Consider the following 259334-nt stretch of genomic DNA (forward strand, 5'->3'; position numbering starts at 1 on the left):
AAAGCCAGCCACTGAGATTTGAATCTTCTGCTGCCATGCAGAGGTGACAGGCATCCAAAAAGGATGTGACCATGTACTTCTGAGTTAGCACAGCCTAACAGAGCTGTCCCAGTCCAGCAGTCAGTGGTGCAAGCAGTCCACACCTGTGGCCTGAAGTAGGCCAACCTGTCATTGGACTACAGTGTGAAGGGGGAACAAGCAGAATTTCAGAGAAAATAAGTTTCTATGGCCACATCCTCCAAAACATGGCTCTCCAAGACAGATATGCTGAGGGATTTCATCCCTAACGATTTACCTCTCTACAAACATTGGTATTTGCTCAGCTATTTCTGCAGCTGTACCATACCATGCAGAAAACACATCTACTGAATCTTCTGGCCACCTGTAAACAAAGAACTGCTTATCACGCCTGAGGCACAGGTCCCGAAAGCTAAAAAAAATATGAATCTGCAAGAATATGGGAGAGATTTGCAGTCCCTACTGCATTTAGAAGGCAAATGGGCCATCTGAACTTGGAGAACATTGGGAGTCCAATTCTTCCAATATTTGGAATGCCTGGCAAACCATTTGCAAATGATTTAGGAGTAACCTCCTGGCAACTTCCTGAGAAGGTTTAACACAACTACATCCTGTTAGCAACAGAGAAGGGCTGGGGATAGCACAGGGCTGGAAGACAGAGTCCAAATTTCTGAGGAGACACGAACAGAACAATTCACTTCCCGTCCACAATTTGGTCCTACAGACGGCAAGATGGCGGGGTCTGTAACCACTGGGAAGAGACAAGCACAGCATATTGGCAGCCATTGTCTTTCACATTTCTGTAACTACTGTCCTCTACAGACAGGATAAAAGTCCTCACACTTCATGAACTCCAGGGAACATGAATGCAGAGCCTCGATCCTTCTTTAGACACACGGACTGTGGGAAGGGCTTGGGCACCGTGGGAAGCTCTGGCATCATTAAAGGCTGTTCTTCAGGATGTCACTACATGCCAAATTCAGAGCAAGGAAGAATCAATCCCATCCAAGGAAGAATCTATCCCATCAAAGGTCCTCAGCACCAAGCATCTCCACCTGTGGAACCGTATGCGAGCAATCCTGTAGTTCAGCCTCTGATTAGAAGAGGAAGGCAGAGGAAGATCCAAACAACTCTATTAGTGGAATTTAAAAGGACACAATAATTCAGTGTCAGTTTTCTGCTTCTTTTTGGCTGACTGAGCTCCTTGGGTGCTGAGAAAAAACACAGAAATCACCCATGTCTCATCTACCTGTCTCCTCAATGTTAGTATGGCCTTGGAATTGCTGGTACAGAGAGGCAAAGCTGATCTGTTGGATAAACAAGTGAGCAAAGATCTTCCTCATTCAGTGCTACCAGAGAACTAAAAAGTTTAGGATAAATAGAACTACGCCTCAATCCAAGATTTAGATAAACCTACAAGCTACTGCCAGCAGCAGGCCATCACTTTTCCTAGAATCTCTCTCTAATTTTAAGCAACAAATATTAAATGTGCTAGGAATATATTGTTTCCCATTGCAAAAGGAAGATAGAAGTGATCAACCATCAGTGTTATTTGACAGTGAGGCACGTTCCTCAAGATGGGAAAGCATCTGAGCTCATCCTTAGATGGAGCCATGAAGTATGATTCAGTCAACATACATAAAGTATCTAGACTCATTTCTAACATGGACAGGCAAAGCAGCAGAGACATGCTCATATAAGCAGAAGTACTGTGTTCAGTCATCTCTAATTTAAAAAATAATCATATGAGACTAACTGAAAAAAAGACAGCTAGATAGCCAAAGGCTAACAAGAAAAAGATAAAATAAAAAATAAAAGTCCTATGCAAGAGAAACAATACGAACACGTTCACGGAATTCTAAACACAATTTGTTACTTATAGAGGTGGTCGAAAAAAAGCTGAGAAACATCCAGAATGCTTCCCTCCCTGTGTGCTGAGTTTGAAAGAGGTAACTTTGGAGAGAGAAATAACAGGAGGCTGCTCTCTTAGAGTACCTGCAATATGCAGCTCTCCATTTTTCATAGTATAAAACAGCTGATATCTACCAACACACAATATTACAGCACAGTATACCTCGGCATCCACAGAACAGTCAATGCTGATCCTTTGCAGCTTTACTTTTGATCAACTGCATCAACATGTAAGCAGAATATTTCTAAGTGTGAAGTTCCTCTACCTTCCCTGCTCTTGTAACAATATCCACTGCTTCATTCAACATGAAATAATATCTTCTCAAAAGAACAGAAAATAAACGTTTGGTTACAAAGGTCTCCCTTCCATAGAAACAATGCCCTTTTCAAGACATTTGATAGTATTTTCCATTTAATCAGTGAGAAAGAACTAGCAGCAAAACACTGAAAACACAACTCAGAGAGGAAACTTAATTTATTTGTCTAAAACACCAAACTAAGCTGAGATACCTTAGTTCAGTCAAAGCTTCTTCCATTTCTTCACAAGCCTGGGTTTCATAAACAAATATTCCAAGTTCATCTATCTACAAAAATAGGAAGGACAATTCTCGACTTTCCTCTGATACCAAGTTAATTTACAAGTCCTTGAAGATCAGATGAAAAATAGGAAGCAATCCTATATTCCTTGAGACACTCCACCACATTTCCCAAGCGTACTGGAGAGGAGGAACACGAGTCTTCTTTAGAAAGGTGCATGGGAAGGCCTGTTGCCATCTCTTGGAGACAGAGTATGCATTTACATCACCATGACTGCCATGGTACAGAATCCTTGATCGCTACTTTTATACAGCATGACCAATTATTTGAGTATTGTAGTCTGCCGTCTCCATTCGCAGAATGTACGGGATGATGCTATCAATCTGAACGTTCCCAATTAGTCCTGCAAAGAACAGCTCTTCCGTAATGGCAGCACTCATCAGCCTCAGGGCAGGCAATCTGAGAAGAAGTCGCGACAGTCTGCAAAGTAAGTTTGGTGTTATTCACAACCATTTTATTGACGACAGTGATAGAAATTTGCTACGGTTACTTCATGAGAGGCTTAAATACTTACAGCAAAAATACGTTAACTTTAGAGTCAGTCGTTTCTTTGGCAGTACCAAAAATGTGAATATATTAGTCAATGGACTGTACAATATTTGGACTTACGACTTAGAAGGAGGAAATACTCCAAATAGGTGCAATTCAAAATGAAAGAAACACTTCGTCTATATTCCAGTATTTCAGTTTGGAAATTAGTAAGTACAGAAACGATAATCATAAAATATTAAATGCTTATACGTGTTAAGTGTTCTGAAGGTCATTTCTAAGCTTTACGAAGGTAAGAAGAAAATGTATGTGTTTACTGTAAGTAATACTGTGCAAATCAGTATCGCTGGATGCTCTGAAAAGAGAACCATCAAATGAGCACATAAGGGTACACACCTGTAAGTATCATCTGGATATGCTTTGGTTACATAGTCCTGGAATTCCATGTACGCCTTTTCTTGGAATTTCTCAATCTGTCCCACGTTTTCCAGCCCTGGGTGATCTGAAAGACACCCCACACTGTTACACCTGTCACACCAAGATGCGTTAAAAGCTGCACAGATTATCTACTTGTAAGCATGCTGAAATGATTATTTGATAGCTGTAGCAACGTCAAGTTCTCTAACAGTTTCTTTGAAGGATGCTACTTTTCCTCTTATTTCTCTTCCTCTACGTTGATGTTTTACTTTACTGTATAAATACAACCAGACAATTGGAAAAGTTCAAATATGCGCAGTCAGTGCTTGCAATGTTTACATCATTCCTGATAATAAACCTCTGTTCTCTGTGTCGTATGAACGGTATTGTTCCAATATACTGATATTTATCGAAACAGCATATGCACAAATAGCATTTGGGAGGAAAAAAAGGTAAATAGCCATAGGGGAAAAAAAAGAAAAGGTTCTGAACTATTTGTTTCCCAAAGTTTGCAGGAATGAAACGTTATTTAATCTACTGGCCAAGTCACATTTGGAAATTATTATCTGGTGATTCTGACCACTTTCTTTGTTTTCAATCTGGCTTAATGTAAGTATTGTACTGTCGTAATACCATGACAAATTGTGTACTGTTATTTGTAAAAAATCAGAGCAGACGACAGGAGGTTAGCAAAGGAAGCAACAGATTTGAAGAGTTATTGTTGACATGCCATATATATTGCTTCATGACATTGTTTTTAGAGCAGTGTCAGAAACAGCTAGAAGTCTGCTTCCAAAACAGTAGCTGAAGGCTGCTAGCATGCTAGTAGCCACTTATAAAGATGCCACGTCTTGTAGGCACTCCCTTGCACTCATCTCTTTGCCCAAGGCTGACTTGCTACAGTCATACAGCTGACGTGGCACAGATTTTCATTAATCTTCCCATCTCCAGCTATGGAAGATGGCAAATCAGCAGGGTCTACCAAAGTGGATGTTCTTACCTTAGGACTGCTGCACGTGCAGTCCAGCCCCATCCTGAAGTGGAGCAGTAAAATCCCTGAAGTTAACATTTCTGGCCTATGAATCATTGCCAGAATATCCCTTCTGTTCTATGTACTGGTACAAGTTTTATGTCTTGCATGTATACTGTCGAGTATATTGGCTTATGGGTCAATATGCTGACATTAAGGCAGCTGCACATCCTTAGGAATATGATCATAAAACTACGTGACCTAAAGAAAAGTCAGTCCAGTCACCTGACCTGATACAGACTTTTCCAAGCATATTTGTCCTCCTACCTCTTGAATCCTTAAACGCAATTTGGAAGGAAGCAAACTAATTTTGGGCTGAAGAAATAAGTAAATGTTACTTTGCAAGTGTAAGCTCTCTAAGGAAATACCTTCAGGTCTGTAACAGGATTGATTTCTTAAGTCAGGTCAACACATTCTGCCAAAAATTCTTTCCTGGAGGAACCTGTACCAGTTACAAGTATAGGAGTGGCACAAGAGGACTGCTTTGGGGGAAAGGAATGCTTAACAGTGCATTAAATCTCCTGCAAGCACGATCTACTAAATTTAAAGCAGCAAACACCCTCTTACCCATCACTTAAAGGATGTCCCTGAGTCTGCATATTCAATCCTTAGCATGAAGGAAAGATTATAAACATCTTCATTCACCCTTAGTATTGAGATCAAACCCGTAGCGGATACTGCTTATCAGAAAACTGAAATAGTTCTGACATAACCTAAATGGCTTCTCATTTGAAGGAAGGTCTTCAATCTCAGAAGTCTTTCCCAAAAGTCCAAAAAGAGAAGAAAAAAAATTACAAAGGGGGGGGAAAAAAAAGACAAACGTGGTTTTGTTACGTGCTTAGCCAAATTTCATGCACTTGCGCTGGTGCTGACACTTCTTCTGGAAGATGTGGATACTCTCTGGGGATACCACTTATAGAAAAGATAACTTCAGCGTTCTTTTGTATACGTATCAGAGATCTTGCTTAAAACTTCTACTTTTCAAGTGCCAAACTTCAAGATGTTTTTTTCACCTCAACTGATTTCTCCTGGAAAGGGTGATCTGCAACTGAACTGAAAAAGACAGCTCTATGCAGACCTAAGACACCTACAGAAGTGGCAGGTACTATCCGGCTCTCCCACATCCCACACAACAGACAGACATTGCTATGACTCACACGACTTTTTCAAATATATTCTGATCTCTTCCACAGAACATCAGCATCTAGAAAACACAGAGCAACGAGAAGCTACTCATGCTTTTAAACTTTTCTAATGCAAAATAGAGTGACTCTTTATTTACCTGCTAAATCTAATCGTGAAAAATTCCTGGTGATACAGAAAACACTTGAGGTTTATAATATACTTTGTTTTTATACTACATTCCTCAGTTCTGAATGACGAATCTAAGACCCGCAGCCTAAAGACAGAATATCTGAATGCGTTCACTGAAAAGTTAAGTTCTACAATTTTCAGATATTTAGTTTTGTCATTTTCTATAGTCTGCCTGTATGTGCCTCAGAATCTACTCAGTCCTTTTCTGTCTCAGCCAGAGAACCTTTACTCCTCCGTACTGGGGACTGATCACTCAGAAGGAAAAAACAGTCTTTATTTTATCTCAATAGCACTGCCTAATGTATTGCCACTAAATTCACTTACGGTACATTATGCAAATACTGACCAGGAAACAGAAACAAAAGGAAATGCTGTGTTTAATAATCATTTCATAATACTCGTGAAGTGAGGGGATATCTTACTGTGATTTTATATGCTAGAATCAAGGCTTGGAAATACTGTCATATATTAAAAGCACAACTTGGATTCATCTCAGCAGGAAGCACAGGAACAGTATATCTGAAAATTAAACTCCAGGCCCTCAGAAGAAGTACTCCAGAATAGAGACATACTTTTAGAAGGAATAAATAAGTAGCAGAGGAAAAAGCATCATCCGACTATTTTCATTAACAGTGTCACGGAGTTATCTAGATCGATCTATGTCCATGACAGGGGCGCAGTAGGCCCGTGGGCCCCCCGGCACCCGACAAATGGGAAGGGAAAAGGGAAAGGGGTAGGGAGATGGGAACTGGGCTCAAGGAAACAAACAGAGAAGTGGCAACGATCTAAGGAGGAAATTTTACTATTTTACTAACTATGATATTGGAACACAAGACAACACAATATAATACAATCTAATTGAAATTGAGGCTAATAAATCAAGTAAAATAAGAGAGAGAGAGGTTTCCGAAGACCAAGAAGCCTACTTTGAAACTGAAGGCGCCACGGCTTGGAAGCACACCCACACCGGCTGCCAGGCAGTGGGAGAGAGCCAGTGTCACTTTCGTGACGTGTTTCCCTCTCTGACCGTGAGGTCCTCTGGGATGTGCAGTTCTTCTCTGTGCTCCACATGATGTGGAATACCAATAGCAAAAGTTACAAAACCATGACAAAAAGAGAACCCTCTTCTTCCTACAGTCCTGTGTCATTCATTATACCTTCCCAGGTTCCTCAACAAGGGAGGCAGAGAGCAGCAACAGCATCTAGTGAAAGAGAAATTCTACAGCAGAAAATAACATACATACAGATACTTCTTTATCACCTTATTAATCCTGTCCAGTACTTAGCAGTACTTTCAAAACTAAAGACTTGATGAGCGGGCTTATCCCAGTTCCCACACAGCCTACTTATCTGATGTTACTTTCTCATTTTCTAAAGCAGTTCCATCTCCTTTTCCTTCCTCTATAACCCCTTAAGAGGACAGGGGGAAAAAAAACTTACCTGAATCATGCCTTTGTGGGAAACAGAAAATATTAGATATGGACTTTTAAGCCAACTTTCAACCACTCAAGTCTCTACAGTCACAGAAAAAGAATAATGTTTCACATTAAGAATGATCACGTACCAGGACTAAAGAGTACAATTGCTTTCAAATACGCATATTCATATCCATCTAGGCAAAGCTTCACCATACTGTTACAGAACTCTTGCAGTTTGAAGATGTGCTCCATTACTAGTTTTCCTCTGTCTGTCGGCAGCTTATCTGAATTGACACACACATAAAATACAAAAACCCCACAGTCAACAGGCATGTGCAAATGTGTTGGGATTTTTAAAACATCATCACTTAAAGTACATTCAAACAGCAGAAGATCTATGCCACCTATAAACTCTACACACTAGAACTGAATACTCTTTACATCAACAAGTCCTGCCACTAATATTTCCAATAATCAGAGGTGGACTACAGGTCAGAATGAAAAATGAAAGAAAAGGCTACTTGTAAGTAAAGAAGAATACCATGCCATTGCAGATCTGTGCTGTACGCCTAAGAGCAGGTGCTGTACTTAATTCATCAATGGAGTTGGTCAGTGTACATTTGCATGAGTTACTTCAGTGGATGTGAGCACAGCGAGGCTCAGCAGTGGTGACAGCAAAAATACAGACAAGCCATATCCTGGACAGCCATGCAGATTGCTACAAGCACAGCATGCAGGCTCTTGGTCATTGCTGGCAAAAACATGCGGCTAATAGTAGCGACTGTGTTGAAAAATAGTGTCTTGTAGCTGAGCATTTGCTCTGTCTAACAGCTTCATTGTGCAATGTGTATCTGCTGTAGGTTCCGTAGAAATAAATAGGAGGCATTACTTTCAGAGCGACTTACGTAGATACATAAGCCAAATTATTTAAAGGGGTTATATCACCAAGGAGGCGTTTGGCTGCTGTTTCACAGTTACACAGCAGGGACAGCTGGGTCCTCCTCCACACCCCAGGCAGGGGGGAATCATTCACAGCACACCTGTCTTCTTAAAGTCAGTATTGCCTGAAAGACTCCTATTTTGAGTGGTGCATCCTAACAGAACTACACAATACTATCAGATATCACACGCAATTATAATGATTAAAAAATATACACTGTGTTTTCTATTATTTTGTTTCAGCTCTGTTACCTTCCACAAATGGTAGCTTTGCACTAACGACTGACAGATACGTGATGAGCTTCTGCTCAGTTCAGCTCTTAAAACCCACGAATTCCCCAGGTGTGCAGATGTGCTCAGTCAGCACCTTACCTTGCTGCAAGCTGTCGTGAAGGTGATTAACAAACGCAGTTAATATAGTTGCCACATTCATGACCTGAGAGCACTGTGCGAGGCCAAGGGTAAAAAGTTCATTCCAGCAGGCTTTTACTAATGATATGCTGTTATCCTGTCTATTAAATTGAAAAACATAATAATTGCACTTAATAAAATCACTCACTTGCTTTTACACAGTTTTTCAATTTGAAGAACACTTCATAAAACATTGATCTGATTCAACCACTGCAGCCAGTGCCAAAATGAGATCCTGCATCAAACATGTTTCTATTTGCATGCTAGGATTAAATTGCCTGTTTTAAGGGACATTTGTAATGAAATCACTGTTGTCTCAACGTCTGATCTGTACCGCAAAAGCAAGCTGGTACAGTCTACACCATACAGCTTCTACAAGTATTTGTTACATCCCCTTTCATCCTGCCAAGATTCCTGGTAAAGGGGACGATCCCTCCCTGTAAGCAGGAATTCTCTTTGCTACCACTATCAGACGCTATTTTGATACTAAGCTAAAGAAGAACACAGAAGACCCTGATCTACAAGATGATTTTGTGCTCCCTTTGTATCACGGCTGATAGATGCGTATCACACTGTAATACTGACAGTTTATTGGATGACAACTTTCCTCATGCTGCCTTGAGATCTTTTCTCATGATGATCATCAATGTACAACCACACACAGCTCCACAACTTTTAATGATCCATCAAATTCTGCTTATAAAAAGAGAACGTTACATGAACTGTAAAGAGAATAATACCGATTGCTTTCTGGGCATAGCAACCATTTGGTTTTGGAAAATCTCTGCAAGTAAACAGCTTAGGTTCAGCAAGCATTCAGGATTCACTTGGCACGTTGTTCGTATTGTTCATTAAATGCAAAATTATCACTAACTCACCTATAAAGATAGCAGCATTTGGAGCTCCAGAAAGGAGCTTCTCTTTGGTGACTGATACGCATCTTAAGTTCAGGAGGTGCTATTCAAAAATGACAGAAGTCCTACTTACTGAAAATGTATTAAAGAAGGGCAGCAAGCAGGCATTTGATCGTTATGAATCTACTCCTTTTCTCTTCCAAACTCAACCAAGTACTTGATTTGAAGTGAAGCTGGGAATTCTTTTGATTGAGTGAATTTACCTTTATGCTTAAGATCAATACAACTGTTTCAACAAACTGGTTTATGTTTTCAAAGGTCCTTGAAGATGGCAGTACAAATAACAAATGAAAGAGCCTGTCACCCCAACATGAGCCAATAGAGTAATTGAGCACCTACCCTAAAGCTTGGAAAGACGGAATGGAGCGTGCCCAGTGCATGGACAAGAAAAGCAACCTGGAGGCAGTCTCGCAGATATAGTGAACGTTGAGATATTCGGGCATAGGAGAAGGCATGGTGAGCTGGCGCAAAACAAAAAGAAAAGGCAAGTCAGTTGTTTTGCTTTCTCTGTATGAAACACAATAAGAAAAATCACTTTCAGGATTAACAGGAGAAAAAGTAACATTTTTTCAATAACTGTGAGATAATTCCAAAATAAAATTGGACAAATGCTTTATTTGCTCCTTCCTCCCCACACTGTGATATCCAAAAGAGACCACAAAGCGAGCAAAACAGTCAACACTGTTAATCTTAACTTAGATGAGGATTTATGTCTGGATCACCTGGAGATGAAGAATCTCAAAACTTTCAAGACAATCTGTGTAGAAGCTTTAGAAGAACAGCTGTAATTAGAACGAAGTAGCTTAGAGCATACGGCAAAGTATGTAGAAAATACAAACATGGCCACACCACCACTTTCACTTGCAGATCTGAGCGAAGGGGGTTTGACCCACAGTGTTATCCACAGAAATCACAGTTTGTAACAGAATGTAAAACAAAACAGAGCTGATATTTGCATTAGGAATATGAGTGACCAAAATGCGCTGCTGAGAGACAAAGTTTACTCATAGAATCATACAAATTGTAGAATGGCTTGGGCTGGGACCTCAAGGATCATCAAGCTCCAACCCCCCTGCTGCACGCAGGGCCACCAACCTCCATATCTAATATTAGACCAGCCTGCCCAGGGTCTCATCCAACCTGGCTTTGAACACCTCCAGGGACGGGGCATCCACAACCATCGGTAGGGCATCCACAAAACTTCAGTTTAATGCAAACCATGTTTTTAAGGTAAGAGGCAATAAAATAATGCTACAGAAATGCTGAGGAGAGCTGCAGATTCTCCCAAGCATACAGCCAAATACTGAACAAAAAGCTGTGCATTCATCAGCAATGAATGGCAATACCTGAATAGCTACCCTTTTGAGAAGCACAAAAGATGACTTAATCACATCATTAATTTGTCTTATGTTAAAATGGTTAGAAATTGCCAACAATAAAAAAGCATTAAGTACCCTGAATGCTACGTGTGCATCACTGAGTAGTGGCCCCTCTATTTCAACAATATTCATGCTTGTTTCTCCACCACTGAGCTGTACGTTGGCCTCAACACTGTCGGAGTTCTGGCACGCTGCACTCTCTCCAGGATTTAATGCTTTTGCGAGAGTATCAAATGCCCTGTAAGATCAAGAAAAAATAAAAGAAAACAAGAAAACTTCATCTTAGAGATCATTTCGATTTAAGAGGAACCTGCATACCTGAAGCCTGCAGTTAGAGGTCTGTTTCAAATAAGCAGACTTGGAAAATATAAGACAGCAATATACTTCTCCTGACACTCAACCCAGTAAAATTACTGAAAACTCCAAGTTACACAGTCTCTGAAGCAATAAAATTAGCAGCAGGTCCTGTTCACACCAGTTGACAACACATTCACAGTTTTGACATACTGATTGTGCTGCTGAATCACAGTTTGCCTTTTGAGATCTCTTAAGCGATGTTTACTGGGAGTGCTGGCACGAGCATTTTAAGCACATCAAGATCAGACTGCTGTTAAAACTCCTACTGCGTGTGTAAATTTTGGAGACTTTTGCTTTTAAGAAGCACAAGCAGAAGGACTAAGCTTCTGCAAGTAACCAGCGACAGTTCGGTCATTCAACACAATTTGAGAAAACAACCTCTAAATATGTGAGAGAAAGTGCTCGCATTCATTTGGTACCATTCTGAGTGCCCTTTGGTGTTGGGCAGTGATGTCTGTGAAGACCAAGGCATGAGCACTAACATTACAGGTAGACGTCAGAATGGGAACAGATGTATGACTTTATTTCCCTGCTTGGTAACACATCCACTTTGTGCACAAACACACCTGAGAAGCAAATCTGATCCATGTAGAGACACAGCCTGGATTCCTGCCTACGTGCAGATGACGTGCTCTGATAGTTGCATCATTTGCACACTGTCACATGAAAATCTCACGCGGACGCCTGAGGGCTTTACAAAAGCTGATTACAGGTGTGCATGTGGAGATGATTCCCAATTTGAATGTATACGTTTGTGCCACAGAACCTAAAATTACCAAATTAATGTCCAGTCAAAATTCCTGATTTCTGAAGTAAAGCTTTAGCTCCCTCCTCCTCTTCCACACTCCTTTGCTATTTACATTTATTAATACACTAAAAAATAAAAAATAAAATCTAGGTGCTTATGGTGTTCAGTGCAACCATTTACAATCCAAAGAAACAATACCTAGCTGCTGATAATGTCTTAGGTGACGGTAAATGAGCTAGAATGGTTTTGGGTCCTACCCTATGGATCCCTACACAGGGGAGAGACTGAGGCATGCCCAAGTGGGCACCACAGATGTATCTGGGAAGCTTTCCATCTCAAGTATGTCAAAGGTGGGCATTAAGGGAAGGCGCTCAGGGGTAAGCTCTGAAGTGATTTCATCTGTCTCCTGTGAGGAAATCCGAGTTTCAGGTCTCGTGTGTCTCCTTCTCCATAGCCTTGGGTGTAACAGGCAAAACCAGCAGCTCTAAGGCAGCTGCTTAAGAAAAAGAGGATCTCTTCAGAGCTCTTGTATGTATCAGGGACAGAAATGCAAGCCAGGAACAAGATCTCTCCCCAGTAGGTAATGTTACGTGTCTCTATGTATTATTCTAGTTTAGGTTAAACAGTCCTTTTTGAACGTGTTGGGCATGTACGCTCTGTAACCACATCTTCCCACAATACTTTTCTTCCAAGTTATTCTTGAAAGTCTGCTTTCAAAGAGTCCTCTCCCTCCTTCATCCTAAATTCTGCTTCTTAACAGCTCTACACTGTGTGTTACCCTTCATATGCTATGCTTCAAAATGAACAATGGCTTAAACACCAAGGAAACACTATATTAAACACCAAGGAAAAGAGAATCCAGACTAGAGGTTGCCTTGATGTTACAGAAACAATGCTTACAGAGTAACACAAAAGGGTACAATCAGTGTTAAAATCCGTGGTACTGACACTGTTAGAAACAACTTTGGTTCTCTTTTCCTTGAGCTCAGTCACAGACATTTAACAGGGCTTCTGATTAGCTGTAAAATTTGAACCTCGCTAATGAAGCCATCAGAGGACAAAGCGTGTAACACTGTAATATAAAAGCAGCAGAATACTTGAAGTTATACACTAAATTTGTGCCAGCAAAACTGAAAGCTTTACTGTATCTGCAAGTAACAGAATATAACAGAATGCATGTAAAACACTGATAGATAAAACCTGCTTTTTGCAGCCCCTTGAACTCATTTTTGTCAGCACACATCTGTGTCAGTAAGATCAAGCTGGCACAAGGCCTGGCAACGAAATCAAAGGGTTTATAAAAAATGTATTTTCTGCTTGGCTAACAGCTTCCCCTTTACAGGAGCATTTGAACCCAAAGGCCCCACTGGAGACCTGTGAGGCTACCCACTAGACAAGAGCATGTCTACACTGAGTCAGAGCTCCGTCACGCTCTCTGGCTGAGAGAACTCAATGGCTTTTCACAGATGGATTTTTAAAGCTGAACATAAGTAAGCACCTGCAAGTACCAGGAAACTAGGAAATGAAAGAAGATCATGCACCCTTACTATTAAGTGCATCTTTTTGTACAGCCATTTGATGTTTATCAGCACAATGTAACACTGCACACTATTTACCTAGGAGAACACAGCAAAGGTCCAGACCAGCAGCTATAATACAGGTCACATCAATGTTAGCAGCACATACGAAGAAAGGGGCAGAACAAATGGGTTCTGCTTGATGTTACACTGAGCAGGTGACTGGATTATAGGGAAAACCTGTTGTATTTTGGGTCAGCATAAACTGCATCGCTACATTCTTAATTGCTTTATTCTGCATATGCATTTTTGATACCACGTTTATAATACAGATGGAGTGTAAAAGAACACTTGTGAGACAGCTGTCAGAAGCCTGAGTGGAGTGACGATCAAGGAAGAACATGATTCTCATTGAAGAAATACAGAAGGAAGTACTATAAAAGATACATCCCACATATGCTGAGTTAAAACCTGTGCAAGACAGAAGTTTTTAAATACATACTGAATGTATTTGTGTCAGCAATGAGCATTCTTTGAGTCTTCCTGCCTCCAAATAAAATCCTTTTCGAGCTTTTAAGGCACTTAACATTTAGAAGTAATAAACTACTTACAGATGAGATCTTCAAGAGCCAGTTTCCCTTAATACTAAGGGTACGGTACAAAAACCACACACATCTTATCAACTAAACTATGATAATTTAATTAATGCTCTGAACTAACAGAGACATTCTTGAGAGTGGTAACATTTCACGTAGATCATGCTTTACCTTGTAACATCACTACTTCCTTGTTCTTCTTGCTGGAGTTCAGGTAGCGATCCATCTCCATTACTTAAGCTCTCAATCATAGATAGCTCCGTACTGCTTTGTGACAGATCTTTGGATTTACTGAGGTTTGCTAATGATGTCACCACATTTGCCAGGGTACTTAAGTCTCCCTGACAGGCTTCAACCTAAGGGAAAAAATACAGCTTTTAATTCTTTCTTACTGGCAGTAGCTAACATGCAACAGAAGACTCTTTTACACTAATGAAGAACTGAGTTTAAGAATAGATCTGTATGAAAATGATTACTTTCGAGAATTGGAAAATCATCATGCAGCAGTTGGATGCGGCACTGCTTCTATGATCTTCAAGGTCTTTTCCAACCTGAGTAATTCTATGATTCTATGATTCTAAAATATGAAACATTTAGACATTTGTTTTCACAAGTTACTGATATCTGTTTCTCTCAGAAAGAATGCTACAGATGTGAGCTACCAGGAGAAATGTTAGCATCTCCACTCGCTAGTCCATCATTGGCATTATAAAACTACATTAGACTGGATTATATTTTTGCCATCTTCTTTCCTTCCTTGCATAAACAAGGAAGCAGTAAAATTCTGCAGACAGAAGGAGGCAAAATGCACAAAAGCAGTATGAGGTGATTTAATATTGGCTAGAAAAATACAAAAGCTTCATACTGTGCATATGTAGGGCCATTATCACATCGCTTTAGTGGATCAGTACCCACAACACAATGGAAACAAAGGAATTCCAGCTCAGAAGTACATTTGAAGAAAGAGCACAACTGAGACAGCCCTCATTAGCTTTGGGGGAAAAAAGAAACAGAAAAACAACACCGGGGGAAAACACTACCAATATTTATGGACTGCACTGTGATAATGCCACAGCCACGCGACATCTGCAAATGCCCTGCTCTGTTTGAATCAAAAAACCTCCAAGTGTCAGAAATGCCAAGTACAAATACAAATGAAGCTGCCTTTAAGGATGCCTAAAAGGAGGTTGGCACTTTTCACATCCTTCCTATGGAGGGCTAACAGCATTCTTTTGAAGAGAAGATATCTGTAACGCTGGACAATGTTTTAAAAGCTGAATTTATCAAAAGGAAGATACAGCGGAACAGCACAACCTTCCATCCCTACGCGCACTACTAGAGCAAGCAAATCAAAAGCACTTAATACATCAGTCATGTCACCATGTACCTTATCTGGAGTCATCAGCACCGTAGGCTCGCTTTTAATTCCAGACTGAATGTTAACAAACATTCCCGATTCCAACAGACCTGTCGACCTGGCACAAAACAGCACGCATGTCAGTTCTGGGCTGATTTCAATAAACAGAGGTAGCTGGTCTACAGCAGAACGCGCTTACCTTCCTGTTTCATTGTCTGTAACAAACGTTGGAGTTGCAGCCAACGGGCTGCGTAGATCTTTCCGAATGTAGATCTTCTCTGTAGAAGCCGCACAGTTGGAAGATTTTTCTCTTGACACTTCAATAGGTTTCCTCTCACACTGCACAGCTAAGAAAACAGCACACAACCAGTAAGTCACATCGCAAACTACAGTCTAAGAAATGTTCCTCATTTTTGTCCTTGTTACTTCATCTTCAATTTTAATAACCACTTTGAGTGTTTATGGTCGTAACTCAAAAAGAAAACATCCACCCTAGCCAACCAACCAGCTGAAATGATGGGTGTTGGTCCAGACTTACAGTCTTGTTTCATTCCGAAGGCGATGCATCGCTGCAGCCGACAGTACTGACAGCGGTTCCGGTGGTGTTTGTTAATGACGCAGTCCTTCGTCCCTCGGCACGAATACACCAAATTCTTCCGTATACTCCTTTTAAAGAATCCTTTGCAGCCCTCACAAGTTACTGCTCCATAGTGACGTCCTGGTTTCGGAATAACATAAATTGTGATGTTAACTTTATGCTGTAATCTCTCTTCTTCTTTAGACATTTTCTTTTCTCAAAACACTCTGATTTTTTTCTCCATAGGTTTCAGGCCTTAAAACACATCACGTGGATACAGAACAACAAAGATATCAGTGAAACACATTCCTAGCTCAAAGCACTTCGCCTGGATACATATCTCAAAAGGACAAACAACCGCGTTGCTTGGTAAGTTCTTGCTGAACCTCCTGACAGCAGCGTTAAAAAGCTAAGAGAACAAGTTAGCACTAACACAGAACAAACTCTGAATTTATACATCCTTCTGCATGTTTTTAAGGCCCCTGGAGTCCAGCCCATGACAAATTCAGCAGTATAAATTTTATGCGTTATTGCTAATGGAAATATGGAAACTGCAAACGTATTTGTCAGCAGTAAGCGATCGTTTCAGAGCTCCTCTTTCACCTTTCACTTTCCTAACAGGTAATGTTACATCAGTAGTTCTTTCAGTAACACCCTTGAATGAGAGAAATAAACTAATAGAGCTAAATCAGATTAAAAACAATTTCTGTTCTGTAGTGCATTTTCTAATTTAGAATACTGACATATAGAAATTGCTAGGATGTACGACAGATAAAAAAGCCAAGTTTCATTATTTCTCAGAAGTAAATTGTTTTGATTCTTCCCTAGCACTAATTATAAATACTACCAAAAACCTCAAGTTGTGATGAAGGCACACCTGACAATTCATTACCATAGCTCAGTATCTATAGGTCAAGCCAGAGCAAACTGCTGCTAGGATCACCCACCTCTCACAGTATACTCCAGCCCCGTGCTGGGGATCCATAGGAGCTCTCCCAGCTGGAGCACGTCAGCTGGATCTTGTGTTTTATCTTATCGTCTTACACCTTATATTTGGCAGAAGTTTCTTTCATGAAGGGTGGAATCTGACATACACGTAGAGGAGCTACAATTCTAAGCTAAATTTGGCTTCAGTAGAAAGTTTTTAGATTGTTTCCTTTTTAAGCAGTTTCAGCTACATCCTACTGGTTTTCATGATGAAATCCTAACGTTATCTACTTCCTTTCCCTGCCCTCCATTCCCATTGCTTCCCAAAAGGAAGTATTTGATTGCAGTTATCACATTTTGATCTTACTGCCGAAGGATCACCACACAGATTTCAACCAGATAAAGCATAAGAATGTTCTAGCTAGATAAGTAACGAGCCAAGTTAACATCTCATTTCTCTTACACTGCATTACCAAGTGAAAAGAGAAAGGAGCTTTCAGTTCTCCCTTGTAAGAAAGACAAGGCACCCTCTCAGTAATTTCAGCTCAGACAGATTTGAAATAATACCTAGTGGCAGGCACACATGCAATAGGAATGTGGGGGAGAGCTGGAAAAGCATCAGAGTTCTCCAGTACAGAACTCCCACCTGATTTCCTTCCAATCTCTTGTTACCATTACGCAAAATTTAGTGCATGAAACGTTTTTCCTACCTGAGCACTCTATTTTGCCAGTGAATGCACTGCTTATTTTTAACCGGAGCTATCATGCATTTTTGTAGTTCTAGTAACAGATCTTCAAATAACGAGCTGTCCCACAGACACCTCACGTTGGCACTTCTTTTCACATACCTACAATGTCTTCTTTACCTGTTGGTTTCATACTTTAAATAATTAAAAGGTTTCTCACCTGTTTCTGACTTGACAACAATAACAAAGCTCATTGCATCACCTCCTCTTAAGTAACAACAAGCTCTTAACAGCAAGTCACCTAAGTCATTTTTTCAGCCAATTTTTACAATACAAAACAAAACGTATTAGCCTAAGGGAAAAAAGGCAAAAATTATCTGGTAGAAAAAACATACTGAATTTCTAAAGTAAAACAGAAGTAAACACGTCCCACCCTCAGACCTTAGAGAAACGTTTAGTTTCATTCTCCGCTGAAAAAGGTAGCCTATCTTTTCTGTTTGTGTGTGTACATAAGTGCATTTCTATGTATGCAAACTGTTACATCCCTTAAGAAGAACTTTTAACTGCGGTTATAAAATTGCATTACCCTGTTAACAAAAAAAGGAAGTGAAATACCTGAGGCCTTGTCTCCACACACAACACACAGATCAAACACTTTATTTAGGGCCTGCTCATTGGGAGAGTTGTCTGTTAAAATCTGAAAGAAAGTAGAAAATAATGTCACTTTCATTTTTCTCACCATCAAGAAACGTTGCAGTAAATCACGCTTGTGATTTCTTTTAAGATAAGGGACCAAATTGGCAGACTATGAGCCTACATGGACACAAAGGAGCAGAGCTACCTGCCATGTACTGTGCTCCTAATGGGAGGAACCAAAGTTTTACCTGTAATGCTTCCAAAAAGATTTCAAGAGTTCCTTTATTTAAATACTACCTCTGCAAAATGGGCTGACATTTTCAAAACCATTTATCCTCTGCGTACTCATTTTGTTGAATACATACCTTTTGTTGAGTTCTCTATTTACATTCTAATGGCTTAATCATAGTATGAAAGAGGCAAAAGCATTAAAAAAAATGCCATGGAGAGGCTGTGATTTCTACATTCCCTTTTGTCCATTCTTTTTTTTTTAATAATAGACACAAATGGTGGATCGACAGGAAATGAATTCTAAACAGTGCCATCAATTACCAAGTATTGATATCAATTATATGAATATGCTTTGCTTTTCAGTAACGGTTTGACATTATGACTGCATTCACGTCTTACTCATTTTTCTCTGGCACCTCAGACCCATAGCACTATAAGGCAGGCACTGCGGCCTTCTATTTGGACCTTAAAAAGATCCATCTCAATGAGATAAGCAAAGCACGGAAAAATGATCAACGTAAAAAAGGAACCCACAGGGTCACAACAAGCAGCAGCAAGCAAGTATCATCTGGACAATAACATAAAGCGGGAAACAGAACATCCTTCCGATTAAAAAGTGACACAATTTAGAAATGTTACGAGTTTCTAACTTCTGTGGCATCTTAATGGGAAGGCTGACACCCTCGTTCTCTCTATGCTTATTCAAGACAGGACCTGTGATATCAAGAAGGGTAACTTGCCGGATGATAAATACTTTATCTTCCAAAGAGAAAATAGAAAACAGCATAGGCTTATATATGGGAATGTTTAACAAGTCTTTCTAGTTAGCCTCTATTAATAACACTGTCTCAGAAATTCACCTAGTAAGTTTTTCTTTCAATATAACATCTTCTTAAGAAAAATAATCAAGTTAAAAGAAATTAACCTTTCATTTGGTTTGAATTTCCATAATTATTGTTATATGTGTTCGTGACCTTATATCAAATATATAAACAAATTTTAAGTCCTTCCATAGATGAAACCTGCTGCCCTGAAGCTGTAAGTTCCACATAAGGAAGGATTACAGAATTTGGCCCAGGAGGAGATAAAAATCCCGGACACACAGAGCTCACCAACTGACTTCAAATGTGTAGAATAACACTTGTTTATTGAGTTGAAGAGACACTGAAGGTGGAACAGATGATGGGAGAAAGAGCCTTGCAAAGTGTCGATGTAAAGACAAGATGCAATAAAGGAGACATTTTCTGCATAGTAAATGAATGAGTATTTCAAGTGAAGGAGATGAAATAAGAAAAATGATAAGAAAGGCAAAACTGCAGATGAAAGACTGTTTAGGACAGAAAGTATGGAAGAGCCCAAAGAACATGGAGTTGAAAAGCACATCAATGGCACTATTTGTTATCCTTCAGAAAGTCAGTGAAGTACAATCTCTGCAACTAAATAACAGCTGACAATAGAACAATCTAACTGAAGTGAGAGCGCAGACTGTTGTTTCTCAGATCCTCCTACGTTGCCCAAAATGTACAATCTAAACTACAGCTTTTCATTTGTTATCCAGACTGCCCCTCGATACCTCAGCCTTTATACCAGCGTAGCACACTTCTCATCTTTTAAACTCCCTTTGAAAACAACTTTCTTTTGAGGATTACTTCAGATGGAACCCAGCTGTTTTAAAGGTTGGTTGAAGTTTACCTAAAACACAAAGACACATGCTGAAATTCCCATTCAATTGCTTTTTGCTACTGCTTCCACAACACATGCAACATGCGAATCGCAGTTGTGGACTGGCTCCCTGAAAAGCAGTAAAGGGAAAGATCAGGATTCTCCATCTGAAAAGAGATTACTTGAAGGAGCTATGACAGTGATTTATAGAAGCAATACAATCTTTTTCCTTCTTTTAGTTTTTACTGCCATAGGCTATTATACAGACCGAGACACAAACAGTCTGTTAGAATGGTCTATGAGAAATAACAAAGAAGTCATTAATTTTAATGGCAGTTATCAAAGAAAGCCTCACTGCAATCTCCAGGACAGGAGGTCCCTCTAAATCATCAAGTAATGGAAGGGAAAGGATATGCTCAGAAGTACTGTTATGTTCTTGCCCAGTTGGTAACACTTAAGCACCCATTTCTGGCCACTATACGGGTAAGATACTGCACTAAGGAGATGGCAGCTACTCTCCTGTCTCCTGGACTGCCACACTGATGTATTTCACCATCAGAATACATGTACATGGGTAAATCAACGTGCAATAACTATGCAGTAGCTGAAGTGCGGTAATACCCTACTTCATGTAGAAGGAGCTCACATCTCCCAGGTCTTCTGTGCATGTTCTTCACACCCTTGGAATCAGTGCCATCACACACTGCTCAGCTGGGGATGTGGGGCAGAAGACTTGAAAGTGGCATATGACGACTAAGGAAGCAGCACGTACAGTGTGTGTAGGAGTAAAGAGCACTGCGGATCAGTTTAGGGAGCTACAGCCCCAACTAGTGACAATCTCAAACCGTTTGGGGTTTTGTAAATGCAGAATCTTTAGTGTTACTTTCCCACTGCCTCTGAGGAGTGACCTTCCCTACTTACAGTCTGAGAAACTGCCTTGGAATATAATTCACACAGCAGCGGACAGTGTACGAACAACGGCGTATGGAAAGGAAAACAAGTAGAAGGAAATGTCACGTGATAAAGACAAGGATGAAAAGATAATTTTTTCAGTAGATGAATACAGAGGGAGAGTCAATGAAGCAGCAATAAAAAAGGACCGTTGGTACAGCTGGAAATGGCAATAAAAGTAACAGAATTCTTTCTAATCTCACATATCAGGATATAAATGTTAAAAGCAGTACGTTTACCAAAAAAAATGTGTTTTCCTTGTAATTTCTAAGCAGCGATGCTAACTCCTAGAGCAAGGAAAAGGAGAGCGTTAAAAAAAGAACAAAAGAAAAACCTCAAAAAAGGAGAACCCAGACATACATATTTGGAAATAAAACATCTCTTCTTATTCCATTTGAATCAAAATTATCAAATAAAGTGGATTATCTACCTGGATGTGTTGTGCAGATATATCAGGGGATGCAAAAAACAGTTGGTTGACACCTGCAGCATCTGGAGTTGCTAGGATAACTTTTCCTGGAGTGGAATCTTGTCTGGCAAGGATCACCTTGCTTGGGGTAGAGCCATCATGATTTGTTAGGATGAACTGCTTGCCTGCTGAGCTCTGATCAAGTGCTGTAACAATCTGAATCTTCTGGCCCGTCTGCTGATCTGTGACAATCTAATAATACATTTATCTCAAATCGTTATGGTAATTTCAGATCACCTTTGGGGCCCAGCCTGGGCACTTGAAGAAAACTGGAATTTTGCCCTTAACATTTGTGAAGCAGGACTGTCTTCCCCTCCGTCACACAAGAGTTACATAAACTCAGGCAAAATCTAGGATTTTCACTTGCTTTTAAACGCACTCATGTCACCCTTGTGTTGGAAATCAAAACCTGCATTAAAAATCCAAGTTTTACACGCTTTTGCAATGCTACCAAACCCGCCGACAATTACAGCACCCAGAAATGGAGGTGTGTGTAACTCAGCCCTGAGACCCACAAGGTCCTGAGAAATCTTAACTCCTGACCTCGCCGCATGCCATGCACAGCGCTGAGCGCCTCCCGCACTGGGATGCTTCACAAGGAACATCCTTCAGCACCAACTGCATGCTTCAAAGTGAAAGAAAAGTATCAAACAGCAAAAAAAACTTGTTGCATATTTATAAACGTTTTACACTTCAGGGTTTGCTCCTAAATAAAATATGCAAGTAAAACAGAATCTCCCTCCCGGACACTTCTTTCTTCCTTTTTTTAAACCAATAACTTAATCTTCCCATGTCATTGCCTCACCAAGAACAAACCTACAGGCTGCTGGGTTTGGGTTTGGGTTTTTCTTTTTCATTTTTCCTATCTTCAGGCACAAATAGAGTAACCTGTGATTAAAGAACTCTCCAGGAAGCCCCCATTTTTTGCAAGATTTGTTTTAAGATTAAAATCCTTGGATAAAATAATCAAGATTCCATACACGTTCCATTACAAAACTCACTTTCAGTCCCGTCTTGCCTTTCTCTCCAAAAGCCTTCCTGTCAAGCTGCCTGCTTTAGTGCAGACATTCAGGAGAATCATTCTGCACTCACTGTTTGCTACAAACTGTTTTTTAACCACAGATGAACCAAATTTGCTGTTACCACTTCTAGGCGTCCAACTTCTTTTGTTCTTCGCAAAGCACAATTTAAAACTTATTTAGGCTGCAATTATACAATTCCATGGGCTAAAAGTATAAAACAAGAACTTCAGCTGTCACAAGATTGAACTTTAGGTTAGCACGGCAGGACCAAAACCCCACAGCAGTCACTAATATGATGAATAAAGGGTTTTCCATTCAGCTTTCAAAGATGTCCACATATGACTACACACATGACTACAGCAGTCCTTTACTTCCTCTTTCAGTTCCCTTCTGACTCCTTAGCAGGCAAACTCCCTTACCCTTTAGGCTCCTTTCTTTCCTGTTATTCCTCACACTCCATTTTTCCTCATTTTATCATCTTTCTTTCTCATGTCATTTCTGACTGTTACCCAGAATATTACCGAATCAATTACCCAGTGTTCCCTCCCCACCTCCGTGCACTTCTATTCCTTTGGGATAAGGAGAAATCCAGTGCATGTAATCCTCGACTGGGTGCAAGCATGTACTAAGTTAAACACAGAACACTGTGCTCTTTCTTGAATATCTACCTGCTCTTTAAAAGATACTCATATTGAAGATGTGCCTCACTCCGCCTGAATCTCAATGAGACTTAGAAAATGGAGCAGCTCAAAGTATAACCACCTTAAAATAGCCTGAGTTCAGGTACTTCAAATGTTGAGGTAAAAGAAAACAGAGAGGAAAAGAAAACCACTTCTCAGGAAAATCCACCCGGCCCCAAAGGCAACGCACCGTGTTTCTTAATAATGTGAAAACGTTGCCAAAGGGACTGTGCTACAAAGCAGGAATGTAGCGGCTCAGGGTTGACTGCTTAGAAACATCTTTCTTGTGTCTATTTCATTTGAAACCCTGGATGGTAAGAGAAGATGGTAATTTTTTTCTTTTCCTTCCTTGCTTTGCCTCTTAATGCATTTTGACTTTCATTTGAATATAAGTTCAATATATTAAGTATCACAATAATCCCGTGACTGTTCTAGGAATAACCAAAAACATGTTTAAACTCAGAGCACTAGCCTAAAAAAAAACCCCATGGATTTGAAAATGTAATAACATGACATCCAACTCTTCTATGCATTGGCTTTAGGTGGCAAGAATTTGTTCACTGGGGGCTGCAGGGAATGGCTTCAGAGGCGGGCAGAGCTCACCATTGCCCCATGTCAGATCAGAGCCAGCTCCAGCTGCTCCAAAAGGGACCCACTGCAGCCAGAGCTGAGCCATGAGAAATGCTGGGTGTGCCTCCGGGAGAGCAGATAGGAAAGGAAAAAACTACCCCACAACAGCAGCTGGGAGAGAGGAGTGAGAAAATGTGAGTGAAGCAGCCCTGCAGCCACCAAGGGCAGTGCAGGAGGAAGGCAGGAGGTGCTCCAGGCATGGAGCAGAAGCTCCCTGCAGCACAGGAGAGGCCCATAGAGGAAAAGAGCAACTCCCGGCAGCCCACAGGTACCAGATGGAGCCCAGCAGACATGCAGGAGCACCTGGAATGGGACTCAAGTGGGAAGTGCCCAAAGGGTGGGCCCCATGGTATGGAGCTGCATTGGGACAATGGTTGGAGAGCTGCAGCCTGTGGGAAGCACGTGTGGGATCAGTTTGGAAAGGATGGCATCTGGTGGGAGGGACCTCATGTGGAGCAGTGGCAGAGAGGGACACATTATGGACTGCAACCCCCATTTCCTTGTTTGAAGGGAGAAGGTAGAAGAGGATGGATGGGAAGGAAGGTGTTTTCAGTCAGCCGTCAGTTCTCATTGCTGTAGTCTTCTGTCAATAGCAAATAAATTACATTAATCTCTTTGCTTTCCCTGCAACAATATCTCGAGAGTTATCTTCCCATCCTTATCACAACCCACAAGCTTTTTCTTTTCACTGTGTTTTCTCCCCATCTTTTTGTGGAGCATTTAGTGAGGGTGGTGCAGAGGGGCTGAGCTGCCCATCAGTGTGGAACAACCACAGAAACAAAGTGCTAACACGCCCTAAAGAGAGTAACCACTGAAATACATTTTTAAGTATATTTTAATCATGATCTTGAACTTCAAGATCTTGGATAATTCTTTATATCCATTTAAGAATAACTAGATAAAGCAAAATATATTAATTATAAGCTGAAAGTGAATCTAACATATATTTGGTTGTACAAGCTTTTTTTACTTTTCACTATAAATTCCGCTTTGTAGAAAGCTTTGGTTACTGATTTCTATCTCATATTGAGTTGGTTATTATTTATATTGCTGCCATGTTTGTAGATGCCTACTGCAGGAAGGACATCATCATTCTCCTGAGTGCCGTCTCTAACATAACAAAAGAAAACCATTACCCCAAGGCACTTGTCATCCACTTTGAATCGGGAATTGTCGAGTGTGGTAAAAAAAAGACAAGGGACAAAGTATTTGCAATAGAAACAAGTCATCTTCCAGCTAGCTGTGATGATCAAAAACTATATAAGGTTCCCCAGAACAAAGCTGTCTCTATAAGTTGTTCTATGCTCATAATATTTGCAGTAGATGTAGTCCTTGTCCAAACATAATTCACTCTTCTACCCTAACCCTGCCCCAGAAGCTGACACAAGGGCTTAGGCAACTGACAGTGGTTTTGAAATAACACAACTGTCTTGCTGTTAGGCAGTAGAGGCTCATGGTTTTATGTGTCACCCTACACTCGGGCCCTGATACTGGAATTACATTAAATAGCTTTGCAATACAAGGGCTGGGGGCAGCCACAGCTTGGGGATTGGCAGGGTATCGGTCGGTGGGTGGTGAGACATTGTGTTGTAGGTGGGCCATGGGCTGGCAAGCAGATGTGGTGTTGCTAAATGTTGGTTAGTGGGTGGCAAATAATTGTATTACGGCTATATATATATTGTTATAATCACATATTTCTTTCCATTTTCCCCTTCTGTCTTAGTAAATAGTTTATCTCAACCCACAGTTCTATTTTGCTTTCAGTTCTCTCCCTCATCCCACCTGCAGCAGTGACTGAATGGCTGTGTGGTGCTCAGCTGCACAACATACATATACTGACAGAGGAAATAGTATCAAGAGACAGCACTTAAACAATTAATATAAATAAAGGTACAGCTGTACACGAACCATTTAAAAGGAGTGGAGGTAGCTGAAAGAATAATGACCTACTGGATAGGTAGGACTGGTACCAGGACTGGAGTACAAGAAGTAGTAAAACAAAACACAGGATTGTGTATGGGGTGCCTGTGAAGAATCTTGAAAGCTAAGGGCAAAGCTTGACTGCAATGCACTGAAGCAGGAAAAAATAGTGAAACATGCTGAAGAATGAAGCAGCAAAAGTAAAGGCCACCAAGGCTACAATAGCAGCTGGCTCACAAACTAGTGGTTCTGTATGCAACAACATGCACCTCGGAATATCTTTAAACTCTGTTCTGCAGCTGATACTTCCCACTAGGAGGAAATTCAGAAATAAAAAGCTTGCAAGGGCTTGCACTGACTTTTAAGGAAGAAAATACAAAATCTCATCCCCCAGATCTTGCTGACCTCCATATACACACAGCTGTGTTTATCATGGTTTGACTACCCACACTGCCAAAAAATTCCTACCCTTGCTTGAATTGGAGACTATTACCTGGTTAGGCTGTAAATTAGCTTACTGGGATGCACAACATTGGTTGTGGTGGCCAAAAGCCAGCATCCTTTGATGCACTTAAGAGATTAGGCAGCCTTTTCATTTCCCATGACTTGTATGAACAGTGTGAGGCAGTTTTCCTCCCATCTCTGCTCCACAATGTTGAAACGTCCCAACAACTCAGCTGAATTACCCAATCTAAAAAGTATCCAGTTTTTAAAGAGCAGTATTATTAGTTTTAGGAATAACAGTCATTATTTTTGTACCTCTTAAAAAGCTTAAAATAAGAAACAAAACAAGCATTGGAATAATGTTTTTTCTCCTGTTTATAAATAATCTCTCCTACCCAGGACTGAATATTTACACTTTAGACAATAAAATGAAGCAAATAAAGAAGAACCATAAACAAAAGCTGGTGAAAATAAAGACTTCATTGCTGCTTTTAAAATATATTGGATGAAGCGTACCTGTATACGCTGTGGTAAGGAGAGGCCTGAATCCGAAGGGACGATCTGTATTCGTTGTGCCGCCCCATCCATTAGTGTTTGTGTAACAGCTCCCTGGGAATGGGTAATCTAGAAAGAACAAGTAAACGTAATAGATTGGCAGTGGGTAGGATACCTTAAGGAGAGATATACTGCCTTAACGGATGTACTACCATAAGGTTTTAGCAACTTCTGATTTCTCTGCACGAGGCTAAGGAAAGGGCTGACACGGTGTGAGGAACACCTGGCTGCTTCCTGACTGCGCTACCACACCGCGATGTAAGTGGAAGTGTCGACATAAGAAAGGAGTCAAGACTGGAGATTCTGAGGCTGATGGAGGAAGAGCAGGATAGGAAGCAAAACTTCCCCTTCCAGCGGAAATACAAACTCCAATCAACTTAGTTTTACCCAGGAATGCATTGCCTTTGGCACCAGTCCCAGCTATTATAACCTACTTGACCCTGTCCCTTCAGCTTGGTAGACTTGTTTAGCCATTCATTGATCTGGAACAGGACACTGATGAAGGTCAAAAAACAGTGCAGCAAAAGAGAGACACGGGTTATTTTTAGTGTAGGTCAAACCTTCAGGCCACATCTCCACAATGCTCAGAAGCAGATACATCAGAGCAAATCACAGAATCATACAATGGTTTGGGTTGGAAGGGACCTTCAAGATCACCTAGTTCCAACCCCCTGCTATAAACAGGGACACCTCCCTCTAGACCAGGTTGCTCACAGCACCATCCAGCCTGGCCTTGAAAGTGAGACAGTGAGATGAATCTGCTGGGAGCACAGGGGTTTGCTGCTCACATCACCTGCACCACCAATATAAATGGTTGTCAGACTACAACCCCAAACACCTGGAACTCTGCCTGCTAAAAATACCACGTTTCATGCAGGTGAACACTTTCAGAAGTGACACGATACATTCACTTTGCTTAATTAAAGGACAAAAAAAGAGTCCACCCATACATACATACATGCATACATACATACTGATCAGAGTAACCACACAAATTGCTAAAGACTATGTTTTGTTTGTATATGAGAGATTCTGTTTAGACAAATATGCAACTTTCCTGTTATCTGAAAGGTCTGTGGTAACAAAGTACCACATACCTTGCATACAGAACCACAGGTTACATCAGGCATGCTCCACAGGCTGCATGCGACCCATCCCCTCCCCTCACTGTAAAGGCGGTGGCTGTTCCCTGCAGAGCCCAATCAGGCAGTGGGTTGTTAATGCTTTGTCAACTGAAAGCAGGTCATGGGGAGGGCAGCGCTGTGCAGTGCTGACTCAAGGGACGGCAAATCATTGTACCCATTTAGATACACTGGCTAAACACGGGGCTCTGAACAGCAAATACACAGCTGTGCTTTCCATATTGATAAAGGAATTTGAAAATAGAACCACAGAATCATAGAATCTTTAGAGCTGGAAGGGACCTTTAAAGGCCATCCAGTCCAACCCCCCTGCAATGAGCAGGGACATCTACAGCTGATTAGGGTGCTCAGAGCCTGGTCCAGACTGGTCTGGAATGCCTCCAGGGATGCTGAGGTGGGGATTCCCAACACCTCACTGGGCAACCTGTTTGAGTGCCTCACCATCTTTGTTATAAAAACCTTTCCCCTTATATCCAGCCTAAATCTCCCCTCTTTTAGTTTGAAATCATTTCCTTTTGTCCTATCAAACAGATCCCACCACAGAATCTGTCCTCTTTCTTAGAGCCCCCCTTCAGTTACTGAAAGGCTGCCCTCAGGTCTCCCTGCAGCCTTCCCTTCTCCAGGCTGAACAGCCCCGGCTCTCTCAGCCTGTCCTCACAGGAAGATGTTCCATCCCTCGGATCATTTCTGTGTCCCTCCTCTAGATGCTCTCCAACAGCCCACGTCTCTCCTGTGCTGAGGACTCCCCACGTGGACGCAGTACTCCAGGTGAGGTCTCACCAGCACAGAGCAGAGGGGCAGGATCACCTCCCTCACCCTGCTGGCCACGCTGCTTTTGATGCAGCCTGGAGTACAGCTGCCTTTCTGGGCTGCAAGGGCACACTGCTGGCTCATGTCCATCTTGCCATCCACCAGTACCTCCAAGTCCTTTTCAGCTGGGCTGTCGTTCCATGGAAATAAGTGGGAGGCATTTCTTTTGGTGTGACCTCCATGTGGTATATATGTATACATAATGGGATATATGGGATACATATACATATACATAATGGGACCAGAGCTGGGATTGTTTAGTTTGGAGGAGGCTCAGAGGAGACCTCATTGCACTCTACAGCTTTCTGAAGGGAGGTTGTGATGAGGAGGAGCTTGGTCTCTTCTCCCAGGCAACAAACAGGACCCGAGGAAATGGCTGCAAGTTGTACCAGAGGAGTTTAGATTAGATATAAGGAAAAACTTTTCCTCTCAGAGAGTGGTCAGGCACTGGAATGGCTGCCCAGGGAGGTGGTGGCGTCACTGTCCCTGGCAGTGTTCAAGAGGTGTCTGGATAAGGAGCTCTGAGATCTGGTTTAGTGCATTGTGGTAGCAGCAGTAATGGGAGAACAGCTGGACTAGATGATCTTGTAGGTCCTTTCCAACCTTGTGATTCTATGATTCTATGATATATATGGCTCAAGACAATGTCTATTCACTAAATGTAGCCAAGGCAAGCCAAAAGGTTTAACACTGATGGATCAAATGAGTTTCCTACAAGAACTGAGTAATGAGCCCCAAGAAATGGGAATTATCTCAAACTCAGCAAAAGATGATGAGCAGTATGATGAGCTACCAGTCATCTCCTTCAGACTGACTCTGGTCCCCATTAGATCCTTCTCCAGACCTACTCAACTCATCACTTCAGCAGAAAGCTTCCATTTGTATCAGCCAGATGCTGGTGCAGAACACAGAAAGACCTTTCCCTTCTTTTGGCACTGAGACACCAGATCAGCTCTGTGTCTCATGGAGCCATATTATGAAATTGAGAACAATTCTCAACGAAGCTGAGCATCATCATTTAAACTTGCCACCCTCCTCTGCAACTGGAACACATGCTTCAGCTAGCTTTGACTAATCCCCTGTATCCAAAACACAAGAAACAGGAATTACAGCCCCACCTGGGCTTCCCCAAGGACGTATCCTACCGAAACAAAGCTACACTACACACATCATTCCCCCTGTAAAGAGGAAAAGAGAAAGAAAAAAAATTACAACTGCCTTAGTAGTTCTCAGATGCTACAACAGTGAAAAGCGTAAGAATTTATACAGAACAGATTTACCATCCTGCATGTCCCCAGCTGTTACATATGAAATCAAGACCGAGAGGAACTAAAATTACTTGAAATTTTATCCTATCCACAGTACTAGACAGGGAACCAAGAGTGGATATTTCAAGCTAATAAATGTTTTCTGCTCCTATCCAATTCAAAGCACTGCTAATGATGGAATGTTCTAGTAAAGTATGTATACAGTGATACACACTTCCAAACTGCCTGTGCATCTCTGGAAGATCCTGGGCTGCAGTACGCAGACTGTATATAGGCTACAGGAAATGAAAAACAGGAGTCAAGAGAAAGAGTTCAGTTTCCCCCTGACTTACACTAAATGTCAACCGGTATTTTACAATGCAGACCACAGCAAGCCTCTACTTATAAGAACAAGAGCAACAATGAATGAATTCTGTAACTGGAATGTAAAATCTATATAGTGACAACTCTGATGGTAAAATTTCTAAGTGAAAGTGAGCAAAGTAATTCTATAATGAGGCAGCTCTCTGAACACTACATATCCAAAAGGCACAGCTGAGCAGTTTGTCACTTACTGAGAACACTTCTATATCTTCACTGCTGTGGGGGAAACTTTGGCAAGACAGACTTTGCAGTATAACTTTAAGACAGACACAATAAGTTCATCTTCCATGTGAGGGTCTTTCTTGCTCTTGGGACTTGGATTTTTACATCTTACTCTGTCCATTTTATTATTCAATGCTTCCTAAGTATGATGAAAAAATTATGTACCTCTCCCATTTGCTGCTCAATAATTTGATGGGCCAGTTCCTCTATGGTTGCCATGACTGTTAATCACCAGAATTTCCTGTCAAAAAACAAAAAAAGGAAAGAAGATGCTTAACATCTACAGCCTTTCTAATAAAAAACACCTTCGGGGAAATAGGGTCCATAGAAGTAAATCACATTCATAATTATCTGAAGGTGACATCCCTGCTAAATTTGAAGCTTAATTATACTGCGAAAGTATTAAATTACTTCCTATTTGCAACCTTCTGTATCTTTGTACTCGACTCACATTTTCCCTCACTATTCTCACAAAGAGCAACAAAATAATAAACTCCCTGAGAACAGAAGCGTGTTATTGGCCCTGACATTAGCAGGGACATAATTAACACCTTAAAACTGGAACCTAGCCAATTTTGTGGATGCAAATCAAGGGCAAAAACCATAACTAATTCTAAATACACACTGATCCATTTGTGCAAGTAAGAGTGCCTGAAGGCCAGTCTTACAATTAGCATCAGTATTACGGTTACAGTGTAAGAGTCCAGATCTTCATGAGAAGAATTTTCTAGGATTTAATACATTACTGCTGTGATGCAGCATTAAGTACCCAGCTGTGCGCCTTGTTTGTCTGGGCATCTGCGTCCAAATATTCATTAGGCAGTTTGTGAAAGGAACATACACAAATTAGGAAGCACTACACTTAATTTTCTGACACAAGTTGTATTAAGAACACTTCTTATACAAGGCAAGACAGTACTCTTACATTAAAGGATTTATCTATACACAATATTTACTTTGTTTCAAATACAGAATATATTTGAATTATATAGTTTTAACGTTGCAGACAAAGTTAGTGTTAATAGAAGTAGTTATATACATAGAAAAGCTGTACATATAACAAGCACAATCAATTGATTTTCCCCCTTTAACTTTGCTAGAACTTCTAGGAACTATCTAATATACCAATAAACTCTAAATTTTCCCAATAAATTATGCAAATTAAAAATGTAATTCATTGTGAAGCCCATACTATTCTTACAACTGAAAATAGAGATATCTTTTGACTAAGGCAAGAACTGCAGTCTTTAGAAGTGCGCATCGTGCACTAAATGCTGATTGATGGAAAAACATAGCAATACTTGGGTCCCATAGGCAATTCTTAATCTCCCACTGGCACACTGTACTGTTCATTACATTAAGTGAGAAGATGACAGATAGACACATAAAACATCTAAGGCTGAACCTTATGTTGCAAAGCATTCTTTCCTTGGAAAATCTAATCAGTACTGGTATCTTTGCAGGAGTGCTCTATTAAACCACTCGTGCAGCTGCAGAATAACCACTATGAAAGATTTCCAAGCCCGCTAATGTATTCCAACAGATGTTTTCTTAAGTGGAATCATAGGACAGCTTCGCAGGAAGGGACCTTTTCCAAGCCCACCCACCTCCAACTCCTCTGCCATGGGCAGGGCTGTCCTCCACCAGCTCAGGCCAACCAGGGCCACATCCAGCCCGGTCCTTAATACCTCCAGCGATGGGGCACCCACAAATTCTCTGTGCAACCTGTTCCAACACCTCACCACCCTCTGAGGAAAGACTTTCCCCCTAACATCTCAGCTACATATTTCCTCTTTAAAATTGTTCAGTCTTTTCCCATCACTATCACAGCATGTAAAAAGTTAGCCTGCTTTAGAAGCTTCCATTTACTGGAAGGTCACAATGAGACCTTCCCAGGGCCCTCTCCAGGCTGAACAAACTGAGCTCCCTCAGCCTTTCTTCACAGGAGAGGTGCTCCAGCTCTCTGAATGTTCAAGTACTGGCAAACAAAATATTGCATTGCAGTATTGTACACAGTACCAGAAATTAGTATTGCTTAATTAAAAACAAAACAAAACAAGAACAAGTCTTAAAAGCAAATGAGAGAACCAATTAGACAAGCGCACTTTTGGGTAAGATGTACTTTTTGCAAAGAGATTTTTTTGTCTAATACCAGTAATAATGGACATATGGCAACATTTTGCCATAAAAAAGAAGAAGAAAAAATTAAGAGCAAGTAAAATTCTGAAATTCTGCTTTCGTAACCGACCCTGGTTTGACCCTGGGTTTGGGTTTGGGTTTGGTCCAGAGATTTCCTGAGGTCTGCTCCTGCCTGCACCATTGATGCCAGCACTGGTATATCTGTGACCTCATAACCAGAAGCAAAGCTTTATGTTAGTTTGTGTTAGTTTTCAGCCCAATGAATGACTTAACTCATGACATTACCATAAAAACGCTACTGCTGCACCACTGGTGGCTTGGAACTGAAGGATCACCCCTTTCCACAGCCACAGAATTATGTCCACTTAGGCCATCTGAAGTCTCCCATGCATTCGTACAGTTCTATGAACTGCTGTAAGGTGAGTCTTGGAGTTTAGACACACTTATTTTGGAATCTTATGGATGAACCTGGTGAGGAAACAAGAAAAAGAGGATGAAAAAAAGCAACAGGCAGCCCTAAGAACAAACCAGGCAACGTATATATATGACCGTGAAGTGGCCCGGCAGACTTCTGGTCCACATGCTGAAGCACTGTACAATCAGGAGACTGACGTGGACCTATCTTCTTGCTCCACATCTTATTTCCAGGAAGAGTAAAATTGAATGACTGTAAGAACTAAAATAACCACAGCTATTCTGAAAAACAAGGCAAGGAAAGCAACGCAGTTATGAAGTGCCAAACACATCAGCTTATTGATAGCTAAGCCTCGTTCATTTTGACAATGAAATACTATTCTGCAAAGACCTTTTAAAATCTCTTAGTACTAGGTGTTATTCCTCCTGTTAATAGGTATTAATCTTTTTGAGTCCCAACACAGAACTAAATGTTGTCTTTCCTTGGAACCTAATTTTAGTTCCGCATTTTTGCAGGTACAGTATTACTGAAACCACAAACATTTGCTCAGTTTACAGCATTAAGGTGCTGCTGTCCTGGAGCATGCGTATGCAGAAAAGAAGTCTATTGTATGTAGCCTAGAATTATCAGATGAAATCACAAACAACACTTATTTAATCATCTAGTGTGTTGCAAACTTCGGTCGGCCATACTCACTGCCTTCGCATGCACACAGCATGATACGACGCTGTTAAAATGGTGAGAAATTATGTATGAGAAGCCTGTTGTCTTAGTTCAAAAGGGAACATTAAGCACAGCAGTGACTTTATCAAATGATCGTCAATTATTCATTCTAAGAGTTATTTTTCACTCTATACGATGCAAAAATCACCTCCAGTACCTACAATCATTATAACCTTCCCTTTGCAATTTATTGCATCAACTGTAATTTCTTCATTTACTGCTTGTTCCCATTTTAACGGGGCTACCCAAATGTAATCAATGTTTGCCTCACATCTTACTTTTCCATCATGATTGTTTCCTTCATCTACTTCCCTAAAGTCTGCTGAATCACCCCAGGGCAGACTCCCAAACAAGTTGAACACTGGAGTTCTTCCATAAATCAGAGCCTGGAATTCCACAAGGATAAAAAATCCAAAGCACAGGAACTATTAAAATTATATACATGACATCACTGAGGACAAGTAGAAAATCCTTCACTTGGCAAAGAATTTGAGGTCATTTGCTACATTCCTCGGGTTCTTTCTAGCACACATTAGTATATTTGCGCTTCTGTAGCACAGCTTAAGTACTATTCACCTGCTAACAACAGGCTTGAGAAACACAGGAGAGCTAAATCTCTCTTGAAACATTCCCTCCTGGAGAGAGAAATGGATCTGAATGTTAACAGGGGTTAACAGGAAAGTTTATCAGACTCCAAAGCCATAACCTGTTTGCTCAAACTGGATGGTCAGATCACTCTGTTTATATTGAGCTTTCTGACGACCCAAGGCTCAGGAAAATGGATAGGTCTGCAGCAGCAAGAACTGTGCTTTTATGGCTGATGTGCTCCATGGGCTTACAAGCAAAGCTCTCTGCTCTAGCAGGGATGGGCTCCATAAGCAGAGCCCTGCAGCTGCTCCATGTCAGATCAGAGTCAACTCCAGATGCTCCAAAAGTGTCCCACAGCTGCAGAGATCTAAGGAAGGGAAAAACTGCTGCATCACAGCAGCTGGGAGAGGGTGAGAAAATGTGAGAGAAGCAGCCCTGCAGCCACCAAGGTCAGTGCAGGAAGAGGGCAGGAAGTGCTTCAGGCATGGAGCAAAAGCTCCCTGCAGCCCAGGAGAGGCCCATGGAGGAGCAGGGCATCCTCCTGCAGCCCACAAGTTCCATACAAAGCAGATCTCCATGTGCAGACATGGAGAAGCCCATGGTGCAGCACTGGACGAGGCCTGGAGGAGCCACAGCATATGGGGAGCCCCTGCAGGAACAGCTGCTGGCTGAAGCTGCAACCTGTGGGGAGAAGCCTGTGGTGGGGCAGGAAGGCTGGGGGGGCTGCTGCTGATGGGAACCCGTGTGGGGCAGTACCTGAAGGGTGGGCCTGGTGGTACAGAGCTGTGCTGGGGCAGTGCTTGGAGAGCTGCAGCCTGTGGGAAGGCCACGCATCATCAGATTGAGAAGGATGGAGGGACCCCATGTGGAGGAGAGGGAGAGAGAAACCACGGAGGAGCAGCAGAGATGAAGCATTACAGACTATAGCCCCATTCCCAGTTCCCCTGTGCCACTCACAGGGTGAGGAAGTAGAAGAGGGTGGGCAGGGGAGGTGGTGTTTTCAGTTGGCTTTCAGTTCTCACACTTCCAGTCTGCTTTGCTTGTGACAGTAACTGGTGACTGATATCCCTACCCTTAACACATGAAATTTTATCACATTTCCTCCCCATCCTTCTGAGCAAGAGGAATGTGAGAGCAAATAATGGTGCTTACCAACCTACTGGTTGTCATGGTTTTGCATAACCTATGACACTGGTGTTACACGACCACATCCACACACTCTGATTAAGAAGTTTTATTACTGAGCTATGTATATTCAGGTTGTTATGCACTCGTGAGAGAAACTCCTATTAGTGTTAGAGACTGTATTTAAAGCTTGAAGTGGTTAACTATATTCTGAAAAAGATGCCTTTGCTGTTAAGAACTCTTTTGGAAGGGTGATGGGAGTTCATGTCAATTTCCTTTGTTTACTGAGTTCCAAGAATTTGAAGCACCTGATGAACAAAGATGATGTTTAGCTGCATGTACCTCCATTGGAAGAGATGGCATTTCAGCTAATGTGAGGCACAGCCTTCATGTTTTCAGCCAAACACCAACAGCAAGACAAGAATTTGTACCAGCTATGGCAGAATTCTGTGCTGGTGCAACACGTCTGCAATAGGATTCCTTCTTGTGACAGAGATTAACTGTTGTGTGAGCTGGCATTTTTACCTTAATTCAGTGTCATCAAACAGAACTAATCAAATACTAAAAGCATTCAGCTTGCTCAAACCCAGAATTGGCCACAGTTGTCCTTCGTTCTGGGGACCAGGAGCATAACTGTACTGTTTAACTCTGCGCTGGCCAGGCTGCACTTTGAGTGCTGTGTTCAGTTTTGGGCCCCTCACTACAAGGACACTGAGGCCCCAGAACACATCCAGAGAAGGGCAACAAAGCTGCGAAAGTCTGATGGGGAACAGCTGAGGGAACTGGGATTGTTCAGACTGGCAAAGAACAGGATAGACTTTATTGCCCTCTACAGTGACTTGAAAGGAGCTGTAGTGAGGTGGGGTTCATTCTTGTGTCCCATCACTGGTTGACTGGGAGATAAGGCAATGGCCTCAGGTTGCGCCAAGGGAGGTTTGGGTTGGATATCAGGAAAAGTTTATTCTCTGAGACAGCAGTTGGGCAGCGGCACAGGCTGCCCATGGAGGTGTTGAAGAACCACGTGGATGCGGCACTGAGAGATGTAGCCAGTGGGCATGGTGAGGGTGGGCTGACTTTTCAACTTGATGATCTCAGAGTTCTTCTCCAATTTTAATGACCGTATGATTTTTGAACTTTCCTGATAAAACAAGCCCATAAACAAAGCCAGGACCATTTAAAACTGATAAATGCTAATATCTCCTTCTGGAGATTTTATTTTTTAAACACGGTAACCTCTTAAGACTGACGTCCATCAGGGCTGGTCTATGAAGTTAGGCTGATGATGAGGATCCGATCTGATTCCGGTTTTACACCAGCAGGTAGTGTCTGCTGTACACAAGAACAACCTGCAGCCTCCTTAGGAATCATCATCTCAGTCCCACTGCAGCTCTGACCAACCAAGTATCAGTTCAACTCACAAGAGAGCAACCAGTCTGAAGCACTCAAGCAGTACTTACAAGCACAGACAATATAGCTTGCAACCACCCTCTGAATTAACCCTCCATCTCAACGTGACAAGTTCACACGTGGATAAGCAACTTGCAATTTGCTGCTCGATTACCAACCAGCAGAACGTTATTCTCAAGTTTGCTTTACTGTTTGCATTGAAACACCACACAGCTGCCAGCAGCACTCACCTACACAACTGTACGCTGGCGCTCCCTGTATTATAGTTGGGATGCCAGCTAGGAGCACTAATGTTTTCAGGAGCTGTGCTGATGCCCCTGTTTACAAAGCACAGCTATTAAAGAGAAGAGCAGAATCTTAATTTTGGCCCGAGGAGAAGGAATTTCCATAGACGTTAAGAAAAAAATGGTGCAACTTGGCTGTCTCTGACATTTGCAAATGTCACATTCAGCTACATCCTGAAATACAGGCTAATGAAAACGGGTTCTTCCCTTGTTTACTTGATGTGACAGAAGTTGAGCTAAAACTCATATCAGTGCATAACCTCATGCACTTGAAAACATCCTTCCTTTGTAATCACTGTGACTTCTAATTGCAGCCTAATTTGGCTGCATGGCTAAAGGCCCAACCGTGCCCTGAGGGCACCAGGCCCAGCACAGCACACCGGGTGAGAGGGGTCGTCGGGCTCAGCATGAAGCTGCTTCAGGGGAGGGTCAGGCAAGGTTCTTGACTGCAGGGCAGTGGGCACAGCCACAAGTTGCTGTTCAACAAGAGTTTGGACACTGCTTCCAGACACAGGGTTTGAATTCTGAGTGACCTGGTGTGGAGCCAGGGAATGGACTTAGCCACGCTTGTGGGCATCTTCCAACTCAGGATACTCTGTGATTCTATGATAACTCTTGCCTCTACATCAGACTTACGATTCCTGCCCTCATTTTTCAGAGCCCTCCAGGTCTAAAAGAAGCGATAAGCTTTGCCCCATAACCATTTAGTCAGTGACACCAGCCCTTGTTTAAGCTCCCAAATGGTTCCCATTCATAACTTCCTGCAGATCTGCAGTTCAGATCAGAAACACTTTTTAAAGCTCCATGAAACATCCCTTTAGTTTGTCTTAAAGGAGATACACTGCCTAAGGAAAAGAGACATTTAGACCGTCAGCATGATGAGATCGCTGCCTCACTCCAACTGTTTGATGCTTTCTCTCTTTGCACCCTTAACGTTCTCAGTGTGCGATGATCTGTTCACACAGTTTTCATGAGCTTGCCTAAGATTCAGCCACTACACATTTTTCCTTCTTCCTCGGCTTGTATGTGCCAGAGCTTTCCCAATGCTTTATTCAAAGTAACCTAGGAAATAATAATTTCAATGGTTTGCTTTTAGCTTCCTTCCAAAGAAATGGGTTAGGAAACACTCCTCTGAGAACCACCAGCAGATGTGACAGCCTCTAATTCCACTGCTGGTACAGCTCTACCAAGGAGACAGCAAGGGGTAACTCATACCATTCTCCACAGACAGAAGTTACACAACCTGCATCACCTCATTAGGAAGCTTCCTACTAATTCTATGCCAAAATATTGTACCAGTGTAAACTGAGGGCTTCAAAAGCAATTGCAGAAGACTTTGATGCTTGGACTTTCCATGATATTAACGGTAACATTGCTTGTTCCATTATATTACAGTGCACTGTTGGTATAATTGCTTTATTCTATAATATCCCCGTTCTCATTTACCACCTGCAGATGAATGAAAACAGACTGCATCAGTATGAAGACACAGGATGTGAACAGTCCCTCTGCACTGGAGATCTTCAGGTTACTTTCAAAAAAGAAAGTCATGAACTTGACCCACAATAAGTTGCACTGCTGCAAAAACAATGCTTGTAAAACATGTCAATCTTTACATATATAACAGAGAACACTGGATGCTTTTGAGACACTGCCATGTTTAACTGGCTGCAACCACAGAAATTACTGTGAACTCTCTGGTCTCATATGAAGAAACAGAAGAGCAACGTGACTATTTAGGAAGGCTTGAGAGGTTAGTGTAATGAAAAGCTAGCTGGAAAATAATCCCCTCTTAGAAGAAACTGTCTTAATCTCCTTCCGTAGTCATATTACTTCAGCAATGAAAGGCTTCAACAAATCTCGGAAAATGAACTAAGGATGCACTATTTCAGTTCATGTCATCACATCAGGGGCTTACAGCTGATCTGTACCTTAAAATGGAAACTAATCCTCACTTCCATTCCCAAAGTCATCATATGATGATTAAGAATTTAGCTTAACCAATGCTGAACTTTGACAAACAAAGACCCGTGTGTAGAATGCAAAGCACTCAAAAATCCCTCTGTGATTAATTGTACAAGAGTCAGGAGGTTTGGTTACTTGTTTTAAACAGATTTCTTTACACTTTGGAACAGCATTCTGCAATGCTTTACAGATCATCAATTAAGCCAAGGAATCTGACGCATCTGTGAGATGCGTGATGCTACTCTGCTCATTGCTTCCTACATAGAAAACTCAATGAACACAGGAACTAAATGAGCTGTTCTTGGATTCTCTCTCTGTAAGCCATAACACTCAGGGAGGCAGAACAGTTGCAGACTCAAAGGAGTAACGGTCTCTCTATCCCTGAGCTAAGGAATATTGATGTGACTCACGACACCCAGTCAGAGAGCGTTTATTAAATCTGCATGACATCAAGATTTAGAGCGTACGCATGTAAGAGACCAATAACCACAGGAAACAAGCAGCTAAACCTGCAGGCAAGGGGAAGATGAGGCACTTGCAAAGCACAAGGGAATAATTACAAGGCATACCGCAACAGAGTCAAAGATGCGCTGGCAGCCATGTCTGTGCAACTCATTTAAAATCATTGTTCTCAATGCTTTAAAACTGCTATGTTTAATTTTTCATGGAAGCAAAGTGTTACAGTGGGAAGAAAGGTGAGGGAACAACCCTTCAGTACTGAGTATTCAGGAGACTGCAGTCATTCGCACAGTTTGGGCCACCAAAGGGGCTGGTCTCTCTCCTGCCCTATTGTGGAGCTCCTGCTATGTGTGCTTGCTTCAACTCAGCAGCCCCATGAGGCCGTGGGGCAGCACGGAGGAGGAGAGGCACAGGGGCTGTCTGCAAGCTGAAGCAGGTCACACGGGCAGTGGATACTCGCCAGAGCCAGGTAAGAAGACAGACTCTCATTAACCAGGCCAGGCCGTCCTGCATTATCTGCCACTGACTGCTTGAACCTGGCCAAAATCTGTGCTGTTGCAAGAAAAAAACAAAAACAAGAGCACACCAGTTCCCTAAACCAGAGCAGAAGCTACTAAGCAAACCAGGTCAGCAAGTCCACCTGGCTAAGTACTTCCTCCTCCACTTCTTTTCCCCTCTGTTCTGGGTTACTTTCAGTCAGGTCAGTTCCCTACCTGGGGCACACAGACTGTACTAACACCTAGGAAGCACAAATCCTGCTTTCCAGACACAGGCAGGCACTACTCCCGCTGCACACAGCATGGCTGCAGCATCTCATGAAGTGGGACTAAGTTACCAAGCATAAGGCCATACTGTTGCAGCAGCTTGCATGCAGCACATCAGCTTCCATTACAGGTGCTGCTCTGAGCACTCATTGAGCTCCAGCCCCAGGCAGGCAGTTGATGAATGAAGGCACACTCATTCAGCAGCATAAGCTCACCTCCTGCAACTTGCACACGGTCCCAGCTGCAGACATCTTCAGAAAGATGAACTGAATTTATCTTTACAGTCAATCAGTGTTGACAGCCTCATAAAGAAAAGCCCTCTATAAGCATCAATCTTTCAAAGGATATTTGTGTGCATGTTTGGTTTTGGTGTTTTGTTTTGTTTCCTGCTTTACCAGCTTTGCAGTATCACAGGACTTGGTTCTGTCAGCAGGCCTTTAGGTTCCTATAAGCACATATTGTAAAGGCACTCTGGAAAGGACATTCAGATTAAGCTATCAGGACTGAAAACCTCAGTCGCACTGACACCTGCATTGTCCTATTAATACTTTGGAACAAACAAATGACCAGAATAAATAGGGAGTTTTCACACTACAAATCTACTCCCAAGCTATGAGCAGCAACCTCAACTTGCCTGGAACTAAATAACCACTAATTAGAGCTAATATGACAACACAAGAGGATTTGGCTTTAGGGTTTCTTTTGTGCTCTGTGTTCAAGTGGCTGGCTCAGCCTCCTACAAAGGCAATGAAATATTTGACTTATCCCAATCTGCCTTGCTGTCAAGCTGAACAAAATTAACTCAAGTTAAACTTAACAGGCTTCCAAAGGAAGGCCTGACCAAACCACTACAATTGATTTAAATTACTCTGCACTGATACTGAAAGGCAGTTCTTAGACCACGAGTTTCAGAAAGGAACACACTTCTTTTCAAAGTCTGTAGTGCTGCATCATCAGATACACTGGACTCATCCCATCCTCGCAGCCTCCATGACTTGGAAGTGGACAGTAAGTCTTCAAAGAGAAATCCTTTGTTGCTTTGAGGCTGTGGTTGGAACCACTCGGCACATGCTCCAGAACCAAAGGCTGATGACTGAAGGGTAAGACTATGAACAGAATAAGGATTTGATTAACTGCACCTTCACAATTTTACCCACCGTTTTTCAAACTGATAAGATTCTATTCCGTAGCATCATATCTTACAGCGACAATACACAGGCACGAATGCAAACTGCTGAAAGCAGCCTGAAGCAGCACAGAAGGGGAAAAAAAAGGCTTACTCATTTAGCAAAGTGTTGATCTGGACGTAGGAGCTGTTTCACTTCCCCTGACGGTGCCTGCTGCACTGCATGCCACAGCTGCGTGACAAAAGAGCACGTGCTGGCAGCTGTGCCAGCCTGACTGCTGCCCCACAGCCATGTCTTGTCGCTCCACCTCCCTGTACAGGGATGCTCCCATCCTCCACCATGGGGAAGCAGGCACTTGTCTGAGAGCTCCCTGACCCACTTCAACCAAAATAACACAGGTTAGCAGGACTCACTGTAAGAGCCCCAAAAGCCAGGATAGCTGCAGCAGGGAAGGGACACATCCCCCACCAGCGGCAGTGCTGGCAGCTGAAATCCATTACTTCACCTGCCCATAGAGAGACGTGCACCCACAAGGTGATGTGGTGCATCCCTCATATGAACACACACAGCTGATGGCTGTTACATGAGAATACCCGGTCCTGCCCAGGAGGTCTGCAGTGCTGCTGGAGGAAGACCTACAGACAGCAGCAGTCCAACACCTCAAAGCTTAAGGCCTCCTCACAAGGAAACGTCCCCTGCGCTCTCTTGGCCTGGGTCATCTCACGGCACAGCCACCAGGGAGAGGCAAAATAACCCTTATAGTTACTTATGGGCAGGAAACAGCGTTACATGAAGAACACATCCAAAATAACAACGCAAGATCCACCAGGTGAATGCAACCTTCCCAGCGCAGCACAACCTTCTGCTCCTCCTTCCCAGCGGATCCTTTTATCTCACACCACGCTGACTCCCGTACCGCGGGTTCCCTCACACCACGTCCTGCCACGCTAAGATTCCCCCCCCATCCCCCCCCTACCCGCGGGGACACTAATCGCAGCGGGGACCCAAGCGCATCGGCTCCACCCGCAGCGCGCAGACCCCGCACAGCCCGCCTGGGCCCAGCGGCGGCCTCTCCCCGCCCCCATCGCGGCCCGGACTCGCCCCGCACAAGATGGCTGCGCGCTGACGGCGCTGGCGGCGGGAGGGGCCCATGGCGAACGCGAGGCGGGTAGCGCCCTCCCGCCCGCCGCCTCTCCGCCGTTCCCTCAGCGCGGCGCGGGGCCGCGGACAGCGGGAAGCCGTCGCGGCGCGGCCCGGATGCGGGCGGCACAAGCGGTTCCTGTAGGTGAAAGGTCGGGGGGCGCGGGGCCGCCGCGGGACGGGGCGATGCCTGAGGCGGGCCGGGCCCCGCGCCCCGCGGAGGAGGAGAAGGAAACGCGGCCGGGCGGCGGCCGGAAGGCAGCGGGGAACGCACGCCCGCGGCGCCACGGGCAGGGCCTTAGCCGGGACGCGGCTCACCTGGCGGCGCGGCGGCGGCTCCGGCGCTTTATTTGGCGGCGGCGGCTCCGGCTCCGGAGGTCAGAGTTCGTGGCCCCGCCCCGCCCCGCCGCGGCGGCTGCGCCTGCGCACGGCGAGTCTGGGAGGGGCGGGGAGCTCGGCCGGCCCCAGCGGCCGGTAACGGCGCCCGAGGGGAGGGGCGGCCTTTGTTTGGCGGCGGGGGGGACGCGGCGCGCGTCCTCCGCACGGAAGAGGGAGGTGTCCGAGCGACCTTGTGCTGCTGCCGGCTCGGGGCGCTCCTCACGCTGAGGAGGATGCGCGGCCGGCGCGCTTCTGCTCGATACGGTGTGAAACGTCTGCTGCGTGCTGAAGTGGGGCTTAACCGCGTCCTGAATGGCCGTAGAACACTGCGTGGATTGGAAGGGACTTCAGGGCACACCTTAGTTCCAGTTCAGGTCACCCCTTAGTTCCTGTTACTGTAGAAGCTCAACCAGCAGCGTTTGGAAGAGCCGTCCCCGGGCAGTGATGGCACCAAAAGTAGTTCTTTAGGACGGTCGTTCTGTGGGATACCTTCTTTGCCAGCAGTACGTCTTGTTTGTGACAACACGCTGAAGAATTCATTTAAATAAGTGAGCTCAGATGTCACGACCACATTGTGAACTCGTGCAGGTGAGAGCTTTCAACAAGCGCAGTGTCCTGGCTGACAGGAGCAAGCCCATTTCAGACTGCTGTGTCAGGCTGCTAGATCCAGCGGTGGGCTGTCAGTCTGTGCACACAACCTACCTGTCAGACCTCTGTCTGGTTCTAAGGGCAAACCAGAGCACAGACAGTAATACGGATGTGCAAGATAATGAGAGCCAATGTTGTTGCTTGGAAAGCAATGAATAAATGAATTAGGCAACACACGAAAACCTGAAAATATTTCAGAAACAAACACAGACTCGGGTAATGTGAATTTGTTTATACAAAAATGGTACATATACACAGGAATATTTACAACAACTTTGAGCTGTTTTCATTTACAAAATAAAGATTCTATTCTTTCCTTTCGACAGCACAGTTTATGACTACTCCAAAGTATGCAGATGGTACGTACAAGGGACGGCAGTAATGGCAAGCAAATGCATTGCACGTATCTTTCCAAACATCTCTTTCCATTATGACATAACATACATAAGTTGGTAATCAGTTTTGGCACACACAACTTATCTAGTACAATGTGTTCCGTGGTTGCTCAGCTATCTGTTTGTTTCAAGTCCTCTGGGGATAAAAGAAAGCGTTAAGTCCAAGATTTCTTAAAGGCAATTCATTGCTACAGACCTTTCATTTACCCAAGAATAAAGATCCTAGAACTAATCTCCAATGCTAATGTTTGTCTCGTTCTCTGCTAACCAGTCTTGCATTATTAACCATAGATGCATTTAAGAAGAGGTAGCCGGGTGTTTAAAAACTGCTGGTTGAATCTGCTGATGTAAAAGTGGAATCTAGAAGTGACGTTACTTCTGATGGCAGTGAATCGAGATGGGAGGCAGGGTGGATGGAGAAACAGGCTAACAGCTTGAAAAGCAACCGTCTGAGAACGCTATGAGAAACCTACGTTGTGGGCTCTCCACGTGATACAAAGCACTACTGCTGGATAAAGAGGAAAAGAAATATCCAAACACGCTCATCAAGACAATGTCATTTATTTCACACATAGTTAGACAGCAATATGTGCACTGTGGCTTTTAAGGCTCTGTTCAAATCTGTTTCTGTCACCATTTGTCGACTGACCAACTGTTTCTGGAGCAAGTCCTCTTGACTTGTACAGAACTGCTGAACTGTTTTCTCACTGCACCTGGTCATTGAGAGGTAGTTTGTTGCCACATGAGGCAGAACTCAGGCACCCTACTCAGCCTGCGCTATGACTTTTATTGCTCTATTTCAGTTTTGCAGCAAGGAAATCAGCCTCAGGGCATAAATAAAACTTGCTTCTAGCCAAATTCCTCCTTGTTTGCCATTTCATGGCTTTCCATCTTAGTTGTTGTGCAGCCCATATAGAAATACTCAGCAGTTCTTCCCCTGAATAACATCAACCAGAACAGCTACATCACATCTATGTTACAATGGTATCAGATTTATTTCAGGTAAAACCCATGTCAGAAATCTCCCTGAAGAGACACGCAGATAGCTTACTTGGCTTCAGTCACCCGCTGGTTTTGAAAGACTAAGTCCTTTATATATAAGATGAGAAGAAACTCCATTTACCACATTTGCATAATAAAAGTGATTAAAGGCTTTGTTCCAGCTCCCACTGAATTTCAGACACTACCTGATCAAATCTTTAGCATTCACCACAGAAGCCAAATCTACAGCCTTAAATCCCTGATTCAGAAATACACTCTACTGAAATGCCTGAAGTCAGTAAAATCTGTCACATACTTGAGCACTGGGTTTTTTAGCTCACAGTGAATTTATCAGAAGCTCTGGAAAACAGACCTCCCCAGAGCTGTCTGTGTTATGACCTTAGACCTGAACTTGAGGTATTGAGGGCACGTGAGTTTTGGTTCACATTTTCATTCTTGGCCCTTTTGTCATCATTTTCTTTCCTTTGTGAGGCCTTAATACAGCTATCAATGTGGATTAAAGCTATTAATTTGAAAGTTAATCGCTCTTAATCCTGCTCCCACAACTAGCTTGAGAGGACTACTGAAGTTGAGTAGAGAGGACGGTGTTGCACACAGCGTAATTAACTGGCTACACGTGCATTGCTTTTGACATAAAAATGGCTTCCTATCATGTGGTTTTCATGGTTCCAAGTTCCATTTATGCTATTACAGTGTTAGCAATTTTTTAAAAACGTAAGTAGAATAAATGCACCAAAATCATCAGCAAGTATTTTCCAATGAGGTATACTGGCAATTTTCTTAAAGGAACTTCTTTAAAGTGTCAAACAGAACAAATCATAGTGTAAACAACAAGTATTACAAATCATCGTATACACTTCCATGCCATCTGCGCTACAAAAAGCTGTGTTTTCTCGGTATGGCAATTCCAGTTTAAACATAGCATTTCAATATACAATGGTTTAAGCTTTTGGCAGAAGGGCTGCATACATGTGTTTAGTGTTCTCTGAACAATAGTCGACACAGTCTTTCCTACAGTAGACAGAAGTCATTTGACAAGGTTTGGAAACAAATAATGCACACACACACACACAGATATTTTAGTTTAAAAAAAAAAAAAATACTGCTTTAAATTACTAAAAAGAAAACAGATCCTGAAATTGTTTGAGCGTAACTCGTTTAGTCTCTTTGGTATCTGTAGGACTGTAGAAGCTCCAGTGCTTCATCTCTGTACTTGCAAAGTCTGCTTTAAAATACTTCTCCCTTTTCTCTTTTTTCATACTGGAAATATACTTTGCAATCGCTTCTGTGATACACGATTTGTGGCGCTATTTTAATCAATATGCAAGAGTACAACTGCTATGCAAGGAAAGGAGCTGCATTGTCATACACTTCTCATCAAGGAGTTTACGTAGCCAACAAAGATCCACAACCTTTAAAGTTCCTATTCTGATCTGTTCCTGCTACACTGCAAGCCGCGTATCGGCAGCTGAAGGCCTATACACAAACCATGAGCAATTACACAATTACAATAGATTTGCTGCTGTTGTTTGTATAAATAGAAGCACAAACTTGGAGGATATGTTGACCAACCACCTGCCATTCTGAAGACAAGGGCACTTTGGGCCTCAATGCAGACCTCACAATTTTGACCGTCAAAGTAAACACTGGAATTTAATAAATAACACATTTTTTATCAACACTGAAATACACACAATTCTTTAAAAACAAAAAATATTACCTTACACTAAAAATTCAACAATTCCTAATGCTGACAAATATACAGTTCTGTGTAGGTTGACATGGAAGGATTCGATTTCTTTTAACAGTTTCTGCACTCTGGTTTACCATCATCCTTGGGCATTTTGCTTTAGACTTGCTGACGCTGCTATAGGACGGTGCCTTCTTGAAAAGCTTCTATCCACCTATTGGAAAACAAAACACTGTTAGGGAATTGCTGGTTAAACGGCCAATTACGCTGCCTGCTCCCTGCAGACTGACACAGGTAGTATCGCACTTCCATTGCCAGTTGTTCTGCTTGTGCAACACCAAAAATCTATCCAGTGAGTCCAAACATATGAAGCTTGCTCCAAATGTATTAAGCATTAGTACGAGGCCAGATTATACATATATATGTTGTTGGGTTTTTTCCATACTTAAGTTACATCAACACCCTTGTCTGATTTCACAGCCCAGGATAAATGAGGACACTATCAGAGCGGAGGCAGCTGTCTGCATAACCCAGGCCCGCTGCTTTTGCCACTGGTACAAGGACTTTAGTGAAGGACTGCCGGGGCCAAAGGAGGAAGCCACAGGGAATGCTCACACCTAAGCCAAGGCCGATATCTCAAACCACTAACCCTTACTTCTTAGTGCTCATTGTATTTGTCACTGTCATTTTTTCATTAAAAATAACTAAAAAGGAATAAAAAACCCCAGCAGGTTCACAGGCATTTTCAGCGCTGAGCACACTGCTGGACTAACAAAATTCAAGGCTCAGCAAAAGTAAACATCTGTTAAAGCTTACAGAAATACATCAGATGTTTCTTTGACCCTAAGAGGGAAAAACAACGTACAGTAATGAAAACCAGACAACAGAGCATTCTTCATTTTTCAATTGTAATGCTATCAAAGCAGGATTTATCTGGCAAGTTTCACATAAATCTATTAAGGATATTAAATACTTAGAGAAAGCTTGTGGTTTAAGGTACTTAACATTACTCCTAATCTCAGTAAAAACAGAGCACATTCAATTCCAACTTCCCCTACTTGATTACAAAAGCCACTGTCTGAACTGGAAAACAACAGCTATTGGGTGCCTCTGCTTTACTTTATTTATCTTTGGTTTTATACATACACACGAGGACACATTTCTGTGCTTCCACTTAATGGAAATGAAACATTTGTAAGACAAGGTATGCCCCCCAAAGGCTAACAAAGACTCTGTACACAGAGAAGTGTCACTAAGCATCTTCCCTCTTGTTTAAGATCTCCCAGTGTCACAGATACTCTGTTTTTCAGAATGACCCTATTTACACAAAACTCGACCTATATCCATTTGAACGTTTAAGTATTAATAATGGACTAATTAACCAATGGAATCTATTTTATTCATGTAAAATTCACTTGGGAAAACTTCATTGAAATCCTCCTAATAATTGTATTGCTGGCATGGTCACTTCCAGCTTACTCCATGATTCACATAGCAAATTGTGTTGGTTTTGGTCTGTTTTTGCTGCTTAACGACCACATTTCTAGGTTATTTAATATAAAATAATCACAAGGCATAAACTGATCAGTGTAACTCCAAATTCAGACTTGGCAGCAGGACTTAAAGCAGTTTCTGTGAATGCTTTGATTCAGACTTATCACTCGAGCTTATTAAACGTGCTCATATGCTTGTGCACAGTTGCATAAACACTTCAAGCTTCTGCACCTTACTTCTTAGGCTTCCATTTTTTTAGTGCATATATTTATATAAAACAACTCACACCTATAGCTGGAAATGAAATGACTACAGGGACAGGTCAGTCCGCTTTCAGAACACATTCTGTGGGTTTCTAGATAGAAGTTTCAAGTTTCATTTAAGTGGATGTGGGAGAGAGATGATGGAACAGGGTATGAAGCAGAAGAGATTTTTCCATTCTCCTACATTTATTTCTCTGCAGAGGACAGTCTGCTTCTTCATTTAAAGAATAACAGAAACAAAAGCAAGGTTTCTTCCCAATTCCACTTGGTTTGATTGTGCTTTCCAAAGCCCTAATGAAAGCTGGGACCTGAATTTAAGTTAATTATTTGAAAACCTTCTTTATTCAATATGCACCTTCTGTACATATGCTTAATCCATGGATATTAACGCGTGTGACTTATGAAAGGTTATTCCTAGAAAAAACTAACAGGAATGAATTCAAAGAGTTTCTTACTTTTGAGCTGAATGGGGATCGTCTGCTTTGAATATGTAAAATAAAGTGTTTTTGTGCAGTAAATGGAACACTCTAGACTCTGAGTTCTCATCTCTGACTTCACTGACTGTGAATCCCAGTAAAGGCTGGCTCTCCAGCGCTGCCACGTCCTATTTTATAGGAGGAAAAAGACAAAATTAGGGCAATTAAGATACATTAAACAATGCATTCAGACTATATTCATGCCGTATACTATAGCAGCAGATTATGCAGCTTGTTAAAAACACTCATGCACAAAACACTCTGCTTTTTCTTTTTTTTCTTTTCTTTTTTTTTAATAATCTCCATGCATCCATCGGGGAACAGGAGAATAACAGATTGATGTAGACTTCAGTGCTTCTCTTCGTGTTTTTTTTCTGATAACATCTGCCTCGTCTTTCACTGTGTAGTCCAACTATTCTGCCTTCTAAGGACCTCTTACATCAGAAGACCAACTCCTGTCTGGCAGCAGACAAACATCTGTCTTGCTCAGCACTCACTCCAACAATCGTACTGACATCTTAAGAGGGACACAGGATGCTCACAGTTGCACTGAATGCACTGAGAGGAGAAGCTTTGGATGCAGATGATGCTCTCAAGAACTGAAGTCGCACTCCAGATGGTTTTGATGGCTAAATGTATTTTAGTTTCTGTTGCTGAAAATTAAAAGGATGGAAAAAATAAACTGCTGAGTGCTTGAAAGTGGGATGGGCAACACCTTTAACAGACGCTTGATATATTTTGCTCTTAAAAGCTGTAATCAAGCTATCACATGTAATAAAAAACCCTAAAAATTAAGATTCTCCAGCTCTACAATACATTCATGTATGTTGCAAAGCATTAAAAGATATAATTATAAGCCCTTTCGTGAAGGGCTTGGAGAATCAGCCCTATGAGGAGAGACTAAGGAAGCTGGGGCTGTTTAGTCTGAGGAAGAGGAGGCTGAGGGGAGACCTTATTGCCGTCTTCCAGTACCTGAAAGGTTCTTACAGTGAGAGTGGGGCAGGTCTATTCTCACTACTGACTTGTGACAGGACGAGGGGAAATGGCCTCAAGTTGCGCCAGGGCAAGTTTAGGTTGGATATTAGAAAGAACTTCTTTACAGAAAGGGTGGTTAGGTACTGGAATGGGCTCCCCAAGGAGGTGGTTGAATCGCCATCCCTGGATGTGTTTAAGAGCCGCTTGGATGTGGTACTCATGGATATGATTTAGCAGAGGTTTGTTGTTGTGGTATTGTTTTGTGGTTGTTTTTTTAAGAGATAGGCTACTGGTTAGGCTGCGGTTGGACTTGATGATCTTCAAGGTCTTTTCCAACCTGAGTAATTCTATGATTCTATGATTCTATGTTAAAACCGCAGTATCCTCAGCACACACTGAGATTATTCTTCGCTGCAGAAGGATTAAACATCCTAAATAAATGAGCAAAGTCCATCAGACAAGATGCATTTCTTACTTTCTATTGCAGCACTGAATATTAAATGGTAATTCACCGATTCCTGGCTATAGTACACAATTTGAGGAGATATCAGGAGATTTAGTTTGCTCATTTTCCAAGCATTCCGAGTACCTTATGAAACTATAAAACACTATATTTCCAGATGCTTTTATCATGTTGGTTTTTATTGTGTTGGCTTTGCCACCGTACTTGAGCGATGCATCTAAAGCTGACCCCCCTCATTTATTCAGCTGACTCAGAACATACCTACAGCTGCAATGGTTTGCAGTGCAGAGGTACTCAAAGCTAAAGTCTGGAGTCAGAAACGTCAAGGCTGGATCTATATTATAGTACCAAGCTCACCGGGCCATTTCCAAATACAATATTGCAATCTGATCAGTTACTGTGAGGTGACCTAATTTTACAGCTTGTTTCTAGATCATAAAAACAAACAGGTGTTACAAATACGGTATTGTCACTGACCATTTGATTTCTTATATGTAGTCTCTTACCTCACTAGCAGCATATGTGTACAGCACCTTATTTTTTATAACAAACCATAGGTGCTTCCATGGTTTCTTACTGCCCTTAGATCTGTGTAAGTAGCCACTCATTGTAGAGTCTTCTGTATTTGCTGAAACCTGAAATGAAAAGAAACCCCCAAGAGTATATATGTGTGTATCCGGGTTTTTGCTGTACAGCTTTTTTTAATAACAGACCTCCAGAACTCTGTTCTGTCAAAGACAGAAATTTTCATCTCAAGTTAGCACTGATAATTAATACAGATGGCTGAAAGAAAAACTGATTTGCCTGCAGCTGTCTATCCAGTCTGGAAGAGAGACGAAGTTACTAAGAACTTCATTTGCATGCAGTAGGACAGGAGAGGGCTCAAACCCTGAGGCCCACATACATCTGGAGAACACACATTCCTGTATAAGAAGGCAAAATTACTTCCTCGTGTTCCCAAGACCTCCAGTGTAGGCAGGCAGAGTTGAGCTCTATCTTTTCTAACCTTGAACCTGCAGATGAGTTGGTGTGGGAGTTCCTTGAAACACAGGGAAACAAGAAGCAAGTTACAGTTCCAGACTGTATGAATCCCCAGTCTCATAGGCTCTTAATGCAGTTTAGACGCTGCTTCACAGTTCAGGTTCCTGCCTGTCTAAAAACCGAGGCCCAAACCATTCTTACAGATGAATTATGACTTCTGATTCTAAAGAAGACAGCTAAAATACGGAATTATTTTTTCCACTGTTAAAACTGATGATGTAATTATATTTGGTCAATAAAGCACTTACTTCTTTGAGGGCTGCAGGAATTTTTTTCTGCTTTCTTCCAGAGGGAATACTATGTAATACTGTAGACAAGGCACTTGATGGAGATTTATGGTTGACTGGGGATCCGGTCTTAGGAGAGCACTGGTTATCTGAAACACATAGAACGAACACATTGCTTTCACATCACAGATGACTGAACAGAGGCAACAATTCTACCAAAAAAAGCAGCTGGCATTCTTACTCTGATCACAGTGTTTCAAATGTAACACCTAATCACATTACATTCAGTATTAACTTTTTCAGTATTGTCACCACCACTCTGAGCTAGAATCCCCAAAGGCACATTCAAGGTAATAATTAAAAAAACAAAACAAAACATAAATTTTAAACCAGATTGGTCTTGTTTGTTTTCAAAGTCTGTTTAGCTGATGCAAAACTGCCTTTACCGACATGCAGAATAAAAAATGCAAGTCTTAAAAACCACACCAAGTTTTCAAAAACACCCTTTGCAGCTCAGTCTGTTTTATCTCTGTTCCCCAACTCTGTCTTCCAGTTCTCTCCACCTGGTATCTTCTCTGCTTTTTGCAGCATAGATGCTGCAGGGTTTCTCTTCCGGCATTATGCCACAACATGCACACAAGCTTCTAGATTGTTCCCACCTCCATAATACCTGCTATGTTTTTCTCCACTGCACTACGCATTTCCTTCACTTCTTTTGGAGGACTTCTGCAACGCTTCACTCCCATAGAACTCTCTTTTTCTATGGCCACGTATCACTAGTTTCCAGCCCAGCCCGGAAGGAGGAGGGCTCCCCTAAGCTTCACTGACCCCTGTTTCTTGAGATGTCCCTGAACCGGGTGAGGCTCTTAATGAGCAGAGAAGGAAAGTAATTGGATTGCCAGCTGTATTGCACCTGCTCTGCAGCTTTTTCCAGCTAGGAGCAACTGCAATTGCCTGCAGCATAGCAGCCCCTACTGTTCAATGCGCAGACCTGCATCCGACCCTGGCAATCCATCTACCGTAACTTCGCTGACTCCTACAGCCACTCGGAGAGGTGGATGCTGCTTTCTAAATCCCCATGACAATTGCCACTCCCAGCACACTGCAAGCCTTGGCGTGATTATTTCACTAAGGGCATCACTGATTTCTTCTGATACCCTACAGAGCTACTGTTGACTTGGAACTTCTGCCTAGAAGGATGGGCAGTGAACAGCTTCAATCTCTGCCTGTGCCTCAGTTGTGAATCTTATACTGTAGTCTTTGGACAGAATTTGGAGCAAGGTTTGTGAGACAGGACTGCATCACCGCCTCACCCAGAACTTCAGCTACCTCAGCAGCTTCGAGAGCAAAAATGTAGTCTTCAGGCATACAAGTTACAGAGGATAGAAGTACATGCAAACTCACTGAGGGGATGTCATGGTAAGTTGCAAGGACTTCCGTCTATACCTGTATCCTGTAGCAAATGAAACGTAATGTAACTCAAGTTACCTCAGAAAGAAAGAAAGAATAAATGTATTGCAAATTTACTTCCTAGCTTACTCCACAGAAATATGTTTGGGCTTCTGTCATCTCAGCTGCCTACAGCTTTCCAGGCACTAGCAGAACTAGACATTTGAACATAGCTGTAATGAGGCAAACGTGATAATAGTAAAGAGCACAGAGATAAGTCAGCTTTGTGCACATTTTCTTTACCTTGTTTTTGTAGCTCTCGGAAGCAATGATCACATACTCTTGCTGGCTGGTTTTTCATATAGTCTAAACCGTGTTTATTTGATGAACAAGCTTGACAGACAATCTGGAAACAAACAGAAGCATGACTGTACATGATATGCACATGTAAATCAACACATGCTCAAAGATGTTTACTTCAGTGCTGTTAAGAACTGAACCTCAGACAGGCACTATTTTATACTGAAAATAGTTTAAGGCCTTGGCTGTGCTTATGTTCAACATTTCACTCTTCTCTAAATAATAATAATAACTACAAAATATATGTATAACAGAATAAAGCCCCACTCAATTACATGAATTAATCATAGAATACTTTGAGTTGGAAAGGACCTCTGAAGGTCATCTGGGGTATCCCTGGGGTATCCCTATATCAACAGGGACCCCTACAGCTGATCAGGGTGCTCACAGCCGCTCCAGACTGCCCTTGGATGTTGCCAGGGATGAGGTATCCACCGCATCTCTAAGCAACCTGATCCGGTGCTTACAGTAAAAACCTTTTTCTTCATACTGAATCTAAATCTCCCCTCTTTTAGTTTTAAGCCGCTTCCCCTTGTCCTGTCACAACAGACCCTGCTAAAGGGTCTGTCCCCCTTCTTTCTTACAACCCCCTAATACGCCATCAATAATAATTAATGAAAAGTGAAATATGGAATAAATCTAGTACTAACTTTAGAAAACAAATTATTATTTATCTTACAAATTAGTGAGGAAGATATTTTGCACATTTCAGCTAACATTCATGGTTTGTACTATGCAATTGCAGCAGACAAACATAAATAATATCCCAAAATGCATATTAAGAAACATGTACAAGATTTATTGGTCTATCTCAACCTCATGCTCTACACTAAACAGGCTGCTTTTGATCCATATAATCGTTCCCTAAAACAGCTGCTGCAGTGCAATCAGGCTCTGCCTGTACTTATCACACAGGAACCCAAATAATTAAAAGAAAAGGTAATTAGAAAGTTGTCCAACCTTTCCACATGCCCTGCAGTGATGCCTTCTCCACGTCAATGTGAACTCACTTGTACAGATCATACACATGGTAGCTCTAGTGTCAGGAATCCAGATAGGAGCCTTTGATCCTAGTGGGCTAGCTTCTTCCTGCTTCTCAGTATCTGCCTACAAGAACATAGGCAGAATACATACATTCAGTGATGAAAGGTAACGCAAGTACTCATCAGTGATCATAGGTGAACTCTCATAATGTTGGAAAGCCTTCTCTGATAAATTTCCATGGCCTTAACATTACCTACTATTTCACTAGTGACCACCGTAATGCAAGCATAAAGACAGAGTGGTATTTCATTAGTTCATAAGGCTGTGTGACTACTGAGCTTTACCAGCCTATTTATATCAACAGCCGCTATGTTTTAAAGTACTCCCCAGTTATCTTCCAATTTCAGGATTACAGAGGGAACTGAGAAGGCTGCTTTGGGTTTTTGGAAGTAGGTAATTTTATATTTCTGAACTAGACAGTGTTATGAAGCATCGTTCTGTTCTGTCATCTCCTATTCTCCTATCAATTACTGTTGTCCTGTTGTTCATCATGGGAAGCCTCTTGCGCTTCTAGACAGCTGCAAAGAAACTTTTTATTTAAAAAGGAAACAAAATGGGCTACAAGAGTAGTGCGATTTACCTCTTCAAGACTTCTGCTAGGATTAAACGTGATTCTCTTTTTTGTGTAGTCTTCAATTGACCTGGAGATAGCTTCTAACCATTCATCTCTTTCTGTAGCAGAACTGTTGGGTTAAAAAAAAATAAATCAATTTATTACTAACATTTAAAACTAAGAAATGAATTTTGTTTAGAATTCTGTTAAATTTATTGCACATTGATTTAATTCTCTTCCAGTTTCCAGTCTCTAGTTCCTATGAAAACTAGTATTACTTTTATATATTATACACAAATATGTTAAAGCCAACTGCACGGTGCCAGTTATTTGTGTTAATAATGAAAAATGATTCTGAGTCTGTTGTTATAACATGGATTCCTTTCCTCTTCCTTCCTCCCACAACAGCCTATGACTGCTTTAAGATTTGTACACCATTTCTTCCTCCATGTACCCATGAACTGCTTGAGTGCTACTGTTGTAAATGGAGCTCCTAGAACATGGGAATGGGCTCATCATCTTAAGAAGGAATCTGAAATGTCAGCAAGTATTTTAAGTATTTTTCCCCCCTCTGTTTCATGGTTCAGTCTGTTAAACATAGCCCTGTGAAACCCCAAACTTTTGCCCCAAAAATACAGTTTCTTCTCCAGCCTTGTACTCTTTGCTCCTATAAATTCTTCATAGAAGAATTATGCCACTTTAATACTTCTTTTTATTCCAAAATTTTCCATTGGATTAGCCAGAATGTGCCAGAACATACATACACATTCCTTGTGCCAGAACATACATACACATGGCTACACAGTGGGCTTTAAGTGCAGTAAATTGGGCTGGGAAACCAATTCAAACTGAAGCAAGCTCTTCCTCAAGATCAGTTTACTGCCTGGGCTCATCACACCACTGAGCAAGCATGAAGGAGAGGGAGCCAGGGGGAAGAAGATGCAGTCTGGCAGTGGAAGAGCCGGACTGCTTGCTTAAGATCCAACACCAGCTTACAAAGGGCTTCAGACATTTAAACCAGAAGTGTCTACCAACCACTACTTTATTCCTCACTTTCTTAAATAGTATTCCTCACTTTTTAAATAGATATATCTATATCTATGTATCTATCTACTTATCTTTTCTTAAGCAAGAAATTGAACATGATGCACACAAAAAAGGAAAGTTCAGGAAGAGGAAAGTAAATATTTAGGTGTGTGACATTAATTATTATTATTTAATGGCTGTTGTAGGTGAATTTGAAAGCTTCAATTCTTTATGTTTTGAGCTGAGGCTTTGACCTGCATGAAACTGGGCACTAAATAGAATCGGAGAGGAGAAATCTCATAAGGCAAATGCGGGAGAAGTCTGCAAGGCACAGCAGAAAACACGATTGAGTGCACACAGCAACAAAACCAGAACAGAAGGAGAGGAAATAAGATAGAAGCAAGGGCAAAGCAATGTATTATTGTCTGCCTTAATATCTCACACTCTGGGTGGAACATTTTGTTCAGCGTATTTACCCTTGCTTCCTCATCTGCTAAGAAGGATGTAGCATTAGCTACATAACATTCTTAATTCCAACTAATTCCTCTGTCTTTTTCAAAATCTGGTTACGTTATTTATCTTCTTAAAGCTATGTTAAATCAAGTCAGTTCAATGCTTCAGATCAACATCCCCTAGTGTTGTGTGGAGCGTTACAGATGGAGTTTCGTGGCTTAGGTCCTAACATTTTCCTTGGGAGCATGCACTCAGCAGGCCTGCTAGCACTAGGCCTTTAGGGCTGTTTACAGCTCTCTAGAACTTGAAAGCAAAGGTGGTTTCATTAGGAACCAAACTGATGCCACAGCAGCAGCACAATGGACTCCTGCTATCCCTCCTGGTCACACAGCACTGCCACCACCCTTGAAGGAGTGGTTGCATCCTTCCTGAAGCTGCCTTATTCACTAACATTGCAGAGTTGGGGAGGCAGGGCCGGCTGGACTCGCAGCATGCCAGGCTGGCATGACTGTTGCCTTCAGGATCTACACTTTACTTCTATACTGTGCTGTATCATGCAGATACAGTTGTCATTTTGTTGTTGCTTTGTTTTTGTTTGTTTTGCTTTTATTAAGAGATTTCTAGTACTACACTGTGCTGTACTATGTAAAATAATCCACATTACCATGGACAACCCAAGAAAGCTGAAACCTCAACCCAAACTAGATAAAGCAGAGCACTAGTGCAGACAGCAAAATTAAAACCTGAAGCAAGAAAGCCTCTTGTTTGGGCGTTAATCTGTGTTTCTGTCATTAATTGGTTTACATTTTATTACTAGCTATTTCTCACTAGCTTAATTGCTCCTCTCCCCCAACTCTGCCCCCAGAGTTCTTTCAAAGTCTCTTCTTTGGTGTATACTCGACATCATGCTTATTATCTGAAAAAATACAGAACATAAGTTTGCCCCTGATATCTGTAAGATTAATTTAAATTGTTTTGTAATAGAGATTTTTTTACTACATAGGAACCAAGAAGCTGTTGCAGCGAGGAATCAAATGGAAGATGCAGTCTGTATTAACAAGATACCAATTCCCTACACACTTGTGCTATTTGTCGTAGGAGCAATGTCATAAGCATATGCAGAATAGCTATTGCTAGTAATACTGTTTCCACAGTAAACCCAGGCCTTGTTTACAGACAAATAACAATCAGGAAGTCTTCATTCACACCTGTATCCTCCAATTCCTCTTTCATCCCAAGAAAGTACAACCTCTCTGTGTCACAGCTTTGTAACTTTGGGCTCTTGCACACACACAGAGTTTCAAATAAATGCAAAAATAACAGAAGCAAGTGCTCTCCAAATGGAAGGTTGATAAAAAAGAGCTAGTCAAAGCAGTTTTAGTTGGTAACATGAGGGCAATCTCAGTAATTTCAAGGACAAGTGAAAAATGTGTCACAAATGGCACACAGCGTGATGGAAAGTTACAGGTTTTCCCTCATGCACCACCATGTATTTCATAGGAGTTACTTTTAATCTACCATTTAATCAGCTCCTCAATCAGAAGAGGCTAATTTCTTCCATAAAAAAATATGTGCTTCAGGATGATCATCTTTTCACAAGATCCAATTAACCTTTCTACATTACTTTTTACATTACAAATACCTTCGTGTATTTGTGCAAAACCTAGTGACCAAGGCACCTAAGCAGGACGGAGCTGCTCACATAACAGTGCAGAACCACACATTAAACAGTGAAATGCATCTTTGTTCAAAAGAATCATGATAAACATTTATAAAAATTTGTTGGGAAATGCATCAATACTTCTTTCAAGCCTGTTATAAATAACTACTATCCAGACACAACTGAGCTGCTTCCTCCGGCTGCTCTGACAAGGCTAACCTCGGTTTGCCCCCCAGCTAGAGATACTGCTATCTCTCAGCAGACATCCTAATGTCAGTATTTACAAGGTCACAAAGAAAGCAGCAGTCCACCCCTGCTCAGCTGTGCTAAATAAAAGAGAAAACACGTCTTTCTTCATTGATATCAGTGCTGTCACAAGTGACAGACTGTATCAAACTCCAAACACAGTGAAAACAACAAACCCCAAAACCAGGTCTTTGTCAGAGGCAGCTCACTGAAGGTAGACCAGAACCACCCCAGTTCAGCGGCTGTTACATGGAAAATGTATTTACGGACAAGCTTCATTCCTGTTCTTCTTGTCATTTCTGTGATTTCATGTCCCATTCAGCACCCAACCCTACTCCATTTCTTGCCTGAGTTAAGCTGTTATTTCAGCTAGATGACCAGAGTGACGCCTTACAATTTTTATCAGTTAACAGAAATGTCAAAGCATATTGTTATGCTTCATATCCTGTCCAGCTAATGCCCTCACACAGAATATCAGTAACTCTGGAAGGAAAAAAAACAACACAGAAAAGCAAAGCCTAGCATGAACTGAAGTGAATTTTAATTCCTTTTCATCACAAAGGAATGCAGTGAGAGGATAACATTTCAATTTACTTAAAAGTTTTTGAAGGTGCAGCAAAGCTGAAAAGGAAGAAAAATCAAAGCGTTTTGCTCAATCTGGCTATCAGTTTGCTCTCTTGAGGACAGCAGAATCCCTGCTAGCTGCACAGCCTTAAACCACAGCCTTAAATTGCTGAAATACCGGCCACATTTATTACAGTCTTTGCAATTCCGTCTATTACTTTACAACAGAGAATCTTCCTTACAGGTCAGAGTGGACTGTATTACAGACTACAAACTCACGTGGTATCTGTGAATCTGATTATGTACAGTGGATATCCTTTCTGCCAGCCCATTAAAAAAAAGGACTAAATATTCAAAATCGGTTTTTAAATGTGAACAAAAACCATTTAGAACAAAGCCCACTTTATTTCTAAAAACCCATCTGTCAGTCTCTCTATCCTTCTGCAGTAACACTAACCAGGAGTAACTTCTCACTACATAAGTGTGGAACAAGCAGCTTGGGTAAAAAAAACCTTTTGAGCCCTGTTTGAAATCACATACTTTTAAAATCATTATGAATCCATGAGACTCACCTTGCTGAAAGAATGAAGGATCTCTCTACACTTTCTATGTTCAGTTCATTCTGATAAGCTTCCTGGGATGGCTTTTTAACCTTCAGTCAAGAGAAAAGAAATGCTTACATTCAAACTGACACAGTACTCTCATACTGCTTTATTTTTATTTATTGCAAAGTCTCATGTTTACCACAGAAGGAGCAGATCTCCCAGGGATCAGATTGTACAACATCCTTAGAGCCAAGGTGTAGTAAGATTACAGAGAGCCCACCATTTTATTCACTGTGGCAACGTAGAAAGACTGGATATTACAAGGGAATGAAGTTCAGGGGCTGTCAGACAGCTCCTGCTGTGCTTCAGTATTCCCTGGCCCAGCAACTTGTGAGCTTCTCCTGCAACAATGCAAAAAAGCACACTGCAGGACAACACACAAGCCAGGGGCGTGCTCTGCGTGGGCATCCATCTGATATCCCCATGCGCTGGATCTCTGGCGATTCTTCTGAGATACCGAGTTTCAACCACACAATATTTTAAAAGTTACAGGTGTTTCTGAGCCATGACAAGACATCTGCTGGCAGAAGAGAGGCTGCAGCTCTGCCTTTGAAAGCTCAGGCCTAGAAGCCAGATTCTAGCTGGACTTGGTGCTCATCTCTGACAGAACCAGAGACGAGATACTTGGTTCCTGAGGCGATGGCTTGCTGTTCTCACTGTCGAGCCAGAGATCGTATCAATACATGGCACACATGCTCCTTGCTACTGCCTACAGGGGTTCAGGGCTTATCTTTGATGCTTTTCACAAAGGCTCAGAATCAAAAGCCGTATCTTCTCTTCCTGTTAGCAGGTCTTTATAAGCCATGGAATTTTGACCACCAGAACGTTGCTCAGGCAAAGGTACCTGATCTCTGGGTGTCATCAAGAAAAAGCATTCGCAAAGCAAAAGATGGACAGTTTAAACAGAATATAATACGCAGACTACTTCTCAGTAGGCTAGCACTGGACAAAATACAGGTAAGATGATCCTGTGACAACAGTTACTTAGGAAAACATAAGACAGTACTCTAACAGTATTATGCAAGAAACTTTATGCCTGTAGAACTGCTCTGCAACATGAGCATCTTTAACATCTCTTTCCAGCAATAAATACAGCTGCCTTCTGAAAATTTGAAGACCTAAGTTTCAACGCATTTAGAGAAAGACTTATTTTAGCAAATGACTCACCTTCATTCCAGCCAATGACAGCATGTTGTTGAGTTTGTACATCCCTGACTGAACCGGAGTAGTATACAACAGGGCATCGTTAAACTATAAAGTAAAAGCAATATTTATTAATGACTGAAGATTGTTTAGATACTGTTAATTTCAGATGCATTTTACAGAAAGTAAAAAGCACTACATTCGGCTGTCCAAGAGGGCATCTTCTACATCTTATTTTATATATTATATCTTCTACATCTACATCTTATACTTAGACCCCAAGAAACATTTTCTTGCATAAATTCAGATAACAATAGGTGTCTATTTATATCCTTCCTTGTGTAAATATACATTTGGCAATGAGTAAACAGTGCACAGATGTCAAAGAACATGATGTTAAAAAGAACAAAAATGCTTCTCATGTACACAACTATATTGCATAACAAACTACTTCAGAGGGATAATAGAATTAACCCTTGAAACAATGTGAAACATTTCAGAAACTAGAAGATGGCAGAATTAAGATTACCAATTTGTGGTCATATAGACAAGTTTGTCCCTATGAATTTTGTTGATGTTCTACCAGGCTTAGCTCCATTTGATACACCTTCTGCTCAGCTGTTAAATGTTTTATTTCCTGTGCTGTTCAGCACATGGGTCCAGGCTTTATTTACTAAACATAAACACAGATCAGGAGACTGAACTGCCTCAGGAGTTTTTGCTCTGAGGCTCTTTGCAACATAACCAAAGGTTTCAAGAGCCTACACAACACGATCAATTAAAATCACTGCCCACTATATCAGTCCTCTGCATGCTACAAAGTCATCTCCAGAGAACACGATAGGCACTTCCAAGCTTAGAATGCAAAGTTCATGACCATCTAGGGAAATATTTGTTCTGCAGTAAGCGAAAACCAGATTTCAGGCAAGACCTTGCGCCAATAAAGTCACAAACTACGCACACAACTGTTGTTTTACTTTCTAAATAGAGGAGAGAAACAACAGATTCAAGTGGAAACAGAAACTTCAGAGATGCACAGAAGTTCTAAAACAAAACAACAGCAGGACAGGAAGAGAAGCCAGCGCTCCACTTGGGAGGCAAGAGGCGAGGAGGAGGGAGGGAATGGTGCAATAGCAGCATCTGAGCTGTAGGTTTTACAATCTGGTACAAGTGGGACGGAGTAATTGTTTTAGTGTTTCAGATAATGTCTTCCCATAACACTGCTCAAATTTTAAACAAGCACTGTTCAAAACAGTACATTTATTGAGAAATGGTTTTCTATTAAAATGTTACTGCATGTGCAGCAGATAACCTCTCTAAAGTAGACTGAGTGAGTGTAACAGCAACAAAACGGTCATTTCTTCCCCTCCCTGAAGTTACTACTTCTTCACATTCGTGGTGCAGCATTTCCGCCACTCAGAATTACAGTGGCGTTAGGCACACAGCAGTATGCACACCACCTTACCAGAAAAAACATCCGTGGCTGCATGACCTTCCGAGAGAGCTTCATCAGCGTTCCTTCTTTCAGAAATATCTAGCAAATTAAACAAACAATTCAAAACTCAGTTATTCAAGGCATAAGATGTATAAATGAGCTGATACATTCCTTTTTTCTTTCTTTTTTTTCCTCTTTTCTTCCTTTTTTTGTTTTTCATCATTACACCTGAAACGCTGTGGAAGTTTTGCAATTCATGGTTTCCCTCCTCAAAAAGGCTGTTCATTTGTAAATCCCCCTAAAAGCTGAAGGGATTGAGTGGTTGCATTGATTTTCCATGCTTCATTTGAAACTATGACAAATAAAATGTTAAGATTGAGGAACAAATACTGCCTGTAAGATCAGACAGAATCATATTCTAAAAATTACAAGTTTTCATCAGATAAATGTTTAAGAAAGATATGATAATTATACATATGAGGAGGTAGAATTCACTTGACTATCAGCATCAACTAATTAAGTGATGGATCATTTGTCTTCTCCATACGTGGCAGCTTCAGTACTGTGCTTGCCTATCACCCATGCTACACCTTCGTTAGGATCATTTCAATGTCAGATGGAGGACCTACCCTTCCTGGCTGTACAATCTCATGATGTCCATTTAGACTGTACTGAATCTGCATGAGTTTCTGAAAGTTATCCTACAGGGGAAAAAAAGGCAAAAGGGTAAGTAATTGCCCCTGCACATGTAACTTTTTCTTTTTTTCTTTTTGAATAATAGAAAAGGCTTTAATCAGCCAACTTCCTAAGTCAAAATACTTACTCCCTGCTTCATGATGTCATTGGCATGGTTCGCAACTTCTATGACAACAGCTAGAGCATCTGAAGAGCAAAGAAACAATGATTTATATAGACCAGTTAGAACTGATGTTATGGAAAACCCAGGAAAAAACATAGACTCATAGAATCATTAAGGTCAGAAAAAATCTCTGAGATTATCTAGTCCAACTGTCAATCCATTATCACTACACCCACAGATCTTGTACTTAAAATATACTCCCCTTCTACACTGTGGCAAGACTCAAGGACCTGACTGAACAGTCACTGCATTCAAGAGCGCTTCCCATGGATCCCAGAGGCTCTGGATCACGGTTTCACAGGTGTGTCCTATCAAATCATCACTTCAACTAACAAGTCACAACATCAATCATTTCCTATAGCTAATAAAAGCTGTTTACAAGCGAAACTAATTTTTAGTTTCTCACACAAAGGAGCGCTTTAATTTCAATGTCTCTACTTAGAGCAGAAACATTAACAACACTTTAACTGAGACCAGAGAGAGGTTACTTAAGCTTTTTCCATTTTACAAAACTGCCCCCAGTGCCAGTCATGGGAGGCAATCTAGAAAAATTATCTAATTCTTGTGATTTCTTTCTTCTGCCTTTAGTTTTGTGGTACTTTTGAGGTAACAGCATAAAGTTCAAGCTTCTAAATTTCAGACTGGAAGAAAACAAAAATCTCTGAAATAGAAGAGTTACGAAGATGAGAGAGATTTTATTATGTACTGATATTTAATAACTAGCAACTCTGCTGAAATACGCACTTAGGTGTAACTGCAAAAAGGGGTTATATAACAGGATTATGTAAGTCATTGAACAGCAACTCTGTGTATTACACAGAACCCACGTAAGGATCTTATCCCAAAACCTGTAATTGATTTATGTAGGAAAGATAAACCTCATTTAACTGAAAGCTAGCACAACTGCACCGATAAAATGTCATTTAGCGCTGAGTAACAGTTAAACACTGCAAATAAGTAAATGCAGTTAAGAATTCCGAATAAAGATTGCTTAAAAGTACCCAGAGAAGCCTACCTTCCCAGTTAAAACCAAAGCCTTGAGTTGTTGCAGGTGTTTTGTTTTTTACAATATCACTACAGTATTAGCACGTTAGTCTATGTTTACTTCCATATTGATGAGTTCACATTCAGAAAGCAAGCACATTAAAAGATACAGATTTCTGAACCAAAGGGTTCAGAAGGTTATGAAGCCAAACTAAAGCAAAGTACGAATATGAACAAAAATGTCATCCTAAGGCGATCCAAGGAGAATTTTATTGAAGAGTTTCATTAAATAAAGCAATGAGAATACAGCAGTCTGTGAAAATGCACAGAACAAGCATTTGATACAAATTTCAGTGTAGATATAAACGACTTGATGTTAACTGAGCCTGCTGAAAAACAGCCAGTAGTCTCCTACTAGGAGATTCTGGAGCCAAAACACTCTCTAGCTCCCCTTAGCTTGCAAGAAAATAAAGCTAAGGGAAATTCAGCTAAATCCACAAAGTAAGGAAAGAGTACCTGACTTTTTTGTTGTTGTTGTTGTTATGCTTTCCTTCATCTATCTGCTATTCTATCAAAAACTTTAACTTGTACTCACTGACTTAAAAAAAAAAAAAAAAACCTGAAGAATGTCACAGAAAATTGTCTGGTTATTGTAGAGAAACTTCCAAGATCTCAGGGCTACTTACAGAGCCAAGACTCCAAACAAATCTAAACAGCAAAACAAAACCCCCTATAGCATCAGAAAGTCCCCAGACAAACTGCCTTTTGGAAGGGAAGAACATTGCATTTCCTATATCACTTAGCTGGAGTAATGTATTCAAACAAAGGTCATCAGGAAGAATTGTGTTGTTTTTTCCAAAAATGCTAATCGTATCCAAACCTTTGTCTGAGTAAGGATCAGGTTTTCTTTTCTTAATCATTGTCAAAGACTGACTCTCAAACATGTCTAACACATAATATTATCACTGTTAGAACTAAGTTTCTGCTTTTATCTTTAGCGTGTGCAGTGAGACAAAAATACTGTGGAGTGCACCACTATTAAAAAAAACCACAAGAAACACAGAAGCTGGAGAAATCACAGGAAAATATTACATAAAACACACTTCTTTTAAATTGTAGACTTTTAAAACGCTCAGTTGCTTACCACAACAGTGCAAACAGCAGCTTGTTCACAACCATAAGAAGTGCAAGACAAACTTTTCTGACTCTGAAAGAGTCATTTAAAATATTTTTGGGATTATATTTTCAGCACAGTCAAATAAACCAACATATCTAAATGTCCTAAGAATGAAAAATATTCATAGATTTTCTGGCACTATATCAAGAGACATAGCTGTAAGAAAGTGAACTTGGCTCAGCACATCCAAGGCACTCATTTAGTGCATTCCCACCAGCTACATCTGTGCAGCCCTTCTGAAGATATAGGCTTACACAAATGCCATCAAAGAGAACAAAATAAATGACGTGGGCTCATGCAAACGGGATGGAAACACTGGCTAGTAACGCTCCTAGTACCGCTGAGCACCAGAGGCACTAAGTGTGTGTAGAACACAGAACCAAACAGAAAACATTTCTACTTACATTAGCTTAGCATTTTGCGTGCATTTAAAATTTAGAAACTTTATTGTGTTTACATAGGCTGCTGTTTCTTAAGAACAAAGAGACATTTACCTTGAGTATCCCTATAATCTGCAGATTCTTCTAAAAGGTTCTTCAAATAATCTGTATAAAGAAGAAATAACAGAGGTGTTTTTGTTAAAGAAATAAACAGCATCAGAAAGCATTAAAACCCAAAATTTTCCTAGCAATCTGCTTTTCAAGCACGTCTATGCCACACTGGCTTTTAAATTTGTTCAGGTAACATAAGGAAAATCAGAATTTCCACAATGAAAGTATATAATAATATTTTGCTAAGGGAAGAGGAAAAAAGCAAAGGGAAGTGATATGTTGCAAGTATTATTCTGGAACAAAACAAGCAGGTGGAAGACAAGTACATACTCGCCATCATTTACATTTAAGATGACACAAGAAAGTTTGAAGATTATAGATAATTATCTGAGCCTTAACTTGTCTACAGGAGATGAGAAAGAAGTAACCCAATACAGCAAATCGGATTGTGATGAATATTTTTCAGTTAAAAATTGCAAGCTTATTAACTATTATTATAAATTATGAGGCAGCTCAGACGTTCGTGTAGGAATTGTTGGTTTTCAAATGCAAATTTAGTTCTTCAACCACGAGATGGCACTCTCAGTACACTCAAAACTTGGTGTTTTTTTCATTTATTTTACTCGGATAAAATTAACTCCAAATGTTTAACTATAGGAGAAAAGATCCTTCCTGAGATTCCATTCCCTGGTCTTGTGTCCAGTTCACCAAAAAGTATGATATCCCATCAAAGACAACTATACGGCCTCAGTACAGCTCCGAACTATTTACATTTGAAAGAAACACAACTTTCTGAGGAACTTCCAAGGGAATACTGCTGTTAGGTTGATAATATCAACAAATACTAATTCATAATTGTCTTTTCAATGAGGTACTCATATTCCGGCTGAATTAGAGAAAATTCATTGTATATGATCTAGGAAATGTTTGATTTCAGCTAAGCAGTTGTACATGTTTCATGTAGGAGTGAAAGAATTCAGCTCCCAGATGTTTGCCCTGCCCAGATTCATCCTTTCACTCAAGAAGGATCGAGAGCCAATTGTTCCTGCCTTCACAGGACGCCTTGCTTCGTGCATGCCCCTTAGAGAGCACTCAAGAATATTGTAATGGTTTCCTTATGCAAAATAAGGGAATTATGAAATGTGTTTCAGCAGTCGAACACCACAAAGAGTGAGAAATCTTGTCAGTTAATGAAAGCCTTGAGAAAAACAAAACTACAGGAAGAGAAATATTTGGCACTGAAGCTCTATTCTTTGGCAAAGACCTAAGGGAAGATCCAAGAGAAGCATGAAGAGCAGGTTGGGATGAAGGAGCAGGGCTTTGCTGGGGGCAGCTGCGGGTGAGCTGGGGGTGGGAGCGCTGGGAGGTCTGGCTGGGCCTGGGAACACCCACAGCCTGCTGCCCCACTACAGGTTCTGGCTGATCCTTATCAGAGAATGGCCAACGCCTCATTTTAACATGAGCCTGACGTGGTACCAAACTTTTCCAGCTCCATAACACTGCATCGTTCACACGTCTCCACATCTTTGGCTGTAGTAGCTACAAGTGCAGTATTTAGGTGCACACGTTGAAATGATTTCATCAACAAGACAAAATGAATTCACCTTGTCTCAGCTTGGGTTGTGTTTGTAAGAAACTGGCATAAGATTAAAATCAACAGGAGGTATTTTACAAGGAACTGAGGGGAGTTCACATGGTTTTTAACTTAGACAACAGCTGATCTCCCCTGCCTCAGTGTCATTAAGTAGGAGCTGCACATTATCGCCCAGGCTGAGTGAGCATCATGGGCACCTTCCATAAAGAAAACAGGTTAAAGTTTTATTGCAATTCAGCCTCCACCAGAGCCAGAACAAAGGACTCCAGCAGACACCTCCCAACATAAAAGTGTGAGTCCCTACAGCTTATACAGGAACTGAAGCTTCTTAAAGCTGCCAGCCAGAGTCACTTCTCTGCAGACTGGGAACAAGAGGTCAGGTGGATATAATTCACTAATCTGCAAATGCTCCACTGGCACTTTCTAGTACATGGAAACATCCAATTTAATATTCAAAGTAACTGCACTGGAAACTTAAAACCAGAGACCCAACATGGGGGCTAATTCTTCTTGGCACATTCATGCCTTATGACACGTCCCCACAAAGAACAATACTTCACCTCATCCCGTTTGCGGGGCTTTGTTTTGGATTCAAAGCATGTATTAGCGCTTTAAGTCATATCCACGGATAACAGAGGGAACATTAAAGAGAGATTTTAACATAACTGCAACCATTTAAGATTCTGTATTTAAGAAGGAAGGTAGCTCTTGCACTGCAAGACAGAAACAGCCAAAAAAACTTCCGGCTGTAAAATCCTGGAAGTGGTAAATATGTAGTTTTGATCTCTTTATGTGTATCTGGCAGGTGAACAGCTAAAACTCAGCTTCAGAGAAGCAACTGACGGACTATTTGTGAAGTTTCTTCTGCGCATACACACTGGAAATCCTGTGCTTGCAACAACTGTCTGGAGGTACTGCCTCACACTGCAGAGTGTTTCGCAGACATGAACAGCATTACAGCAACCGTTTAGTAAAAACATTCCTAGTTAAAATAAATACAGAAGTCAAGTACTAAGGTGGAATGGTATCTGTGGTCTATGCCAATTTTTTCCCCTTTGAGATGTACTTCAGTCGTTCAGACATTTCACTCAGAGTTGTTCTACACGAGAGAGCGGCTTCTGGGAGAAAACATGAAACACATCTATATTACAGACAGCTTTCCACAACTGCTGAATAAAATATGGATCATATTAATAATATTAAAACTATCAAGAGTGTCAGACCCTCAGCACCGGGGCTTCCTTCTGTTGGTTTAAAGAGAAAGGAGATGATCAGTGTGCCCAGGACAAATCTCACACCAAGAATGGACCTGCTTTAGTATAACAGAGAACAGTACAAGAGATGTAACAATAAAACAGAAGCTGAGACTATGCAGGAAATTAAGTGGAAAGATTTTTATTTTAAATTATAGAGTGCTGAAAAAACACTGTAGCATTGTAAATGGCACAGAGGTCTGACTAACAACCAAGCAAGGCGCAATCTCTGTTTCGCAACTGATAGCAACCTCACAGCTGCATGACAATGCAAGCTTCCCATTGATCACAACACAGCAAAGAGGCCGTCCTAGCAAAACAAATCTTATCAACACAACTCCATGAGAACAGAAAACCCATCCAAAATCCCTGGTTACCCAAATACTGCATTGCATGCAACAGAATAAACGATTTAATGTAAACAAGATGCATGCAGCATTAATTCACACAAGCCACTTCAAGGTGAATAAAAGAACCACACTACCAGATAAAGGCTTTTTAATAGAAAACACACTAATTTTTGTCTGGCCTCTTCCTCCTTATGTTCTGAAGGCAGAACTTAAACATGCCTTCAGAAAGCTAGACTTAAAAACTAAAATTCATAATTTAGCTAGATACCCCAAAACACAACAAAAATCGACACACAAGCACTGGTTTATGACAAAATGTTCTTATGCCTTCCGTCCACCTGACAGCAGCCAGTAATTCACTTTTCCTTCATGCTGGGGGCCAGTAGCTATCACTTCTACTCTGATAAAAATTATCTTCTGCTTCATTAACTACTTGTCTCAAATTGTCCAGTTTAATTACATTAAACTCAAAACATTCATTCGCAAAATGGAATTGGCCTCAAGTCTGGCAATTCTATTTCTGAGTTGCGAAAGAGAAGTGCGCTCAAAAGCAGAGTTTTCAGTCCCCCTCAGCCTCTATCACTAGACCTCAGACAAGGATAATAAGAGACACTATCTCTCTCTCTACATGCCTTACGTTGTAAAAAAGAGTAGAGAAGCTTATCATCCAACACTGAAGTGCTTGCTCGTATCATACAAGTCTTCTACTCAAACCAGATTTTCTGGAGGAGAGATTCACCTCACCTTCATTTCTTTCTGTTAAAAACACAAAGTCTCTAATTAACCTCCCCAGCAACCCAATTAATATTTGCTGTACAGAGCTCAGGGTTATGTGGGAAAGTGGAGATTTCCTTGCTAGGATGGAAAAGCTGTATAATTAAACAGAAATACAGCTGAGTTGTGCCTCTCCTTGCCTGGTTTATAAGTCCACCTGCTCCTCCTTTTGTTAGCACAAAAGCCACTACACTTCAAAGCACAGCAACAATCTTGTAGCAGCAGGTTACTAGTACAAAGCTGTCCCACCGACACAGAGCATCTAAATAGGAAGAAATCCCTGCTGACTCAGGCCTTGCAGCTTCATTTCCTGGATTTTTTCTCCTCTGCTCTAAGCCACTGCCCCCTCCTCAGCCACACACAGATGCCTGCTGTCTTTGTCTGGGGCTGCTGCTGCATCACTGCGACTTTAGCTCATTTTTGTTTTTGCTCATCTCCAACAGCAGAGCTGAATAGTTGGTATATCCTCCAAGGACTCTGTACAGGGATTACTCAATATTATACCGAGCTGCTAGAAGGTAACAAAGTGGAGAAGTCATCCACTGACATGCAGGAGAGTGAGAATCTCAGGGAACACAGAAGACAGTGTGAAATGGCATGAATAATTGAACACAGCAAAAACGAAGGAGATCCAAAACAAAAGCCCCCTGCCACAGCATAATTCATTTCTTAGTCTGATCTCTTTCATTCCTCCCACAGGACACGAGAAATTTATTTTTCTGAAGCAGTAACCAGCACTGCAACCCAATTCATGTAAATAGCACACCTATTTACAGATTTTTTTTAAAGCTGGGTGGCCACAGCCAGGTCAGCAGAACTGTAGACTTCCACATAACACAGGATGAGATTTTCAGGTCTTGTATAAAACAGCTGCTCCCTGCCACAATGACAATTAATAGGTATAAAGAACTCTCCTTCTACTTCATATCATAGTAGTAGTGTTTCTGTGCCATTCATCACCAACATCGCTCACTTTGCTATGTATATTGACAAAGGAATTGCTCCTCTGTTCTGCCTTTTTATTGGAAACCTTTGAACTTATCCAAGGCATCTCCACTCACTGAGGAATATATTAAAAGCCTACACAATGCCTTGCGCCAGTGTCCTTTTAAAATAAAGCAACCCCTCAAATGCCTTCTTGTGGTTTAATTTTATTAATTACAAGACACAAATACTTTCCCCCACAAAGTAGTTCATTTGATAAAGGCTTTTAATCCTTTTTTCCCCACCTATGACTTCCATGAGACAATTAAAAAGAAAACAGCCCATGTTAATAACTTACTGACTTCTCCTCAACACTGAAGTTTGTATCTCCCACAGCATCACTGGTCTAAGTACTTTCTGGGGAAATGCCAGCAAGCTGCTACAGAGCCAAAGGGTCATACAGCATTTTATTTTGCAGTTACTACATAAACAGAGGCTATTTTTAAATAGCTCATCAAGAAGCAACAGCTTTCAAAAACAATGCCTTAAGTATTTCCAAATCCTTACAGGAGCCACCCCACTCTTACAACAAACATCTCAAAATACTTCACAAAGGAGGCCTGTACCGCTACACTCCTTTTACAGAAGATGAAAGTACTGCATCAAGAAGACAACCCTCAAGGTCACCTAGACATGCCAGTGCCAAAGCCAAGTACAGAGCCCAGATTTTGTAGTCCTGTACCAGCTCATGCCCCTGCAACAAGTCTTGAGTGCTTAACAGTAACGTCTACCAAACCCAATCATCCTGCTTTTAACGGAGAATGGTTTTCAAAGACAAAACACCTGGACAGGAGAGAAATGGAGAACCTACTTGCAGGAAAAACTCACAATTGTACAGACAAATCTTTCAGTTCCTTCTCTTCGTTCTAATTTTCCATACCATTTTCCTTAAAAAACACACAAACAAACGAGCCCCAAAATTCAGAAGAGGAACTTTCCAACCCTCTAAGAAAATTACTGTCTTTTATTACCACAAAAACAAGCAACAAAAAAAAAAAAACAAACCACCAACAATTTCATGTTTTCCAAGTACTGCTGAATGTACCATCAGGGAGCACACCACAACGTTGGAAATACTAGTACTTGTGTATCTTGTTGCAGTCAGTATTACCAAAGAAAGCCTCTAAAGCCATACTGTATTTTCAAGAAAGCTTTATATAACTGAAATCAGATAAACATGCTTTGCAGATGGATACAACTGCCTGGAAACACATTTTCCGGAACACACGAAGACTGGTTTCTGAAGATTGTATTAAGAGCTTGACTATACCTGTCAAAAGGAGTCTGTACTGGGGAATCCTCTGAACTGGCTTGAGCAGATAGTGCTTGAGGGCCAGACTAGCACAGCGGGGGCTCATCTGAAAGAAACAGCCAACATAAGTGACAATTCTGTGGTAGGCAAGGGCTCTAGCAAAAGCAAACTGAACTACAAAGAGTTGCTGATAGTATCAGATAAGCTGATCTTAAAGGTATGACTTCTGTAGCATTACACTGCACCACAAAGCAAGTATTCCCCTGTGTGGAAGTTGTATGTAAAATTAATCCTGAGTTAAAAGACATCAGTTAGTGTTTGTACTCTCTGTGAATTCAAAAAAGGTTATTTTGCTTACAAAGGAGGGGTGTGAATCTCCCCAGAAATAAAGGAAAGGGCAGTTGCAAAGACTTGCTAATTCGTAAACACTGTAAATATCCATTAGGAAGAAGAGCAGAGAAGACAGCAGTATTCACAAGGAGTTTTAATTAATCCAAACAACTAAAGACAACACACAATTAAAAGACTCGTGCTTAAAAAAAAAATTACCCTGAGTTTGCCTTCAAAATAACATGTATCAGAAACACCGAGTCCTTGAAAAGACTTCTTACTGTACCTGCGGACTCTACCTCAAGCTCTTCCTTTGCCTACTCTAAGTAGCCTTTTCAATGATTTGTAAACTAACAGAACAGATTGCTCAAGGGGAAGCTTGCATCATAGGAGGTACATTCATAGGTTGTGTGGATCATGTTCTGAGGAAGCTCACAGCTCCTTTCTGATTTAAAGGGATTATGTAAAAATCTGGCATTGCTTTTAGTGACATGAATCAGCTTTCAACTGCCAGTTGCATGGGCTGGGTTTAAAAGCTTCTAGAAATACAGACTGTAAGAGTCATTTCTGTATGTTTTTAACTGAAAAGAAATACGATTCACATGAGTAAGCTACTACCCTGTAATGTGATGGAGAAATCAACCTGCTTAAAACAAGTCAGTTAATCATTGCATTATGGTCAAGAGACAAAACCTAAAAGAGCAACTGGTGATTTTGCTAGTATGCCTTCAACACAACTTGTAGCAAGTACTGAATTTTCTGAAAACCAAGGTCCTTTGGCAGCCAGCATCACTAGTAACTTTAGAAAGTTTGAATGTCTTTCCAATTCCACCCTATAAAGGCTCAAGCCAAGACCCAGCAGAAAAAAAGAAAAAAAATCAAATTAGAGGATGGTCTCTAAAGTCTAACATAAAAGTGACAAAGTAGGATATATATTAAAAAAGACTTTAAAAAGTACCTCAAAGTCTTTCACTACTGAGGCAAAACCTGCGTTCTTCTTACACTGTTCATCTAACAGCGTAATATTTTTATCAAATTCTTTGATGTAAGTTGAGTACATCTTTAAGTAGGGGCCCTTTTTCACAAATATGTCAGCAATTCTTTGATGTTCAAGCCTAGAAACAAGAATAGAACAATTAGTTCACAAAAAGGTATACATCCTAACCTTGCAGCAAGACACTGATTGTCTTCACAGTAAGATGTGACAGTTTATTTCTGAACAAAAAGCTTACAGTCCAGCAGACAGGCATTCAGCTCATAAGCTACTCTGAAAAGTCTTACCAGGTACACTTCTACACACTAATCTGGGAGTCAGATAGCAACCACTTGATTCACAGTCTGCTATAAATGATCTGGAGCCATTTGAACGCCTTAATACAAGCTGGACTTCCAAGGGAATGGATCTTCCAACTTTAAGATTCTGTCTGCATCCCACAATAGGAAGCTCAGCATTGCAGTCTTTGCCCAATTCAGTGCCTCCATCTGTACGCTTTCTTTGGCTGATTTAGGCAATAACTGAGAATGCACTTCAGCAGGACTGCCAGTCAGCACTGTCTGGTTAGGAGACCTCAACTACCTTTGGAAGGCAAACCAATCTTCAGGAGAGCCTTCTGTTCCTCTCATGAAGTCAGTCCATTTATCATGCCCGTGCACACGCAGAAACGAGAACTTTCAACTGAACCCTATGTTTTAAACAAAAAAGTGTGGCTGCTTAAAGCATGTGCTGACGTGCCTTCTGGATGTTCCTCAGCGCCAAATAAAACAGCTAAACGGAAAGGTACCCTTATACCTTCAAAGCCAATTCTGCCATTTATGAAGGTATGTGAAAAACAAAATAGAGCTGGACTGTGGTCATGTGGCATCTTTAAAGCCCCACAGACGAATTTTAACATCAAAGGAATGATGTTCCTTCACTGATAGTCACCAATGAGACAGTCGCTCCTCCAGCTCCCTCAGGAGGTCCCGGTTGAGCTCGTACAGCTGAGGTAGGTAGTACAGGATCTGATTCAGGATTCTGTCCTCAATCACCGGCTTCCCGAGCTGCCTAGAGGCGTGTGCCACCGCGTCCCGGAAATCCTGCCGGAGCACAAAGAGAAACCCTCACCATGAGCCAACAGCCTTCAAAGCACCAGTGCAGACAACAGTGTTTTTTCTGCAGACATTCCAGGCCCTGCTCCCTGTTACCAAAGAGAGGAGGGTGCCATCTGGGTTATGTTTCCCTGCAGCTTCAACTCGCTCCCTCGGGTCAGCCTTAATCCCTTCAGTCTGATGCTGGAGCTTGACTCTCTCGCTCCTGGACATACGCTATGGAAGTCATTCGTTATTTTTTAACACACCCTTAAGAAATGAGCTGATAATACACATGAGGAAACTAAAGTGAAAAAGTGCTTCTGTCTGCAAAGGTATTGGCAGCTTTGAGCATCTTCTTGCTAAGATTTGAGTCAAAAAGCAAAAATGTTATTATATCAGTCAATGCAATCTTAATATCATAATCTAAAACCTCTTTTCTTTTTGTTATTTGGAAGTTATTTACAAATGCCTTCTAGGAAGATGTGCTGCCTGGTTTAAAAATACCACGTCACAGAACTTTCTATATGTGGCAGCTCTTACAGGAAAAATCACACTAACAAAGAGCTATTTTAACAATGCATGGGAACTGTGAGATTTTAAATGTTGTCCATTATCAAAACAACATTGCTTCAAAACCATTTCCAGGGAGGAGGAAAACTGCATTAACTGCTGAAGGATCCTGGAGTGTTTTTATGCTTCAACCAGCTCTGAACAGGGCAGAGCTCAGTTTACTGCCCCTTATAAAATACTTAGAATTAAAATCTTGGCCCTGGACAAATCACTATGGCCCGGATTGTACCCATAATGAAATGTGGCATCCATTAGGGACGGTATTTTCCCCAATCACAGAAAATTTTCAAAAAAGGTTTAGGCATTCATGATTTTCACTCAAACAAGTAACCGAGAATATAACTTTAAAATGAGAAAAAAGAAAATCCGAATTATCTGTTTTATCATGTCTCACTTGAAGTTGGGCAACAGCATAAAACAGTCTGTAATAGCTCTTTTTAGTTTGCAATCTGCTGAAACCTGGTAATGCACACACAGTCTGTAGGTAACCCAAAAAAGAGCGACTAAATGGCACATTCCTACGTGCAGTGATGAGGCCTATTTTAAATACGCATGGGGTTCGCATTTGCCTTTGAAATTCTGTAGGGTCCTTTGGTTAAAATAATACTAAAAAAGGGAATTAGGCTCTCACACACACAAGTCTACTGCTCCAGGTCTTACTGGCTATCTCATTGGCCCAGCATCTGGCACTATTTAGGGTTTGTCAGACTCCAGTCTCAGCTTTCTCCTGGCCTCTCCTCATTACATCAGCAAGCTCCAGACAGCTTCTTGCTCTGTGACCCTGGGTCGTGAAGGCTGCGCCAGGGCACAGTTATGACAAGAAACTGAAAAGAGATACAGGGCGATGGCTGTGATGGGGAAGGCTGAGAACTAAATGCAAGGGAGTTAAAAAACAGATGGCGTTATTCATATGGAAATGCTCTGTTTTACATCCTCTGTGCAGACTAGTGACACATAGGTTAACTACCAGCTGCATCTTATGGGTTTTTCTGACCCTGGGGCATTGCTTAACACTGAAATGATACATGGAATTACAATGGCAAAAGCTCAAATGAGGCTTTCTGAAGAGCTTCATGCAAAATGCATCATCATATTATGATAATATTCCCCCCAAAAAATCCCACGCACACACAATATACTGTATATGCTCTGCCATGGGATGGGACAGGAATTTTCTCCACACACTATAAGCCTACTTGCATGATGGAAAGAAAAGCAGTTTTGTCTGTAACGAAATCAACAAGCCCAGCTTTCCCCTGGTCACACAATAAACGGTGAGCAGGGAGCCAGGTTTAAGCACCAGTAGATAAGACAGGAATGTCACTTGTAGTTAAGAGCATTTATTTAACTTCTAGATATCACATTCAAAGAGCCTGCAGGATGTTTTCCAAATGCAGGGGGTTTGGGTTTCTTTATTGGCTTGATCCAAAGTCCATCAGCCTCACTGGGCTTTGGATCGTGCTGTCAAAGACTGGGCCACGAGCACAGCCAACCAAAACTTTGTTCCTCACCCCTGCATCTCCCTCCACAACTGAGGAAAGGGAGGAAGCCCTGCAGAAAGGAAACAGAGGGAAGCAAGATAATGCGAAGCTTGCAAATGATGCAAACCAGACTGCCGAACAACAAAGGCGATAAACTTCAGCGCTTTTTTTTCCCCCCTTCTTTTTTAGAATTATCAAGTCTTCACTTCAGAGGCGGCGCAATGTATTTGTCACTGTAATCATATTAAGATTTATTTATAACCTGACAGTGGGTGTGAAGTAACTGTCATGCCAAGTTCATCTCGAGATAAACCTGGGAGGTGAAGGCAGAGAGCACATGCTTGAGGAGAGGGGGTAGGAAAGCCAAACAAATGGAGTGGGTCTCCAGCTAGCAGCGCTGCCATTCAAGTACTGCCTTCCCAGAAAGGAATGGCTTATCTAAAAGGACCAGAACCTACAGTGGGTCTGTTTTAATTACTAAATGTAAAACATGTATGCTCAAATAGTAAAATCTGAAATTTTACTCCAAATGCTGTTCAGTCAAGTTCTCTCTTCTTTTTGTTTTTTGTTTTAACATGGGAAAGTTCCTTTCTGACATACTATGGCTTCAGAATTGGAAATGACAGGAATAGCGATTTAACGCACCCAATTCCTTCTTAAACTAAATCCGTGCACCAGATTTATACACCCAGAATAAAAACAGAACCACTGCTGCAAATAATAGACACATTGCTCCGATATCTATAGATGCCTGCAAAAAGTGATTCATATTACAGAGACATTTAGCATGTAGTACTAATACGATAGTGCTGACAAGCACTGCTTTCTTCAGTCTGTTCAAAGACGGTCAGCTGAGCTGCCCTAGAAGTTATTGTGTTGGAAGCAATGCAGCAATTCACCGCAGTAAATTTTAAAGCAACGTTTTATAATTAAAAAATGAGCCTCCTGAGTACTCATAAATTTCTTCACCACGCTTTGGAATTAATGTGCTTATTTCACTGAAAAACACCACTTGCAACTCTAGACCAAATATTTCATATAGCGAATGACACAAAACAAGATTATGAATCTAAAACTGGGATGATTCATTCACTTTCCAGCTTACTATTTCCTTTCAGAAGATGTGAGGCTGTTGTATACTTCCTGAAAACTGCCTTGTGAACTACTGGGTTAGTTTCTACATTATGTTCTGGTCCAATGATAATCACAGTATCATAGAATGGTTTGGGTTGGAAGGGACCTGCAAGATCATCTAGTTCCAACCTCCCTCATATGGGCATGGACACCTCCCACTAGACTAAGCTATTTAGGTGAAGACAACTGGCTTCACCCAGGGACTTGAAGAGGACGGCACCCATCACCATCCCTGGAAAGGACATTCTTCCCAAACCAGAAATAATCTCATTCATTCTAGACTAAGGCAGCAACCCACTGGGTACTTGTCCATATGAAAATCTAGTTCAGAAAGTTTTAAGGACTTCTGAGAGTACGCCTTGTTGCTGAGTTAATGCCTGATAAAACATTCTCAACTCAAAAACCTCTGAGAATTTCATTTATTATATCCGTATACACCCCTGCTAGAGCTGTTCCACCGTTTTTAAACTGTAGAAAGACACCAACACTGCTGTTTCTGCTTGACCCTCTCTCCTTCAACTCCTCCTTTAATACAGTTTCCTTAAATAAGCAAATGGCAGTGATATCTGAAATAATTCTGACCCCATTATGAATCATCTACACCCAGCCCACGCACTTCCCCTCTGCAAAGGCCCTGAGTCACAATTCCTCTCTTTCCACTGGAGGATTCCCAGTGCAAAGCCAAGCAACCTGCCCATCTCAGCAAAGAAGGAGCAAAAGTAGATGTTTAGCTACGTACTAATGGGACTAAATTCCCACTCAGTTGCTGACTGATTAACTGCACCTTCAGGTATCTAACATTCAAAGAAAGAAGAGTCAAAATGGGTGAAATTAAACTTTCTTATGCATTTGACAGGAAGGGAAAGAACAACATGATCTAAATTTGGCCACATATTTTACTCCTAAGGTTTCAACCAATATTCATCTTGGATCTCTTCTCCTAGAACATACCATCAGCAAAGCAAAAATAAGCCATAATCTCTTCCTCTGAAGTACAACTCCAGCTAAATACACCTGCAGATAGCTCAAATATCAGCTTAATTTAAGGAGAAAAATATGTTTGCACTTGGATGCTTTTCAAGGAACACACACACACATCCTATGGGGGAAAGGAGCAAAGTTCCCAGTTTGCATTCCAAGGAGCAGCCAGTCCGCTGCACTGTGACAAACTGTAACAGGGCTGCCAGGAACACACTTGCAGAAGATTTCAAAACACAACTAGGCAATCTTAACTGCAACTTTATAGTTAATAAAGATCACGAATAAGGAATTCCATACCTTTTCTCAATAAAATCGATTACAAGTTTTTCATAACATAATGTAGGTATTTTTACAATAATTATTTGACTATGACATATTCTAAGAATGCTACTTCAAGCAAGAGTGGGTAATGGACCAATGTTTCCTTCCAAATCAAAACTATTTCATCAGCCTTTTCAAGAAGATAATGACAGCTGCAACTCATTGTCAAATGCCTCCATCAGAAATTCTAAAGCACTTCACACATTAAAAATATATCACGTTTTCACCTCAGACCAGTTAGCAAAAAAAAACCAACAACAAACAACCCCAAAACCTGAGAGGCTGAGAGATATATATCTTTTTAATATATAATTTTGTAAATGTTTTCTGAAACTGGAAACATATCAAACCAGAATTTCCCATTCTTTTAAGTGCCTCTGTAACGACACAGAACAGAAAATAGAAAGATGTTTGACCTCTGATCTGTCTGCTGCAATAAGAGGGTGACCTTGTGGCTGCAGAAAAGTTGCAGGTGCCTCCTGACAACCTCCTTCTGGCTCTCAGAGTCCTAATAAGGATGTAAGTTGGAAGCACTGACCTAAAAGCTCAGGCAAAAGCTTGCAAGCCTAAGCTTTCCTTTACTAACATAGCACAAAGGCACACACTGAGCTTTGCATAATAAGGACCCATCCAAAAAACCACATTTATTTGCTGGATCAGAAACCTCACTACCCATAGCAGGAAGCGGAAAAATCTAAAAGGAAAGGAGAAAAAAAAAAAAAAGAGTAGTGGGTTTTGGAGAAAAAAAAACCCAAACATATATTTATGTATATACACACATGTATATATGCATACACCCACATACATATATATATTTATTTGTTCTTATACAGATATAGGGAAAAAAAATGGATAAAGAAGCTGACAGTAATGAGGCCAAGCAGCACATCTTTACAGTGAGAGGGGGTGGCTTAAGGAGCTCTCTCACTTGTGCAAAGCAAAGCATTCCCAAAGAATCCATGACAAAGAAACACAACGAGTACCGGCCCTGCATTACTCCCACCCAGAAATAGGCCCTATTCCCCCATGTCTCACATCCAGCTCACTGCTCCTTTCTTTTTCTCTGAGTGCCCTTCGGGAAGAGTTAACACCTCTCACTTCTCAGCCCTCCAGAAACTACACTTGGGCCATCTCCCAAAGACAGATACAGATGTGTTGTTTTGATTTAAGTCCCTTTGTTTTCTGGAGTTTCTAAGCATTCCACTCGAATCTCATCCAGTAAAACAGATTTACAATTATTACAGAAGTGCAAGGAATCCAATATTGCAACTCATGTTTGATTCCTTCCTCAAGCAAACCCATCTGAGAAAGCATCATTGTTCCAAACCAGTTAAAGTACATTATCTCTACTGTGAGCAGCTTACTTCATGGTATAGAAATGCCTCCAAGCATTTATCGTTTTGTAGAGATCTTTTGTAGTCCGCCTTCAACAGAAGCCAGCCATACTCACAAAGCACAGCAGTGTCCAGAGAGGCACCCTGATAGTCCAGAGGAGCTGCACCACCTAACACGACTGTATTAATATTAAAAACAAACAAAAAAAACAACCCTCTAAAAAAGATCAGTGTTGCTTGTAACCAGTTTGCAGTCACATTCCCACCATCTCAACAGCTTTAGGCTCCATTTCAGATTCTTCAAGCACCGACAGCCCTGTTCCCTGGCTGTTGTAAGAGCCACTATCTGCAGAACTGGCTTTGGTAATACAGGCTGAACAGAATCATCACTAGCAGAATTAGTCACTACATTTCAGGTATTTACTTGAACCACGGCAGAGAGATCAGAAGGTGTAATGGAGACTTATATGTCAGACTCAGTAAAGATCTACTCCTCACTACTCATGAAGTAGCCCAGGATGGGTAGAGCCTTGGTTTTTAATTCATAAGGTCCCTCAGTCTCCTATGAGGCTGTGCTGAATACATGCTGACTGTTACTTCTAGCGGACAGAAACATTTCTAATCTGTTGGTACTTGCCAGCTACAAACTAGCATATTGGTTTCACCTGAGCTGTCCAGTAAAACAAAACAAAACACACCCTATAACACTGGATGTTTACAATGCTTGGACAAACTTAAGATTACACCAGAAACTTCCTTAACTCCCTGCTTCTCCCAAATTCTTCCTCTGTGTCGTCTATGCGGACTTTGCTTCCAGGGGCATTACCCATATGTCTCTTGAACACATACACACTGAAAAGTGAAGATGCCTTTAAGACATAAGCTGACGCCAGAAAAATGTGATAATTAAAATTATATAGCTTAAAACTTGTCTATACTCATTAGGACAATTCTCTTCCTTTAATTAGCACTTAGACTTGAGTTCTCTACTACAAACAATGCTGAAAATAAATTACACATTGGCCACAACCGCTTGACCTAGCATTTGAAAATCAAGCCTGAACAGGCTCAATTATTAATCAATTACAAAACGGAATCAGCAAGTGCTGTGGGAATCTTTTTTGCTTCCTCAAAGATCTCCATCTTACAGCACTGTGTACATCCATACATAAGAGTCTTTGTTCCCAGTTTCACAGAAAAGGCTTCTCAAGAGACTGACATGGACAAACTCATCTGCCTGTAATGGAACTACTACTGGCACCCAAAGAAAAATCACTGTGCTTGTAACTACACAGAGCAACAAAATGGTACAAATAGATATTAGTTAGAAGTTGATAGAAACCTTATCAAATGAAGCTAGAGAAAGCTAAAGCTAATTAATTTACTACTTTTTTTCATCTTCTACACAGCACATTTAACACATGGTTGGTTTGCATAAGCAAGGATTAAATACTTAACCCTTGCTGTGGACATCATGTTGTGTGTACTGCAGTCACAGCTGTTATCAGAAGGCAAGCACCTGTCAAAGAGCTGCAGCCTAGAAAAATATGCCATATGATGGATGCAAGAGAACAACTAACTAATTAGGTTACCTAAAAAATGTATACTTTTACTTACTATTTCTAATGGCAAATTGATCTCTTCCTCTCCCCTTTACTTTAAAAATCATTTAAAAACCAAATATTCTATTTAGGTTGCTATGGTAGAAATTGGTTTATAAATACAATGCTGCTTAACATACATGGACATATATCCATATTAAGTATCCAAGCAGTATCCCCAGCTCAGCGGGAGGACTGCATACGTTAATAAAGGAGACACAGAATGAACCACCAAAATATTCATCCAAAAAAACAGCATTTTAAAATTAAGCAGACACTGCAGAAAAAAGATCACATTCACTGCACTAAAACTGAAACACCAAACTGTAACAGATTGTAATACTTACAATGTGTAAGAGCTTTAGCACGTCCACAAACCTATCAGAAAAGCAAGAAAAAGCAGGAAGTTAGATCAGAACTGTCCAATTAAAATAATCTGAGAAGCTGTTCAGCTCAGCACTGACACTTACACTTTCTCTGAGCTCATGATCTCCTTGGCAATATGGTAAACTTTTGTCTTCTTTCCAGCTGCTTTGCTCTGCGAAGAAAATTATATATTTCAGGTTAGTAATTCCTCAAATCCAACATGACTATTCAGTAATTATTTCTAATAATAATAAGTGTAATAAGTGTTTTATACTGCTTTGTAATCTCCTGCCTTTTCTGGATCCACGTATCAATTTAACTTGTAGCTGGAAATAACACTAATTGTTAGAAGCAGTTTTTATATAACTGTCAGCCTTTCTACTTCATTGTTACAGGAAGCACTGCTGCCATAATGAATGAAGCAGCGGGAAGTGACAATTATTAGTTAAATTAGTGAAAGTAATGAAGTATGGAAAATAAATGCATATTATACTTTTTATTCTCCTGATTATTACAGCATGAGCAGTATTTGCAGTAAACTCAAATGACTTTTTCAAACATCTTAAAAGAAACACAGACTTTATTGAAAAAGATGGAAAGAAAAAGATGTCACCACAGAACAGAAAAGTCAGCTTCTGGTAATTTACTAAAGAAGTTGCTACAATACGAAGCAGCTTTGTAAAGTTGAGTGAGCCTTATAATCTACCTGTGACACAGTTTAGATGTTGCTGGTTTTTACATACACAAATATAGCTTCCAAAAATCAAGGCTACTGTTCAACGTCAGATCGAAATGGACAGGAGTAGGAAAGCAAAAGGAGGCAGGCAATTATTTTTTTTCTGCACAATAACTCCCATGCATAATTTCCCTCAGACAAAATACACCTTTTTCCATCATAGCTCTCATGGTTTGCCATATGCCTCTCTATGGCCAGCTGTCACTACATCTACTACATATTCAGGCTTCCATTTCAATGGGCTGCAAAGAAAACATGGATGAGGAGGACTAAAATATCATGAGGTACAGAAAACACGCACAATCACAGCTGTGGGAAGGCAGTATTGAATATAGTAGGTACAGCCATTAAAGAGTTACTTGGAAAATCAGGTCTCAGTGACACAGCATATACGAACTTTTGGCTCATAAGCCCTACTGCTGCAAGATTCATCTATGGTAATGATTCTTATTATTGTTTTTAATTTAAATTTAACTGACGGTCCCAAAATGCTAAGTTAATTTCTAAATTCAGTAATCCAGTGCTGTACCACACGCATGCTAAATACATATTTTATTTATTTTAAGTACACACAAAGCTACGATTTTACTTCAAAAATTAAACCAATTTCCAAAAAGTAGTTAGATCTACCCTGTGAGGGTCAGTTGAAGGCAAGACTGCAATGATCGTCCTCAAGCCTCTGTCACGTTTTAGACAGCACAGCTGATACATTCACTGCAAGACTGAACTCACAGACACTTTCACTTTGCAAAGCAAGGTATCGCTGTGGTTCTGGTAGTTGCAAATTAGATGAAAATTAGTATTTTGAGAACAAGATGCTAACACTAAACAACTACAACATGTAACACCACAGTCCATTTTCAGCTCCCTTTGAAAGCCTTTTCACGTACCAGATGGCAATGAAAAGACCACTTGGCATTTGTTCAGCCAAAAGATCCTCTGAGCCCAGAAGGGTATAAATTAGAGTTGTGAAAGATCAGAACTGGGCTCCCTCTCAGCTGCGCTATTGGAAGGGAGCCTTGTGACTTCTCTAACAGGCAAAAAACATCAAAACACCCAGATGCTCGTGGTGGGGAAAAACAAAAACAAAACCAGCTGAAGGCCAAGGCAGGGATTGCTTCATTCTCTCGTGCAGCTGCAGGAGCTGTGAGGAAGCTGGAAGCAAGGAGCGGGTTGCGGCTAATCCCCAGCTGCCGGCTGCACGTGCCACAGTCCGGCTGGCGCGAGCCGACCAGCAGATGCTTCACAGTGAGCTCTGAATTATTTGTTGGTTGCTCACGTCCCATGAAACCTGTCTGCGAAGCCTCCTAACAAGGACATTTTACTAAAAACTCTGTCACAGAAGGTTGAGGGCATTTCTAAGGACACGCAGATCAGCAATTGCACATGCTCCTCTGATGGCCGCAAGGATGGTCCTGCCAGCCCTACAATGATAGGTCTCGCTTACTCACATATCACCTCCATTCAGCAACAAAGGAATAAAATAATGAACCTAAATACTGAAAATTAGGTTGAACCTTCTGTTTTTCAGGCCATTGAAAATGAAGAATTAAAAACTGATTTGGTCATATGTGTCCTGTGTGCCAAGCAGATTTACAGGGATCACTTACAGGTTAGTAAGCAGATAATGTGAACACAAGAAAGCTGCCTGCAGAGACAGAAGCGGTTACTGAAACACAGCCCTCATTACACGGCCAACCTCCTGATAAAGGACCCCCTATGCAAAATTGCAGCTTATAACAGATATTTCAGATGGAGGTCTTTGGACCTTGCCACATTCATCTTGCCCCATTCTTTGGGCTTTGCCAAGGCTGACAAATAAAACGATTTTACATTCAGTGCATGAGAGACATGATGCACTCCAGGATCTGTGAGTAGACAGCCTCCTTAAGATGTTTTTAAAACCCTGATCATTTTAAAGCTGAAGATCTGCAAATATACATCTGTGAATGTAACTATTAGAGGGGCACAGTAGACAGGACTTCAGCTCAGTGAAAGACAAAGAACAAAGACAAAGAGCAACACACTTTCCAATAGCATTTGTATAAACTTGGTCTCTTAACATTAGAATAATGCACACAAATCAAAGTTTTTTAAGTACCACAATAAACAATAAAATGGAGAAACTTTATATATCTATTTACATTGACTCAATGCTTGAAATTATCCCAACAGGTTCTCAGTAAACAGCACAGGAATGAGGAGCAGCTCCAGAAGATAAAGATGAAAAGATACCTGATCTTGAGAATCAGGCTCCCCTTTGCTGGAATCAGAATTTGTGTCATCATCTTCATCAGAACTGTTCATGATATCTTCCTCATCCGACTGAAGATCTCCTATTACCATGCCAGGATGATCATGGTGCTCTTCTAAGGATCTAAAATTAAAATATATACAGTTGGTAAAGATACCGCGTTTTATTGAGGTAAAGAGCCATCTGCTTTACCCTACAACCACTAGTGTGCTTGGTATCAGAAGCACTGAGTGCAGTAGCACTTCATCTGAATACAATCATGACAATGGTAGCATTTTCCACAGAGGACCCCCAACTCTGCAGTGTTTTATCTAATTTGGCATTTGTGCAGTACTCACTGATAGCAGCCAAAAGCCACAGGAAGTGTGGAGTATTTGTGTTATTTTTGTCCTTCAGAGTTTACTTGACAGCAAATTTGATAACTATTCTCTTTTTGCTACAACCAGCTATAGTGTAACGTTTGTACCATGTGCCAGAAGGATAAGGAACCAGCACGGTTGTTTTGCCTCCCTCTCTCAAAGCAATGGGACTTATCCAGATGCAGTACTCAGATTGGAGCTTTCTGTCTGGAATTTTAGATGCATGTATGTGTACAAGGTTATTTATCACTGCATAAGCATACATGTATACATGTACATCTGGGATGGACCAATAATTCTCAAAGAAAAGGAAAAAAGTATAGATATATATTTATTAAAAACTGCCTTTCCTGAGAGACAGACACCTTCCAGGTAGCTGTCAAAGCTATAGAATATAAGCATGTTCTGCCACTAGACAAAGATTACACAGGTCTCTTTTCATTAACTTCAGCTATATTTGCAACACAGAAATTGCATGAGACAGGCACGCAACCTTCTTCCTCTAAGTAGCATTGACAACTTTAACAGAGAAATGCATTTCTAGAAGAAAACAAGATGGGGTAGTAAAAAACAAAGATGAAGCTAAAATGGCTAGAGAAAGTAGAACCTGAGGCTTTCACGAAGTCATGTTTATCACATCAAATTCCTTAAGAATATCTAAAAACTGCAATTTACAGTCAAGCAGCATTGAAACTCATGAAATCGGTGTTCAGAGCTTACAAAAAGATGCTGGGATACCACAGGCTTATTGTAATATGAGACAAAAGCATTATCAGCTGTTCTGCAAAACATAAAGCAAATCCAGAAACCCTTTCCCCAAGGCTGTTCCAGCCATCACAAACATTAGTATACTGACCAACACGTGGTGTTGTGCAGCTGTCCTCTCTCACAGCTCCCCATTTCTTCCCATAGATGTCCTGAGACACCATACGTGTGGCTGAGACTTGTTTTTATTTTCCTAACTTTGAATCACTAGCAAGCAGAGATGGAGGGCCATTCCTTAGACTCACCATCTCCAAACACGATAGCCACCTAAAAGAAAACATGTCAGTGTGGATCCCATGGGAGGTGGCTGCTGAAGTAAAGGACACAGCTGTGTGAGGATGCTCTGGCAGCCACAGCAAGGTGTTGATTAGCCAATGCTCAAGGCAGTCTAAAAAACAAAAGCTGATTGCAAATGGACAGATATTTAGAGATGAAGACAAGATAAGCTGGCCTGTGGACAGACCTTGGTCAGCCATGAAGACACAGAAAAGACTAAAATAGCTTGGCTCTATTGAAACAAGACAGGAAGGACTAGGGAAACACCCAAGCACTTATTGTCTCCCATAGTTGAACCGGGGAAGGGGAAGAAGAGCCTACAGGATCATTGCTGAGTCCAAACAAGAGTCTGAGACAAGCCCAGGAGACAGCCAGGTGTTTCAGCTTGGAAACAGCCAACTTCAAGCAACAGTGAGTGGTCGCCAGAGAGACCTGGTGCAGAGGATGCCAGGAATGACTCCTGCAGGGACTCCAGGAAGGCAAAAACAGAGGCTTTGCTGTGGAGCTCCTCCTGCAGCTGCACTATCAGGGCTTTACAATTTCCAGTTGTTTTAGCTTCATCATTTCAGAAAATTCCTTGTCTACTCTAATTCACAGTTCCGTGACCCATTCATTTGAAAGCTCCCCAATCCCTTTATTTGACAGATGATATGCGTCTTTATTTAATCTGCAACATTCCAAAAGCAGATCTATCCTGCTTGATTCTAAACGCACAAAAGAAATAATTACAGTTATTTCTTTCTTTCCTATATAATTACTTAGTTTTACTTTGCACATCTAGAACTCAATCTAGAAATTGATCTCATCTGGAACTGTTTTTTCAAATGCAAAGTGTATTCAGCGCTTTATTTCTTACCACAACGGAATTCAGATTTTAGCTTCCCATTCATTATCATTTACCACAGTCAATAGACATCTTTTTGTCTTTTTTTCCTACCATTTGTATTTACTTTAACTGATGCTTCAATTTCCTATAACTAGGATCAATATATATATATATATTCCTCAATAATATATATATAATATTTTTTTTTCCAAGCTTGTGAAATCATACACCTTTTGCCTATGCATATTCTACAGGAAGACTCCCAGATTTCATGATCATTTTCAACCTAAATGTTTCCAGGCAACTATGCCAACACTTGAACTTTCAGAAAACTTGCCCTTTTTGAAGCCAGAAAGAATGATATTTGTAGGAGAGGCTGTATAATGCTTGCACAAACATAACCCGGTCATCATTTGATCCTCCTCATGAAGATTAAATTACATGGCTTATGTTGGGTGAATAATTTCCTAAATGCAAGATTAAGTTGCTTATTTAATATGAAGTCTTAGTTAAAAACTTGAAGTTTTTAATAATTAACTACAGGTGATTTAGGATGTTTAGTAAGTCTGCAGATTAGAGCTATTCAGCATATGTACTTATTTCTTCCCATGAATCACATTGACTCCCTTCTTGAACTCATGGTGCACATGCACCTGCTATTCCTGTAAAGGAAACTGTGGTTACTGAGAGAAACTGATCCACTAAATCTTTTTTACTGCATCTCCCCAAATGCCAAAGCACTTCAGAGCAACTCCTGTTCATCTTCATACTGCATTTCTTCACTTCACAGTCCCTCAGGTTCTTCCACCTAATAAACTTAGCTTTCAAGTGGTTTGTTTTGTGTTACCATTATTATCATTTTGTAAAACAAATCCACAGAGGATGAGCAGATGACAAATGTTCAAAAGGTACCCTGGACCATTTCTGGAATCAAGCAAGCTGCATGTTCAGAGATCGGATGCAATACTGGGAATGTGGGCAGATACACTCTGTGGTTTTGTCCTCTACTAAAACAACTGTGGCAGTGTCCCTATGTTGTCTGGCCTTTGGCAGACACACATGGGAGAACACGTGCCTCTCCTCATACCTTACCACTCAATCTCTCATCATAAACATTGCTTGATCAGAAGAAACGTAAAATAGGTCTGTATTTATCACATACTCTCCCAGTATTTTTACATCTTTAGTCATCTATATCACAAATATATGTATAGTTTCCTTAAAATTATTTCTAGACTAAGTGAAATTCCTTGTAGCCTATAGACCAGTTTGGACATAATAGCACAGGCATGTCTAGTAGTTGTTTTTTAAGCAACTCTTCCATCGGTTCACAGTATCCCTCAAATACCCATCTCTATCTTGCTCCCTCTTCATCAGGATTCTTTGTCCTACCAAGAGAAACTTCTGCATTATCAGTCATGTGAAACACCATCAGTGCCAGCTCACTGTGCTGCCTGCTGAGTAAGAACATCTTGTCATACCATGTGAGCAACCTACCTAAATATAGATATGGGGCTTTTTTGACACAAAAAACCAAAGAAATGCTTATTTTTTTGGTAATTGAGCAGTTTATGGGATGAAGCATATGCACTGTACCATACATTCCCAATCCAGTAGTAATGAAACAAAACACAATGGGCTTAGTCAGACATACAGCAAGATAAAACATTCAAAACCTATGCAACTGCCACCTGAGTTACCAGTTGAAAAGTAAATCATGTCTTTCCTAGCTTGAAAACACAACCAAAAAACCTTACATCAAAATAGTGCAAGCATTCACTCTCACATATCTGTCTTTCATGTTAAAAAAAAACATATATATACATGTGGTAGCTCCACAGTTTGTAGCTTTACAAACTAAGGTATTCCATTATCCAGTGAGGCTTGTAAAAGCAAAAAAAAATGTCAAAAACCTAAACCACCAGCATCTGTTTTTTTACAAGTTGTTTAAATAGTTAAGACTGGATCTGTAGGTTCAGATGTTTATGTTGATCAGGACAGGATTTATTTTTCTGTCTGGAAGAGCTTGGTGGCTGTTCTGTTTATTTGCATTATGACAGAAGCTCCAAACAAGCCTGAGGCCTTGCTTTCAGACAGTGTTGGTTTAGAACCTGCATAGGACACCGCAGCCTGAAGTCACAATAAACATTTCTGTGCTGGTTCTCAAATCATTTAGAAGGCAATTATTATCCTGAAGAAGACAACTTTAGCTTGCATTTCGTTTTCTGGTCTGTAATCTATCATAATCTCATCATTTACACTTGATATTCTCTGATGACAGTAACTATCAACCATCTTCATGTCTCCATGCTTTTGGTTTCTCATTCAGACATGCCAGAACAAGTGAGGATGAACCACTGTCTGGGCCGGGTTGCTTACTTATCTTAGTTATTCCTACAGCACCTGTCACCTCTTGGGTTAATGACAGGTGCATGGATGGGAAGAGCTCAAGTTGGCTTCATGTCTTTCCAGTGTGGTGGGCAGCGCTAGAAGTGCCATGGGCACTGCTGTGGTTGCGAGCACTGGGCACAGCTTGCCTTCTTGCAGACAAGCTACTAGAGCTCACCTACTTTGCCCAAAATGGTGCCTCTCTGCAGCCAGAGACAGAGTAACATGTCATCCCAAAAGCTTTTTACAAGGTTGCTTGACATTACACCCCTCATTCTGCCCAATGACAATTCAGTGGTTTCAATACATTCTTGGTATTATTGGGACTAACAGGAAGGGGGAAAAAAAAAAGGCAATAGATTAGCAGTTTTTTACAGGTTTGACTTTAGGGAGCACAGCAGGCAGCTTGATCTGCCTTTTCTTACTCTCTATTATTTATTTATTTATTTTTCTTCACAGTGAAAGTGACAGAGCCCAGAGACATTGTGGAGTCTCCTCAGAAGACGTTCAACACCTGCCTGGATGCCTGCCTGTGCAACCTCGTCTAGGGAGGCTGCTTTGCAGGGGGGTCGGACTTGATGATGTCCTAGAGGTCACTTCCAGCCCCTACAATTCTGTCATTCTGTGTTTCTGTGATTTTTCAGACCACCTACACAGACTGCTCCTTTAAGATCCATCTGTTACTCCTGTGATCCGTTCTTCCATAGATGATAATGCTGAGAAAAAAAATCAGACTTATATAAAAGATCATAAAAATTAACAATGAATGGTAAGCAAACAAGACCAATGACTATTTGTCTCACTTATAATTGCTCTGGTCTATTCTCTCCAGGTTGGTTATGGAACTTTAAGGATAGAATTACCAAATTGTTCCTCAATGATCACAGACAGAAAGCAGAAACAACCTTCCTCTGACTGAACAACCACAAGTGGAAGTGTTTTACCCCTGTAACAGCCATTGTATCCTGGCCTTTATCCCTGATCTGCCCCAGCTCACTCCTGGATTTTCAGGGCAGGGGTCTGGCTTGTCCCACCAGGCACCAGCAGCTGTCTGTGCATGGCAGGCACCTGACCTGTGGGCACAGGGCCATCCCAGCACTCACAGCCAGAAGCACTTATTTGTGTGGCCATTCTCCTGAGGTCAGGACAGTTGTTATTTCTTCCCTCCACAAGAAGGAAAAAATAAAAACTCTGATTCTCATCCTAAGTACAAATAAGCAAGACGTCTGTACCCAGTGCCGATGTCACCAGAGGCCTGCGGGGCCACGAGGCCACCTTTGGCCGCAGGCAGCCTCCTACAGCCCGGCAACGTTTCTCAGTTTCTGCTCTGCCAGACCGTTTGTTGACAGTTCCCTGCTCCATGCGCAGCCCTGCATAAACACACATGCATGCTTCAGATGTTTCCACCATCACCGCAGAAAAGTTGTGTATAAAAAAGACGTCTCCGTTTTAAAAGTCTCGGAGAAAACTATTCTCTGACGTGACTCACTGATCAATTTGATCGGGGAAACAAAACAGCTTCTGCCACATCGCAGAGGCCTGCAGAACCTCAATTCATCTGCCCAGCACCATGGCATATGCACAAGCCTGCCTCTGCCTGAGCTGCTGTGAGACACTGCTGTGCAACAAAGGACTCTGTGAAGGTTTAATAGGGCATGACCCATCCCAGTGCCACTTGCCAGCCTTCAGCCTTAGTACTGGCTAGTGAAATACAGCAGTAAAACACATGCATTTAAAACCCTGCCTTGAGGCTCACACAGGGGAAGGGCTCACTCTATCAGCTCTTCCGTCACCACCCAAAAATGTCAGCTATTTTTCACCTTCAAAGGCAGCTAAAGTGTAAAGTCTTTACATTATGTGCAGCTTTTTGCCTTCACTTATTGTGAATGCCATTTCCCAGCTCCCATTTCACAGTAACAGCTGCACATCCAGTATACTTGTGGCCAAGGCCTCCAGAAAAGCTCCGGGCATGGAAGTGCTCATAAACAGTATAGAGCATCATTTATAGTCAAGACTTGCTACTCATCTTCACCCAGCCATACAAAACACAGACACCAGCAACAACTGCTTACTGGGGAAGAACAGCAGCACCAAGAGAAGAAAACAATACTTAACTTTTCCAGGCACGTTAAAAAAATAAGAGATAGAGAAAGCACCACAGCACTGCAGCACACACCAAAGAGACTCCCAGAAAACTGTGACAGAGTCTCAAACTAAGCGTATCAAGTAAGAAAGGGGAAACTTGCACCACAGATTCCTATCAATACTAATTTAAACAAAACTGACCATGCCTTGCCAGGACCACTGTGAAATTCCAATGTTTAACTGCTATTCATCCACTAAAATCAAAGTCCATCTCTTGTATTGACCATTCATTACTCTTGTTAATATTTTTGCTTACTAGCTCTGAAATCAAGGCTGTAACACTTCTTCAAAATGTTGTTTGTTCTATTTAAAAATAACGTACAGCCTACCGGAGTGCAAGTTTTACGTGTCAGATACTTCCAAGATGACGAAAGAAAGCTAAATATCAGAGTACTCAAAAGCTAGTGACTTACAGCTAAAATAAACACAGCATGACTTAACTCTTATACACATGTCTGTCTGCATGCACGTTGGCTGGCACGGCTTCCTGGGCAGCCTGATGAAAAACACTGGATGGAGTATCTTGGTTGAAACCAGCACACACTGACTGCAGAGAATCACTGAGTTGTTTACAGGGTCGGGCTTGTGCTCTCTCTCTTTCTCCAGTCTTTTGCATAGATGAGTGGAATTCTGACACTTCCGAACTTTTCAGCTCATCTCAAAATCAACACAGAACACCTGATCCCCAGGAACACCAGTGGAAAAGAAAACTACCAACTTGCAGTTGAAATCACTGAGATCCTCAGCTCAGTCTGGAGCTGCTGAACTGCTGGTTCTGATAAAATTCATTTTTCTACTCACACGCACCTGGAGTTTATGGTTTTACTTGGCCCACTTTTGCTTAATTGGGTGGAACAGTTTTACATAAGCGCAAGGAGAATAATATCAAGGAAAATTAAAACTTGAGTAAAATTAATGTTTTTAAAAAGGAACTTCTTGGATTCCAGTATCTAAACAAACCTGCATTCCTTAATCTAAATTTTGTCCAGGGCATTGACACAGGGTAGCAGCATGCAGATCACTAAGTCCGTTCATTAAAACAATGGAACAAACATAAATGTGGGGTAAATTATGCATAATAATATATCACTGTTGACATTTAAATAAAAACCGAAGTTAATATTTTGACTGTTTTGTTTCCCAATGTTTATGTTATGCCAAAAACCCAACTGTTTTGCATATGTAATTACGTTAGACCTTGCTGCAGTTAGAGTAATACCACGCATAACAGTGTACTGAGGAGCTTCACAAAGACATTTCCTGAGCCAGTGCTGAAAATAACCCACAGGAAAAGGCTGTTGTTGAGCATATAAATGCATCTTTCATCAATTCCCATCGGAGATACTCTCTAAAACTACACGTTGGGAACCTGCAGCATACAGCACTGCTGGCAACTGAAGGCAGGGAGGCTTGCTCTTGATGCAGGGTGCAAGGCCAGCATCAGGTGACAAATGCTGTGGCAAGTTAGCTTCCTTCTTCTTGAGGAACAGCAAACATGTAGAAAGAATGCTGAAATCCAGAAAAAGGCAACCGTGGAGTAAAAGCAGAAAGAAAAATAAAGCCTTTTAGATTGCGGGAGTGATACTCATGCTCCCGTACCCACATGAGAAGGAGCGGGCTGAAAGGGGTGGCTCCATCCCTGATGGCCTCGGGGTTCCTTCAATGCCTTGTCACTGCCCCATGGCCTGCGAGGCCAACACGCCAGCCTGATACAACATCACTGGGAGGAAGGATGAGGACATCCTTGTTTTATAACAGGAAACAGCACAGCTACAGAATTTTTGCCATCTGTAGAGAGTGCTTCTTTGGTGGGAAATGAATGATAGCACAGTTTAACCTTAATGCATTTTCACTCAAAATGGCTCTTTTACTGCATATGGATGGCAAGTACACCAAGGCTAGTACATTATAATTTGCCAGACTGTACAAAACAGTGACATAAGGAGCCACACAAATACTTTTTGGATTTACCCAGCAAGAAGCAAGCATGTCCCAACAGGGCTGGCTTTGTCTTGACCACCACTGCTCCCTTCATATACACCAACACACCCAGCCCAAGATGGTCTTCAGAAAAAGCTAACATCAAGAAATTACACAACATCTATGTACTTGTGAAACTGGATAAATTAAAAAGCTTTTATCATTGCTCTTCAAAATCTGTTAAAAATTTCACCATGCACAGCATCTAGGTCAACTTGCACCTATTTCTTTCTACCCATTAACTGTGAGCACTTCAAAAGAGGACAAAAGATAAACCAAGACCACTCAGAAGACAAAAATTCTCTTTTGTGACAGTGTTGGAGATAGCGAGTTGTTTTAATTTCCTAAGGCTTTCCAAACATTTTCAAGACTGGACTGCACATGAGAATTGTAGACTTGTTTTCGGACAAAAGCAGTTTTCCAATTAACTTATCTCTTTTGGATCTGACAAGAAAGCACTGGGTCTCAGAATTTCTCCCAGCATTAAAACAGATGAAATCAGCACATCTCAAACCCATTTGCACAAGAATGTGTTAAAATTCATTTAATGCAAAGAAGTTCCTGTTTATTCTCATTTAAAAAAATGCTTGGTATACTTCTCCCAGGGTGCTTTAGAAGATACAAGCATTGTCCCAGATCATATATCTTCTTCTTCTAACATATGTATTTCATTTCAAGTGATATAGCAGACTACATTATAAGCCTGTATATCTGAAAACCACCCCAACGCTACATAAAATTCCTCCTCCAATTGGAAAATTAGACTGTGGAGACAAAAACTTGCATGAGACAATACACCCCACACATTTTCTTGAGCTAAAAATTCACTTTCCTTTCATGCAGTTTTCACTGCACTAACCTACCACTATGAAATACTTAACTTGACAATATAATATAGAGTATTTCCCAGGCCCAAGGACAACTGACTAGAGCAGATCTTCTGGAAAGAGAAGGAGCTCCTAGAGTGGCGTCCAGCCCTAGTATAAGGGTCGCTGAACATATGATGCACCTAAATCCTGCCCTGAGCTGAAAGCCAGCTGGAAGCACAGAGCTGAGAAGTGGATGCAACTAAGGAGCTGGTGGTGGGGAGTAAGGAACCTAACTACTGCAGATCAGAAACTAATCCTTTGTAACTATAAAGAGGCAGATGAAATCCAAAATCTACACACTTGGCCTCTACTCATAAGGAAATTATATTCTCTTTTTCTGAATGTTGTTAAGTGATGTGAATTATTATTTTTAACACGGGAATGCAAACAGAAGGACTTCAATACCTGAGAAGCATTTCATGCATTCAAATCTTAGGGTGTTTGAAAAATATTTTACAGTGCTGTAGAGACACCTCAGCATTTTAGGGATGTAGTGTTTCCCTCAAAAAGCTGCTGAGCAGGAACTTTGCAGCTGCAAGACACAAACAAAAAACTAGCACAGCCAGTCAGTAAACATTGCATTTATCTGGTGTGACACTGTTCCTAAGAAGCATGCCTCAAAACCCTAATGAAGTTCAGTACATCAAAGAGGAATGAATACCTATTAAAAGCCAAGTGCTTAATCACACAGATTTCATTACTAAATTCACTATTCCAGGAAGGCTTTCATGGAGACACAATTGACCTCTGGGGACTCAGTCATCAGAGCAGAATTTAGTCTTGATAACTAAACTTACATTTTGCACTGAGACGTTCATTTCTGGAAAATCAATGTGTTATTCTAAATCAGCACAGTTGGAGGAAAATAGGAAGCAGGGTATAAAGAAAGCAACACTAAGATCTCAAAGCATTGTTATCACATGGCACTCCCCCTCCACAGCCCTTTCAGAAGGAAAATCCTAGCAGGAAATACAATGACACAGCTATACATTTCATGCACATCTATTAGTAACCATGTGCAATTGCGAGATCTTGAAGGAACACTGTGAAAAGTAGCCAGGAAATACATCACGCTCTTCCTGAAGGGTGAAAGAACGGACTCACTGAACTGGAAGAATAATTCCATTGCCAGAAACTATGCAAAAAATGCAACAAGGTAGCCCACAGAATCCAGAGAAGTTTCTGTTTTCTGCACCATGACATATGTTTCAAGCCATTTTTGCTTTTCCTCTGCATTTTTAAACTACTAAACATTGGTATGTTCAATTTTACTTTTGGTGTTAAGGAAGATTTTGCCTCCTTCTTCAACACAAAGTTTGTTCCTGAGAAGGATAACAGATGTATAAATATTTCTCTTTTATTAAGAAGTGTTACTTCAAAACAGAACTGTTTCAACTGCTGGTCTCTGGCAGTACTAACAAGAACGGCTGTGTTGGTACGAGCAGCATTGACCTTTCACTCACATTTCAGGCCTCAAAACCACAACACTTGGGAAAAAAACAAAACAAAACAACAACAACAAACAACAACAACCAATAAAAAGCTGCTTTTCATGCTGTTACCAGCAAGCAGACAGTTATATTTGAAACTCATTTTACATGTTAACTGCACATTATCAATCCCACAGCATCTGCTCCTTGCTCACTTCACAGAATCCTCATAGCACCAGGTGTACCCTTGCTAGCCATTTTAAAATGGCTGTCAAAGAGGTAGAGCAGGGCAAAATAAACAATCCTTAAAAACTATTTCAAGAGACTACTTTATTTGACTGAGTAAACAATACATGGATTATCTGCTACAGAAGCTCTGTGAGATGGTCTGTATTCAGAATATTCCCCTGAGGTGCTGATAGCCACCTGGGCCCACCGGCCTCCCCTGGCCAGCTGTGCCTCTCCCCATGGCTCACAGCCCACCACAGGACACTAACTTCCCTCCTCCTAAAGCCAAACCCCACAGCAGTAGCAGGAAGGCCAACATCAAATAGCTCAAAAATCAAGTGGCTAGCAACAACCGATACCCACACTATTAATTACCCAAGCCTGCCATTCTAGATTTAAATTCCTAGGGGGAGGCCAAAGCAAATAAAAAGCATCTGAATTTAGTAAGACATATGAATTCAGGCTAAAAACAACACAAGCTATTAACATTCTCCATTAAAGCCTACCGGTTTCACCAGATGGGATCAGAAGGAAACTTCTCGGTAGCTGCTGAAGCACTGGGAATTTTCTATCTTCCTCCACAAAAAAAAAGAAAACATAACATTGGGTACACCCTACTGAACTCTTCTGGAAATGACAAACTTTGTGTTTCAAATGAATATTCTGCATATATGCTGTATGAATAGAGGTGTAGGGACTGTGGATCTGTATGCTGGCTTTAATCGTAAGAAAAATTACATCCCATTAGCAGTGCATTACAGAAATTCTGTTTTCTTCAATGCATGGAAAAAAGGTAAGCACATGTTCTGACAGGTTGAGAAAATGCTAGCAGTAATTATTACAATAACATTGGCACTGTTTCTCTAACCGGTTTTATAAAGTCACTTGGCACAGGGAGTGATACAAGTTTCTTAAAGAGCTATGCAGAAAGGGGAGATGGCATTGATAAAGAGGCTTCGAGGAGGTGGGGAAATAATGGATGAGAAAACTAGCAAAATTACCTGCTTGGCTCTGGCTGCACAAGCACCCCAGCATCTTCCAAGCAGAGCTGAAACCAACCCTGGCACTTGCTCCTCCATCTCCAGCTGACCTGCCCACGTGTTCCCATTTGCTCCTTGGGATTTCTTTGTCCCCTGCCTTATTAAAAGTAATTTCATGCATAAATGATTCCCTATGGCAGATTCTGACTATGCAATCTAGTTTAAAATAATGACTTAAATGAAGTATCTGGATTATGCTTTTCTATAGGTGCTTTCAAAAGAAAAACAACACAAATCCAGTCCTTCCAAAAACACCCAGCTTAGGAAGTGAAAGTACAGATGTGCTAGGGTGCAAAAGATCACTCAAACCCTTAAATCACTGTTGGTACCAAGGAGGTGTGGAAAGCAAGTAGTTATAAACCTCACACACTCTTCCAGGTGAGAAAACTGGGGAGCCACTGTACACACATGCCTGTTGTGCCTCATTCATCCAACAAAACATTTCTTCATGTTTCATAAAGCAAAGACAGACACCTGAGCCACAATCACAACACAAACCTACAACAGATCGAACACATAAAATATATCCTTCTTTAAGTTTGGTCTTGCTCTTCTTAGGTAAGCCAAAGCAAGAGAATACTAAAAGAATTGGGTCAACACATCTAAAAGATACCCAAAAACTGTGTTTAAACAAAAAGTCATGAACTCATAGCACTAAAAGAATGCAAAGATGAAAACAAGAAGCAACCTGCTGTAAACAAGAAAAATATTCAACAAACATATGAGCAAACATACCAATGCCAAAAGCTCATAGCTAGAAATCCTGCTTCCCACAATAAAGCTTCATGCTTTCCATCAGTCCAATGTATCAGCTCTATAAACAGTTACCAAAGGATGCCACTTAAAATATTCGTCTCCTCCTCTAAAAGAGAACATGCTCCTCCAGAGGATGGCAAGCTGAGTTTCAGAGTGTACATTTGCTGTGCACGCATCCAGAAAGAACCTTAGTGAAAAGTAACGTTAAATGTGATCATAAGCTAGCTCATTTGTTCTCATCAATATGCATATACTCTCAAGAGTATAACGAAGCTTGCTGGGAACACCGAATTATACAGGCTACCTATTTTGTTTAAATCCTTCACACTGCCATGAGACAAACCTCAGGGATCTGTAAGACCGACAGACCAGCTGAAGTTACAAAGTTAAGTAATACTAAGCTGGGTCAAAACAATGCTTCACCCGTTACCACCAGCAGAATGTGGGAACCCACTGCTCCACATGGCCCACTCTTCTTGCCAACACCCACAATCACAACACCACAGATACTACCAGGCCTGCTCCCCCCTGCTCCATTTAGCATCTGTTATAGACATATCCGTGAATCAGTCCAATTCCTTTTTGAATTTGCTGATACCAACTATCTCCCCTATCTGCTGGGACAACAAAGGCACAGCACACTCCCTTCCCTGCAGCAAGTGTTTTCTTTCACCTGTCACAAAACCCCGTGTTTTAGTAATGTTTTGTATGGGTCACACAGAACTCCTGCACTTCCACTAATTTTATTGCATCCATGAGCACAGGAAGGTACAAAAGACTCCGTGCACTCAGGGAGAAGCAATATCTTTTCTTACACCAGAAAAGTTTTCAAGACCCAGTGAAGAATTTGCATACCCAAAAGTTTGCCTGCTTTTTCCAGCTGTATCAGCTGATCTAAAAATATATTCATTTCCCCTACAAATGTAGCAACTATGCACTCTATGAACATTTATTCCACTTCATCCTGAGACCAGAGTAAAGTTAATTCCTTCCTATTTAAGTGCTCTTGGATACAAATATGTGACTATATCAAATTGTTTTAATTAAATCTGGGAAAGCGCATGCATGTATTTCCCAAATTTTGATCACATATGAAGAATAAGTAGCTTATTTTTCCCCTTGACTCCTTTCACCAAGTTCAGTTTTCAGAACTTCAAAAGCAAATGCAAAGTCAGTGACTGCTCTGCTGACATCTAATGAAAGGGATGTAGCCTCTAGGGTCATCCTCTAAATGTGTTTACAACCACCAAAGCTGCAAGTGAGATGTTCAACCACCCCTTTCTCTTTTACCTGCCATGTCTCACACGCCTGCTTGTTGCTTGAAAAGACTCCTCCACCTCATACAAGCTGGGACTTGGGTCTTCCACACGGCTGGAATTTTGCCATTCCAAACACAGATTTTTACCAGCACCCATAGCAAAAGGCAAGTTCTCATACTCCGGTATTTCCTCATAGTGACGCAGGTTCTCATATTCAGGAGCACAATTGCTGGTTACAGAATTCAAATGCATTTGGGACAGATTCTCTCCAGGCAGTGAGTGCCCATCTAAAGACTCCAACCTTTGGTTACTTCGCATCTCAGGCTGGCTTCTGTTTCTCTGCCTCTTCTTCTGGAGTGCAGGACTACTTATTTCTACAGAACGCGCCTTGGCAGATTTCGCTTTCCTCTCACTGCCTACAGATGCTACGTGCCGGTTGTTACCATTCCCATACCCTTCCCCAGTGGAAAGGTTAGCAGTAGAACTATCCACTGACTGGCTGCCTTTAGACAGAAATTTCTGGAAGTCACTTTTCATTAAGCAAACTGACAATTTCACATTGAGAAACTTTTTCAAGCTGTTTTTTTTCTGTGTGTCTTTGCAAGGCTTGTCTGTCCTTTCCATGTCCACAGAAGAGAGAGATTTGGCTCTGGGCTTTGTCACAGCACTCACGTGGCTCAAGCTGGGAGCAATGCTAGCAGTTTTTAATGACTCTGAATTTCCTGAAAACGGAAGAATAGGGTGAGGTAACTTCCAGACGGGTTTCTCAGAGGAATGTTTGGGTATGTCACAGGATGATAGTGCACCTTGCTTCCTAGCTGGAGTGTGTGTGAAGTGAGATCCTTCCAGAACGCTGTTTGATTTGTCTTCAGAGGAGGTATAGGAACTTTTCTCAACCAGCTCTGCTGATGCAGCTTTTTTCAGCACTCCAGCAGCTGGTAGGCTGTGCCGCTGTGGTTTCTTAGGAACGGCTTTTGGAGAACTTTTGTCCTTGATTTTAGCTTCCCTATCTTCCACTTTTTGTAGGGAAACATGGAGGCTATTAGTAGCAGGTGACTGCTGGCTGCCAGTTAGTTTTATTTGCTTTGGCAAACTCATGGACAAAGCATCACATCTGATAAAGCTAGTCCTTTTGTCCACAGTATCTGGCATACTAGAATCATCTGTCATCCTATCCACTGAGCTACCGAAGTTATGGTCTATATCTAAGGAACATTCAACATTTTCCACCAAATCAGAAGTTTTATGTGATAACTGAGGTGAAAGATTTTGCAGTGTTGACTCTTCGGTACCAGCAGGCTCCTTTCTCAGATGTATCCTGTCTGCGGTGCTTTGACTTATCTCAGATTTTTCAGGATTAAGCGCTTCTGTATGATTGTTATAGCAAACGCTCTGACCAAGGATGTTAATTTTTGCTGGCTTTTTAAAGCTGTGTTCAGCAGGACCAAAGGAATCAGTCTCTGAACTAGATGGTTCCTTTGCTCCTTCTCCTATGCTGTCCATGCCATCCTGACGGACTAGACACGCAGCACGTGGCTTTCTTGGCTTAGGGGTAGGAAGCATTTTTGAGCTCAGGACTGAACATGTTTCAAAGGAAGTTTTATCAGTGTCTATTTTCATACCCGCTTCACCTGAAAACAAACTACTGCTATTTACATTTTCATTTTCAAGAATTTCCTGGTTCAGTAGGCAAGAACAACTGTTGTGATTTTCATTCAAACCAGGACAAGTTTCAGATGTCTGAAAGTCATCTTCAGCGAGCTTACTGCCAGTATTTTGTTGCTTCCCATTGGATACCTTAGAAGAAGATGACTGCTCAAGTTCCATAAACTCTATTTTAACATCGTTCCTGGAGCTGTTGCCATCCCCTTTGTAAAGTTTGTCTGCATACCTGTGCCTCACAGGACTTCTGTTGGGGAACATACCATGAGTTAAAACGTCTTTAAGTTTCTCTTCCAAAATGCTGGCTTTCACAACCACCTGGTTTTTACTTGCTGTTTTTTCACTGGGACTACTCCCCAGAGCCAGTGCAGTTTTTTCATCTACTTTGATATTCTCTAAGTTTTCAAAGTGCTCAAGAATGATCTGAGTTTTACAAGTGTTCTCCCCATTTCCAAGCTTATGAAGGCATTCAAATTTGCAAGTTGACATTGGCAGAATATATGCTGTGTTATCAGTACTCCCTTCTGAGACTTCATTTTTATAGTTCAAGTGGTCCAGTGTTTGAGAAGAATCTCCTCTGTGTTCCTCAAAGCTTTTGGTGCCTTTCCTTGCACAGGATGGAGGCTTAACTTCTGGAATGGATGAGCTCTTGAGAACCTTCGGTTTCGGTGCAATAGCTGGCTTAGTTTTCCTTGTTGCTGCTTGTAAAACACCAGAAAGCACAACATCAGGCTTTGGTGCAACGGGTGGAGGTGTTGCCTTGTGTCCTACTGCAAATTTTGGTTTGGGGGCCACAGGCGGCTTCTTAATTTCTAGGAAGAATAGAAAACAAAGATGTTAGTCACCATCAGCCTACAGAACAACTTCACCTGCACCACAAGACCACAGTCTTGTAAAATTTAAATCACATCACCAACAGGATATTGGTATTATATATGTATATATTTTTCTCCTAAAAGCATGCCTCCTCTCCCCACAGTTGCTTTTTTGCGAGTTGCCTTTCTTCTTTTTAATAGGTCCAAACAAAGGGTGATGGGAGAGGTCTTCAAGGGTCATTCATTTGTCAAAAAAAAAAACAAAACAGTTTAACTTTATGAAAATGTATGTCCCTGATCAGATATTGAAGTATGATGCTAAGAAAACAAAACAGATTAACTTGGTTTTGAAGTCTCAATTATTGTAACACCTTCCAAAAATCTTTCAAACCTATTAAGTGCCTAGCATTTAATAAGCAACAAAGATAACAGAATAGACTAAGTAAATACCAGGCCAGTTCAGTTCCCCTCCCCTTATCACCTTTGGAAAACTGTAACCTATAATTCCCCTTTCTTTCCTCTTCCTTTCAAACAACATTTAGATGGATTGTTGTACCAGCTGCAAAACTCACATGTCACCACCACTGGTTAAATGTAATGAGCTGAGGCGAGAAGTTAATGCAATAATCTGCAGCAAGTCAGTGTTTTCCTATTGCATGAGTAAAACATTATTTCTATGCAACTTACAAAAATACTCTTCTGAACATGTTACTGTGACCTAGAAACAGCCACCACTGCTATCTATGACTTATGATCCCAGTGACCACAGTGGATGACAAAGCCCAGAGAGAGCAGAGGGCAGAAAAAGAGCACAAGAGGAACTTGGACACTGTTGTGTTCTGGGTCTGTTTTGTTTTGGTGTTGGTTTTTTTTTAATGTCTGAAACATTTTCACATTGCAAGAGATAAGTTATGACCAGTGCATATGTTGGAAAATAATTTCTAAGTGCTCTGAGGGATTTTGATATGTGAACACTCACTTGTACAGTAACTGAGTTTCTCACTCTGTTTTTATACGTGCTACCTCTACATTTATTAGCTGTATTTTGAACAACATTTTTGTATACTTTCAGGAAGTCATACGTAGGTTAAATAAAAATCTCGAGAAAACATGTAACTGATCTTACACAGCAAAGGGGTTGAATAAGCCATTTATCAATTATTTCATTTAAACTGTGGGCTTGGTGGCTTTTTATTCTTATTTATTCTTATAAATCGGCAACTCTATTCAAGTCTCTAACCTGAAAACATAAGAATAAAGTTTCAGGCTTGAGCCTTTTTCTGTTTTGTCTTTTTTTTGAAAGGAATCTAGATGTTAAACAAAAAAAAAGAGGCAGATGCACTCAGATGCAAGCATTTCCCAAACACTAAAGCCACTGCTCGGAGCAGACAGCCAGGAACAATGTCTCCACTATAGAAACAGGAAAACGATGTTTTTCTAGGACATGAATCATTCAATGGTGTCCAGACTGACTCTGCTTAGACTTCGAATAGCTGTTCTTGCTGCACTTCTAATAAAAAAAAAGAGCTAAATCTGATGGCACTGACAATTTTTTAGACATTTTGCAAGAGGGAGTGCAGAATTGCTTTTGAAAGGTAGAGCTCCATATAGCCAAAAATGAGAGCCACTGTGACCCGATTATCAGTTACTGCAAAGGATGTACCACCTTCTATTTCCTTTCCAAAGACAGGGATTTCCCATACAGTGAGCTGTAAGCCAATAGTTTGCTGGGAAAATATATATATATATATATTAACCCTTTGGATGGGCAATCAATGATCTATGGGACCATGCTCAGTAATATTTATTAAGCCATTACAGCTCCCTGAAAACAGGAGAGAAGACAGACAGCCTGGGAATCCTTCCTGACCTCCTGATGAGAGGAACAGATTGCAGAAGATTCAGGGGACTAAATGCCAACTAGGTAAGTGATATCTCACAGATTAGTTGTCCCACTCTGTGAACTGATGTCTGCCAAACTCCTAAGCTTCTTTCATTACAGTGGAACTGCCTAATATTTCAGAGAGCAATCAAACCGGATTAACCAGCAGTGCTTTCAGCTGGTATTCATAAGGGACTATAATGAGAAGGTACAATGTAACACTATGAGATTCACAGCTAAAACATGAGAACGTGGAGAATGTAAAGTTGTCTATGTGCCAATATTGGAAACCTGGGTAATGAATAGAGCCAGAAAAATTCCCTCTCGTTAAGAAGCGTAATTCGGTAGGACTTTCAAAGCCTAGGAGAATTTTTCAAATGACTCGAATGTTACAAACCATTGGAATGGGAAGAAGAGACAAAGACCCCACTATCTGCTCTCACATGATTGCCAGTTTTGTCTAGAATGGATAAGGGTCAATGTCTTAAAAGCCACATGACAGTCTCAGCGTGAAGAGAGATCTGCAGTAGATGGCTGAATCGGGAGCTGTGAGATGACCCCATATATCCAATTATGTTGTAAGAATGAAGAACACAGGAAGGGAATGCACACCAACAATTTTCTTCAACCAAACATCTTTGAGTTTATAAAAAATACAAGTGATGAACTTCTTAATGACAATAACAAAAAGAAGCTAAGATAGGATAAAAGTGTAATTACTAGATATTGATTAGAAACTGATACTAGAAATACTAGAAATTGATTATAAACTTATTTAATTCTCTGTTTGCAAATCCAAACCAAGTTTATGTAATGCAGTGTTTTAAAAGGGACATTTTTTTTCCACCCTGAAAAGAAAAAAAAGTAAGTAGGAGGCAACTGTTATATATAAAGGTGTAAGGAATGACTGGGAGTCATGAACGAATGACTTCTTGCTAAAAGATAAGTGAAAGCAACCCTTCTGGTGAAAAACAAGGAATATCATCAAGGAAGCACTACAGAACAAAAGCCCAATGTGGTGACTTGTTTGAAAGACAGGGTTTTTCCTGGTGCCAAATGAACTATTCACCTATGAACAGAGGCTGTTACACTTAGGAGAGCAGAAACCAAAGAGAATTCAGGAATCACTGTAGATAGATATTTTATATAAGATCAATGCAAGCCTACAGCTAAGGTGGTTAAATAATCCTTCAGATTACAAGCAAGATAAATATTAAAAGATGAGGGGCATTGAAAACATTTGTATGTGCCACACCTGCCAGACACATGCTATATGTGATAAGCTATATCTCCACTGGCATCCTTAGAGGAAAGCTTGGGATGAATCCAAGAAATAGCTATAAGTATTTAAAGTCTAAACATCACACCTCAAATGCCAAGAAAGCTGATCCTGCTTCCTTTAGCTGAGAATTTAAGAAGTGAGATAGTGACAACATATATTTGTGGAAACGTGAGAGATTTTCCTAGTAGATGGCTCTTTAATCAAGAAACAAAGACACACTGAGATCCCACAGCTGAACTAGAAAGAAGAGTTGTTATTACACACAGAGATAATTGACAACAGGAACATCTTGCCTATGGTTGTGGCTGAGTCACCAGCACATACAACCCAAACTCACTTTCTGAGGTGTGTGTGGTAATTTCAGAGCAAATTTTAGACTGAATGTTGGATTCCCTACTTTGTGTTACTCAGGGGACTGAAACAGAGAATCACTGCTTCTCACATCCAGTCTTACCCAAGGCTCAGAGAAGAACCCTGTATCCAGTCTAGCATCACAGGCTACCAGAAAGAAAACCAAGAGTAAGAGCAGAAACACATGGTTTTATTTGCACCAGTGGATTAAATAGTTGGGAGAAACAGAAGCAGGCAGAGATATCCTCTGTCCTGCTTGGAAAGGGAAAGGAAGAAATCCATAAATAAAGCAACTAACAAAACTGCCACCAACAACAGGAAATGTACTGCTTATCTGTAAACAGCCAACACTACTTACAGGGCTGAAGTGGAAAAAAAAAACAAAACCCAATGCTTAAAATAAAACAACAACAACAAAAAAGAAAATAAAAGGGGCATTATTTTTCTAACAGTAATAGCCATTAGCTCTGTGGGTCAATGCACGCACTCCCTCTTTGCCCATCTTCAGGTCACAGTACAGAGCGGACGTTTGTCCCTCTGGTGAATTATCTCCTCCACTGTGCTGAGGAAAACGTTACACCCATCCCATCCTGCTGAGTTTCTCTGTGACACTCAGCCTTGTTTGAGGGAACCATGTTCCTGTCCTACCTTCACTTAGTTTTACAGGAGAGCAACATCCTGGAGCAACTTGCACTGAATACTTGGGCCTGAAAGTGCCTGTTTCTGTCCGTCAGATGATAGGATTTGGCAACTACGGACTTCACTTTAAAATGCTTACCTATTCACCTATGCAACATTGTGAATGAGCAGGAAAGCCAGTATGATAATACAGACTTCAAGAACTGTAACAGAACAGCTCTAAGTCTCCTGTGATTTTGATACCATGTTATCTCGTCCAGCCAGCATTTATATGTAGGAAAAAGGCAGGGCGAAAGAAGCTATATGGAGATGAACACTAGGAAAAGCTCACATAGCACTGTGTCTTCTGCAATAAACCTCATGGTGTTAAAAGAACATTTCCCAAGTTGTGACTTTGAACAACCTCCACCCTTGGGAACAGCAAAAGAACAGGCAAAAGTTATGTTCACCTGCATCTGGCCAAGAAAATGAGGACACAAGATTCCAGCTGCAGAAAAACAAGTTTGCAGTCTGTGATCGATTACCCCAGTCCTCCTTTGAAAGCCAAGCCAAAAGGATACTGAATAAACACAAAAGCCCAGTAGCCTGTCTGTTGGGCAGCACAGGCCATTGCTCAGCCACAGCTCCACATCCTGCTCCTTGTGATGCTCCCCATAGGCAGGGGCATCTCTCCTGGGCTCCACCCTCCTTGGAATGGGCTCCAGCTGCCCAAGGCCACCTCCTCCATTGCCCTGCAGCCTGCCTGAAGGTGATTTTCTTTCTGAACCACGGAATGGCAGGAAGGCAGGGAAGTGATTCATCAGGGTGACAAAAGGGGATTTTTATGGGAGCTGGTCCGAGATAGGTACAGGTACACAGTCAAGTTGCTACAGGGTAATCCAAGGTGTGAATCAGACAAATCAGCTACTCTGTAATAGCTGACCCTATGCATATACCCATCCTCCCACACAGAATATAGGGCTATATGTTATAGCTGCATGTTCAGGACAGATACAAAGCTCAGTGTGACGGCAGTTAATACAGGGAAACAGAGTGCTGCAAACCTCCTGTTCTCAAGCAGCCTAAATTTGCTTGACTCGAATAGACATTTCAGTTCAGTTCCTTTACTTCCATTTACACAAAGGTTTCATTAGATGAACACCTCAAAAGTGTACTTTGAGTCCATTAATTTATTTCCTGTGAATGTGCGTTTGTTTTATTAAACGGAGACTTTGATTTTTTCAGGTGTCACAATGTTAAAATGTAAACGAGAAAAGGAGTGAGTCATGACATCCCGGAAGAGAACACGTGTAGTTTTTAAAATACAAGGGAAAATGATGGTTTCCAGCCTCCACATTTTTAGCAAACATCCTAAACAAACTGCAAAAGGAAAACATTCATTTCAGAATCTCAGGTTGTCCAGCGGCTTGTTGAAATAACACAGGAAAGTTGGGGAAAACTTTAGGGTAAGTGCAAGAGACGCGTAAACAACCTTTCAAGATCACATCTGGAGATAAAGCCAAGTAACCATAATAAGAGTTGACATGTTGGAGGGTTAAAGGGGCATTAAACCCTGTAGGCTCAATTTCTTCAGCCCTTGGAAGCAATGAGGTTTGATTGGAAAAGTCACATTGGTTTTGTTTATTCTGTTCCCACTAATTTTTTTTTCCCCTTTGATTTACATTTTTGACATTAAAATGCACTACATATTTCTCATTGCTGCTGTCAAGTCAGATTTTGAATCTGAGCTGTATGTTCTGCCTACACTAAATAATCTGTATCGATTCACAAATAAGGGCTGTTCCTTCAGCAAGAAATAATAACTGTCAAACTCGTAACTCAGCTTTTGTTTTTCCCTTTTAAAGGCAAAGCACATACTTGGAGACAGCACAATAGATCCAAGCACAAAATGAGTAAATGTGATTTCATCAGCATCACACACAGCAACGTGCAGCACACGAGCAAGCAATGCAACATTAGCTGCAGCTGAAAGGTGAAGCCATCCACAGGTTTCTCACTGCAGCACAATTGGTTTTAAATTACCTACAAGTGTTTTAAGTAAGCACTACAGTTTCTTAATTCTGAAGAAGCCCAGATTTACATATAAATTTTTGTAAGCGAAGGCAACAGCTATGAAACAGCTTCACCTGTCGCTGAGTAACAGCCAGCTTTGGGCTGAGATTTAACTAAAACTATTTTGTGGAGGAAGCAGAAAGAAGTGTGGTGTCTTGTAGAGAGGCACAAGGCAATCTGGAATGGAGCTGAGGCTGGGCCACTGCTGTCTTCCACAGCTTCAGGCAATGGGCAGAAGCTGTGCTCTCGGTACTTCTCACTTCAGGTATCACTGTCCCTTCCAAAGAGTCCCACTCACCAAGCTGAGGTCACACACCTCTACAAATCTTAACCTCAAATACTGAATCAGTACTGAAGATGCTGCCAAATTGCTCTGTTATAGAGCTGCCTTAAAACAGGATACCAGAGAGACCCTCTGGCCCTCCAAGCTGACCTGGATGAAGAGCAAAAGCAATGCAAGTTCCACCTGGAAGCTTCACATAAACATTTGTACATTTAATCTGCATTATCACCCAGTTACAGAAAGCTATTTTACACAGCACAAAAACAGCGTAACGACTGAATTTGCAATTTAAATCATTTCAATATAGGAAATAGATCGTAAAGGTCACTGGACTGAAACCAAAACAGAGGAGGTGGTGTGTTTCTATTTAAACATTAGCCATATAAGACATGTGTATGTATTTCAGAAGTCTAGTTCTGTGACAACACGTAGAGGCAGATGTGCAGCCTTTACAAGTGTCTCCTCAGTACTCAGTCCCCTCAGCTGTGCCCTGCCTGTGAGCTTCTTACCCGAACTGCCAAAAGCTGTCACAGCACTGTCAACAAGATCATGAATCTCTGATCTTGTTCTGCCTGTTCCCCAGATATTTCCTTACCCACACATAATCCATCACATGGCATATATTCTTCACCCCCCTTCAGCACCCTCCACACTCTCTCACCTTCACCTTCCTGCCCACCAGCACTCCCTATGCCTTCCTCTTCTAATTCCTTGCTAAAACTCACATATTCCAGAAGCCTTCCCACTTTCCTCATACTCATAGTGCTCAGCATCCCTTTCTCTTTTGCTTTCCAAGTGACTTCACTCATGTGAAACCAACCCCTTTGCACCTTCCCCACTCACTCCATCACAACACGACCCTTAACAGCACGGCAGACCCTGCAGTGACTGCTAGTTGCCGGCAACCCACCCGGCCTTCAGAAACTGCTGCATCCAGTTTAATTTTCACAGCCCAGCTCTAAGCTCTTGGGCACCCCCTAACACGGATCTTCTATTTGCACAGCTGTTTAACTCTTAAAAAAAAAATAAAACCCAGCAGCACTACTATATAAAACCCAGTAGCACTACTTAATAACGTGAACATGCGATCCAACTGTTCAGTGGAGGTGATACGCTGTTTTATCACATGGTTTTCAGCGCTAACCAAAATCAGTTCCATTGGGAATAAATGAAATGGAGCGGAAGGATGCATTCTATGGCTCTTTATTTTCCAGTAAACTCTGATTAACTAAGAGAGCCCAGAAAACTTAATTAATGCTAGATTAGAAAACAAATTGGTGTAGTTGAGAGGAAAACGCTGAGAACCTGGCTTCTGGTTTTGCTTGAAATCCGTATTCCTTTTGGTTTAAAGCAGCCCTCCCCCCAGATCCTTACAGGAAACACTTTGCTGCTCCAGGCTTGCACTGTAATTAGTTGCGTTTCCACTCAATACATCATGATTCCACAGGGCATCTTTTCAATGCAGAAATGACTCCCATCCCCATCTTCAAGCAGCCTAAGAAAGCAACCCACTGATGCAGCAGATGGGTGAACCAAAGTACCGCTAACACGCAACCGGATAAACAAGCAGAAAGGAAAGCAGCCGCAACTCCCCTCAGCACGGGGAGCTCTGCTTTTAAAGCAGGAATTTGCCCCGCAGCTCTTTTGGCCATCGCGTCGAAAACGGTCAAGGGAAGCGGGAGGAATGGCAGCAGGTCGGTACGGCAGGAGCGGGACGGGTCCCGCATCTAAGGATGAAAGTTGGAGAGGGACTCTGTCAGGGGGTGCAGCGACAGGGCAAGGAGGAATGGCTTTTAGCGAACAGACGGGAGATTTCGGATAGATGTTAGGGGAAACATTATCAGCGGTGAGGCGGTGCCACAGGCTGCCCGGAGAACCTGTGCGTGCCCCATGCCCGGAGGCGCTCACGGCCAGGCTGGACGGAGCCCCGGGAAACTTCATCTGGTGGTTAGAATCCCGGCCCGCGGCACGGACTGGGACCGGACGAGCCGCAGGGTCCCTTCCGCGCAAGCCGTCCGGTGACCCTCCGAGCGCTTCGGAGCGCCTCTGCCCCGGTGGAGGGCCGGAGCCGGGGCTGTCCTGACAGAAAAGCTCCCGGCCCGGCAACCGCTTTCGCGGCGGCGGCACCGATCGGCTCCGCTCGGCGATGACAGCGGCCGTGCCGGGCTGCTCCGCGGTGCCGGGCGCGAACCCCGGGGCGGCCCCCGGGGCGCCGCGCTGGGACAGGACGGGCCGACACAGGAGCGCGGCGGTACCCCGCACGGCCGTCCCGCCCGCCTCCCCCCGGCCGCTCCCCAACTTCCCGCAGCACTCACCGGCGGAGCTCATGGCGCTCCCCGCAGCGCAGCGCACCGCTCCGCGCTCCCCCGTCCGTCACGGCGCGGCCCCCGTCGGGGCCCAGCAGCAGGAACCCATTGTCCGCCCGCGCCGCCCCCTGGCAGCGCCCTCCGCCCGCTCCCGCATAACGCCCCGCGCCGGGCGGCACACTGAGCGCTACCAGCGCCCGCCGCGTCCCGCAACCGCCGCTCCGTGCGCAGAAGCTCCCCCTGCCGGGCGCAGCCCGCCCCGCCCAGCGCCCGCCTCCACACCGCCCCGCCTCCCGCCCGGAAGCGGTCGCGCCGTGCCCGCCGGGAGCCGTAGTTCCGCCGGCCGCCAGGCGGGGAAGGTGCCGCCGGCGGCGGGGCGGACTCCGTTTCCCAGCGTGCCCGCAGGGGGTGGCATGGCGGCGGGAGGATGACACCGGAGTTTGACGAAGAAGTGGTGTTTGAGGTGGGCGCGGGGGCGACCCGGGGCGGGCTGGGCACGTCTCTCTCCGCCCCTCGCCGGGGCGTTTCGGCGCGGCCCGCGGGGGCGGCCCCAGGTGACCGCTGGGCGCGGAACGAGGCCGGGGGCCGCGGAGGGGAGCGCCGCCCCGGGAGGCCCGAGGGCCGCGCCAGGCGGCGGCAGCGGCAGGGCCGGGCAGGGGATAAAGCGCGGAGCCGGAGCGGCGGGGAGGGGAAGGAGGTGTGCGGGCAGCGCGCCGTACTGCAGGGCGAGATGGGGCAGGGACAAAGGGTCCGAGCCCGCTGCGCCGCCAATGAACCGCGTCTGGAAAGCAGACTGACTCGCGGGAGAGGTGCGTGCACACACGCACACCCGTGTCCAAGTGCTGCCACTGCCCCGTCTTTCTAACGGCAGTATTGCTGACAGTCTGCATAAAGCATTGTATTGCATCATACGTTGCCGATCTTCTTAGTTATCTACAATACCGCGTTTAAATCAATGGGTAAATACGTTGGCTATCACTGGGTAAATGCATTCAGTGACCAAGTGGGATCGATTTGCAGTAGATCACTGTAACAGCATCTCCGTGCTGGCCACGACTATTATTTAAGCATGTAGAAGATGCGGTTATACAGAAACGCTGTCTTTAAGATAATTAATTATAACGAGAAGGCCTCTGGTTCTACCAGGATGACAAAAGCTCCTTACACGACGAGTATTCTTTTTTTTCCAGCTGTGTAAATACTGCCTGCTCGTGGCTTTGGTCTGTAGCACAGTTTTTATCCACAATCAGCCTTGAGTGCAGCCAGTAGTGCCTGTCTCTTCTGTTGCCGTGGTGTTAAATCACTTCCTTGAATGCTGTAAAGCTTTGGTGAGAATTTATTACATAGTTGCAGTGCCTGCCCTCTGTGCTTACTGCTGCAGTAGAAGTGATGTTTGAATTCTAGTTGCACTGTTCAGGCAGCACTTAGGGTTTTGATTAAAACGAGGGGAACTTCTGCTACATAGGGAGTAAAAGATCTCCTGGCACATGCATTTGCACTTAAACTGTTTTCTGTGTTTGTTGGGAATGCATTTCTTTCTCTATTAGAGTCCCTTGGTGCACTGCTGTATCAAGTGTGTGTGTATGCAGAATTTACTATGTCACTGGTTATACTTTCATTTAATAGTGCCCAGCTTATCTTCTTCCCAAGTCAGCAGCCACTGTTGCAAGGAGACCTTCAGGATGTTGGCCTGGGTTACTGTGAGTAGCTGTTTTCTCTGAGTACTTCTGGCACTTCCTGTGAGCAAAAGGTTGGTCTACATTATAAGCAGCAGTGACAGATTTAGCCGTATTCATTGCATCAGCTCTTTGTTTACAAAGCTGGTCATATTCTCTTACTCCTGATTTACACATACCTTCAAACCATAGAAGGGTGTTTTGTGATAGATTTCCTGTTCTAAGCACCTGAACTCTTCTTATTCCTGGGACCATCTGTGGAAGTTTTAGCCCATTTTCTTATTGTTTCTTGCTTGCTTTTAGTCTAATTGTTCTTTTCTTATCGTGTCTTAGAGTTGCTGGATAGTGTCTTTGGAATGCACTTGTACATCGGATGGCAATACGGGAATTAGCATAGAGAAACAGACAAAGCAGGGAAGACATCTTTTTGTGTTCTTGACAACTCCTAGTCTCTTTTGTAAGAGCAGAGAAAGTCCTGACAGAGGAAGAACACTGAGAAATGCCAGGATGTCAGACAACTCTTGAGGTAGCATACAATCTCAACAAAACTGCTATGGAGAGAATATGTGAGTGTGCGTGCTCAGAGCCCGGTGCACTTCTACTTCTGTCTCATACCTTTAGTATTTCTTTCTCCTCCTCCTTTTATTTTCCGTCCACCCAGGTACCAGGACACAGTAGGACTCAACGTCTCTTCTGTTCACTCATGATAGAAGTCAAGGTTTCTGTTTCACTGTGACTTGTGTAGGAACAGCCAGCACCTTACAATAATTTCTATTGTGAGACTGCTCTGTAAAGTCTTCAGGTGTGAAAACAGCTCATAGAATCACGAAGTATCCTGGCTCCGCACATGAACTACAGAAGGCTCAAACCCTGTGTCTAAAATCATTGTCCAAATGCTTGAAGTCCAGCAGCTTGGGGCTTTGCTCACTGTGCCATGGCAGTGAACAGGGGTGCTTCTTCCTGTGCCCAACCACCCTCTGGTGAAGAACCTGTTCCTATTCCCCAGCTTAATTCTCCTCTGTTGCAGCTCCATGCTGTTTCTTGGGTTCTGTTGCTGTAACCAGAGAAGAACTAATCAGAGTTACTTGTTTCTTTTGTTTCACTAAAACCACCTGAAAAAGATAGACAATTTTCCTAGAAAAAGATGATTACAATGTTACCTGAGCGTAGGTTTGGCAGAGAGAGGCTGAGAGGCTTTGTGATCAGTGGGTTTGCTGATGAGCGTTATGGGTATGAGAGACTTGCAGGCTCCACAAGCTATGCATGGGAAAAGTGCCGTTGCTATTGTATTTGGGTATGAAAATGATAACCCTTTCACTGGACACAGTGTTTTTTGAATCTTTGAAATTCATGTGTCTGCATTAGTTAAACTGAAGAAGGAGACTACCTGGCTGTGCCACCCTATTGGTGTGCTTTCTTGCACCTGTCAACTGTACAGCACTTTAGCGTTCTCTTGTAATGCCCTTGACATATGCCTGGTAATCTTTATACTTTTCCATTCCATTTGTGTTTTCTGTTTCCCTTTACACATACGATGCGCAAAGCATCAGCATCCTACAGCAGTAGGATAACTCAATTTGCTGGATTCCTCGTGTTCGTGAGGCATTTCCAGTGTGGTCTTTCAGTTGGTTGGGAGCACACTGAAAGCTGTCCTTTTCCTGCTCAATAGTCAAGTCTTTGCTGGGCATGTTTAGGTGCCTGGCATGCTGATACTCTAAGTCAAAGTGGCTAGAAATAGCATAGGTCCTTGAGAATTACACTTGAGGTTGCTGTCACCTAATACAAGTGTATCAGTCTGGGGAAAAGGTTCTTTGTTACAGCATTCACAAAATTCCCGCAGTTCTGAAAGTGAGTATTGATCATGATTCTTATATCAAATAAATGTTGCCATCAGTGTTTTAGCAAATGCATAATCAGGAAAGATTAACTGCTTTAATGTAGAATGGATTATGGAAAAAGAAACAATGTTTTATTCATGTCTGTTATTTTATTAAAGATGATAAGGTAGGGTAGAGGAAACTTGATGATAAGTAACTTGAGGTGAGGTTTTCACAACCCAAAGAGAGATTTGTTTGTTTGGACAACATTTGTCTCTTGATTTCTTTTTATTTTTGAATATATAAATTTAAAACATTCATTAAAAGTGTCTAAATTTATACATCATTGTTCCAGTGGGAGGACTGGGTCAGAACTTCATTGTTTTGATAGTAACTGCCATCTACTTTCTGACTTGAAATTCATTCATGGCTGCTTTATAGTTGCACCTCTGCTAATGCTGTCCATTAACATATACCATTCTTTTACATCCCCAGAATTTATCGCTCAGTGTATTCATAGAAAGCAGTCCTATTTTGGCTAAGGATTTTGCTTAACTGACTAATCCAATATATTTAGTCTCCTTTTACAAAACAGGTGTTCTTGTGATACACTGCTTCAAGCTCGAGTTTGTCTTTCTTTACATGAGCCTACAGTGTGATATTTGATGTTCTTGCTGTGGTTTTGCACAACTACAGGCACTTGTTTCTGCTGGGAATACTTTGACTCTTGCATCCTAGGCCTACAGGCAACTTTTTCAGGTGTTCATACTGTTGATTCAGTTATAACCCTACTCATGTTTGTACTTTAATCATCAGCTTCCACATTACCGGAGGAATTGTTTGTGTCAGTCACTGTGTGTAAGATCTTGCTGTTGTCTACTGTTAATTTGCATGCCGTTAGCACTCAAGGTACCCATTTGAGGTCATCCAGTTCTTTATATATGATACTTCAGTGCTTTTGTACACATGATGTTACCTGGTGTTATCAGGAAATTTCATTAGCATTCTCTTGGTATGAAGATGAAGCTTTGATTGAAATCTGATTCTGGAGGAGCTCCTTTTGTAACTGTCTGACCTGATGATGGTTTTCCATTCCACACAACCCATTGTTATCTCTGTCGTTTATGTATTTAGTTCATTTTGTATCTTAACTGATTTGGCATGGTATTGAAAGCCCATACCCCACAAAGCATAGTATCAAAAGTCCATATTGACTTCCTCAGCTTCCATTATCTAGAAAATGAGCTTTCTCATCAAAGGATTTGATGCCATCTCATGTGGTATCTCTGATCTGTTTTCTTCTTCGTCTTTGAATTTTGCAAGGAAGATTAATTATTTGCAGTAGCATGCCAGCTTTTGATCAGATTCTATGAACTGACATACTGCTTTTCTCTCCTTGGCAGCATGTCTGCTGTTTTCCACCTGTGAGTTCATAGATTTAATAAAAAAATCTTTTCTGCTGGGTCTTTGATCTAATGTGCCCATTCTTTCAGAACGTTGGGATGAAGGTGATCCAAATACTATTCTGTAAGTGCGTTTTCAGCTCCGTCCTAGTCCTACTTGCAGCTAAGTCATTTGTCCTATATTTTAATGAGCTCGTGCAGTATTATTTTGTGCTTGGGTAGTTATTAAAGCTATGCTCATGGAGACACAGAATGGCTGAGTTTGAAAGGGACTTTGGCTCCCTAAACACATTGAGGCTTCCTAAACACATTGATTATTGTCACATGGCAGGGATAGAAATGCATTTTTTTTTAAAGTCTCTAATGTTATAAGTTATGAAAAGGGGACTGGAAAAGAACATTGAAGTAGCCCCAGAGGTAGCGTCTGTAGTGCTCCCTCAGTGGGATTATTGTCACTGAATATCTTCTTTACACTGATGTAGAGATATGTGAGTGGAACTGTAGGCAGGGTCATGAGACTGACTTGACTATAAACTAGGTGGCTAAGATGGATGGGGAGGAAAAAGTACCTTGATGTTATTTTTTCAATCAGATTGTTTCATGTTTTATCTCACCACTTGACCGTATAAGTATTACCATTAGTGTTCTGGAATGGTACTGCACCTTTCGTCTGCACCCGCTGCTAATGTCAGGTTAAATTGTCCGTGTAACTGCAGCCTGGAGCAATCCCTCTGCTGCAAGTTGTGGTGCACTGTAGAGGCACCTGAGCCAGTGACTGCAAGTGGATTAATTCAGCTGTTTTGCTTCTCAGCAGTCTACTATGAGGAAAGGGAGGACAGACTGTGCTCTCTTTCTGTCACATCACTGGGAGGAGGCAGGTGATACCAGAGTGAAAAATAGAAGAGACTACCAGCTTAAATCTATGTAAGAAACCTTCTGGTGGTTGTGGGTGCCAAGCATACTCATCGGACATTTTGGAATAACATTAGTGTCTTATCAAAGCAGACAGAGGAAGGTATTGTATGGGCCATATGGTGTGCAAACCCATATTGCTGTTATTATTCCTAACAGAACATTTGAAGACAAAAGTACATGTGATCCACAGTCATTTATTTTTTAGATTTTTTGGTCCAAAAATGTGGAATCCTTTGTGCTGATTCCTCCAGGGTTGTTTTTACAGTAGAGTTAATACTGTAGTACTGTTCCCACCATTTTGTCATAAACCAATTTCCATGGGACACTCAAAATGTAAAATCAATCACTGTGCTTGGTTGGATGGGGCCAACCAAGAAATATTCTGTTGGTTTACCAGCCGGATACATTAACTTCATGAATTTAGTTTTACATGTAAATAAAAGATAAATGTGAGCATTAGTAACCAATATAAAACCAACTGTGAGTTTCATGTGACAGCTCAGTGTGGTGGCTTGTGCTATCAGCAACTTCCCACCCAAGGCTCCAGGTCTGTGGCAGGCCTCTTTCTCTGTCTTCCAGGGAGAATTCATTTAGCACTTCTGCCTTCAGTTTTTCAGTTATTATTAATTTCTGTCCTTGACAGAGAGGTCCATTTTTGATTGGGTAAATAGAAGTGGGAGCTTTGGATTAATGAGTTTCAGGGCTTTCCTAGCACGTAACACTTCTCCATAAGGCTTTTCCATTATGGCAGTAATGTGCCACCTCCTGCTGCAAATGCAAAGGAAAGAGCTTTCCCATTCCACGGGTTCAGTGACATGGAACTGTGCATGGATTATAGAGCTCTTCAGAATGCAGAAGTGCATGCAATTAGAGATATACCGTGCATCAGAAAATATCCAGGAATACATTATGGCTTCAAAGTAGTTCTCGGAAGCTGCTTCTGAATCACATGGTGGTGTAGCATTGGAGAGACCAAAGCCTGCCTACTGTGGTGGTGAAAATAGAATAGAAAATGTAAATGATTCTTTCATTGTCAAAGTCAGTCTAATATTAGCCCCGCCAGTGACTGGCTCCTTGTCAGTCGGATGAAAGGAGGAGGTAGCTGCCAGCCAGGAGAATAAGACCAAGGCTTTTAAATACTGTTGTTTGGGAAATCTTATTAATGACTTCATGTAAGATCGATGTGCAGTAATTCTTTCAGGCAGTATCTTTTTAAAAGCCTTTAGCAATCTGTCATCCTTGCCTCCCTCCCCCCAGTTATAAAGCCGCATTAGTCAGGAGAAATTGCACAGTCCTGGGAAGTTTCAAACTGCATCCGCTGATGCTGTCAGGAAAATGCTACTGTGCACGAGCACAGGTGCGATTGCATTGACTGCTACTCTGCATCCTTGGCTCGGGTCATCCTGGAGGGACGAGTGGAACGAAACGGGGAGGTGGGCGAGATTCTGTCGGATGCGTGGGAGCAGTACAGGAGAGAAAAATGGAATACCCTCATCCAGGAGACAAAGATCGCGCTGTCTGTAAGTGTTGGTTCAGCTTCTTCAGGTTGTGTTTTGAGAGAGAGATTTCAGTACAGTTTGTTTGGTTGTGAGCTTTGCCACCTGTTAAGCTCATCTGTTAGACTTTGTAGAAAAGTACAGTCTTTTTTAAACTCAGAATTCAGAGCTTGTCATCTTTTTGGAGATTGTTTGGTGCTGTGCCTGGAATATTCAGCTTTGAAAAACATTTCTGTATTTTAAACCCTTTATCTTGTGCAGTCACATTCAATGTTACTTTTAAGGCCATTCTGCTCTGTTAGCCATGGTTGGAAACTGGAGCAGGGGATTACTAGGTAGTAAATATTATCTTAGTAAAGAATTTGGGGTGTGGGAGGACCCCATCTCTAATGGAGGAATCTCTAATAGAGAAATCCTGAGTCATTTAGTTCACGATGCATCAGCAAAAATAATTTGGGTGTGGCTTTCATATTCAGCTGCTATTGTAACAAAAGTGACAGCTAACAGTGCTCTATTATTTGTGATTACAAAAGTGTTTTCTCAGATATGCATAAAATGCCTTACATTATGAAACTGCAGTATTTGTCCTTGCTGCAATAGATAAAAGATACTTGAGGAAATATCAATAAAAATAAGCTCTCTTCTGCAGCTAAGAAATCCTCTATGATAGCAGCCTTTCCACGACATAGCAATATACAGCATTAAGTGTTTGATTTTTTTTTTGTTAATGTTTGACTTGCTTTTGGTGTTTATTTTTGCAGTAGGCTTAGAGCTGTGAACAAGACGTTGGTTCTTTGGTTCAGTTTAGGAGCTGGGTTTTTTCCTGAGTCAGAGCTGTGTAGAAAGTGGGACTGAAATAAACCTCCATTTCGAGAGCATCTTTTGACAAGTAGCATAATAAAATGATGTCCTGACTGTAAATGTAACGCCTCTCTCTTGTATCCAGGTGATCTCAGAAAGTGAATCAGAAGACACAATTTTGAAGAAACTTCAGAAATAAATACAAAATATTGCTGAAAAACCCTATCTTGGTATCTTGCTTTAGATTGTGGGAGTCCAACTCATTGGGTTGCCTGGGCCACACTGAGTTTGAGTGGTTGAATGAAGTTACAGATTGAAAGACACACAGAAATAGATTCCCTTAGGATAATATGTTTCTGTATTAATAGTAAAATGAAATTTCATCTTTTACTTTTCCCATTCAAATCGTGTATCGAAACAATGTTGTTATTCCTTTACCTGACATTCTAACATAAAAGCTTTCTTTCAAGACTTACTTATATTCTTTTGTATTCCAACCTACCACTCATTGCAAGGATATGTTTCTGTTATGTCCAGAATTTCTCAAACTAAAACTGTATCGCCTATAATATGTGGATAAGCATCAAAATCAACTGTGAGGTTGTTTATTTTCATTTTTATTTTTTAATGTTGGACTGCTGAAAAAAGAATGCATGAATATTGGGAAAGAAAATTAGGAGGCAACAAGGCAGATCCTGTAAATTCAAAGCTATGATTTATCAGACATTATCCATACTAGGAGATTAAAGTATTGGTTTTTAAAGCTTCGTGAGGATTGTGAATATTAATTATAATGTTTCTGTTACTTGTCTTGAAACATAAAAAGAATTTAGCGTAGCGTATTTTATTGCTGTTGTATTACAAGGGAATGCTTGCATGGTAACTCTTTGACTGTATTGGTTGAAGAAATCCTCAATGAGTTAAACAGACTTCACAGCTTTGCAAGTGAGAAGCTTGTCAGTAACACTTAAAATCAGACAGTATCTAGGACATTAAATATAATGTCAATAAATAGTTTATGCGTTTATGTTAGCGTAGGCTAATACATGACGTGATATTTCTAATAAAGGAAAAGGTGTAAACCTCAAATTTTATGAATGCACACACTGTAAAGTTGAATGGGCTGTGCAAGAGAGCTCACTCATAGTGGGAGATTTTTATGATCAGTTTGTTAAAGTTCTTAGTAATCTAATTTCACAGTGGCTTCTTAGTTTTTTCTGTACCCACATCTCATGTGGTATTATGGATTCAGAAAAGGGAAAAATGGTGTTTTAACTTAGAGAACAGGGCATAGCTCTTCTTCACTGAAGTTAATTAAAAATGACTTTTTACAGCGTGGACTGTAAATTCTGCTAATAATCTGTTAAGAAAAATGGGGGAGAGGGAATATGTGGCCAGAGAAGGTGTGCTGGAACAGGATGGACAAAGCTCAAGTTTTTCCTGAGAAACTCAGAGAACATTACTTGAAGAAATATGTGATAAACATTCAAGTTGAATTTTAATCAATTATAATTCGCCAACTCAGTTATCAAAAAACTGATTTCTAGTTCCCAGCAGTACTAAAAACCTGCAAGTCAAACTACAAAGGGGACATTTAAAAAGCCTTTGAAAAATTAATCAAAAGGATTTTATATAAAACCTAGTAAGGTGTTGTGTTCTACCTTGATTACAAGAACAAATGGAATTATCACAACTGCAGTCTAATGTTTCATTAACATCTGTAAACGTGTTTGTTTTGTTTTGATTTTTACTGCTTCTGTGCAGTAGAAATTGTACTGTTAACTGTGGTTTTGGTGTGTGAAAGTAAGAGAGAAGAGCTAGGTGTTCTTAGATCTATGCAATAATTCACTTACTAAATATAGCATTCAGGATTTGAGCTGATTCTCTCTGGTTTTAGTGGACAGAGTCTCTCTTGCTGCATGTCTCTTCCTCTGCCTTCTTTTATCCATTCCTGTGGGGAAATGGAACCAATCTAAACAACTTTACTCTGTTTTTCTTGATCAGCTTTTAAGAAAATGATCTCATAGTGGATCATTCACTCCTGTGCCCTGCACTTTTGAAGTGACCTTACACAATCAGAATAAAAAACTCTCTTTTTCTTCTCTTGGAATGCTGACAGTTTGCTTTTCATACTGAACATTTGTGCTATGGTGGTTTTAGATCATTAGCAAAGACACAGATTGCATTTCCTTTCAGTTGGTTGGTACTTGTTTGAATCTCTTGTAATCACAGAATCACAGAATCATAGGGGTTGGAAGGGACCTCCAGAGATCATGGAGTCCAACCCCCCTGCCAAAGTAGGTTCCCTACACCAGGTCGCACAGGTAGACATCCAGGCGGGCCTTGAATATCTCCAGAGAAGGAGACTCCACAACCCCCCTGTGCAGCCTGTTCCAGTGCTCCATCACCCTCACCATAAAGAAGTTCTTGCGCACATTTGTGCGGAACTTCCTATGCTCCAGTTTCTATGCGCCATTTTCCCTTGTCCTGTCTCCACACACTGCTGAAAAGAGTCTGGCCTCTCCACTTTGCCCCCCACACCTCAGATATTTATAGACCTGGATCAGGTCCCCTCTCAGTTTTCTTTTTTCGAGGCTGAACAGACCCAGTTCACTACGCCTTTCTTCATAGGGGAGATGCTCCAGGCCCTTCACCATCTTTATGGCCCTCTAATGGACTCTTTCCAAAAGATCCCTGTCTATTTTGTACTGGGGAGCCCAGAACTGGACACAATACTCCAGATGAGGCCTTACCAGGGCAGAGTGGAAGGGGGGATCACATCCCTCAGCCTGCTGGCCACACTCTTTTTAATGTACCCCAGAATGTCATTGGCCTTATTGGCTACAAGGGCACACTGCTGGCTCATGGCCAACCTGTCATCCGCCAGGACACCCAGGTCCCTCTCAGCAGAGCTCCTCTCCAGCAGGTCTTCCCCCAGCCTGTACTGGTGCGTGCAATTATTCCTTCCTAGGTGCAAGACACTTGCTTTTGTTAAACCTCATCTGATTTCTTACCGCCCTGCTCTCCAGCCTGTCCACGTCTTGCTGAATGGCAGCACAGCCTTCAGGTGTGTCAGCCAATCCTTCCAGCTTCGTATCATCAGCAAACTTGCTGAGGGTGGCCACTATTCCCTCATCAAGGTCATTGATGAAGATGTTGAACAAGACCGGACCCAGCATTGATCCCTGGGGAACACCACTAGTTACAGGTCTCCAACCAGACTCTGTACTGCCAGTGACGACCCTGTGTGCTCTGCCAGTTAGCCAGTTCTCAACCCACCTCACTGTCCACTCATCTATCCCACACTTCCTTAGCTTTGTTATAAGGATGTCATGGGAGACAATGTCATGCTAAAATCAAGGTAAACTACATCCACCGCTCTCCCCCCATCCACCCAGCCAGTGACAACGTCATAGAAGGCTACCAGGTTGGTCGAGCATGACCTCTCCTTGGTGAACCCATGCTGACTACTCCAAATAACCTCCTTTTCTTCCAGTTGTCTGGAGATGGCATCCAGCACACGCTGTTCCATCACCTTTCCAGGGACAGAGGTGAGGCTGACTGGCCTGCAATTACCCAGATCTTCCTTCTTGCCCTTTTTGAAGACTGGAGTGACGCTGGCTTTCTTCCAGTCTTCAGGCACCTCCCCCATTCTTCAAGACCTCTCAAAGGTGATAGAGAGCAGTTCAGCGATCACCTCTGCCAGCTTCCTCAGCACCCATGGATGCACACCATCGGGTGCCATGGATTTATGAACATTGGTGTTGCATAGGCACTCATGGACCACCTCTTCCCTGACTAAAGGGAAGTCTTCCATTCCCCAGACGCTCTCACTAACCTCCAGGGTCTGGGATTCCCGAGGGAGAGCTTTTCCACTGAAGACGGAAGCAAAGAAGGCATTCAGTATCTCCACCTTCTCAGCATCCCCCATTACCAGAACACTCCCGTCACTTAGGGGACCCACATTCTCCCTAGTCTTCCTTTTACTGGTAACATACCTTAAAAAGCCTTTTTATTATCCTTTATCACTTCTGCGGGATTCAATTCCATGTGGGCTTTAGCCTTCCTCGTCACATCCCTGCAGGCCCTGACAACAGTTCTATAATCGTCCCAAGTGGTCAGACCCTTTATCCACATTTCATGGACCTTCTTCTTCCTTTGAGTTTGTCTGGTGATGAGTTATCAGCTGTGTGGCCTTTTTGCAGTGATCCAGAAAAAGTAATTTTACCTTATTTCCACAACAGTGAGTTGTTAATATCACCAGCATCTCTAGCATTATTTGGTTAGCTGAATGGATTCTGTCTACACTCGCCCCTGCAGTGGAGAAAGCAGAACACAGAAGGTATGCTTTAAGATAGTAGTGAAAAAACTCCTTGGTATTTGTATTTTGACAGCTATCTGCATTTAGGGGAGCATCAATAAAGACTTCTGTCTTGCTTGTGACAGGTGTGAGCGAGATGATTGTCATCACTGAAGACAGCAAAAGAAAACAACAGGATTTCCAGTTTACTGAGATTGTGGGAAGCAATATGAAATGTGTTACTGAAATTGAAGTATCCATAGTCTTTACCTCATCTAAGTGGGTCTTCTTGTCATAGAGGTAGATCAGGCTAGTCAGGCAGGACTTACCCTTCATAAATCCGATGCTGGCTTCACATCATTTGTGTGTCTTGTGAATGATGAGTGATGGCACTCCAGCTGACCTTTTCTGGTACCAATGTCTGACCAATAGGCCTATAATTCCTGGCGTTTTGTCTACACCCATTTGTCTAATCTTGAAATATTCATACTGATTCTGTCTGAAATATCCATACTACCCTAATAGCCTCTGGTGTGTGCAGGTTTGAGTTGTTCTGTGTGCTGGCAGTGTGCCGCCTGCTTTGTGTGGAGAACATTCTAAGAAGACATGGTTATGCATGTCCATTCCTTTTTAAGCTTTGTCCTTAAGTTACTGGTGTAATTTAACATTGCTTTAAATAAAAGTAGTATTCTGGTCTATTATGTTTCCTTTTGCATTTTAATTAAGTAATTCTGGCAAAGAGGCATGTTGTGCTTTTTGAGAAACATAGCTTCTTTCCTGCCAGTCTAGGAGTGAGTTGCTTTATCAGGGTTGCCCACACTTGAAAAAGTACTTGATGGTGAAGGATTCATGGAAAAATGAGAGGATTGAGGTGTCACACTAGAAAAATTCCCACAAGGAAATGAGTCATTAACGTAGGGTAGTGCTTTGCAGCATCATTGTCATGGGCGAGGGGACTGGGGGACTGCCTCCACCTGCACAGAGCTGTGAGTTGGCATGAATGTTTGAGTTTCAGGTTGTGAGTGGACTCTGAATCTGTTGTGAGTAACTCAAAGGGAGTGTGCAAAAGTGTGTGTCTGCATGCTTTCAGTAGGTAAGAGTGGTTCAAATAGCACTTTGGTGATGGGTTAAAAATAACCCTGCCAGTAACAAGTTCATCTGTTAAGTGAGAACTGATGAATGCTTCACTTTTTCTATACAGCAAGCAGTGATTTGAGGTTTGCCCAACGCGCTTCTTGGTCACGGTAGATAGCATTTCCACAGTTTGTTTCTGCAGACCTCCACAATGGCGTGCCAGTTTACTATGGAGCTTTTACCTTTTACTGTTCTTGTTGTTTCACTGATAGTGAGTTATAGCTCATCAGATGTTTTCTGTTCTTCCTACTCTGTTCTCTCCTGGTTGCATATTAGTGCGGGAAGTTGGTAAAGATTGTCAGAAGTGAAAATGAATTTCTAAGCAACGAGGCTGAGAGGTTTGCTTAAAAAGAAATCTCCTTACATTTACTGAGTAGAAGTGGAGTCAGTGTAAATATACTTCTCATCAGATATGTAATGAATACTGCCGTGTAGTGAACACTAACAAATCACATTTATGTAAATCTAGATATCTAGTTAGGGATGGAAAGAGAATGCAGAAGCCTGTCTAGGTAAATAGCTAAAAATGTAAAAACCCATGATCAGGGTGATCAGAATCTCATATTTACTCTAAAAGATTTCCATAAGGATTTTTCTTCAATTAGTGGTTTTGCCAGCAACCTTAAGATCTTCGTTCAGGTTGTTTTTTGTTTGTTTCTTATTGTATTTTTTGTTTAAATAACTGTGACACTCAGCTGTCAGAAGTGCCAGTGTTGTTGCCAGAGAGAGCAGAAGCCATTTTCTTGGGCTTCTTTTCCCCCCTCATTTGTGTGAAAGACTCCTTAGGTCCCTAACTTGTTTGTACTGAGTTTTCATTTACTGAAGTAAATGAAGTTTTCAAGTTTGCTTCAATAGAAGTGACACAGAATGCATGGATTCCATTTTTATGAACTGAAGAATACAGTGTCATCAAGTGCTCTGGAGACACACAAGAAAATCTAAAAATATATTGCTAAGAGTTTAATTTACGTATTGATTACATGTATGTTTTAAGCTAAAGAAACATCAGGTAACCTGAAGAAATATGGCTTTGGAAGTTGGTTGTGTGCTTTTTTCTCATCACGCTGACTTGTGTATTGACTTTTGCAACCTTTTTCTTTGCAGTCAAGATAAATATTGAGGGAGACTGAATGCAAAGGTTTTACTTATTTGTTCTTACTGTGACACTGTGGGTTTTTTCCTGTTGTATACGTCATTGTATTGTGTTGTTTAACCGTGCTTCATCATGTTATAGTCATATTTCATGGTAAATAGGGAATATCTTCTGGCCTTGGTTTTTGGTTTTGTTTTGGTGTTTTGTTTTGGTTTGTTGGTTGGTTGGTTGGTTTTCTCATATTTTTCTTTCTTTTTTTTTTATAATACTTCCAGAATTCACCACTCTACGAGTATCTGCAGGATTTGGGACACACAGATTTTGAAGTATGTTCATCTGTGTCACAGAAGGCAAAGCAATGTGCAGTAGAGGAAGGCCAGAGGGAGAGGACTGTACATACTGCCCAGAAAGTGAGTGTTCTCTGTTTTCTTAATATTTATCCTCTCAAAAGAGAGTCACATTACTCCACAGGTGGGCATAATTGGAGGGGATAAAGATGGAATTCTTACTGTAATAATTAAAAAGAAAAGTTAATAGTACCAGTTCTCATGTATTGTCTGCAATTATGTTTGGGAATATCTGATCTGCCAATGTATTTTGAAGTGTTTCTTTGCTTGTGTGTGAATTAGGGAAGAAAGATGCTTTGATAGTGAATTCTTTAACAGTTGTAAACGATGTTGTTTACTGGATATTATTACTGTGGCTTAGCATGATATTCTATGAATAACACCTGTGATTTTCTGGAACAAAATATTTATGTCCCAGCCCTTCTCAGGCATTCAGTTCCTAAATATTGCTTATTATGTAACAGAACAATAAGAAAGAGGATTTCTGGGTAGAAATACCATAGACAGTCTGAAAGAGAATGCAGAACAGTACTTAGGTTCTGGCAATTTTATAACAGTAACAGCTGACAATGTCCATCAACTGATAAGCTCAGACTTCTTATTTTTCTATTATTTTAAATAAAGGCTAATGAATTTTTATTATCATTTTTGTATTAAGAGTATGCTTGAAAATTAAGAGCTTGGAGATACCAGATACCATACTGAAATATGGTAATGCTGTAAAATATTCTTACAGCATTAATTTGGCCACTGAACACCTACACTACTCATTTTTTGTTTTCTGTATTAAATATAAATGGGATTTTACTGTTGTTGATGTGGTTCAGCTGATGATCTGTGGTGTGGGTGAGGAAATTCCAGTCTTCAGGCAACCGATGTAAGACTCTCTTTGCTGGTCCTAAAAAAGAAAGTATATAGAAAATTCCATAGTCAGACAGACTATCTGACAGACAGGCTATCCTCAAATCAGAGGTTCACAACCCTTTCCCTCTCTCTTGTAACGTCTGCTGCTTCCCTGCTCCACAGTGTTCCACTGTTCTGCTTAGCTGGCAGTGGAATGGGGAGCAGTGTGATACAAGTGGCCAAGAGCTCCAGAAGGTCTCCCTGCAGGATGTGGTGGATGGGGGGATCATGTAGCGAATGAGGTGTGCTGATACTTTTCTTAGGCTTTCTTTTTTTCTTTCTTTTTTTTTTTTTTTCCAGATAGTTCTTAAGATGCTTCAAGGAATGAGTCGAGTAATAGTCACAATTAGTTAGGCTTTATTTCAGCGTAAAACTTTCAGTTTTGAATGTGTCCTTGTTCCTCCTTCATTTTAGATCAGAACGTTTTTATTTCAAGGGCTTTTAATCTGTTCTGCTCTGTGTGGGGTCTTAGGTAGGTAGGCTTCAGAAGTGTTTGAATTGATGTGGATAACATGAGGTTTTTTCTGATCTGGAGAAGGAACATGTAGTTATAAAAATGTTGCAATACTTTATTTTGCATATTCACAACTATGGAAGTCAGTAAAACAGTGTGATTCTGTGTTCATATATATAACTTCCACTGAATTTAATGCAAAACTGATATAGAGCCTTAAAAGTGCAAGGATGTACTGCTTTTAAAAGCCTCAAGGCTTCTGTTGTTTTTTTTTCCCCTTTGCTTCTCTTCAATTATCTTACCCTTAATTTTACTGCTCTGGGAGGAAGTCCTCTGGTATTACGTCAGCTGCAGAAGTAATTCGTCATTGTTTGCTGTGCAACTTGAAAACAAAGGGTGTGTGAAAATGGATTGCACATTTCTTATGAATACCAGGATGACATTCATACCATCTCATCTCAGTCTAGACAAGGATGTATGGTGGAGGAAAAAAAGGAAGAAACCTTGGTGTAATTGGTAGTGATATAATTTCATAGGTTCTTCTAACTGTTGTTGGGAACATCTTTTGTAGTCTAATATCAGAAAGTCTGTTTTTGTGTCCCATTTTTGGCAGAATGTCTTAAAAGGAGAGAGAGACAGCTCGCCACATATTTGAAGAAGTACACTGAAATAAGGCGGGTCTGAGGCTTTATTAAGACTTCTCTGTGATGTACAAGCAAATCATTTCGGTTCCCATCCAATCATTTCCTCATTTTAAGATCAGACTATTACCTCTTCCCTTCTCTCACTGTTTGCTGATGTAGTCTACTGACAGTATAAAATATCCGGGAAGCAAGTGGTTTCCAGTTTCTAAGTATGTACCCCCTCCTAAAGTGAAATGATCTTAGTTGAGTCTTTAGTATAGCGTAAATAACTTAATCACAGGGAGTAGATGTTCCATGCTTAACAATGCCTAGTACATGGATATTGTTTTCTTTCTGTTTTGGATAGCAAGTACTTAAACATTTTTATTTTTATTTTTAATTTAAAAGAGATTTTAGAATTAAGTGCAGTGCAGATCGAGTGTATAAACAATTAGAGTTTTGGCTTTCTTGCTTATCATAGTCTGTCTGTCTTTCCTAGGTTTTCTAATGGATCTGAAACACCCTGGCATCTGAAACAATACTCTTTTCTTCACAAGGTGGTTAACTTTTTAGGGGGAGCATCAATTTTGCTTTATATCTCCATTATCATCCCATTCTGCTAAGTACAGGATTTGTTCTGACTAGAAAAAGAGACATATGATGTTCCTGAGGAGAGAAGTAAAGTAATATTTTTTTCTAGGTTGCCTGCTGACTGATAGTGGAAAACTCATATTAGAAAATTTGCTGTATCGCTTTGTGTTTGTGTTGGGTTTGTTTACTCTTGTATTCGATCAAGTAGGATCCCTGTTTAGGCACAGTCTTGTGACATGCAACAGTATTTTGGCAAGGTAAAGATCTAGTGTGGATTCCTAGCGGACTGGAAAAACAAATCTAGGAGATAAAGATGTTCCTAGTGACTGATACTAACATTGCTGTGTTTTGCTTTCCTACAAAGCGGTGCTTATGGTTCAGGGTTAGTGAGAAATAAAGGCATCAGCTGAATTTGAAGTGCACCTTAATTAGTTTTTTGGTTGGTTAGTTTTGTTTTGTTTCCTTAATTAGACCGTGGTCTTAATGAACACTGAAATGAAAAGCTGTAAAGGTACTTCAAGACTGCTCTGAGGGCTGAGGGAGTATAGAGAAGTGCTTTAGCATGGTAATTATAGGTGCAGTGCTTTGGGCTGTACCAGTCTCAGGAGAAAGTTACAGCCGAAGTTCTGATCTCATGGTCACTTGCTATTCAAAAGCACTGTTTGAAGGAAGTATTAGATTTGTTTTCTGGAATTAAAACCAGAATTATTTGGGTAATTCTGCTTGATCTTTAAGGAATATGCTTCTTTCATATATATTTTTCCTTTCTCTTCATTTTCCTAGATTACTGTGAATATCTGAGTGTTTTAACTGATCTGACTGTCACCTCATCCTGGCTCAGATGTGACAGTTATCACTAGAACAAGGCAGGTACTGGAGGCAGGTACTTAGCGTTCTGTTGAGACCACCCACAGAAACTGGAAAGGAGGGACGAGTCCTTGCCTTTATCTATGACTTCCACCTACATCACGCCAGCTTAGAGTAGCTGGAAGGTATTACTGCTTAGTATTATCATCTTTTTGAGCTGCGCAGAGTTGGAAGGCACCAGCACGGATGATGGTAGTTTAGATACTGCCAAAATGTCATTTCGGGTTCACCCTGCATTAAAGAGAAATATTTCTAAGAATTTTATTTTAGGTTCAAAATGAATGAACATAAAATGTTTGATGTTCTATGCTGCTTTTTTTAATGTTAGATGGTGGATAGTTTTAATTCTGCTAATTAAGCTTAGCAAAAAGCTTAATGATAATTACTTATTAAGCTTATTAAGAGAATTCATGTGACTGACTTGCTTTCTGGTGTTGTAAGAATAATGCTCCAGAAGCACTGGCAACATGACCTGACTTGTGTGTTGATGAAAGTTGTTTTACTTGTCAGTGACACTCCCAGTGGGAATGCAAACTGTGAGACACTGTTCCCAGGAACTGAATAACTGAATGTGTTACTGCACTCTACTGGGTCACAGTCCAAGACAGTGGGTTGTCTTGTTTTGTTTTCAAGCACTGACATGCCTGTTGAGCATTTATGCAAGCTCATATTTTTATTTTTAATCTAAAACATGGCAAATGAAGCACGCGGCTATGTAACACATCGGTCTGTTTTTTTTCAGTAGTTCTACAGTCTAGTTTAGTCAGCTGGTAGCAGTTCAAAACTGTCTGGTGTAGATTTAAATGCTTATGGTGAAAACAGAAGAACTTCAGAAGGCCAAGCAGTTGAAAATGATAGGCTCACAGTGACATCATTTTAAATGGGTAGCTCCTTTTGCACTTCACTGTGCTAAGACAGGTAGTTCAGAACAAAGGATTTGCCTGCTGCTGAAATGTAGGGCAATGGCTTTGTTTATTGCATCTCAATTTTTCACAAATTGACATCAGGTAATTTTGTTTCATTCACATCACTTCACAAGAAAATCTACCTTGGAAGAGAATCTATTGGTGTAGTTTGTGTGGTGCCCTTCTCCTCAGACATATGGCAGTGCCCTTGAGTAGCCTTGAATTCCTTGCCCGTATAGCAAAAACGATTCTTGCTTTTACCAGCTTTACTGATAGTAATGGCAGAAAATGGAGAAAAAGCCTTCTTATTTTTTGATAGCTTGACCCATGTTGCACTTGAAATTACATTCTCTAACATACTTGAAATCCTCTTCTGCATTTATTCTGTAGACTAAGTAGTGTGAACTGCAAGGTTAGCCCCTCTTAACAAGGCATGGTGATAGCTGTGTTCTGGGAAGAAGCATCATTACAAAAGCCATATTGTCAGTTTGTCTGCCTACTAGTCTAATAATTCGTATTGACACAGGTCTGTAATTCTAAGTGTATACTGAAAAGTGCATACAAGAAAAACTTGAGTTAGGTTACCTAGATGGATGCAAAAGTGAGTTAATTCAAAAATTGTTCTGTGGGTCATAAAGGCTGCAGAAGGGCAGTTTCTGGTGTTGTTCAAAGCCCTTCTGCCCTGTATCAAACTTCTGTCACTGCCTTTCAGAGGACTGTTAAAGTGATTGGTCTGTCTGTTCTGCCTCCCATCATTGGCACTATTTAAAAAAATCCTGGGCTAACCACAGCTCAGTACTTTTGTTGGTTAATTTTATTCTTCCGTTTCCAGCCTTAGAGTTGGAAGCACGATGGAGAAGTTTGTGTTCCTCTTATCACACAGCTGCTTCAGGAGCATTTCTGTAGCTTGCATTGGAATAGGGTTGTACCTGGAATCCCAAAGCCAGAAACTCAGTGTCAGTTCCTCTGGGCAAGTGACCTTTCAGCTGTATGCGGTAAATGGCAGTTTTTACACTTCTCTGTCTTAAAAGGGAGAGAGAAGAAAAGGAAGAAGCTGAAATAATGCAGATACTGTTTATAGATGAAGCTCTTATGATCTGTTTTTTATTGTTGATGTGGGGTTGTTTGTTGGGTTTTTTGGTTTTTGGTTTCTTTTGTTTTTTAAACAGTATGGCATAAAATGTAAGTGCTTCAAAATGCAAATGTTTTTTGGCCTACATTTCACTTGATTGTACTATATGTCAGCAGTTTGAAAATTAACTTGCAGGGCCTCAGAATTCATGAAATAGTCATGAGTAAATACTTCAAAAAATACTTCCTGACAGCTCAGTCTGAGGAAAGGAGATATACAATGTCTGTCCAAAACTGCCTTTTTCATGAGAAGTCTGGAGAGTGAAGCGGACTCAAGCATTTATTTTATTTGATATTTTCATGTGTTTTGGGAAGACGTGCAAGTAAAATGTGTGATGAAAGGGAGCAGGTTCCCCTAACTACTGTTGTTCAAAGTTTCGTATACAGCTCAGATGAAGCTATGGATTTAGATTGCATGGGGGAAGCAACATAAAGAAAAAAGTACATGATAGCAAGTGCTGGTGTGACAGGGAGTATCTCAGACAGTTCCTCTTAAAATCATTTATCCCTGCTTCTGTTCACTCATCTTTCATAGCCTTGTCCTCCACGGAGAGGTTGTTCCTCTCCCAGTCTTCTCTTCAGTCTGTCAGCCATTTAACATCACTGCTTTTTTTATCCTTAAGAAGAGAAAAAGCTTTCATACTGAGTTGTTGCCAACCTGAGATCAAACAAATTCTAGCTGTATTTATTTTTAACAGTACAGCATAACAATTCATTACATTCAATAGGTGGGGTGAATGAAGCTTTATTTCTTAGTCCTGTGTACTGGCAAACTGAGCGGAAGCAGATGTTCCCATACTCTGAAGTTAGGCCAAATAGAATAAGGGAAACTTCCTTGCAGGTACGTGTGTCTGAGTTAACAAGGAAAGAAATAAAGAAATTGTCTGTCTGTTATTTCTTCCTTTTTTTTTTTTTCTTTTTTAATGGAAATAATTTCTGTTCCTTTCAGCAAAGCATCCTGTCAAAACTAGTTGAGTTCTTCAGAAGTTGGTTTCCCTTTCCACAGTATAAGAAAAACGATGACATACTTCACCGATTGGTAAGAGATTTTTTTTTTTTCTTTTTTTATAATTTTCTTTTCTAATCCGTAGGTCTTCCTCTCCTTTGTACCTTTTCTTCCAAGCACCATCTTTGGTTCCTATTGTTTTTTTTCTTCTAACAGTTTTACTTAATCTTTAGGTAATATTGTTTCAGGTTTTCGGAGGTAGAATGCCAGGCAAGTTGGGCACATGCACAATAAAGGAAACCTGTCAGTAGCCAGCACGAGTATATTCAAAATATGAAAGAAATGTCGGAGATAAGTTAAATTCTTGAAAGCTGAAAGGAATTAATTCACATTGTAACTGCCCCATTCACTGGAAGACACTGCAGAAACGCTGAGAAAGTCTCTAAGTTGCAGTCGGTGACTTGCAGACACAGCTCAAGATGAAAGCCTATAGAGCATCACTTGATACCACTTTGCCAACTTACAGCTTCTTAGCTCAAGCACAGCAGTGGGCCTGGGCAATTCCACCACTCTTGGTCCTGTCCTGGGCTATGTGCTCTGTTTCTGCTCTGTTCTCCATAGTGCTTTTGCATTTGGGAAAAGCAAAGTAAACTAATGCACCACCATGAAAATGTTGTGTTAGGCTGTTCTGGAATCTAACAGAAGTTTGTTTGTTTTTTAGTATGATGTAAGAATGAATCACTATATGTAGCTTATGCAAAAAAAAAGCATTGAGCTATATGAGAAGTTAGGAGTTTCCATTTCTAAGAGTTCTTCTAATTGCTGTCACTTCTCCCTCATCTCAAGAAGGCAAAATCTCTGCAACGTCTTGTTACTGATCACTGATTGTCTTTTTAATTGCCGTACTCCTTGTTTCTCTTTGAATCAGAACTATTGTCTTCACAGCTTTTCTAACTTTAATGTCTTGAAATGGAAATGCAACCAAAGAATATGGAAAATATGTTTCTCCTGCTGCATGCTGATTTAGGGTAACAAAATGACAGAGGATATGTTGGAGGAGGGCAGTTTCCTTTTGAACGCAACCCAAAATCAATGTTTTCCAGTAAATGTAGAATGCAGGTTGCCTGGATTTATATCAAAACAGAGAATTTAACTAGCTAATTTGTGAAAGCCTAGGTTTTCATAAATAATCTAATTTGGTCAATGCAGACTAAAAAGCTTCTGTAATGTGAAATATCTAACTTCTGTTAACTTCTGCTCTCCTTTCCTTCCTGTAATCTAGCTAGGTGCAAAGATGCCACATGCTCAGTTTTGGGTTCTTCTACAACATTCTCAATTGGAAGGGTTCTGTGATGATAGTTTGGTGCAGTATGTTGGCATAATTGTGATGTGTTTCTAGATATTGTTACTGTCTAGATCTGATCACAAAGTCAATGTGATTTACTCTGCAAGGCTGAAGTAATAGATAGAAAATGAGTTTTTACATTTAAGCATATTTTAAAAAGTGAGGTAGCCACTACTGATGTACCTGAAACATTTCTGTCATCTTCAAGTTAGCTGTCAGTGAAGCTTAGGGTGGCTGGATGTTTTCCCTGTTATCATAACTTAATTTTAAGAGTTTATTTCTTTACTAACACTTGTTTTTTCTTCTGCTTATTTGTGGCAAGGATGTTGGATTTCGATTTGACACACTCCGTACCATCCTGCAACAGGAAGTTCTGCTGCAGGAGGATGTGGAACTGATTGAGTTCCTTGACCCGAGTATCCTGTCTGCAGGGCAGTGTAAGCAACAGGAAAATGGACAGCTTCCAACGCTACGCTCCCTAGCAACTCCTAATATTTGGTATTGTACAGAGAATATCTGTTACAGAATTCGCTGTTAAACAACAATAAACAAATTTTGTATGTTCTTTACATAAAATGCAGCACTATATTAACTTTTTTTTCCCTCAGATCTTTGAGTCTTTGGCCCTCTGCTACTCACATATATGGATAAACGTGTTTTTGCCTCAGGCATTTTATTGAAAGAGTGGGTTTTAATCTGAGATAGCTACATAAGCAAAAGTCAGTACTTAAAACCCTAACACGAATAAAAATTTAACACTGATGAATTAATGAATTTCAAAAGCCACATGGGGGTGATTTTGATAAATTAGGCATAGTTGTGTAGACTGAACTGGAAAGGGTCTTTTTCACTGTGGCCTTTGTAAAGTATGTTAATTGTAAGGGTGAGCAATTACTTTTTGTGGGTTTAAAATACTAGAAGATCAGACAAAAGAACATTTAAATACAATACACTGAAATTAGAAAAGGCTAGTGAAATTCATCCTGGAACACTGAAGGAGCTAGCTGCAATCCTGTCTAAACAAATGCCACCTGTGCCTGAAAAATAGTAGGAATGGTGGGTAGTCTGACAGACTGACTTACTGAGAAATGGGCAGGCACCAGTAGATAAGAACATCTTGTAGCACAGACCAGTGGTACGTTTTCTTACATGTGTTAGGATTGTATATGGAATTATTGTAAATTCTCAACCAGTTAAAAAAAGGAAGAAAAAATGTTTATGACATATGTCATTATTGATAGTCTTTGTCAAACAAGAACTTTTAAACCACCATTTCTGCAATGTTTTGTTCCTGTTCCTAACACTATTTATTGTTTCTGAAACTGTTTAGATGATAAAGAACACTGATGAAATTTGTAAATATTGTTTACCTCACATATGACACCACTTTTTACGTGTTTTGGTAGATAGGAGTTCAAAAGTATCTTGACAAATTGCAGAAATATCTTGAAATCAGTAGAATATCAATAAAGACAAGTGTATAATACTTCCCTTGGGAAGGAAAAATCGAATTAACAGCACAAAGCTGAACAGTTGGGCAGACAGTATTACTTCAGAGAAGGATCTTCATGTTGCTGCAGAGCATAAATTGAAAAAGTCAGTAAATGTAAAATCACAGTCTTGCTATATGCAAGACACGGGTTTTAACTTTCTTCTACTTGTGCCGTTAAATAGCTGGATAAATGTTTCCTTAGAGTATACCTAAGGTGTGATATTGTGTGTACTTACATTCAATTTGCAGCGTAGTATTTTCTGGTGTTCACAGCTCACTTAAGAATCTACATGTACTTCCCGCTTGTTTGACCTTGGGAGTCTGTGGTTAAAGCTACTTTTTCTATTTGCAGGGATATCTCACTGTTGCTTGCCTTTGTAAGTGCCCTGCTTGTGCTTCCTTCGTGGTGGAAGGAGTCATCGTGGCTACCGTGGGGACTAGTTCTGCTTGTGTATGCAGTCTTTCGAGTGTGGGCCACATGGAGGACAGCCAAGCTACAAATGTCCCTGCAAAAATACTGTACCCAGCTGGAAGAAACAGTAGCAAATAGTCGAGCTTTTACTAATCTTGTGAGGAAAGCTCTACGGCTCATTCAAGAGACTGAAGTAATTTCCAGAGGATTTACCCTGTGAGTCTACGTTTCACTTTAATGCACAAGTCCATTTAAGCCAAATGTGTTCTGACATAGTCTTGTTGCACTGTCTCCCATAACAAGTGAAAATACTGAAAACCATGCTACTTAAAGTTTTCATTGTATTTAAAATTGTATTGTTATCATAGCTATGTTCACCAACATGCAAGTATGAATCCTAACAAGACACTGTTAAAACTATGCATCCTGAAGGAGCATTATGTCTTGGAATCTTTACTTAACACCTACGCTTCTGAAAATCTCCTGGAGTCTTAGCTATGAAATACCCAAAGAAAAGGACTTAAAACCAATTTAGTTATCGTTTTGGAGGGTCATTTAGGTTGTTTGCTTCACAGTTTTTTATACCTTATATTATCAAATCAATGTAACAAACCTGATCTGCAGGTAATCATTCATATTTTAGAAAACAAGATTACTTCAAAATTATCAAATAATAGTCTGAAGTAATGAGAACATAGCAATTAGTAAGGCCTATTCAGAGGTCATTTTCAACCTCAGAAAAACGTCAATCCCTTCTTCTTTTCTTGCATGCAATTGTTAAGATGTTTAGAATTTTAAGTTATTTACTCCTGAATTTGCCTCTTGACCACTTAAGGTATTAAAGTTTTCCTAGTTATTTAGCTCTCGGGGTAATATTTAACTCCTTGGATAAGTTTGCGCTTACTATGTGGAAGGACATTAGGACGTGTTCAGTGAGTGCAGTGATCCCAAGACCCACTCTCACTGCCATTGTATGTCCTTTTCCCTTGTAGCAACCTATTTCCAGACATGCATCTGAGTCATTTAGACTTGAAGTTAAAGAAGATGGGAAATGCCTGCAACTAAATGCTGTTAACTTGTTTCTAAAACCGATAAAAAGTTCCTCTGTGTGCACCAAGAAACGGTTAATGCCAGACCAACTACTCAGCTTGCAGGCACATGTTGTTATGGGCAAGCTTTAAACTGTGGAGTTTGCATTTTGAATTAATTTTTGAGTTTGAGATACCTTCATTATACTTAGCTGAATGCTTTATTCTCCCTTAGGAATGCATAAGCATGTCTTCAGTCTGCCTAGCTGTGTTTTTTGTTTGTTTTGTTTTCTGAAGATGTGTATAGTTAAGCAATAGACAGTCTTATCTTTGCAGATGAGTTCTTAAAAGAAATTATTACTAGGGCTTGTCCAAATAACAGATGAGAAAAACATTTGGATTTTTTCCCAAGTTTAAGCAAATGAACTTGTGGTCAGTGTTAAAAATTGCTGGTTTCTTGTTCTTTTACTACATATCTTAGATAACAGATTAACAAAAAACAGACTGATCTTTAAGCTAGTGCTTGATCTCATAGCCCCTTTACTTAAAATTCTGGCAAGCTTTTCAAAAGATTTTATAGTATGGATGGAGTGGGAGAATGCTGTGTCAGCATTCTCATCGGAATAATTACTCAGTATGAAGAGGTCGGTGTCATACAGGTTTTGGGTTGGTTTAGTCTGGAGGAAGTTTGAACTCAAGTGACCCCTCCAGCACCCACATATGTAAGAGATGCTGCTGCACAGAGCATGGTGAACTTCTTTGCTTGATGTAATGCTTTATGTGTGATTCAACAAAAGTAGCTACCCCTTCTCTTGGTGAATTTTTGCTACAATGAATCTTAGAAGAACCATGTTTTGATATGCTCTCCCTAGTAACCTTGTCAAAGTCTTAATACTTGTTCAGGGAGAGCTTTGAGGCAGTAGGAATGGTTGCACTTGGAAAGTTAATGAGTATCTTCTTATATTATTTTATATCTTTCAAGGAATGGGATTTTAACTAGGTAGCACAGCATTCTGTTGCATGATACATGTGCTGCTCTTTAAATATGCTGCTAGCCTAGCGTGGTCTGGACTGTGCACTAATTTTGTTATGAATGAAAGATAAGCTGACAAATAATGCTGAGTTCAGATTTTGACTAACTGTCCTAGCTTACCTCTGCAAGCCCTGGTCCTGGTGTTCTACAGCTGTGTTTTTTTTACAGCTGTATTGCACCATCCATTGCTATGTTCTCATAGGCTAATTTATATAAGCTTTGTGGCTTTGCTTTATTCTACTCTCTTTGCCACCTTATTAATTGATATTTGACTGTTTCTGCAAGCGTTAAATTATTCTTGATGAGATTAGGGTCAGTTCTCCATTGGTTCACTGGTTTACTACTGCATGGCAGTGACTGCTGTATGTTAATTGATTTGCCTTTGTTCCCATCCCAACTAAAAAAAAAAACAAAAACCAACAACAACTACTACAAAAAAACAACAAAAAAAGCACAGTAGCCACTTAAGGAAAAAACAAAAACAACAACAACAACAAAAACTAAGTCTTTCTTATATAATCTCCTCTTCAAAGACTAATGAATATTATGATTTCAGAAGGGCCTTTAGAACAGTTTAATACCTCTATTGGCTTTTAAGTCTGAACAGTAAAAGCTCTGTGATGCGGAGATGCTCAAGGTCTTGCCAATATAATTTGGATTTCAGAAATTATGTAGCCGGTGTAGGAGAGGGCTCTGCTCAGGAAGAACAGCAGTATTTCTGTCTCTGTTGCAATTAGACAACTTAGAGTCTTGATCATGAGTTGCAGCCTGGATTTTCTCCTGGCTAATGCAAGTATGCTCATTATTAAATTATAAAATGAAAACTGTAGGGATATGGAATGAAAGGCTGCAGCAATAAAAAACAAGTAACTATTTTCTTGTCTGTCACTGACACAATTAACTTTATTCCAGAGTACTACCTGTATATATATTCAACTAGAATCAAACTATGAGTGTTTGTTGTTGTGTGTAGCATCTCTGTAGAACTTGCTTTTGTGATAGAGTACAGAAATAGTTTTTTATTCAAGTGTATATGCAGGTTTGTTAAAGGAGAGATTCTGTTTAAAATTTGATTTGTGAAACGAATGGAGAAATAAATAATAGTTCTCTACAGGGAAAGTGGATATGGAGAGGCAGAGAACAGGAAATTCACTTTTAACCTTTTTAAAATTTTTTGCTATTTGTGGCTGATATCCAAAGCTGATAACATACTGTAAGTTCAATTAAAGTATGTAGAAGATAAATGAAAACTGAGGAAGCTAGGGATATGGCATGTCTGTCACATGGAAGTTTATAGCAAGTTATATTAACATTACTGGAATAAAGAATTATTCCATTAAAAACAAACAAACTAAAAAAAACATTGAAACAAGCCTCCCAAGAAGCAATACAAATTGTTTTGTTGAATACTGGCAGTTGAAGGCTAATACAACAGGCAGTACACACAGTACATGAGTTGTGCTATAGTTGTTCTGTGCAGAAGATGAGAATGCTTGCATTGCTGTAGCAGAACAAAAATTTCTTCCTCTTTTTTTACTGGAGGATGGTTTTTACTAGTAAAATAGCTTTACTCTTCTCTTTGGTCCTGCTTCTGACAGTTCACCCAGAGCCTTAGTCTGCAAGAGTTTATCCTTGAACACTTCTAATTGTTATCTTCACAAGCTAGGAAAACATTAGAGATTGGCAAGTCCTGAGTTATAGATACAAGATGAACTCATCACTTTGCTCTGAGTAAGGTGAGAGCAGAAGCAGGCTTCCGATCCCTTAACAGTCTGTGAGTCTTGATGACCACACCTCATCCATTCCTGATCTGGTTCTAGTAAACACAGTGCCAGAGAGGATGAACTGTCCATCTAGGCCATTTTCAGTTATAGACATAGATTTGGCATCAGACTGTGTGTCTTAAGACTCTTAAGACTGTGTGTCTTAAATATATCTATAGATATATTTAACATTTACTCAGTTCATAATCCAATTTATTTCCAGATTAGGCAATTTCTTACTGTTGTAAAGACATTTTGAAGTATAGTCTAATAAGCAAATGGTGTCTTTTAAATCATATGTTCATCTGAACGCATGCATACCAAAATGCATTTTCAGATATGCTTTATACGATGGCATACATCTCATGTTACCTGTCTGACTTCCACAAAACACTGCTGTCATTCATTGCATGATTGTTAAAAGCTATTTCACCACTTAAGTAACATTTCTGTTGACCTAGAGAGTAAGTCTGCAGGGAATTTGATCAAAAATAGTGTTTTGCTTGAAAAACAGTAGTAGCACATTTTTCTGTATATAAAGAGCAAATTTGCATGCAAAGAGGTAAATGTTAAATATCTGCAAACTTACAACAGGCTTGCGATAGTTTTATAGCAGATAATGTTGTGGTCTGCCTACATTTACCATGTTCTTTTGGAACACTTTGGAGAAGACAAATGTCCTCAGGAATTTTACTGTGGCTCAGGTGAGACTGGAATCAAGCTTCCTACAGAGGAATCCTAGCTGCTTAGCTAAATGTTTGACTGAATAATTCACTGATGTGATGAATTTCTTTTGTGTGTGTGTGTGTGTGTGTGATAGTTATTGAGCAATTTGAAAAGAAAATAAGATAAAAATTGAAGTGATAGGAAATGAAAACTGTTGTACTATCTTTTAAAAATACTTTAGGACATCTGTACAGTTGTATCACATTTTACTTTTCAAGTTTGCTTGACAGGGTCAGTGCCGCTTGCCCACTTAATAAAGCTGGACAGCATCCTAGTCAGCATCTTATTGGTCTACGGAAAGCCGTCTATCGATCTGTCAGAGCCAACTTCCGAGCTTCAAGACTGGCTACTCTGTACATGCTGAAAAAATATCCTTTTTGTAAGAACCCATCCATACAGTTATTCTATTAATATGATTTTCGTGCCGATGCTTAGAGTTGGCATGACTAGAAACATACAATATCTAATTATATATTTAAACAAAAAGTAATGAAAATGTAGCATAGTAAATTTTGTCTTATGCTTGATTTGGAACAGTCATCATATTTCTTTTTTTGCACTTTGCAGTGTGAGATAAGATCCTGTGTATTGAAAACATTGCCCCAATTATTGATGGCCATGCCTGTGATGTAGGTGCTGTTTTGTGATTACACCTAAGTCATCTTGTTTCCTCACACAAAAATAACTTTTCCTCAGAACAATATGCCCTTTCTTTCCTTGTCTCCATGTTCAAAGGTAAATCAATTTCCTATTTCAGACAATCTGGATGAAATTCTTATTACATTAAAAAGCCAAAAGACACATGTAAGAGTGAGAATTTTCTATTCCAGTTCAAACAGTGATACTTGCTTCACAAAATCAAATCTGAATCGCCATCTGTATGTCCTCAGCAATTCAAGATACTGTATGTGTATAAATTCTTGATGAACGAAAAGAGAGGCATTATATAGAAGCATTCTATATGTAGAATGTAGTGAAGTGTAGTAGAACGGGTGGTTTGGTTTGGTTTGGTTATTTGTTTTTTGTTTGTTTGTTTGTGTTTTTTGCTTTTCATTTGCTTGAAATACCTTCCAGTAGAAATTCAAGGTGTGAAATGCAGTGGTAATGTATATCTCAAATGAGTAAGAGGGAGATCTGACTAATGAAGTTGCTACAGATAATCAAAAATTTTCATTCGCAGCTTTTCTGTTTAAATACGAATATGCAATACAAATCGCATAAACCTGACATGTTATCATTGCTTGCTTCAATAAGATGACAAGTTTGCCAGTGTTTGGTTGTGGTTGGTATGCCACTTTCTAGCTCCTCTCAGTGAATTGAATAAATCAATATCTTCCTAATTAAAATATGTTGCTATGTAAAATAGAAAAAATATATACTATTATATTTTTGCTTAAATTAAGTGTTTAGTTAAACTCGGTGGACCAGTGATATTTCATGAGATGGCTTCTCTGCGTTTCACATGGAGTAACAGTTATTTACTTGCAGAAACTGGAGCCAGAAGTTGGACTTGATGATCCTTGTGTGTCCCTTTCTACTTGGGATATTCTGATTATTATATTTTTAAGTTTAACGATGAAGTGGATGATAAAATATATTCTATGTATTTAAGATGTGTTGAGTTGAGGAAAATTTGCTCTTATTACCTCTAGGTAAATTTTGTTCCTTTTCCTTTGAAGTTTGGTTAATCATGAAATGTTAGAAAAAATACTTTTTCACCTAGAAAAAACGGCTAATACAAGAAAACCTTAAGCTAAAGCTAAATAAATAAGTAGCTGTACTCTCTTTGGCTTGCAGAAGCGTAAATCAGAAGTCTGCTTCTGGAAGGCCTAAGTAAAGATGCTTAAGAACTTTTCAATTAGATTTCTTTGTTGTTGTTGATCAACCAGTTAATCACATGGTTTGCTCATCCCTCCCAGCAGGTTCCAGAATGCTATGAGACAACACAGCATCTTGTATTTATTAGGAATACTATTAGTCCTCCTTGTTAACACTTTAGATGGGAATGCACTTCTGAAGAGCAAAGTACTTACGTATGTGGGTGCACTAGTACTTCTGCTTCTTCAAAAGTGTCATCAGCCTCCAGGCAGAGGTTAGATATTCACTGTACATATATTCTATTCTGGATTTGACAGTTTAGTATTTAGTATCTTTGCCTTCTCTTGCTTTAAGCTAATAAGGGATATAAGTTAAACATGAGAAAAGTATTTTCGCAAAGACAGGAGCATTTAAATAAGGTACGTTTATTTACTGCACTTGCATCCTTTTAGTTAATCTCATGATGTGAAGAAAAAGATGTACGTTTTGGATCAAAGCACACCAAGGAAATGTCACTATATTTTTAATGATAATTATTGGAAGTAAGAGGGCATGGCAGGAGATGGCGTGGGAGTTTAATGGGAGTCCCTAGCTGAGACGCATTGTGCGTAAGTGGCTCATTTAGTCCAACCATCTGTTTGAGAGATTCCCTGTAACTTTTTTATATAACTTAAAAATCCACGTGTTCAAACTGCTTGATAAGATGTTCGTGCTGTTGCAGAAAAAGATTAACACAGAATGTGGTTATTCTCTAAGATAATTGGTCATGAAGGTTTTGACCTGATTTTTCAGTCTCTGGTAGAATTAATGTCCCTGTGCTCCATCTGCTGGACACACTTTCAGGTTAATTTAGATTAGCTGACCCCACTGACACTGCGTTTATGTGAAGCAGCAGATGCTGTGTTCCTGAGTCATTTGCATTGCAGATTTTCATCTGCATTCATGCTTCTGGAGAGCACTTCACAGGCGTCTTTCTTCCTGGACTTTGAGGAGAAATTAGTGGGAAATGTGTTTGTTCAGAGCCTGAACATTTAGTATTGATGTTTCCTGAGCCACAGAAATTTCCCTTTATTCAATGTGCTCTCACCCAAGCGGTAAACATTTTCTTGAGCACTATTGCAAGTACAAGCCTAAGAGAATTTAGCAGGTGGAAAATTTGGGAATGAGAGCAAGTAGGACTTGTGGCTTCCCCAGAAAACGTATTAGTTGGATAAGAGAGAAGTACTTCTGATGACCTTCATGGGACCCAAAAGATGAGAATATTCAGTTTGTAAATCAAAACATAAATCTTCTTTGTGGTCTCTGTTGAATCTGACACGAGCTATTTATTGGGAATTTATTGATTAAGGATAATTTCCTCTCTTGAGAGCAATGCTGAGATTTTGCATCAATCTGCAATTGTTTCTTTTAATGTGGTTACATTTAGACATAGAAGTTTATTCGGTGTTCTATCTCTTATCCTTCTCGGAGCCTTTAAAACCTGCGCTGCGAGGAAAGATGAGAAGTTCGATTAAACAGGGATGGCATGCTATTTTATTAGGTGTTTTTTTGCCTTATGTGCTTAATGCAAAAGTTGCTTTGTTAGCCACCTTAACTCTGGCTAAACCTACCCTCTGAACTCTGAGAGTGACAATGTGACCAGCTACATCTGTGTAGTCCCTTTTAAGGACCTGGGCCTGGGTCTGAGCGAAGAGCAAGTATCTGAAGAGGAGGCACACAATCTCACGGATGGCTTCAGCTTGCCTGCACTCAAGGTAATCACTCTTAGAAAGACGCACATCCTTGCAGACTCGGCTCGTGAATCTGTTTTGGGGGTTGTGGTGCATACAGCCAATTGTCTTCGCTAAACAAAAAAAACCTGCTCATTTCATTTGAAGTGGAAAATCCTAAGAAGTTAAGTTGTGGGTTTGCCTCTTCTCAGTTTACATAACCTCTTTTGTACCATATAAAACGTTATGTTGTTTCGTGTCTTACAGCTCTTTAACAGCAGTCATGAAATTTCTCACTTTGGCTGAAGAAAGGAGTTAAGTCAGCTTTCTCCAGAAGTAGAATGTTTTTTGTTGGGGTGCAATTAGGCTCCTGTTTCAAGATTGGTTGTGGGCCAATGCAGTAGTTATTAAGTGGATGGTAGAAATTATAGCCTAATGTTATAAGGGAAAAAATGTCTTTGCTACCACTGGAATTTTGGCAGCTCTTTTTAAGCTGTAGGGTATTTGAAGATTATAGCAAATAATGAGACTGCCTGATGAGAATATGAAAATGTAGGTCTCTGACCAGCTTTTGAACATAATTGCATATAATGCACTTCACTGAAAAATTAATGGTCGTCTGAGGTTCACAAGGTCTGAACCTGCATGGTCAGAGATATCCTTCAAAAATACTCAGTGGATTTTCTTACTTTTTTTTCAGTGTTTTTATGGTAGGCTGAGGAATGTTTTTGCATTCTGTATCTGCACCTTTATTTTGGAGGCTGGCTGCGTTCCAGGTGCACGGAGCTAACCTTACTCTGTTTTGCAGGTCCTCTTTCAGCTCTGGGTAGGGCAGAGTTCAGAGTTCTTCAGGAGACTGGTACTGCTCCTCTCCCCAGCCAATGCGTCCCCCAAGCCCTTGATCTCCCCTGAACGGTTGCCTCATCATATCTTGTCTGATGTGACTCAAGGCCTACCTCATACACATGCTGCCTGCTTAGAGGAGCTCAAGAGAAGCTATGAGTTTTATCGGTACTTTGAAACTCAGCATCAGTCAGGTTTTGAACGACCAACCAGGACAAAACAGAAGTCAAGAGAATTGAACAGCCTTCAGACAGCAGTACGCAGTTTGCAGCTTCATCTCAAGGCACTGCTGAATGAGTAAGTTTACACATGAATTAAGAGCTGATGCCTGTGGGAAGAAGGCTTCAGACTGGAGTTCTTCGGATTGTCAGTTTATATCCCAGATTAGAAACAAAAAAGGCAGGTACTTACAGCCACTGCAAATACATCATGCCTGTTCTGTTCCTAATTGATTTTACTGAAGGTGTCCATTTCCAAGGTAGCAGCTCTACTTTAAAGTAAAGTAGTAAAGATGTTTTTTGACAGTATAATTATTTAAAGAATGCTTCAAGGATTCTGTTTCACTACTTTCATTCTCACACTCTTCCCATTGCTGTGTCTGAGCTCTCAGCTGTCATCTAAGTATATCTTTATACAGAGTGACGTCAAAGAGTCTAGGTTCAATGGGGAATCCACTATTGTTACCAAATTATTATTTCAGTATCCATTGAAAATTCAAAGCTAAGCAGTACTTTATTTTCTATCTTTGCTTTTGTCTGACCTTTCAAAAAAAATCTGAAAATGTACTTCCCTTCCCTTGACTTTTTAACATGCCAAATGCTTTATAAGAAAGTTCAGCTCATAGTAACTATTTAGAAAATAGTTTGAGAATTTCATCACTGGCTGATGAAATAACTGAAACTATCTATTCCTTTAATCTTACATATAAGAATTGCTATAATAAGTGAACGGTGTGTCTCCAAATGTGGATAAATGGATCTTATTTTTCAAAATTTGTGGCACTATTGATGCGATGGCCAAACTAGATCTTTAGAAGCTAAAGAGAATAACAGGATATGACATACCTGAAGAAATTGTGAAGTCAAGTATTTACTTCTATTATTTTTGTTCATTTTATTAGGGTAATAATTCTTGAGGATGAACTTGAAAAACTTGTTAGCACTAAGGAGACACCTGAACTAACAACAGAAGCCCACCAGGCTTTGGAACAAAAACTGAAGTTTATTCAGCCTCATATGCAGGCAAGCAACAGCTGCTGGGAAGAAGCCATTTCTCAGGTGGAGAAAATGGGTGGAAGAAACCCAAATAAAAAAGGTAAATATGGGAGGTTAATTTAGCAACTAAAGGGATACACTTTAAAGTTGGAATGGTCAAATGGATCAAAAACTGCATTCAGCCTGTATTTTCTGAATTTTAGCAAAAGAGATTTAAAAACCTTACTCTTTGAGAAAGCTATTTGTCAGACTTCTTCACTGAGATGGCCTTGAAGCTTTTGTTTCAGTTAAAAAAAAAATAAAATTAAAAGAACCATACTGACTTAGTCTATTAGGCATGTGGTTTGGGGATGGTATGTTTCCAAGTGTAGCCCAGTAGTGGGTTTTTCCCTGTAATAAATAAACACCTGTTTACCTGCTCTCTCAGATACAGTGAGCTAATCTTCCATGTGCTTAAAAGTGATGTGAACAGTACATGCCAAAGTTTTGTCTTGGTGAGCTCTACTGTCCATGCTGTTATCTTTGTGCGTCACGTTTATCTTAAGTAATTGAAGTGAGCTTCAACTCTCTTGACCTAGAGCTTTTAATTATGTATGGGTGGGGTATCCAGTAGGTGGATGAGTGCTGCTGTGGTCCAAGAGATGTCCAGGCTGACATTGTTCTTGTTCACATCAGAATTAGGAGCCTTGGTGAGTCCCATGTCTACAGGCTCCACACAGGTACAGACATGGCATAACAAACTTGCTGTTATTAATATATATATTATGAAGCAAAATAATTAAAGAGCCTTCACTTTCAGTTTTGTCCAGTGACTTGCCTGGTGAAAATGTGTGTGGTTTGAATCTCTATTTTGCAACTAGTTTACTGTATCACTCCACAGAAACTCCTTTTAAGTTATGTTTAAATTATGTTATGTTTTATCTGACTACATTAGACTTTCATAACGTATTGCTGTGCAGTTCAGCTTCTGTGAGTTGAACTTTTCAAGCTGTGCATGAAATCAAGTCTCATTACAGAATCACAGAGGTTTCATGGGACCTCAGGAGATCACTGAGTCCAACCTCTGTGCTAACTTGTAATCTTATGTATGCATCTTAACAGCTCATCTGTCAGTCATAATTATGTGAATTACTTCATTGAATTATATGTGAGGTTTTTTTCAATACTTCCTGAAAGCTCTTTGAAAGAAGATACCTTCCTGCTGAACTAATATAACAGCTAAGCACATATTTATTTTATCTTTATTCACCATTACGTAAAATCAAATATTTGCTGGTTTTTTGGTTTTTTTTTTTTTTTGTTTTGTTTTTTTTTTTTGTTTGTTTTTTTTTTTTTACAAAAGCTGTAGTTAAAAGCCTAACAGTACAACTTTGTGTCAAAGTGGATGAACAGTGATTTTTGTGCAGTAGATGTTTAGCTCAACTAACCATAGCAAAGCTGTGGGACTATCACATCAATTATGAACAGTGATGAAGAGGGAGCTGTTGTTAATGGCTTAGGCCCGGTTTTGAGAGGAAATATTTCATAACTTAAAGGCTGTATATATTAAATAATTTTAGCAATAACTTTCAATTGTATTTAGTATTACAAATTCATTGCTTTTCTCTTTATTTGTAAATGCAAAACATATCTAGCGTTTAAATCTTCTTTTCCTTGAGTTTGATACTTACCAGAATGCTTCTGCTGAATTATTCACTGGAAGCATCCAGCCACTAAAGAACTGCTTTGAACTGTGTTCTGTCCTAGTTGTGGCATTGTAGGTAGCTGCATAGCACATGTTTTTCAAAGCAGTTTTCATAGAATAGTGGGATAGTTTGGATTGGAAGGGACCCTTAAGAACATCTGGTTCCAAGCCGCCTGCTGCAGGCAGGAACACCTCCCTCTAGACCAAGTTGCTCAAAGCCCTATCCAGCCTGGCCTTGAATGCTTACAGGGAGGGAGCATCTGCAATCTCTCTGGGCAGCCTGTTCCTGTGTCTCACCACCCTCACAGCAAAGAATTTCTTCCTAACATGTAGTCCAAATCTACCCTCTTCCAGTTAAAAGCCATTTCCCCTTGTCCTGTCACTATGTGCCCTTATAAATAGTCTCTCCCCAGCTTTCCTGTAGGCTCCCTTCAGGTAGTGGAAAGCCACTATAAGGCTCCCCAGAGCCTTCTCTTCGCCAGAGACTCTCAGCCTGTCCCTGTATAGGGGAGATGCTCCAGCCTTCTGATGATCTTTGTGGTCCTCCCCTGGACTCGCTTCAACTGCTCAACATCCTTTTCATGTTAGGGGCCCCAGAACTGGACATACTACTACAGATGGTGTTGCACGAGAGTAGGGGGGCGGAGGGGTATGAAATAGTTGGCCTTCTGGGCTGTGAGCACGCACTGTCAGCTCATGTTGAGTCTTTCATCAACCAACCCCCCCAAGTCCTTCTCCTCAGGGCTGCTTTCAAGCCATTCTGTGCCTAACATAACATGTGCTTGTGATTGCCCTGACCCAGGTACAGGACCTTGCACTTGGCCTTGTTGAACTTCACGAGGTAGACATGGGCCCACCTTGAGCCTGTCCAGGTCCCACTTGATGACATCCCTTCCCTCTAGTGTGTCAACTGTACAACTCAGCTTCATGTCATCTGCAAACTTGCTGAGAGTGCACTCAATCCCACTGTCCACATTGCCTACAAAGATGTTGCATAGCACCGATCCCTGAGGGATGCCAATCATCACCAGTCTCCTGTTTCAGGAAATGTCACTTGGACACTGAGCCATTGACCACAACTATCTGAGTGTGACCATCCAGCCAATTCCTTATCCAGTGAGTGGTCCATCCATCAAATCCATTTTTCTCCAATTTGGCAACTTGGATGTCATGTGTGACAGTGTCCATGTTTTGCATATCTTTGTTTTCACTATAACCATCTGGATCTTAAGAAATGTGTGCCCCGGTGGCGCAGTGGTAGAATTGCTGCTTGCAACACCAGTGGCCCGGGGTTCGAATCCCCCCTGTGGTGCAGGGGGTAGAAGTGCCGCTTCGCTACACAGAGGGCTCGAAACCCGGGAGTTGGATTCGATGATCTCTAAGGTCCCTTCCAACTCGCACGATACTGTGATACTGTGAAATGCATACTAATTGCTGTAAGTCATTACATAGCAAAGCAAATTTATTGCATCTGTATTAAATAGCTCAATTTGTTAAACTCAAATCAAAAATCTTTAGGACAAACCAACTGAACATTCAAATGCTCTCATAGTACCATAGGATCATAATAACCTGTTGCAAGCTCCTGGTCTTACATTCTCTGATCCACCAGAGCGGACCTAAAGCTGCAGCAGTTTTAGTGAAAACACCGAATTCTTAATCTTGAAGCGTCTCCTTAGCAATGTTATCACCCCAAACAGATGGCAGATAGAGCAGCTTGTCCATATTAGTGCAGCTATTTTGTTCTTCTGATTCAGGAAACCAAGCTTTTCATTGATAAATTCCACATTACACTTCCAAATTTGTTTTCATACCTTCAGCAGCATATTTGTATTGTTGCTATTATTGTTAATATGTTTTTATTCCAAGATGTGGTTGTGCAGTGGACATCAATTTTCTTTCCACTTGTGTCAGATTTCACTTTGTACTTCACCTTTCTTTTAAATTATCATTTTGCATTTAAATACATCTGGAACATCAGATCTTTAGCTCAGCCCAAGCAAACAGGGAATCACATGTTTTTCCTTGTTTGCAAAACAGGTAACTGAACACCATTAGAGTCATTGTCAGTGTGAACTGCCTACCTTAGGAATACTATCTCCATGTATTCAGCATGTGGATTAGAAATTGATAATAAAGATGAGTGGGGTTTGTCAGGTTTGTCTTGCCCATTTCCCTGCTCGTTGGCAAATTTGTACTTTTGCTGTATGTAAATGTTGTTTACCTGCTCTTAAGAACATCTGCATAGAGATATTTTACAGTATTTTCAGGCATCTATTCCAGCACTTAAATCTCATTTACCAGTAGAATGTTATTTCCGATATTCAATATAAATAGCTCTTGCTGCAATTAAATAAAAGAAAAAAAGTGCTTTTGACCACCCACAGTGGAAATCCATTTCCTACTTATAGCTTTCTCTTACATTTTTTAAGACAGCTAATAACATTTCTGTCTTCTCCACATAACCCCATGTCCTTCAAATCTTCTACAATGGCTGTGCTTTATTTCGCCCTCTGACCGTTTCCATTGTTTTTGCTCTGGACGCCCTTTAGCTGGTTTGCAATGTCACTGAATGGAGGAATCCCAGCCTGAGCACTGTGTTCCATCCACATCCTGATCAGTGCCAAGCAGAGCAGAACAGTTATTTCCTGTAGCTAAGAATCTGTGCTGCTGCTTATATGTAATCTGGCTTATTTCTTACAGCAGGGGATAATTGACTGGCTTCCTCAGATCCTTTTCTCAGTGTTGTTGCCTGGTCAATCAACGTGTATTTATGCAGTTGACTGTTCAAAAATACAAAATGTCACAGCTGCTGTCACTGAACTGCTGTATCTGAAATCCAGTGTTCTTCCTGGGGCATCTCTGATTGTCCAGTAGTTTGGTTTTTTTATTCTACTTTTCAGTATCCTCGCAGATTATCACAGTGTCAGGACATTTACTGAGCTTAAATATTTTCTTTTTCTGTCTGAAAATGGTGACTATACTGTTTATGCAAGAAAGCTGTTGATGCACCTGACAGCAACTTCTTCTAGCCCATGTCGTGACACAAGTGAGTCAAAAATATCACTGAACACTCAGAATTTTGCCTTTTTCTTTTTCTTCATCCCTTTTATTTTCCTTTCCCCTGAAGGCAAGCTTGAAGCTTCCTGTGATAACCTACAGCGTACTTCAGTACCTTTAATACAGCCTACTGTATATATAGAAGACAGAGATCCCATCCCTGAAGAACAGGTAAAAAAAAAGTAGTGTCATTCAGAATAAAAATTGGGCTTTATTCCTATTTCAGTTGCTTTTGCAGTGATCTCTTCTTGTCAAAGCAAGCCAAGTAGGTATCAGGAGCCATTTCATAAAGGAACGTGTAAAAGTAAGGAAAAAAATGATATATTTTCCTTCTGTTTCATGGGAAGGTATCCCCCGTCCTTGGGGAATACTTGTAGATGAAAGTGAATCTTAGGTGACTGCAGTAATGTTAACTTTGCACTGAGTGGACTTAAGAATGTCAGATCCACTGGCTCTGCTCTGACAAGGCTCCATCCTTCTACCATGGTTGACCTGTGTTGAGATCACTAGGTCATGCATTAGATTATATATGCGTTAGTCATGCATAGGGTCTGTGCTTAAAGTGAAAATGTAAAATATTACTTTTCTTTCTTCAGGAATTGGAAGCCTATGTTGATTATTCTGATATGGACAATGAATACAATAGGGAAGCTTTTGACTGCTTTTCCCAGGAAGAGAGAGAGAGACAAAAACGAGAGAGAGAGGAGTCCAAAAGGGTGTTACAAGAATTGAAATCTGTGCTGGGATTTAAAGCTTCAGAAGTAGAAAGACAGAAATGGAAACAACTCCTATTCAGTGACCACGGTAAGCATTGCTTTTGAAATCCCTTTCTCAGAAAGAGTAGGTGTCTGTTTACCATCAGGTTCTGACTGTCATAGAATTTAAATAGTGCTCAGTGATAGCAGTGTCTTTGATAGCGCTGTGTGACTGCATTTTTTTTTTAATTCTATCTCTTTAAATTGTTGCAGCGATCGTTTGGCTCCAAGCAAAAATACTGAGCCAAAGGATTAAGTACACAAGATATGAAGCACAGCATACAGAGAACTGTCATGCTATAAACCTTGCAAAATACATTGACTTTCTCTCTCTGCTTTCTTGTAAATATGAATTTTAATTGGGGTTCATAAATAAATATTTTTCAGAATTTAAAGCATCAGAATTTATCCCAGACAAACAAAAATGGGGAGATTAAAGTGAAGAGTCGAGCTCTCAAATAATTAAAGATACATAAAAGACTAAAACAGGCTTTTGTTTCTGTGAGAGAGGATGCACAAAGAATATGTATTGCAAAAAACAAAAGAACAAAAAAAAACTAAGAAGGAGGAGTTCTTTCCAACTGGCCTTTACTAATTCTGGGGGCTGCTGGGTAGCTCCAGCCACTGGAACCTGAAAGCAAGAATGTGAAAATTTACTTTGCCTCAGCAAGACAGTCTCAGTTCCACCAAGTCTGGATACAACTTGACTGCTTTTGCTGCTTGAGCTGTTGGATTTATTATCTTTAATATAGGGAGTGATTTGTATTTTCTTCTTTCCATTTGTTTTCCCATTTTCATTCCTTCCTCTTTGGGACGGATTAGGAGGAGCCCTCTGAAAATTGTCATATTCTAGCTTAAGAAAAGCAACCCTCAAGTTTGGTGGCAGATCCAAGGATTTTGCCTCTGCAGTTTTTGCCAGAAAAAAACAGCCATCAATTGCATCTCTCAGTAATTTAGTGGGAACACACAGTAACAGACCGTACCTATCTATGACACTTTTTCTTTTGATATCAAGCCCACAGAAATACCTGAGCTCCACAACTTTCTTTGTTATGTCCACTTAGCTATAACTATGTTAAAAGCAATCTCTCAGCTGTTGGTATTAACTGCTCTTTTCTTCTAAATGAGTTAAAAAACAAAGACATCACATTGCATCAGAGTCTACTCAAGAGAAGGATTTCTGTACTATCCTTCTGATATTAGATGGGATACCACGCAACTTCCCAGAGGAAGCTGAAGGGAGAAATCCTATCCTCACTTCAAGTCTTCACGAATATAGTGACTGTTACAGAAAGACTTCTTTGTCAGGAGAGCTTATGTAGGAAATTTCCTTATCTAAGTTAGCAGCTGATGCCTATCCACATTATTATCTCTTTAGGTCATTTGTGGTTATAGCTTTCTAGAAATTAATGGACTGGCTTAACTGAACAGCTGTAACAGCTGTAGGAGGAGTTGGCTAACTCCTGTGATCTTGAGGCCTTTGTGGCTCATGCTAGTTCCTTTCTTTTTCACATATAGATATTGCATTTTTTTTAGGATTAGAAAGTCTATAATGGAGAGTGAGGGGAGTGTCATTTCCTTCATCTGCTTGAGACTTATCACAGATTCCTTCTCAACAGTACAAAAGTTGAATATATGAGGATGGTTTATGAAAATAATTGATATTGTCTCCTTTTGGCTCTAAAACTAATTGCAGTTGTTTTGGGAAAGAAAAAAAACAAACCCTGGGAGATGCTGAGGCTTTTATCAAGGCACCTAGCAAGCCATTTGTTAAGGTTTCTGGTTCACTGATGGGAGGGGCTGGTTTCTACATTGAAGAGGTTAGCTCCCAGCACGTTGATATGCCCAAAGGACACATCACGAAGTCAGCTGCTCAGTAATTGAAATGAGTCTGGTGCAGTGCTCCTTCAGTATATGAGTTTTCAAAACAAACTAATACGAATTCTAATCTACAGTCTTTGTGTGCTAGTGAAAATAATTATCGATGTGACAACTGTAGTGATACGCCTAACTTCAACTAGCTAAAATAAATGTGACTGCAATAGGATGCAATGGAAAAATCCTAATACCATACATTTTGTTTCCCATGAAAAGTTTCCTTATTTCCCAGAGTTATTTTCATCTCTGCTTACAGGGGTAAAGTCAGAATGGAATTAGAAAGGGAAATGCTACTTGGGAATCTGCTGTTGCCGCTCATTTATGTTCGTGCTGCTACTCTAATGGAGCTACTGCAGTTTAGGGAATCTATTACTTGGAAATGGACATTGTATCGTTTTCTTAAAAAGAAAGACATCTGTTCTTCAAGAAGTGATTGTACCAAGTTATACTAACCCCTAACACTGGGAGGAGAGACTTCCTGGCAAGCATCCCGTTGCTGGCAATGGGACTCGCTGCTGCTACTAACTTCAAGAGAGGCTAAATTAAACCACACTTAATTTGTGAGGACATCTTACCTGGCTGTATGAATACGTGTTGTGTTTGTATGTCGTGATGTGAGATCAGATACCGCATATAAGGACTTTTGTTCTGTACCAGCTGTCTTTATTGGGTTAGGTAAACTGTTGTCTAAAATGAAGACAGTTCAAATATGTATCCAGTGCAGAAGTTTTACCTGCTTTTAACTTGATCACGGAATGCATCATCCACGTTTGATGCCATTGTTAAACATCAGTTTTGTGCCATCTTTTTCTATCAAGCATTTTAAGGCTTAGTTCTAACAAGCAGTTATCACATTTCGTTTCAGCTGTGCTTAGAAAACACAACTTGCTTTAGGTTTTCTTTGATTTGTGTGGTTTTTGTTGTTGGTTGTCGTTGTTACTGTTTTGTTTGGTTCTATTTTTCATCCATTTTGACACTTCCAACCTTGCATCTTTTCAGACACAAATATTATTTATACATAGCAGCTTGCTTTCAGTTATCAATTCATTTTTTCCCCTTTTTAAGCTGCAGTGAAACCCTTGTCTCCTGTAGAGTCACTGAAGCTCCAAAATAATTTGGAATCACACAAGAATTCAAATACAGAAAAGCAGGACTGCATCCCAAGTTGTGATAAATCTGAAGAAAGCGACTCTAATTTAGAAGTGAATGCTGCTGGTAAAAGCAGGACAGAATATTTGTATGAAGATCCTGAGATAGAGAGAAACAAAGACAGTCCTACTGAAGAAGGTATTTCTACAGAGGCTGAAGAAATAAAGTGCCGTGAAAGGGAAGCTGAAGATCTCAAGCCAAGTAATGTGGATGGAGTAGAAGTTTCACAGCCTCCCTCTGTGGATGCATTGCATTCAAAAATAAAGCATAGGCTGGCTCAGCTTCACATATCAACAGATTTTAACTTCACATCTGGGCTGGCTGCACAAGCTGCTGCCAGGTCTTTCTCTTTTACTACAATGCAGGAACAGACTTTTGGAGATGATGATGAGGATGAAGAGGAGGAAAAGGAGGAAGGGAAGGGGCAAGAACATGAAGACCTGATGGAAGATTTTGAGAATGAAGGTAATGGCTCTGAGAGAGAAGGAGAAGTACAAGTCTGATCTGAACTTTTAAAAGCCAACAACAGACAATTTGGTAGGAAAAAAACAAACAAACACACAACAAAACTGATGTGAGGCTTTAAAGTTAAAAATGCTGAATGGAAAAAAAAAATAATAATCGGGAGACCTAAATGTAATACGTCTTGTTCCCTAAGTCTGAGACACTAAATGGGACTTCTGAGTATGTGGAAAATTTGCAGGTAAGACAACTGCAAGCTGCAAGCACTAAGCAGTTGGCTGTTGCCTTTTTAAGATCTTAGTGATGAGTTTTGGAGATTATTACCTTTGTGTTTTCTGGTTTGTTTATTTATATGATGAAGTCTTGTTGTTGTTTTTCTAAAAGGAATGGAAAACACTGCATTGAATTACAACAAACTGTCTTCTGCTTTCTGATTTTGTCGTTTTGGTATCAAACGTTAGTTCCAATAAAAAATGGCATTTGTTTTGGAAGAACCCGAACTGTTCCCCATGATCTTCCTGCACCACTTCTCATGTCCGCTGTGAGTTGGCCGAGCCTCCATAGACATTGGTGAATCTGTGGCTAGTGATGCTCCTGGCTAAAACGTCGAGTCTTAAGTAGAAACTTGAAAGGTCGTATATTTTATGTGTCCTGGGGCATGGGGCTGAAATGCATGAAGTTGGTCGTACTTCATGTTAAGGTTTATACAGAATTTTATGAAAGGTTAATAAACAATTCATAAATGTTGTAATTCATGTTAGAGAAATGTGTAGTATGCGTTAGGGAGGGTTTCGAGCTTATCGGTATTAAGTACTATAGACAAGTAGAAGCTATTTGTTGGATTGATAATAGGTGAGAATTAAATAGCTATTTAAAAAAAATAGCTATTAATCCTTTGTTAACCTTTTATAAATCGAGCCTTAATATAATGTTTGATTTGCATATTATTGTTTGTCCAGAAGTAATTTTCTTAGAGCAAAATTATCTGACAACTTACAGTGTTTTGCTTTTCCCTTATGCTCATTCATTTTCCTCCTAGATCACAACTATAATGTGTGATTAAGATCCATGAGAGAACAAGAATTATCTAAGGTCTGCCTTGTAACTTTGCTGACATCTAAGCATCACTGTCTGTTTGGATGTTGTGCTAAGGGGTATGGTTTAGTGGGAAAGTATTGGTGGTAGGTGGATGGTTGGACTTGGATGTTCTTGGACATCTTTTCCAACCTTGGTGATTCTATTTGAGGTTACGTATGTTGTTTTTTTTCTGCAGTGGTGTGAGGGAAAGCAGCAAACTGATATGGCAGTGGTCACCTCACCTAGAATCTGGTTAATGGTTTTCCTTCCTTCTCTTCCTTTTGCTCTCAGATGCAAAATGAGGCGAAGGATTCATGTCTCTGATGGTGAGAGAACTGCTTCTTAGTGTGGATGTGGATAAACCTGCAGTCACAGAATGCCTCAGCAGTTACTTATCAGCTGTCTCTTAAAGCTTGCTGATTTGTTAGAATAGAGGGTATGGAGATACAAGTGGTTCACAGCAGTATCTTTCCTAGGGTGCTGTCTTGAGAAGTGGGGAAGCTAAAGAAAGTCAGCCTCACTTTCCATCTGTTAGTAATTTTCTGTGAATGCTGCAAGTATGAACGCATTTTTTTCTGTAGTTCCTATAGAGCTGAATATCAATCTACAGAGAAAGTTGTATGTGATTTAAGCTATTTTTTCACAATATAATGTCTGTCTTCTCTCTCACAGACAAATGTGGGTAAAAGAATGTTTTGACGTACTTCGCTAACCAGTAACACTGGATTTTGTACCCCTAATTATGTGCGACTGGAAGCTGAGTGGGTGGGTGACTGGAAGTTGAGTGGGACTAGGAACGATGCTTCTCAAAGTACATCCAGAAGCTAAGCCTCCCCTAAGTGGTAGGTTACATTCTTCCCTAGGCCCATAAAAGTTAGAGTAAGATGATGAAAGACTATTTTATTTTCTCTGTGGTAAGCAATCGAGTCTAGAACAACTACTTTGGATAAGCAGTGTTTGAAGCAGTGTCCGTGCTTCTGAAAAATAAGTCTTCCTCATCCTTGACTTGAGATCCTTGATCCTTCACAAAGTGCCCAGGTGTTTTTTGTTTCTAGCTAATTGTTTTGACTGCCTAACTATATGTTCCATTAATGCTTTTCCACAAGGTCACCTATATCTTATTATCTGGTACTGCGTATCCCAAAAATGATACTTTTTCCACCTAAACTTAGTTCACAGTGTAGATGGCTGCAATGCCACCTTGGAAAAATAATCAAATTTAGAATATAAATTATAACTCTTTTCACAGTTTTGGATGAAATCAGTAGTCACATGAGTTCTTTGCAATGATACCGAAATAGATTTCAGGTTTTACATCTATAAGAGTTCCTAGTTCTTCATTCCTTTGCTGCAGTCCTTAGTAAAAGAAGGAAAACAGAATTTGCCAGCTCATTTATAATATGCTGGTCCCGGTGATGAAACTGGCCTAAGAAACCCCATCTACCGTTAGTTGTTCATTTTCACCCATCAGATGGGTTCAACACAAGTTTTTGTGCCTGTGTTATTAATCAGCCTACTTACTTAACATGGTCCAAAAAAACCATCCTTTTTGAAGTTTACTTTTGCGTTGCTTATTCCAGTGATGCAATTTACAGCATTGACCTCCAAACAGCTGTATCAGCATATACTGTGTTACTTGCATGAGGCTCAGGATTGTTCACATTTATGTTATTGGCAGAGACTATGTACTGTGAAATTACACTTCGATGTTAGAGATGAGTGTGCTGAAAGTATGACCTTTTGGAGCAAACTCTGATTCTACTTGAGCAGATTTTTTTTCTGCAAGAAAATCAACTGATTTGTATGGTCTTACTTAGTGCAGTCTTAGAAGTTGTATAAATGAATGTCTGTGCTCATTTGCTTTTTCTCCCCCTAATCACATTATATGTAACTGCCATCAGGTCACTTATTTTATTTTATTGAATATAATCCCTGCATAAAAAAATTTGGCAGACAGTCTACAGCTTACAAAACATGGCTTCCTTTTATTTCGTAACTAGGTTCTGCCTGCATATAGTCTGTTGTGATCCAGAGTTCCTCATGGTAATGTCATCTGACAGGACTATGTGTACATGCTGTAGATTCCTTTAAGAACCTGACAGATTTGGGTGGGGTTTTTTTTGTTTATTTTATTTTATTTTATTGCTGCATTTAAAATAACACGTAAACACACTGAACCGCATATTAGAGCTAAAGGGTTGTGTTAATATATTGAGCGTGTCAAGGTCTAAGTGCTGTTTCTGTGTTCTTTGGCTCATGAGCGTAGGTAGGGATTTTAGTAAAAGCAGAACATTTATTTCTTAGCGCTTTGTAACTTTTTGAAATACGTTAATCAGGAAATCCACACAAAATAATGAAGCAAGCCAAAAGATATCACAGCCAAAATCATCTCTGTGAAGAACAGAACTGTGTATTCCATTCCCAGTTAGGAGCTTTGTGAAGTTGTAAAGAAACAAGCAGTGACATAGCATTAAATAATTTCATTTCTTCCTGTCTACCCGGAAGGCATTCCAAAGATGGTATTTGCTTCTTAGGTTGGATTTCAATCTACCACTACATCTTTTATGTAGCATAACTTTATGGCTAAAGATACAGGTAGGTAAAGACCTAAATAGGGACAAAGAACTATAATAAAGACATTAGTGGTTCTTTTTTTTTTTTTTTAGTGTATATCTTTATGACATAAATGTAACATTGGTGTAATGGAAGCATATATTGAGAATTACAGACAAAACAGACTCTTTCAGATGGAGTGGAGTGTGCCTGTGTCAGTTGTAATCAAGACTGGCAAACATGAGAGGTCTTCTGGTTGTACTAACAAGGCAGTTTTACTCCTGACAGAGGGTTCCTAGATATCAGTGAGCCTCGCATTTTGTTAGAAAACCTCAAGATGACATTTGGAAGGGTGGCCATTCTTAACGATATTTCAGACTTTGCCCTGAGTGCATTTATGTTTACAGCACTGGAAATATTATGTGCATCTGAGCAGCAGAATTTGCAATTGTCTTACTAATCTCTCTGCTAGCTTTAGAAATAAGTATAAATGGTGGACTGTGGAGAATTGGCCGCCTACAGTGAACTCTGTAATCTTGTTGTCTGCCTTCCTTTTTCAAACAGGAACAAGGGCTCAAGTATACTAAGCTGGCCTTCTTTTAAAGTGTTTAGTGAAGGGCTGCTATGCAAGTGGCTTGTTCCCATGGTTAATTACTCTTTAGAATTAAGAATTAATTTCATAAGACAAAAGGTTTTTTTGTAGTGTCTTATCTGAAAAAAAAAGGGCAGAGTATGAGAAAGGCACTTGGTCAGTGCAGAGGGTTGAACTACTCTCATATCTCATCCATGGCAGGGACTATAAGCAGATGCTGTGAGAAGGGTATGAAAAAGGGAGCTTATGTTGTGATGAGCTGCTTCCCAACTATTTGTGTCTCAGGTGGTTCTTGTGCCAGTGGAGGTAGCTGCCAGCTTAACAGCTCACGATGGAATTTTCTTCCAAGCGATTGAACAAACTTGTTCAGGCTCAAATTTGGTTGATTATTACTAGTTCCAATGCCATGATGTGCTCATCTTTTTGTGGTCTACGAGCTAGAAGATTTGTCAATATTATGTTTGTTTGTTTGTTTGCTTTTCAATGTTGTGAGGCCACTTCTGTTGGCTCATCCACAGAGGGTCGTATTTTCCACATTTTGATTGCTTTCCTTAGAAATCTGTCCTGCGCTTTGATGTATAATGGCCAAAGTATGCTACAGTACTCCAGATGTAACCTCAGCAGTGCAGAGTATGGAGTAAAAATCACCTCCCGTAAAACACAGAACCATTAAAGTATTTCTTAGTCCATCTAGGAACAAAATCTTTTCAGATCTTTTACCCCTAGATGCTACGATGGCAAATGAAAATATTTGGTCTGATGGAAGAGAAATATTTATTAATTCTCAGCGGGATTTGGTTGGACAGTGTTTTTCTTTGCTAACAAAACAAAGAGTTGTTAAATCAAAATGATCTTCCAGCAGCTGCCACCTGGTCTGACACAAACTAAAGATGCCAAACAACACTTGTTTAAGTCTCAGCTTGATTTTTTTTTCAGAGCTATTCTGATCTCTGATGAGTGGGCGCGTATCACAAAATGTATTGTCACAAAAATGTGAGAGAGAATATGTGGATATCGGAGATCAAACTGAAGGCTTCTGACTCATTTGCAAACTGCTGGCAGGTTTGCTTTATTCGTATCCTCGTTATATTTAATTCTTTAATCTGTATTCTTTTATTCTACCACCTCGAATTCTAAATGCCAAAAAATATCTAATTTGATTTATTTGACTTGGAAATTTTGTACAGTGACCAGGTTGGTGGCAATGGTATCAGAACTGTGATGACAAGGCATGACCATACGTAGGGTAAAATCTACCTTCCATGTATTTTTTTCTTTGTGTACAGCTAAAACAATGCAGTTTGAGCTGTAGCTACCCAGTATGTAACTGTTTTAGGTCGTCTCCCTCACCTGTCACACTGCCAGCTCTTAAGTCATTGGCAGCTTTGTAGGATTAAAATTTGATCCAGCAGCTTACACACTCTGTGAGCCCGGTTCACACTTCATGAAATTACTACAGGATGTTGGAGCAGTGACTGTAGTTTAGTAGAAGAAACAGGCTTGTTCCTCCATTACAAAGTGGCTTATTTTAAAAGGGTTGAATTGGACCAAAATATGAATACTTTTACCATCAGCATATTTTGACCTTTGTACCTGCTCAGATTTAAATGTTAAAGGCTTCACAGACAATCTGCCTTAGGGGATGCTGTTCTGTAGTGGTTTAAACCAATCTAGGTCCCGGCTTCCGTGGCCTTGCCATGGCTGTGATCTCAGTGCCTCTGTTTGGCTTTTGCCACCACTAGGAGCCCAGCCTGGCTGAAAATGTATTGCAGCTTTAGCTTTTAGTATGGCTGGATCCCTCAGTTAATTCACTGTGTGGTTGAAAGAGCACCAGTAGCATCTCAAGGGGGTTGGAAGGAATACATGCCTTGGCAATGAGGAGAAATGCCATAGATCAAATTTAAATCAATGTTTACATGCCGCAGATTACATCATTAGTGTCTGCACTGAGGTGGGAAAAACTCAACTCCTTGTGTTATTTCATCTCCATATTTTCTGTTGATTGAGGACAATGTTGCTCATTAATTTTCTCTCTTGTTTTGATCACTGCTTCATTTTGTTCTTCAGGCCTAGGCCAGCCAACACGTACCCCATAAAACCTCTAAGAACTGCTCATTATTTCTGCCAGTAAAATTAACATTGTCATCTGAGTCAGGAAGTTTTCACCTTTCTGATCCCTGTGACCCCCACCGTCCTTCCCTATACCACCATTCTTCAAAGTTTCAGATTTTAAAATCTACAAAGTCTTTTGTGCAAGTATTCGTAACGCAGCTTGGTTCTTCTGTTTCTTCAGCATTGGAATGTCCAGAGGAGGGCCACTACAATGATCATAGGGCTGGAGCATCTGTCCTGTGAGGAAAGGTTGATGGAACTGGGCTTGTTTAGCTTGGAGGAGAGAAGGCTCCGGGGAGACCTCATTGCAGCCTTCTAGTACTTGAAGGGAGAGTATAAACAGGAGGGGGAACGGCTGTTTACAAGGGTGGATGGTGATAGGACAAGGGAAATAGTTTTAAACTGGGACAGGGGAGGTTTAGGTTAGATATTAGGAGGAAGTTTTTCACACAGAGGGTGGTGACGCACTGGAACAGGTTGCCCAAGGAGGTTGTGTCCATCCCTTAGGTTGAGCTGTCCCAAGGAGGTTGTCCCCATCCCTGGAGACATTCAAGGCCAGGCTGGATGTGGCTCTGGGCAGCCTGGTCTGGTGGCTGATGACCCTACATATAGCAGGGGGTTGAAACTGGATGATCACTGTGGTCCTTTTCAACACAGGCCATTCTATGATTATGACTAGATCTAGCAGTGCATGCTGACTTTCCCAGCTGACTTGAGAACTGAAACAGAAGATGGACACCCTAATGGGGAGTACTACAGTCAAAACAGAAATAACGATATATAGCAAAGTCAATATACACTGAGAGGCTTTTGTATGTAATTCTGCCAGGTTGTGTTTTGGAAATAATTGTGATTTTAATACTTGGTCCCAAAATAACTGTCATTAGTTGACTTGATCTGTGCACAAGTCTTAATATTTAAAGACTGCTTCCTGACCTTCTCCAGCTGCACAGATAAGAAATGAAAATAATCTCAGATTTCCAAATAGAGAGTGACCGATGCTTCCCGTTAGTTTGTGCTATTAAAAAGGCATCCATTCCTAGATAAATAAAAAGAATGGGGGAAAAGTTAGTGCTTAATATAATTCCTCAGTAGTTTTTATTAACAGTCATGCATTTGATCTCAATAGAAGCACCATAAATTAGGATTGTTTATAACATTTCATGTGTGTTTCTAAAAATAATAATAGAAGGCTTTAAATGTAATACCGGATAAAAGCCAGAAGTCTGTTAATTGTCCTCCAGATCTTTCATCCAAAGTCACAGGTGGTCAAATTTAAACAAGTTCACGCTCTCATTTTCTGTGCTGCTTGGTATGGCATCGTGTTTAGTATTCCCAAGTGAATGCTCACAGTCTGCGTGCACCTGTGTGCTCGAGGCCTGCAGAAGTTGTGGAGATCTGCATGCATCATGCAGTGGCACTCAGTGAAGCCTGTTTAGGAGCAAGAAGCTTCAAAAGCATTTGAGGCTTATTGTCTCTGTCTTGTTCTATTTCAACATCCATGTTGCATGCAATTCCAGTCAAATTTTCCTTTCTCAAGCTTTCCTCTTCATAGGCCATGCAAACCAATGCTATTTGGTTTTGTCTTTCAGTTCCCCACCTTAGCTACTATTCTATAATGCACCAAGTTGTACATTCCCTGTTGAAGCATAACCATTAGTCACCACGCTTCAAAGTGTAAAGGCTTGCAAGGGCTGGAGGAGCTCTCCTGGCTTGACCACTTCAGGGAAGAGTTGTGCTGAGATGAATGGCTGGGGGATGAGATGATCCTGCAGCTGTCTTTCAAAGTTCCAGCTTTTACTCGGTGTTTTTCTTTCCTCCAGTGGTGCCTCTTCCCTCTTAGCAGCAGCTTTCATCCAGCATTCTGCTACAGACTTTCTAGGAAATGGGCCGCTTTTCTGCTTTGTTTCTAAATGCACTGTCTGAACCTGACGTGGCAGATTAGAAGGAATTCACATGGAGGCACTGCTATGCATTCCTCGTCGTAAACTCATAAACAGAAGGATTCTTATGGCCGGTAACTTGCCTGTCCTGACTTTCCTTCCAGGGAGCTTTACCTGCATTTCAGCCTGGCCCTCCTGTTCTTTTCTGGACTTCACAGCACTCCTTACTGATGATGAGATGGTAACGTCTCCCCAGAAAGCCTGATCCTTCAGCACGTTCATCATTACATGAACTCTACCTGTTCTTTCCAACAGGAAGGGAGCACAGTGCAGGCTGAGTAGGAGTTCCTCTAAATAAACTTGCTTTTTCTTGCAACAGGGGAGAGAATGTGCTCTCAGCTGCTGTGCCAATGTGCTTTGGCCACACATCTGCCTGTCTGGGAGCTCTAGAAGCTCTGCAATCTAAGCAGTTGTGTTTAAACCTTTCCCACTTCCCGTATGTGTTCAGAGCACAAGTGCTGCTGAATCTCCTCCGAATCAAACTGTTCTGAACTTTTATCTTGCAGCGTTAATGGATTGTTTCTGAAGTGGTTTAGATATGTATGTGTACACATACACACACGCTTCATATAGTACATGTATATTGCCTGGTATCACGCTGGAAGTCTCATCTAGCAAAGAAGTCATGTTTTTCTGTTATCAAACTTTCAGGTTACTCAGAAGAAAAGCTTAATTCTTGTTTATCCAATGGAAGAGAAATTTCTGCCAAGTAGGCTGTGTGGAGTTACTTAAAATGCACCCTGCTTCTACACCATTAGTTAGAAAAACCAAGATTTCTCTTATCAAAGCTTTGTACCTGAGCTGCTGTGAGTGCCTGCATGCCCATCTGCCCTGTCTTAAGCCTCTAAACAATACACCTTCCTCAGCATTTCCTGCCTAAGTCTTAGCATTTCCCAAAATAAGGCCTAAGGGAACCCTAAGTTTCCAAGAAAGCCAAAGGAAAAGAAAGAATCTTGATAAGCCTCTTCTTAATTGGTTAATAAATGAAAGCTAAACTATAAGAGGAAATGTTTAAGAGAACAAACTGCAGCAAGAGACTTCTGGCAGGGCTACAGAGGGAAATCACACATGATACGTTCTGAAGTTGAGACAGTGGGAAGGATCTATGGTTCCTCTTCAGTGCGGAGACAGGAAGTGCTCACCAGACTGGTAGTCTTCAGCAGCTTCTAAAAAAGAGCTGTGTTTTAGCCACATTCCATTGCCACAGAAAGATGCCTGCTGTGCTGTTGTATCAAGCCGTATGTAAACCTATCTCCATAGTTTTTTTCTTTAAAGCTCAGTACGATGTCAGTCGCCTTCCTTAGATAGCACTGAAAACCTGTCTGGTTTGGCTCCACTGGGAGCCTCTTCTGCACCCAGCCTGCCAGCTGTTGGCACTGCTTTAAGCACAGTGTTGTTGAGTTTGGTCTCAAGCAGGCTTCGATAAGCAGTGCTTTAAAGCAGGTGTGAAGCCTAGGGGCTGTCCGCCTTAAAGCTCTGAGAACTAAAGTCCTGGGTCAGATGCCTGTAGAGCAGAACATGACCCACTTGTATTCCTGGGCTTCTGCCCTTCCATTGTGACAGGGTTGCTTGACTGAAATTCTCTCCAGTTCTCTTTTTCTTGCTTTCCTATTTTACATCCTTCCTTTTTTCCTCAAGGATATGAAACAGGACCTGAGGTCCTTCCCCACTTTCAGAAAGCATCTTCTCAATTGCAATGTTGATCATTTTGAAAATATTTTTTTGTTTCTATTATTCCTTCAGGGTCTGTAATAAAAGTCTGCTTCACTATTACACGCGTGACCCTTTCTCCTTATCTCATATCCCTAACAGCTGTCTCTTTGGCATGAGTATTGTTTACCTATCCTTCAATTAGTAATAATTGAATGGAAGAGGGAATGCTTTTACAGGGCTGCGTAAATGCTGTATCAGCACTGTTGTTCAGTCTCTTATGCAGAAGTTTCTTTATAATTTCACTTTCATCCTGAAGATGAAATTCATTTTAAGCAATCTTGGCTGTAGTTAAATTCTGCAGTGTATTTTGCTGGCTCGTTAGTACAAGCACTTTAGTAATGAGCACTGGTTACTCCTATCTGCGTAAGTGCTGACTGAGGAAATAATGTTTTTCTGGGCGTCCTATGCTTCTGGCTGCACCTTCCCATAATCTTTCAGAGACCAATATGCTGTGCACCCATGCAGTAATTATTACCAAAAACCCCTTTTAGCATTACATAAGTGGCTCTGTACATTGGGCTTTAGAAACAGAATAACAGAAGACCAGTAGCAGGTAGGTCTCTAGCCTAGGAACTGGGCTCAGGTGCCCTGCAGGAGATACTTTTTCTCATTGTCTATTTGTGTGGTTCCTAAGAAACAGACTTTTTCTGTAGGCTCCAGAAGTGCCAAAACAGTGGCAATAGACTGGCTCCTCTTAGCCAAAACATCATGGCTCACTTATGATGAATGAGAGTGCCCAGAGAGGTGGTGGAGTCTCCTTCTATGGAGATATTCAAGACCAGCCCGCACGCCTACCTGTGTGGCCTGCTGTAGGGAACCTGCTTTGGCAGGGTGGTTGGAATTAAGGATCTCTTGAGATCCCTTCCAACACCTTCAACTGTGTGGTTTATGAACAGAACAAATGCTGTGTAGGTTCTCCTGGTGTCAGGAGCTATGCTGCACATCTATCCCTGCAAGTCTTCCCTGTACTGGCTCTGATGTTCACTATTGCTGACCACTGTTCCCACTGGTATAACTCACCCTCACCTAATTCATGTCCCCAGGAAGGAACTTGTAGAGATGATCAGGGAAGAAGGGAAGCGGATTCATTTTGAAAGGCAAGGGGATGCTTGGTGAGGCAGGACTATCTATTCCTACATATTTAATACTGATGCTTATTTGGTGGGTGATATTTTTTTGGTAGTACAAAAGGCCTTGCTTATTCTTTGCTGTTTCCTGCTTTGTTTGTTTTCACACGCGATACTGAACAGATCCAATTGCTGCTGTTAGAAGGAGCTGCCTACCAAGAGGAGTCCACAGTGTTTTTCTTTACTTGGAGGTTTTTTGAATGCTAAATTGCCTCTGTGTGTTCTTCATAGTTGTACCATATGCAAATACTCTTCAGGAATTGATATGACCACTTCAGATAGTCAATATTTTCTATGTAAGAACTGTACGTTTCCTATACTGCCACGAATGTATATATATCTATGAAGACTTAAGATTGTATCTTTTTTGACTATGCCTCTTTCTTCAACCATCTGGAACTTTCTTCCTGTTCTCCAGTTCTCTGCTAATTTATTAGACACTTGTGTTATACTGTGTACCTTTTTGTATCAGCTGTACCTCTGTTTCTCCTTTCGCTCATTAAAACCTGTTCTTCTCATCCTTTTTCTGTGCTGCTTCATACTGGAAATATGTGTATCGTTTCAGGTGACCTGGTCTCCTCTACTGGTTCTGGCTGGGCTGGAGCCAGACTAGCCTTAAGAAATCCAGTCATCCAGATCTCTGTCACATTGTTCCACTGATCCCAACATGCAATTGGTTACACTGGCACTGCTGGTGTACTGTATTGAGCTTCCCTAGGGTTGTTTTGCAACCCGTGCTTTTATAAGGTGGAAAAGAAGAAACTTATAATGAGCTACTTACAGCATAAACAAATGGACAATACACAAGAAATGTACTGAGAGATGAAGTGTGTTAAGTCTCACTGCTGGTAGTTTCTGATGGTGTATGCCAGCAAACCTGTGGTCCTGGAGTGAAGCAACATTTGAAGAGAGAATGAGAGAGGAATCTAAGGGCACTTTGTTCCTAGAAATGTGGCCTTCAACTTAAGCCAGTCAGCTCTCTGTGCTGTCTCCGTGCTTATCTCATCTTTCAGGCATACAAAGAGGAGAAATGAAGCAAGCCAGATCAGGATCTGTTTGCACACTTCCAGTAAGCACAACTGTTTCGCAAAGAAGAAAATGCTGTCCAGCAAGAAATAAGTGTGAACAGGTAGAGAAATGATACAGCTCTGCTTACCCTCCCCATGAGAAGTAGAACCCTCAGTATTTCACTGATGCTAATCCCCATTTAGCAGTGCAAGAGCTTCCTTGGTATGCTGTCCTATTCTCAATATGATTGTTTTCATGGCATGGTATAGAGGAAGAATGAGTCTGAGGCATTGAAATCAAGTAAGTAGTTGAATAGAATGTGCACATGCACCTATCTATATGCTGAGTATCTGGCAATTTCTGAAGTCAGTATATTGGCTGACAAGAGGGAAAATACCATAAGCATCCACTCTTGGAGAACCTACTGTTCTGTCAATAATTAGGCTCTTAGTGAAGGGTGAAATTAATTACCTCTTTAGCACCGCCAATATAGTAGAGTGTATGGAAACAGCTATGTCACCTAGCCTTGGCTTTCTCTGGCTCTTTGTCACCCTCTCCTTCATTTAGACTGTTTTTTGTGCCTCCAGTTGCACCTGCTTATGTCCTCGCAGCCTGTGCATAAAGGACCCTTGTGGAATGTCCCAGTGGTGGCATTTGAGGATTTCTTGTCATGGTGCTGTGGTAGCAAGGAGCAGAAACACACATGGAGTAACTGTGCTGGCTCCGTGACAACCCGTGACATCAGTTACGCTCAGCTGTAGGTTACACAAACGCCTGTCTGCGTGGCTGCGTGCACTCGCTTGGAAAGCTGCATTTCAGGAAGGTGCCACAGTGGGAAGCATTTAGAAAATTCTCATGTAGACAAGAATCTGCACATGGATTTGCATGCACCATTGCAGGCTTTCCAGTCATTCAGAGCAGCGTTTGCAAAAACACCCAGCCTAAACCTCATCTGTCCTGGCTGCATCTTATCGCCGACACCAAGGGAAGCATATCATGCCAGTAATTAATATATTTGACAGTGTTGCTGCCAGTTACCTGCTGATTGTGATCCTTGTTTTATCTACAACACCAGTAATTGGTTTCTGTGCACATGGAGTGATAAGCTTCCTTCAGAGAAGAATGGTCTAGGACATGCTGTTTTCTGATGCTGGATACAAATGAGATGCGTTATTTTCTTAACTTAAAAAGAAGTGCACAAAAGGCACAGATTTTCTGTGCCCTGCTATCCGTTACCTAATAGCTAGGAGCAGCTCAGTAAAAGAGTGCACGCTGTGTCTTGGAGCATGTCATATGCTCTTCTTTACTATCGTTGCTGTCAACTGCTTATCAGTTATTAACAGTACTGCTCATCAGCGTCACACCCAGTAAGATGTGCTGGTTAAATGAGTGGTGGAATGTGGGGGCCTTTGCATTCATGCCAGGCTCTCTAAAGTTTGGGCCTGATTACTTGTTTGGAGCACCACCAAGTTGTAAATAATGATAGGGCTCTCAAGCGTCCATTCAACTATTACTTCAATGAAGAAGCTCAGTGCTGGAAGATATCTGACTAAAGTAATTGGTCAGTCTTTTAATAGCAATTTAATTTTTATGGGTAGCACCAAGAAGTAAATACAAAAGCCCTTAAAACAACGAGGTCTGTCAGATGTGTTACAAAAGAAATGAAGGATGTGCTTAGGACCTTCACCTCCATTTTCTTATTTCCTTCTTCCAGTAGCTGCCAGGATTGGCTCAAAGTGGTTCTACAGCTCAGCAGTTATGGGCATGCGGTCTTAACTGCTGAATGACACAGGAAGGAATATATGAGATGGAGAACTTGTACGTGCACCAAGATTACTTTGGTGCCGAAACTGCTGTACTGCTACTCTTGGTCACAGTGCTTTATACTTAAGACACTGAAGAAAAGTGCCAAAGGTCTTGGAACAAAGTGATTGAAAATAACAGTGATGGAAGGTAAATACCTGAACCTGAAATCAGCCGGAAGACAGTAACCCATGCGGTAATCATTTCTCGTCTTAGCTATTTGTTTTTGAAGGTCTTTAGTTGACTTGCTGTACCCATTGAAAATATAGTTGGCAAAGAGTAGCTTTCCTTGCATGTACATCTGCCAAAGAAGAGAAGAAAACAATGCAGAATTGGCAAAAGCAACCATTTGTTCTAAATGAAAATGACGGGTTGGGAAACAAACAAGCAAAGTTGTTAGCAGGTCTGACTTATAACTTTATTGTAGCTTACAGCTTTCACCTTTCATGACTTACTCTGTTCAATAAAGCACTGACTTGCATTTAGGAAATCAAAAGGTAAAACTTCCCTTGTCTCTCCAAGTTTTCAAAGCACTGAGGCTAATCCCCACTGACTGCAGTGTGTAACTCAGCGTTTTGCTTACTGCTTCGTGGACTGCCAAGGCCCAGCACTATCCACTCTGTTAATATTTCAGGTTAGGTATGGCAGGACATGCCATATTTGAAGATGAAAACAGACAATTAAGTTAGGCATAGAAAAAAAGAACACTTCCCCCCCCCCTTTTTTTTTCTATTTTGTGCCTGAACTTAACAATTCTTAGGCAACTCGGATTCAAGGTGCATTTTGCAGTAAGATCACAGTATCTGGAAGGAGAATTCCTCATGGATTTTAAAGTGTTTCTGTTGGATTTGGATGTGTTTATTGGGTAGAACCTTTGGTTTTGAGTTCCTAGACTCAAAATTACCGGGGCAAATTAGAGAAAAGACAAGTGCTTTTTCAGCATGTTGCAAAGACTGTTCCACACAGCTGTGCCATGTGTGGGATATCCACGTGGATAACCTCAAAATTAGGGCACAAAGAAAAGCCTGGCAGAGTTTTAGATCCTGTATGAATGGAGGTGAGAGCACTGTCAGCCTTTTCTTGGTCAGTGCCCAACGATGGCATGATGGCCTGTTGGCATTGTTGTGGCAGTGTAAAAGTGGCCTTTGTTTAAGTGAAAACTGGCTTCATTGGATTTTCAATAGTAAGAACCATTTAAGCAAACATTCTGTCCAAAGCTGCTCGTGTTGTGGGATGTTCCCAGTATCCCACAGCTGGCAGCATCTGGATTATTTCATAGAAGCTCTCAGCATGGAGGACAAAGAGTCAAGACTCTCTGAATACTTCAGGATAATCTTGGGGGTCTTTTCTAACCTTGGTGATTCTGCAATTCTGTGTTTGAGTCAATGCAATAGATGTATGCACTAGGAGGAAAGCCAGAGATCCACTGAATTGTTTTTGTCTTATGCTGTTATTTATTCTTCTGTAATGTAACCAGTATTTAATATGATGTAGAACATAGAGAAATAAGTGTTTTATATCATTTGTTTTCAGTTTTATAGGCAAAAATTCTTATAATAGCCATGTTTTATTCAACTGAAACAATTTTCTTTCAGCCCAGCAGTTTGTCTCCCTATGAAGAGCTTTCTTTACCTGCACTCACAGCAGTGCAGAATTGGAAGGACTAAACAGTGTGTTTCATACCTGCTCACCATTACACCGTCATACAGATCCTCATTTCTGCACTTTGCTTAAATCAAATGTTGTGAGCTGTGTTTGTATCATAACGAAGCTCTCTTTGGGGTGAAGTTTTGTATGTATGTCAGCAGGTGGAGATGGCAGTACCATCTGGCCTCAGCTACTGATTCTGTGGCTGTATGACACACTACATGTGTTTTCCCCTTGAGATGAACTTTGTGCTCATACATTCTGACTTTCCTGACTCTCTCTTGGTTTTCCTGTCCTCATTTCGGTTTCTTCCTCATACTTTATTTGTGCATGCATTCCTTGCCACGCTTATTACATTTTTCAGAATCACATCTTGCTTCCCGTAACTGACTCTCTTAGGCTGCTCCCTCCTTCAATCTCCTACTTCTCATTGCAAAGGTCCTTCTGATCTGACATCCAGGTTCTCATACTTCTCCTCCATGCCTCTGCTATTGCGCTCCCTCAGTTCTTCACATTCTTTCCTTGTCTATAGTGGAAGCACAGAGAGCAAAAGAAGCCTCTGGCCGCCCATAGCCCAGCTTTCTGCCTCTGCTTCACATGGCAGGAATTTCTGCTTCGGTGCTCCTTCTCCTTGCTCTGTTCTAGTCTTTGGGTTCCCTATAGTGATAACTGAAATAATTTTCTCCTGCTGCAAGCACTGTGTAGTTCTGTCTAAGTGCAACACCCAACACTCCTCTCTTTGGCTGTTTAACCACTGGCATTCTCCCACTGCCAGAACCTGGTGGGCATGCACCATTTCTGTTACTTTAGAGCTTTGACTCCCGTTCAGCCTGGCTAAGGTGAAAGCTGTAACAAGCAGACAGGGAAGGAGATTTTTGCTACTGCAGGTTGCCCACAGGTAACTTTAAAAGCTTACAGATAGCATTGCTACATTCTGATAGGCGTGTTCCGTAGTTGTACAAAATGAAGAGGCTGTTGGAAGCGGTGGATAAATGTCTTGCAAAGATGCAAAATCTGATGCATTAGCATGCAATGCCTTGAAACAGTTCTAAGAGCAGAGCTGAGAAGGCTGCCTCTGGCACAGCCTGCTGCTGCCAGGGGAATGCTGCCCCTTCCATTACAATTCACCTGGTTGTCTCTGTGGAGTTAAGACATGGGGGAATTTTGTTATTCCTGCCACCACAAGCAATCAGGTTGTGCCTTCTCTTCACGATATAAGCTTGGTGTAGCCCTACCAGAGTGAGTCGAATCCAGAGTGTTATAAAGCTCAAGCTTTTAATGAAAGCTGAGAGAGAAACTTGGATGTCTGCATTTTGGAGTGGGAGGAGGTTCTTTCTCCTCTTGGGGCTCAACGTAGTTCTGGCAAATGGCCTTGGACTGAAATTCTTGAGAGAGCCACGACAAGCAAGCCAGGGCAAAGAGGAATGTTTTTTCTCCCCAGCTAATTCCTCCACATAAAAAGGGCGAAAGGTTAAAGATGAACTTTAATACTAATGAATTTCTGAACTTCAGAGCAGTAATATGTCAGAACATTAAAAAAATCAAAATAAAAAATGGGTTTTTTTGTTGGCAACAGTAGGTTGGCTTTGTAAGCATATGTATATATATATATATAAAAGTCCTGATTCTTTGTAACCTTTTGGAGAATGGGAACTTTTAAATATGAAGCACAAACATTAAACAATCCACAGTAGGGTCTTGGGAGTTCATCCCATACTTTTCCCTTTGCATGCCCTTCTGTATCTTTCCATCTGACTGATGGAGTAAAATGGGGCCGACTTTCATGTGAGCACAAGTTCTCTTTGCCCTACTTACTGACTGCGACGGTCATTCCCGAGGTTAATTTCCTTCTTCCTTCTGTCTAGGAACATTTCATGCAGCTTAGCAAACTTCCCATATTTATACTACGGAAATAATTCTGTTGATTCAAACTGCCCCTTAGAGCAACCACTTGACAAATCTGTTTGTATATGTACGTTCACATGTTCAAGGGGAAAAAATTATCACGCTGGAGTTCATTTAAATGTAATTGGCAGAGTTAGAATTAGAATTACCCAGGTTGGAAAAGACCTTGAAGATCATCAAGTCCAACTGCAGCCTAACCAGTACCCTAACTCTAAGTTGAAATACATTTAATGAAGGCTTTGTTATCTGATTAGGTTTTGTGGTACCACCCTTCTTGGGCCGGTTGTGTACCAACAAGGGGTTGAGCTGTCCTTCTCATGTTACAGATTATCTGTGCTGATGGAGACTTCAGACTTTTACATTGCTGTGACATGTGCAAATAGGTACTTAAGCTGTGAAATACAAAGTATGACTTGTAAGCATCACCAGGCTGGGGTGGCCAAGGGGTTATCAACCAGCAGGAATCCACCCCAAGGATGAGCAGAGCTCCAGAAAATATGACCTCAAAGGACAGGTCAACTGTGCGTCTTCAGCATATAGAAGTAAAGGCTGAGTGTGGGAGTACAGTTAAGGGACAGGAAGATGATTTGCTACAGAAAGACAGACAACAGTCTGTTTTCCGTGGCCACAATAAACAAAGCAAGAACCAGCAGGCGATAGCTACAGGAAGGAAAATGAAATAGGGGAACCTGCCAGGTGATATGAGATATATTTTTGTCATGATATTGCAGCTGCTCTATCACTGGGTCTTCACAAACAGGTTAAACAACAAGACTGGAATCACCTCACCTACTGCTGAATCCCAAAGGAGAGAAACTGGCATTTCCAGCATGTGATCCATCTGACCCACTTCCACCGTACCCTGGCAGGAGGCAACGCATGGTAGAAAATGCCTGCTTCCCTCAAGGGGCGGTGAAAGACTAGAAATCTTATTCAGGGCTAGAGGTCTGTTTAGTAGGTGTCTGAAGTTCTGTGTCACTAACGGGCCAGAGAGTTGATTGTGTGCTGGTGGGAATGGAGATGGGTTCTGTTAGTTGCCTCTTGACTATGGAGGAAATTAAGACTCTTGCTGCAGGTCTGCCTAACAGAAGAACTGCTTGTTCAGTTGGATGACAGTGAAAAGAGTGTTAGTGTTCAGCGGATGAACAATTTTGAATTAGATACTGAATAATTAATTGTAACTAAGCACACAAATAAATGGCCAGTCGATGAGCAAATTGGCCTTCGTAATCAGTGATCGAGAGTAGAAGAAGCTTGGAGGCCAACTATCCTGTACATTTCTGATTATGGCCCTTGCAGAATAGCTTTGGTGAAACTGAAAGCAGTACAAACCACGGTTGGGCTTCTAGTCGGGTTCTCTGTATAAACAGAAGATTCCACATCCTGGGCTCAGCTCATATGCATTGCTTTTACTGAAGAAATATTAGCAAAAATGTCGTCATTTTGTTTGTCTGCAGCAGAAAATGGCCAAAAAGAATTTTGAATGGTGTCCCCAGAAGACTCTCATTCAACTCTTGGATCCAGAGAAGTTCAAGTGCACCAAATAGCCTGAAACAGCACAAATTCCTTTCATGCTGTTGATAAGCTGCAGAATCAGCTCCAAACATTCAGCCTGTGTCATAATGAGGGCACTTAAGAAGCTGGCAAGTCTTCAGTCAGCTGCACAGCAAATGCAATTACAGAACCCAGTCTTCCTTTAAAGGCTTTGGATCTTCAAATCAGATGTAATGAAATGGACTGCTGTGACTTTCCCTCACCTTTTCCAGGGCAGTGCTATTTTCTTTCATGAGATGAGAATAGTGAAAAACTAATCAGTGAAGGTTCTTATAGTGACAGTTTATCTTGCCTTGTACAACCACTTAGAAACATGTAGTGCCCCTCATTGCTGTGCTGACAACCTGCAGCAGTCCAGGAATGGCAGCAACCATATCACCAGTACATTTCACGACATCTTCCTTACATCTCCTGTCCCTGCCCACAGCAGGGGGTTGGATATCTATGATCCTTAAGGTCCCTTCCAACCTGCGCCATTCTGTGAGACATGCATGCCTGAATGCTGGCTGGGGATGGGGACACTGGGAGATGCTAAGGCCAGGCTGGGGCTGCCCTTGGCTTTTTCTAGAAGGCTTGTGCATATTTACATTTTTGGGTTGGAGTATGTGTGGAGGGGGATGAATTCCCCAGTACTTCATCCTACACCTTGTGTCTGTGCTTGGATGGCTCATTTCTCTTCAGATGTCTGTTTTACGTGCATATGAATTTCACCACTAATGAAAAATCCAGCAGGTGTTACTGAGGGCAACCTCTGTTCCCTTCCTACTTTGTTTCCTTTCTATTTTTTCTCTTCTGTCTCCCTTGCACATCATTCCCTTGTTCCAAACTCAGCAGCAGGTTGCCAGGCACACGGCTTCTTGCTGCATTGGCCAGTTATATGTGTCATGCCTGGGATAAGCAGGGAGCCATGGCCTGAAATCAGAGCAGCTGCCTTCCATGTGTGGCTACAGAACCACAGTGCCAGTGAAAGCTGTAGCCCAGCACAAGCACCTTTTCAGCTCCTGTGGCATTCATAGGGTGCAGGAACACATTCCCAGTCCTGTGGATCTGCTTTTGGCTGCAGGTTCCATTCTTCTCTCTGTTGTATCATTGTCAGCCCGAGCAAGCGTATCAGCTGAAGTTTCATCTTTAACTGGAATATGTTATTTTGTGTTTAACTGAGCACAAAAGTAATGCTTTGAAAACACACCTTATGCAAAATAATGGTAAATACCAACAGCAGTAAATCTTTGGTTCCCTTCTGCCTCCCGTCCTCAAGTCTACAGCATTCTGCAGGCACAGGAGCTGAGTGCCACCTGACGACCTTCAGGTGGGACAGGAGAGAAAGGACTGCCACAGTGGCAGGAAGCCCACGCCGTGCTCAGAGAGAAGCAGCTGCCCCTGACAGCAGCTGTGTTGGAGTCATGCTTCTGCACAAAGATTTCCTCGAGGCATTTAAAGCTGCACAGAAAGCTGACTAAAAGCAAGTGGTTAATATCAACCAACGTTTCCTTCTTGCCTAATGCACTGATTAGAATTGGAATTTAATACTTTTTCTTTGAAGCCACGAATTCCTTCCCTTCAAACTCACTTGTATTTATTTAGCTGAACAGTGGTTATTATAGTGGGAAATTAAGGATGGACGCTGTCCTTTGGAGTGAGCTGGGGGTACCCCTCTGATTCATTAAACACAGAGGACACGTATGTTTCATTTTGAAGTTATTTTACCCAGTCACGTGTGGAAATTCCCAAGGCTGTCGGTCCTGACAAAATTGTCTATCTGCCTCCAAAAGAAAACGTGTACAATTAAGTGAATTTGTAATCCTACTTTTACACTATTTGAAAGAGACCTTCCCCTCCCAGGGACGTTACTTTTGCTTTACTGAAGCTTTAAAATTTAGGAACGTGAAAAGCTGAAACATTTGATGTGTGTGTAGCTGAAGATGAGGCAAAGAACCTTCTGGTGAACTCTGTGCATTTTTGCCCCCTAATTCTCTCATAGAAGCTTTACCCAAACTGAAGCAACAACTTTGTGTGTGCTGATACAAGAACAGCTGCACGGCACTATACCAGAGGTTCATTGAGGCTACCCAGCATCCTGCCCCTGCAAGTGTCTAGGAGCTGAGTAAGGGGTGGAAAAGCACTTAAAGGAAAGTCCTGTCCTGGATTCATAATAGCCATAAGGAATTAACAACTCAGGGATTTCTTTAACCAAACACTGGCATAGTGTTTCATAGCTGCCAATGGAGCTAACCTTCAGGAATGCATCCAGTTCCATCTTGAATACACTTACGCTTTTGGCTTCTACGGCATCCTGTGGCAAATAGTTCTGCAATCAAATGACGTGCTGTGAGAAAAAGAATTTCCTTTTGGTTTAAATCTGCTGCTTATCTCTTCATTGGTGCTTGGTTGTTCCCGTGCTTTAAGAAACAATGGGCAATTATTTCTTATTCCTTTGCCACAACATTTTTTTCTTTTTATAAAGCTTTCTTGTATCTCATCCTGTCTCTCTAGTAAGTTACCCTTTTCAGTCCTTCCTTAACTGAACAGCCATTCCATATTACATCCTTTTTTGAGATGTGGTGAAGACAAGCCACGTACTAGATATCACAATCTGAGGAACGTTTCCTCTGTATTTACCCTTTCACTAAACGTTCAGTGTGTTTGGTGTCTATTGCACAGAGCTGATCTGAGGTGTTCAGAGATAGGTCTACTACCAAACCCCAGATCTCTTTGTTTAGCGTTAACAGCTATCATGTCCATCCTTATATAAGCAATTATGATTCTTTTCTCCCATGTAACTTCAGTGACAGAGACTTTTATACAACTGATTAGCAGTTACCGAGATATGATCTCTCTGGAGCTGACTGTGACCTGGAATCCCAATGTCTTTTGCACTGCTGATTTTTCAGAACTACCAAAAGAGCTGTATTTCTGTATGTATGTAGTGATTTGTCCTTAGCTGGTCATTACTTCCAAATTTCAAGCAGGCTGATCCCGTTTCTATGGCAGATGGAATGCTGTTGTCCAGCAGAAAAGTGCAATGACCCATTACAGGCTCCATAACTTCTTCAAGTTATCATTTACTTTTGGGGTCCTCTGGAACTATGTAAAATGCTCTGGCCCTTTCCAATTGGTGATTTCTGGCAGAGTTGCAGCCTAAAGCTTCTTGTCTTCTTCCTGTCTTTTGCAAGTCACGCTGTGTAGGTAACACAAAGAGAGATGGAGCTGTCGCCTCTGGCAGCTTTCCTTTGGTCCACAGGAAATGCTCATGCTCAGACAGCATGCCTTTGTTTGAGCTTTGCTCCTCCAAGCCAGTCCCATGCAATTCTTCTGGTCTTGTTGGTAGATGAATCTGTTCTGGTTGAGCACTGTAGCAGCTGGGTATTTCTGACTGGGAATTGTTTGAGGATGGGCTGAATCCCTGGAAACAGCAAAGGCAGCTCCATCTGCTCAGGGTGCTCACTGCTCAGTTATCATTTGAAAGGTCATAAGGGCTGTAATAGGTGAAACTGGCTCACGCTCCTGGGACTGTTTAGTTGCTTGGGCTGACTAGGAGTATTGATCGAAATGACTATTAGCGCTTTCCTTTTGCAAACAAACTCCATTCTTCTTCAAACAACAGAGTTTTGTTCAGGCAAAAGAAGTGGCCACCTTGTCTTTACACTCAGTTTTTAAATAGCCATAATTAAGGCCATGCTGACAGGCTAATTGGGTTTCAGGTTACTCCTCACAATGTTTAGTTTCTATCTGTGTGTGCCTGAGTACTGACTGAAACTGTGCTTGTGTCGGTGACTTATCTTTGTAGCAGCGGGCTAAGGGTGAAGTCACAAAAAATCGGCGCTGCACACATACCATCTAATGCCTGCAAATGCTTTTGAAAACAAAAGAAGCCTACGAGCTGTTCTAAGGGTAATCTGTTCATCAGTCACAAGACACTGCTTGTTATCCGGATTTTTCTGTTGAAAATAATACTTTATTTCCAAGCGGGAACTCAAAAAGGTAACAGAACAGAATCAAAGTGCAGTTCTGTAGCTGCCTTAGTTCCTCAGATCCATTAGCAATCATTCTCATCAGCTGTGGGTGATTCATACTAAAATGTGTCATCTCAGTCCTTTTTTTGCAGCAGGCCCTTAGTGCATGGTGACTTTACAGGGTGCTTTCCTGCTTTGTCTCCTTCTGCTCTGTAAACTACAGGAAGTGGGATTGAAAGTATTGGATGTTTCTGTTGCGTTTTGCTTGTCCTATTTATGTCACTTTGCCACCGAGAAGGGAGGAAATGATTATCAGGATGAAAGAAGCGGAGTGGCTGGAAATTCATCTTCTTCATGTATGTATTCTGTGGTTTCTTATACTGCAAGCAATGTCAGACAGTCTGCTGGTGTCACCCAGTGGACAGAGAAGTTGATCACAGATGAGTGTCCTCATGTGGAGTTTTCCTTTTTGCAGGAATAGCTCATTTCTGATTGATAGAAATAGCCCTAACTTTGCAGTAGCTGAGGTGAGAGGATATCTGCAGGCTCCTCTGTTCTAGTGCCATGGTCACTGCTAAAAATGTACAAAGCGAACGCAGGATGCAGCACTTGTTCCTCACCGCTGTTAAGGAAGTGGACAAAGACTTCCCAAACATTAATTTGTGGGAGCTCTCCCCTGCTGGGAGAAAGTGACTAAAATAACTGAGTAAACAGTGTTGTGCAAAGATGTGAGGATTTTTAACATCCAATTGTAATGCAGTTCTGTGAGATGCAAAACGAGATTGCTTTGTCTTGGCCTAATGATAACTTGTGACGGACGTGAACAAGACCTGGAGAATCCTCTCTTCACAGTATGGCAACAATACATTGTAAGACACACAGTGCGTGCCTTGCATGCAGAGCTTTGATAGAACAAACCACCTATGAAAAATCAATTCATCTCCTGCAAGAAATTCTGATGCTTTCAAACCATCTATGAAAATAATATAAGTGCTTGAAAACCAGCTTCACTCCATTCTTCATCTTAGACTTTCTCCTGATGTCCAAAGGGTACTTCTCAGAATGCTGTTGAAGATATTTTTTCTCCTTTTTTACAAACTGAAACACACTTCTGTGCAATATGCCTGAAACTTTTTGCCACAGATGAAGTGGGGGATGGGGGTAAGATGAAGTGGGGGCTGCCTCTAACAACGTTCGCAGGAAGAATTCGTGCTTCTTTTCTAATGCTGTGGCAAGTGGAACAGGCTTCTTACCCTTTGCAGGTGGATTGACAAGACCTGATGTACCACCAACCCTGAACTGTTAAGAGACAAATGTGAGGCTGCCATGCTCACAGCCTGTACTCCTGCAGGAGGAGGAGCCTTCTGCTCTCCTGCTGGCCCAAATACTTGTGGCGTGTGGCAATCCCAAAGTCACTTTTTTGAACTAGATAACAATAATAGCATGACAAAGGTAAATTATTGACTGTAATAGTTTTAACATACCAAAAACATGCCAGGAGCTACATTATGTCTCTTCTCCAACAAGGAACCTTTATGATCTGTAAATGCATCAGCAGAGGTGATGTCGTATTTGAGGAGGCGAAAGGAATCCAGACAACCCTGAAAAAACAAGGGAGTTACAATGGCATCATTAAGTAGATGAAAAGTTTTGCGTGACCAATTAAGCCAGCAGTTCCTTCCAAACAAGTTCTTAAGAACTCAATTGCATTATTTTTCTCTATCAGAACAGCAATGGTTCTTGGCGGTATATATTTGGTGGCAGAGGCTTCTAAATGTCTCAGTTTCTGTTTGAGAGTATATTCCCCTCAGAAGATCTGCTCCTCTGATTTATAAAATCAGATGCCTAGTTATGAGAGCAGGACTGGTAGCTGCTCAGTGTGCAACATCTCCATTGATTTGCCATAGTCCTTTGGAATTCTTTCTTTCAGATATCTTCAGCCCCTACAATTATTGAGCAATATTGTAGCAAACAGCTAAACAGATAATAACTCCAAAAAGGATCTTGAAGTGCTCTACCACATGTAGGAAAAACAGTTTACTAATAAAACCCACCTGAGCACAAGGCATACTTCTGTGTTTGTTCTGCCTTTCATACAGCTGCTCCATTTCATCTTCACTGGGATCTTTTCTTTGTGAAGATGAGACACAGACCACTGTAATCTGCTCCTTAAAGGCTACTGTGTTGTTAATGAGGTGGTCATACTCCAGGTCTGACACATAGGGAATCTGATGATTGCTACACCTGCATGTCTTCCCTTCCTCCCCCATTACAACTCTTCGAAGCACAGCAGGACAGGCCATCTGGGATGTGACCCACAGCTTGTTCCTGTCACAGAGGAAAAATACAGGGGAAAGTGTGAGCAAGTCAGATTGCCAAATAAATCAAGGACAAGTTGAGGAATCATTTTCAATCATCCCTTAGGCCCAGGCCCTAAGGTGTGCAGCCATCCAAATGTTTTAGGTATTTCTTAAAGGCCTTAAGCAACCACAAGTTCTGTGAAGCTGCTGGCTTCTGCAAAAGCCCAGCCTCTGAAACCAAGCTGAGAGAAGCAAGAGGGGTGTGCTGTAATCGGAGGAGCTAGCCCAGCAGGCTTCGGTAGCAGCCAAGAACTGATGTCAAAGGATACTCCCTTATCATTAGAAGGTCTCATAGTCACCTCTTACCTCCAACAGCTGACTGTAGTACACTCATATTCATATCTCTGAATATATACATGCTACAGATGTGCGTTGGTTTTATTTGTCTTCCCCAGGTGTTGTGAAGAGTAATGTGTTTGAGAAGCCCTTTGGTTCTCAGGTGGGGGAAGGGTTCTGTAGGTTGTTTTGGCCCGTAGGCTGAGGCATGCAGCAGAAGTGCCAAAACCCAGAGCATTACCTTCACACAGCTAGTGAAGACATAATGTCGCTGTTAAGTTCCTGCCACACTACTCTAGTAAAGCATCTTTGAACACTTCTCTATAGCAAGAGCAAACCCTGTGAAAGGTTAAGGGAGTAGGAAAAAAAAAAAAGAATACGAAGCCCACAAGCCTCCCCCAGGGCATTCTGAAGGTGATGGAAGGATTGTTGCTGTATTTGGAGATGTTGGATCCACCCATTAATGGCTGTACCAAGAGAAAAGCATTAAAACAGAGGAGTACGCCCCTGTGTTAAACATTTGCTGTGCATCTATTGTGCGGGAGGGTTCTGAAGGAAAAAGGAGGTCAATCTAAACTAAATCGACCAGAGAAAAGAGAACATAAGTGATCTCAGGGACAGCAGGAGAAGAAGGAAAACTTTGGTTTTCAGCTACATGTATGTAAAACAAGATCACAGTTTCAGCATCCCACGAGCAATCATAAAATGCTTGAGTTTTATGATATTTCTTCTTTGTGAGCCAAGCTACTGGCTGCTCATGTGAAATTAAAAGCACTTTGTTACTTTAATTGTGCTTCCTTAGTAAAGTTATCAATAAATACAAGCTTGTCTCAACGACAAAAGGGATCCTCGAGCCAAAAATACAGTAAGAAATTGTGGCAACTTGTTTTCCTGTTGTAAAAATCTGCAGGCACAGCATGAGGGGCTGCTGTGGGTTACTTAGGTTTGAACAGTTATTTCTGTTTTCTTCTCCACATGCAGCATATCCTATGCAATAGTGGCAAGAGTTGGAGGCATGGGTAACATGGGGACATTCAGTACATTCCTCCTTTTACTTAAACTGAGCTGACTTGTATGCAGCCTCTCTGTTCTTATATTGCTGTTTAGTAAAGCAGACCTGTAGGAAAGAGTAACAGCAAGCACACAAATGTTTAATGACAAAACAAAACAGACAAGGGTCTTGCATTATTAGCAAGATATGTCTGAATGGGTGAAACCAATTGCAAATAACTGCAGAGGAAGATGCAAACCTCTTTGCTTTAATGGACTGAATGAAAAGATATTTGTCAGGGAGAAGCAGATAATTTGAAATGAAATACAAACTGTGCTTGAAAAGACTTGGGAAAGTTGCTGGAAATAAACATCTCAGTGAGCTCTCAGAAAGCCAGCATGGAGCTCAGATTTTCTAGACATTATAAGTAAGAGGTGATGGCACTTGGAATAGCAGAGTATCATCCAAGTGTGTGACACACAGGGTTCACATCTTCATAAATGCTGACATAGGGAGGCAGTGCACCCAAACACACCTTTTTGGAAGCTGCTATCACAAATGTAACATAGAATTTATAAAAAAAAAAGAAGTTTCTTGTTGAAAGGTGTTTTTTTAAAAAATACCTATTCTAGGCATTTTTTCAGACCCTCCCAAGTGCAATTTGCCATTGCTGTTGTGCTTTTAGAGTATCGTACAGGGATACACCAAGGCTCTGAAATACTACTGATAATATGGAAAAAGAATGTAAATTCTTTCTGTATGGCATAAGTAAGCAGTCAAGAAAGAACCATTTAGTGGCTTGGAGGAATAGTTTCATTCCTTACTCTTCTCCTTATAATTACCTGTGGGGGTAAGAGTGTGGCTCCTGCTGCATGCCAGATGGAAGAGTCAACTTCATTTCATCTAGGAGAGGACAATCTGACCTGGGAGCTTGGCTGTTCTCTTTCCTCTTCCCTTGTGATCTCTGCATTGCGAAGGTAACTGGGAGAGAGTCTGCAGACTGAATTGTACCTTTCCTTAAGGGACGAAGAGGACGGTCAGATATTTTCCTAATGCGTGTGCAGCCGATTCCTGAAACACACCACCACTGCAGAAATCAGCGACCTTGATTTGGTAACTGATGGTGTTTTGTGTGCTCATATTTGCGAATCAAGTGCTGTGTGATCCAGACTGGGAAAATAATAGTGAAAGGGGATCACAAAATTACAGAATCACAGTGGCTGAGGTTGGCAGGCACTGCTGGGTCCATCTGATCTTACCCCCTGTTCAAGCAGGGACACCCAGAGCAGGGACACACCAGGCTGCCCAGGCCCATGTCCAGGTGGCTAATGAAGATCTCCAAGGAGGAGACTCCACAGCCTCCCTGGAAAATATGAAACACTTCCAAGTGTTCAAACAGAACCTTCTGTGTTCCAGTTTGTGCCCACTGCCTCTTGTCCTGGCACTGTACACCACTGAAAACAGCCTGGCCCCTTTGCACCCTTTTTTTTCTTTAGGTATTTATAGACATTGATGAGATCTCCCCTGAGCTTTCTCTAGGCTGAAAAGTCCCAGGTCTCTCAGTCATTCCTCAAATGAGAGGTGCAGCTGTGCCCTTAATCATCTTGGTGGCCTTTCATTGAGAAACAGGCCGCCTGCAAGCCTCCTGCCTAGTTTGGTGCTCAAGTCAGCAGTGCTGGGGCTCTCTGATGGCCAGGCTGGGGCTGACTTTCAGAGAACTGTTTAGTTTACTCCAGAGCCTGCTGAGACATAACCAAACCCATACAACCAAACCTCAGCTGTTCTCTGACCATGCCTGACCTAGGGCTTTCTGGTAATACTGCAGCCAGTCAACCACAATGCTCCAGATCTTCTTCTGTAAATGTCTCAGCTCTCTGGTTGCTCTGATGTCATTCACATGGCTTATGGTTGCCTCCAGAACTTCATTTCTCCACAGCAGCTCTGTCCTTTTTGGCTTTAAAAAATATCAAAGGAAAAACAAAATGAACAATGTAATGGTTCCATTTAGCGTCCAGTGGTGCTCACGCTGTCAGAGCACTCAGAGATACAGACACCTCCTGACTACAAACTGTTGTCAGAATGCAGTGTAACTCAATAATATGTACTTTTAACTGAGACAGCCATCACTAGAAATAGTTGCAGTAGTGAATTCTGCCTTCTTCTAACCCGGACAAAGGAGACGGCACATACTGAAACGCCGATGAAAACTTTAGTGACCCCTAATTCCAGTGGCCAAAGAAGACAGCGCTTTGCACTGTGCAAAGGAAAAAGTAAGGTGGGACACAAATGAAACTGCTGTGTTTTTCATTGCATCACGTACATTTTTCATCCCAGACAAATGCTTTGAACATACAAAGTAACAGCTCAACACGTGTAGTTACGTTTTACACACAGTAAATCACCTATCAGTACCTGTTTGAAAGAGTCCTTGATAACTACACAAACAAAATGTATAGGCCCATTGGAAAAATATAAATATAGATTTGAATTAATATAAAATTAATTCCACACCAAATTCCTTCTTCATTCCTTAAATTAGATACCTTATATAAAAAATACACATTTTCTCTCTATATATATATTTGCTTGTTTGCTAGTTTCAGCCAGAAGGTTGCCATGGCAAGACTGCTATGGTTTTATTTCTCCTTCCCTAATTCCTTACACTGGAGTAGACACCAGGTAGCCCGCTTTCCTCCACAGCTGTAGGATTATCTCCAGTTAAAAGTGAAGTTTCTTTTTCATACTATGCCAGATTTTGGTCTCGTTCATTTCTTGCATGAGTCAAAAACAGCCCATCTCTTGCCTCTCTACTTGTGATTGGTCAGTTTACCAGCTGAAGATTCATGTAACTGTTTTTCCTTTTTAACAAAATCTTAGTTTGCATGTCAATATTCTGTATCCTCTAAAATTGTGGCATATTCTATCGTGCCACCGTGGGACTATTAATTTTAGTCTACCTGAAGATACTCCTCATTCAGATTTGTCCCTGTGCAGTAGGTTTTACCTACCCACTTCAAAGGAAACCAACACGAAGTCTCTGTGGCTAAATATTTCTGAGGGTTAGAGAGACAAGAATCAGAAGAATTTCCTCAGAATGAGCCCTATCTCACTTTCAAGTCTTTCCAGTGGTTTTTCCAAATCAACTCAGCTATGAGGAAAAGTATTTTATCCTGGTAGAAAGCAGAAATGAAAACACCAATGTGAACTACAGTATGACAAGCAATAGCAATACGGCCAGTCTTAAAGATCTCCCCTTTTGTGATGCTTACTTAGGGCAGAAAGAGGTGAAAGGATTAACTGCTTTCAAAAGATAAAGCCAGCAGCAGGATATGGATCATGCTGTCTGGTGTCCATCTCCTTGTTATGAAGCCCATGGCTAGTGTGGGAGAGCCCTTGTTGGGGCAAAGAACTTTCACAGAGAATGTATAGGGACGTGAAAATGGCCACTAAGAAAATTCACCTCTAAAAAAACATTACTAGTCTTATAAAAAGTCTTTCACAGTGCAGGTGCTGAGGCACTGGAACAGGCTTCCCAGTGATGTGGTTGATGCCCCATCCCTGGAGACTTTCAAGGTGAGGCTGGATAAGGCCCTGGGCAGCCTGATGCAGCTGTGGTGTCCCTGTTCATTGCAGTGGTGTTGGACTAACTGGCCCTCAGAGATCCCTTACAACTCTAAGGATATTCCATTATTCTATGATTCTATTATTAAAACCTATCACTTGAAAAAAGAAAAATAGCTGGCATGCTTCATGGGCTGCAAAGAGAGCATTTGTTTCTTCTGCGATGATGGTTCAGTTTTCATTCGAGGGGATTTACATTTTTGTTGTTTGGAGAAGTTGTACAGTCTATTGCCTTCAGTTATTTGGATTGCTGACAACTGCAGAAAGCAGAAATATTTTAATTGCTTTAAGAGTTCTTTCTTTGATTTTTTGGAAGAGAAAATGATTGATCGGTATATATTATACATATAAAGAGATTCTTGCTGACTATAACTATGAAGCACTTTTTAAGTTCAAAATTCAGGGTGAAGATAATTTTAATGAATAGGAAACAAAGGGTAAAGTACAAAGGCAAATGCTGATTTACCTAAAATTTTAGATTATTTGTTTCCTGTTGTACAGATACAGTTATACAAAATGCCACCAACTGCAGCCAGTAATCTGATGTCAGCAAATGTCACCTTACATCCATTTTTGCCCAGTAGTGTTTAAAAAGAAATAAATGTGCTTCGACAAGGGAGGACAATAATCATAGAGTCATATCACAGAATCATAGAATGGCCTGGGTTGAAAAGGACCACAATGATCATCAAGTTTCAACCCCCTGCAATGTGCAGGGTCAGCAACAACCAGACCAGGCTGCCCAGAGCCACATCCAGCCTGGCCTTGAATGCCTCCAGGGATGGGGCATCCACAGCCTCCTTGGGCAACCTGTTCCAGTGCATCACCACCCTCTGGGTGAAAAACCTCCTCCTAATATCTCACCTAAACCTCCCCTGTCTCAGTTTAAAACCATTCCCCATTGTCCACCCTTGTAAACAGCCATTCCCCCTCCTGTTCATATGCTCCTTTCAAGTACTGGAAGGCTGCAATGAGGTGTCCCAGAGCCTTCTCTTCTCCAAGCTAAACAAGCCCAGTTCCCTCAACCTTTCTTCACAGGGGAGGTGCTCCAGCCCTCTGATCACCTTAGTGGCCCTCCTCTGAACTCATTCCTAGAGTTCCACGTTATCCCTGTCCTGAGGGCTGCAGGCCTTAATGCAGTTCCCCAGATGGAGCCATAAGATTGTGAAGTACCATATACATCTAGTGTATGTGACTGAGTTGTTTCTAAATGAGTCAGTCCTGAGTCTTAGAGAGAGGAGACCCACATCAGATTAAACTGATTTAAAAAGAAAGCTCTTGGTGATGCCTTCTTCCTAGCTTTTTTCTGACCCTCCCTCATGCCAGCAGGGTAACTGAAGACATTTTGACCCAGACTGTACCTATCTGCCGTATCTCTTCTATAAAATTGGTTCAGGAGGAATTTGCTACATCAGCTATTTCAAGTCAAATTCCCTTAAGGTAAAATTTTCCACCTCAGTGATGTGTTAAGAAATGTTTTGGGTGTAAAGAGGTCAGAACTGGTAACTGAATAAATCCTGAACACCTATTGAGGGTTGTGAATGAGCCCAGCACTCCTGCTATTCCACTTCTCCCCATTTCCTTGTAGTCCCTCAGAGCAGCGACCCTTCCAGTTCCACCAGATATCCATTGAATTAATGATCTCAGGAAGCCTTGTTCTGGTGGCGTTTCAGATGGCAGTCTTACAAGAACTCAAGGGTAGCTCTATTATTGTTATGGCCCAGACTTTTCTGGAACTAGAAGGAATAAGATGTTGTTTCACATCCCAGTTTTACGGAGGTATTATAGGCTATATTAGGAGTCTCTCATCTTCTTTAGTCAAAGGATTGATTAAAGAAGTTAAAACTGCTAAAAAAGCAGCAGTCCATCTTATGAAACACAGATGATGGAGTGATCTTTGTTTCCAAACAAATGAAAAATAGGTCGTTTTTTGAATGTATTCGTTTACTACCTTTATCTTCCCTCATGTAGAATGTTTCCTTGCCCACGTCAGTGGAAATGTGAATGAGTGAGAAGTCAAGTTCTTCAGCTAATGGTGGTGATGCTACATGAAGTTGCTCCACAGGTCACATTCTAACACCTAAGCCTACAAGCTACATATAGTACTTCTGTATACTTCTTTTATGAAAAACCATTTAAAATCTTGGGCAAATTGAATTTCTGAGAAGTTTAGGAGTTAATCTAAATTTCTTCTAAACTCAATGATATGTACATACATGCCTCTTATAAACCCACAGTACATGTTTCTACAGTTTCTAGACTAACTACTTACATATCTAACAGGAAGAAGGAAACTAACTCTGAACCGGCATTGTCTGTTTTGTTTTTGTTTTACATGGATGATAGATTTCTTCTGCTTTTCCAACAACTGTTTCGTAACTATTTTTTCCTGACTCCCAAATCACAAACACAATAATATCTGTTCTAACAACATGTATTTCAATCCAAAACCGAACTAAGAGTATTTGCCATGAAGATGTCAGGCTTTGGCTAGATGATAAACCAAGCTGGACAGCCGGCTCACTGCACAGAAATGAAGAAAAGGAAGACTTGGATCAGGATTTCTTTGGGCTTCAATCAGTACCCCATCTGCAGCACAAAATGTTATAACCACCTCGCATTGGGCTAAGTCCATGCACTTAATAGGCCACACAGTTCTACATAAATTACAGATAAAACTTAACCATCCTTTCCAAGCAAAAAATGAGCATGGAAATGTATGAACATGCAACTGCACTTACAGAGTAAACACTAGATATAGTTGAAAAGGATGTAATCACCAAAAGGAGTTAGCAGAGAATTCAGTAAATAATTAAGCGGGGGAGGGAAGTGTAAAATAGGAATATAAGCAGGTAGAAAGCTGTGTCCCTTTGGGCCATATCTCTAGTAGGTGGACATCAGCATAAATCTGCTTTCCATTCACTCTCTGGAAGGTCTAATTTGATCACTCTGTAGCACTACTCTTAGTGCAAACACTGGGAAGCATATTAGATAGGAAAGCTCATCAGATCCAGAATCTGCAGAACAGACGCAATGAAGTGCAGTACTGCAGCAGTTACAACATACCGATTCTTCTAACTGCGGAAGAGCCGCACCCCGCGGCGGTGACAAAGACAAGCACACACTTTCATGTTGCCACTTGTAGACCAAGCTAATTGCAAAGCGTCCTGCAATCCTCACTGCGATGAATTCATTAACCTGAAAGATCAACAAAGGAGACTTACTAATTCCGCTGTGTTTTCACATTTATGGTGGATGGAAGAGCTCCCAGCCCTTTGTCTGGATGGCTCCTGCCCAGAGCAAACATCATGAGACCGTGCATGAGTTGGATGGTGATGCTCTGTATCAGAAAGGCAGGAGACACTTTCAGAACCACTTGGGAAAATGTGTCTACTTCTACTAAGGCAGAGAAGCAGCGGAGTCAGACAAGGATAGACTCAGGAGAAGCCAGTCTGTGCTTGCCCTGTAACTGCTGTTGTTAGTGAGAGTAGGCAGTGTTTGGGCTGTTCGGTCACAAGAAAAAGATTAGTGTTTTGATGCACACAACGTGATTTATTGAAATAATGGTCACCATAGCCTTTAGCATTGCCTGTGCACACAGCCCATGAAAAATGACCTGCTGACACCAGGCAGGGCTCTTGGAACCACTTTTCCTATCATCTATTTAATCCAGTTTGCATCACCTGTTTCCAGTCTCTGACACTCCTACTCATTCAAACAGAGTAAGAAGTTACATTTGTTTTCATGTGACTCTTGAAATGTGTCCATTTGCTACAACACATAATTCACAGCAACATTCCATAATCTGTACTATTTCAAACTGCTTCAATAATTACCTGACATAATCTTTACAGACTCTATCAAAGTCAAAACTGCAGATAAAGCATGATATTTCAGACATCTCAAACTCTTGCAGACCTTAGTGAGTAAACAGAGGACAGTATATAGAACATATCAAACCCAAAGAAGAATGAGTATTTATCTATATCAGTCATAGCAGCTGTCAGATTTTCATTGCCATTTGCTTGTTTGAAGTTACTCCTTCCTATCAGCAGCAGCCTGGGCAGCATGAGCCAAGCCACAGAAACCTGTTATGAGTTTAACTACGTCATTCTGTCGGTCTTACATCTGCCCTGTGCAAAACACCAAGGATGCCTCCAGTAGCCCTGCATTAAGTGGAAAGGAAGAAAAAATCTCCTGGCCCAACCCAAATAATGTGTCTTTACCAACTCTGTACCTGAAGGCATGCTTACTGACTTGGATTAGCAAGTGTTTTACCTGCCTTTCTGGTAATTTTGCAGCATTTTAGGCTGAAATCTGGTAACCACAAAGCAGTGGCTTTGGTTACAAAGAGGCTTTTCACAGACCTCAGTGGGAGCTGGATCAGGACTGAAGTCAGGCAAACAAGTGCCTGATACTGAACGTGCCCCAGAGAAATGTGAGAAACAGCTTGTTTATATTGACAAGATAGAAAAGACTCCCTTCCAGCAGGGAGGATGGGCTTCTTGTTTGTTGAAATCCTGAGTTACAACAGTTGTAGGCAATCTGATTTTCTTTCTTACCCTGAAGGAGCAACAGGAGTTAAAAAAAAAGAGGTAACTCACATAGAGGTTGTTTGAAAACCTATTCATTTTAATGCCTGTTAGAGAAGAAGAAATATAAGCTCTGTGTTCCTTACAATTCATACACCCCAGAGAGACTAAGAGATGTGGGGAGAGAAAGCAAGAGGTAAGAACAGTCAAAAAGGTAAAGCTTTATAAATTACCTGTGCTATAACTGGCTGGGCAAGCTTGCCATCCCGAGGCCATTTCCATTCCCTGACCATTTCTTCATCTTTATTAGTCACCAGACCTCCTTCCTGATTAAACATCATGGTTACAGTGTTGCTGTAAATAGGCAGAAATGTGAAACCTGTTTTTCCTGGTGTATCTCAGGAAAACCTTAAACAATCCAAGAATCTTGCTTTGATCTAGGAGTCTCTAATTAAAAGGCCGCTTTGCATAGTCACTCCTTCACCCGGCTCTTCTCATGCTACAGGCTTGTGAGGAAGGTATAAATCATTATCCTTTTGCTACAGACAAAAGTTAGGGTTAAATTCTTGCATTAACAATTCAAAGCAGAAAGAAGCTGGGGTCAAACAGTGTGATCTCATTGCCATTATTTCCACTTACCGCTACAGTCCTGGAAGTTCTAAAACATTTCAAATTTGGCTGTAAATTTTAAGGAAGAAACAAATTAACTAAAATGGCACATGGATTGTATTGATGTATTAGCCTTCAGCTGGCAAGTCTCAGGAATATTTTTGGATCTTTAGCCTTAATATGGATGGTTCACATTTTACTGGGTTATCTCAAACCTTAACTGAAGAATATTGAATTTATGTCCTTAATAGAAGAGATATATTGAGTTTTCACTGTGTTTTGGAAAACAAATACACAGATCATAACAAGAGCAAAGAAAGAAGCATGAAGAATCCTGAGATTTTAGCTTCGCACTTTATATTCTCTATTATTTTTGTTTGCTTTTCTGTAATAAAAAGTTGGCCAGTATAGGTAAATCGGGCAGGTGTTATTTAAATTATTTAATGAGAATTGTTTTAAATATATATTTTTGGACACCTGGACACTTCTTGTCAACAAAGTTCCTCTCCTTCCACTACCTGTGAGGGCACTGAACTCTTTTCAGTGCTTTTATACAATGTAGTTAACAGAGTACTTTTGGGCTGCTCGAACACCTAACGGCATTGGACTCTTAGAGGAGAATCAGAAAGGATGGGTTTCTTCACCTCCAGGAGACATGAACAAGTTGGAAGGGGTCTTCTTTTATCTTTCCACACTTTTAGATGTCAGCTTCCTCTAATGCCAGACTCCCCGTGGACTACAAGTCTGTCTGTGCAAGTTTGGTTATGCTCAGCTTTCATTCTTTAGTGAAAAAGAGTAGATGAAAACCAACCAACCAAAATAAACCCAGCCCACTGTCAGACACCAAGTTGAGTTATAGAAACTTGTGTTGCACAACATACCACTTTTTTCATGTCTATTCTGGTTTTGAACATTGCTCAGATCTTTGTATAGCTTCATGCTCAAGGCTCTAATTTGCAGAATCAAGCAACAGCTTGTAGTACATCTGCCTACCTGTTAGGAAGATAGATGCTGCCGTGTCCAAAAGGGGTGAAAGTTCCAACTATAGAATGATCTGGAGAAGGGCTAAATATGTTGGTATACATCCCCCCACATGGGAGATTGCAGCAGCTCTGGCAAACTGCAAGATGTTCAGATGGATAGCTAAAATGAGAGTCAAGGAGTTATCATTCTCTTTCCAACTCTGTAGTTTCTGTTACTTATCCATGCAGAGAACACAGGGACTAACATCATCTGCTCTAAGACAGGGTATTGGGTCCATGTGCATATGAGAAAGTGAAGCTACCAGCCCAGTCATCTCTTTCCTCGAATAAGTGGATTGGGAGTGATAGAGGATGAGCAGGCAAAGCTCTCAGTACAAAATTCACCTTACTAAACTAACACAAGGTAGCAGGCAACTCATGCTGGTATGGGTCAAAAGTGTCCTTTGCAGGAGCAATGTATGACTCAAGTATGTTTATGAAGCATAATGTCTCCTGTGGACTTGTAACAGAGCAGGCTTGCACAGTTCCTAATCCATTTTGATGTTTGTGACTGATTAAGTCGTCCTTGTTGAAGACAAGGTTATACTCTAAATAGGTTGCAGCCTGATGCTGTAAATTTAAAACTGCATTTTTCATTCTGCTTTTTATTTATTTATTTATATTGAGGCCATTCAACCCACCTGACGCACACTGGGCTTTGCTGTTGTAGACTGACTATAGATGTGGTACCGTATAAACAGAGTTTGATAAGAAGCCCAAAGAATAAGGTCTTGTTCTTTCACTGGATTTTGGAAGCTGTTCAGCTACATGCTGTGTGATTATTCTGCTGTAGAAGTCCTCCCCCTGCCTTTCACACTTACAGGAATTTAAGTGAGAAAGGATATTAAATGAAGGATGAGCCATCATTCAGTCTATAGTGCAGTTTTCTCTGTGCCGTGTTTGCTCTCTTGACCACTGGAAAATTAGCTTCGTCATATGGTAGCTCTGATGTGACAGTCCTGCCAGCCTGAACCTTCCATGTCCTGGGGAAAGTTTCTTCTCTGTAATCACCATAATGCCGTAGAATAATTGGTTTGTCAAACCCAACTTCTTTCAGGTTGGACGCTTGCTCTTTTCTGTTTACATGAGGGAGGACAAAATATATAACTCTGATTAGTTCTTGCTAAGTGGAATTCTTGGGCCAGGTTTCTGTTGATTAAGAATGAAGTTTGACCTCAGCAGAAAACATATGGTAGTTTCTCAGCTACAAAATATCACACATTACTTTCATATACAAGTCACAAGTTACCTGTGGTTAAGCAATAGAACTGACTGCACCAACCCTCCACACCCACACACAACAGAGATCCACTGACAGTGAGGGCCAGCACTCCTGCTGCAGAGTAGCCCACCCGCTTCAATAGGTCACTATCACCATCCTGGATTACATGCACTCACTGCGTTATTCCTTTTTCCTATTATTTATTTCACCTTTCAGAGAAACAACATTTTGGTCCCGGATCATAAGAAAGAAGCACAGAGACAGAGTTTGAGGCTGGCTGAATGGCCCCAAATCTAACAGACAGACTGTTAGCCCTGCCAGCCTTTGGCTGACATTCTTTTCAATGGGACTTTCTGTATGTACTGTTTTACATGTACGTGAGTCCATGCATGCCTTCTTTTGCTCTTTAAGCAGTTACAAAAAAAACCATGCAGCTCATCATAGTAGCACTAGGCAAATAAAACCATTAAAGGAAAAAAAAGAGCAAAAAAGCCAGTCAGTTTTGAGGAAAGCTAATTATGTAAAACATTAGCGGATAGAAATCAAAGGAACATTTCTGTCTTTGATCCAAAATTTCTTGCTGTTTAAATTTCACCATTAAATATTGCTCAGTATAAAGTTTTTGCTGACAAGGCTAAGCACGGTTATTCAGGATCACAAAGCCAACTTCCATGACACTGACACGGTGACATCATTAGGGTACTGCAATATGAGGGGCATCACTTTACTTCCAACCCAGTGGGACAATAGGGTCTGCAAATGCTGGAAAGAAAACATGCTCAGATACTGTGAAAGGGAACACCTTGCTTGTTGGGAGGCCCTACCACTTTATTTGCGGCATAAATGTTGCCTTCAATTAGATAATTAAGCAAACAGACCGCAGAGCTTTTGGGAACAGGGATCTGGTAGACTACAGAGTAGTTGTGCCAGAGGTAAGGAAATGCATTCTCAGCATTTGCATGAGCTCTCTCAGTTCTTAACAGCTACCTGGCCTGTATCAAAGCCCACAGTCGGACAGAATAAATAACATATACATTTTAGAGTGTTCTCTAAAAGAAGTACATGTAGGACGTGGCATGTCTTGTGGGTGGGAAGACAACAGTTTTAATGATCAGAACATAGACTGTTCCCAGGATAAGCCACAGATATTAAGCTTAACTGTCACATTGCTTTTCTTTCATTTTGTTTTACAATCACATTATACAGCTATTGGAAGCCAACACAGGTTGGTCAAACAAAGCCAACTCCAGTTTTTGCTCCAAAATCAATTATCTTGGACTATGGGTTACTCAGTTCCCCAAGGATTAAAGCAGTGACAAAGACCCATTCCGGGAATAACGTGCAGTGTACTACTGTATTGTAAATGTATATCCTTACCACTTAGTGCGAGTTTTTACACAGCCAGTAGCTGCTAAATCTATTCTCATCAATTTTCAGCAGCAACACAATGCTGGTTTCACTCAGTCTAAATCAGTTTTCAATTTTCTTTTTTGCCAGTGTACAGGAACTGTCACTTAAATAGTACAATATTTAATAGCTGTGCTGTAGATAAATTATACAGGTTAACTTTGAATAACTGTCCTTGCAAGTAATTAATGCTTATAGTTATCAGGGAATATTTTCTCTTTTAAACTCTGCCTCGTTTATAAAATACCAGCACTTCTTCTTCAGGTAACCGATCCAGGCAGGGCAGATGTTAGCTATTTCAGACATCTCCTGCTTTCCTTTGAAACTATTTTAGCAATATAGTCAGTATAAAGAATGACTGACTAATTTGGAGGCCACCATACATTTGTAACACACGGCTAACTGTCTGTGGTGAGTTGGCAGGGTTGTGAGTCCATCTTGTGCTATGCAAAAACAGAAGGTTTAAGTGTAAACAGCAAGAAGTCTCAGTCTCAAGGCCTGATTCTGGCCACAGTATCTTATGGCAGCCCTCTCTCAGGCCCTGACAAGAAAACAGGCTACAGATCATTGCATTATCATAATGCTAAATAGCCTTAATGAGCCACGGTTTCTATTGCAAAAGATATACGACCAGGTTTTCACAACTACTGGGAAATTTATCTGCAGATTAATCAAAACTATTGCCTCACAACTAATCCCTGAAAATACTTCTGTTGGGATTATCATTACCTTCCATTACCACCAACAAAAATAAAAGCATGTTTCCCTTTCATGAACAGTGGAACGCTAAACTAAACTCTGAGAGTTTTCAGAGCAGTAACGCTTCCCCACAAAGTCTGTTGGTTTGGTTAAGTGTTCTACTGCATAAAAATATTGCCATGTACTCTAACTTTGTTTATGGAAGTAAAAGTCTCAGCTTGTTACATTTGTTTTTGAACTTGCTCAGGTCTCTCCAGTGTCCACACATCAGGCAGATCCTGATAAACATCTTCACACTTTGAGTCAGAAAGCTGGAAAATCAAACCTAGAGAAACAGAATGAGAGATTAGAAATAGATGCGTAAGTAAAGACTAATGTGATGTTAACCTTGTTCCGTGTTACTGTCCTATGGAAAGTAAGGTTCATTCGTATGCATATATTGTGCTGTAGCTTTGAGATTTGTTTTCTTAAGCAGATTCTTTGCCTTGGAAAAAGGAGAAAGAGGTAGTACATATCCTGGGTGTCACTGTTCAGTTGGTCTACAGCCAGACAGCTGCAGGATTGCCACTGTTAAGAATGTAGTGTAGTGCTCCTATAAGACAGGAAAGGGTAGAGACAGTTCAGTGGGAGCTGCTTATCTTCACCCTTCAGGCATTCACTTGTGATTAAGAAATCTCCAGCAGCCGCCTGACTGTACAGTGCATTGGCAGATCCTCTGGTGAAGTGCTGGAGGATAGTATACAATGTCAAGATGACCAATGATCTTGAGATCACTGAGCAGAATAAAGAGGCAGCCTGTGGACACAAAAGCTCAAGGTGGAATCAATAATCTTGCCAATTCAGCAGCACAGTGACACCAAGGACACGCAACACCTTAGGAACACATTTCCAGATGGTTCAGGTGTTCCTTTGTTACAATCAGGGGAAATCAGATGCCGCATTTTTAGGAAACACCAGAAGAAGTAATAAATCCCTTCTGTTTCAATATATTGGTTTACAAAGCTATTCTTCTGTGCTAGGATGCTAGATGTCTCTGCAGCACTTTCAGCAATGCACAGACACTATTTTTTCACATGGTAGTGTTCTCAAAGAAATAATAATAACAAACAAACAAACAAAAAAGGTGCAGAATAAGCAGTCCTCCCCTTTAGATCATCAGCATTGCCCATACATTATATGCAGAACTTACATAATGCCTTGTGATGAACGTTTCAGTGGGCGCATTAGTACTGCCGTTCAGAGGAAGTTATTAACTCAAACACATGTGGTCAGACAGTTCCCAGCAGGGAAGGATTAAAATAATATCTTGAAGCAGTGGTTGGTCCTGCATTTTGCTAGCACAGAGAAGTGGACTCATAATGATTACACACGACAGGTAAGGAAATGTTATTGGCAGATGACCACAGATAATCAGAGGACTGCATATTCCAAACCAGCTTGTATAAAAAGGCAGAGTATTATTACTTGAAAATTACTCCTTTCTCATGGTAATCCATTCTTTAATTCATTCAGGCATCCGTAACAGTATGTTCAGTTAGTGTACCATTCTAGCCACCTCTGCAACACACCAGCTTGCCAGAGCAGCTGCCTGCTCCTCTTACCTTGTTCCTCACAAATGTTGGAGGAAAGTGAGAAGTTGACTGTGATGGGTGACTGGTCAGCATCACTATGCACAACAGGAGCTAGACACAAAGAAAGCAGAATGCAGTGCTTGGGAACACACGTGGAAAGGTAAGTCTGCTTTTAAAAACTAATATTAATTTCTTTTTTAAGAGGCGAGTATCACCTGGAGAATTGTAACAGGCTGTTTCCCGACATTAGGTTCAGCTCTGACACTCGCAGGATGAAATGCTTTAGATGCAAATGTTCTCCACTGGTGCAATCTGTTATGACTCTATCACTCACCTTGAAAGAGGAGACTAGAAATGCTTTGCTAAATGACTTGAAGCATTGCCCAGTTTCACCGGCTTTGTTCTTCTAAGTGTTTGTACCTCTTGCTTCAGCTGCAAAGCTATTTCATCACATCCTAAACCAATGCTTTGCAAAGAACTGCAGTATATCAAGTTATAAGCTGGAGCACATTGGCCTATCCAGCCAATAGTAGTCCTAACAGAAAGCACCTTTTTCCTTTTTTTGGCCAAACGTTCCAACACAGCCCACTCGTGCAGCAGCAGCACTGCATTACCTTCACTTTCTGGAGGTGTGTTTGATGCCGGCTCAGGATTTCTTTCTCTCTTTGTAGTGCAGGCTGGTAGAGTAAAGCCTTTTTTGCGTTGCTCTGTTCTGATGGCAGTGATTTCATGCTCCTTACGTTTGGATGCCAGAATACTATTCTTAACCTCCTCTGAGGCCTGGCTTCTCCTGGATCTCATGCTTTTGTATGATAGCATCTTCTGCTGCCGTTTACAGAAATCAGCCCCCTCAATGAGTTCCCTCCAGCTGCAGGTAAGCACATTTACAAGTTCTGGTGGAAATCCAGTCTGACACCTAGCCAGGAGCTGCAGCTTCTCCCCAAGTTCCTGTAACATGTTGGCAGATGCAGACTTATTCAACATGTTAAGTGGTGAGTCCTTGTCTGCCTGTGGGATCAGAGCACACTGGGAGACCTTTGGGTTTGAGTCCTCTGTAGTGGTTTTATACAGGGAATGACAAGATATTTGATGCAAAACTGGATCTTTTTCTTTTTGTGTATCATCATTTAAGAAACCATCTTCATGTCTTTCTGTATACTTCTCTGCACAGAAGGGATTCCTGCCTTCAGTCAGGCTGAGGAGTAAAACAGCTGGATAGTTCAGTGAGAGCAATACCAATTAAAGGACACACAGAACAGTTTTGCTGCCTCAGAACCACGTGGACAGGCTGGCAGTGCCCCTTTCACAGCTGAGACTGCACCACATTTCCTCCCAAGGACGCTCCTAGATCAAGCTCTGAAATACCTGCGCAGCGCAGCAGGAGACAATCTAGTGCAGCCATTGCCAAAACAGGGAACATCTGCACCAACAGTGCACACTTTGAACTGTGCCTGCTGAAATGCAGTCTTCAAGAGTCTTAGTTCAAGATTTGTATGTTAAATATATTAAACTCATGAAATGTTGACAGCAGAAATGAATATTAGGTAACATGCCTCAAGAAGCGAGGGGTCTGTGCACTACCTCCTTCCCACTTGTCTCCCTCTGCTCCCACTGCATGGCAGGGTGTCAGCTCTGATCATTCACTCCCCAGCTGTCCCATTCTGCCTTGACCACATCTACCTCAGGATTCATTTGTGCCTTTCCTGAAAAACTAGTTTACAGAAACTTGCCTGCTCCCACTACTACTGGCATGACACCATTACCTGGGAGAAAAGCTGATGGGATGAGGATTTGTAGTGAGCGTATGGCAATATGAGGACACTTCTGATATCTCCTTGTCACTCCCTTTCGTTCTAGCTTTCATCTACAACAAAACAAATGTTTCCAATTTAACACTGGAGGATGTGTGAGGGGGAAGAGGGAAGTAGAACAATGTCCTGGAAACGAAAGAAATCACCTGGTCAAAGAAATATATGGGTCCTGCCTCTGGCACTGCAGCTGTAAGTACTGGTTGCATTGCTCCCAAGATGAGAAAGGGCTGAAACACTCCAAGGGAAGATAGTTATGTCAGCAAGCTGTGAAAAAGAAACTGTTCATTCTTTTCACATTAACAGTGAAGCTCAGCCACCATTTTCTGTGTGAGATATTGAAAGTCTGCTTCAAAGATTACACAAAACACTACTGTACAAATAGGAATGCATTCACAAGTCAGGGGACTGAGTTATAGGAACTCAATTACAAAACTGAAAATCCAAGTGCCAGTTCTTGTTCTTTTAGGTTCATACTGCTCCAAAACATGAGACACAACCTACTGCTACTTTATAGGACAGATGTCCCAATTTGTATGTTACATGAAAAAGAAGACTGGTTTCGTATGACTCAGTGACTGTCATTAAATATGCTTTCACTCCTTTGTGACTCCTTCATGAATATTAAGAGAGGATTTCAAAGATACTGCTGGAGCAACCTCTGATTCTGTGCAACTTTCCATCATTCTCTACCAAAACAGCACAAAGGAATGTAATGTTGTAATGGAATACTGGTGGGAAGGTTCAGTTTCTGCCATACCACCAGTGTCCACCTCTGACATCCTGAGCCAACTCAATAAGGCAGGATGTGAAACTAACACATCAGTCTGGTTCAGAGGAAGTAGCTGCAATTCTCAGTGAGTTCTCAAGGTGTTCCTCAGAGATCCTTGGTGAAATCTGGCTGCTGGCTGGACATTGCTGTGCTAAGGGAATCATTATCAGGAGACAGCTGTCATCTCCACAGTCAATGCCATGGATGATGATGGCTGAGGAAGTACAACCCTCCTCTGTCTTCAGCAACCATTGAGTGGGGAGCAGCTTCCACAATTTATAAGATACATTTGCTTTCATAGAGTAGATATTTTTACTTGGACTAGATCCAGCCTTCAGGTCTGATATTAAATACTGTGTCAAAACGACTGACCCACCTATCTCAATGCATTTTTGGAGCTGAGTCAGGACTATGAGCTTTGGGCCTAAGCAAGGAAGAAGAGCTGAAGTGTTGTAAACACATAATTAATGGCATCATCTCCAGAAGTACAAACAGAAAAACAAATACAACCTCCTTCTGTTCAGATTCCTCTCTGATGCAGGCCGTGTCCTTCCTTCCTCCCTCCTCCTCCTATTTCCATGATGTACCTGCAGCTGTCAGAGACAACTTCCCCCCTCCACTCCATGCCATTTCCTCACACATACGCAGCTTGAAAACAGCAGCAACAACAACAAATTAAAACATAACCCACTCTGAAAGAAGCGTTTTCCTGAAGATCATAGCTTCTTCTGCCAGGAAAATGGTGCAATGGGAGCTGCTTCCTTGGAAGAAAAATAGTAGGAGGTGCGTCTCTGTTGTATTTCTGGACAGTGCCTTAAGTCCTGCTGCTTAGTTACTGTGTGTTTTGGACTGGCCCTTCCCTTAGCTCCCCAGCCAGTGCCTGCCTGCGTGAAGCACGTGGTTAGAAACAACCAACAGCCACTGTAAGAAAGTGAAAAAAATCAGTATCCTTCTCCAACTAAGGGCAGTTTTCACACATCACTTCTGCCTACTACCTGTTTGATGCTGTTTGGTAGGGTATGAAACGGGAAAATGTAGCATCCATTAATATAAAGCATAACAAATGTTGGGAACAGCTTACTGGCAGTAATGAACGGGCAAAGCTTTCTGAGCTGCTAAGGACATGCTACAAGATGTACGGTGCTCTCTGTTCTTCTGAGACCAGGTGCTCTCCCTGGCAGCCAGTGGGCATGGCGCTGATGGGCTGACGGTTAGACTGCGTGCTGGTCTTTTCCAACCTTCATGATTCTAAGATGGAGGCCTAAGGAGGTCCTCACTGGAAGCCAGGCAGGGCAAACGCAGACGTACCAAGCCAGGTGGCAGCCAGCTGCACACACTGCACAGCGTGATGCCTACTATTCTGTCAGCCCCAGAGGTGGATGCTGGTGGTGGTATGACAGTAGAGGCTGAACTACCAACATTCCACTCCAGCTGGCACCGTTACTTAACCGCTGCGCCCCCCACCCCCTCCCAACCGCGGTCCCACACGCTTCAAGCCCCGCGCGGGGCGGTGACAGGAGTCAGGCAGGAAGGCCGCCCCGCCCCGCGCTCCTCCCCGCCGCCGGCGCAGTCCTCCAGCCTTCCCGGCGTGCCCCGCGCTCGCCATAGAGCCGAGGCCCGGCCCCGCCGCTCTGCTCGCCCCGTGCGTGGAGGCGGCGCGGCCGCGGCGACATGGCGGGCGTGGGGCAGGCGGACGGCGAGGCGGAGAAGCACCTGAACGGCGAGCTGCCGCCGGAGCCCGAGGACAGGGACGGCGCGGCGGGGCCGGGCGCGGAGGATGGCGCCAAGAAGAAGCGCAAGAAGAAGAAGAAGGGCAAAGCGGGCCCCGCGGGTAAGGGCCGCCCGCTGGCGGGCCGGGTGCTTCGGGCCGGGGGGACCCGTGGGCTCGCCGGAGGGGCCGGGGGGTGCTGCGGCCGCTGGGCTCCGGGGACGGACGGAAGGAGGAAAGGAGGGAGCGAGGGTGCCGCGTTCCTCGTGCGCCCTGAGGGGAAAGGCGTCGGCATGGTGCTGGGAGAGCCGCCCGCGTGATGGTGGGGGCTGTGCGCGGGGAGCTGCGGCGTGTCGGGGCGCACGGCGGGCAGGGCGGCGCGGCGGGGCGGTGTCTGTACGCCCGCCTTATCGCTCGGGAGCAGCCCGAGATGTGCGCGGCCCTGCGGGCTCACGCGTTGGATCCGCTTACAAATAACCCGCTGGGTGTCCGTTGGGGTGTCTGTAGGATGGCTGTGGCGCGGTGTCTTCGTATAAAGGTTTGGGGGCTGTAAGTACTGACGTGGAGTTCCGCTTTTACTCTACGTCATGCTTTTATTTGACCAACAGGACAAGAAACAGATAAAGAAATGGAAGGTGCTGTCGATGATGTAGCAAAACAGTTGGATAAACAAGTGCTGGAAGAGAAGGACAAAGATGACGATGATGAAGGCAAGTTCATTCTTTCACTTGACACTTCCAGTCTGAACCCTCTCCTGGACTCCAAACATACAGAGCCCGGTGGTTTACATTTGTATATTTCTTGTATGTGAGGGTCTGTATGTCTTCTGCTTCAGCTGAGCTGTCAGGCATCCATAAATAAATGCATAAAAAAACCACCCTAGGATAACACCTTCGTTAAAGCTGCTTGTTTTCAGGGATCCTGTTACTGCAGAGAAATGCTAAGGCACACTTAAGTCATTGTCGTAAGTCATTTGTATTACTGTGGGCAGTATGAAGTTATGTGCCAGTTTCTCTCTCTTATTCTTGATTTAGAACAAAAAAAACCCAGAAGACTGTGAGGAAGTTCATTAATGAACATCTTAGAGTCCTTACCAGTGCCTGCGCATGCTGTGCGTAATGCTGATTTGTCATTAGAACTGACCTGGGGAGAGATGAATACGTAAGCAAGGTGAACACCTTGTGTGCTGCCAGTGCTGCACAGCTGTTCTAACCAAGTACCCTTGGAGTGTCCGGTACTAAAATCCAGATTGAATGTATCTTTTCTGTGATAGCATCAGCTAAAAATATATATATATATCATTTATTTTAATGAATTATGTTAAATGGAAATAGATCTTCTAAAAGTGGGATTCTCAAGTTGGTTGTTTAGTTTCCTTCTTGTGAATTAACCTTAAAAGTTGATTCAGCATCTTAAAATGTGCCGTATTGTTCTACTAAGAAGTTCTGTTAGTTTACCACTGAGGTAGGCTGTATTGAGGGGGCTAGTGAACATTTTGTACCATTAGAAGAATTCCAGATGAGCATGAGCAATGCTGTGTTCTTTTATGCTCTCTATACTATCATCTGTTAGCATTAAGGGTATTAGAAAGTATTCAAAACCAGAAAATGCAGAGCGATGCTGTCACTGAAGTAGTAAGCTTTCCGTTTTCCTCATATTAAATTCGGGTGTATTTTTAGAAAAAGAACAATATTATTTCACACACACAAAAAATATGCTGTGTTATGAGACAGCTCTGTGTTGTGCCTGTTCTGGTGCTCACCGTTTGCCATTGCAGTGTGTAATCTTAGAGGTGTCTCTTAAGTGTGATGCTGCATTTAGATAAAAAACAAGTAATGCTCCCCTTGCCCTTTTCATTTTAAGCCCAAAGGACGGTGACATCAGAAATAAGACTCTGCTTCTTGAAATCTGGGTGCAAATAGGAAATGCTTTTCAGATTTCTGTGGCAGTGGTAAAACGTACTGAGAGATAACGTTTATGTGTGGTAGTAAGTTATTAATATCTATACTACAATGGCATAAGGATGGGCTTCAGTTTCTCTAATATCTTTGGTTGCTTTTCTGGCTAAGCAAGCAGAAGACAAACGGATATTGGTCAGATGCAGTAGTAATGTTCCTGGCAGCACAGTTAGTCTGCAGCAATCTTCAAGGACGTGGAGGCACAGGCCCGGTTAGTTTTGCTTACAGATGACAAATTTCCTGTGCAGTGATGTACAAAAAAGCCCCAATAAGCAAATGGCAACAGTGATAACATTTAAGAAAGGAATGCTGTATTATTATTATTAGCAGTTTAAGGCTAAGGATTTGCAGGTACAGGAGGAAATAAATCTAAAACTAACTCTTAGAATTAACTGGAGTCGCATCTAAAATGTGACTCAAGGTCAAAAGAACTGTAGCAAAGGTACCACATCATAAAGAATTAATACGTGTGCTATTAAACGTTGTTAGCTGCCTATGAAACGCAGTGGGATGGAGATTCTGGTTGTCTGGTCTGCATTGTGGTTAAAAACTATTTATGCTTACACGTTTGGTTTTTTATTTTTTTAATAAGAAAATGTTTAATGATAAAACGAGCTGGGGATAGGCACAGCTCTACATTTGCCCCAGCTGCAAGATTACAACCATCACTGCCTGCAAGTACTTGAATGGCACTGACCATCACAAGAGAGCTGACATCTACTGACCAGGACAGCCGGTCAGTTTTGTTGTGTTTATTTTACTAAATAAGCAAATAGGAGTTTTGGTATGAATGTACTCAGATAGTAGTTGATTGATTGACCCTAGGAGTTCTCCTAATTTTACTTTTCACTTAGATAAAAATAAGTGTTGGATGTGTAGATGTGTAGAACTTTACCCTTGAGCTTATTTCAGAATGGTTACTTGAGGTTTAGTTAGATACTAAGCACATTAGGTAGTTACTGAGCATTAAATGCAGCCATAAGCCAAGTCCACAGGGTTATTATTGTTAACACCCGAGTGTGAATGTAATGTGGCTTGGTTAATTCCTGACATTGGCATACTGTGTTGTGTGAAAGTCTCCGAGAGGTGCATATCCCACAGTTAGTGCTTTCACTCAGTGCTTGTTGTGACTCTCTTCTCTTATCTGCAGACTGTTTTCCTTCTGACCTGTATGGTGTTATTTTTCCTTGTTACTGGCTTTTGTTGGTAGCATTTTACATCAGGTTCCTTCGGCTGAAGCATCAGAAGATGTGTTTGTAACGGTGGTGTTCCCAGCTTTTTGTTAGCTGTGTCTAACACAGTTCTCTCACGTGTCTTACCTCAACCCCAGGCAACTTTGGAGGTGGATGAAGAGGTGGTATTAAGAGTTCCCAAGAACTCTTTCCATGTCTGGTGGTAGATTTGAGTCATCAATTTTGGAAGAGTTTTCTTATATCTGTGTTTTATGTAAGGACTGAAAATGCTGATGGTTTGGTGGCAGCTTCTAACTGTCTTTATTTAATCTATTAAATTTTACTCTGAAAGAAATGTTTCCAGATTGCCCAGATGGTTTTATTGTCATTCAAAATTGGTTCTTGGTTTTACATTCATCCGAGCGCTTTGTTTCTCTGTAGATGGAGAGGGTGAAGGAGATGGAGCAGCAGGGAAAAAGAAGAAGAAGAAGAAAAAGAAGAAAGGACGTAGGTATCAAACAGAAATTGCAAGATAAACTGCGTAATTTTTTTGCTAAGCCTGTGCTGTTGTTGGCAGTTGAGACAGGTTTGGGTCTGTAGGCTGTTTGGCTCTTCTCTTCTCTGTAGTTATCCCCGAATGCCACTGTAAGTGTTGGCCAAATTAAGTAATATGAGGGTGCCATGATGTGAAATCTTCCAGGTAGAAGCCCAGGTTCTGAAAAGAAGATCTTATGTAGTGTGTGTTATTTAACTTTTGAGTTTGAAATCAGATACTTGGGATTTCTGGTTTGCCATGTATAACGCTTTTAATAATTGTACTCAACAGCCAAGGTTCAGACAGATCCACCTTCCATTCCGATATGCGAACTATTTCCCAGCAACATATACCCAAAGGGAGAAGAATGTCAATATCCACCAACTCAAGATGGGTAAGTATTTCAAGTGTAGAATACTATGCGGTTGAGCACATCCAGATGACAGTAAACTTTTGCTATGCAACTAGATGGACAAATTCAAAAGTGAGTTTTTCTTCTTTAAACTGAATCATCTAACAATTTACTGAATAAAAGTCTTCAGGCCAGAACTTCGGGGTCTTTTGTCTCTGATCCTTTGATTATGGCTTAGTCTCTATGAACAGAATTGCCCTGAGGTGGGGATCCTTGAGCCCAGTGGTCCAGCAGGATAAGAAGCAGACAGCTTGCAGAACTCTAGTATGAATTAGGACTGGCTGAAGGTTTGAAATGTAGTGAGATGAGAGTTATGTAGCATTTTATTTCTTGGATGACAGATGAATTTTATTTCATTCCTTCCTCCTTTCCTCCTTTCCTGCTTCTTATTGAAAGGATAAAACGCACCTTGAGGGAAGACAAGCTGTATAGAGATTATCATTAACTGACTGGGGGCATGGTTATGTGGCTGATTTTTCTTTCCCATCCCCTACACAGTGCTTCCATTATCTGTGATTTGATCCAAGTGAAAGTCAGTTCCCCGGTTAACAAGATTCTTCCTACATGTTAATGTTCCCCTAACCCCTCCCCAGTTAAATGAGATCCTTTGTATAACCCCCCACACCCCCCAGATGATCTGAATAGTGCAACGCTCAGTAGTTTTCTTCTTAGCTGTGAACTGTTACCGAGAGGATTTTTTTTCTAAGTGACTCCTGCCTGTCTTTCCACAGATCAGATGCTAACTTCAGGTTTGGAGTAGTAGAGAGCTGAAGCAGTACTGAGACGGATAGTAAAATGCTTCAAATCTGACTGTTTCAAGTTAGGACTGTTTTGTAGCTCATAAATGAAGACTGAAAATAAAGCTGAATCTTATTTGGGGGGGAAAAATGCCTCTAAAAAGAACATTGTTCACCTCTATTCTATGGTTTTCATAAACGTTTTCAAGTGTAAAGCGCTCATCTTTGTTGTGCAATGTAAAGAAGGAAGCTCTGTATGCAAGTGTCCTGTGGACATTTTGCTGGCCTCTTTAGTTTCTGTTTTAAAGATCTTAAAGGTGGTAACATACAGAGCGGTACATTTGCATGCTGCACGCTCCCTGCTCTCTTGTGGACTTCTATTCTTATATCACTAATTAACATTTTGTCATTAATGTTGTTTATTCCTTTTAATCGTTACCTTTGTGCTGTACCTCTTACATCTTCAGAAATGGGAAGGAATAAAAGTTCTTAAAATGTAACTTTTTTTTTTTTCCCTGAAACTATTGGAGTGAGCAAAGGAGAAGACTTACTAGTTACAGATGGTTTGTCCTTAGTTTTAATCTGAGTGTTTGATAGAGATAGTAAAAAGAGTAATAATAATTGTAGTCCCCAAATGAATCTGTGATTAGACTAAAGAGGAAAAGATAGAGAAGTCCAAGTGGCATCTTCTGTGCTTCGCTTCTCACTGTTTGCATGTAGATGTAGATATTATAACATACACTGTTGGTTGGTTTGTTTGCAGTTCTTAGTGACGCAGGAATTATGTGCTCTGCATTCAGGGCTTCCTTCTTTATATTGCTTAGCAAAGATGTGTGCTTTATGCTTGGAAATGTTCATGAAAACTGTAGAATAGAGGTGAACATTTCTAATAGAGGCACAGTCTCCAGTTTTCACTGGTGCAACTCTTTACAGGACTGTGCAATAAATTAATGCTAGTGGTCAAAGATATAAATCCTAGAGACTGTGAACCTGAGTGAAAAGGTGGGAACAAATGGCTCAGAAAAGATTATCCACCACCATATCCACTAGAAGATATAATGTTTGGTTGGGAGTCCTTTGGCTGGTTGGTAGTTGTTTAGTTTCCACCTCCTCTTTGCCATGTGTCCTATGGGCTTAGACCCAAGCAGGACCTCTGGTAGCTGCGTTCTTTGAACTCCCAGATGAAACCAGCACAGCTCTGGCAGCAGAACTCTTTGGGTCTGATAAGGTTCTTTGCAATGTAAAGACCTTTTCATCCCCTGATTGTCTTGCACAAAGTGACCGTGCACCAAAATAGAGTGAGAAGTTGTTCTGCCAGTTTGCTGGAGTTTGCACTGCAGTCCATTGCTGCTGATTGAGCACTGCCTGGACTCCTACCAGAGAGTGATACTTTCTGCATTCTGGAGCAGTGCACAGGGACCTGCAAGTCCCTCTCCCTGCATTTTTTTGCAGCCTGCCTTTCCTATCCTGTTGTGCTATGACTGCTGTAATTTGGCTCGTGATATTAGTTACGTTTCTGTGTATACATAGTTATTTCTTTTCCTGCAAGGTTATCACTTTTCACAGGTGCCAGTATGTGGTGCTGGTTGATTTTTATGGGCTTCTTTTATTCTGAGGTTTTATAAATGAGGATCTCTTCTGTTGCATGGAAATGGAAGCCTGACTGAATAACCAAACGCTGTGCAGTTTAGACAGAAGTTATCATTGCTGTTGTGGCTATACTTACCGTAACTTTTCATTATGCTTTATTTTGAAGGCGGACTGCAGCTTGGAGAATAACTAGCGAAGAGAAGAAAGCACTAGACCAAGCTAGCGAGGAGATCTGGAATGATTTTCGGGAGGCTGCGGAGGCACACAGACAAGTGAGGAAATACGTTATGAGCTGGATAAAACCCGGGATGACTATGATAGAAATCTGGTGAGGACACAGATCTTCTCAGAGACCTTTGCTATTGACGTTTCTTCTTTCTCCAATACAGGGAGGAATCTGGTCTTAATGTTGTGTGCTTAATTGGCAGTGTTAAGATTATTGTGTGGATTTGGGTTTTGAAATCCACAACCAGTATCCTCCTTATTTTCTTAGAATTTACTCCTATATCCTTAGTTTGTACAGCTTTACAGGGCCTGGAATGGTACTGATTTTCAAACAGCTTTCTGGTATATTCAGTTAATTTGAGCATGAGCTTGATTTTGGTCTTCTGTGCTCTTGCCACTCTTGCCTCTGAGTTAGGCAGCAGTGCTGAGAGAAGCAGTGATAGCAGCTATTCTGGAACTGTAAGTGAAATGCTATGGGGATAAGCCGTGTAGGTGCAGTCCGAGGCTGGAGTGGGTTAACAGACATGAAAATTGTATGGGTGTACGTGCAGTCCAGGGCAGGTAGATTTAATCTATACTTTGTCTTCCCTGACAAATGTTCTCCGTTGATAAGAAATAGCTGAATGAATTACTTAAAATAAATGTGGTCAAGGTCAAGTTTAAAGAAATAATTTGCCCAGACTGATTCTTTTAACACTTCCAACTGTTCCTTTCTCTATTCCTCAGTTTATCTGGAATGAATGCCTACAGTCCCAAGTGCTGCACAGCTCCAGAGCAGTTTAGTTACCAAAATCAGGTGCTTGCAGCCTGATATAACTGAGGACTGTGCTGACAAGAGTAAGGTAGAAAGAAAGCTTATCAGAGCCGAGCCCCTAAGGTAACTGTGAGGGTAAAGGAAAGAAATGATATGCCATCAGGGAAAGCGAAAGACAAACAGCTGCCTTAGTAATCATTATTCAGGCTGAGACAGATCTGTTGTGTTGAGTTACGTAGTTTGACTTGAGTTAAAAGCAGTAATTTTCTCAAAACACGACTTTTCTATGTAGAATACTTAGAGCTGTGGGGACTTACCTATTAAAATAAGCTCTTTTTCCAGACTGCTCTGAGTGAATAGCATTCTTAAATGAAATCAGAATATGCTGCACTGATGTGAACAGCAGTTTACATCATTCACTGCAACTACAGGGGTATGCACTGATAGACGTGCATCTGTAGTCTTCTGGTGGCTAAAAGCCTGAGAGTAGACAAAGACCAGGGACAAATGCTGGTCTGGAAAGGTGTTGTTTTATTGTAGTTAGTCCTTCAATTTAATATATGTATTGTCCTTCTTTAAATTGATGGTTTGTTGTTTTTTTTTTTTTGGTTTTTTTTTTTTTAAGTAAATGAGAGAACTACACTATTTGAACAATTACCTGGATATAACTTTGAGGAAAAAGAGTAAGGCATTTAATTTACCCAAGCTTTAGTTGTAACCTCTGTTACTCTAGAAGAACTGAGTTAAAAGTTACTTGTAAAAGAAGCATCTTTTCAATTTAGATTAAAAACAGCAAAGTGCTCCATTTTGCCCACTGAAGAGTAGAACTAACAACAGAGAGAAGTGGGGATAGTTGTCTTGTGCTTATTTTTCCAGTCTAGGGCCTCTCTCTAGTTAACATACAAGTGCCTAAAGATTTCACACGGATGCTGTTTTTCTTCTGAGATTTTGTTCTTGTTTAATGTATTTGAAGCCGTCATAAGAAAAATTAATGAAAACTGTTATGTTCTTTTTCTTTTCTCTCTGCCCTTCAGTGAGAAACTGGAAGACTGCTCACGTAAGCTGATAAAGGAAAATGGTTTAAATGCAGGTCTTGCATTTCCTACTGGGTGCTCTCTGAATAACTGTGCTGCCCACTACACTCCCAATGCCGGAGATCCAACAGTGCTGCAATATGATGATATTTGCAAAATAGATTTTGGGACGCATATTAGTGGTTAGTTTTCATTTATGAATTACGATTTTGAAAGCACATTTCAGTGCAGAGACTTTAAAGCTAAGTGACTTCTGTTGCTTTCAGGTCGTATTATTGACTGTGCTTTTACAGTCACGTTCAATCCGAAGTATGACAGACTATTAGAAGCTGTAAAGGATGCCACTAATACAGGAATAAAGGTAACAGTCATTTTGCCAATCATCTACCAAGTTTTTTACAGTAAGCTTTGCAAACATTTTCCGCTTGTATTTACACTTTATTTTCAGTGTGCTGGAATAGATGTACGTCTCTGTGATGTGGGGGAGGCCATACAAGAAGTTATGGAGTCTTATGAAGTCGAAATTGATGGCAAAACATACCAAGGCAAGTCCTTATGTGAAAATGATGATTCTCAGAATACATATAATTCTATACATATAATAGTATTGTATTGAAAAGACTTCTGTAGTAGAAGTGTGGCATGAGTAGCACAACACACATAAATATACTCTTGTCTGGCTTGCTGCACTCTGAAGGAACCCTCTTTGCTTGTCCTGCCAAGTAGCATATTTTTAATAGATGAGATGAAGGATGAGAAACTGTTTCAAAATGTACAGGTAATTTGATACCTGCTGTTTGGCTCCATTAATAGAGTTTGTCATTGTTGAAGTTGCTAGTCTTTGATAATGTTGTATTTGTAGAATTCACATCTATGTCACTTGGTTGGAATTTATACAGAGTGAATGGATAATTCTATTCTATCCCTATGCAATACGATGGATCTCTGCTGTGCTTCTTGTATGGACTAATAGAACAAATTGCACTTGGTTAGGAGATTGCCTGTAATATTAATGTTTTCTTTCAAAAGTGAAACCAATTCGCAATTTGAATGGACACTCAATCGGACCATACAGGATACATGCTGGAAAAACTGTGCCCATTGTGAAAGGAGGAGAAGCCACAAGAATGGAGGTAAGTGGAGTTCTGAAGGCTTTTCTTTATGTCTCAGAAGGAATAACCGTCCTGTATAGTCCTAATGTGTAGTATTAATGATCCTAGTGGATAATAACTGGAGAAAAACTTCATACTTAGTGATAACTTTTGAGACTTCATCTTGGTGTCAATTAAGAGGGAAAAAAAAAAGAAAAAAATACATCCTTAATGTTGCTTTTGCATATTTGTTTCTCAATGTACATTCATTGCTAAATGGTGTATTGGAATGTTGTGCCCAAGAGGGGGAAAAAGACAGGAAGTGAGATTTTGGGATAACCTTGAGGGACCACAGAGGCTTCACTGAAGATGTTAAGACTTGTGGGTCCTTTGCATTTTCCTTGCTCTGTTGATTTTTGGCAACTATTTCTGTCTTGTTGTAGCTGTGGAAGACTTTGTAAACAGGGTTGTCTAGGGTAGAATCATAGAATGGTTTGGATTGGAAGGGACCTTTAAGGTCATGTAGTTCCAACCCCCTACTACAGGCAGGGACACCTCCCTCTATACCAGGTTGCTCAAAGCGCCCCATCCAGCCTGGCCTTGCATGCTTCTGGTGAGGGAGCATCCACAACTGCACTTGGCAACCTGTTCCAGTGTCTCATCATCCTCATAGTAAAGCATTTCTTCTTTGTATCTAGTCTAAATCTACCCTCTTGAAAAGCTTCCAGTGTGATGTTCCTTGCAGATGCAAAATAAGAGAGCATGTTTTTAATGTGAGGATGGATGGAAGGTGTTGTTTGAATAGGATTTTGGGTCAAGAGATGAGGAAAAGAAATAGCTCTCTGTGATGCAGCAAACTGTATCTGTCACAACAAAGACAGTATTGAAATACATAACTCGGATTTATCCACCATTTTGATGTAAGTTTGTGTTCTAACAAGATAAGAAGACTTAATTAATAGATTGGTAATGCAATAAGAAGCTTTCAGTTTAGTTCTGAGCCTGACTCATGATAAGCAGTAATCACTAGTAAGCTTGTCAGAGGGAATAAGACTTTTAAGAGCTGAATAGAAAGAGATATGGGCTGAACGGTGTTATTTTTAGAGGTAAGTCTCACTCTCGTCATCCAGAAGTTACGGTTATTGGTCACTTTAATGATGTGAGCAAAAAAATCCACAATTTTATCTTGTCTCTTAGAGTACTGAGGATAGAGTGTTGGGAAAGCAAGGAGGAAGAGGCCCTTGTTTGTGCTGTGCCCTTCGTGTTATAGCTTTGTCAATGTCTTGTATGTATTATTGATCCATCATCAGTGTATTACTGGTGTAAAACTTACTTAGGGGTTCGAGAGCTTTGAGACTGTTGTAATTGAACATTGAGGCCCTGGGGAGAAGGCTCTTTTAATTTGTAGAGTTTCTAGAGGTTACTTAGGACACAACCTTGCACCATTAAAGACAGTACGTTTTGCCATGAAAAATGTGGAACGTAGCCAGGCTCTTACTGTACTGTGCTAAGTATAGCAGCAAACTGCAACCTCGTGAGCTCTTTGTGACAGAGGAGTGCAGCCTCTGACTATCTTCATTCTGAAAAAGCGGGTGGGAATTTTGGTGGTGACATTTTGTATGTGGGTTGGTTTTCTGCCTTTTTTTTTCTTTTATTAGAGCAGCTGAATGTTCAGTGACATCTCTGAGAGTCTGTCCTTGGATTGAAGCCTGTCTTACTGTTTTTCATATGATTTCTTATTGTCGAGTTGTGGGTTTTCTTTCCAAGTAGTCTGATAAACTGAAAGACCCAGTTCCTGTTGCCAGTATTTGATGCCCTTTCCTGTGTAAGCCCCACTCACAGCCCTACAATCAGGGATATGTGAACATGCTTGGCAGGAATCAGTTTCTTGAATGGCATTTCAGAACACTCTTGGCCAGAACTGCAGTGATTTGTCGATAGAGATCGCCTTCATGTCTTGAAGAAGCTAATTTGTTGGAGTGGAAATGAGCAGGTGAAGGCTTACACTTGCATCTGTTCACAGAAAATCTTTGCAGGAGTTGGGCAGCAAGTTGTTCAGTGCAGTAAGTCTTTGTGATCAGCACTACCTGCTCTGTCTATACAGTACATTTCCTGGAGGACTTCCCTGCTAATAAGAACAGAGAATTACTTTCACCCAACAAATGTTTCACAGTAGGATGTCCTTTCTTAGCTGTTGTAGGTGTGCGCTTTGGCGACATTCAACTGCAGTGACTTTGACAAACTGACTAGAAACATGCTGATGTTTATGCATGAAAGAAATAGAATTGTATTAATAGAAGTAGCTGATTATTGAGATGTCTGTGAATTCACTGCGTGGAATCTCCATACTGAATTCTTCCTCTGGTTTGATGATTTGAGTTTATTTCCATCGGATTGCTTCTGTTCATCGGTTATATGGAGATGATGCCATCAGAGTGGCTTGGTGTCATTTACTTTCATGTTGTAACACACTATCTTTTTTTCTCCTGTCTTTTTAGGAAGGTGAAGTGTATGCTATAGAAACCTTTGGTAGCACAGGAAAAGGCGTTGTTCACGATGATATGGAGTGTTCTCATTATATGAAGAACTTTGATGTGGGACACGTGCCAATAAGGTTGGGCTGTTGTTCACTGTACTACCCTCTCTGGATTCAGATTTTGTATGATGCAGCTTCTTTCATTTGATAATAATGCTGTCAAAGGTGGTGTGTTATGAAATGTGCTCTGAAACGAGCATCTGTGCTCTGATTGTACATCTGAAACAGCATGGAGCTATTCCAGAGTGTCTGGAAATGCAGAAAATACACGATCATTGGTGGTTTTGATCGCTATAATGACATGCAGACGTTGTTGGTCTCTTAGTCTCTATATAAAATGCATAGATTAATTAGTAATAATAATAACAAACAGCGTCTGCGTTAGGGTTGTGTGCCATAATCCTTGTCTCAGTGTTGTTCCCAGAATATATCTGTTATTCAGGGTCACTTGTTTGTATGTGAAAATATCGTGTGGTTTTTAAGTTCCAGTACGGTAGGTTTCTGAGATTTGTTCCATCTCCATGAAACAAACTAGTAATAGGAAAAAGAGAGAGAGGGAGTGTGGACATACTTAAAATAAGGGCTGGAGGAAGAATTCCCGCCATTGCATTTCATTTGGCTTCAGTAGTTAGATGGCGATATGCTCATGCCGTAACTTCCTCCGTTGGAAGGAACTGGGAGGTGTTTGGAGCATTCAGGCTTATTTGGAAGGATGTCTTTCTGCAGCAGGAAGAGAAACTTTCCCACGTGAATACAAGATCTGATGGGTGTGGAAAGGCTTAGCGGTCTGAAAATACTTTGAAATCGGAGCCTTTATTGAATGACTTGTTTTTATTTGTGTAGTGAATGCTTGCTGGTGATGCCTCTGTCTGAAGTGCGTTCTTCTTCCTTCCCTTAGGCTTCCGAGGGCAAAACACTTGCTAAACGTCATCAATGAAAACTTTGGTACTCTTGCCTTCTGCCGCAGATGGCTGGATCGCCTGGGGGAGAGCAAATACCTGATGGCATTGAAGAACCTCTGCGACCTGGGCATCGTGGATCCCTATCCTCCCCTGTGCGACATTAAAGGCTCGTACACGGCACAGTTTGAGCACACCATACTGCTGCGCCCCACGTGCAAAGAGGTTGTCAGCCGAGGCGATGACTACTAAACTCAAAGCCACCTCAGCACCTTGATACACTAGGCTTTGTTGGAACATACTATACCAGAATTAATTTGCAACCTATTGTCTGTTTTAACAGTGGACTGATGTAATACTTTCCGTATTTGGAAAGGAAGTAATTTAATCAAAGGCAAGTCTTCTAATGTAACTAACCAAGGAAAAAAGCTTTCAGGCCTTTAGAAATATTTCAAAAGTTACTTATTTTTTTCTGTTCAGGGACATACGTGCTCTAAAGCTCCGTTTTAGTTTGGAATGAGTTATACATTTTGTTTGGAACATTTATGGGGAAAAAAAAAGATGCTTTTCAGATATTTATATTACCATATTCCTACTTGAATGCTTTGAATGACTACACCTGATTTCTGCGCCTAAGTCCTCTATGATATTGCCTTTTAAACTTCCTGATATCCATTTTGTAAGAAAAAAGAAAAGAAAAATAAAGACAAATTTTCAGATCTAAAATATATATATAAATATATACTTTTTAGAAGTCTGGTTACAGTTCTGGTCAGGAGTCTGCTGGGAAACCGCTCTATTAAATATTTTACAAACTCGACTTGCCATTTCTTGTCTTGAAACTGGACCTGCCTCAGCCTTAGTGCAAAACCCTGCTGTGGTGGCAAAGCTCTGGTAGCAGTGGGGGCCAAAGGACTGGCCTTGCTGAAAAGAGATCTTGCTGCAGCAGTGGGGGAAGGACCCAGTGCTGGCCAAAGCTGAGCTTGATGAGAGATGCTGGTTGTACTGCCAGGATAGCAATTAAAAGCTAAAATGCTGTGTAGCAGCTGTGAGAGTGAGAAAATGTGGGAGAAAGCCTCATGGCTGCCAGGCTCAGCAAAGGAAGAGATTCTCCAGGTGTCAGAGCAGGAAATCGGTGCAGCTGAGGATCATGGTGATGCAGACTGTCCCCATGTAGCACAATGAAGACAGCAGAGGATCAGCAGATCTGTACCTGCAGTCAGAAGGAGGAGCCCATGTTGGAGCAGGTGGATGTGGCCTGAAGGAAGCTGCAGCCTGTGGAGCTCTGCAGCAGCAGGTTGGCTGGTAGCTACTATGGCCGCTGGGGGACCCACGCTGGAGCAGTGCTTGAGAATTACAGCCTGTGGGAAGTCAGTGTAGGAGCAGTTATAAATGACAGCATGCCGTGGAAGTCACCCCACACAGGATCAGGAGGGTATGAGGAAGGAGTGGCAGAGGTAAGGTGTTGTGAGCTGACAGAAGCTCTAATCTGTGCCCCTGTGCTAGTTGAGGCAGGAGGCAAGAGAATGGAGACTGAAGTTAAGCCTGGGGGGGAAGTGTTTGCAGTTTGTTTCTAGTTCTTCTAGTTTTCATCTCCCTGAAGATGAGTTTGCCTGTGACTGTAACAGAGTGGAGCTCCCTGTCCTTATCTCAACCTACAAGTGGTCTCGGTATTTTCCTGTGCCTTGCTGAAGGAGGGGAGTGAGTGTCACTTGATGTGCACCTGCTGGGTGCCCAGGGCCGGAGTTCTGCAGCTGTTGATCAAGTAGCGGCGTCAGTGCTGTTACACGGGCTGATGGGTCATCACCGTGCTGCAGGACAGAATTGAACAGCAGTAGAGATAGGTGATACGGTTTAGTTTTGAGCGTGCTAATCTTCACTTTTGACTTTGTCTGTATTGGAATATGTCAGGTGATTCATGTGGGTTCTGTTGCTGTTACCTGCAGTATGCAGCTTCACAATGAAGTCAACCTGTGACTATTATTTTCTACCTCGTATTCTTTGCCCTTCTGCTCGGTGTGAAATTGCTTCTGTGTGTTTCCCAGTCCCCTTACAGCATGTGTTAGGTTGGACAGGCTGTGGGTATAATGAAAATGTGGTGTTGGCTTTTTTTCCAGCTGCTGTAAGATTTCTCCTACTAACCTGGAATATTTGGTGTCTCCTTCACATGCTGAACAGCTGGGGAATTTCAATGGTAAAGTTGAATTAAACCCCACGGGTCAGGCCTAGGTCACAGTGCATCTTCCAGCACTGTATATTCACCTAATGACTGGCGTATCCATTTATTCCATTCTTACTGCTAACAAAAATGACAGCTGCTTTAACAGATCAGTAACGGTGTCTTATGTGAGTCTGTTCAGGAAATGGGGAGCTGCTCCTTTGGAGCGATAGCCTTTATTTATTTAGAGCTCCTATTTAAGAGTATCATTTCTTTCCTCCTTTGCCTTTTGGTAAAAGCTGCACTTCTTTAAAGCCCTGATATGTGAATGATGCGAAGAGGGGGAGCAGTGTCGTGTGCTGCCTGCATCGTAGATTTAAAAGCCTGGGTTTAATTTTTATCTTGTATGTTGTCTAAGACTCGCCATAATCTGTAGACATGGATGAAACAGGATCCTGACACGTGCCTTTCTGCTGTCGCCATTTGGGAGTACTGGCATCCCAGCAGTGAACTGGAAGCGACGTGAGCAGTTTGTGTGCTCCTGACTCCCAAACAAACAGAAGCCAGGTGTATGTGCTTGTACACTGCGGTGTGACAACTGGCACTGGAAGGAGCTGTGCTGAACAGGGTTGCAGGATATTGGAGCTGGTGCTGTCTATATTTGTGCTAACAGGACCAGCTTGTTGATGTGCTTTTTGGCTCTATAACTGGATCCTGGTGGAGTGCGGTGTTTCCAGCTCACTGTGTTTTTGAGCTTGGTTACTGCACGTGCTGCTTAAAAGGGGGAATCCAAACACACTTCAATTCTCAGCCACTTGCCCACTATTGCCAGATTTCCTCTAGTCTCCAGCCGTGCTCAGTGATTTGTGTCTGTCTCATAATGTAGCAGGAAGATTCAGGCTAGCAGAATCACTTTGAACTCTGATCAGCTCTTGTAGCTTCTTGGGTGTTCGTACCTGCAGGCCATTTGCTATTCCCATGGGTAAGCTGATGACTGTGTGTAACTAATTCAAACATCACCCAGGTTAGTTTGTTTCCATTCACTTCAAGTTTGCCTGGATGCTTCCTGTGCTGCTGAGCAAGCTGTACATACACAGGTAGGAGGTGAAAGTGAACTCCTTTCTCCTTGTGCCCCATACCAGTTGCATTCCTCTGCTGCTTTCACGATGCTCAGGCTGCCTTTCCTTTTGCTGGCTGCAATTACAAAGCCCTGGCCACGCTGTCTGATAACCGGACCATACTGGGTGGTCTCTTGATGAAACCAAATGTTTATCAAAGAGTTTGTTGCAGTAACTAGTAGTTTTCTGACCATAAGATAACTGGGTTGCTTTCTCTTGCGTTTGGATGCCTCTGAGCAGCTAACTGAGCAATGACTGGCTGCAGTATGGAGCCAGTGCCAGAGCTGCCCTGGTACTTCTGTAGGATGGGATGGGGTGGTGCAGTGCTGCTGGAGCTGGACACGGCCAGCCATAGAGCGGCCATCAGGTGTGCTTGCTATAACATGGCGCCTTTTGGAAACTTAAGATATCGATGGCACTAAAAGAGTTACCCTGAAAGTATGAAGAAAACCAGCACCCTGTCAGTGGCAGATGGCCAAAGCAGTCCTGTACATAATGCCTTGAGCACAGTTGGACAAGGCTGGTTGCTTTGTATTTCAAATAATGTAAGAAAGAACTGCTATCGGTACACATACAGTTTTCTGTCCACATCAAGGCATTTTATTGAGGTATAAACTTTGCAGGAGATGAGGTAACAATTTGCATAGGAATTATGCAAAAATAACTTCACAATTAACATTTACTTGGCATTAACTGCTGCAGCTGGAGAAAGGCTTTGACAATTCCTGCCTGTTGATTCTCCTCCGTGCTCAGTTGTTAATGCTAGTGGTAGGACCACGCAGAAGGTACAGCAGATGTAGCTGAGGAAACCAGTCAGATGCAAAATGCTTTCAGACACCTTTTACAGCTTCTTTTCACGCTATAATTTAAATAAAGTAAGCTTGTCCCATGTAAGACAGGAGCTGCTGATGTCCTCACAACAATGACTGCGTGTGGTTTTGGAGTTTGTTGTTAAGAAAGCTTTTCTTATGCTACTGCAATAAAAAGGCCTCGGTTTTCACAATCAGTACTTGGGATTTGGCAGTAGAATTTTAAATCATCAGATGCATTAAGGCTGAAAGGAGGAAGTCTTAGTAAACATACATACATTCTTGTGCTACTGAATGCTTCTCCTTAAGTACTTACATGACAATAAGTATGTGCTTTATTTCCTTAATGTCAGACTTTAAGAAACTCTGTATCAGTGTACCTTGAGAAGTGGGCCCAAGCCATGTTCAACAAGTGTTGTGCTTGGGCTGGGGCAATCCCAAACCTGAGTACAGCCTGGGAGAACAACTCCTTGAAAGCAGCCCTGAAGGACTTGGGGGTAGATGGCCTATCTATCTATCTATCTATCTATGTGACTTAACGAGGCCATTGGTTTCCTGGGCTTCATCAAAAGAGGAGTGGCCAGCAGGGAGAAGGAGGGGACTTTCCCCCTCTACTCTGCCCTCATGAAACCTCATCTGGAGTACTTCATCCAGGCATGGGCACATATGGAACCGCTGGATAGGTGCAGAGGGTTGGAACACCCCTGCTATGAAGAAAGGCTGAGAGTGCTGTGCTAGTTCATCCTTGAGAAGAGAAGCTCTGAGGAGACCTCACTGCAGCCTTTGAGTACTCAAAGGGTGCTTAACAGCAGGAGAGGGGGGACCGACCTTTTAGACAGTGTGATAGGATGAGGGAAAATGGCTTTAAACTAAAAGAGGAATAATTTAGGATAGAAGTTAGGGGGAAAATTCCCACTGGAGAGGGTGGTGGGGCACTGAAACGGGTCACCCCGAGGAGCTGTGGACACCCCATCCCTGGAGGCATTCAAGGCCAGGTTGGATGGGACCCTGAGCAACCTGAGCTGGTAGGTGGCAGCCTTGCCCATGGCAGAGGGTTGGAACTAGATATGCTTTACTGTCCTTTCCTCCTCAATCCATTCTGTGATTCTATAACTTTTAACGTAGCTCCTTGAAGGTGCTGGGAGAAGAGTTGGAACAAATTTCACTTTAGTCAGGAATACAAAAAGTTTCTTATTAGAAGTTCAGTCACTATTCAACATGTAGAACATTCCTTGCTGGTGAATGTTAATATTCTAAGACCTAGTAGCAATTCCTGCAGAGAGTAAGAGTCATGATATCATTAGAACTACACTATAAAATGTACACAGGCATATATAGAAAATTAACCACAGAAACATCAGTTTTCCATTGAAAGTCATTATTCTACACCAAAAAGATTATCAAAATACAAAAACAGCTTAAAAAACAGCCTGAGGTAAGAGTTAAATGCAAATGGCAATCTTTTTCTTAAAAAAATAACTGTATTGAAATTCTATGCACTTAGAAAGTTACTTACTGTCAATAAAAACTTTCACTACCAATCGTAAAGGGCACTTTACCTAATACAAAAGTATATAAACATTGTACAACAGATTCAGAGTCAAAAAGTACAACGCTCTGTACTTGCATTTCGTTTAAAAATATATAGTTACGACAGTTCAAACTTCACCATACACACAGTTAATTGCCTTTGGATTAGCTGCTACTGTTGTCCACAGAACAGTCAGCTAACTCTGTGTGCTGCTGACTTTCAGATGTGCTAGGACATATTTTATCAAGTCCGTTTGCCTGAGAAAGTCGTTGGCTGTAAAACAAAATGTAGGCTTGAGCCTTGCATACTTCTTCCATAGTGCACATGTTGAGTTTTGAATCATTGCAGTGTACCCAAAATCCTAAAATGAAGAAATACAGCAAACAAAGAAAACAAAAACACCCATCAGGACACTGGTTTGAAGTAGACTAGGTCTACTTAATCCCATTTAACAAGAGCTGCTTTGAAATAGCATGCTGTTTCAATTGAGCTACTCTATCTGTCTCTCCCGTTGAAAAGCCCAGCTTAACTTCCTCAAATTTACAAGAGAGTTTGGAGAGAGAACAAGCATAATAACTTGCCGATAGAGAAATTGCACCGTTTTGGTCTATGAACTGCAATTCTCATTCCATGTAATTCAGCTACAAGTGACGGCCTTTTGCATTTCAGAAAAGATGGTCAGTTAATCGCTTTAGAATTATCAACACCCTTTTCTCCCACGCTTGTATTTCACAGCTGGTTCCTACCTCCTTCCGAATTGTAGCAGTAGGCAGTGTAGTGCCCTGAGCCAAATCCTTTCCCATGATGCATTACTACAGCAGACAAGTCGTAGATAAAGCAGTCAGGTAGGAGAGACTTGAGGGATTCCCTGCAGCAGTAAGGCTCCATGTTCAGTATTTGATCAAAATTAACGTGCACGCCGATCTTTTCACGGTGATTGCGTCCTGACCACCTAGAAAGTTAAGCCACGTGAAAACTTCAACTCAGTAGAACAAACAGCTCTGAATGTTGCGTTCTTAAAACAGTTAGCTTTGTTATCGTCTCTGCACACAAAATAAATGTGAATTTGATATTTTCCCCAGAGTTTCTTTGTCACAGAATCATGGAATGGCTTGAGTTGGAAAAGACCTTAAAGCTCATCTAGTTCCAACGCCCCCCTGCCATGGGCAGGGTTCCCAAACACTTATTTCAAGCCCTTTTGGAATGTGTTTATAGTACCTACTACCTTCATCTTCTGAAATGATCCATCTTAAGATCTTACTGTAATGGTATTTCTACATACTAAATGCCCTGTTCAGTTTCCTTCCTATTCTGGACCGGTTCTGTGCCAATGCCCGGACTATGAGTTCTCAGTGATGCCATATTCCCTTCCTGACTCTCAAGCAGATGCATCAATGTATTTGGTTCTATGAAGGTTATGTGAGACTTCTAACTGGATACAACATTTTTACCAGCAGAGTTCACAGCAGGATTAGGAGGTTCTGATTGAAAAGAAGGATAAAACAATTTTGATATTTAAGTAGCAAGTAGTTGGAAAACAAAAAGTCAGTTCCATACTTATATTATAGCTTACTGATGCTTAAATTGAGAAAGGAAAATAAGTTTCTATTACTATTTCTCACCACACCATTAACTGAATTTAAACTGATGCTGAGGGACATTGATCTCAAACAACGGAAGAAGAAAAGTGTGGGTCAATCTGCAATGCTGTTTGTTGTGGTAGTACTTACCTAAACCTCTTCAGGTGTAATCGGAGAACCTGAGGTAGTCGACACACCATAAGCTGCTTCTGAGCTTCTGTGAGTATAACTGGTTTAGAAGAAAACTTCCTGCGTTTTGCTGAGGCCAAACACACAGTTACATAACACAGATCTTGCTAATAGCCTTGTATTTATCCACCGTATTTGTATGAAATTAAATAGCTACGGAATGCATCTCCTTAAAAAGAATACAAGAGATCCATTCTGCAAGGCTTAATTTACGATTTAAGTGTAAGATACTTGTAGTCACTTAGGTCATTCACTTCAATTTAAAAAGCTGATTGGTTCTTCAGTTGGGAACAGCAGGATCCCCATGAGTGTGTGATCAGACTTCATTTAAGAAGAGCATCACACTTCAAAACATTCTTTGAACTGTTCCCCTTCTAGGAAGTAATAGCTGCCACAGGGACAAAACAGCAGGACGTAAGGAGAGGAACTTTGCTTTTACAACATATAATACAACATATTTTTATTAAGACTCATAGTATTTTACTTTTATGCTTTTACTGTCAGTCTGCTTCATATTTTACACAGAGAACATATGTATGAGTACATACTGCCTTTACTCACTGTTGCACTGATCACACGCATATATCTTTCCTTCCAAAGCTTCAGTTTCTGTAAACTTGGCCAGCATTTCTGTCAGCGGACAGGGATACTGCGATGCCATCTCCTTGCCATTGCAGTGATACCTCTCGGGGAACTCCAGTGACAGGTCCCAGAAAGGTTCTACGGTGTTTGATTTATTGTCACAGGCAAGGCACGTCACCTGGAAAACAATACTTCACAAATTGGTTACACTCAAAAGCTTACTTTGCTAAAAGCATTCCATAACTACGTAGCTTCAAAAATACGCTTATATTTACATTGCCTTCCTAAGGATCAGAAGGCGCAGTCATTGAAGAAAAGTAACAATAGAGCTAATCTCTTTTCTCTGGAGCAGCACGTCCAATACCGCTACCACAAATGGCTATGCGCTTCTATGTTTTACTGAGAAACAAAGTAAGTATCAAGATGATCTGCGTGACACTCTGCAACAGAAAGCAGCCAGTGGGGTTGCTGGAGTCTTCTCTCTAAAAACAGATGCTCCAGAACACTCCTTCGAAGAAACTCAACAGGGAAAAATAATGCATTTATTTCAGTAAGTGGATGCATCATCACGGTAGGGAAGGGACAAGCAGTAAGACAGGGCAAACGAAACATCAAGAAGAGAAGCAAGTCAACTTCAAAAGTCCAGGTAAGACAGCTGGAGGTAATCAACCCAGGCTAACATTCAATATTTAGGGAAGTGAGTTAAAAGCAGTAGCTCTTCTAAGCCTGAAAGGCAAAATATTAGATTTCAGTTTGTAATGCAATCTTCTAAAGGCCAGGTTGAGCTGCCTATAGAAGAGCGCCACAGCGTTTCATTCTTCCTTCCCGTGATCTCCATCCTCCTAAGATCCATGCGGGTGAATCATTCTTCTGATTAGCTGAACCTACACAGTAGTGAAACTCCATTTAGACCATAACTAGAATAGTTCACGAAGGCTATAAAGAAATACCAGCATATCTGAAGTTTACATGAGACTAAATTTGCTCCCCTTTCTTTGTCCAATGCAATAGTGAGAGTATGATGCAATCCTAAATCTGAGTTTTTTACTGGGAAGAATGTATTTATTTCTTGGCTTCGAAGTTGCTGTTGACCACTAGCTCAAGCAGCTCTAACCTCAGTGATCTAGCAAATATGCCTTCTGAAAAACTCCATGCAAAGCTGGCTTTTAACTGAGCTCAGACAGTTGTGACAAAACTTCCATAACCATCCAACAACATGCTCCCACAATGCCCCCCAGCAACTAAACTTTCCCATGGAAAAGATTACAGGAACCCAAAATTTTCAAGTCAGACCTACTTTCGAGGTAACCAGCAGAGAATAACAGTTGGGTGTGATGAAAAAAATAGATTTGTTTTGTAGTAAACGGAATATGTGAGTTTTCATTCACGTGGGGAAATGACTGCCACGTAAGATCTCTATAAGCATGCTCCCTTTTTAAGGGAACAGCATGAATTGCTTGGAACAACTAAGGCAAAGGCACAGTAATAAAGGAATGGAGATTCACAATGGATCCAAGCATCGTTGTCAAACAGGCACGCCTTAGTGCTCCTTTCAGTAGGTTAGTAGGCCATCCTCAGAGTGAAAATGCACTGTTTCATTTGGGAGCCTTTTAATTTTCCTGTGAAAGTTTGCTGTTACTTCGTTATTCACCCCACCTTGTTACTTCTGGAGTATCTGCTTAAAGGGAGATCAGTCCCCTTATGGTACCTTCCTTCTGTGTGCTCTTGTGAGCAATTATTTAATGCATTTAGCAGCCACAACAGCTGACACCCAATCTATGCATTAGCTGCCTAATGCAGATGGATATTTGCGTACAGGCACCCGTGCTTAGCGGCAGAGTCAGGAGAGCAGTTGTTGGTTGCTTTACATTCTAAGAAAACGCCTCTGCCCTGTTCTTAGAAAACAAAACTTCGAATTTACACAGCAGAAAAGAGAATCTTTTGTTTTAATTTATGCTGACAGGAGCTTCTTTTTTTAAGCACGAACATCTGGCAACGTTTCAAAGCCACAAACTATTAGTAATTCAGAGCTGGAATCTAGACTTGGAGACAAAATGATCCGCTTGGCCACAGTTCAAGCTAACTCCAGCATAAACACAGGATGACTAATAGATTTCTGCTGTACAAACGGGTGATTTTGGTGGGCCAAAAGTTTACTGAATGGATGAGTTACTTACGCGAGAATTTGCTGAACTTGAATGCACACTGAAGATTAATGGGCTTAGGATGAAGTACACACGCGAACACAGAAGAGGTAATTTTAACAAGTCCTGAGGTTTTAAATCTAGCTTGCCGTGTTAATAACCAAGCTCATTTTAAGATCCTCTTTCTCAACTAGTTAATAAATGCTATCCCAAAGGAAAACAGACATGTAATTGGCTATGCTTCCAACTTTTGTCCCTCGGAAAAAAAGAGCAGACCCACATACTGATGCACAGCTGCACCAAAAGTGAGTGGAAGTAAACTGTTAAACGAATTATCAGGGCTGTTGGCAAGCTCACAGCAGCCAAGTACCCTGGCTAGGTGAACAAACATACACCCAACCCTACCACCATTGTGCAATATCTGCTCCTGTATGCGCCCACAGAGTGCTAAATGAGATGTAAATAGGGGCAGGAACAAAGATCAAACCTATTTCCCTGTGCCAGGCTCGAGCTCCCAAGTTGTGTCAGTGAGAAGCAGGAGGATCTCTCTTTCAGATAGAACCCATCTGCGCTGGGACTCACCACAATGCTCCCATCATTCCTAAGAGGGAACTCATGTTCCTCCGGTATCCACACAGCTCAGCCCTGATTTCTGTATCTCTCCAGCCCTTTCTTTTTGTTATGCCTATGCAAGACAGATACAAGGGAGTGAATTTGGCTGAGCCATCCGATTAGTGATATGTGTATTTTACAGCTGTGTTTTTGAAAATTGGAGTTTAATTTCACCTCTCTGTTACATTCTGCAATTGCTATTTTAGGAAGTCTTAAAGTTGTCACTGTGACAAATCTGCAGAAGTTTACATTAGAGCTAAGAAAGTGAACTACTGTTTTTAGCGAGCAGAAATCCCTACTTTGTGCTCTGCCTGGCCATGCTCTCATGCCTTGAAATACGAGTGCTATATACAATTGTTTGGTTAAAGCTCAGCATTCAATCTCGGGCCAAAGGCCAGACTGAAAGGAGCTGGGTCAGATTGCTTGACTCGAGCTAAGAACGGAGGCCGCTCAGACAAGCATCACTGAGCCCGCAATAATTTGATGGACAGCCACTGCCCCAGATGGCATTCAGCCTAAATGCAACCAAAGAAAATAGTTAACATATTGCCGCAGAAGAAGGCAGCTCCAACATCAGCTCTGCTTTGCCTCTGTTCCTTACACTTGCATGGAAGAAAGACGACCGCTACCATCTCTGTTTGAAGGACAGTAAATAGGCCAGCCGTTTTTGTGCTTTCACTAAGACGGAAGTTTTCACTCTATAAGCAGCTATCTATTTAAAAACAGCAGTTGAATTTTTCCACAGTGAAGTAATCAAAGGGGATTTGATTTCTAGGATGCTGATACAATTTGGCATTCCAAAATGACGGCCCGGACTGTATTTCTTCAGTTACAAACACAACTGGAATTTGTAGTGATGCGTGTACGCCATCATCTATTTAACACAACAGCACAAGCAAAACCACAGCAAACCACGGTCTGTGATTCAATGGCCTCCTACAGATCAACTGAAAGTGCTACCACCTGGGTGCAAAGCAACTGGACGACCATTTTGTGGTTCAGACGACACAGAAAAGCACAGCGGCTATCCATAGAAGTATAAAAACCAGCACATTCTAGAAATCAGAACACAGAAACCAGCATTCAGGTTGCGGGTTGGTGTAAGTTTAAACACTCCTGTCATCTACCTGGAATTCTCACCGCTTTTAGAACTTTATTCGGTGTGAGACTTCATACCCAGCACTGCATGGCTGTCACCACATTCCCCCCCCAACACCTCCACCTACACAGCACCCAAAGCTGAAAGGCTTCAAACAACTCAAAAGATTGCTCATTTCCCCTATTCTCAGCCAATCTGTCCCGAATCACACCAGTTAAGCAAGTAAATGGAGTAAGAAGTGCATAAAGAGGTGCCGCCTTTTAAAAGCTTAAACTTCATTTACATGTGTTAGAACCGAATCACTCCCCGGCTCTCCTGCATATTCATTCCTCTGAGCAGAGTCTTCGGCAGAGCTCAGCTGAGGGAGGCAAGTTGCCCACATTCTGTCTCAGGCATTTCCTAGCGCAGGATGCGAGCTCGCTGCTCTACACACATCACTTTCTGCTAACATCATTTCTGTACACGTGTGGGACACGACTTTCCAAACGCGGTGCTGAAAATACACACTTGCTTGGAAAGCGAAAATCTGCTATAATAAATCCCGGATTTCTCAAAATATACCAGCCCACAACTCCCTGCTTAATGCGAGGGGGGGAAAAAAAAAAAACTTGAAGTTTAGAAATTGTTGCATCCCGTGCTAATTAGCTGGGGCCATTTACAAAGCTAAACCAAAAGAACCTCAGGGACAGCAGCTAACCTACTTAAAGTGTCCTTGAAGGGCCTGTGGGTCAGTTCGGAGCAGCATACCATTGGCACAAAACTTCCCAGTGCATTCTCCTTCGCCTTTCTCATTGAAGGATCAAGGATAGAGAGAATGGGTCTCCTTGCTTCCACAAGACTATAAGCACGGGATTGAAAATAGCTGGGTTTTTAATGGGGGTGTTGGCATCTCTTTGCTGTCCCAGTGAGGTCGAGAGGAATGGGGCCGCTGCTTCAGCAGATCTGCGTCTGAAAGCATTTGTTTACAAGGCTTATTCCTTTGCCCAAGAAACATTACAGCACAACACCCCTCAGGCAATCACTGGACTGAGACTAGCACGGAAAAATGGAAAGAGAGGATTTTCCAGCTGTGTCTTAAATACCCACAGTTTCCAAGGGAAGGAAAGCTTCACAATCAGTAATGCGCGGTAAAAATCTCTAGCCCTAAAGAAGATCTCAGAGTCAATAAAGCTGATAAAAAAGCCAAGAGGCAATCTAATTGTCTGCACTCGTGCTATTTTTGGGGTTACTTGTTACCCAGTTTTGCGTTCCATATGAAAGTACGAGGTCTCAAGTAGTAGTTGGGGAAGACTTCCTGCGAATCAGTTGACTGAGCACAGAATGAAACACAAACTCATCTAAAAGGTGGTGTTGTTTTGACAGCGCCTAAAGCTTTTTGTGGTTATCAAAAAGAAACCCGAGTAAGATTATTATGCAAAGTTTCCTTCTTTCTTATATTCTGGATAGTTACTGAGCTGAATCAGGCAGCTGTTTCTGAAGGCAGATTCCAAGTGGTTTCCCTTCAACTTAGAAGGGAATGGCTACGAGAGGGACAACGTTTTATTGCACACGTGAAAGTAATGCAAAACCAGAGCAAACATACAGCTTATCTGCATTGTAAGCCATCCTCAGTGTACTGTATCAAGAACAATTCCTGAGGTTTAAAGGTCAAGTAGACTGGTTTCGCTGCACTTGAGTGTCTCATAGAACCAAATACCTTTAACTAATACTTTCAGTACTAATGGATAATAACTTTTCATGATGCTAAAACGGAAGGCAGCTGCCGCACAGCTTCTCAGCTGTCCTTACTCACTGAATTAAGATGTGGTTTACAAAATACTCTCGATTAAAGACCCATCTAAATTTCTGAACAAAGGTAGCGTGCTAAGGCTCCAGCTACCTTCTAAAGAGAAGCTGTACAACTGCTCTGGCTTATAAGCAGAAAACACTGAGCTCTTAAGGACAATGACTACATTCCCAACTTCTAAAGAATTAACATTGTCAAAGATGTGGTAGTACTGCCCTAGTGAAAAGTAAACTGAAGAAAGGAGAGAACACGAGGGGCATACCAGGAGGTCAGGTGCTGGGCACTACCTGTGGAAACTGCCTCAGGAGCCAGGGAGAAATTACTGCAGCACACTTTTTCTTGTTCTGCTCATTTTAGGCACTTTGGAGTTCATCAGGGCTGAATTTTGCACACAGATATTGGCCATCTGGAGTAAAAAGAACTGTGTGTTGCGGTCACTGCATAGCTTGAATCTGTTTAGTTCCCTTTCAGGCTCACTCGATGACACTTCAGTGTATTCTCATTAGTCCCCTCCTTAGTTACAGGAAGGTGGGAGGGTTTCTAGTCACAAATGTTTTTAGATAAAGCTAACACGCAAAAGAAGCAATACTACTGAAATAACACCTTCAGAGCCCCAGGAAGTCTCCTAAATGACTACAAATGCAAAACACACCTTGTCAGTCTGCCTAAGCAATTACTTTGTTTTTCTATCAAAGTTGCTGCTGGAGAGGAATGTGATTTTCAAACAGATTTAACAATATGATGTATTAGACACATCAGTGCAACCCTTATACAAGAGATAAGCACCTTGAGGAAGAAGTAAGTATGCCAGTGGAAGTGCTCTTACACTGGGCTAAATAGAAGGTAATGTATAACCTATTTTTATTAGCGGGTGTACCAGTTTCTAACAGTTAAAAGAACTAAAAGATAATATATTCTGCAATACAACTCTAATTTTAAAAGTCCTGCTGGCTTATAAAGTTTACTGATCACAGCGGAAAGCAATCTTACCTCAGTTAAAAACCATTTGCATTCCTAGCTTTACATACGCAGATATTGAACCAGCACTCCAGTTGGCAAAGTAGGGGCAAAACCCACATTTTTGTTAATTGTCCCAAACCCCTCTTCATTCACACAATGTATCCATTAAATATTGCTGCACTGCCTCAGTGATGTGTGCATATGTACCACAGACCACTTCCAGAAGACCAAGACAACCTCATCTCAGCCTCTGTCCCATTTGTAGTGCAGTTAGTTTTATCATGCATTCAACAGAAATCAGAAAGCATTTATTTGTTAATTCACAGACATCTGCATACACACACAGCTGGGGTATGCATAATAGTCAGTGGGCACACTGAAGTACTTAGCAGGAAGCCAAAAAGAAAGCAAGAACAATTGGAAGGGGGGAAGGGGGGGGGGGGGGGGGGGAAGGCAGTTTGGCTGAAAAAGGGAAAACCTCCATTGCCTCCACCCCACAAATTTGGTTCCTGTGTCTACAGAACTTTCTGTATCTGTCTTATGTAATGGAAAGGAAGGATCAGCATTTCCTGTGTATCCCTGTGCACAGCCATAGCCAACTAGGTACTTTAATCATAGAATGGCCTGGGTTGAAAAGGACCACAATGATCATCCAGTTTCAACCCCCCTCTGCTATGTGCAGGGTCGCCAACCACCAGACCAGGCTGCCCAGAGCCACATCCAGCCTGGATTTTAAATTGTAAATTCTTTATTATTGTATATCCGTTGATGTTCAGAAGCAAAGTCAAATGTTTATCAGCAGCTTCAAGAATGTGTTTTACAATACCAAATTTATATCGGGTGACTCTTCTATTTTTGAGAGTAGCCAAATGACCTTACTTCTAAAACTCTGTGTACTGCATCCCTCCTCAGTAGTTAAACATGTATTAACCTTTGAAGAGTGCCAGTCACTGGCCAGTATAAATCCATAACTACGAATCATTATACGTCTTAAAAAGATCACAGAATCATACCTGACTCAATAGCTGTCCGTGAAAAATGTTGTTCACCACATTCAACACCTGTTTTATAAGTTTTCTTTGAGCAGCAGGGATGAGAGCTGGGTATCTGGTCCCCGTAGTCTCCAGTTCCTGCTGCACTTTATCCAAAAGTTCACAAAGGAATTCCTGAGCATCTTGTTGGGCATATCCTCTGAAGGCTGGAATTAGTCTCCAGACAGAATGAAGCATGGCAAAAGGAGACACCAGCGCCCATTTGCCAGACCACATCACTTGAAACAGAGTATGCAGCTCGTGACAAAGAGAAATATGCTTTGAACTGGGCTCCCTGGGCTGAATGAGTTCCATATTTCTACTTTTTGATGCTCCTCCGCTTAATCCTGAGGATAAATTAGATCGTCTCACAGAAGATGATCCCCTTCCTTTCTCTTGGTTCTCATTCACTTGTAATGTTGAAGCAGTTATTGACGAGCGTCTGGATGAAGACCTGGTTTTACCACTGGCTGCTGTTGCCAGCAGTTCCTGAGTTTGGTTGAGATCAAGCTTTAAGAAGCATTCTCGAAAAATAAGTAAGTGACTTAATACCTGCAGGATAGAATTCATATAGCACGTGTTTCCCAGGTTCCTCAGTCCTGTTACCCCTGGAGTCACGGTGGGCCTTCGCTTAACTGGAGAGTCACCTATTTTTTTCAATCTTACTTCATCTGAGGTATACGTTTCTTTCAGCTCCGACATGGATTCCATGTTCTGTGATGTCTTTTGCATGACGGATGCTGTTTGTGAGGACATTCTCATCTGGTTTTGTAAACGGCAACTCTTTCTTGGAGGCATCTTTTCCATCTCTTCCTTCAACTGGCGCTTTCGTTCTTGTCTCCTCTCTCTAGCTTTGTTCCTCCTTTCCTCCTCTTCTTCCAAACGCTTTTCTTCTTCCAAAATCTTTTTTCCACTAGGTGTCAGCTGGAACCACGACCTGAATATTTTACCCATGAACGCACGCCTTCTGTGCCACAGTGCTGTGAACATGCGGTCTTGATTACGAAGCAAGGCCTGGGCACCATCATGTGAGAGGTAAGAATCATCGCTGGCACCCATAGAACGCAAAGTCCTCCCACTACGAGTAGTACACTCATACTTTTGACTCTTGATTGCACTTAATGTACTTCGCAACAGTTTTATATCACCAGTTGCATTATCATTAAGAACATAATCATCACAGAGATAACAGAAAACATACAGCTCGTTTACTTCCAATGCCACCGGGTGACCGTTCTCCTGAAAGTGCTTTAGTGCATGTTCTTCGATGTATCTCCCACACGCCACGTGCGAGCAGCTGAGGCATGCCCACACAGACTCGGTGGTATTGCAGTCCACGCAATGCCATTTCTGTGGATTCAGAATGGAGTGATCTTGGGCCAGTCGCAGGCGTCCTATGTGCTTACACTTATCCATTGTTAGAACTGAAACTGCAGAGATACACTAGCAAAATACATCATCCAAACTATTTTCTGTCCGGGATATGTCCATCTGCAACTAAAAAGAAAAAAACAAAAACAAAAAGGTTCATAAATATCCGGCTGTATCACACTGTTAATATACCAAACTCCTATTTGAGGTCAAGATCACGATCTTCATCTAACTCAATCCCACCAAACACATCATGGCACTCGGTTACACAGAATCAAAATTAACACTGTCATCAGCAGGCTGACCCTCAGACTAGTCAGACTGCTGCTGTTCAGATTCCCAGCACCTTCTGGCTCAAGACTGAACCATACTGGCCTGGGCTTTGTTGTTGTTCCCCCCCTCCCCTTCCCCCTCTGTCTCCACAAAAGCAGTGATTTATTTTAACACACCGTTCAAAGTTTTGGATAGAAGCACCATTTGAAACGTTCCTATTAATTCTATCTCTAAGCACACAGGTGCAGGAGTGCAAGGTTCACTTAAATGTATTGTGTTTACACAGTATGCCCAGTGTAGACAAACGAGACTTTATACAACTCAAACCTCTAATTAAACCACACCTTTAATAAAATCACTGCAGCTTTGCGCTCAGGCAAACCTTATACCAGTGCATCCTTCAACAATGTATCTTCCAATAAGTACATCCTAACAAGTGACCCTGGCACCGCTGGGGAAAACAAAAAGAAAACAGATGATCTGGAAAAGACAACTTCTTTCTTCATGAGAGAGAGACACCATTAGATATCTAGCTCAACTCGCTAAAAACTTGATGTTCAAAACTGTATTTTGAACATTTTTCTAATTATTGTCCTAAAAAGTCACTAAAAAACGGGGCCAATGTTGGCTTACATCCTTTTATAAGTTTATGTGGTATCATTTATTTGTTTAAACTTGCTGTATTTACTTTCTCCCGTAAGGTGCATTTACCTAAAACAAATAGGCAGGCTCTGACTAACAGGAATTAAAGAGACAGTGATTCATTCTTTCTTTGCCTTCATAAAGTCTAAAGAGAGATGGCAAAACCAACCTAGCTGAGAGATATCGCCTAGAGACAAATGATGTGTCAGGAAGCAATTATGTCTGACCTGGAGCCTTTGTGCCCACGTTGTCACTGACTAGAAAGGTGAAATTAAAGAGCGCAGTGAGCACAGTACTCACCAGATGAAAGTTACTTCACTTGGGCAGGACAAGTGCTTGTGAAATGCGCAGGTTGTGCCAACCAAGATCTAAGTTTTGCTATTACATATGTGTGCATAGTGTAGACCTCGCTGGGGCTGTACATCAAGGTCCAGGACTCTGTGCTCTAAAGACGAGTAAGCCAGTTACAAAATGTTATGCGATTTAGATTGCTCTGGATAGAAACCAAAGGACCTGACACACAGAAGAAACGATTGAGTTAGAAAAGGTGTCTGCCTTGCACTTGATCAGGGGAGTACTAACATCTGATGACCTGACATTGAGGAAGGGAAGCAGGTATAAAAACAGAAACTGAATAGGAAAGTAGCTTCATTTTCCAGCCGGTAATTACATTAAAGCTGTTAGTCAAAAGATTTAACAACAACAACACGACTTCGATCAGCTAATCATCCTGTGGCTAATGCCCATTAAGATGTTTCAACACAGCTACCAAACGCTCCCATAGCTGGCACCCAGAGCTGCAGGCGTTGTGTTCCTCTCGCTGTCACGCAGGAAAGGCTGAGCCAGCTGTAGTGAAACCAGGAAAGTGCCCGCAGTTTTACCCGTCAGTCATCCTCATTCCATTTATTTGAGAGCTGCCTCCCGCCCATACCAGCTGCACCAAAGGATTTCGGGCGCTGTGACCTCTGGGTACCCACGTGGTGAATCCCAGACCGAGCTCCAGCCCCGGTGCTCCAGAGGTCAGGATCCCCTGAGTACCACAGCCAACAGATCACAAAAATAAGGGCTTTGCTGAATGCTTTCAGCTTGCTGGCGTCCACAGCATTCATTCCTTCTAAAAGGCAGCCTATTCACAGGCTGCTAATGAGATTCTTTTGCAAGTAATTGTCCATACTACATTTGTTTTTAATACTGTTTTTGTAAATAAGGCCACTAATTTTACCCCGTGTCTTCCCCCAGTCTGACAACTTTTGCCCAACAAAGATGAGCTTCTCTAATAACGATGTATATAATACGAGGAACTCACGTGCATCTCAGAGTTGTATGTGTAGGTCAAACCTTCTCAGGAATACTAGAGAAACTCCTACGTACAGCATGCTGCGGTGATTAAATAGGGTTGACAGAATTGTAAGAGATGAGATTCAGCTCCATGCTTTAGAGCTAAGCAAAACAGACCCTCCTCTACGCTGTGTAAGTAACAGTCCTTTCCAACAGGCAAGAAAACCAAACTGCCTCCCCCCAGGGATGCTGGACGCAGCAACACCACCAGTCAGCCCTGTACGGACTGTCTTACCTCTTAAGTCATGCTGTAAGCACTGTGCCTTATCTTTTCTTCCCGATGATATTATACATCCAATAAGCTATTTTTCATTTGAAAAGTAGCACCAAGAGTGACACTACACTGCTTACATGGCTGAACGTAAGCACAGCATGAGTGCTTTAGGACATGCAGCGCTAAAGTACCGAGACTAAATCGAATGGGAAGATTTATAAACCAAACAGATTAGAACTGGTGAGACAACTCAGGGAAATAAGCCTGAAGTCGCAAATAATATGTAAAGCTCACTAAAAAAACCAAAACTGGCTGCTGGTCGATACACCTGGTAGAAATCTGCAGCTGAAGTAAGAACAAGTAAACGCTGCACTGCCAAAAGCCCCTAAAGAAAGTTATTCAGCTCTCCTCGTGCATTCTTCTCTCCCCGGGCTTCAGTTCTCTGCACACACACAAAGAAACCGGGAATTAATTGACCGGCGGAGCAGAGATCAGCCCCCCGAGCAGCAGCGACAGGGCGCTCCTCAAAGCACCGAGCTGCCTGCAAACGGGCGCGGCCGTCTCCTTGCACCCAACTTTCACCACCAACAAATAAATACATACTGGCCGCGATTCTCAACGAGCCCTATCTCGACCTTACTGTTAGGCTCGTTCCTTTTCCTTCCTCAGGTCGCCTACCTGCTGCACAGCTGAAAAACAGCGACCGCGGCTGCAAGTTCGGGTAAGGCGCGCTGCTTGAAGCCAGACGCACGGTTTCCTTAAGACTCTGCTGCCGGGTTGTTTCCTTTTTTTCTGCTTTTAAAGCCGACCCGAGCGAACCCGCAGCCCTCAGGCTAACACTGATCGGCGCAGCACTTCAAAAAGAAACGCTGCGAGCGACTTCCGAGCGGTAAATGCGCAGCGCTGACACGAAGCTCCCAGCCTCCTTCTTTCGGAGCCGCACAGACCTACGGCTCCCTTTTCACTGCTCGTGTTTTTCTTCCAGCCAAAGAACGCTCGTGCGGTAACGCTGCCCACGAGGAGGCACAGGCAGCGAACCCTGCCCTGCTATACGGCTACGTTTAAAGTTTCTCCCCGCCAAGAACGGCGCGTTTCCCGTAGCTGAGGACAGGCCATCGGACCGGGGCACCGCTTCGTACCCCCCCGCTGCACACCGGACGCTTCAGGTTTAACGCACGCCTCCGAGCCCCGCCGACCCGCACCGGCCGCCTTCCGCTGCAACCCCGGCCGAGCCCGGCCGGTCCCGCAGCTCGCACCGCCGCCCCCTCCTCCCTAGGCTGAGCGAGGGCCCCGGGACCCCGCTCCCCACCGACTCCGCTCCCGCCTCCCCGGCTCTTCGCCCCCCGCCGGCCGCGGGGAAGCGACCCGAGCCGTCCGGCGTCGCCCACACGCACCCGTCACCCGCCGCTGCCGCCATCTTGCCCGCCCCGAGCCGCAGCCTCCTCGCCCCGGCCCCTCGGCGACGTCAGCGCCGCGCGGAGGCCTCCCCCCCTCCCTCCACCCCGCGGGGATCCCCGCCCCGGGCCCCGCCGCCCCGAAACACTCGGCCCTCCCCTCCGCCCCCTCACGGCCCCGGTGCCGGCAGCGGGACGGCGGGGTTGAGCTTCGCGACGGGAGCGGTCACGGCGGCCGCCCTCACAGAACGGCCCGGTTCGCTGGGTTGCGCCGTCTCTCTGCCTTTTAACTCGTGGGTGCTCAAGCAGGTCTATTGGTCAGCGTGTCCCCACGCAGCGCGCTGCCTTCGGGAGCGCTGCTCTCCCTACTCCTCACGAGCCCTCAAGGAGCCTTCCCCAAGTGTGTCGGACCTCACACGTCTGGTTCCGTGCTCGTGTCGTCGCAGCCTGCGCTCCCCGCTTCCCCGAGCATCAGACGGGCCTTCGGTGACGAGCTGGGAATGGCTGGGAATGGCCCTCCACTCGGTGTGCCGTGACGTGCGGCCCCAGCACCGTCACCGGCTCCTTCAGGCCCCGCACGGCGCCCCTTTCATCGGCCATTCACACCGCACTTAATGATCCTCAAAAATGCTTTTTCATTCATTCTGGTCTCTTATTTGGCAGCCTATCAGGTCCTCAGCACAGTGCTACCCCTTTCTCCTCCACCAGACAGTGCCTATCTTCACCGGTGTAGTGATAACAGAGATTTGCTGTGTCTCTGTTATCTCTGCAGTATCCGATTTTACACAAAACAGATAAAGTTCCTCTTTTCCTCCCTCTTTTTGTTAACCAGACACACTTCAGCTAATTTTCACTAAACGCAGCTCATCCCCTTCCTGGCACAGGCTTCAGCCTCTCCCTGTATGTTGGCTAATCCACCACTAAGTATTGATCTGGGATTGGGATTTGGCTCCAGCCATCAGGTAAAGCACTGAATTGCTGTGCTACTCCTGCTTATGTTTGTTGGCCTTTCTTTATTTCTTTCTTTCTTCCCCCTCCCCCCCCAGCCTTTCTCACAGCCCTTTAAGTAATGGCCACGTTAAATCATTCAGGGCTAGGAAGAGAATTCTTGGGCCTGAGGGACATACACAAAGCCCAGCTCCTTCTCACCACCCAGACGTTATAGCGGGAATGTGTGTGATTTATTGAGACAGCCAGAAATTGATTTCCCCAAAGTAATTTAATTTGAAATTCATTGGGTATTTATGAAAATGGATGCCATAATGCATTGTCAAGAAGCAAGCAAGTGTAGTAAATCCTTAGGAGTAATGTGACCTCTTATCTTCCTATCGTATATGAAAACATCCACTGGAGGGGGAGCACCGCCTCTGACTCAACATCGAAACCTTTCTAATACAGTAAAGAATTTTAATGTATTTCTAAATGCTCCTAATATACATAACTATATACAACACGTATGTATTGCATGCACTTACCAGAAACATATATATTCAGTCCATTTGACAGACAAGTCATCATAAGCTGCTATTCTGAATGAGGCATCTGAACATCTGTAAGTGTCTGAAATGTTAAATGAAACTAAAAGTGAGCTTTAAACAAATACAGAGCAACATTTAGTCTCTCTATAGCAAACGCCAATACTGGTTTGCACAACTCAGAGAGGCTCTGACCGGCACTGCTTGCTCTGGGTCTGCTCTGAGTTCAAGCAGTTCCTGCATGACGCCTCTCCTGGGGAGCAGTCAGCTGCCCTGAGCTGTGAGGCAGTGGGTACTGGTCATCAGAAAACTTGTTCTTTTGCTTTTGTGCTGGTACGGACGTGTCCTGTGCAGACATCAGCAGATGGTATGGATTTAATTGCACATCTGAGGCACAGAAAATAGATGGGATGAGGGAGGGATAATAAATCACAGTGCTGTGTAGACCAATACGAACAGCTTGATGGTTTCCAGTTCAGCCGTAGATGATAAATAGAAACCTATCCTTCTGAAACAGTGGGAACTCTTTAGAATGGTACGTTCAGATGGGAATTTTGGAAAGCTCATCTAAAGGCTGATACAGGTATGCAGTAATGTTTACATCACTTAGGAATACTTCAGGCAACGTTTTCAAGGGGCATTGGTTGTGTTGTGTATAAAACGGCTATTTACACGGATGGATGGTGGTAGGACAAGGGAGAATGGTTTGAAACTGAATCAGGGGAGGTTTAGGTTAGATATTAGGAGGAAGTCTTTCACACAGAGGATGGTGATGCACTAGAACCAGTTGCCCAAGGAGGTTGTGGATGCCCCATCCCTGCAGGCATACAAGGCCAGGCTGGATGTGGATCTGGGCAGCCTGGTCTGGTGGCTGGCGACCCTGCACAGTGCAGGGGGTTGAAACTTGATGATCACTGTGGTCCTTTTCAATCCAAACCATTCTATGATTCTGTGATTGGTGTGTCTCAGTACAACTGAAATGCTTTGATTTGTGAATAAACAGATTTGGGACTTGGTATGGCATGGAATTCTTTATGTGTAAAACCCTGAAGATAACATGTGATTTTCTCCACTGCCTGTGGAACTTGGGCTGTGGTTCAGTTTGAGATGAACAAAGTGGTTGTTTAATTCAACGAGGGCTTCATACCAGCTACATCTGTGACATTTCTAGTGTGTGAGGCCTTCATACAGGGCTGGCTGGATTGGTACAGGGCTGCGGTCTGATGGTGCCCTCCTGGTGTGGCAGCTGGGGATGAGGGAGGGAGCCCAATGGCCTCTCAGGTGGCACTGGCTGCTAAAACAGCACACTGAGTGCTGGAGGTTCCCTTAGGCCAGCTCTAAGCATTTCTTCACACTTTCCCAGGCAAATGAACACAGACTCATCTTTGTGCCTAAAATGAATTAATATTAAGTAATTCTTTTGGTCTGAGGTTGTTAAGAGTCTTTTAACAAGGTTAAATGAACCCAAATGCTTGATAATTGTTGTTGTTTAGTTATAATTTCTCATTTTTAAATGGCTTGAAACAAAAGTGAAAAATCAACCAACATTTGTTCAGGCAGGTGCTGTTGTTTTTCACCCAAAGGTCTGAGGCTCTTAGAAGCCCTTTCCATATCAGGCACTTGGTTGTCCTTGCGCAGGCGGTCAGCTTCTGAGTCTCAGCTGCGCTGCAAATGCTGTTGCTTGGGGATGCTTGCAGAGCTCCTCTTCCTGCTGCTCTTCCATATAAAGCAGTTAAACACATGTAGGAATTCTTGAGAGAGAATTCAGCAGAACAAAACATATGTCAATCAAATCTTGCAACTGCACCTCCTAAGAACACCTGTACAGTGAGAAATACCTTTTGTTTTCAAGCTTTGGAGCAGTCTCCCACAGCTCTGAACCCGGGTTATCCTTCCTTGTCAATATTTTCCAGATCTGCTCTCCTGGGATCTGCTCCCTGCACATGGGAGCGTGAGACACGATGGACATTTTGTTATACTTACATGCAGCCTGCATGTAAATAGTCTAGATGATAGCAAATTTCTGCATGATGTTGCAGCTAACAAACAAAAGGAACGCTTCCCTGCTTAGCTGCTAGTCCAAGGGTTTGCACTTCTGTTTGAAGAATGAGAAGGGCAGAGAAGTGCCCTCTCTGCACCTCCGTGCTCTGTACCAGGCTGCCCACTGGCCTGGCTCACAGCCTGTGTTTCCTCTAAGCCCTCGCTGTGAGCCTGGGGAGCCACCGGCCTGTCCCCGCTGAGCACAAAGCGCTCCCAGTGCGTGACCCCGCTCCTTGGCCAGGCACTGAGCCCTTTTCTTCTGCTCTCAGGGCTTGTTCTGCATGACAGTGCTTGTGTCTTAACACGGCTTTTGTGCAGCAAGCTCAGCCCTGGGATTTGCTGCGGATCTCCCACCGCGCTCCATGGATATGGGACCCCATTTTGTTGGAACAGCTGGGAAAAGCAGAGTGCTGGTGTGACAAACGGCAGGTGTGTGGCACAGCACCCACACCCTCGTACTTGTGTAGGGTGAAGGCTCAGCCACCTTCTGGCAGCACCTTGTAGCGAGGTGTCCGTCCTTCCCAGCACAAAGCACTGCGTGGGACCACATCCACCGGTGGGGCTGGGGTTAACGAAATGACTTCGGGTCACAGCGTTTGCTTCAGCTTCAGCCAAGCTGAATATCCAGTTTCATACCAGCGCTAAGTAAGTGCACGCACTCTGTGGGGGCTGTGTGTGCCTCAAGACCCGAATCTGCGCATAGTCACGTTGGCAAATCACCCATTTCAGACCAGGCTTGATCTGCCCCAAACACAACCTGTAATTCCATTACCGAGGCATTCCCATTTGCTTTGCTACTCTTATTTAATTTTCTCCGCACATTCGATAAGGCTTTATTCCCCTTTATTCAGTTTGGTGCACGTCTTCTTTGCACTGAAATGTTGGCCGTACCCTTTAATAGGCTTTTGAATTTCAGTAAGCTTTTAAAATACTCCGTTTGCTTGCTTGTTACCGAGCATCTCACGCTTTGCTCGGTACCTCCGCTTAGAATCAGCTCCTTGAAGTTCATCTGTACGTGGAAACAACAAATCGGGATTTGGGGAAATTCTTGCTGCCGTGACACAATGACGGAATCTCCGCCTTCAGATGTAAATGTCTGCGCCAAACGCTGCTTTTAAATTAAACTGTGGCACAGTTCGGTGCAGTTTAGCCAAAGAATGTCTTTGAATGGAAACGCTTAAACGATACATTAGGATTTGGTTACCGACTTTGCATTTGTTTTCTGAACCAAATGTAAAACAATTGTGCGGCGGCCCACTGGAGACAAGATTGTCTGTGTTAACGATCAGTGCTCAAGCGTTTTAGATTTCAATCTTAAATTAGCAATTTAAAGACAACAAAGAATGATTTTCATGCTTGTCAGTTCTGATTAATGTAACATTAACCCCAAGAGAACGCCACATCGCTCCACCACTTTAATTCAAGTTGCAGGGGAGCAGCCCTGAGAAACGAGGAGAGGATTTGGGCTGGTTTTTTTGTTTTCTGTTTCTTTTTTTTGAACTTGAACTGTAAACGTCCCGTTGCCTGTTGCTGCTGTCACTTGCTTATTGCGGGCTTGTGGCTGCTATTTTCCGTCGTTTTCCAAGCTTTGTGACAAACGAGAGGTTTCCTAAATTGCACCGTAACGACGTAATGCAATTTCGCCGCTTCCTTCGGATCACAGAGCTGATTTCCCCGTTCCTGTGCTGCGGAGCCGCTGCTCACAGCATCGATCTGATCTCTGGAGGGCAAAACTGCTCAGAGAATGCACAGGAAATTTATATGCTTCTCCCCTGCTGAGTAAATTACAGAGAGAGGAAACAAAAACCAGAACGTGAAAGCAGCACATAAAATAATGGCAGCATTGCTGTAAAAGTGGTTGCTTTTTGATAACTGACTGTAAAAGTAAATTTTGCTGTAATTTTCCCAGCTGTAGAATAGGGGGCTGCATGTTTCTGTTCATTATCCCCGGTGTAGGGCTGTGAGAGAGGTGTGTGAGGGGATGGCGGTGAGAAGGGGAGAGCTTTGCCATGTGGTGTGGCTCAGTGTGTGGCAGGGCCTGCAGCTCTCCTGTCCCTCACAGAGCACTATCAGGCACAAAGTCCACAGCAAGGTCTGGTATCAACATGGATGTTGTCCCCCAGAAGAAACATAATAAATATAAAATCATAGAATGTCCTGGGTTGAAAAGGACCACAGTGATCATCAAGTTTCAACCCCCCTGATATATGCAGGGTCACCAACCACCAGACCAGGCTGCCCAGAGCCACATCCAGCCTGGCCTTGAATGCCTGCAGGGATGGGGCATCCACAGCCTCCTTGGGCAACCTGCTCCAGTGCGTCGCCACCCTCTGTGTGAAAAACTTTCTTCTAATACCTAACCTAAACCTCCTTTGTCTTAGTTTAAAACCATTCCTTGTCAACCCTCATAAACAGACATTCCCCCTCCTGTTTATATGTTCCCTTCAAGTACTGGAAGGCTGCGATGAGGTGTCCCAGAGCCTTCTCTTCTCCAAGCTAAACAAGCCCAGTTCCCTCAACCTTTCCTCACAGGAGAGGTGCTCCAGCCCTCTGATCATCTTAGTGGCCCTCCTCTGGACCCGCTCCAGGAACTCCACATCCTTCCTATGCTGGAGGCCCCATGCCTGGACGCAGTACTCCAGATGGGGCCACGTAAGAGCAGAGTAGAAGCAGAGTAGAGGGGGACAATCACCTCCCTCTCCCTGCTGGCCACCCTTTTTTTAATGCAGCCCAGAACACAGTTGGCCTTCTGGGCTGCAAGAGCACACTGCTGGCTCATGTCCAGCTTCTCATCCACCAGAACCCCCAAGTCCTTCTCCACAGGACTGCTCAAAGAGATCTTCCCCCAGTTTGTATAAATACCTGGGATTGCCCCAACCCAAGTGCAGCACCCTTCACTTGGCCTTATTGAATCTCTGGGATGTGGTGCTGTGATCACAGTGTGTTCTCTCTGCCTTAGTGCTCCCTATATTCTTCGTGCATGGCTAAATGAGGACTTAGAGGCTGCGTGAGATGGAAAAAGCAAAACAAAACACAGCAGACCTTGGAAAGATTTAGCTCTCCAAATCGCAGCTATTAGATGAACACTTCTGTATACAAACTTAGCATGACTTCCAAATAGTCAAATATATCCTCTGATGGTTGCAATAGCTCCCACCCAGCAACCCTTCTGAGGAAAAAAGACCTTAAACCCTCAGCAGAGGACACAGAAAAAACTTCTTTCTTCTATCCCGGCTGTTTATATCTATTTGTGTGTTTCCAGGGGGTTTAGGCCACATTTTGTTTTGCTTCCTTTCTGTTGCTGCCTAAACACTGATGGCAGAGCCAACAGCTGCCTCACATGAGACCATCGTGCTGGGATAAAGGCACAGAAAGACCTCCTGCACAATGTGCACTTTTCTGAATTTCCACTGAATCCGGGGGGAGTTGGATGATCTGCAAGAAACACAGAGCTGCTCTTGAAGCATGGTTTGTGCTTCACGTGTTTATTTTTCCATTGTATGTGTGTATTTGGAAGCATTCCTATATTTGTACAGAAGATGGGTACATGCTCCCACACATGTGCATGCGTACACGTGGAAGGGAGATGGCGCCTCATCAATGCAACGTGACCTTCCACTTATATCAGAAGAGTGCTGAAGAGCCCCAGATGCTGGCAGTGGATGTCCTGCATGACCGAGTGTCTGAGAACCCACCCCAGCCGTGTGCCAGCAGTGGGTGTCTGACAGCAGATCCTGGAGGCGGGTTGCAGGGTGCAGCTCTGCCTTTGTGCATGCCTCCCAGTCCGGAGGTGCACTGCATTCCTCCTTTGAGATCCTACTAGCTCTGAGATGCTGATGTATCAGCCAACTTCTGGACTGCACATGAGGAAGCAGCCACATAGTCCCTTTCTCACAAGCTGTGATGGGATGATGGCAGCATCCTGCTCCCCTTAGACGTGCTGCAAATGCATAGAGAGAGGAAGTTCCTACAGTGAAGAGGCTGCCTTTTTAATGGATGATATAGGAACAGGGGATAGGAAAGGAAGTGCGTGGTATTGATTTATGGTAGCTGTCATGCTCTTTGGGCTGCTTCACCTGCATGGGGCCAAATAGCAGCAAGCTCTTCTGGGTGACAGCTGGCTTTCCAACACTTGAGGTGCCTCTCATAAAACCCTCATGCAGAGAAAAGAGAAAAAATCAAGAACATCTGGATCCATGCTGGAATACTACTTAGGTTTTCTGCTCATGGGGAGTTCTCTCCTCAGGCAGTGCTGAAGGTAAGGCTGGAAGGCCCATGTCACACATTGGAGGAGCTGGCCCCACTGCAGTCCCATCTCTTGGTCCCTGTGTGCTGGGCTGAGGCAGAGCTGTGCTCACTGTGGTCAGGAGGGTGGAGTCCCTCTGCTCCCCCACGCCCTCGGTGCCAGCAAGAGGGAAAGAAGGAAGTGAGGACAGTAATACTACAGAACAGAGTACTGCTCCCAGGTCTGAGGCCCCCAGTACAAGAAAGACAGGAAGCTGTTGAGAGGGTCCAGATGAAGGCTGCTAAGATCATCACAAGGCTGAATCACCTCCCCTATGAATACATGCTGAGGGAGCTGGGCTTGTCCAGCCTGGAGAAGGCTGCAGGGTGACCTCATTGCAGCCTTCCAGTACCTAAAGGGAGCCTACAAACAGGAGGCGAATCAACTCTTTGCAAGGGTAGACAATGGCAGGATAAGGGGGAAATGGTTTTAAGTTGAAGGAGGAAAGATTTGGATGTCAGGGGATTCTTTACAGAGAGAGTGCTGAGGTGCTGGAACAGGCTGCACAGAGTGGTTGTAGATGCCCCATCTCTGGAGGTGTTGAAAGCCAGGTTGGATGGGGACCTGGGCAGCCTGGTCTAGTATTAGAACTGAGGTTGGCAGCCCTGCATGCAGTAGGGGGTTGGAGCTTGGTGATCCTTGGAGGTTCTTTCCAGCCCAAGCCATTCTATGATTCTGTGATGATATTCTGGACTTGTCCAGGCCTGGAAGAATGTTCCAGCTCTTTGGTCTAACCCAGGCTTTTGACCATTTCTGATTACACAATGATGACATTTAGCTCAGTTTGCTGTGCAGTCAGTGCCGCTGCTGCAAGGGTTCATGAAAGCTGCAGTTACAAAACAGATGTGACAGTGGTTTATGTGGGATGGTGTAATTGCCGTGGCTCTGCTGCCAAGCTATGCAGGAAGCGGGGCTCGTGACAGGCTTTGTGCTGTTTGTAGGCAGCACACAGAGAGATTCAGGAGGTCACTTTAAGAAGTACTAATTGGAAGCATAGTTCTGGAAATGCTTAAACCTAATACGGCTACAACTTCCCCCTTGGTGTACTATAACTTCAGCAATTTGAGGAAATGCACTTCTTGTTTGTTTACTTAAACCCTCAGAAACAGTCTGGGTAGAGCAAGGTTTCCTGCTTATCTCCTTTCTCTCATCATTCACTTGTTTTGGTGCTCCACAAAAAGGGTGTGGAAGTAATGCAATAAAATGGGATTATGGAACCACTGATGATGATAAAGTGCATTTGGCTGTTAAGACCTTTAAAAACACTGTTTTTTAAATTTTACTTATTTATTTCTTCATTTAATTTAATATTTTTTTTTCATTTCTAATTGTCTGGATTTCAAAGTAATTGTGTCCGTCCTTCTCTACCCTTTGGAGTTCTGTATTCAAACACATATATATACTAAGGTAGGTTTAAATGCTATTTCTCTACGAAGAATGGCTTATACGGTGCATCTATCCATTTTTGTCATGTAAAGGGGGTGTATGTGGAGCAGAATTGAGGAGATATGGTAACAAAGGCCTTCAATAAACAGATAAGTTTGTTGTATAGCAGGTGGTTATCACTAGACTTTGGTAGCCCTTGGGGGAATGCAAAACCAAATATGCGTAATTTCCAACACAGATCATGTAGGTTACATATAGGGAAAAGCATGGACTTACTGCCACTGATTTTTTTTTTAATAAATGAGATGAATTTGTGTCAGAGCAGATCTAACAGTGGCTTACACTCTGCCTAACAATCAGACTTTCTTGGGGTCACATCTTGTCCTGCTGTTCTCCATCTTATTGCTGGAGCCCACACTTCCACTAGTAGCTTGTCTGACACCAAAGAGACACCAGGGCCTTTGAGTGCTCTGTCTTCTCTGTGATCTGGCTCATGAAAGCCAGTGTTGTGAACCAGATGGTGAGATACAGGACTTGGATCTTACTTTGCATTGTGGGGCCTTAATCTTAAAATTATAAAAACACAGAATGGTTTGGTCTGGAAGAGACCCTTAAGATCATCCAGTTCCAACCCCTCTGCTATAGGCAGGAACACCTCCTGTTAGACCAGGTTGCTCAGAGCCCTGTCCAGCCTGTTCCTGAATGCTTCCAGGGTGAGAACATCCACAGACTCTCTAGACAACCTGTTCCTGTCATGAACTTCACATTAAAGAATTTTTTCCTTATGTCTGATCTCAATCTACTCTCTTCCAGTTTAAAGCCATTTCCCCTGTTGCTACATGCCCTCATAAAAAGTACCCCCCAACATTGCTGTAGGCCCCCTTCAGATACTGGAAGGCTGCTATAAAGTCCCTCTGCAGCCTTCTCTTCTCCAGGCTAAAGACTCCCAACTCTCTCAGCCTGTCCCTGCAGGGGAAGTGTTCCTGCCCTCTGATCATCTTTGTGGCTCTCCTCTGGACTTGATTCAACAGTTCAGTGTCCTTCTAGTATTGGGGGCCCCAGAACTGGACACAGTACTCTAAGTTGGGTCTCATGAGAGCAGAGTAGAGTGGCAGAATCACCCCCCTTGACATGATGCTCATGCTTCTCTAGATGCAATCTAGGAAATGTTTGGCCTTCTGGGCTGCAAGCATATGCTGCCAGCTCATGTTGAGTCTTTCATCAGCTGATACTCCCAAGTCCTTCTCCTCAGGGCTGCTCTCAAGTCATTCTCTGCCAAACCTGTATCTGTGCTTGGGATTGCACTGACCCATGTGTAGGACCTTCCACTCGGCCTTGTTGAGCTCCATGAGGTTGGCATAGGCCCATTTTGAGCCTGTCCAGGTCCCTCTGCATGACATCCCTTCCCTCTAGCATGTCAACTGCTCCACTCAGCTTGGTGTCATCTGCAAACTTGCTGAAGGTGCACTCAATCCCACTGTCCACGTCACCTACAAAGATGTTATATAGCACCAGTCCCAACAGTGATCCTTGAGGAACGCCACTCATCAGTTCTCCACTTGGACAATGAACCATTGACAGCAACCTTCTGAGTGCAACCATCCAGCCAGTAGTGCAACCGTCCAGCCAATCTTTATGAAAAGGGCAGTGTTTTGGGATATTAAGAAATCCTATTTTCCTAGGGTTTAAACAAAGAAGAGAGACAACGCCTACACTACATGTGCTTTTGTATCACCTATTCCTTCTATGCCATCGCCTTCTGCTCAGGGCTCATCGATGTGCACTGGAGGCCTTCACAGAAGTCAACTTCAATCTGGGTCACTGGAAGAGCTGACAGAAAGTGAGCACTGGGTTACGGAATCAGTGCCTGTTCTTCAGTCTCACAGACAGGATACGCATTGCTAACACAGAGCAGGATCCTGCTGCCATTGTGTCCAGCAGGGCCTGGTGCCTCTGAGTCCTGGGTACCATAACTGTAGGATGAAAGGGTAGGTCTTCCACTAGGACTCCCAAGCTGAAGGAAATATAAGGAAAAAAACAGCATAGTCAGCAAAGTAGAAAGAACGATGGGGAAAATAACACCGCACTTGCAGCACAGCTGGGCCCATAGAGAAAGCATAATTCCTTGGGCACGTCAGCAGTACATTCTCACAAGCAGCAGTAGGAAGGAACTTGTTTGTGGTGTTCACCATGGCGATGCCACAGGCATTTCCTGCTCTTATTATAGATGCTGTGGTATCCTGGCACGAGCTGGGGCACCACACAGGCTTTGCTGCTCTGCTCCCACACGGTGAGCTGCAGTGTATGGCCCTTAAATGGCGTGGCAACCGGTGATAAGTGCTCGGGCTTTCCAGCGGGGACCACTGTAGGGGTTTTGTGGTGGGAGGATGGCAACCACAGTGAAGAGCTTTAAAATGAAGTCATTTAAAGTGAAAGGTGAAACAGCAGGAGCCTGCGGGCATTTGCAAAGTCATCCAGGCTGTTGTGTGGGAAACAAAAGAGTCACCGTGGCTGCAAATGCATCCGCTTTTTTAGACGGTGTCCTCAGTTAACAGCACTATTTTTACATTTTAAAATACTTGTGATCATTCCCTTTTTTTTCCATGCAGTTTTGTTAAACACCAAGCAGCATTCTTCACGAATTCCTGACTTAGTTTTTTTCCTGGAGCAAGCTGACCCCTACGGGCCCACAGCTGCAGCTCATCTCCTGCTCCCTGTTGCATGGCACCGGGCAAGGCGTGTACGGGCTTCTTCCATGCAGGTTAAACAGAGTTTTTAACTTTTCCTCGTGGGGAAACGGTGCTATCTTTCTGCTGTACTCTTCAGTTGAAGCTCTTAAAGTGCTCGAGAAATATTAATGCCTTACATCTCTTGGGTGTTGGCATGTAGGAGATAGTTGGGCATCCCTAGCATGGCCGGGTGAGGCCAGGCCTGGATCTGGCTCCTCAGCCTTGCTGCAAGCAGCAGTTGCACTGCACTGAGTTAGGAATCGTAGAATCACTGAATCACTGAAGTTGGAAAAGACGTTTAAGACCATCTAGTCCAGCTATCAACTCAACCCCACCATGCCCACTAACCACGTCCCTCGGTGCCACACTCATGTTTCTGGAACAACTCCAGGGATGGTGACCCCACCACTTCCCTGGGCAGCCTGTGCCACTGCAGCACCACTCTTACAGAGGAGAAATTTTTCCTAATATCCAACCCGAGTAATGTGTGGAGCTCTGCTGCTTGCTCCATGTCCTGCTTATCTTTGGGATAGGTTTGGAATTATGTCACATGGCTCAGATTTTGAATGATTTAAAAGTGATGTTTGACTATCTTTACCTGAATGCTTTTCCTAAAGGGGCAAGAGGGCATGAGGTTCTGCCTGGCACCACCCAAGGCTGCCAGTCACTCTGCCCAGGGGAAAGGAGAGATTCATCACATGCCACTGAGGTAGAGAGAAGTAACTGGGAAAAGCTATAGCCCTAAGTCTGCACCTCTGCCAGCGTGACTGCAGGAGCCCCAGTGCAGTGTCAGAGCTCTAAGAAGCTCCTAGAGCAGCATCCTGTTCAAATCACTGATATTTTGTGGGGCTGGGGCCTGGGCTGCATGGCCTGGAACTGACAGCCTGTAAAAGTAGAGGCTGAAATGTTTTATTCCCCACACAAGTAGAGCATAGCCCATAAAAGCTCCTGTGCTCATTCAATCCATCATCCAATATGAATAAAAGCAGTAAGGGTAGTGATTACCATCTCACCATGTGCGCAGGAAAACAGACAGTGAGGAATAGGAATGGCTGACCTCATGGTCCCACAGGCCACACGGAGGCCTTGCCCATGTCCAGGGCTGGGAAATCAGCGAAGCCGTAGATAAATGCCGGGGGAGGCCGTTCCACAGCAGGGGCACCTCCTTCTGACAAAGCACTGCCACTTTATTTATTTAGCTTCCTGAACAGTTTAATACCTGGAATTCTGTCTTCCTGGCAGCTCAGTGCTTTCTCATTTATATTCTTTTCATTTCAAAGGAAGACGTTTTGTTGACATTCATACCGTACACACAGTTTCTCGTGCTGCATCCTTAGAAAAGTTTTAAAGTTGCTGTTCGGGGTAATAAACGCTGTCCTTCCTCACTCCATGCAGAACTGAAATGCATAAACCAGATGCAACTCCTGGTTTAGAAATCAGAAGTCAAGGGAATTGCTTTTCCAGATTGAGTACCTAAATAAAGAACCGTGTCAAGGCTCCATAACTCAGGCGAGGTAACGTGCACTGAGAGCTGGGAGCCAAATGGCACTGAAAGAAGTTGGAGTCAAGTACACATTCACCCGCTCCACCTATCTCACTATCTGTACATCATCTGCGAGAGGAAATAACTCATTCCAGAGGGCTGTACTGACACCACTGCTGCAGGAGTTGTTGAACTGCCTTGGATAGGCTGTTGCTGTTTGGGAGGATGTAAACATATCTGTGGATTAAATAATCTCTGGCTGTGATGTGCTGGAAATGGAAGACAGGGTTTCTCCAGGTCAATGGTAGCTGCCCTTCAAGAACTCTTGTTCTGTCTGGATGCTTGAGGTTTTTTTGTGTATGCTACACATAAAGTCCTTGACCTTTTATATGGTCACACACCTACAGAAGACCCAGGGCACTGTCCTAAAAGAAACAAGTGGTGATGTGATCTGGTATCACTTTGGGCAGAGGCCTTTGGCTTCTTTACAATGTAAATCCAGCATCAGAGAAAAAACTGTGCTTTTCCGGGGCAGTTCTGAGCTAGATCTTACTGCCAAAATGTCATTTGAGCCATCAGTTACTTACAGTCACACACATGGAGAATTTTCTTCTTTTTTTTTTTTTTTGAGGCGTTTATATGGCTGTTTACCTGTGAGAAACAGGTGGCTACACCGTGTGGTGCTCCTGCTGTCCTCTAGTGAGAGGGCTCAGAAAAGCTGGGAGAGGCTGCAAGACCTTATCCCTGATGGGAATGCTTCAAGAGCAAGGATATGAGATGACAGGAGTGCCATCACTGCAAAGCTCCATGTGTTCTGGCACACAGCAGCACAGACTGTGAAGGCTTAGATGATGGCAAAAGCACGATCTTCAGTCTTTTCCCTACCACTTATTGTTCAAAAAGGCGTTTGAAGTAAGGAATTGATCTTTATTTTTAAAGTATTTGCACAACGAATGGACATCAGGCATCCGCAGGTCAGTTCCTTCTCCTAAAAAACCCTACAGTTTAAGATTCTGCCATAAGAGGGCAGCCTGAGATAATCGCACAAATAGGGATTCAGCTTCGTACAGCTGTGTTCACATACTGGGAACACGGGGCTGGTATTTTCTCTTCAGAGGAAAAACTCCGTGGTCTCCTGCGGCATCTTCAGAGGGCCATGTTTGTGAGGCTCTCTCAGGCCTTGCTCCCTGAGCAGGAGGCTGGGTACAGTGAAAAGTGGGCTGGCAACCACCAGCCTGCTGATTCCTGCTGAGTTTTTCCCAGTGCTCGTAATCTCCAGTGTCGGAAAAGAAAAACCCAGCCTGGTGCAGGATCTTTGAAAGGCTGCCTGCTGCTAGGCTGATTGCTGGGCTCTGGAAGAGAAAATCTCATCCTCTTTAAGCCTAAACTTGTCTTCCTGTGGTGCTGGGCAAGGCACTTGGCTCCCCTAAGCATAAGCCATAAATGGATGCAGGATACTTCCCACAGCGTTGTTCACTGGCTACCTCTTGCAGTCCAATACGTAACGTGCTTCAGCCCCTGGCTGCTGTGCTTGCCCCATTCCCTGGCACAGAAGGAAGGCCCCAGGGGCAAGGATGATGAGCGCTGTGGAAGCTGCTGCCTCCCAGGGTGCTGCTGAGGGCCTGGTGGGGCAGTGAGGACAGCCCCAAAGCTGGCTGCTGCTGTGGCACCACATCTTCCTTTTTGCTTTGCTTGGGCATCACGGTGGCTCAACCAGAGCCCGAAACATTCAGAGGCAAAAACATCCTTTCTCTATGCTCTTTATCAAATGCAGGGAACATTTCATGCTTTTGCTAGCTCAAGCGAACACATTTGCTTCGTGACATGGCTTAAGGACAGCTGTTCATTCAATAAGAACTGAAGAGAGAGCAAATGTTGTTTGTGTCCCAGCATCACCCTAGAGGGTGAGAATAATAAATCCCAGCCCCTCCTGCAGGAAGGTCTACAAAGAGAGATTTTTCTGTATATTTATATATTTCCTGTGTCTTCTTCAGTGTTAATTTTCAAGAACAGAAACAAAGGAATGAACAAGCAACTGGTACTCCCTCCTTCAGTGCACTTATACACACCATGCAATAACATAAATTGCTAAAGATAAATCACCAGATGCTCAGAAACAACAGCCTGTAGGAGGAAGAAACAAAAAATATCACAGCCTCTTCTGTCACCCAAACTGTAGCAAACACCCCACACGGATTACAAGCTTTTTGGGAGGGAGGGAGATAGGAGCGGAGTATGTGACCTCATGCTATCAGCATTGGTTTGTTGACTGTTATGGTGAAAAAAAGCTCATTTATTTTGAGCACAAGGACACAATATGTAATAATAAAATTATTCGGGGAAAATCTGAGGTCAGCCAAATATGTACTGAGTCTTGCTGTAATTATTGCCCGTGTTAAATAACTGTGATTTCTAACAGCAGCTAGAAGGAGAGCTGGCTTTGCTTTTGCTGAGGAAGAGGGAATCGTTAATGATAGCAGCTCTTTGTCATCTCTGCCATTTTACCTTTAAAACTGAGACTCAAAGTAAGAGAGCAGCCAAATAGCTTCGCAGTCCAATGGGAGGCTACAGTTTGCTATAAATGCACACAGAGCCAGCAGCATTCCCCAGCTGTATATGGGCAGATTCCTTACATCAGTGCAGTCATGCTCACAGAAGTAAAAAATGGATCTGTCAGCTCTGACGAGCAGTTCGTTCACTGGTACGCTCCCATGGGAAAGGGAAAAGCCATTTTCCCAACTGAAGGGATTGTTCCTTAATGTGAGATCATTGAAACGCAAGTAACAAACCAAAACAGATGAAATATGCGCAGAGTAAATAGATCAAAGACACTGAGATAATTAATTACCAGCGGTCCAGTTCTCAGAGAAAGCACATCCATTCACAAAGAAGCCACTGTACCCGACACTTCTTAATACTGATGGCCACATCACAGATCTGCTGAAGTTTGGTAACGAGGAAGGGCAGGGTTATGATTCCAGATAACCGACCGGTTCATGAATTTATGTTTGTTATGATAATGCCTTTGCCTACGAATAAACTCCATTGCATTCATAGTGTTTTATTTTAAGAAGTGCCAAGTCCACTTTTGTATTTACTACTGTGAAAGTTTCCGTTTCTATCTGCTGATGGTTCGCATATTTGTACAGCCATTTGGAAAGAAAACCCAGCTGCATGGAATCTCAAAGCCCTATTTTCTTAATTCTTAGTGCTTAGATACTGATATTTTTAATCCCATTACCTCAGCAGGAAAATTTCTACTGTAAGGACAGTGAGCATAGAAAAGATGAAACACTGCGCTTGTGCTGGGTCTTTGCTTGCCCACTGAGATGGTCACATCCCATAAGGAATTTATGGAATGATATAAAAAAGTAGATTGAATTTACACTGTGCTCCTCTGACAGGGAGTTGAGCTCCTTGAAGGCATGCAAAAGCGTGTGGCCGGAGGGCTATTTTGTGTGCTACCAACCAGGTGTCAATGGGAACTTCTGATTCCTTTGTGTCTGCACAAGGAGGGGTTTGCCAGGCAGATGGATATGCTGGGAGCAGGCACTAAGATGAGCAGCACCTGGAGGAGTTAGGAGAGAAAGATGCTGATGGTAGCACCAGACACTCACCTTGTGTCAGAGCCACAGTGAGCGAGACTTAGACATTAAGTGTAAAAACGTCTCTCAAGTCAGCCCAAAGACTGGACTTTTTGGAAGCTGCAGGGAAGATGGGGGTGTGCATGTTGGCAGCAAGGACAGCCTCTGTTTAATATCTGAGCACATGGGCTTTTTAAAAGGAGTTTCATCCGCCTGCATAGCTGTAATCTACGAATGGCTGGGAACCAATCATGAAATGTACAGTGACCACCATGTTCTCCTTTGAGAGAACATTAATGTGCTCAAGCTTGCTGAATGCAGGTTTTTTTGGGGTGTGTGGAAGAGATGGAGGGCTGACCTCCATGGGGCAGGAGAAGGGAGGCTCGGGGGATTTTGCCCTGTGTCTGGCACAGGACCTGCTACTGTCCCAAAACAGTCTCCTCCCTCCAGGTTACAGAGCCTCAGCAGAGGGGTTTAAGGAGCAGAAAGAGACAGGGGCAGGCCTGAAGGCTTAGTTTATTTGGTTCAGCACATACTTCTAATTTTAGCCACTACAAACATAATGGGACTTTTCCTTTATTCCTCTATGCAGCCATGGGGCAGAAAGGGCAGGGGAGCTTAAAAGACTTATTCATGCAAGCAGAGCAGGAGCACTAAGTCCACTATTTGCACTCTGAAAATGTTATTTCATTCACATTACTGCAACGCGGAGTAAAAAGGGTGCAGGCCAGGTGTCTCCTCCATGGCTCTATGGTGCAAGCAGAGGCCAGCAACCTCTTTATTTTCCATTCTGCAAAACAGAAAGCTCACCTATGCAAAGAAGGGCTAAATGGGTATGGTAAGCCACTGGAGCATAACAAAATTTATGCACGTCCTCTTTTCAGAGTCAGCTAAAAAAAAATCTCCATCATCTCTTTGCATGTACTATTTCAAGCAGAATGATTTCCCAGCTAGTAGGGCAAAAATAGTTCAGGTTTGAGACATTGTTGGCCTTCTGAACAATTCCTGCCTCCCTTCTCCTGCTTGTGCCAGGCAAATTTGTTTTGCTGACCTTCAGCACAGTTTATGCTGAACATTTAGAGGTGTTATGGTCAGGCTTCCAGGCTGTAGCTTGGCAAAACCTTGGTATAAACACAGAAGAAAAGGCAAGCATCTTTGCAAGTTGCATGCCTGAGTTGGTTTAACTGTATGAATATATCTTTCTCCTACTGGTAAGTGCCAACCTGAAACGAACCATTATTTTAAGTTTGTGATGAATTAAAAGTCAGTGCCAAAATAGAAAATAGTCCTGTAGCGACAGGAGAGCTGCATGATAGGATGCTGCCTTTGCTCAGGGGGCTCCAGCAGCCAGAAGAGAGATAGAGACCTTGCTCAAGGGACCTGCCTGGCAGACCCTGTTGTTCCCCCACACTCCATGCCTGGGATCACCCAGAAAATGCTGTGGAGGCTGTGACAGCCATTCGTCTTCTCGGGCAGGTGTGTCCTGGCCAGGGCTCTGCTCAGCAGGCTCAGTGCCAGCAGTGGGGGATTTCTACCTTCTGTGCTCCCATCCAATTGCAGCACCCTTTTTCCTCCATCTCCATCTCACCCACACTGCACTATTAACACCTTGCTAGTCCTACAGGATGGAGATCCCCAAGTACTTTTCCTTTTCTCACCCTTCCCTGCCTGGAACAGGTTTATTTGCCAGCTCTGCCAGAGACAAGGTCTAACTTGTACCATTGGAACACATATTTAAATAGACAGTTTTTTAGCTACTACTTTTCCTAGCCAAGGATTTTTTCACTAAGTGCCAAAATGCCTGAAAAGAGGTCAGAGGTCAGAGGAGACTCACAAGGCCACTACCAGCATCTCTGAGCTGCTGGGTGCTTCAGCAGCAGCAGCGGGACAAGGTGTGGGGCAGATTTGCAGAGGCCTGGTTTCATCTGGCTCATTTTGCAACCACTGTTCCCAAGAATCTGGGCAAAAATAAAGAATCTGGTTGAAAGCTGCAGTCTTCCTTCTTGTCCCTTATGGGTTATCCAAGGGTGCTGAGACCAGAACACGTTTCTCCTGCTGCATTAATTGCTTTGAACGTATGCTAAAAATGTTAATACGTTATTCAAGAGACTGGAATTTCTCCTTCAGGTGTGATGCCTTTAGGCCATTTGTGTTTCACACACAGTCACAGGTAAAGGCTTGTTACTTTGGCAGAAACATGCACTTAAAGAAATGTTATTCTTATTATTATGGTAAATAAGAGAGCTCAGCAGTCATTCAACTTTAGCATCTCCTTATTTTTCTTGAAAAGTTTTGCCCTGGAGTCAGCACTAGAGTGAGCCTGGGACAAGAGGGACCTCTGTCCTCCAAGTCCACCTTGGGGCACCCCAGGGCTTGTTTGGAGGCTCAGCTCTGTGGTGCAACTATTTCATCCCTGCTGCAGATTCTAGGTTAAAACATTCCTGTGTTGGCTCATCTTCAGCTTGCAGGTTTGGAAAGCTAGAGGGCTGAGCTCCTCTCCTGAAGGATGCCCACAGATGGGAGCTGGAGTTCAGCAGTATGACTTGAACCAACATCAGGTTTCACCTGGGTTTCTCATGACACACGATCTTTAGACAGTATGAAGAAGTGAAGGTAGTAAACAGGCATTCCCAGGTAGCTGTGCTCAGTGTGTAGGCGCCAAGTTTCTTGTTGGCTCTTGGCAGGGTCTTTATTGCATGCCCACAGGCAGCATCTCACAGGACAAGGTCTCTTCCAGGGTGTCAGAGCAGGAGGAGATGAGTCTGTGTGGCTTTGCTCAGGGAAAGGATCTGGAGGGATCCCTGAGCAACACTGCGTGTACCGAGCATCTCCAAACCACACCACGTGCCAGAGGGCTCATGAATGTGACTGAGAGGTGAGCCCCGCTCCCACCATCCCTGCAGCACCTCTTGGGAACATGTCCACACTCTGACCCCTAAACGTGTGGACTCAGCTGCTGGTCCGGGCCTCCCCAGCAAGCAGAGCGTGTTGTTCCGCCTGTCTGCTTGCAGCGCTCGCCCTCCTGCTCCTCTGTCGTCATTGCAAACTGCAGTTCTGACCTTTTTGTCCTTGGTGAGCCATTCATTTAAAATACAAATGCTGTCCTCAAACAGCAGTCATTAATATGAGGCAGCAAATTCTTTCCTTTGTTCTTTATTGTTGATTTCCCCCATTGGGAAGCTGGTGGCAGGAGAACTGCATAGCTGCAGGAGCGGCTTGCTAATTGCATACTTTCGAATACTAATTTGTATGGGTTTGTTTGGTTACAAAGGGAAACAGAAACAAGCCAGGGGGTGATAAAAAAATGTCAAGGTTATAAACCCCGCAGAAGCTGGAATTTTTATGAATTCTTTAAATGCAAATTGCAGGCCAGTGGCTGCACATCCCCTACCCCCCGTGGAGCATGTGTAGAACCGTGCTGCTCACCCTGCGGGCAACCAGCACCCTGACCACGGCAGGGCTGACCAGTGCCAGCCAGCCTATGGCCCTACTGTGCTGTGTTTGGCTCCATGAGCAATCAGGGCCTGGGGTACCAGCCCCTTCTGGGTAGTCAAAGTGCATTTGGAGCAGTTGTCTTTTTAGTCCACTTTTATGTTTTTTCTCCATACTTGGTGTCTTTCTGTAGGTTCTTCCTTATCACTGACTGATGCTTGCTGCTTTTCCTCTCTTTTTAAAAGCAGTGTTTCTGTGCAAGCAATCATCTCGGTCCATTATGGCGTTATCATTACGGAAGGGAAATTTAGGCTAGATGTGAGGAGGAAATTGTGTGCTCACAAGGTGGTAAGGCATCAGCAGAGGCTGCCCAGAGAACTGTGTGTGCCCCATCCCTGGAGATGCTCAAGGCCAGGCTGGATGGGGCTGTGGGCAGCCTGAGCTGGTGGGTGGCAGCCCTGCCCACAGCAGAGGGTGGGAACCAGATGATGTTTAAGGTACCTTCAAACAAAGCAATTCCATCATTCTATGATTCTGTGGTCACCACCTCCTGCCCTGCCACTGTTATGGTGGTGCCACAGTGGAGAGCAGCCCCAGCAGCAGGAGTTCAGGCAGTCGTTGTGTCCCTCTGGAGCAGTCTGACAATCAGTGAGAGCTGCACATACCTCTCTCCCTGGGCAGGACGATGATGAAAGCCCAGGTTCCAGCAGGGCTACCCAGCACTGCCACTGCTGTGTGAGTGTCATGGACAGGTGGCTCAGAGGACCTGCTCTTGTGGCCCTGTGTGAAGGACATGCCTGTTTCAATGGGTACAGAGACACCAGAGGGCTCCAAGGCTGGGAATGTGAGGGAGGTGAAGTCAAGGGAAAATCGTACAACGGTGCTATTTTGTGGCTGTTTGAGCTGCAAAGTCAGCTCTCTGTGTTTGTGCACTCATTTGTTGTCACATATCATGATATGGAGTCAGAACGGATTTCACTGTGTACCCCACACATTGTAAGCAGATTTTTTTCCCAGTACTTACCACAACAGGCCTCTGCTGGTACTTCCCCAATACTTAACACACGGCTGCACCACAGCACCAAAGGAAGAAAAGCAGGCAGAGTCACCAGCTCTCAAAACCAGCGTGTATTGTCTTACACTGATGAGAAAAGGTCACAGTTGCTGGCAGAGCTGCATGGTTTGAGCAGGTTTGCAGTGGAAAGCACTGCAGGAACGTGCAGCAACACAAACAGTGCCTAGTTATAATGCCCATAGATGCTGCATTTTCTGGGAACCAATACCTGAGCTTTGTTCCTCAGCTTACCGTGGGCAGCTCGCTGGATCCCTTGATAGGAATCTATGTTGTTTGGGTTATGTGATGCCTAAGATAATCGACCAGCTCATTTCCTTAACTGGAAGTAAAGGATGGCTCATTATTATTAAAATCGTGTTTATTCAGGTAGCAAGAATGGGATGGGAGGTCAGCGCTTGTCAGCGTGCCAATCACCAGGATAAAATGGCACAGACACAGCAAGGCCCCACAGCACCCCTGGGCTTCCATGGGAGGCCCCTGGCTGGCAGGGCTGGTGCTGGGGCTGTGCTCCAGCGTGTGCTGAGCTGCTGGCTGCCACTGCAAGGAAATAACGGGGCAGAAACTGCAGAACAGAGCACCAAGTTATCCGGGTTGTGGATTTGAGCCTCTGACCATCCAGCTGGCAGAGGCAGGGTGGCTCTGAAGGATGTCAGCAGCCTCAGATAAATGCCAGGATAGCCTTGTGAACAGGAACCCCGATGGTATTTTCTCTTATACTGCAGCTATTTTAGTTCTGTTTATTTCCTCTCTGTTTTGGATGTTTTATAGAGAGAAAAAAAAAGAAGAATTCTCATGGCTGTAGAAGAGAACTGCGTGCTGGAAGCAGGGAGAGGAGAGTGGCAGCTGGTTGCTCCTCTGCTGCTGGGCAGGATGGCACGTGTGTGCTGGACTTCTTCCAATCCACAGCAGGTTTAGACAACAGGTGTGCCATGGCCTTGGTGCATCTCCTCATGTGCTGGCTGTTCCGGGGTTTCCAAGGGTTTAAGCTTGCTTACTGTTTGAACACAGAATGAGCAGTGGGTCCTGCTCTCCGGCCTGTGTATGGCATGCTTGGGGGTGGAAAGGCAGACTGCAGCTCAGGGCAATTCTCAGTTATTCAGTCTTCCTCTGTTCAAGAGCTGGGAGTTTTCCAGCACGCTACAGCCTGGCTGGGATGCAGCCATTTGTGGAGAGCAACGCCCGGCTGCTGCTGGGGCCATACCGGCATGTAACAATACCTGTCTGGCTCACGAATGCCAGACAAAGCTGTCATAAATCTCTAAGCCCAGCGGTAAAATTAATGGGAATTGCAGGGAGCAGGACCTTGTCAGCTTCATAATGGGGCTGTGGGCGGAAAAACATCTCACGCTTCCCTCCAGGCATTAGGCAACCGAGCAACTGATGCTCTGTGGCCATTATCCAATTATGAGGGCTTTTTGCTCAGAAGCATTCGGTAGTTATTGCTTTTAATGTGTCAAAGTTAAAGAGTCACCAGCACAGAATGAGGCTGAGGGAACAGACCTGGCCAACAGAACTGGGTGTGGTGGTGGTGGGCTCAGCCTTGTCTTGCTTGGTGTCCATCTCATCTCTATCGGCCAGGCTGGGCATCCTGTTTATGGCCAAGCAGGACTGGCAGTGTCACCCTCCTGCTGGCAGGGAGCAGCCCCATGAGCCAGTGGGAAAGCCCCCCAGAAAGGGGGAGCGTAGCACTGAGTTGTGGGCAGTCACCTCCATGTCACAGCGAGTGGTATTTATGCTGCGCTTCTGGGTTTTTGCCAGTCACCCACCATGACCAGGAAAATACTGTCATCCTCTCAGCTGCATGTAATGGCTTCCTTGACTTCCGCAGGTGTTACTCGGAAAGGCCCAGATAAAGGTTATAATTGTGACCACGTGGAGGCTATACAAACACCCAAGGTCCAAACACAAGTTGCACCTGATGTGAATGAAGGAGAGCCAGCTCCTAGAGCAGCAGAGACAGGGAACAGTTGTGTTTCTGTAACTGTACATCATAAGGTTATAATGTCAAACATCTACTGAACCAGGCAGGGAAGACGTATAAATTGGGCATAAGAAATACAGTGATGAAAGATCCTGTCCTCAGAAGTCATTGTCAGCCTTATGGATGCTTGTTTCTAATCTCTCTCCTTTGTTCCAGCATCCCAGCATGCGTCTCAAGCCTGGGGCTGGACTGGATTTTACACCTGCTGCAAGGAGTGCACATCTATGCCCACAGTGCATCAGTCCAGGAAAACGCTGCTCATATTTTAAGAAGCGATTTCATTCTTCTCACCAATTTTCAAACAAAACCACTGGCCTTTTCCCAGCTGTTTTCCAGATAAGTTAAAATACAGGTCTTGTGCTCAGTGAGTGCATATGAAGTCTGTGCACAGCACTGAAAGAACAGAGCAAAGAACCACAGGAAGAAATGCTGGCAGTGTAAGCAGCCTACCCAGGCTGGGGAGCTCAGAGACGTGAGCAGAGAAAGCACATCTGGGAAACGCAGCAGTGAGGTGTTCTGGGGGTACGCATAACACGTGCTGCACCCACACCTTTACCCCCAGACAGACCTCAGCAGCTTGGGGAGTTTCTTCTAGGTCTGTATACTTCTCAGAATGTGCTCAGGCATGAGGATGCCCTAAACTACATGCCTTGGGCATGGCAAAGTGCATCACTGGGGCTTCGGCCTCTCACCCACGCTAACACTTTCAAAAAGCCAGCAAGTTTTCCACATCCAGTGTATTTCCCAGCCTGTGAGCTTGCTGAGGCCTCACTGCCCTCCCTTGCAGCAAAAAACAGAGGCACTCATAATGTTTCCATGATGAATTTGAGGGGAAAAAAGTGGTGATCCCTGGGCAGGGTCATGCTTTGGAAACACCGTCATCGAAAAGTCAACACATGAGCCCAGAAGGATGAGGGACAGCTGACCTCCTCCCGCTGTAGCAGATGCAGTGCTCCTCTGGATGCTGGGGCAGCAGCCACCAGCCATTTTTGAGATATTTATTTTCTACGCTGTGGATCCTGAAGTCAATACAATGACTAAAAATAAAGGTTTAAGAAAACAACAACAACAGCAGCACTGCAGCTATTTGTTCCAGAGCTGTTGTGTTTACCCATACCAGCCCGACTTTCCATTTCTGCAGCCTGGTAGTACCAGATGTCCAGGCACGTTCAGCAGTATGGTCACTTCCCAAAAGACTCAGCCTGTCGGCACATCTATATTAAACACGCCTGGAATTTTCCACCAAGGCCAGAGGAGCACATTGCTCTGCAGTGAGTGATGACTGGCCCCATGTATGTGTTACCAGCCCAGCCTGGAGCCTGTGTAACCCTGGCAGTGGCAGGAGGGGACACTGGTTCTGCAGCCTGACAGGACTTGGGCTGGGAGGTAATGAGGAGGTAAGAGCTGAGGGGATCTCATCTTCTCCAAGCCCTAAGGCCCCTCCAGGCACCAAGCTTCAGGCTGGTGAAAACCGATGGTCAAATCTGAGTGACCAATCCTGCTTTGTTTCACAGGCATCAGTGATGGCAGATTGTTTAATTTATGCCTGGCCCTAACAACCCTCATGATAAAGGATTTCAGAGGAAGGGGCTGAAAACCTGTAAACATGCGTTGGTAAGGCCAGATACTCTCCTTCTCAGCTCTCCCTGCTCCAGGAAGCTACCAGCTCTGCCTGCATCAGCAGCTCTTCATCACTTACAATCAAGGTGGGAGCAAGGAAGTTGTGATGTCAGACTGCATACTAAACTTCACACTGCGGGCACAGCAGCTGTGACTGCAGCCTGGCTCAACCAGCTTCAGAGTCCACATCCACAAGCCAAGGTCTGCAGCAGCCCCATCTCTGAAGAAGCCTTTGCCTTCTCACTTGGCTTTTCTGATGCCTGATTTCACTTTGTGGTGCTCTTGTACGTACATCTGCTGCCACAATGTTCACTTTCCACAGCTTTTATTTTCCTTTACAGTTTTCATGT

At 42.1% G+C, this 259334-nt stretch overlaps 6 protein-coding genes across 19 annotated transcripts; 2 read left to right on the top strand and 4 right to left on the bottom strand.

The window, feature by feature from the left end:
* Window positions 1-2318: 2318 nt before the first annotated feature.
* On the bottom strand, window positions 2319-43180 carry NR2C1 (nuclear receptor subfamily 2 group C member 1). 6 transcript variants are annotated; one of them, XM_072356858.1, is made up of 16 exons: window positions 43062-43180; window positions 33032-33214; window positions 30773-30848; window positions 26764-26871; window positions 21513-21743; window positions 18218-18299; window positions 15951-16130; window positions 15612-15759; window positions 15443-15530; window positions 14227-14411; window positions 10913-11075; window positions 9798-9919; window positions 8506-8645; window positions 7341-7478; window positions 3412-3517; window positions 2388-2946 (listed from the first exon to the last, which is right to left on the bottom strand). In XM_072356858.1, the coding sequence occupies exons 3-16, from the start codon at window positions 30824-30826 to the stop codon at window positions 2772-2774; spliced, it is 1920 nt and encodes a 639-aa protein (XP_072212959.1). In that variant the 5' UTR covers window positions 30827-30848; window positions 33032-33214; window positions 43062-43180; the 3' UTR covers window positions 2388-2771. The 6 variants fall into 6 exon arrangements, with proteins under 6 accessions (XP_072213100.1, XP_072213349.1, XP_072212959.1 ...); XM_072357166.1 differs by lacking the exon at window positions 21513-21743 and adding an exon at window positions 41757-41834 and having other exon boundaries at window positions 43062-43110; XM_072357083.1 differs by lacking the exon at window positions 21513-21743.
* An 810-nt stretch (window positions 43181-43990) lies between these two features.
* On the bottom strand, window positions 43991-110919 carry FGD6 (FYVE, RhoGEF and PH domain containing 6). 4 transcript variants are annotated; one of them, XM_072356573.1, is made up of 21 exons: window positions 110772-110919; window positions 99522-101964; window positions 85151-85292; window positions 82284-82351; window positions 82161-82191; window positions 74246-74397; window positions 73280-73436; window positions 72010-72097; window positions 65788-65838; window positions 63097-63155; window positions 62903-62974; window positions 62304-62372; window positions 60863-60946; window positions 59663-59742; window positions 55169-55271; window positions 54505-54651; window positions 53488-53590; window positions 51817-51944; window positions 51034-51162; window positions 49069-49217; window positions 43991-47070 (listed from the first exon to the last, which is right to left on the bottom strand). In XM_072356573.1, the coding sequence occupies exons 1-21, from the start codon at window positions 110782-110784 to the stop codon at window positions 47034-47036; spliced, it is 4305 nt and encodes a 1434-aa protein (XP_072212674.1). In that variant the 5' UTR covers window positions 110785-110919; the 3' UTR covers window positions 43991-47033. The 4 variants fall into 4 exon arrangements, 2 of the variants coding, with proteins under 2 accessions (XP_072212674.1, XP_072212752.1); XM_072356651.1 differs by lacking the exons at window positions 43991-47070; window positions 49069-49217 and adding an exon at window positions 49595-49742; XR_011905830.1 differs by lacking the exons at window positions 43991-47070; window positions 53488-53590 and having other exon boundaries at window positions 49080-49217.
* Window positions 110920-111076: 157 nt separating this feature from the next.
* Window positions 111077-155408, top strand: VEZT (vezatin, adherens junctions transmembrane protein). 4 transcript variants are annotated; one of them, XM_072358574.1, is made up of 12 exons: window positions 111077-111225; window positions 125673-125807; window positions 132168-132257; window positions 133832-134007; window positions 135354-135629; window positions 140194-140331; window positions 143388-143535; window positions 144299-144630; window positions 145454-145647; window positions 150362-150462; window positions 150888-151095; window positions 153990-155408. In XM_072358574.1, exons 1-12 carry the CDS (start codon window positions 111190-111192, stop codon window positions 154574-154576), a joined length of 2421 nt encoding a protein of 806 aa, XP_072214675.1. In that variant the 5' UTR covers window positions 111077-111189; the 3' UTR covers window positions 154577-155408. The 4 variants fall into 4 exon arrangements, with proteins under 4 accessions (XP_072214675.1, XP_072214843.1, XP_072214588.1 ...); XM_072358742.1 differs by having other exon boundaries at window positions 111089-111225; window positions 153181-155024; XM_072358487.1 differs by having other exon boundaries at window positions 111090-111225; window positions 140182-140331; window positions 153990-155286.
* Window positions 155409-170537: 15129 nt separating this feature from the next.
* On the bottom strand, window positions 170538-191048 carry LOC140249204 (uncharacterized protein C3orf20 homolog). Its single transcript, XM_072330632.1, has 8 exons — window positions 190905-191048; window positions 189536-189656; window positions 187837-187968; window positions 182950-183103; window positions 182073-182220; window positions 179577-179850; window positions 179007-179123; window positions 170538-170636 (listed from the first exon to the last, which is right to left on the bottom strand). The coding sequence occupies exons 1-8, from the start codon at window positions 190994-190996 to the stop codon at window positions 170538-170540; spliced, it is 1137 nt and encodes a 378-aa protein (XP_072186733.1). The 5' UTR covers window positions 190997-191048.
* Window positions 191049-199978: 8930 nt separating this feature from the next.
* On the top strand, window positions 199979-213883 carry METAP2 (methionyl aminopeptidase 2). The gene is made up of 11 exons (XM_072332838.1): window positions 199979-200243; window positions 200729-200830; window positions 203692-203757; window positions 204077-204179; window positions 206691-206852; window positions 208538-208719; window positions 208804-208898; window positions 208986-209082; window positions 209567-209670; window positions 212127-212242; window positions 213063-213883. The coding sequence occupies exons 1-11, from the start codon at window positions 200084-200086 to the stop codon at window positions 213313-213315; spliced, it is 1440 nt and encodes a 479-aa protein (XP_072188939.1). The 5' UTR covers window positions 199979-200083; the 3' UTR covers window positions 213316-213883.
* Window positions 213884-216920: 3037 nt separating this feature from the next.
* Window positions 216921-233989, bottom strand: USP44 (ubiquitin specific peptidase 44). Of its 3 annotated transcripts, XM_072326742.1 has the most exons (7): window positions 233895-233959; window positions 232255-232325; window positions 228645-230159; window positions 221010-221208; window positions 220410-220518; window positions 219426-219631; window positions 216921-219040 (listed from the first exon to the last, which is right to left on the bottom strand). In XM_072326742.1, exons 3-7 carry the CDS (start codon window positions 230076-230078, stop codon window positions 218844-218846), a joined length of 2145 nt encoding a protein of 714 aa, XP_072182843.1. In that variant the 5' UTR covers window positions 230079-230159; window positions 232255-232325; window positions 233895-233959; the 3' UTR covers window positions 216921-218843. The 3 variants fall into 3 exon arrangements, with proteins under 3 accessions (XP_072182843.1, XP_072182844.1, XP_072182842.1); XM_072326743.1 differs by lacking the exon at window positions 232255-232325 and having other exon boundaries at window positions 220410-220476; window positions 233895-233989; XM_072326741.1 differs by lacking the exon at window positions 232255-232325 and having other exon boundaries at window positions 233895-233989.
* Window positions 233990-259334: the final 25345 nt, after the last annotated feature.

The sequence above is a fragment of the Excalfactoria chinensis genome, chromosome 1, assembly GCF_039878825.1.
Source record: "Excalfactoria chinensis isolate bCotChi1 chromosome 1, bCotChi1.hap2, whole genome shotgun sequence".
NCBI classification, from domain to species: Eukaryota; Metazoa; Chordata; class Aves; order Galliformes; family Phasianidae; genus Excalfactoria; species Excalfactoria chinensis.

Coding starts and splice junctions, on each gene's coding strand:
- NR2C1 (XM_072356858.1), bottom strand. CDS start 30,826: ATGGCAACCATAGAGGAACTGGCCCATCAAATTATTGAGCAGCAAATG. Junction 9,920..10,912: donor ATGCACACGTAGCATTCAGG/GTACTTAATGCT, acceptor GTTTTGCGCCAG/CTCACCATGCCTTCTCCTAT. Junction 3,518..7,340: donor AATTGTACTCTTTAGTCCTG/GTACGTGATCAT, acceptor GGTGTCTTTCAG/ATCACCCAGGGCTGGAAAAC.
- LOC140249204 (XM_072330632.1), bottom strand. CDS start 190,996: ATGTATACCAACATATTTAGCCCTTCTCCAGATCATTCTATAGTTGGA. Junction 187,969..189,535: donor CCCAGCCAGTTATAGCACAG/GTAATTTATAAA, acceptor TTGATCTTTCAG/GTTAATGAATTCATCGCAGT. Junction 179,124..179,576: donor GAAGTATGCCTTGTGCTCAG/GTGGGTTTTATT, acceptor TTGTTTTTTCAG/GGTTGTCTGGATTCCTTTCG.
- VEZT (XM_072358487.1), top strand. CDS start 111,190: ATGACACCGGAGTTTGACGAAGAAGTGGTGTTTGAG. Junction 145,648..150,361: donor AAGAAACCCAAATAAAAAAG/GTAAATATGGGA, acceptor TTTCCCCTGAAG/GCAAGCTTGAAGCTTCCTGT. Junction 151,096..153,989: donor ACTCCTATTCAGTGACCACG/GTAAGCATTGCT, acceptor CCCCTTTTTAAG/CTGCAGTGAAACCCTTGTCT.
- FGD6 (XM_072356573.1), bottom strand. Junction 51,163..51,816: donor TTCCTGCAGCCCTCAAAGAA/GTAAGTGCTTTA, acceptor TTTTCATTTCAG/GTTTCAGCAAATACAGAAGA. Junction 47,071..49,068: donor GATCCCCATTCAGCTCAAAA/GTAAGAAACTCT, acceptor GTTTTCCAATAG/GTGGATAGAAGCTTTTCAAG.
- USP44 (XM_072326741.1), bottom strand. CDS start 230,078: ATGGATAAGTGTAAGCACATAGGACGCCTGCGACTGGCCCAAGATCAC. Junction 220,519..221,009: donor TGCGTGTGATCAGTGCAACA/GTGAGTAAAGGC, acceptor GTTTGGCCTCAG/CAAAACGCAGGAAGTTTTCT. Junction 219,041..219,425: donor CTGCTACAATTCGGAAGGAG/GTAGGAACCAGC, acceptor TCTTCATTTTAG/GATTTTGGGTACACTGCAAT.
- METAP2 (XM_072332838.1), top strand. CDS start 200,084: ATGGCGGGCGTGGGGCAGGCGGACGGCGAGGCGGAGAAGCACCTGAAC. Junction 203,758..204,076: donor GAAGAAAAAGAAGAAAGGAC/GTAGGTATCAAA, acceptor TGTACTCAACAG/CCAAGGTTCAGACAGATCCA. Junction 208,720..208,803: donor TTTTGGGACGCATATTAGTG/GTTAGTTTTCAT, acceptor TGTTGCTTTCAG/GTCGTATTATTGACTGTGCT.